The sequence below is a fragment of the Eleutherodactylus coqui genome, chromosome 1 (genome assembly GCF_035609145.1).
Source record: "Eleutherodactylus coqui strain aEleCoq1 chromosome 1, aEleCoq1.hap1, whole genome shotgun sequence".
Taxonomy (NCBI): Eukaryota; Metazoa; Chordata; class Amphibia; order Anura; family Eleutherodactylidae; genus Eleutherodactylus; species Eleutherodactylus coqui.
In genome coordinates this window covers 127,445,781-127,734,138 of record NC_089837.1, presented here as the reverse complement: position 1 = coordinate 127,734,138, position 288,358 = coordinate 127,445,781, and the positions used below count along the sequence as shown (strand labels likewise).

General features: G+C 44.8%; 1 protein-coding gene and 2 long non-coding RNA genes across 5 annotated transcripts; 1 reads left to right on the top strand and 2 right to left on the bottom strand.

Annotated features, from left to right (window-relative positions):
* Positions 1-18,626: 18,626 nt before the first annotated feature.
* On the top strand, positions 18,627-20,819 carry LOC136610619 (uncharacterized). The gene is made up of 3 exons (XR_010790133.1): positions 18,627-18,871; positions 20,182-20,325; positions 20,628-20,819. It is a non-coding gene; the product is annotated as an uncharacterized lncRNA (long non-coding RNA).
* A 3,379-nt stretch (positions 20,820-24,198) lies between these two features.
* LOC136610612 (uncharacterized) lies at positions 24,199-26,810 on the bottom strand. The gene is made up of 3 exons (XR_010790127.1): positions 26,624-26,810; positions 25,314-25,457; positions 24,199-24,464 (listed from the first exon to the last, which is right to left on the bottom strand). It is a non-coding gene; the product is annotated as an uncharacterized lncRNA (long non-coding RNA).
* Positions 26,811-62,750: 35,940 nt separating this feature from the next.
* On the bottom strand, positions 62,751-215,469 carry LEKR1 (leucine, glutamate and lysine rich 1). 3 transcript variants are annotated; one of them, XM_066600235.1, is made up of 13 exons: positions 215,412-215,469; positions 203,490-203,570; positions 193,673-193,887; positions 172,943-173,062; positions 154,103-154,278; positions 145,107-145,292; positions 130,291-130,372; positions 95,434-95,511; positions 91,719-91,922; positions 89,594-89,687; positions 80,628-80,792; positions 65,401-65,700; positions 62,751-63,360 (listed from the first exon to the last, which is right to left on the bottom strand). In XM_066600235.1, exons 2-13 carry the CDS (start codon positions 203,535-203,537, stop codon positions 62,947-62,949), a joined length of 2,082 nt encoding a protein of 693 aa, XP_066456332.1. In that variant the 5' UTR covers positions 203,538-203,570; positions 215,412-215,469; the 3' UTR covers positions 62,751-62,946. The 3 variants fall into 3 exon arrangements, with proteins under 3 accessions (XP_066456332.1, XP_066456348.1, XP_066456340.1); XM_066600251.1 differs by lacking the exon at positions 145,107-145,292; XM_066600243.1 differs by lacking the exon at positions 203,490-203,570 and having other exon boundaries at positions 215,412-215,459.
* Between the last annotated feature and the right edge of the window lie 72,889 nt (positions 215,470-288,358).

Sequence of the window (288,358 nt, the reverse complement as noted above, 5' to 3'; positions counted from 1 at the left end):
CTCACTCAACTGATGAATATCGGTGGCTGTCATGCCACGCTAGTGAAAACTGAGGATTACACGCTGTTGGAACGTGGAGTATTAAGTATTAACACTTCTAACTCCGACCGCTGTCGCGTGGGCGCTGTGCACTAAATGATGTCATCTGTCTCACTCATCCCCCGAGGACTGCCCACACCTTCTAAAATGTGTCCCGGTTTCTATCAGCCCCTGTTCCTGAGAAAAATTAGAAGACCTTGGAACTTTGTAATTTAGTATTTAACCAAAAGAATCCGTTTCTGATTTGAATCCAATGACTGTCAGGACTCGAGCCCAAGTGCTGAAGCCATTTCTTTAGGGATTTGAAATGAGACGGTCCCATGTCATAATCCAGATGAGTCCAATATAACTTACATTCCACCGTGATTTGTGGGGAATTTTATAATAGAAATAAATGAAACTATTGAATCGAATGTAGCACATAATTAAAGGGGTTGTCCCGCGCCGAAACGGGGTTTTTTTTTTTTTCAACAGCCCCCCCCCGTTCGGCGCGAGACAAACCCGATGCAGGGGTTTACACAAAAAACAGGATAGTGCTTACCTGAATCCCCGCGCTCCGGTGACTTCTTACTTACCTGCTGAAGATGGCCGCCGGGATCTTCACCCTCGGTGGACCGCAGGGCTTCTGTGTGGTCCATTGCCGATTCCAGCCTCCTGATTGGCTGGAATTGGCACGTGACGGGGCGGAGCTACACGGAGCCGCTCTCCGGCACGAGCGGCCCCATTGAGAAAAGAAGAAGACCGGACTGCGCAAGCGCGTCTAATCGGGAGATTAGACGCTGAAAATTAGACGGCACCATGGAGACGGGGACGCTAGCAACGGAGCAGGTAAGTGAATAACTTCTTATAACTTCTGTATGGCTCATAATTAATGCACAATGTACATTACAAAGTGCATTAATATGGCCATACAGAAGTGTATAACCCCACTTGCTTTCGCGGGACAACCCCTTTAATTTCATAAGCCATAGATGAGACCCACACTCCTAGGGAGACGCCAAGGGACAGTAGGCTCCGTCCACAATACAGAGGCATGCATGATTTGCTCTCGCGTTGCTCTATAGGTCCATATAAACCAGTCATTTTTGATAGAAAAGTGAGCTGAGCTCAAAAACACTTTGTGTAACCATGCCGTTATCATATTAAGACAACACCATGGAGCTGGAATAGCTTGCCTGATACCCCCCTCTCCTTCGTAAGTTCTTTAAGGTAGAAGTACATTATAAACCGTCTGAGATGTTATGCTTGGCCGGGATATAGGACAGCTCCTTTCGTTTTTCTCCTTTTCAACCCTTTTAATCATGTCCGCCCAGACAGAAAACTACTAATATCCATTTGGATGGGTTCACATTATGAAGAATAATCTCAAAAATTCATGATCTATTCAGATATCAAGGCTGTTTGTAGATGGACATGTCCCCTACAGATCCTTGACTATAAATAGAGATGAGCGAGCATACTTGCTGAGGGCACTTACTTGAGCGAGGATTGCCCTAAGCGAGTACCTGCCCGCTCGGAAGAAAAGATTCGGGTACCGGCGGGGGAAAACGGAGGGGAGATCTCTCTCCGCCCCCCCCCCCCCCCCCCCCCCGCCGATCCCTCCTGCTCACTCCCGCAACTCATCGCTCCCCGGCGCAGGCAGCCGAATCTTTTCTTCTGAGTGGGCAGGTACTCGCTAGGGGCAATGCTCGCTCATCTCTAACTATAAACCTATTTCTCTCAGTGTGTCGGCCTAAATAAAGTAACTAACAAATGAATAAATAGGCCCTAAATTAGTTCTAGTGTATACATAGGAGGCGATACGGTAGATCGGAAGAAAGAAACCAAAGGAGGTTTGGAGAGAGAGAGCAAGACTGCCACCAGGTGGTCACATAAGAGAAGAAGAAGAGAATGAGCAAGACACTGTTCATATCAGCCTGATGGCTTCTCTTTAAATGGAAGCCACAATGCTGTGCCTGATCCGTCACATGAACCACAGCAGTGGCGCCCAATAGACCCTACTGACTTTTTAGTGGAATCCATCTAGTTCTATTGAAGCATCAGACGTTTTGGTAGAAATTGTGAAAGAGACTCCGATGTAGATGTGAACTGAGCCCCAGAGAGACTTCCATATGACTGGGGAAATTAATGTTGAATAACAATTTTACACCAAAAAGTATAATCGGACTAGTAAGACACAGGACGCCGAGAACACAGAGGCCTTGTAGCCGATTAGTCTTAGGACGTCACCGGTTTGTGTGAGCCGGCAAAGACCATTGGTCAGGGAGTGTACTGCACATGCCTACGTATCCCAGGCACGCTCTTTAATTCCCCGCTCTGTTTTATAGCAGGCTTGTGTAGGAATCACCACCCATATACAATGTATTGCGTATGGACAGCGTTGCATATGCTGCCTATACAAAAGTACTGGACTCACGCTGCGTGGTATGCCGAGAAATAGAGCATGCTGCAATCTATTTTTCATGCGTATCGACACGCAAATGTGAAATAGATCAATGAGAGCCCCGCACAGAAATAGAGCATGCCGCGATTTGCTTTCTGCGTGTGATTTCGCGCAGGCAAATCATGGCCGTCTGTCTAGGATTGCGTTTTCTAACGCAATCCTATGGCAGCTTCCACGGGCGGAAATTCTGCGAGAAATCCCACCCCAGATTAACCGGATTAACCCTTTTAGGTGTGATCACACATGGCTAATTTGGTGCGGATTTTGTATCAGATTTTGGTACAGATCTGCATCAGATTCACCTTTTACATTGGATTTAAATTGAAGGGGTGAAATCTGCGGCAGGTTTACACCACCAAAATCTGCAACAAAATCCACAGCAAATCAGCGACGTGTGAACACACCCTTAGGGCTCCTGCACACTGGCAAGTGCGGTATCGGGCCGTGATGTCGCCCCTGCAATGTTTCTAAAAAAGTCCTGGATGTGAAGCCTTTTCATAGAGAAACAGCCTCACATCACAGCAGGGCTAAAGGAATGGGATTTTCTCCCATTGATTTCAATGGAGGCGGAGCCATTAAAAATATGTGGAAAGCCCTGGATGTGAGGTGTTCCTTTGAATACAGCCTCGCATCCCTGCAGAGGTTCCCTTCATCCCCGCTGCGGCTGTCACAGCCACGACAGGAGATCACTATGTTCTCCCATTGTTTTAAAGGGTTCGGCGGCAGCTGGCCGGCCGCATTGAAATCAGTGGGAGAAGATTGCTGAAGGAATCCCCTGCTCATAATGCGTCCTGCACATGTGATGATCTCACTGGTGCGTGGCTCGTTACGGTACAGCTATCAGAGCTGTGTCTTGTAGCGAGCAGTACCCCTGTAGGATCACATGACCAGGGCAGATTTTCATGCCCTGGAAGCATCCTGTGCAATTTGAAGACTACAAGTAGACATCTTGAAAACTCTGAGGAATAAATACACAAAGTATAGCGCAGAACAAGGTGCATTACTAAAACTGATATACTGTACCCCTCAAAATTCACAAACCATATCCTGTCTATATGTTTACACCATGATGTCTCTTCTGTCTGAAACAGAAAGCTTACATTTTCCAATAGTTGTAGCATTAACTTGCTTTGACTTATAGCAACAGTAGTAGCCGAGAAATTGGATTTCTTAGCGGAGGTGCCAAGTACTGTAAGCATTGAAACCGAGGCTAAGGAACTCGCCTTATGTAACAGGTTTCTTAACCTTTTCTTCTCGGGTATGAGTCAAGATCCCATTTACAGTGTTACATAGCAAAAGTGAACCCAATGACAGTGCAATCCATAATAATGTTCAAGTGACTCATATTTACTAGAATTAACTACTTCTGTGGTGTGGTCACAGTCTAACATTTATCTAGAAGGTTTTTCCTATTTTCTTTTCTATCAAATACCATATGGCTATAAAGGATGTAAGAGAAGTGAAAACTAATATTTTGCCACGTATGATATATGATGGATGTATTATGACCACAGCTGGATCAAGTATGCTGGATGAGCCTGGAAAGAATTGGTGGCTAAAGGGGTTTAGAAAAAATTAAAAAGCACTTGTTTGGAGGGATAATATGAAAAGAACTAACTTTCTAATATACAGTACTTACTAAACTGTACCTCACCATATCCCATCTCTAGTCTTCTGCCTTCCACCATCTTGGTCCTTGTTCACAGCAATACATGGCATCTTGTCCCCGGCAAAAGAATTGTGGAGCCCACCAGATAACTATGGGATAGTATTGCACATGGTACAACTGGGCATGCACATTTCTATCAACATAATGTACACTTTGAGGGAACCCAACTGACCATAATGTACACTTTGAGGGAACCCAACTGACCATAATGTACACTTTGAGGGAACCCAACTGACCTATAAGTCAAGGTGGTCCATTGGGTGCTGTTGGTGTCCATTGTGCAACAAATTTGGCAGATAGCTATGGCTTCCATTCTAAACAGAAGCCACAATACAGATGGCAACAGAGCCTTATATATTTGTAAGAGTGGTTTCACACAGATTTTTGTGGCAGTTTTTTGAGTCAAAGCCAGAAGTGGATCCATTTCTGGCTTTGGCTTAAAAATACTGTATGAAAGACTACCACAAAACCTGTGTGTGCAACTACCCTTCTGCCATAGGAGGTACCAGTGTGCCCCTTACTTTCCCTTAATGGTGCCCAAGGTGACTGCCTACTCTGCCTACCCCTGGTCTATTTCTGCTCTTGCTCTAGTGATTTCAGAAGTCCTTCATCAGATTCAAGCAGCTACTAAACATATAGACAGACCTAAATATTTCCTGTAGAGATGACTAGTTCACACTTTCAGCCACGTTACATTCCCAACTATGCTCACAAAATTGTTTCGGCTCCGATAGGGGATATGTTGTATTGTGCAGGTTACTGGGCTCTCTGTTGATTATTATGCATTTGAACATTGCAGTAAGAATATTCCCCCTCCTGTTTCATTGCAATGACTTTAGTCTTTTTAATTATTTCCCATTATGGACGCCATTAGGTAGATGTTTATTTCTAATATGGGTTTCAGCTGTTTTTGATTTGTTTAAAACATCTATGACCTTTTGGCAATCACCAATGAGATTGCATTAAAGTTTCTGGGTCTCAGCGCAAATTCTGTAAGAGAGTCCCCAAAATGTATTTACTGTTGCCTTTTTGCCCCCCACCCAGGGTCTCTGCAGCTCCTATGGCGGCACAATTCTATACAATACCACAGAAACAGTAAAAAGATAAAGGAACTTATTTAAGAAGACTACCCCCTCTCTTCTAGCTTGACTTAGTGATATTGGCTTATTGACATTTATATTAAAGTAGATTTAAAAAAATTAGTAAAGACCCTGAATTAGATTGGCTATCAGAAACGAGCGAACACTAGGTAACATTATATGTGACTTATTTTAACAATGCTTTGTATTTAGGGAAGCTTCAGTGTATCTGGTTCTATGCATTAGAATGAGTTGTACTTGTGCAGAACACAAAAGCGCCTTCCATTCTAGCACACAGTATACTAGCGAGTACAAACAGATGCTATAAAAATCCGAGATGACATGAAGCACAATGCCCTATGTTGTTTTCCAACAGACCACCTGTCTTGATGAAAGCAAACATGAGGGCTTAACAGATTTTTCAGCACAAGATAGAACGGGCACCATCTACATTACAAGCACCAGTAGTCTGTCACAGATTTCATCCGTCTTTGTTGTTTTCATTCTTGCTATATTTCATTTTTTTCCTAATTTCGACTGGAACTGTTAGTACGGGAAAACAGACTGAACATAACTGTTCATACAATACTGGTAAGCCAGGTGGAATGTGTCCCGTCAGCACAGCGTGGAGGAAAGATAGACACACAAGTATGTTATTGATGTCTCCAAGTTGATAATTGGCCTTTTGGGACCAGATAACTGTCACATGTGAGCGTCCCAACGTTCCCCCAACAGATGATGTCAGGGAAAGAAATACTAGGCACATTTAACCTCTTAGTGACGGCCAATACGCCTTTTTACTAACGGGCTGTTAATTTGCACATACATCTTTTTAAGGCGGTGGCTTGACTTATTACTGACAGCCAGGCTCCTGCTCTAACAGACAGTAGCAGAGAAACCTCAGATCCTGGCAGTTTAGCCCCTTACATGCCACAATCAATAACAACTGCAGCATGTAAGCAGATGACAAGGTGAAGAAACACTTTCTGTCAGCCATCGGCACCTTGCAGCAGGATCACACGGTACTAATGGGTTCTCATGGCAGCCGAAAGCCTGATAAAGGCCTCCATGTCTGCCATGTGACTCAACCTATTAGAATTGGCCTCTGGCAGAGTCTAGTAGGCTACTGTCATATGTTTAGTAGAATCCACTACTTCTGTAACTCCCTGGAGGAACTAAAAAAGTTCAAGAAAGTTTAACCCCTTCCCGCTGCAGGGCGTAAGTTTACGTCCTGGCAGCCTGGTACTTCCCGCAACAGGGCGTAAACTTACGTCCTGGAGATAGCGCGGGATCACATATGATCCCGTGCTATCCCGCAGCGGGAGCCGGCTGTCAGTCACAGCCGGCGTCCCGCTGCAACAGCGGGGGGTCATCGGAAAAGCGCCCCCCGCTGTTAACCCCTTCCCTGCCGCGATCTAAGTAGATCGCGGCAGGGAAAGAGTTCACAGAGGGAGCGCGGCTCCCTCTGTGTCTCCGGCCGGAACTCGCGATGTCATCGCGAGAGCCCGGCCTGTCACCATGGCAACAGGACGCCAGACACTGGCGTCCTGTATTGCCTATGCCTATAATCGCTGTACAAGCGATAAGGCATGGCAGAGCAGTAGCTCTGCCATGCCTTATACCAGCGATCATCAGGGCAGTGGTTAAAGTCCCTCAGAGGGACTCAAACAGTGTAAGAAAAACAAAGATTAAAAAAAGAATTTAAAAAAATGTAAAAAAAAAAGAGTAAAAAAACCCATTTTTTAATGCTTTTTCTCAGATTAGCATAAAAAAAGGTAAAAAAAAAAAAATCCCACATATTTGGTATTGCCGCGTCCGTAACGACGCGTACAATAAGTTGCACATGCTTTTGACTGTGCACGGAAAAAAACGCTAAAAAACTGAGGCAAAATGCTAATTTTTAGCATTTTGCCTCACTAAAAACGCAATAAAAGTGATCAAAAAAGCCATATGTACCCCAAAATGGTACCAATAAAAACTACAGCTCGGCTCACAAAAACTAAGCCCTCATAAAGTGCCGTACATCAAAAAATAAAAAAGTTACAGGACTTTGAATGCAGCAATTTAGAAAAAAAAAAAAGATTACCCAGAAAAAGGGTTTTTATTGCAGAAAAGTGGGAAAACCTAAAAAAAATGTAAGAATTTTGGTATTGTTGTAACCGTACCGGTCCGCAGAAAAAATGGAATGTCTCATTTATGCTGCATAGGTACCGCTGTAAAAAAAAAAATCTATGGCAGAATTGATGCGTTTTCTCTCCCTGCTATCATTAAAAAAAAAAAAAAAGTTTTACAATATAGTCTATGTACCCAAAAGTGGCACCGATAAAAACTACAGTTCGCCACGCAAAAAACAAGCCCTCATACAGCCGTGTCGACGGAAAAATAAAAAAGTTATGACTTTTGATAAACGGAGAAGAAAATCCGCCAAAAATTGTTGCATCCTTAAGCCCAAAATAGGCCATGTCATGAAGGGGTTAAAGAAAAAAAAATCCAGTTTCAAAAAGATATGCATTTTTTCTGACAAAAATCTTTTTCAAATGGATAAAAAGCCAAAGAAATTTTTTTAAAAAGCAACACATAATAGGTATTCCTGCATTAGTTACTATCCAGACAATGAAAATATTTTGTTATTTATTGGACGGGGTGGACACTAGAATTAGGATTTAATTTTATTCCCCTCCCAAAAAACGCAATAAAAAGCGATCCAAAAGTCCCATGTACCTCAAACTAGTACCAATAAAAACTACAACGGTTCTCGCATAAAACAAAACCTCACAGAGCTCCGTAGCTGGAAAAATAATTCAGGTCTAATTGTTTTTCGTTTTTTTTTAATGTGTAAAATAAAAAATTTATATAAGGGCTTATTAAGACGACCGTATATCGGCCCGGTAGTCACATCTCGAAACTTAGCTCTGCCCCTGTCCCACCCCCTCTCATTGCAAATAGTGCCAAGGGGCGGAGAGCGGGTGGAGAGGGGGCAGGAGCTCAGTGCACTGCTCCTGGCTCTTTCAGCCTCCTCCCCCTGTAGAGAGGGACACCATATATCGTTCGGGTGTAAATACCCGGCCGATATACGGTCGTCTGAATAAGCCCTAAACTTGGTGTTGCAGCAATCATCCAGATCCGGGTAAGAGACTTATCATCTTATTTGTACTGGATGGTGAGCGCTGTAAAAACAAAAGTCAAAAACAATGATGGAATTTCTGAGGGGTTTTTCTACCTCCTTCCCCCAAAAATGTAATAAAGGTATACAACACAATATATGTACCCCAAAGTGGTGCTATTAAAAAGTACAACTTGTCCCAAAAAACAAGCCCTCACTCATAAGGCTAAGTCAACGAGTTATGGCTCTTGCAATGCCATAACAATCAGATAAGCTGCCACCAAAGTTGTCCAGGTTCTCCACTGTCCCCATGTAAAACACATGAAAAATTGACCAAACTGAGCGTTTAATGTGTATGGGGAGTCGGGACAAACAGCGAACAGCAGAAGGAGCATTCCATCAAGAGATAAGCTGGTCAGGTAGACCACATCTGTTTTGGTCATTTTGAACCTGTATATTGATACCTAAGGAAATTAGCCAAAAGAACACGCCTCATCTCTCTATACTCCTACTAAGCATGAAGCGGTGTCAGAGTAACGGCGGTGTGGTGGAAGTGTAGGTGGTTGAGTTTTGATTTTTGCAGTGGTGCCTGCAGCTGTTCATTTCGCCGGCATCAGTTCATGTAGTTTTATGCACTTCTGTTTTCCCAAGGGTTTGCTGAGTAATTCCTTTGACTCAAATAAAATTGACTACAGCTTTCAGAATATCCAAACCACATAGATTGACCTGCTCCTTCCTGTGTAATGGAAATAATTACAAAACATTTTACAGGCAATCATCTGCAACAATTCTGCAGATTTTACTGCAGAAGTGAAGGGAACATTGCTGTTCTAGGATAGGAAAATAGGTGTTATTAAGAATATAGTGTGTCTCCGTAATGATAGCTCATACATATACACACTGAATTTCTCTAATATTTACTGAGAACTGGGGGCTATATTTGGGATAAGTATGGGACTATGATTGTTCATCACAGACATTTTCACTGAAACATATCAGGATACTTATTTTCTGGCGCTGACAGAAAATCCAAGACGCAGTCCTAAGAGAGCACGGTTAGAAGAATCCACAATCACTTCCATAAAGTAGACTGACAAATTGTTACAATGATTTTTTCTTCATTTTTCAAGTTAACGTTGCAAAATAAAAACCTTTGTCGTTAGGTATAAGACCTTGATGAGTAACGTGTGTGCGTCTTGAACGCCATGTCCCAAGAAATAATATACTGTAAAATAGCGGTTGCCAAAAAGAGGTCTTGTTGTAAACAACTATACTTTGGTATAACAGGACTTTGCTTTGTCCGCTATCACTTTATCAAATGGTCTAACATATTCTATGGGCACGGTCAGTCAAGCTTAAAGGGGTTGTCCCGAGAAAGCAAGTGGGGGTATACACTTCTGTATGGCCATATTAATGCACTTTGTAATATACATCGTGCATTAAATATGAGCCATACAGAAGTTATTTACTTACCTGCTCCGTTGCTGGCGTCCCCTTCTCCATGGTGCCGTCTAATTTCAGATGATTAGATTAGACGCGCTTGCGCAGAAGGGTCTTTTCCCTTCTCTTGGGTCTCGGCACGAGCGGCGTTCTGGCTCCGCCCTTCTACGCATCATCGCGTAGCTCCGCCCCATCATGTGTGCCGATTCCAGCCAATCAGGAGGCTGGAATCGGCAATGGACCGCACAGAGCCCACGGTGCACCATGGGAGAAGACCCGCGGTGCATCGTGGGTGAAGATCCCGGTGGCCATCTTGGTAAGGTAAGTAAGAAGTCGCCGCAGAGCGGGGATTCGGGTAAGTACTAAACTTTTTTTTTTTTTTTAACCCATCCCTTGTGTTTGTCTCGCGCCGAACGGGGGGCCTATTGAAAAAAAAAAAAAAGCCGTTTCAGCGTGGGACAACCCCTTTAAAGCGCATTTAAATTTTCAACAAGTTTTCTAAAGTATAACAGGTTCTCCTTACTCATTTGCTGCTGTTTGCAGCCTTTTTCATATTTGTAAGTTATGATTTTCAGATTGTCTTCTCCATTTTTCTGCTCTTTGCAATCCACTTTCAGGGAGGGGATGTGTAGCAAATTTGTCAGTAGTTCACTGTCTTGTACTTTTTTTCCCGTACTTCTCATGCTGCATTGCTCTGCCTAATCAGCAGTTAGGCAGTATCTGAGTGTCCCTTTGCTTTCCCAGGACAATTCAGGCATTCAGAGAAATTGAAATCAATGGAAGCCATGCCTGCAGTTACAAGCAGCGGCCACTACATGGGAGGTCGACGCAGAGACTTCCGCTCCAAATACACAGAGGTCAGAGCAGAAGCCTCTGTGCTGACCTGCTTATAGTGGCCAGCGCTTGTAACTACAGGCATGGCTCCCATTGATTTCAATGGCGCCGACCAATACACGGAGTGAAGAAACTCAGCAGGACAGTTGTTTGAAACATCTTGGAGAACTGACCACAGATCTCCTATGGATTTAGACTTACTCACGTCCTTCTATCTATTCATGTAATCCCAAAGAGACTCGATGATGTTGAGCTCAGAGCTCTTTGGGGTCCACATCATCACTTTCAGGACTTCTTGTTCTTCTTCAATCTGAAGATAGTTCTTAATGACATTGGCTGTATGTTTGGGGTCATTGTACCGCTGCACAATAAATCGGGAACATCCAGACTACTTTTTTTTTTTTTTACAATGAAAGAATATTATATTGAATAGAAGGTGTTATGTGGAAGTATAACATATGTGAATATTCCATAAAGACCAGATTTTCCTGTGTTTGATTGATTTACAGTTATATTACAAATTATGTACAGTGGCCCTCTTTAGAAAGACCATCCCACATTCTGAGAGAGAAAGAGAAACAAAGTAATCTTGTAGCTATGATACGTTTTAATTGCTAAAAAAGAAATGTTTTAGCAAGCTTTCGAGGCTTCTTAGGTCTCTTCATTAGGCTACACTAAAATTATCATTTTTATCATTTAGGATCCCATGTGTCATGACCACATTCGTCACTTATTTAACCTTTCTTTCCACTGCTGTGTTGCATTCCCACATTGAAGGCAGTTCGGGGTAGGAATGCAACACTCACTGGAGGATGAGAGACAGAGATGGGAAGTTGTCAAGCTCTACGTGCAGCAGAGGTCATATCACATGTGAACAGAGATCAGTCTGTGCCATAACCTGCCACAGAACCTACCACTATCTGTTGAATTAGGAGCCATCATTTGGAGGCAAATAGGCCAGAATGAGAGGAGAGGCTATGCTAAGGATGAGCAGAATGAAGCCATGCTCGTGTCCAAGAAGTAGAGTGGTACTCTGCCGGGGACTAAAGAGAGGAGATACAGCACATCATTGTATGCTGTAGTGCAGTGCTTTTCAACCAATGACTTTCTAGATATGAAACTAAAACTCTCATCATGTGCTACACCTCAAAGCTTTGAAATTGAGTTTACGTGTTACACTTAACCAACTAGTTACATGGCAGGTCTGTATGCTATAATGGCACACTGCCCTCTGTATAATAGCTCAATCCAACTGCTGCAGCACGAATAATGAAAGTTCAATCATCTGTATGGTATGTTCCACATAGTCCATACATTAGTTAACAGGCTTGTTTGTCCCTAATAGCGCGCACACCTAATGTTTGTGTTGAGACCGACCTCACTTACAGTTTTTCGAATGGGAATTACCGCTTCTACTGACCTATGCGGGTCCAAGAGCAGGAGATTGACTTTACCACGGCTTCTTTAGATACTTGTCAGTCCAGTCGCTTCCACCAAGTTGGGGCTTTAGCGTGGCCACTCTCTCTCTGTTGGTTCCAGGTGGCAGGCAGTTTCCAGGTCCTCAGTCCCGTGCTCGCTGTCCTCTCCAAGTGATCTCACAGCTTAACCAGTGGCAGCTCCTCTCACTGTTGCCCAGCATAAATTGTCCCTTGTATATCTAGGCATAATCCCACTAGAAAGTTTCCATTGAGCATGCTCAGTTTCACTTTGCCAAAACTTAGCACAAATTTTGGCACACATGATATTTTTAGCGCAATTTTTGGGGCAGTTTTGGTCCATTTCTACATCAACATTTTAGCCCTTTGGAGTAGCCCCTTACACTAGCAGCCAAGGGTAATTTCTGAGCATGTATAAAAAAAAGTCTGGATATTCTCAGTTGTAGGTTATCATGGATTTCTCCCACATGTGATACTAATAAAATGTGTGTGCTCAGATTTCAGTAGCGTAGAGAGATCAATAGTTTTGTTTTGATCATTTTAATGCAAGCCTGTGGTGCTTCCACCCGCCTATGGCAAATGTTCTATGCTGGGAGACAATATAAAAAGGAAAGTAATTTGTCAATCTGAGAATGGAAGCAATCATTCATGACAAAATACTTCTGAGCACTGCAGTATTTACCGAACTTCACCCAAGTGAAAATCACAAAATACACAATGTCAGTGTTCCGGGGAATTACGTCAGTATCTGCAAAAATGTAGAGTGTCTGTGAAATGCAGAAAGAAGTAAAACATCAAGAGTATAACATGTCACTGGCATCGCTGACAACTGCATTGTTTGTGTAAACTGGCATGGGAATATCGTCTTTTCTGCTCCAGCACAAAATAATCTTATCTCTAGTACAAAACACGAAGACATGCTCACATATGCCTACTGTGACATATGCCACGCAATTCTGTGAGCACGTGAATGAGATCCAGAACATCAATAGTGCAGCCAGCCATCTGCTACAATAGACTAACTCCCTGTGGAGCTGTGTAGGAAGTAGTGCACAATGATCAGCCCTATGGTTTACTGGCATGTAACACTCTTATCTCTTAGTGCTTCCAGCCCAGTTTAACATTTTACAGAATTTAAATCAGGTTTTGGCAAGAGCTGTCAAAATGCTGCAAGGAAAGAGTCAGAGTGTCAGCTCACACGGAAGCCACAAGACAGTACAGAGATAGCCGACTGGACAAGTCTTCTGTGTCTGGCTGCTCGAAGGAAAAAGTATTGACACTAATGAAAATAATGACAGAATGCTACAAAAATATAAAAGGCAAATTAGTAACCGTAACTGTAAAATTATAGGGTGTGGATTGTACTTGATTACACCAATCAAGGCCACCACGCATATGTCAATCGCCGAACTGAAAGAAGAGGTGAAAGATAGAAATGCGTAGACACTAGAGATGAGCGAACGTACTCGTCCGAGCTTGATGCTCGGGCGAATATTAGCGTGTTCGGGATGCTCGTTACTCTTAACGAGTACCACGCGATGTTCGGGTTACTTTCAGATTCCTCTCTGAGACGTTAGCGCGCTTTTCTGGCCCATTGAAAGACAGGGAAGGCATTACAACTTCCCCCTGTGACGTTCAAGCCCTATACCACCCCCCTGCTGTGAGTGGCTGGGGAGATCAGATGTCACCCGAGTATAAAAGCCGGCCCCTCCCGCGGCTCGCCTCAGATGCCTTGTGAGTTAGCTGAGGGACAGTGATGCTGGTGCCGGAGCTGCTGTAGGGAGAGTGTTAGTAGTGAGTGTAGGCTTCAAGAACCCCAACGGTCCTTCCTAGGGCCACATCTATCCGTGTGGAGGCTGCTGTTAGCAGTGTTGCCCTTTTTTTTTTTTTCAAAATCGGCTGTGCAGAGCATTGCGCCCTGCAGTAATACTACAGGGACAGAAGTGGTGTTTAGGCAGGGAGAGTGTTAGGAGTGAGTGTAGGCTTCAAGAACCCCAACGGTCCTTCTTAGGGCCACATTTAACCGTGTGCAGAACTGTGCAGGCTGCTGTTAGCAGTGTTGCTTTTTTTTTTTTTTTTTTTTTTTAAATCGGCTGTGCGGAGCATTGCGCCCTGCAGTAATACTCCAGGGACAGAATTGTGTAGGCAGGGCCAGAAGACATATATTATTGATTGAATATACGCAGTGGGCCTTTTCTTTAACCAAAAAAGGGAAACATTCTATTTGGCCTGCCTCTGACAGTCCTCAGCGTTCTGGGTACGTGTGTGGTGGGTGCAGAACGTAAACAGAAATCATACGCAGCCAGCTACGTTTAACAGCAGGCTTGCGCCAATTTCTTTCCTGCCTGGGAAAAATCACCGCTCTGCTGCAGTTAATAACTCTGCAACCCTGCAGTTCTGTGACACATTTGCGGGGCCAGAAGACATATATTATTGATTGAATATACGCAGTGGGCCTTTTCTTTAACCAAAAAAGGGAAACATTCTATTTGGCCTGCCTCTGACAGTCCTCAGCGTTCTGGGTACGTGTGTGGTGGGTGCAGAACGTTAACAAAAAACATACGCAGCCAGCTACGTTTAACAGCAGGCTTGCGCCAATTTCTTTCCTGCCTGGGAAAAATCACCGCTCTGCTGTAGTTAATAACTCTGCAACCCTGCAGTTCTGTGACACATTTGCAGGGCCAGAAGACATATATTATTGATTGAATATACGCAGTGGGCCTTTCCTTTACCAAAAAAAGGGAAACATTCTATTTGGCCTGCCTCTGACAGTCCTCAGCGTTCTGGGTACGTGTGTGGTGGGTGCAGAACGTAAACAAATCATACGCAGCCAGCTACGTTTAACAGCAGGCTTGCGGCAATTTATTTCCTGCCTGGGAAAAATCACTGCTCTGCTGTAGTTAATAACTCTGCAACCCTGCAGTTCTGTGACACATTTACAGGGCCAGAAGACATATATTATTGATTGAATATACGCAGTGGGCCTTTTCTTTAACCAAAAAAGGGAAACATTCTATTTGGCCTGCCTCTGACAGTCCTCAGCGTTCTGGGTACGTGTGTGGTGGGTGCAGAACGTTAACAAAAAACATACGCAGCCAGCTACGTTTAACAGCAGGCTTGCGCCAATTTCTTTCCTGCCTGGGAAATCAAATCACTGGTAATACAGCATGCTGAGGGGTAGGGGTAGGCCTAGAGGACGTAGACGCGGCCGAGGACGCGGAGGGCCAAGTGAGGGTGTGGGTACAGGCCGAACTCCTGATCCAGGTGTATCGCAGCCGACTGCTGCGCGATTACGAGAGAGGCACGTTTCTGGCGTCCCCACATTCATCTCACAATTAATGGGTCCACGTGGGAGACCTTTATTAGAAAATGAGCAGTGTGAGCAGGTCCTGTCGTGGATGGCAGAAAGTGCTTCGAGCAACCTATCGTCTACCCACAGTTCTGTGCCGTCCACTGCTGCAAATCCCAATCCTCTGTCTGCTGCTCCTCCTTCCTCCCAGCCTCCTCACTCCACTACAATGACACATGCTCAGGAGCGGGAACACTCCCAGGAACTGTTCTCGGGCCCCTGCTCAGATTGGGCAGCAGTGGTTCCTCTCCCACCAGAGGAGTTTATCGTCACTGATGCCCAACCATTGGAAAGTTCACGGGGTCCGGGGGATGAGGCTGGGGACTTACGGCAACTGTCTCAAGACCTTTCAGTGGGTGAGGAGGACGATGACGATGAGACACAGTTGTCTATCGGTGAGGTAGTAGTAAGGGCAGTAAGTCCGAGGGAGGAGCGCACAGAGGATTCGGAGGAAGAGCAGCAGGACGATGAGGTGACTGACCCCACCTGGTTTGCAACGCCTACTCAGGACAGGTCTTCAGAGGGAGAGGCAAGGGCAGCAGCAGGGCAGGTTGCAAGAGGCAGTGCGGTGGCCAGGGGTAGAGGCAGGGCCAGACCGAATAATCCACCAACTGTTTCCCAAAGCACACCCTCGCGCCATGCCACCCTGCAGAGGCCAAGGTGCTCTAAGGTCTGGCAGTTTTTCACAGAGACGCCTGACGACCGACGAACAGTGGTGTGCAACCTTTGTCGCGCCAAGATCAGCCGGGGAGCCACCACCAACAGCCTCACCACCACCAGCATGCGCAGACATATGATGGCCAAGCACCCCACAAGGTGGGACGAAGGCCATTCACCGCCTCCGGTTTGCACCGCTGCCTCTCCCCCTGTGCCCCAACCTGCCACTGAGATCCAACCCCGCTCTGACGACACAGGCACTACCGTCTCCTGGCCTGCACCCACACCCTCACCTCCGCTGTCCTCGGCCCAATCCAGCAATGTCTCGCACCGCACCGTCCAGCCGTCGCTAGCGCAAGTGTTTGAGCGCAAGCGCAAGTACGCCGCCACGCACCCGCACGCTCAAGCGTTAACCGTCCACATAGCCAAATTTATCAGCCTTGAGATGCTGCCGTATAGGGTTGTGGAAACGGAGTCCTTCAAAAGTATGATGGCGGCGGCGGCCCCGCGCTACTCAGTTCCCAGTCGCCACTACTTTTCCCAATGTGCCGTCCCAGCCCTGCATGACCACGTCTCCCGCAACATTGTACGCGCCCTCACCAACGCGGTTACTGCCAAGGTCCACTTAACAACGGACACGTGGACAAGCACAGGCGGGCAGGGCCACTACATCTCCCTGACGGCACATTGGGTGAATTTAGTGGAGGCTGGGACAGAGTCAGAGCCTGGGACCGCTCACGTCCTACCCACCCCCAGAATTGCGGGCCCCAGCTCGGTGGTGGTATCTGCGGCGGTGTATGCTTCCTCCACTAAACCACCCTCCTCCTCCTCCAACGCAACCTCTGTCTCGCAATCAAGATGTGTCAGCAGCAGCAGCGCGTCGCCAGCAGTCGGTGTCGCGCGTCGTGGCAGCACAGCGGTGGGCAAGCGTCAGCAGGCCGTGCTGAAACTACTCAGCTTAGGAGATAAGAGGCACACGGCACACGAACTGCTGCAGGGTCTGACAGAGCAGACCGACCGCTGGCTTGCGCCGCTGAGCCTCCAACCGGGCATGGTCGTGTGTGACAACGGCCGTAACCTGGTGGCGGCTCTGCAGCTCGGCAGCCTCACGCACGTGCCATGCCTGGCCCACGTCTTTAATTTGGTGGTTCAGCGCTTTCTGAAAAGCTACCCACGCTTGTCAGACCTGCTCGTAAAGGTGCGCCAGCTCTGCGCACATTTCCGCAAGTCCCACACGGACGCTGCCACCCTGCGGACACTGCAACATCGGTTTAATCTGCCAGTGCACCGACTGCTGTGCGACGTGCCCACACGGTGGAACTCTACGCTCCACATGTTGGCCAGGCTCTATGAGCAGCGTAGAGCTATAGTGGAATACCAACTCCAACATGGGCGGCGCAGTGGGAGTCAGCCTCCTCAATTCTTTTCAGAAGAGTGGGCCTGGTTGGCAGACATCTGCCAGGTCCTTCGAAACTTTGAGGAGTCTACCCAGGTGGTGAGCGGCGATGCTGCAATCATTAGCGTCACCATTCCTCTGCTATGCATCTTGAGAAGTTCCCTGCAAAGCATAAAGGCAGCAGCTTTGCGCTCGGAAACAGAGCCGGGGGAAGACAGTATGTCGCTGGATAGTCAGAGCACCCTCCTGTCTATATCTCAGCGCGTTCAGGAGGAGGAGGAGGAGCATGAGGAGGATGAGGAGGAGGGGGAAGAGACAGCTTGGCCCACTGCTGACGGTACCCATGCTGCTTGCCTGTCATCATTTCAGCGTGTATGGCCTGAGGAGGAGGAGGATCCTGAAAGTGATCTTCCTAGTGAAGACAGCCATGTGTTGCGTACAGGTACCCTGGCACACATGGCTGACTTCATGTTAGGATGCCTTTCTCGTGACCCTCGCGTTGCACGCATTCTGGCCACTGCGGATTACTGGGTGTACACACTGCTCGACCCACGGTATAAGGAGAACCTTTCTACTCTCATTCCCGAAGAGGAAAGGGGTTCGAGAGTGTTGCTATACCACAGGACCCTTGCGGACAAGCTGATGGTAAAATTCCCATCCGACAGCGCTAGTGGCAGAAGGCGCAGTTCCGAGGGCCAGGTAGCAGGGGAGGTGCGGAGATCGAGCAGCATGTACAGCACAGGCAATACAACAGTCTTTAAGGCCCTGGACAGCTTTATGGCTCCCCAGCAAGACTGTGTCACCGCTCCCCAGTCAAGGCTGAGTCGGCGGGAGCACTGTAAAACATAGGCGTAGCGTCAGGGGGTGCTGGGGTCGCCATGGCGACCCGGCCCATGAGCTCAGGGGGCCCCGGAGCTGCCCTCCGACATACCCCCATGCACATTCAGTGCATTAATGGCTGACCGTTCTTTCCCCCGCATGATGCGGCAGTCAGAACAGCCAGCCTGAGAGGAAAAGCAGGGAGGTACTTACATGGGCCGGCAGGGGAGGAGGGAGGAGGTCACATGAGACGGCAGGGCACAGGGATCATGTGCTGCCCCCCCTGCTTCCTGCTGAACGGGGAAGCTTCTGAGTTTACCTCTCCTGCTGGCATATTAGTAGTTTACGCTTCGGTTATTCCTGCTGCCGATTCCAGCCAATGAGGTGGCTGGAATCGGCACCACGTGACTTCCCATCGTGCACGAGCAGTACAGTTCAGCAGCCGTGCACGATGAGAGCTGTGCCCGCGCCTCACGTGACCGGTGACGTCACCGAGACTTGAATTTGCCCGCGAATTCCGAGTCCTGGCATCTACAGAGGAAGCTGATGGTTGGAGCCTTTTATACTACTTACAACGTGGGAGAGGAAGATTTCTGCGCTACGTGTGGTGAGTACCTACCTGAGATTAATGCGCTGTGCTGCTATGTGTGGTGAGTACCTACCTGAGATTAATGTGCTGTGCGCTGCTATGTGTGGTGAGTACCTACCTGAGATTAATGCGCTGTGCTGCTATGTGTGGTGAGTACCTACCTGAGATTAATGCGCTGTGCGTTGCGTGTGGTGAGTACCTACCTGAGATTAATGCGCTGTGCGCTGCTATGTGTGGTGAGTACCTACCTGAGATTAATGCGCTGTGCGCTGCTATGTGTGGTGAGTACCTACCTGAGATTAATGCGCTGTGCGCTGCTATGTGTGGTGAGTACCTACCTGAGATTAATGCGCTGTGCGCTGCGTGTGGTGAGTACCTACCTGAGATTAATGCGCTGTGTGGTGAGTACCTACCTGAGATTAATGCGCTGTTCTGCTATGTGTGGTGAGTACCTACCTGAGATTAATGCGCTGTGCGCTGCGTGTGGTGAGTACCTACCTGAGATTAATGCGCTGTGCTGCTATGTGTGGTGAGTACCTACCTGAGATTAATGCGCTGTGCGCTGCGTGTGGTGAGTACCTACCTGAGATTAATGCGCTGTGCGCTACGTGTGGTGAGTACCTACCTGAGATTAATGCGCTGTGCGCTACGTGTGGTGAGTACCTACCTGAGATTAATGCGCTGTGTGGTGAGTACCTACCTGAGATTAATGCGCTGTGCGCTGTGTGTGGTGAGTACCTACCTGAGATTAATGCGCTGTGTGGTGAGTACCTACCTGAGATTAATGCGCTGTGCTGCTACGTGTGGTGAGTACCTACCTGAGATTAATGCGCTGTGCGCTACGTGTGGTGAGTACCTACCTGAGATTAATGCGCTGTGCGCTGCTACGTGTGGTGAGTACCTACCTGAGATTAATGCGCTGTGTGGTGAGTACCTACCTGAGATTAATGCGCTGTGTGCTGCTATGTGTGGTGAGTACCTACCTGAGATTAATGCGCTGTGTGCTGCTATGTGTGGTGAGTACCTACCTGAGATTAATGCGCTGTGCGCTATGTGTGGTGAGTACCTACCTGAGATTAATGCGCTGTGCGCTGCTACGTGTGGTGAGTACCTACCTGAGATTAATGCGCTGTGTGGTGAGTACCTACCTGAGATTAATGCGCTGTGTGCTGCTATGTGTGGTGAGTACCTACCTGAGATTAATGCGCTGTGTGCTGCTATGTGTGGTGAGTACCTACCTGAGATTAATGCGCTGTGCGCTATGTGTGGTGAGTACGTCACCTGAGATTTGCGCAACGCCACCTGACGCAACCTGTCTTTTTTTGCAGATTTGTGCGCTACGTGTGGAGACGCGGCCACCCGAGATTTGTGCGCTTTTTTGCAAACTTACGTGTGGAGAGGATCCTGACGTTTGAACGCGTTTTGAGAAGAATTTCGCTTCGCTTGCACACAAGCTGACATAACTCGTCGAGGTAAGATGCTGCATCTGCTAAAATTTTCATTGCGTGCATCTGCTCATACGTGCTTATTTTGCGCATATTTGCAGGTTTTCGCTTGCATCTGCTCATATGTGCATATTTGCAGGTTTTCGCTTGCATGCGTGTGTACGTACGTACGTACGTACGTATGTATGTATGTATGTACATATATATATAATTCTTCTGACCAGGTTGGAGGAGTAGTGGTCAATGTAAGTGGGTGGAGCGGATCTAGGGATCAGTAATACTGGTATGATGTGACTGTTAACCTGCTGATTTTTCGTTATTTCCTGCAGATCTAACGTCCTTGAGAATGGGAAGGCTGGCGGACAGTGAAGAGACCCTCGACGTTCAGCAATCTTGAAACCCTTCGTTTTATGGACTGCTTTTTGCCGGTGACTCACCTTTTTTTTTTTTTTGGTATTTTTGGATAGACTAAGCTTTTATTTATTTTCTTGCAAACTTTTTTCTTTCTTCTTTACAGGTTATCTAAGTTATTTCAAGATTACCACACTGCGTTTGCTCACAATCATTGTTGAAGCAGCAGAGAGACTGACGGTCCTAGATGTTGGCTCAGTAGGGCGCTTTCAAGATGGGCATGTTTGCAAATCGAAGTGATTCTTACATTGTTTTTCTGTGCCTTGTTGTACTTCATTTAAGTGGTAAAAATGGGCAGTTAGAAGTTGGGTATATTTATTAAAATTAAGAATATTGACAGTTTTGAAGACATTGTAATTTTTTAACATTTGCAAATGTTATATCTCATATGTGCAGCATACTCTACAAATCTTTGCCAACATATATTTCCATCTGTTCACTTTATTCTGGACGTACATTTGCAAAAACATCCTTTGTTTGGAACCATTTAGGAGACATTCAAGTTGAACCTCATTTTGCTCAATCCTTTTTCCTCCACCGAGCCAAGATTGCAAAGGCTCGTGGGTGTCAGAATACATACCCCCTAAAATGACCCTATTTTACAAAGTACACCCCTTAATGTGTTCACTGAGTGGTGTGAGGAGTATTTAGATCCCACATTTTCAGGAATTAATGGAATTATGATAAAAAAAAAATTATAATAATAATAAGGCTTTATTTCGGCTAATGTGCTATTCTAAATTTTTTTCCACCAAAAATCATCATTTTCATGTGCACTGACACCCCAAAATGGATACCCCTGTTTGTATTGTTTTCAGAAATGTACCCATTGTGGCCCTAATGTTATGTTAGTATGCACAAATGGGACCCAAAATGTAATCAGTACTATGTGGCTTTCTGAACAGACTGTTATGATCGTGTGGGCAGATTTAGCAGACTGCCAACACCATCGTGACCAAAGGAGTAGTAGTCTAGTAGTATACATGCACACAGAAGATTCACATGGAATCCATGCAACTAACCCTGTGCTAAAGGGGGGAGGGGAGGGGGGGGGGGTCGACAGTGGCCCAACCTAAGCATAGACATCGCCCAAATAAGAGGGCGGCCCAGTGGTCTTCGGAACTGGGCCATAGCTGATCTTAGGAGCCACAGAACAGGACACACGCATGGCATATAACAGAGACAGAACAGAATACACAGAGATAGAAAAGACTGCATACAGAAGCCAAAAATGCAACCAATACTAATAGGCTGATTATAAATAACAGGTATTACTTGACATTGTAGACAAAACGTGAAGCTAGCGGGCGAACTTCTAAGCTCCTGGTTATACCGCTAGTCCCTACACTAACCATGAGTCCAGGAGACCCGGACAATACTGCCCACTTGGCCTGTAGCAGCAGCCACAATGCATACTCGAGTATAGCCGATCCCAGTGTTAGCCAAGGTACCTAATATTACCCCTTGCCTTATACTCAAGTCAATAATTGACCCCAGGTTTTTGGGGTAAAAGTTGGTACCTTGGCTTATACTCAGGTCGGCTTAGACTGAAGTATATCTGATTACATACAAGAACCTAATGAAATAAGAGCAATTGTTGCATGCAAAGCATTAACCCTTTCCAATCCATTTATTTTTTCTCACCCATTCTCCCAAGCTCCAAATAAATTGGTGCTGGGGAGAATGGGTGAGAAAAAATACATTTTCCCTGCACCCTCCTGATCTGACAGAGTTCAGGAGGGTGCAGGGAGGGACCTGCTTACCTGTCCGGCGTCTTCCGTATTCTCCTTCTGCCTCCCAGCTCGGCGATCATGTGACTGCTGGGGTCAGGTAACACCGGCGGTCACATGATCGCCGGCCAGAATCTATGCATTACATAGCGCTAAGTAATGTGTAAAGGAGAAGGCAGAAAGGATTAAAATCCCTTTCTGCCTTCTCCTCGGGGGTCCTCGATGAGGACCAGTGCAGGAGTGCAGCTGCACCCGATGTGCCTGACGATCGGGTGCAGATCCACTCCTGCACTGCAGTGTCGGGCCTGCCCCGACATCGGAGCTGTGGAGGAAAATTATGATGTCGGGGCAGGCCCGACATTGGACTGGAAAGGGTTAACAGCGGGAATCGGTTGTCTCACCCATCCCCTCTGTGGCTGCGGGAGGCCAACTGTCATTAGCAACAGTCTTCAGCAGTAGATGGTGTGGGCTCAGATCTGTAGGATGCAAATGCAAGTCCATTCCAGAAAGCTGCTTCCTAACATATACATACATTCACGTGCTGCGGTGGCAAGGGGTTAAAAGGGTTCCCTGGGACTCCAGTACTGATGATCTATGCGCAGTCAAGTGGTGATCTGCCGCTCGGAATCCCTGCCAATCAGCTGATGACGAGTGCGCACCGCTGCCACTTCAGTCTATGCCAGACACAGCACCGTACATTTCCGGCTGTACACGCCTGCATTTCAATACGCAATCCTATGCAGAAGGCCGTGGTTTGTCTACGCGAAATCACGCGCAGGAAACAAACCGCGCCATGCTCTAATTCTGTGCGGGGTTCGCAGAGCCCCGTACAGAAATGCCACTCGCTGGCTGCCGGCTCTGCACATGCGCCGTCTGCTGGCACATGAGTCAGAGCTGCGGGAGCGGGCGAGTTCCGCACTGCTCTCTGCAGGCGCTCAGGTCGGGTCCCGTTGCGAGCAGCTGGATGCGACACGGCCGTCTGCAGGCGGCCTTAGGCCTCATGTCCACTAGAAAAATACAATCCGCGTAGAATCAGCTTTCTATTGTATCATTTTTGCATGCAGATATCTGCACACATTGCTATCAATGTGATAGCAATGTGGCCGATCCGCGGTAAAATGGAGCATGCCGGGTTTTTTTCTCCCACGCATGAAAAACGCAATTCTATTAAAATTCCATCCGCAGGTGCAAAAATCAGTTTAATGGACCACGGATGGCCAATGATTCCCTAGGGGCAAATCCGCTGCGGAAACCGCAATTCCATTTTGCTAGTGGACATGAGGCCTTAAGGCTCCTTCCCAAAGACGGATCTATTCAACCTAATAGCTCAATGCTTACGGTGCGGAATTTCACAGCGGAATTCCGCACCATAAAATCACCCGTCCTCACCCGCGGCATGCTCTATTTGCCGCGGGTGTACGCGCGGATGGCTTCCATTGCAGTCTGTGGAAGCCGTCCATTCACGCTATCTTCCGCTGTAGCACAGCGGAAAATAGCGTGAAACCGCCTCTACGCCTACCGCGTCACATGCCGCTGCGGTGCGTCACACGCTCTATTGCCCATGCGCACTGAGGAGTCATGCGGGACTCCGGAACCGGAGGTAAGTATTGGGGTCTCTTGGGGCCGCCGTGATGGTCTCCACCCCGGAATTCCATGGCGGAGCTCGTCACAGCCATGTGCAGCCGGCTTTACAGCGTGGGTAATCAGGAGTCTGAAAACATAAATAAGGTAAAACAAAAAAACAAATTCAAATCACGTTTTATTATTTATTAAAAATGTGGATTTTACACCAAGTGTCATTCCCTGATAAACCAAAGGCCGCTGTGTTTGGGGATCTTTCCTGTTTACTCAATCGGTGTAAAATATTGCGCAGTTTTTCAGGATACTCCAAAAAGCTTATAAAAAAAAAAAAAAAAGGTGAGTCACCGGCAAAAAGCAGTCCATAAAACGAAGGGTTTCAAGATTGCTGAACGTCGAGGGTCTCTTCACTGTCGGACAGCCTTCCCATTGTCAAGGACGTCAGATCTGCAGGAAATAACGAAAATCAGCAGGTTAACAGTCACATCACACCAGTATTACTGATCCCTAGATCCGCTCCACCCACTTACATTGACCACTACTCCCCCAACCTGGTCAGAAGAATCATTATTATATATATATATATATACACGCGTATGTGTCCGCACGTACGTACGTACATACATACGTGCACGCACACACACGTACGTACGTACGCACACACGTACGCACACACGTACGTACAAACACGTACGTACACACACGCACGCACACACGTACGTACAGACACGCACGCACACACGTACGTACAGACACGCACACACGTACATACGTACGTACGTACACACACGTACGCACGTACGCGCACATACACACACGCACGTACACACACGCACGCACACGCACGCACACACACGCATGCACGCACACGCACACACGCACGCACGCACACGCACGCACGTACACGCACACACGTACACGCACGCACGCGCACGCACACGCACGCACGCACGCGCACGCACGCACATGCACGCACACACGCACGCACACACACGCACGTACACACACGCACGTACATACACGCACGTACACACGCACGCACACACACGTGTACGTACGTACACGCACGTACGTACGTACACGCACGCACACGCACACGTACGTACGTACACGCACGCACACGCACGCACACGTACGTACGTACACGCACACACACGTACGTACGTACACATGCAAGCGAAAACCTGCAAATATGCACATATGAGCAGATGCAAGCGAAAACCTGCAAATATGTGCAAAATAAGCACGTATGAGCAGATGCACGCAATGAAAATTTTGGCAGATGCAGCAGCTTACCTCGACGAGTTATGTCAGCTTGTGTGCAAGCGAAGCGAAATTCTTCTCAAAACGCGTCCAAACGTCAGGATCCTCTCCACACGTAAGTTTGCAAAAAAGCGCACAAATCTCGGGTGGCCGCGTCTCCACACGTAGCGCACAAATCTGCAAAAAAAGACAGGTTGCGTCAGGTGGCATCGCGCAAATCTCAGGTGACGTACTCACCACACGTAGCGCACAGCGCATTAATCTCAGGTAGGTACTCACCACACATAGCAGCACACAGCGCATTAATCTCAGGTAGGTACTCACCACACGTAGCGCACAGCGCATTAATCTCAGGTAGGTACTCACCACACGTAGCGCACAGCGCATTAATCTCAGGTAGGTACTCACCACACATAGCAGCACACAGCGCATTAATCTCAGGTAGGTACTCACCACACATAGCAGCACACAGCGCATTAATCTCAGGTAGGTACTCACCACACGTAGCGCACAGCGCATTAATCTCAGGTAGGTACTCACACGCAGCGCACAGCGCATTAATCTCAGGTAGGTACTCACCACACATAGCAGCACACAGCGCATTAATCTCAGGTAGGTACTCACCACACATAGCAGCGCACAGCGCATTAATCTCAGGTAGGTACTCACCACACGTAGCGCACAGCGCATTAATCTCAGGTAGGTACTCACCACACAGCGCATTAATCTCAGGTAGGTACTCACCACACGTAGCGCACAGCGCATTAATCTCAGGTAGGTACTCACCACACATAGCAGCGCACAGCGCATTAATCTCAGGTAGGTACTCACCACACGTAGCGCACAGCGCATTAATCTCAGGTAGGTACTCACCACACAGCGCATTAATCTCAGGTAGGTACTCACCACACGTAGCGCACAGCGCATTAATCTCAGGTAGGTACTCACCACACGCAGCGCACAGCGCATTAATCTCAGGTAGGTACTCACCACACGCAGCGCACAGCGCATTAATCTCAGGTAGGTACTCACCACACATAGCAGCGCACAGCGCATTAATCTCAGGTAGGTACTCACCACACATAGCAGCGCACAGCGCATTAATCTCAGGTAGGTACTCACCACACATAGCAGCACAGCGCATTAATCTCAGGTAGGTACTCACCACACATAGCAGCGCACAGCACATTAATCTCAGGTAGGTACTCACCACACATAGCAGCACAGCGCATTAATCTCAGGTAGGTACTCACCACACATAGCAGCGCACAGCACATTAATCTCAGGTAGGTACTCACCACACGTAGCAACACACAGCGCACAAATCTCAGGTGGGTACTCACCACACACAGCGCAGAAATCTTCCTCTCCCACGTTGTAAGTAGTATAAAAGGCTCCAACCATCAGCTTCCTCTGTAGATGCCAGGACTCGGAATTCGCGGGCAAATTCAAGTCTCGGTGACGTCACCGGTCACGTGAGGCGCGGGCACAGCTCTCATCGTGCACGGCTGCTGAACTGTACTGCTCGTGCACGATGGAAAGTCACGTGGTGCCGATTCCAGCCACCTCATTGGCTGGAATCGGCAGCAGGAATAACCGAAGCGTAAACTACTAATATGCCTCCTGCTGCTGCTGTCACATGGAGGAGAAGTGGACCGAGCCCTGGGGTAAGTGTGTATCTGTGTGTGTGTGTATATCTGTGTGTGTGTGTATATCTGTGTGTGTGTGTGTGTGTATATCTGTGTGTGTGTGTGTGTGTGTATATCTGTGTGTGTGTGTGTGTATATCTCTGTGTGTGTATATCTCTGTGTGTGTGTATATCTCTGTGTGTGTGTATATCTGTGTGTGTGTGTGTATATCTGTGTGTGTGTATATCTGTGTGTGTGTGTGTGTGTGTGTGTATATCTGTGTGTGTGTGTGTGTGTGTGTGTATCTGTGTGTGTGTGTGTATATCTCTGTGTGTGTGTATATCTCTGTGTGTGTGTATATCTCTGTGTGTGTATATCTGTGTGTGTATATCTGTGTGTGTGTGTATATCTGTGTGTGTGTATATATCTGTGTGTGTGTGTGTATCTGTGTGTGTGTGTATATCTGTGTGTGTGTGTGTATATCTGTGTGTGTGTGTATATCTGTGTGTGTGTATATCTCTGTGTGTGTATATCTCTGTGTGTGTATATCTGTGTGTGTGTGTGTGTGTGTGTATATCTGTGTGTGTGTGTATATCTGTGTGTGTGTGTGTATATCTGTGTGTGTGTGTATATCTGTGTGTGTGCGTATATCTGTGTGTGTGTGTGCGCGTATATCTGTGTGTGTGTGTGTGCGTATATCTGTGTGTGTGTGTGTGTGTGTGCGTATATCTGTGTGTGTGCGTATATCTGTGTGTGTGTGCGTATATCTGTGTGTGTGTGCGTGTGCGTATATCTGTGTGTGTGTGTGCGTATATCTGTGTGTGCGTATATCTGTGTGTGTGTGTGTGTGCGTATATCTGTGTGTGTGTGCGTATATCTGTGTGTGTGTGTGTATATCTGTGTGTGTGTGTGTGTGCATATATCTGTGTGTGTGTGTGTATCTCTGTGTGTGTGTGTATATCTGTGTGTGTGTATATCTGTGTGTGTGTGTATCTGTGTGTGTGTGTGTGTGTATCTGTGTGTGTGTATATCTGTATGTGTGTGTGTGTATCTGTATGTGTGTGTGTGTATATCTGTATGTGTGTGTGTGTATATCTGTATGTGTGTGTATATCTGTGTGTGTGTGTGTGTTTGTGTATATCTGTGTGTGTGTGTGTATCTGTGTGTGTGTGTGTGTATCTGTGTGTGTGTGTGTGTGTATCTGTGTGTGTGTATATCTGTGTGTGTGTATATATCTGTGTGTGTGTGTGTGTATATCTGTGTGTGTGTCTGTGTGTGTGTGTATATCTGTATGTGTGTGTGTGTGTATATCTGTATGTGTGTGTGTATATATCTGTATGTGTGTGTGTATATCTGTGTGTGTGTGTGTTTGTGTATATCTGTATGTGTGTGTGTGTATATCTGTATGTGTGTGTGTGTATATCTGTGTGTGTGTGTGTTTGTGTATATCTGTGTGTGTGTGTGTATCTGTGTGTGTGTGTGTATCTGTGTGTGTGTGTGTATCTGTGTGTGTGTGTGTGTGTGTATATATCTGTGTGTGTGTGTGTGTATATATGTGTGTGTGTGTGTGTGTGTGTATATATATGTGTGTGTATATCTGTGTGTGTGTGTGTGTGTATATCTCTGTGTGTGTATATCTCTGTGTGTGTGTATATCTGTGTGTGTGTATATCTGTGTGTATATCTGTGTGTGTGTGTATATCTCTGTGTGTGTGTATATCTGTTTGTGTGTATATCTGTGTGTGTGTATATCTGTGTGTGTGTGTATATCTGTGTGTGTGTATATCTCTGTGTGTGTATATCTCTGTGTGTGTGTGTGTGTATATCTGTGTGTGTGTGTATATCTGTGTGTGTGTGTATATCTGTGTGTGCGTATATCTGTGTGTGTGTGTGTGTGCGTATATCTGTGTGTGTGTGTGTGCGTATATCTGTGTGTGTGTGTGTGCGTATATCTGTGTGTGTGTGTGCGTATATCTGTGTGTGTGTGCGTGCGTATATCTGTGTGTGTGTGCGTGCGTATATCTGTGTGTGTGTGTGCGTATATCTGTGTGTGTGCGTATATCTGTGTGTGTGTGTGCGTATATCTGTGTGTGTGTGTGTATATCTGTGTGTGTGTGTGTGTGCGTATATCTGTGTGTGTGTGTGTGTATCTCTGTGTGTGTGTATATCTGTGTGTGTGTGTATATATCTGTGTGCGTGTGTGTGTGTGTATCTGTGTGTGTGTGTATCTGTGTGTGTGTGTGTATATCTGTGTGTGTGTGTGTGTATATCTGTATGTGTGTGTGTGTATATCTGTATGTGTGTGTGTGTATATCTGTGTGTGTGTGTGTGTTTGTGTATATCTGTATGTGTGTGTGTGTATATCTGTATGTGTGTGTGTATATCTGTGTGTGTGTGTGTGTGTTTGTGTATATCTGTGTGTGTGTGTATCTGTGTGTGTGTGTATCTGTGTGTGTGTGTGTGTGTGTATCTGTGTGTGTGTATATCTGTGTGTGTGTGTGTGTATATATCTGTGTGTGTGTGTGTGTATATCTGTGTGTGTGTGTGTATATATCTGTGTGTGTGTGTGTGTATATATGTGTGTGTGTGTGTATATATCTGTGTGTGTGTGTGTATATCTGTGTGTGTGTGTGTATTTATCTGTGTGTGTATATATATCTGTGTGTGTGTATATCTGTGTGTGTGTGTGTGTGTATATCTGTGTGTGTGTGTGTGTATTTATCTGTGTGTGTGTATATATCTGTGTGTGTGTGTGTGTATATCTGTGTGTGTGTGTGTGTATATCTGTGTGTGTGTGTGTGTGTATATCTGTGTGTGTGTGTGTGTGTGTGTGTATGTGTATCTCTCTCTCTCCCTCTCCTTCTCCCTGGATTTACTGTATTTATTTGCACCCTTTACACGCAATTAAAAACCGCATCAAAACCGCATGCTGTTATTAATAGTGTCTGCAGCTCCTTTAGGGTGACTACCCACTACATTTTTTTTTCACGGCGAAATTTGCAGCGTTTTTTTTTCCTGCAGGGGTCTATGGGACTTGTAATGCTAAAATAACGATCGCGCAAAATCGCAATTTACCGCGAAATTACGGTTTTGCGCGATCGTGATTTTAACATTACAAGTCCCATAGACCCCTGCAGAGAAAAAAAACGCTGCAAATTTCGTCATGAAAAAAAACAGTAGTGGGCAGTCACCCTAATACCGTACGCGGTCTTTAAATACTGCATGCAGGTTTTTATGTGTCTTAATTGTGGTTCTAAAGTGCAACAAAAATATGACCCCCTGAGGCCGCGCTCACACGTGTTCAGAAAACGCAGCTCAAAATCGTGGCATTTTTACCAGAATTTCGAGCTGCGTTTTTGAACACAGGTTACAGCTCTCGAAAATCACAGTGTTAGAAACACCATGTTCGAGCACAAATTTGAGTAACCTCATCGAAATCTAAGGGAGTGTTGTACCGCGGTTAGTACGGCACTCGGGGCGCTGTGCTAATAGCAGTAAAAAGAGGTGTGTGTGAGAGTGGCCTGCGGGGCTACAAACAAATCTTTATGTAGTGCAGGAAATGTGTCATGTTTGGAAAGATTACGCCAAGGGGCAGATCATGTATGCAGCACCATCTAGGTATGGGTACGGGGGCGTGTGGGGTGGAGGGCCGGGGTGGGGGGGCCCCGCGCTGAACTTTTGCACCCGGGCCCCTGAGCCTTTAGGTACGCCCCTGCTGTAAAAGGATGGTGAGGGAGTACGTAGCCGATCGCATGACCGTCCTCCCTGACGCCTCTGCCACCTACAACTACTGGGTGTCGAAGCTGGACACGTGGCCTGAACTCGCGCTGTATGCCCTGGAGGTGCTTGTTTGTCCTGCGGCTAGCGTCTTGTCAGAGAGGGTGTTTAGTGCGGCTGGGGGAATCATCACAGATAAGCGTACCCGCCTGTCAACCGACAGTGCCGACAGGCTTACACTCATCAAGATGAACAAAGCCTGGATTTCCCCAGACTTCTCTTCTCCACCAGCGGACAGCAGCGATACCTAAGCAATACGTAGGCTGCACCCGCGGATGGAAGCATCGTTCTCTCTCACCATCCAAAACGGGGACATTTCTGCTTCATAAATCTGTGTATAATATTCCTCCTCCTCCTCCTCCTGCTCCTCCTCCTGAAACCTCACGTAATCGCGCCGAACGGGCAATTTTTCTTAGGGCCACAAGGCTCACTCATATAATTTTTCTTAAAAATTTTTATACGTTTCAATGCTCTTAAAAGCGTTGAAACTTTAACTTGAACCAATTTTTCGTTAAACTGGGCTGCCTCCAGGCCTAGTTACCACTTAAGCCACATTAACCAAAGCGATTAATGGGTTTCACCTGCCCTCTTGGTTGGCCATGGCCAATTTTTTTGATGTACATTAGTACTGTTGATACAGCAATTTTTGTGGGCCCTCGTCTACAGTGTAATCAAATGAATTTTTAGCCCACCTGCATTACAGCTGACGTTACATCCGCTGTATTGGGCAATGCAATGGGATATTTTTATGTACCGCCGGTGGGTTCCAGGGAGCCACCCATGCTGTCGGTCCACAGAGAATTATAAATGCATCTGTTTCCACTTCTAAAGAACCCCAGTCTGACTGGGGCATGCAGTGTGGGCCGAAGCCCACCTGCATTAAGCACGACATTACTACCTCAGCTGTGTTGGGCAATGCAATGGGATATTTCTATGTACCGCCGGTGGCTTCCTGGCACCCACCCATGCTGTCGGTCCACAGAGAATTATAAATGCATCTGTTTCCACTTCTAAAGAACCCCAGTCTGACTGGGGCATGCAGTGTGGGCCGAAGCCCACCTGCATTAAGCACGACATTACTACCTCAGCTGTGTTGGGCAATGCAATGGGATATTTTTAGGTACCACCGGTGGCTTCCTGGCACCCACCCATGCTGTGGGTCCACAGGGAATTATAAATGCATCTGTTTCCACTTCTAAAGAACCCCAGTCTGACTGGGGCATGCAGTGTGGGCCGAAGCCCACCTGCATTAAGCACGACATTACTACCTCAGCTGTGTTGGGCAATGCAATGGGATATTTTTAGGTACCGCCGGTGGCTTCCTGGTACCCACCCATGCTGTGGGTCCACAGGGAATTATAAATGCATCTGTTTCCACTTCTAAAGAACCCCAGTCTGACTGGGGCATGAAGTGTGGGCCGAAGCCCACCTGCATTAAGCACGACATTACTACCTCAGCTGTGTTGGGCAATGCAATGGGATATTTTTATGTACCGCCAGTGGGTTCCAGGGAGCCACCCATGCTGTGGGTCCACAGGGAATTATAAATGCATCTGTTTCCACTTCTAAAGAACCCCAGTCTGACTGGGGCATGCAGTGTGGGCCGAAGCCCACCTGCATTAAGCACGACATTACTACCTCAGCTGTGTTGGGCAATGCAATGGGATATTTTTAGGTACCGCCGGTGGCTTCCTGGTACCCACCCATGCTGTGGGTCCACAGGGAATTATAAATGCATCTGTTTCCACTTCTAAAGAACCCCAGTCTGACTGGGGCATGCAGTGTGGGCCGAAGCCCACCTGCATTAAGCACGACATTACTACCTCAGCTGTGTTGGGCAATGCAATGGGATATTTTTATGTACCGCCGGTGGGTTCCAGGGAGCCACCCATGCTGTGGGTCCACAGGGACTTCACAATAGGGAGTTGTACCTGCCTGTGTCTATGAATTAAAAAGCCCGGTCTGACTGGGGCATGCAGACACCTTGACAGAATGAATAGTGTGTGGCACATAGGTTCCCCATTGCTATGCCCACGTGTGCAGCTCCTGATGGCGGTGGCACAGGATTCTATTTCTCATTGCTTCTGTACAGCATTGTGGGCTATCGCCCCGCCCCTTTTAAAGAGGGTCGCTGCCTAGCCGTGCCAACCCTCTGCAGTGTGTGCCTGCTTTTCCTGTGGCAGACGCACTTATAAATAGACATGAGTGTGGCGTGGCATGAGGGCAGCTGAAGGCTGCGCAGGGACACTTTGGTGTGCGCTGTGGACACTGGGTCGTGCAGGGGGGGTTGGGCAGCATGTAACCCAGGAGAAGTGGCAGCGGAGTGTCATGCAGGCAGTGATTGTGCTTTGTTGGAGGTAGTGTGGTGCTTAGCTAAGGTATCCATTGCTAATGAGGGCTTTTCAGAAGTAAAAGTTGTTGGGAGGGGGGGGGCCCACTCTTGCCGCTATTGTGGCTTAATAGTGGGACCTGTGAACTTGAGATGCAGCCCAACATGTAGCCCCTCGCCTGCCCTATCCGTTGCTGTGTCATTCCCATCACTTTCTTGAATTGCCCAGATTTTCACACATGAAAACCTTAGCGAGCATCGGCGAAATACAAAAATGCTCGGGTCGCCCATTGACTTCAATGGGGTTCGTTATTCAAAACGAACCCTCGAGCATCGCGATAATTTCGTCCCGAGTAACGAGCACCCGAGCATTTTGATGCTCGCTCATCTCTAGTAGAGACCGTTGATCCATAAAGTGACCGAAGGTTAGATGCGACTGAACGATAATCATCAGATTATACTGTAAAAATTCGAATACGTCCAGAACGTTGAATAAGACTGCTTTCACGCCTGCGTTGGGGATTCCGCTTTCCTGCTCTGTTTAGGGAGCAGAAAAGGGGAATCCCCACAACTGAACGGCTCCACCTCTGGACGGAACCAAACAGTATTTCCGTTGTCTATAATGGGGTCTATCCGCTTTCCGCCCAGTTGCCCAGCTTTAGGACAGGAAGAAAAAGTGCTTCATGCAGTGCTTTTTCTTCCGGTATTTCGAGCTGGATCTGTGATGGAACCTCCGACCGGAGATCCCGATACAGATATGAAACTGGCCTAAGGATGAGGCAAGTGACAAGTGTAATTAAGTGAGGAAATGACACAAAAAAGTGTTTCTTATTGCAGAAGGACCCCAGTTATCAAGGAATTATGTAGTGCAAATAGGAATAATGGTACCTCCACCAGTTGTGCAGCAGCACAACATGTTTAAGCACAGAGTACTCCAGCTGCAGCCTACACCACAGGACAGATGGGGGCTTTGTGTGGGGAACTTGAGGAGCTTCAAGGAAAATCCAGGCGCACTGAAGGGAGAACCAGTGTAGAGCAATACTTTATTGAACAAGAGGCAACATGTTTCTGTAAGGGACCGACATCTTCATACGTCCGTTTACACTTCGCTACAAGAGAACACGAAGATTTTAAACCTGCGGCAATAGCCAATGGGTGACAACACAGGATCACATGACCATTCTCTGACGGTGCAGGCCTGGCTGGGTGAGCGGAGTGAGTACAAGTCCTAAAAGACTGCTGCATGTCCTATTTTGGGGTAATTCCTCATAAGGAATCGCCCATTTTTTCCTATGGGATCTTTAAAAAAAAAAAAAAAAGCCTCATACTCGGACTGATATCGCACTCACTCATGTAAATGCACCCTTGGTCAGATTTGGGTGGCATGCTCATCCTTTAAATATTCAACGCAAAGGTAACAAGACTGAGCACATCCAGCGCTTCTAGTATGCTGTTACACCATTTATGTTTGCGGTTTGCATTTCAGCCACTTTAAAAGTCACCTGCACCTACAGCCATTTATTTCATCTGGATGTGCTGTCTGTCCTATTTGAGGTGGAGGACCACATGTCCACTGTCACATGACAGACGTTACATAATAACCGTATAACAATGAAATCTAGGCAGAGCTACATCAGTGTGCACATGGATACTTCATACATGAAATACAAAGTGTCCTTAGGTGGTGGCTCAGGTATAACTTTGGAACTAGCATCCACATGCTTTAAGTTAGGCCATTGGCCATACTACACATAACGGCCTTTTCATGCTTAAGTGGTTGCAGATATCCCCTCTATATCTTCTCTCCTTATTTATATTTCTGATAGCAGAAAATGAGAGGTCTCATTATTACATCTAATGACGTGTATCTGAGAAAGGGAAGGTGAGGGGGTGAGTCGTTAATAGACAGTGAAAGCTGTAGAGTATTGCTGCAGGAATGCTGTAGCCCGTGGTCTGTTCTGGATGCTGAATTCCAATACAACCACAGAGTAGTGTGTTCCCATTTTTCAATCTGCAAGAAGAACACAACAGGCCTGATGTCAGCGTCTGCAAACTCTGTAACCTCATTCATGCACATTGGCCATACTATGGCTCATTATCCACAACACCTGACATGTTGGACATTTTGGGCCGTATCAATATCATATGCTTCAAATCAAATAGAACAATTTGGTCTCCAAATAATACTGCCATACAATGCCAAAATAGTGAAGGGGTTAATAGTAAAGTCCCTGATAGTTTACAGTAGTGGAGGTGCTAATGGTAAAGTCCCAGGTGGTTCAGGGCAGGTCTCTTTCTCTCTCTCTCTGTCTCTTTCTCTCTCTCTCTTTCTCTATTTCTCTGTCTCTCTCTTTCTTTCTCTCTTTCTCTTTTTCTTGCTCTTTCTTTCTCTCTTGCTTTTTTATCTCTCTCTTTCTTTCTCTCTCTGTCTCTCTTTCTTTCTTTCTGTCTCTCTTTCTCTTTTTCTTGCTCTTTCTTTCTCTTTTTTCTTGCTCTTTTTTTCTTTCTCTCTCTTGCTCTCCCCCCCTCTCTCTCTCTCTCTTTTTCTCTCTTACTTGTTCTTTCTTTCTCTTTTTCTTGCTCTTTCTTTCTCTTTCTCTCTTGCTCTCTTTCTTTCTCTCTTTCTTGCTCTTTCTTTCTCTCTTTCTTTCTCTTTTTCTTGCTCTCTTTCTTTCTCTCTCTTTTTCTTGCTCTTTCTTTCTCTCTCTTGCTCTCTTTCTTTCTCTCTCTTTTTCTTGCTTTTTCTTTCTCTCTCTCTTGCTCTCTTTCTTTCTCTTTTTCTTGCTCTTTCTTTCGCTATCTCTCTTTCTATCTCTCCCTCTTCAGAAAATGCTGCTGAAAACGCTTGTCATTGCTGCTGAAAATGCCGTTAAAGCAGCATTCAAAAACACAGCAGTTTTGCAAACACCTGTGTGAGGGAGGCCTTAAAGTTGTCCTTCATGACTGATAGCAACTGATTGTTTGTAACTGTTGTAACATTAGAAGGTGGTATTAGACGGCAGAGCAATCAGTGTAGATGTGAACAAGCCATATCTCATTCCTATGTATGCTTTATACGTAAATATGTGCAGCAGAACTCGTACAATAAAGAAATTCTTACTTTACAATTATTATTACTGTGCTGGGTACAGAAAGCTGTTATACGGAGCACGTGCCGAAGTGATGCAATAAGGTGCCACTTTACAAAGCAGTGAGTCTTCATCTGGAATATGCAGTTCAGTTTTGGGCAGAGGTTAATGGAAAGGTGAAAGAAGAAAAGGTAGAACAAAAGAGCCACAAAACTGATAAGGGGCATGGAGAATTAGCTATGGGCAAAGGTTAAAAAAATGAAATGCGTTTAGTCTTGAAAAAGTGCATTTAAGGGGGCTATGACAAATGTCTATATATATGCTAATGGGTCTTGCAAAAAAAATATGGTGAAAAACTGTTGATGTAAAGTCACCTCAAAAAACAAGGGAACATTCCCATTCATCGTATTGAGCAAAGGGTTAAATAACGAGAGAAAGTGCTTCTTTACTATGAATAAAGCTGTGAACTTGTGGAATATGTCAGAATCTGATCACAGCAGGGGCTGATGGCTTCAAGAATGAATGAACCAATTAAAATCAATTCATATTACGAGTGTAAAAAAATACACGCATAGTACTGGTGCATAAGTACGCCCGTGTAAGTAAAGCCCCATTTAAACACAATGATTATTGCTCAGAATTTGCTCAAACAATGTCTCTTGAGCTATAATTGTTGTGTGGAAATGCTACCATCATTTGCTTATCGTCTAAATGGTGATTTTTAGTTGAGTTTAAAATCCATTGTTTGGCTGGAGAGATGATAGCAGGAACCGCATGCTGTGATTCTCAATGGGAGTGCTGATAACATTGTATTCCGCTGCAGTCCCATGGCAGAGCAAAGAGGCTGTATGCAGAGAACAGACCACCTGCTGTTCTCTGCATACAGCTCAGGGAGGCTCATTTACATGCAAATGAAGCTAATAAACTGCTAATGAGCATTAGTGCCCATTAGCAGCTTATGCAAAATGATCGCTCAAACTGTCATTCTCCCTATTTTTTGAACGAATTTTGATCGATCATCTTTGCGTGTAAATGGGGCTTCAGCCCTTAGGAGGAGTTCACACCTGCAGTTAACCTTCATTTAGTCTATCCATCTCTCTGTTCCGTTTTTGGAGTAAAGAGATGGAATTAATCAATTCCATTTTTACTGCCATTGATTTCAATGGGGTTTTTAAAAGTGGAAAACTTTCTGTCTCTTAAGTTTCCATTTTTAAAAAGGTGTTGCACCCCACAACGCTATTTGTTCTGTTTAAAAAAAAGGAAATCTAACAGAAAGGATGCAAATGGAAAGTTTTCCGTTTTTAAAAATCCCACTAAAATCAATAGCAGTAGAAAACAGAACCATTTAATTCCGTCTCTCTGCCCCAAAAATGGAACAGAGAGACAGAACCCCTGAATATAAGTGTGAACGCACCTCTAGATGATCTCTAGGAATAACAAAATGCTATGCAAATTTATGGAATTCTTGTTTGCATGTTGATCCAGCCTCATGGCTACTTTGGATCAGAGAGGACTTTTTTCCCTTTTAGAGCAGATTGGTTCATGTTTTTCTTTCTGGAATAATAGAGGGAAACAAAGTTCTACAATTTACTCATACCCCTTCCCTCTATCCACATCCTCTCTCATTGTCACGTCCACCCAGGACGTGCTGGAACCGTAACCCGCAATAATCTCGCACATAACCACACAAACTGCGTCAAAACAATAATAAACTAAAACATGGGAACTCTTTCCCTATCTAAATAACCTTAGGGGTGGGGACCTTCCTACATGCAGGCAATTCGCCCTGACAAGGACGTACCTCGTACCTCTGTCCTTATTTAACCCTACGTGGAACAGGGAAATAACATAAGAAACACAAAAGAAAAGAAACACAAACTTAGCCTTGCGATGCAGCAGGCAAATGATAGGTCCAGAACTGAGCTCTGACTGAGACCACAGTCAAAGCTAGACTGAAGATTCAATGGCAATTCAGTCCAGCATCATCCAGACTGAATAGTCGTGACAATTACCCACAGTTGCGGCTAAGTATGTCTCACCTAATACCACACCCACCAGGGCCAGAAGATGAAGGACCAGTGCTTCCAGGTAATTTATTTATTACCCCCCAGCAAGCTGGGTGCTCATTTTACCAGCCTCAGAAGAATGGAAGGCTGAGTTAACCTTGAACCAGCTACTTGAGCCTTGCGGGGATTAAACCTGCAACCTTCAGATCGTGAGCGAGAGCTTAGGACTACATATTTTTGCCTTAAGACTCTGCACCCTATATCCATCTATAATGTCTGATTTTGGTATCTATGTTCCCTCTGAATCAGAAAAGGACTGTAGAATATGTTGGCGCTATATAAATAAAGATTTTTAGTATTTATTTGATGTAGCATAACTATATTCCGACCATGCCCAAAGGTCAGGTCACACTTATTGTAGTGCTTTCTGTCTCTGCATAGATTGTAATAGAACAGTACTATGGCCATATCCAAAGGTCAGGTCATGTTAAGGGTGTAGTGTCTTATGTCTGTATAGAGTGTCATAGAATAGTACTATGGCCATATCCAATGGTGAGGTCATGTTGAGGGTACAGTGTCCTATATCTGTATAGTATTATGGTCCAGTGTCCATTTGTGATATCTGTGAATGTATTTACTCAGTGGGGTGGAACGACCATGTCCACTGTTTAAATGACATTTGGCAGATGTGGTGTTCTATGTCTGTATTTAGTGGAGCAGAACAGACCTTGTCCAGTACTCAGGTCATGGTGAGAAGATGTAGAGGTCAATGTCTGCATAGACTGTTCTGTACAAGATATACACATATGTACCAGTCAACAACAAAGTGTCCTGGAAATGGTTTTTGAATATTGGCAAGCATGACTTGTTCTGCCCATGTCCTCTCCACTTGTAGACTGAATCACAAGTAATGGAAGTTTACAGATAAATCTCATTCTGCTATAAAACAGTTTAAAATTCATTAGCAAATTTTGACTTTGTTATTCCTTAAACACCATTTAATTTAGGTGAAAACTCAACAAAAAATGCAGTATTTTCTGTTACAACTGCGGCATCAGGTTTCTGACAGTGAAGAACACTTTCAGATTGACATTTGGTAATTCAACCATCATCAACTAAATACCCCATGTTGTCAAATTAAAAATTTCTGCTATCCATGTTGAATTAGAGGATGCAGTTGTTCCCATTATGTGCCCTCTAAATTTCCAAAAGGTAGCCAGAATACAAGCACCCTGCTGCCCAAAATCCTTGGAAACAGGAAGCCTTATGTCTAAGGAGTCAAGGCTGCAAGCAAGTGCGTCATCTACTCAGTTTTAGATATCCGCATTGGATAAAAAGAAGCTCAGTTATTTGGACAGTCTCTATATATATTTATTAGCATATTGTTACGTCCGCAAGGCGCACCATGCCTCGGCACGAACGCAAGGATTATATTGCGTCCAAACAAGGACGCGCTGGCTGCGTAATCTGAGATACTGCACAAATGCACACACGGAACACCAAGGGACAGAGAGCTGTGAACTGGAAACAGGACTCACGGACAGACATAAACCAACAAATGCCCAAAACACACACCAGCATACCTGCACACATAGCAGATGGAATAACTATAGAATGTACGAAGTATAGGTTCGTATTTTGGCCAAGATACTTAAGCCCGCAAGCCCACTTCTCGAGTCCTCGCTGTCTCGCGGGTTCCTACTCTAATGAGACAACTAACCCCAGGAAAAATGCCTGCAAGCGAGGCGATCGTACTGGTAAGGACAGACCCACACTGGAGCCTAAGGATCTAACTAGCCCAGAGATGGTAAATGATCCAAAGCAGGACAGAACGCATTTCACACCCTTACACTGAACAGGATGCTTCATACACCACATGTCTGGCCACCTGCATAGACCCAATGAACATGGCGCTGTCCACACCAACACACCAAGTAATGCATACCACACAGAACAGTAACCCCACTCAGAACTCACATGCATACAGCTAGTAAACAATTGCTAGTCCAAATGTCCTCATACCAAGGGGAAATAGATTCAGCCATCGTGCTGACATAAAGGGAACCGTGTCACATATGTGGTAAGCTACCCAAGTGCAAATGAGCAAAAGCAGAAAGCTACTAGAAAGAATGACTCCTCTGTGGTGCACTCAGTATACTCATGTATTACATTTCAGTTGGTGCTACGTAATAATACATTTCCACTGCAGAGGAAATTCATTAGTAGCTTCACAGGGCTTCTCCCACAAATCTCAGGGAGTTAAAGAAGACACAAATAGCTCATCGCTGGGTGGTTTCATTGTGTGAGACAGTTAACTGTTTATGACAGTACTTTTACAGTGACTCTCCGATCCCAAACAAGCCAAGATGGATGCGCCACCTCTATGACTACCTGATGCATTGGTAGTCCATTATGAGCCTTGCTAGCAAGTCAGAGCAGCATGTAGTATCTTAGACTGCCAATGAACTACCAGTGCACAGTGTAGATCAGGTAGTCAGGGAAGCGCTGCAGCCATCTTGGCTTGTCCAGGACCAGAGGGTTACTTTATGTCAGTATAAGTGTGCATTCTAGTTCAGTGTTATTAGCTCAGTTGGGCCAGGATGGTGTCTTTAAAGACAAAAATTGCTGAAGTGTCCAAACTGAAAATCAATATTGTTCTCCTCCAGTAAATGTATCTCCTTTTTGCTTCGCCAATAGTTTTAAATCTGTGTATGAAACTCTTCTCTGGTTAATAATGCTAGATGAGAGCAACTTTAGCGTGGCTTTATAATACCCAGACAAGTTGCATAAGATATGGGATGCCTGGGGTAATACCCCTGCTATACCCTCCACATCCCCATCATCCAGGGTGCACTGTCCACTTACCTATCCTGGCATAGAACCACTGAATATACCCTTTGTTGATGTTGGTTAACTTTTCAGTCACAATCATAACCTACACTAACCTGCTAAGATGTAGAACTCCATCTCTGCGTTACAGCAATACATTGGAATAGCTTTCTCACCATATCTCACTTGCGTGTTAAATTAAGGCAAGAGAGTATGCGGATATTATGTAAGATAGAACCAATTAACAAAGACTAATTCTTTTTTGAGGTTTGGCACAGAGCAATGGCAAATTTCCCAAGATAGCATTATGGAAATGATGACTTCCGTTCCGTGCAAGCTGCTGAGATGCGTGTCACTTAATAGTAGATTGGTCATGTTTTTATCTCAGTCAATTCAATTGTAACTCTTCGCTGCTGGGAGAATATTCTCCATTCTTTCAGTAGATGAGGATTAAAATTAATGTTATAGTATACAAAAATGATGAAGTTAAAAAAAAGCTAAAAAGTTTCCTACTTTTAAAACAAATCTTCAAGCAAAAAAGTATGTCGGGTCTTTTCATTGGTTAGGGCTGATCCCCAATAGTAGCCAAGGGCTCCATGCGGCTTTCTCTGCCTGCAACCCTCTCTATTAAAGTCTATGAAAGTTACAGAAAGAGTACAAAAATTACTAAAGTGATATAAATGAAAAGCTATGCGTTTATGATAAAGATTATAATAATAGATAAATACTATATATTAGGAAAAAATATTTTATATCACATTACAGACAAGCTACACGAATGTCCTCCTGGCCAGAAATGGCTTATAATACTGACCCTTCATGCAGCCTGTTTGTTTCCGCTGTTTATTGAAACTGCACAATGATAATTATGTTTTTTTTTTCCTTCTACATATTATTTTATTCAATCTTTGTACTAAACATGAAACTTTTTGATATAAGAAAAGTCAAGTAAACATCGCCAGACTCCCATTCTGATTGCTGAGTGTTCCAGCGGTTGAGACCTGCAACCAATCAGACATTATTGCATGATGATTAAATTGGTAGTCATATAAACAGCTCACATCTGAAGCCTGCGGTTACTGGTTGATGACTTTGGAGTTCATTTTTCATAGGTTTCCTTGTGTCTACATTACTATTTCTAATTGTCTCTTAAACTGTGACCGCAATCTTAAGTATGATTAGTTTAACTTTCCACTATTCTTTAAGTTGAAGCTACATCTCACTGTTGCCAAGTTATACTACTTAATATTTTGCAGATGTTCACGCACTCCTCTCATCCGCTAGAGCTGTGTCTTCCTTACATATTTTTCTTGGCTTAGGCAGGTCAATTATCAACATTACATCGAGGCCACCAAAGAATTTGTTTTCAATTTGCTTTGGCAAAGTATATCATGCTTCTCTGAAGAATTGTTTTGTTGGCAAAATGTTTGTATTGATAGATCTAAATATTATACGAAGGAGCTAGAATTTTCAGGAAATGATACGACCCTTGAGTTGTGGGCATTGTTTAAGTAGTATGGTAAATTTGGATAGAACCCTTCTACGGTTCTAGAAGCCTTCTAGAACTCTTCTAGGACCTGTAACCTCTCCTCACATGTCTGTTTTAGTAAATGCAATACATGTATGTTACGTATAGTAACAATTATGGAGCATGTTTTCTTAGACCTCTGTGGTGTTGTTATTCCTCTGCAGTTCCTTCTCGAAAGACATGAATTAGCAACTGAGTGTTACCATCCCCTTTGTCCAAAGGGCGGGTCCTTATACAGTCAGCACTGATTGGACAATGCCAGAGTACGTAGAAACACGTCTCATTGCCAAGGCAAATGGCAACACCCAGTCATTAATCGTTTCATACATTTCCAGGTGAAATAACAGATGGAAGGCACAGTGTAGACCAGTGTTCCCCAACTCCAGTCCTCACGACCCCCAACAGGTCATATTTTTCAGGATTTTCTCAGTACTGTACAAGTGATGTAATTATTGATAGAACCTCAGATATTGCGATTGTTGTTCTCTATGTAGGGTATCCTTAAAATCCCCTTTTGGGGGTTCATGAGGACTGGAGTTTGGGAAACACCTATTTTAAGAAAAGATGCTGAACTGTTATTCCATGGAGAATACAAGTATTTATCAAAACAGACGTTTTAGGATATTCGACCAGTCCATATTAAGTAATGGCTATTCACTAACCGTAACCCTCTTTTTTACCAATCATCATTACAGCCAGAGACAGACACATAGATGGACCTTGATCATGGAAGGAGGTCCAGGTGGTAAATTTAGATGGATTAATGTTCCGACTACTCAGGAGGTTTCAGAGAAGGATCTTAGTGCTCCTTGTCTCTTGCTGGAAGGCTCTGTCTGCAATACACGAGCTCAGTTTGCAGAACATTTTGATACTGACATATAGGTGTTTTCCAGGGTTTTTCCACATTCATTTCCAGATGTAGAATTCTTATTGCGTTATCCAGAACATTCTTTATATGTCCTGCTGCTAATTTCCTGCACAATAAAAAAAAACAAAAAGCTTTCAGAAAATTGTCCACTTCCAGCAGGCACTCCAAGGATGGTAATTTTTACAGTATATTCTTTTCTCCAGGGATAACTGAGAATAACTGAACATCATGATTAGAAGCTCTCAGAAGGGGCACCGAGCATTTTCTAAAGTAGTTCTTTTTTAGTGATGCTTCAAATATCAAGGACATTAAGTAACGGCAGATCTTGTCCTGAGAAAAAAATTCACTTGATGCGTCTCAGATATGAATTGTTTTAAGGTGCCACACATGTCAGATTAAAAGGTGACGAAATGGATGATTTTAATCAAAACGATCGTTCATGATTGGAAATTTATCAATGAACAATTGTTTTAGCCAACCGATGATACATTGTCATTGTCTGGAAAGAAGTTGGCTACATTTGAAATTTCTTCAGTTGGATGAAAGTTCTTTTGTTCAGAATATGTTTCCAGAAAGATCTTTCATCTTTCTTGCAGTATTGTTGAACATGTATGGCCAGTGTGAACAACTTTGACGGCCAATATGGACCATAATGTTTAGATCTGTGTCTGTGTAATGAATGTTCACCAGACGTTCGTTCATTCAGTGGTTGTTCATTTACAGTTGAACCTCAGTTGAACTATTCAACCCCCTAGATAGAATTTCCTCAAAGTAGCACATATTTGCAAATCAAGCACACCTGATGCAACTAATCAAGGGCTTAATTGGTTGCATTAGACTTACTTGTAATAAAAGACATCAAATACTTGGACAGGCTAGGGCTTTTTGTTAACTGTGACAGTTGAATGCATGTCAGAAATATGTCTAAAGTTAAGAGAGTGGTCCGAAGAGTTAAGAGAAGAGATTATTGCCTTACACAAACAAGAAAAAGCATACCAAAAATAGAAAAGGTACTGAATGTTCCTTGAGGTACAAGTGGAAACATAGTTTAGAAGTTCAAAGTTAATGGAACACTGGTTACACTACCAAGATGAGGCAAGAAGAGGCAGCTATCACCAGCTGCCACCGGATTCCCAAGGAGGCAGGTGATCAAAAACCTTTGATTGACTGCTAGAGACCTACTGCAAGTTTTTGTGGCAGCAAGCAGTGCGGTTTTTGTGTGCACACTAAGGTGCATACTAAATGCTGAGGTCTTCATGCTCAAACTCCAAGATGTAAAACTCTACAGACCCAAAAGCGCAAAAAAAAGTTGGCTCTGAACCATAAAATAAGCCACAGAAATTTTGAGATTCTGTTCTGTGGATTGATGAAAAACTGTTTTTAGGTCTATGGGTCAGCAGTATGTCTGGAGGAGTAAGAATGAAGCATATGCTGAATTCAATGCTCAGCCTACAGTGAAGCATGGTGGTGGCTGGAGCTTCTTTGGGTCTTCTGGCATTGGAAACCTGCAGCGCGAGGAGAGAAAAATGGATTCAATCAAAGCAAAACATCATGTCTGTGAGGAAGCTGAGACTTGGGCGACATTGGACCTTCGAATAGGACAATCATCCCAAGCATACCTCAAAGTGTACCAAGGCTTGGTTTCAGAAGAAGTCCTGTAAGATTCTGGAGTGGTTGTCACAGTTGCCTGACATGAGCCCCAGTTTTGTCATTAAAAGTGTTATTTTGTGTCCTGAACTTGGAGAAACCACTTGTCATATTAGTTGTGTTGAGTTACTTAAATTGTTCTCGTTTGACTGTTTTATTTTTACAAACAGCTGAACGTTCATAAATTTGGTAAATAAACCAAATTTGCAATGGCGGTTGAATACGTTTCACTGCAACTGTAGCAACCAACTTCTATCTAATATGTATAAGCAGCTTTAGTCAAGGTGATGTAGGTGCTGTGATGTTCTCCAGGTACCTAGGGCCATTTCTTCATTAGAATTAGTACCATGCCTGCTATACAGTATTAACTGTAGCACGACACACACATTGTATTCTAATCTGGTCTGTTGGGAAATTTTATGTGGAAATACTTTTAAAGTTCATTCAATCAGTTTAGAGAACGACACTAGACATATTGTACAGATACAGTGGATAGCATTGTGTAGTGAAGAGGACGAAAACTCCAAGAGGAGATCAAACACCATAAAGTTTCCACGGAATCAATGATAGTATTGAGGATTTATCTAGCGCTATGTCACAGGAAATAACAATAAGGCCTTTTACGTCTGGAGACTGAGTTAACCTTACCCGGTTCCCGCCCAGCTACGTGTTCACCACCTATGTGCGTGCATTGTTTTTACAGCGTACGTGCTGGGAGGAAGCGTTCCTCTTGGAATGATGATTTATCCTGGCTTCTTTCTTTAGCTTTATATTGGGCATCTTGTTATGTTACATAAGGCTCTGATTATAAGGTAAATCATTTGATGGCTCCATAAAGCTGAATTTTTAATAAACAGTATATGTATGCCTGAAAATATATATTTTGCACCTCTTTTTTGACAGTACATCTTTTTTTATGGTTAAGCACTTAGTGACCACGCTATAGACTTCATCTGGGGATTAAAGCCTTGCAGGCTGTGGATGTGACTGCTTCCGGCTAGTATGAGTAGCAGGAGCTGTCATCACCAGGAACTGCTGTTTGTGGTTCCCAGTCACATGATCACTGTTATCCAATGGATAACGGAGATCATGTAAAAACTAAAAAAAAGTGTGAAAAAAGAAAAAAGTTTGTTTCATCTTTCCTCACGGATCATATCTGTGAGAGGAGATGAAATTACGTTTTCTGCAGACCTTGCCCCGGCTTCTGCGCACGTGCCCATCGACAAAGTGGCGGACGCATGCGCAAAAGCCGCGGGTTGCCAGGGTAATTTAAAATCTCCCCGCTCCTGACTACCGAACGAAGTCGAGAGCCTAGAGATCTCACGGAGTGCCGCAGCACGCAGTTCTTGGTCACATGATTGCCGTTATTCAGAGGATAATGGCGATCATGTAAGAGTAAAAAAAAAGTTAAAGTTTCACCTCCCGTCATGGATTTGATCCTGTGAGGAGAAGTAAAAATTACTTACCTAAGGCCTCCGGCGATGCCCCTTGACAAAATCCTTATCCGCGGACCTTTCCTCAGCTTCAGCTCTTGTGCCCATCACCAAAATAGCGGATGCAAGCGCAGAATCTGGGGAGAGCCCGGGAATTTAAAATCTCCTTGCTCCTGGCTACTAAAGGTAGCCGAGAGCCTGGAGCAGTAACCGAAGGCTGCAGTGAGTGGTCCCCGGTCATGTGATCGCTGTTATTCAATGGATAATGACGATCACGTGAAAGTTAAAAACAGTTAAAGTTTGACGCTCTGATCGGTTTGGGCCCCGTTGTGCATACGGACATAATATTAGGGCCACAACAGGTATGTCTCTGAATATTGGACAAACTGGGGTATCCATTTTGGGGTGAAAGTCCTCATTCATAAGTGTGCTGTACATGTTTTTAAAATGACAGAATTGCCAAACAATTTTTTTGTTTTGCTTAGAATCATTCAAAAACTGTATGGTCAGAATAAGCAATAAACTCCTAGATGAATTCGTTAAGGGGTTTAGCTTTCAAAATGGTGTCATTTGTGGGGGTTCTCCATCTTTTTGGCAGCTCAAGGGCTCTACAAGTGGGCAATGGGGCCTAAAACATTTTCAAACAAAATGTCTGTTCTGAAAACCACCATTTGCTCCTTTCATTTTGGACCCCGTTCTGCATATGGACATAAAATTAGGGCCACAATAGGTATGTTTCTGAACACAGGACAAACAGGGGTATCCATTTTTGGGTAAAAGTCTTCATTCATATATATGCTGTACAAAAAAAATGTTTTTAAAATGACACAATTGCCAAAAAAACCGAAAATCATATTTTTTTCCTTCTGCTTTGCTTAGATTCATCCAAAAATTGTGAGGTCAAAATGCGCAGTACTCCCCGAGATGAATTTGTTAAGGGTCCTAGTTTTCAAAATTGGGTCATTTGTGGGGGTTTTCCATAGTTTTGGCCGGTCAAGGGCTCTACAAGTGTGCAATGGGGCCTAAACCAGCTCCAAGAAAAATTTCTGTTCTGAAAACCACCGGCTGCTCCATTCGGCTTGGGCCCTGTTGTGCATACGAACATATAACTATTAACACTTCTATTTTTAAAAGCATTCTCACTTTGCAGCATTTTTACATACCTGCCTAAACGTTTTGCACATTAATATATATATATATCTCCATATCCTCCTTTCTGACGTGTGGTTCAACAATAAAACCAGTAGAAACAGTAGAGGTCTGCAGTTACTGGTTCCATTGAAGTCTTCGACAGCCATATGAATCTGTATATGGTGAGCTCCACCTAGGGGCAGCGACACTCAATAAAGGTGTGAACGAAAGCAATCGGAGCAGCTTAGTTCCAGATCACCACTCTTCTCATGCAATATAACAGTGGTGAGGTCTGCCTTTATGGTAGGTACTTGTGGTATGTGTTCTTATGATGGCACGGGCTGGGTTATTATTGCTTTTCTCCCTCTTGTAAAATGAACACTTTCAGTAATTACATTATACTAGTGAATAGCTAGTCATGTATCACCAACTAGAATCTCCATATTGGATCTTGACTGTCATTCTAAAAGACAACAAGATAGCTGCCTTCTCTACTTCAAAAAAGAATGCAAATATTAACCAGTCAGATTTCTTCTTGAAGTCTTTTTTTCTAATGATGCATTTCTTATAACCTCGGTTCACATTTTGTACTACATTAATATAAACCCATCACAATCTATTAGCAAACTGGAAGTAACAAGAGAGAACATCACTTGTAGAGTAAGAGTCCAACAATCATAATCAAGTATTACATGAGAAAGAGAAAGAAAACAGAAAAGCTGCGTACAACTAGGTCTTCTCACAAAACATTTGTAGACAAGCCAAAAGGCCACATTCCAGCCGCCAACACCCACTTTGTTTGACGTCAACAATCATTAAAAAAATGTCTTTGATTGCCAAGGCAATAAGTATGATTGTAAAGGAACCGCAGGTGTGGAAGTACAGGCTCTTACTTGCTTAAAATGGGGACTCTTAAGGATGACTTGCAGGCAGTCATAACGTTGTGTGTCAATAATTGGCCTAAAGTGACTTCCCATTCAAATTACTAATAGTTACTTACGGAACTCAAGGCATTCACTTAATAATAATCTTTATTGGTATAGCGCCAACATATTCCGCAGCGCTTACAAAGACAGAGAAATACAAAAGAACAAAAGTACAAAAAATTACAGAACCACGGTTACATGTAGTAATCAGTTTAAGGAAACAATAGGGGTGCGGGTCCTGCTCCAACGAGCTTACATACTACAGATAATGGGGTGATACAGAAGGTAAAGGGCTGGAGATGTGCATGTTATGGCGAGGTGGAGAGTGAGGGATGCTATACACACAGACAATGGTCAGACATGTGATGGCAGAAATGGTGTGACTGCATGGGGGCAGTTGATGGTGGCTAGCAGGGATTGCAGTCAGTAGGTCAGGGAGCATGTTATTATGTGGCATACAGAGGGGTTTGGTTTAGGAGATATGGTATGCCTCCCTGAAGAGGTATGTTTTGAGAGCATGCCTGACATTTTGTGAGTCATGGATTGCCCGGATAGCCTTTGGTAGTGCGTTCCAGAGGACTGGTGCTGCTCTGGAGAAGTCTTGGAGGTGGGCATGGGAGGTTCAAATTAAAGGGGCACTCAGTCTGATTTCATTAACAGAGCTGAGGGTGAGGGCTGGGTGATGGATTGAAATGAGGGAGGCAATGTAGGGCATTGCAGTACTATGGATGGCATTATGGATGAAGGTAGTGAGTTTAAATTTAATTCTGTATTTAACAGGCAGCCAGTGCAGTGACTGGCACAGGGCAGAGGCGTCCAAGTAGGGGCTGGACAGGAAGATGAGCCTGGCTGCCGCATTCAGGATAGATTGGAGGGGGTGGATGGTGCAGGGGAGGCCGATCAGCAACGAGTTGCAATAAATGAGTGAACATTTATTCGATTCCTATGAAAGTAAAGAGGGCATGCGAGCTGTGCATAGGTGAAGATAGGAGAGAGGGGCTGATGTGAATAGAATGCCCCAGAGGTGGACATTTGAAAGAGGTTCTGAAACTGACAGCAAGGATGAGAACAGAGGTGACAGCATTAGTGATAGCTTTCAAGTGCAAGGCATTTAGGCAGAGTTTGTGGCCTACCTGTCTCCTGCTCTGTCGAACTGCGATGTTAAACTGCATTGTTCGAAAGCCGAAGACACTTGTTTCCAGACACTTATTTCTAGACACGTATGTGTGCCAACCACATGCGTGCCATAGAGACTACCACTGAATATATAGTTCCAACTAAAGACTACAGCTAGGAGTAGCTGGTTGAGACCACTAGTCAATCAGCTGACCCCATTCTCAGGAGTCTAATTCACTTTTGATGCAATGCACAATAATATTGCCTAAGTTTTACAAAAAACCTAAGTTATCCAATACTTATCATAAGCCCTCACCGACATTATTACAGCCAGACCGCTGGGTTTCCATGCTTGCATTAATTGTGGGATGCTAAGGGAAATGTGTCCTCAGTCTTCGTCCTGAGTTGGTCTTCATCACCCCATTTACTGGAATCTGTGTCCTGACGGAGCCCACAATATGATGGAATAAACTTGTCTGAGGGCGAAATGGAAGTTGATGTCCTGCCAAAGACTTGTTAAAACAGAAAATGTGCTGCTCAGATGGGAAGTTTTCTGTTGGGGAAATGTGGGACGTGATGTCCTAGAGAGGAAGAAATGGTGAGAGAGGGAAGGAGATGGAACAGGTGTAGGATATGACGTCGGGTATGAAACAAGCTGCACGCAGTATAGTAATAGCAATTGTTCTTTACTGAAGTAATCAAAATGGATATTGCAGTGACAACCGGTTGTAACATTCACCAAACAGGGTTCACAAGCTTCTAATTTATTTATATCGTATGAAGAGAAGTTTCTTATTGTACTCAAGAGTTGTTTTATGAACAATATACTAATGGCCCTCCTACACTAACAGAAAACCTCACGATTCTCGTTTGCCCAAGTAAACGAGCTGTGACGTCATCACCAGCTCATTCGCGCTCGGGCAGCCTGTTTAGTACACACGATTCTCGTTGACTTATTGTTCAGTGTTTCACATTTCTATATGATACACTGAATAATCAGTGTTTAAACTGCTCTGATTGGATGTTCGTGTTATTTGAGCACCATATGGTCATGTTATGTGGTCACTATATGTCACTTCTTTTTGGGCTCTGTATGATAATGCTGTTTTCTGTGTGGTCTATATCAGGCATGCCCTACCTTTTGGTGTCGGGGCTACATTGGAAGAAGACTTGTCTTGGGCCACACATTAAAGGGGTTGTCCCGCGAAAGCAAGTGGGGTTATACACTTCTGTATGGCCATATTAATGCACTTTGTAATGTACATCGTGCATTAATTATGAGCCATACAGAAGTTATTCACTTAATTCCATTGCTAGCGTCCCCGTCTCCATGGTGCCGTCTAATTTCAGCATCTAATCGCCCGATTAGACGCGCTTGCGCAGTCCGGTCTTCTCCCTTCCGAATGGGGCCACTCGTGCCGGAGAGCTGCTCCTTGTAGCTCCGCCCCGTCACGTGTGCCGATTCCAGCCAATCAGGAGGCTGGAATCGGCAATGGAGCGCACAGAGACCACGGTGCACCATGGGAGAAGACCCGCGGTGCATCGTGGGTGAAGATCCCGGTGGCCATCTTACTAAGGTAAGTAAGAAGTCGCCGGAGCGTGGGGATTCGGGTAAGTACTGGACGTTTTTTTTTTTTATAACATGCATCGGGTTTGTCTCGCGCCGAACGGGGGGTCTATTGAAAAAAAACAAAAAACGTTTTGGCGCGGGACAACCCCTTTAAATATACAAACACTGATGAAAGCTAATAAATAAAAGATCTGTGCAGAATTTTCACGATATCCGCCACTAATGATAAGTACCAAAAATTCCTCACTTCATTATCTCTAAAATCCTCCACACAACCCCTATCGCCCTGACAACAACTCCGTTGTTTTGCAAACAACCCCTGCTGTCCTCCACAGTCCACCAAACAATCTCCCATTATCCTCTATAGTTCTCTTAACAACCCACATTGTCTTCCACTGTGCCCCAAACAACCCCCATCATCCTCCAAATAACTGCTGCCACCAGGACATATGGACTTAAGACTAGAGTCAGTGCCTGCTTTTCCATGCAAGCCTGAACACAGAAACCTGTTGGCCCGCGTCTGACACCAGGAGAGGGACACGACATCGGCTGGCCATGATGAGACCACCGTCTCCCGTTCTCACCTCAATACTTGATAGGAGCGGTCAGGACTCGGGAGGGCAGAAAGGAGCGTACGTCCGCATGCCGGACCTGGAGTGACTGGATGAGTGAAACAGTCACAGAGCTGCAAGTGCCGCCCACTACCTAATCATCTACGATGCTGACAGCTACCACCTGTGGCCTTGCCTCTTCCAGATTCAGCCTCCCCTTTGTGTTCATAGCTATCCTGGGCCGTGGCTTGGACACCCCTGATCTATAATATACAATTGCCCCGACATTATTTATGAAATCCAGCATCTTTGTGGTGTTACTTGATATCTGGAGAAGCAGTTGAAATCAGCAGCATCATCCAAAATATCGAAACCCAGTGCAAAGCTGTCCCTGAGATATGGTCCAGAGAGGTTCACTGCAGTACTTGGTATATTGCAGGAAATAATACCCCCCCCCCTCCTTATCCACCAGACGTATGGCGCTGAGTGCTGCCGTCTGTATATATGGCAGATTCCGAGTGCAGTACTTTCCCTGTAGTTTTCCTGATTAATATATAATACATAGTAGCTATAACTATACAAATCTGTAATCAGAGGAGTTTGGAAGCGGGGCCAAGTTATTTGGGGAAAGGGCCAAAATTACAGGCTACGTGCAGAGCTGTCTGCTTCCAAGGCGTCCCAGAGGTCTTAAGAAGAAGCAGAGCTCAAAGAGGAGGAGCTAAGAAATGCTTGACAGCTGCACACTAAGCACCAGCTCCATGGCATTTCATCTGGGTCCGGGCATTGTGTGAAGCCTATTCACTTACATGGCAGATTTCATTCATGCAGCCATTGTGATAATTGATTATAGACTGCTCAGTCATTCTGTCTTGTAGAGTAATGCCACTTTTACGCGGGACAATTCACGTTTGAATGAATGAACGAGCGAGTAACGTTGCGGCTAGCTGTTGGCGCTCATGCAGTATGCTTAGACAGGCAGATCACCGCTTAGAATCGCTCAGTTCTTCTTCACTTCTCGCTCAGCGCTTCACGCTCCTATGTACAACATTAAGCTGGGAATGTTTAGACGTAACGAGAAGTGAGCGAACCGGCGATGATTTTTATGCAGGCTGAAACTGAGCGAATTTTGAGCGACAGTCGTTACATGTAAATGAGCCTTAAGGTTTGCATTAATAAAGTGTGGTACTACACAGTAATGGCGGCACCCGACGGCCATGTTTTAGCGTTCATTCTCACTTCTTTTTTTCTGCCCACCGTTCTCGCGAGTTCAAAAAAATAGGATCTGCTCTATTCTATACGTATTTACGCACCAAAGAGCCCCATAGAGGTCTATGGGAGGGGCGCAAATACACACATCTGCACGCATGGATTTTCGCTAAATGCTGTGCATTACCACGATCGTTAGGCTAATTAGCCTTTTAAACCAGGGCTGGGTGATTTCTTCATCCGTGTGAACGAGCGTTGCCTGCACCTGTACGCACAGTATTTATGGAAGCCTGCGTGCAAAATACACTAGTTTTTCATGCAAAAAAGTTGAGGGGGAGTGACCGTATTTTGATCTACGCTCGTCTGACGCCGCCCTAATTATGTGATCCATATAATAAAGAGAACTAGCAGCAAACAAGGTACAAAATTCCAGCCCCAAAGGGACCACTTTATTCCATCGCAAACTACCTGCTGCTCTGCAGTGGAATAATGTGGTCCCTTTGGGGCTGAAATTTGGCACCTTCTTTGCTGCCAGTTCTCCTTATTATATGGACTGTGATTAGGATTGTGGTCAGATCCTTTCGCGTGCATGATTGAAATTGCTCCACTATATTTTGGACATTGGGTGATCCTTTTCATGTGCTGTGATGGTACAGCTGCACATTGCACATATATGGTTCACATCGCTTATTCCATTGCCCTGTAAAGAAATTGTCACCATTCATGGGGGCTGTGGACGTGACAGCTCCATGCTGTTGGTTCCCAGTGGTGGCCGACAACCTGGAGCTGTCATGGTGGGCCCCAGGAAGCTGCCCCCCCCCGTAATGCGATCGGTGTTATCCAATGGTTAGCGGCGATTGCATGAATGTAAATAAAAAGTTTTAAAAAGTTAAAGTTTTGGCTACCCTCATGGATCAGATCCATGAGGGAAGCTGAGCGTACTCACCCCTGTCCTCTGTGATGTCCCGCAGCAATCTAGTCCAGAAAGGACCTGACGCCGCCTTCTGCGCATGCGCGCCAGACGAATGACGTCACGTGCACGCGCAGAAGGCCAGGAGGTCTGAGAGATTTGAAATCTCCTGGCTCCCAGCTACTGAAGGTGACTGGTCCTGGGGCCTGTGATCGCCACTATCCAATGGATAATGGCAATCACGGAAAAGTGAAAAAAAGTTAAAGTTTCAGCTGCCCTCATGAATCAGATCCATGAGGGCAGCTGAAAATACTCAGCTCTACCCTCTGTGATGTCCTGCGGCAGTCTGGACGTGCCGCGGGCTTCTGCCCATGCGCCGATGTGGTGCGCATGCGAAGAAGGCTGGAGAACCCAGCAAATTTAAAGTCTCCCTGCACCCGTCTGTCAAAGATAGCTGAGTGCAGGGAGATGTCACCAGTCACATGATCACTGTTATCCATCGAATCTTTCGACGTGTGATTTTTTTAGACACATCAAAAAAATCGGTTGGCTGAAAGAACCCATAGGAAACCATTGGTTCCAATAGGTGCGATTTTTTTTAAGTGCCTACTTTACGTCAAAATGACGCTTGTGTGACAGAGGCCTCAGAGCTCTTTTACACAGGCTATATAATCATGAGATTTTGTAGCAATGAAAGATGAGATGTTTTGTAGCCTGAAAGAACCCGTCGGAAACCATGGGCTTCACATACATGCATTTTGTAGCGATGTCACATTGCTACATAATCTTGCGATTTTGTAGCCCGTGTGAAAGAGGCCTCAGGGTGCCTTTACACGGCCTTATCTGCAGTGGGTTTTCCGCAACAGAAAATACTTCACAATTCGAGGAGAAAAGCACATATTTGGACCTCATTAACGTAATTAGCCTTTTAATCCACTCAAATCTGCACGTTAGCAGTGAGGATTTTGTGGCTGTGTATTCCGCAGGAGGGCATATTCTTCTAGGCTGCTGTGGAATACTCCCTAAGGGACCTTTCACACAGGACAGAAGAGGCTGCGCAACGCAGCACAAGCCGTGGTATATTGTGCACCGAAATCTGCAGTCTACCCGCGGAGTGTGATGCAGAATTGAAAATGGCTTAAAACCTGCCTGCAATTCCACATCAAATCCACAGTTAGACCTGCTGACTTTGGTGTGTAATTCCACAGCTGTGGATTTAGCTGTGTCCTGTGGCGTAATTCAGTGGTCCTTATTACCTATTGAAAATTTGCCAGTTTTCTGGTACAAATTGGATCAAGAAACTGTCAAGCATGTCTTGCCCCACATCTACTATGAGCCCTATTCTCATTCGTACAAGGAAAGACTAGAAGCAATGGGATGAAACTGAAAGGGAGGAGACACAGATTAGATAGTAGAGAAAAACCTTCTGACAGTGAGGCTTTATTCCCACAAATGCATATACGCTGCGTTTTCACGCCCAGGCGCATATACGGTACCCATGTGAAGCATTGGTTTCCAATGCAGCCGTTCACATGGGCGAATAAACGGTGCGTAAATATACGCAGTTCTGGAACTATGCTTTGGCCAATATACGCCGGCGGGTCCTATAGACTCCTATGGGAGCAGGGAAAGAGAAGGGAGGTGGAGTCATTTTTGCAGCGTCCAACGCTGCGAAAAGCTTACAGGTGCATCTATATAGGCACTGGAAGCCATCTTGAGGATTTTTGCAAAGCAAGGGTTTTCTGGGGTGCGGCGTATTTTTTTTTTCCGTTAAAAATGACGCTTATGGTCTTGTGAATGGACGAGAAAATGCTGGCCGTGATTGCGGAAAAACGCCCCTTTAGGCGCTTATACGGATCAGGCTTGAAACCGTAAAAACGCCATTGCCCTATATCTGCTTGTGAAAAAGTGCCCTGAGGGTGATCAATGAGTGAAACAGGTTGCCACTTGAGGTGGTGAGTTCTCCTTCAATGGAAGTGTTCAAACAAAGGCTGGACAAATATCTGTCTGGGATGATTTAGTGATCGTGCACTGAGCGGGGGTTGGACCCGATGACCCTGGAGGTCCCTTCCATCTCTACCATTCTATGATTCTGCTGTGTTCTACACACACTTGGACACTTTGTCTTTAGGATGAAAAACATGTTGTAGCATTTTTCCTGATGTTTTTCAAGTTTTCTTTTTTTAATGCTGTAATCAGGCGTTAGCAAAAGGAAGATATGAAACGTACTTCAAACAATGTTTTTTCCCTCACTTTATATGCATCTTTTAGCTGGTATCTTTTCAGATCGCGGCACGCTCTACATCTAGTGGCTTATGTGGCACCTGGCTTCGCACTGACGTCTTATTGCAGTAAACATGAATAAAAGCTCATTTGTACTTTTGACCTCACCTGTTCTTAGAAGTGACTGACTTGGGTTTTCCCTAGGATGAAGAATTGATGTTTGAGCTCTGTGTCTGCAGGGTTTATACCTCTCGTAGGAGGTTCTGTTGTGCCTGTATTTTTCTACATACCTGTCACACCGCTGACATCAACCTTAGGGCTTATTCATATTTTGTATTTTGCATTAGTACTTTGTGAGCCAAAACCAGGAGTGGGTCCAAAATACGGAAGAAATGCAAATCTTCCCATTATACTTTCTCTCTGCATGTTCCACTCCTGGCTCACAAAATACTGATGAAAAATACACCCGCGTGAGGAGCCCTCAGGGTGGACTCACATGGGCATATGCAAAAAAAAAGCTCATGTAAGCGCAGCGCATTTGCACCATGTACTACGCACTTTTGCGCATATTACTATACTTTTTGCTATTTCACATTTGCGTGGATCACACGCACACCCTGATTTAAAAGGCTACTTAGCCCAATTACTTCCAGAAGTGTACTTTTTTTCTGCAGAATTGCGCAGTGAATTGCAGAATTACGTGGGGTTTGAGTGCGCACTTGTGCACCTCCCTTGGACTTCTACGGGACCTTTGGTACGCAAATGTTCCAAAAAATAGAGCGCATTGCATTTTTTTTCACACACACACAAATACCAGAAATGAGAATAAACCCATTGAAATCAACACGCTCATGCGAGTTCGCCTTTATAATAGGATTTCAGTGCACAGCGAGTACTTTGATTAATGCCTGTTGTCAGACAACCACAAACTGCTTACTGAGGAGCATCAGCGCCAGGCAAGAGCGGGCAGCAGCAGTTGGGATCAGCACAACCCTATAACCCGGCGCTGCATCACCTGCCCTAAATCACTGGGATCGTCAAAGGCAATAAAGGAATTCATGAAGTACAGTACATGGCAGCAAGACTATCGCACGGTACCAACGTGGTGGCAGTTGGATATATCTGGATTATAATATTACATATGCAACTAATATGTGCCACAATATTAAATATCCTGGAGTATCAAACTGTCAGACAATATGCAAAACTTATTTGTAAGAGTAAAGAGACTCCGGTTAAATAGTAAAAAATGAAATGCTATTAATACTGTTTTCTACGGTCACAGGATTTGGTTATTTTAACAGCATCTTTCCATTTCTTTAGTAAGGCATACAAACATGGGGAGTCGCCACTCAGGATACCCCCTTGTTTGTGCCAGGGTGGAGCGTGACTAACAAAGAGCAGCTCTTGCTTTGGCGAATTGGGCCATCCATGTATAACGTGCGCAATATGTGATATCACGAGAAAAGAATGATTCTGGCAGTCAAGTAAATTACAGCCAAATACAACATTCACGATCTAAGTAACGTGTCCAAACGCACAACTCATCATTCCTTACCATGGATGAGCTATAACAGCAGATTTTTCCACACAGAATACTCTGTCCGATGTGAAAGCGCCTAACATGTTGCCTGCGGATTGGACTGCATGTTCAGACTGACGGGGTCCCTTTAAATGCAGGTTGTCCCCTATGCTACGTGCTGCATGACTTGGAGTATTCTGCGTCAATGTATTTTCTGAGCACCCGTCTCCTGACTGTCCTGTGAGCTTTTCCCATCTCTTGCCAACATGTGACAATGAATTTCTCACTGTACCTGAACATACTGTTTACTTGTTCTTAAACAAACATCAATTTATTCACAGTTCTCACAAGATTCCTGTCCAGTCATGCTGGAGAGCTGACAACATCAATATAATTACATGTATATATATATAATATTTCTGAAAACACTGTCACATTACTGACAGGCGGCGGTACGAGATATTCAGGAAGTTTCATGTGTTTACCTCTTTATAAGCCTTCAGTATGTGATATCCTATGCAGATATGTAGGCGTATGTACTGGGAAAATATACAATTTCTTAAAGGGATTATCTGAACTGTACCAGCTCTGTCCATATGCCCATTGGGGCATTTAGACATCACAGAGGGTCACTCCTCACTCGAGACTCCCCAATGTGAAGACAGGCAAGAGAGCAACACAGTAGCGCACAAACCAGCTCAAACTATTGAAATGATGCCATGTACTACTACAGAATGCAGTCCTAAGCTCTCGCTCACAACCTGAAAGTTGCGGGTTCAATCCCCGCAAGGTTCAGGTAGCCGGCTCAAGGTTGACTCAGCCTTCCATCCTTCCGAGGTCAGTAAAATGAGTACCCAGCTTGCTGGGGGGTAAACGATGACTGGTAAGGCAATGGCAAAACGCCCTGCAAAAACAGTCTGCCAAAAAAACGTCATGATGTGACATCACCCTAGGAGTCGGTCATGACTCGGTGCTTGTACTAGGGAACTTTACCTTACTACTACTGAGCATTTCCTTCAAGTTGCTGCCCAAAGTTTTTCCTAGTGATACAGCTGATCACCCAGGGTTTCAGCCGCCACTTATGTGCAGTTAATCTTTATATTCCAGCGTGCTTGTATACTGTACATATATTGCTTTATTTATAAGGGCTTTATCTGGTGGTATTATTTGAGCATTATGTGGTAATATTACTTGATATTTAAAAATATTAATTGTTTAAAAAAATGAAAATAATGTTTGGTGGGATAATGTGGAAGGGGGTGAAGGCAATAATCTGCTCTGTGGCCCACAGGACACTGTCTTTAATTAGTTAACTAGATCCTTTGCCTGTACAGATAATAACACCGGACAATATGATTTTTTTTTCACAAGAATATTTCATGGAGATTCTAGTCGTATTTCACCTTCTGAAATGATGTTGGAATTTTTCCATTAGCAATCACATGGGCGTTTTGATGCACGAATTTTTGAACGCATCAGTTATGCGTTCAAAAATTTGCGTGACCGAAGCAGGCGTCACGGCAGAAAAAATGCTGCTAGCAGCGTTTATCCGCTCAAAAAGAGCGCTGCCTGCTATCCCCTGCTGTGGCTGTGACAGCTGCAGCAGGGGATTCCTTAGATGTGAAACCCCTGGATGGTGTCGCATCCAGGTGTTTCACCTGTGGTCAATGAGGCTGGCGGCAGCTGCGGCGGCCCCATTGACATACAGAGAACATCACGATCCTTTGCTACAGCTGTGACAGCTTTGGCAGAGGATTTCTTCATCTCATTCATGAATTCATGAATGGGTGAGTGCTGCCTCTGATTGGCTGAGCGCAGGAACCAATCACAGGCAGCTCTCAGCTGTCATTTAATAGCTGAGAGCTGCCTCAGATTGGTCACAGTGCTCAGCCAATCAGAGGCAGCCCTTTCAGCAGGCGGGGATTTTAAATCCCCGCCTGCTGAAAAATCATCAGAGCAGTGCAGGAGAAGACCCGGCAGGACGCAGCTGAGAGAGGTGAGTATAGATTTTTTATTTTTACACATTTTTGGATTGATTTTTAGGGAAGGGCTTATATTTTAAGCCCTTCACCGAAAATCACTGCAGCACTTGCCAGCAGCCCATTGCTTTCAATGGAGCCGGCTGTATTGCTGGCTCCATTGAATTCACTGGGAGAACGTCGATCTCCTCTGCCAATCTTCAGTATATGTTCTCAATGGGGTCGGCACTGCTGCCGCTGGCCCCATTGAGCGTAAGGTGAAACCCCTGGATGCGACACCATCCAAGGGTTTCACATACACAGAAAATTTCCTATAATTTTCGTTGTGTGCGTTTGTGCGCATGTAAAATTTGCATATGTGCCTGCTCCCATTGAAAACCATTGGTTCTATTTAGATGCGTCCGGCAAACGCAACTGACAGATGCGCATACAAACGTCCATGTGACTGAGCCCTGTGTATACAAAAGTGTATTAGCCTCCGCTGCATATAAAACTGGGACTGATGAAACAATTTGTAAATGCAATTGATAGAAATTCTGCAGCATTTCTGGATTTGAAATCTAAATTTCCCAAAGATAGTGATGCCAAAGTGACAGAAGGAGTTATTATAGGACCACAAATAAGATCCGTGATGGAGGACGAAACGTTTCAGGAAAGGTTAAATCCGTTACAAAAAGCAGCTGATTGTTGTTTAAAAACGTCTCCTCTTCTGTTCTGGGAAATGATAAATCAGAAAACTATTGTGATCTAGTGATGATCTGGTGAAATCATACCAAGCTGTGGGAGGCAATGTGTCCTTAGAACTTCACTTCTTGGACTCCCGTCTGGACTTCTTTCGGCTGTGAGTGACCGGCATGGCCAGCGTTTTCACCAGCAGATCTCTACAATAGAAAAGAGGTACTGAGGCAAGTAGAGACCCGGTATGCTGCTGACTATTACTGGACCATGAAGAGACATCCCAGAAGCAAAATATTCCCGTCAATCATCAGTAAAAACTTTCTAAGTAAACTTTTTCACATAATGTTGACTTACATAAGTACTAATTTTACAAAACTTGAAATGTGTGTCGCAAAAAAACCTGCCTGATGGAAAAATTCCAACAACAGATGTGAATTCAGGAGGTGAAATACGACTAGAATCATCAGGAAATATGAAAGAGAAAAAAACTTTTTGTAGGCAGGGTAATTAACAATCAAAATAGTTTTCTACACAATGCTGCCAAAATAGCATGTGGTAATATAGCTCAAATCACCAAGGACCACAAACTGTGCCAAGAGCTTTCATCCTGGGTTCAGCCACCCTCTGTCTCTGTCACGAACCTCCTATACACACCTTAAGTTTCTTCTGCACTATATTTGAGAGTACCAGGTCACTGATGTGATATAACACTGTGTATAGCATGAGACATAAAATGTAGGATATCCCAATATCATATGAACAGGAGCCATCACGTTTATGTATTTATTCTCTGTTTCATTTTTGCTAAAAAAAAATTGGGAAATGGAAAGAAGTCTCCATCTAATAAAAGGAGCAGGGATGTCCCAATGAGCAGTGCTGATGAAGAGCCCAACACTGAAAGGGATCTGCCCACAGATGACACATTATCATAGTTCATTTACAAAATATTGTAGTTTCCTTTTGGTGGATGAAAATCCAAAATCTAAAAAACATCCAGCACTTGTTATCTGTCTGTGATACAAACAGTAGGAAACCAATCACAGTATAAAGTAACAGTAAATAAATAGTCTAAAGTTCAGTTAACCTATAATTGTGCTTCTCACATCACTAGACGTATGTACAGTTCGCGCTACTGGTGCTTTATGACTGTAGTTAAACAGTTCCGATATGTGATTACACCTTGTCACCAGTAGATGGCGAGTAGAGTCCTCCGAATGACTTCTGCCACAAGAACGATCATTCACAATAGGATATTACATTGTGGTAAATGCAGCGGTACATGTGTTGTACAGACACGTGTAAATGTAGCCATGTTCATGTGTGTTAAAGATCGATATTGTATGCTCTCTCTTGACACGTCCACCAGGGTATTCCTTTGAGCTGGGTAGTAATTCGGGTTGGTTTGCCTATGTTCTTTCACCCATACACAATGCCTATGGTGGGATCCAGTGGATCTGCTGCTCTCTCCTGGAGAAGAGATTTTCTCAGGACTTCGGTTTGTTTTTACTCTGAATACGGTGACAATGTTACAAAAATATCAACCAGACACATCAATATGTTTCCCTTTATCTGAAACTATTTAGGATATACTCAATAAAATTCTTGCATACGTCTGAGCAGATATGAGATTTAACACATACTGTATATTTTACATCCTAGGGAAGCAATGCAGTCTCCAAATGAGAGGCATTCGGGCAGGGTGTTATATTGGTTGTCTGTGATTAGTGAAGAGGATCGGATTTTGTTTCTGGAAACAGTGCCCCTCTTGCCCATGGCTATTCCTGATATTGCAATTCTTGCCTTTCGAGTGAATGAGGCTGAGCTGCCGTACTACACACAGACCATGGACAAGAGTGGCAATGTTTCCAGGAAAACAAATGCATATCCTCTTCACTAATCCTGAACAAGCCATTTAATTGTTCTGTCCCAGCCTGATTGTTCTTTATCATAAGGTTTTCCTGCTTTCATCTAGTTTTTGGCAATAATATACAGACCTAGCAGAGTCCAAAAATACAGCAGAATGAATGCACCCTAAATAGGGTAGAAAATGACCACAATTATACAGGAGAACATCTGTGCAAGGACGCCCTGTACTCAGCTTCTATTATATTACTCAATGGGATTTTGCTGTTATAGAACACTATTGTGTCTGGAGTTATGAATCCATTCTACCTTTCTGCATTTAGCTCTCCTCTTTTTAAAGAGACTTTGTCACCATCTTTTTAAAGCCCTCTGAGAGCAGCACACGATAGTGAGAGGCATGCTGATTATTGGCATGTGTCTGCTGTATGTATCTGTACAGTACTTTGGGAGAAACTTGCATTTTATTAGTAGCAGCCAGATACAGAAGACTACAGGAAGTAGTCCTCAATATTCATGAGCTGTAGGTTAAGCTTGCCCGCCCTGATTGACTACTCTCTGCTTATAACTGTGCATAGGAGACAGCTGTCAATCATTAGCTGTAGGGCAAGATGTGTGGGGCAAGCTGCAGCTCGTGAATATTGAGGACTACTTCCTGTAGTCTTCTGTGTCTGGCTGCTACCAATAAAATGCAGGTTTTCCCAAACTAATTCACAGATATATCGCTGTAATTAGCGTGGATGTCATTACCTTATTCTGCACCCAGAGAGAGCTGCGAAAAGATAGTGACAGATACCCTTTAATTAGTCCCATGCTAATCCAAGCTAAACAGTTTTCTGAGTTCAGGCGAATCTTCATGTCTCCATGTGACCTTTGCCTGTATTAAGGCTGAGTAGAATTTCTCCTGAGGATTGCAGTTATTTTCTTCCGTGTATCAGTCAATGACAATGTCCTTTCTTTTGGAGGATGTGGTGACTGTAGCGTAGGTAAGCTGCTACCACTACTCTGCCTGAGCTTGTTATAGTTGGTGGCACTGGCAGTGCCATACATTCCAGACAGGCTAATTGACTTGGTTCCATTACTGGTTGGTAAAGTTAGAGAAGGTTTCTTCTGCGCACCAGTCATGATGTGAGATGAAGCTGGCTTGTCTGGAGTAAATGGCCTCTGTGATACAATGAGGCTTCCACTATGGACTCTTTTTATTTCAAGCAGCTGTTGCTTAGCAAGTGTCAAGGCCTCGGTGAGCTCATAGCGTTCTTCACACTCCATGCGCACAGTTTCTTTAAGGAATTCAATCTAAAAAGAGAAACTGATTTAGTTCAACAAGAGGATAAGCAGGTTTGTACACTAAAACACATACCTAAAATACATTAGACTCTACATTTTCTGTTATTGCTCTAAGCAAGAGAAACCAAGTAATCCTGTAGATATGATAGCTTTTAATAGCTAACAAAAATACATGATGTTATAGCGAGCTTTCAGAACTACTTACATTTCTTCATCAGGCTGGTATAACAAAAATTCAAAATATCTAACCTTTTATGTAACAGCTGCATATTCAAGCTTACCAGTTTATTGGGAGGTAACCTCCACAACTTAGAGCCATTCTGAATCAGGAATAGACTGGTTACAATTTGGAGGCTATCTACACCTTTGCACTCAATTTTTTAATCAATGGGTTTCTGGAAATGAAGCCTTTCCGTAATTTGCTTTCATCAAATATTTCTGACTGTTTGATATCTATGATTGTATTGTTTTCTAAAATACTGCAGACTGGAGAACCCATATCTCAGCAAATTATGTAAGTCAGAGTACACAGATAACTCCAAGCCTAGCCTGCTGCCCTGTCAAATCAGGAGGACAAAGAGCAGAGCAGAGAAAACTACTATTACAAGGGTCTGTATGACAGTGCTAGGGGATGGTGAAAAAGATCAGGAGCCATTATCAACAATGAGGGGGAATGGATCCAGCAGCTATTCAGAGAGAGGATGAGGCAGATGGAGAAATAGTTGTGTAGTATAGAGTGGGCGTGGTTATGTTACACAGCCTCTGAAAGAGAAGAGCTGAACTTGTGTGTGTTCATCAGCTGTTCTATTTCATCAGTGCTGGGAATGCCTCCAAGCCAGAAACCTGCATGTAGGAGAGCCTGCAAAACAACTGCGAGGCTTTCCAAATGCATCAGAAGGGAAAACTCAATGCAAAAAAATTACTAAGTTTAGTGCTTAGTAAGGGACTTACTAAGATATGTGTGTATTGATTTTTTTATGCACAAAGGTTTCCATAGCCTTTAAGGAGCATTCCTAAAATATGATATCTTTATCACATAAAACTATATAAAATTTACACTTTGTTTCTGCTCCGATACAGACTTTTGTATTTTGCTCCTGGCTTGCAGCATAGTCCAATTACATCTATGCTTTACTTTACAGACAGATGACTGGACATTCTCCTTAATGATTTTCTACAACAGTGCAGAAATCGTAGTCCCGTCAATAACTGAGGTTGTCCGGGTGCTGAGACAGCAGAACGTCCCCGCATCATCACACTACCATAACCATGTGTAAGACTTATAATGGGACCTGTGTGACCTACATGCTTCCAATTTAATCTTTTCATAGAACATTACCTCAAACATCTTGTTGATCATTGCAGATGTACTTGATGTATTGATTGATGATAAACTTGGATGCAGCTATTGCTGGTGAAGATGGCGCCACTGTTTATTAAGTTTAATAGTGCAGATGACATGACTCATATGGGAGGAACTTTGCTCCTTTAAAATGTAGGAATAATTCCCAAACTGTATTGTGTTTAGTCAGGTTCTCATGTTTGAATGCTTAATCTTGTTCAGAGATCACAAACTGTTCAGTTTGATAGATTTGCAGTAACAAAGTAACATTTGAAAGACAGCACTCAGGGCTAAGGCATATGACAAAGCCATAGGCATTGCAACTGTACAGCGGCACATAGAGCAGAGTCCCAAGGGATCTGTAGGCAATACAAGTGCTGTCATTGAATGCCTCTGTGACTCCTATATGATTTCCCCAGGAAGCGGTGCTTCTAAGGAAGAACACTTCTATATAAAATCAGAGGCACATAGAGTATGGGCTTATGGTAGGTTGTACAGTAGGCAGATCTGAATTTTAGCAGTGTGCATGAGGCATCCCTGTTTAATAGTTGCAGTCATTATTACCATTCTTGCATTGCTGAATTCACACATCTGTGACATAGATCGGATGTATATTATATCACAGATACATAAACCATTGAAACTAAAGGGTCCTTCCAGACCCCACCATGGACCATTATGGTTATGAGCAGAGATATGAATGCTACCTCATGTGTGGCCTGACCCAGGTGTTGTCTCAGCTCTGCACAGTTTAAGTTCAACTCTTTCAGTTTCTCAGCTTTTGCATGGGCATCTTTTCTGATTTCTTCCAAAACAGAGATGTTGTGGTCTTGTTCTCTTTTCAGTCGAAGTTCCCGCTCTGAAACTATTTTCTTTAGGTTTGCAATCTCATAATCTTTAGCTTGATCTTTCTCGGTAAGTCTTGTCTGAGCTTCTTGTAACTTCTTCTCCAGCATGTTGACCTCTGCGTGCAGCTCCTCACATGCTTTGGATATGAGTGAAGGTATCTGTAATACAGTTGAATAAAATTTGATTTGATGATGTGAAAATAATAAGAGGCAGCCCATTGACTGCTCATAAAGTAGCTAGTAGACATGCACTATCCAGCTGAGCAAAGTGGAAAGCTGTGAATGAAATGATGCAGTATCAGCTCCAGGTGGTTGGGTTTACGAATGGGTCAGGATGTTGACCTTGTCGGCCAGCAAACATTAAAAGTGATTTGGAGGTTAATGCAGAGTTCATTTTCCTTAGATAACATTCCTTCTAAATATATATCACTGCTGCCCACGGACTACATAGCACAGTGTTGGAATCTGTAGGCCACACTCATCAGCAATCAATATTTCCTAAGGTATGTGCACACCACCAGTGATACTTTTCTCTTTATCTTTTGGGCGCCTGAACTGATGGATTAAACAAGTAATTTATAATGTTTCCATTTGTCATCTGTCCATTGTGCAATACAAAACTATATGTTCATGGAGGACGTCAATTTTTAATTAATGTATTGATGTTTATTTTGTAATTATGCCCAGAATTTCACTTCCTGATGTTTCTGTTGTATTTGCCATTGTAAATGGCATGCAGATAGGAGACAATACAATGCCTTTCCAGCATCACCTATTTAAAATTGTCTTCCAATAAGTGGCACTGTAGAGGCACTGTGCCATCTCCCATTTGCATATTTCCCATAGAAGCATTGCATAGCCCATACGTCTACGAAGACCTACTTGGTGCTCTCCATAAGAAGAATCAGTACCCTTCCCAGGCCATTGAAAATGGCATAGTAATCCACCCATGATATCTGTGAGGGCTTCAAGAACTTTGCCCAATGTCAGTTTTGGGGGAAAAAAATAAGTGAACAGCTTGGATAGTTAGGGGTTGTCCATGATAATTTCTTACTAAAGGTAGGGAAAGTGCTTAAATAAAAAAGAAGCTATACTCCCCGATGCAGTCTTTTGCGGCTCCAGTCTATGCAGAGTTTGACATGGCCTCATTCTCAAATGATTGCTGCAGTCAATTGCTGACCTCAGTGGTGTATGGCATTCCATGTGCCACAGTGTGGTGTCTACCTAAAGTACCAATAGACTGTTGAACCTGCCCATCTATTGTTTTGCTAGAGGAATAAGAAAATCAGCGTTCCCAGCAGACACAAAGACAGAGCAGCTTTGCAGTTTGAGAAACCCCGCAAACAGCTCCTCATATCTTAATTTCTTGACCCTTGTGATTTCAACAAGGAAAGGTAGATGGTTAACTGAAGTCAAACTTAAACAGGCTCAGACTGGCCCACAGGGGAACAGGTGAAACCCCCAATAGGCCTTGGGCCAGGAATAGGCCGCCAGTCCCTCCCACTGCACTACATACGGATAGACAGTGTACAGCAGCTTACACAGGTAATATTTGCATATAGCTGTACAGTGGGCCCCCAGAAAAAAATGGTATTGGTGGGTCCTAACCACCTCAGTCCATCACTGCAATTAAATCTTGGGTGATGTTACATTTTAGACTAAATAACACAATTTAAAGAAGTTTCCTGATCACAAAATGTGAGGGGATATCACTAGGATATAACATCATTGTGGTGGGTGGGGGTCTGATTAATCCTGAGTATGAAGGGGCCGTAGTGTTGCTTTAGCACTGATACCTCTTCAGCATTTTTGTCTGCATAGAGGCGCTCATAGGCAGCAAAGTCCCATTCACTGGCTGCAGTTGTGTTCCAGTTGCTTACACATGGCGGATGCGGCCCCTTCATTCTGAGGATCATGGGGGGTCCTGACATTTGGACAACCACTGATCAGAGAATGATAGCATATTGTTTCTGTGATGGGAAAACTCTTTTAAATCCTAACACTGCTTTATTCTTCCTTTATCACGTACTGATACCATATTAACATGAACATAAAATGTAATCAATAAAATCTAAATGATCGGAATTGAAGGAAGACGGTTACAATGAGTAACGTGAGGCAGTATGAAATTGCTATTTAGAAAACAACATTCTGAGTAATGAATGTAGATGGGGTAAAAATGAGCGGAGGAAAGAGAAAGACAGACACAGTCATGATAATAACAAGACTGATGATTGGATTCTCTTGAGAAAAGTGTGAACACGCAAATAGAAAATTGTAGAACAGTAGGTCACTGGAAGAGCACAGAGGCTGATTACAAGAGTAGCCAAAAATAAAGAGATGGCAGAGCAATCACTTAAAGCGCACTGCAAACATCAATCACATGGACTACCATACTGCAATTGTGAAATGAATGTATAGAAGAACTACATTTCACAAAGCAGGGTAATATTAGTCTAATAGCAGGGGATTCATTCACGTTTACAGGCCAACAAGACAGCGTTTCCTTTACTTTTTACACCACTGACTCAAGTTTTAAAGCTTAATATATGAATTTAGGGTGACCAGCAATATGGCCACTGTTACAGCTTAAAAACTGATTGTACCCATCTTTTCTAAAATCCCAGTTGGCAGAACATCTTAGTACAATATGGAAGCTCGGTATGGGTCACTGAATAACCTGGCCATAATTTTAGAGTAATCTGGGAAAACTGTAATGATTTTTGTTGCTGCCCAGCTTTGCCAGAAATAGATATAAGTAAAGGCCATTTTATACACGGTAATTTTTTGTAACCACTGAAGAGCGTTAATTAGCACGGATTTGAGGGAAATTTCATCATTCTGATCATAAGGGAGATGGAATAATACCTCCACAGTGCCACCTATTGGAAGGCAGTATTCCTTCAAGCCAAAGTTAGACTCTTTATACAAGCCTTGTAACTATGACTGGGAATTAAAAGCAAAGCCAGACTCCATGTACAGACAGCTGTTTCAGGGTATTTGCCCTTCATCAGTGTAGGAGTCTGGCTTTGCTAGTGAGAGGCCTGGAACGGTGGTCAGAATGCTGCCTTTCAATAGGTGGCATTGTGAAGGTATTAGTCCATCTCCTATATTTGCATTTTACCCAGAGGAGCGTGAATGACCTTTTGAGTCTCCTCACTCACTGTCTAGGTGCTCTCCCTAAGAAGAAAATATATAGTTTCTGACCCCATCCTAGGCCTCTCAGTAGCAAAGCCAGACTCCTACTGTAAACTGAGGAAGGAGAAAAGATAGCGATTCTGACCATCATTCTGATCCTCACAGCCAACAGGTTGGAGATTTTTCACATTCGGGAGAATCATCACTGCCTTGTGCTGCTGGCTCTTACAAACGGTAGCAATACTGTAGCTATTGTAAATGCAGAAATTGTTACATGCAACATTCAGTCATTGTAAAAAAAAAAATCAAGCGCCTAGAAGGAGTTATCGGAATCGAATTAAACTTTTTATGTGTGGTTGTAAAATTGATATAAGTGATTGCAGTATCAGAGCAAAAGGATCTTTTTTTGCGGAAAAGGGTACTAGAAGAGAGGCTCTAGTACCCTGTTGGTTTGCCTCTAGCTTGGATGCAAGGTATGATACAGGCGGGCATGGAGGCATACTGGTTCTGTAGGCTATCTTGAGACACATTGGTCCACATTTGCTGTAACTGAGCATCTAGATCATGCAAATTCATAGGCTGCTGAAGTTGGCATCTTAAATGGTCCCATATATGTTCTATTGGCGATACATCTGGCGACCGGGCAGGCCATGATAAAGTGTGACAAGGTTGTGGAGATTTCCTGTGATACTTTCTGTGTGCGGCTGCTGGAAAATGCCTCTTGGAAGCCGCCATGAGAGGCAATACATGTGGCTGCAGGATGTCCTGAACATATCACAGAGCGGTGACTGACTGACTGTTGCATGTAATGCTCTCCATCCTTTCCCCCCACAGACCATCACACCAGCAAAGGCAGTATTGAGGTGCTCACCCCTCAGTCTCCAGACACAAACACAGCCATCAGTGCCCAAAACAAAACCTGCCTTTGTCACTAAAGACAACCCGATTCCATGCTGTAGAACGGTGCCACCTATCTGTGGATGTTGGACGATGAAACAGTTGGAGCTGCTCATGCTTATCAGATGACCCTCTCTACTGGTGGTCTTTCGAGGGCGTGCTGAGCCCGAACCCCTTGTGTTCACACCCTCACACATCCACTGGTCTCAATAGCTCCTAATAGTTTGGTCAAAACAGCCCAGGTGGCAGGAAATTTATCAATATGACTATCCAGCATCTTCCATTCTAATTATGCAGCCCCTCTAAAACCTTTTTAACTGGATGAAAGATCTTTGATTGCATCGTAGAGGCATCTAGTGGTCAACAAGCTCTACACAAGCGGAAAAAGAGGTCACTACAGAGAAGGAGCCTCTGGGAGCCTTTTTATAGACCAAACCTAGAACCATTTTTAGGGCTTCAAGTGGCAAGACCGTCCATCTAATCACCACAACTAATTATTTGCATGTCTGCCTGAGATGTAACTGCATGCCGGGTTTTGCAGCAAAAAGCCAACTTCTTTTAGGTGCTTGATTTTTTTTTGACAGAATTTATATGAATTGTGCCATTTATAATGATGAAAGTGAAATAAATAGATTTCTATTTGAATTTACCAGGATTTTAGAGATTATAGGAGCTGGGTCAATATCCTGAGGTGCACAACTATCCTAGCGCCAACTTCAAACCTTCAATGCCACTGTTCCTAACAGAAGCCTCTTTCATTAACCTTCTTTGAAGGTCTATGCAGGAAGGCCAAGAGGCCTTTACACTCTTATCTTCATGTTATATGGAATGTTATTGGATAAGTTGAAGAAACTCTCTTTGCTCTTTGTAGTTAGGTGGGACAGGGAATTCCGGGAGGATCTTTCTGGTTTCTGACTAAAATAAAGCCCTTCTTTTAACCCACAGATGTTCTATTACTTACCAGTGTCTGCAGAGTAGCTATGGAACCCCCTTTGAATTACTTTACAATGGGTTTTGTTGTGTTTAGATAAGAGAACAATAGCTTTTTACTGGCTTAAGATAAGATAACTTGTCTGCAAAAAGTTATCACACACAAATTAAACTTTGCTACAGTGATATATGACTAATGGCCCTTTTCAGAAGAGTGTGTGTTTTGTGCGCAAATAATGCATGCTTCTAAAAGAACCAATGTGTTCCTATAGAAGCGTTCATATGCACAGAATTTGAAGCACAAAACAGCGCAAACCTAAAAAAAAAAAAGGACATGCACTATTTTTTGTGTACGTTTTGCAAAAGTTTTCATTGACTCCTGTTGGGGCCGGAGTTAATGGAAACTCCTGCGCTGGCAATAGCTTCCCTGCTGCTTACAGCAGGACGTTTAAAAGGTGCTTCTGGACAGTAGCACATTTTAAATGTCCCACTGTTAACTCCTTAGTCCCTGTGGGGATGAGGGGACTCCCCGAGGGTTCCGTTAATCCACGCAGGGAGTCCCCTTATCACTGAACACTGACAGCACTGTCACAGTGTTCAGTGATGATGGGACTCCCCACGGGGCTGAAAGAATCCTCTGCCACAGCTGTCACAGAGGAGCGTGATGCTATTCCATTGCTTTCAATGGGGCTGGTGCTGCTGCTGTCCCATTGAAAGCAATGGGCTGAAGGCAACCGCCACCGGGATTTTCAAGGAAGGGCTTAAAATATAAGCCCTACCCTGAAAATATCCCCTAGCTGCATGAAAAAATAATTAAAAAAAATAAATTTTCTAAAAGCGCTGTCCGGCAGCTCCAGCACTTGTTCTTTACCCGACACTGTTCTTCATTTCTTCTGGCCAGGGATTGAAAAATCCCTGCCTCCTGGAAGCTCTGACTGGCTGAACGCAGGGACCAATCACAGCCATTCTTGATCATTGCGCTCAGCCACAGTGATGAGGGAACCTTCAGAGAGCAGCTGCGCTTTTCCAAGCACAGCTGCTCCAGTGAATGGGCAAAGTTTCATGCGCTGCGCATATGAATCTTTGGCTTAGGGCTCAGTCACACAGACGCATCCGGGTGCCGATGCGCCCGTGTTACTGCAAGAAGAAGACGACGGCATTGCAGGTGCGGACAACACTCTACACCGCCAAAAGAAAGAACACATGACCGGCACCTGCAGTGCGGCCGTCATATCCTGCAGTAACACGGCCGCATCGTGTGATTGAGCCCTTAGACAGAATGAGAATCTCACTATTCTTATTTGCCCAAATGGACAAGCTGGTAACATCATCATCAACTTGTTCGCGTTCGTGCAGCCTGTTTAGAATTGTGCAGTTCTCACTCTCTTGCTGTTCAATGTTTCACATTCCTATGTGCAAATAAGGGAGAATGAACTGTACCTTATCACTAGCCAAGCCAGAAACATACTGCACACTGAGGGGCAATCACCCTGAAACAGCTGCCTGTGTATGGATTCTGGCTTGGCTTTCAATTCCCAGTCATTGTTATTATAGTTCAGTTTCACTCGTTTTAATGATTATCTGAACGATTATCATTCAATCCAAAAGAAACCTATGGGCCCCTTTACACTGAACAATATTAGTTCAGATTCCCAATAGATTGCAGGAATCTGGACGATAATCTTTCAATGTAAATGCTGTATGTTCATCGTCAAGTTTCTGCAGGCTCACAAATGAAGCAACAATCGGCTGGCTACCTGTGAATTTTGATGCACAACTGAAAATTGCTTAAAATCTGCATCCAAATCCATAGTTAGAGCTGCGGATTTTGGATTATTGAAGCCAAAACCAGGAGAGGATTTTTTTAAAAGTGACGTAGGATCTGTCCTTTATATTTCTTGTTATGATCTACAACTCGTTTTGGGCTTAAAAAAACTATGTTAAAAACTGAACCAACCTGCACATATACAGGCACCCCTAGGAAACCCCTAAAAATAATTTTTAACACCTTGTCAGGCAGGGGCGACTCAAGAACCTATCTTTAATATTGATTTTTGGGAGAACCTTTTACAAATTAACCATTTTTTCATAATGTAGATAGATGTACAGTGATGTACACCACCGAGCCTTTTAATCTCCCTACACAAACCAGGGCTGGTTTCCCCTGTGGATCAATTCACAGCTCACTGAACTCATTTAATTTGTTGTTCCAAGCTTTGACAATATTAAAGGTGAATAGTGGTCCAGTCCAGATAAGTACAGAATATACGATGCAGTGGAGTCATAGGAACAGGGAACAGGAGGGACGTATCCGGGGCTGGATTTATTGGAATTATAGATTGCAATTATATAATTATGTAAATGTATATTAAAGGTGTTATCTTAGACACACAACAATTTTTGTAAGTGTAGAAAATGGGGTAAAATAACAAAAAAACTCATTAAACTATGGCTGAGGTTAGCCAACCAAGTGTCTGGAATTATGGTCTGTATAAATAAGTGGTGTTGGAAAACTTCTGTATGAACACTGCAGACTAATATTACTAATCTATTTAGTATAAACTAGACATATAAGTGAGTCACAAAGCATCACCGACATTTCTTCATTCAAAGAATTCTTTCAGGAAGGAAAATAAAATGAAGGCTGTCAGGCAGAAATATCCAGGAGCAATTCAGCTGCGGAGAATGACAAGTTGGATTACAAAAAGTGCATAGTGGTTACATAAAAATAGCTCAAGGAGTCCCATTTATTGCCCTGGGTGCAGCCTTCCACTAATAATATATATATATTTTTAATTCATCTTTATATCTCAATTCTGTTTTATCTGTTTCTCACAGTTATGTGTTCTGCACTATTCCCAGATCTGGATGAGACCATCTGGATCATGGATAGAGGGCTTTCAAATTTCAGTGAAGAATGAGACTTAAGCTGTCCAGACACCTAAGATAGTTGTTAGTTCAATGCTCATTCAGCCCACAGCTATTCCTCCCATCTCAGCCATGTACATGTATGCTGGGCTTGGTCAAGCATGCATGTATTCTCAATGGAGAAGGGGAGTAGAGGTACCGTATTTTCCGGCGTATAAGACAACTATGCATATAAGACGACCCCCCCATCTTTCGACTTATACACCGGGAATACGGTGTAGGAAGAAAAAAAAACAATACTCCCCTCCCACGGCGTTCTGTGGCGCTGCTGCAGGCTGTCGCTCCCTCCTCCTCGCTAACAGAGCATTGCTTTCTAGATATGGGGCTTGAAATCCCCTCCTCCAGAAAGCTAATGCTCTGATTGGCTAAATCAGGTGGCGTCAGCCAATCACAGCCATTCAATGACATCATTGAATGGCTGTGATTGGCTAACGCAGCGCCAGCTTTCATTGGCTGATGCCGCCTGAGTTAGCCAATCACAGTCATTCAATGATGTCATTGAAGGGCTGTAATTGGCTAACGCAGCGCCAGCTTTCATTGGCTGACGCCGCCTGAGTTACCAAATCAGAGCATTAGCTTTCTGGAGGCGGGGATTTCAAGGGAGCGACAACCTGCAGCAGTGCCGCAGAACGCTGTGGGAGGTGAGTATTGTTTTTTATTTTTTTCTACAGCTTATACCCGGCGTATAAGACGACCCCCGACTTTGGAGAAGATTCTCCGTGGTTAAAAGGTCATTTTATATGCCGGTATTTATGGTACCTTTACACAGGGCGATTATCTCCTGAATAATCTCTTGAAACAGAAATTTTTGGTTATAGATATGTCATGCACACACAGCCCTCGACAGGGTAATGCGTGAGAACTCAAAGCGACTAGTGATCGCCTTCTCGCTCAATGTAAATAGGCATCCATCAATCTCTTAACAACTGTCTGTTGAATGTGTATAGAGGAGGGTTGCCGTAAGATCTCTGGCATGCTCCACCTCCATTCACTGAATGAGTATTGCTTGTGTGAAAGCACAAGAGTGACAGTCATTGGGAAGACTGTTGGGCGCATAAGTTGTCCAGTGTAAAGGTGCCTTAAGCCACTGGCAGATGCCTATGAATCCAACATGCCTGACCCTTCTTTCTCTTGATACACACGGTTGGACAGAGTTGGAACACCCCCATACATATTACATGGTCTGTCAGTTCTGCTGAGATCAATGGGTTTAGTTGACATTCAACTAATGTGCATTGCCAGCTTTACAAAGGCAGACGAGAAGACTAAAGATAGGAACAATGACAATTTATATGCCATTTGGGGCCTTAGGACAAAGTATTATTATTGTTGTATCATAGTTGACACATAGTATCTCTTATCTATGGAGTATCCCAAGAATATACAGAAACAATTTGAGACAATTAGAGATGAGCGAGCATACTCGATAAGGACAAATACTCAAGCGAGTATCTTCCTTTTCGAGTACCTGCCTGCTCATCCGCAAAGATTTGGGTGCTGGCGGGGGTGAGCGTTGGGTTGCGGGAGTGAGCGTGGGGGAGGAGAGAGAGAGATCTCCTTCACGTTCCCCCCCGCCCCCTGCCGCCACCCGAATCTTTGCGGACGAGCAGGCAGATACTCGAAAAGGAGGATACTCGCTCGAGTATTTGTCCCACCGTTTTCCAATGGAATTATTTGTGAGCTCAAGTAACATTTGATTGGTTGGGGACACAATACCATATCTTCAAATGCTAGACATATGTCATTTGGAAAGCTCCTCATTTATTGGTCCAATAAACAGGTGTTTCCCATTGGAACACAGAATGTCTGAAATACTATTATCTTGCATTTCTCAGTGTCTTTTAACACAATGTTAAATACAGATGAGTGCAATATTTTGCTTCTTATGCTGCAGTGTACCGAGAGACCAATACGTTACATGTATAAAGCTGGAGTGGCATTGTTCAATTTGCATATTATATTTCCCAGAGGAGCATGCATGGCCATATGTATCCTCACACGTTCTAGGTGCTCTTCACAAGGAGTAACTATTCCCCTGCAGACCCACATCTCCAGCAAACCTACTGCACACTGATGAGAGGCACCCCATCCCCAAACAGCTGTCGGTGCATGGCTTATCTCTTCCTTCCAGAGAAGACCCTGGCTTTGGCTTATATTCCCAGTTATGTTACAAGGCCTGTTAGAAGGTCTGACATTAAGGTATAGAGAAGCTGCATTCCAATAGGCGGCGCTTCAGAGGTATTATACCAGCTCTTATTTGGGATAGGTATCATCTCTCCTTAAAGAGAGCACCTAGGTGGTGACTGAGGAGAATTATAAGGCCATCCATGCTCCTCTGGGAAATATACAGATAATGAAGATGGAACACTGACCTGCTCCTATTTGTACACTAGATTTCCCAGAGGAGCATGCATGACTTTATAAGCCTCCTCATACCTACTATGTATTTTACACAAGCAGAAATTACATACCCTTCCAGAACTATGTAAAGCTATGTGACAGTTCTTCAATTGATGCCAAAATGGTCTGGAAATGTCTTGAGGGCAGTAGAGCTACTGGCTATAATTCCCAGGATATGAGTACTTGCCTACACAATGACAAACCATGTTCAAACAAGGAACTGCAGTCTGCTTGACCACAACATGCAGTTAATAGGAAACAGAGCCCAGTGATATATTAAAGGAAATATACTAACTCATGAGTAACCTTCAAAAACCTTGCTTTTGAACAATTCAGAAAGTCAACTGAGTTTTACTAGAAGCCAAAGGCAAATACCGAGGAGAAGAGCCATGTAACACATTGCAAGAAGCAGACTACAATATGGTCAGAGAAGCTGAGAGACGTTGCATCGTTATATTTTCATTGCTCATTCACAGTGATTTGACTTTTGAGTTCAGGACTGGAATCTCAATCTGTTTACTTCAATTGGCAATGAGAAAATATGCAACTGTGGATTCTGTATCACCATGTTTCCACTGGCATATATCCATTTTTGTGTGTGCCTTTTTTATTTTATGTGTCAGATTTGGCTGACATTTACTATATGTGATATGACAGAAGCAAATATTCACGCTTGTTCGATACATACAGTATGTTCTCTAATACAACTCTGTATGGAAGCTAACTCTATGTATAAACTGTAAAATCATGGTGAGTGGTCGCCATATATCCTAACAACCTTCTCAGATATGCCCTAGAAGCCAATGAGGTCGATCACACTTAAAGGGAACTGGTCAGCACGTTTTACCATACTAAACCAAGCACATCATTAACCGCTTAGTGACTGAGCCCGTTTGCGTCTTAAGGCCCATTTAGGCACAACGATTATCGCTCAAAATTCGCTCAAAAGCCATCTTTTGAGCAATAATTGTTGAGTGTAAATGTGCTCATCTTTCAGTTTTCTGCCGAACGACGGTCATCAGTTCGGCTTGAAATCCATCATTCAGCAGAACAGCTGATACGATGGACCGCATGCTGTGTTCTGCCTGGGGACTGCTGAGAACAGTTGATTGCATGTCTCAGCTGTTCTCAGCTGTCAGCCCTGCTGGCAGAACAAAAGGCATTTATTCAGAGAATAGCAATCAGTCCTCTGAATAAATTCAGCTCCCAGCAGCTCACACTCTACTAATTGGTACTAATAGGCATTAGTACCAATTAGTAGATTATGCAAAATGATCCCTCAAAAGCCATGTTTAAGCCAAAAACTTAGCTCTGCCCCCTCCCATTACAAACAGCCGGAGGGGAGGAGAGAAGAGGGAGGGAGTTTAGCAATCACACGGCTAAACTCCCTCCCACCTCCCATTTCCGGCCACTGTCATTGGCTCCCATAGGAGCCCATGCAATGGCCGACGTATTCCTCCCGGAAAGATAGTTCGAGGACTATCTTTTCAGCCTGGCGTGAAAGTGCCGATGCTATATTGACCGGCCATGTGAACTGATGCATTGGAATTCAATGCATCAAATCGTAGCGTATATCGGCTGCCCGTGAAAACAGCGGACGATATACGCTCGTGTGAAAGAGCCCCGAAGGGCTCATGCCCACGGCTGTGACGAACTCCGCCAGTGGAATATTGCAGCAGAGTCCGCCACGGCGCCCCCAAAAACCCACATAGTTACCACGCCGGATCCTCTGTCCACGTCCGGCATGGAGGGCTGGCATGCATGCTCAGTACAGTGCATGATGCGCCGGCAGTGTCAGATGACGATACTTCTGCTGTGCTATGGCGGAAGTATAGCGTGACGGACGGCTTTCATTGACTACAATAGCAGCCGGCCGTGTGTGTTCTATCTGGCTGTGTGATCTTGCATCGCAGCCCCATTGCTTTCAATGGATCCGGTGGCGGCAGCACCGGCCCCATTGAAAGCAATAGGAGAACTCCGCGATCCTCTACCATGGCTATGACAGATGCAGTGGGGGAATCCCTTCATCCCTGAAGTGATGCAAGGCTGTTTTCACATGAAAACGCCTTGCATCCATGGGGTTTTCACATGGAAGGCGAGCACGATATGGGGACGGGATTCATGGCCCCATATCGCGACCGCCCATGTGAAGTTAGCCTAAGGCATATGTGTATTTATTATTCATGCACAAAGGTTTCCATAACCTTTAAATTGATTTTGGTGGGTGCCAATAAATTCAATATTTATAAGCTAGGGGAACAATATTCAAGGGCAGCTGCTTTAGCAAAAGAGATTGTTCTTTATTGCACCACCACTTCAAGGAAACTGGTGAAGGTGCTTAGACCAGGGCCTGTAAGAACACAGAATCACAACAGGAAATGTTGGAAAATTACACAGGAACTGGACAGCATCAACTTTATATCAGCCCTGCCAGATGAATGAGCTGTGAACATGAACATGTGTTGTTTAGTAGACTTGTTAGCAATCTCCAAACCTGAATTTACCTGAGGCCCTCATCATCGTTGCACTGCATTTTAGTTATTACTTCCTTTCAGTTATATTAGGCTACTAACAGATGTTCAGTGGAACCAATACACGACCCGGCTCACTTCATACTATCCCAGCAACATGTTCAACTTTTTCTTTTTACGCTATTTGATTAACACCTTAAATAAATTAGCAGATTTATTTCCCTGATTGTTAAATTCAAAAAGATTCCAAAGGTTGGACATAATTATTTCATTTTCTTTATATTGATGGTATGCAAATATCTCCTAGGCACTGTTCTTTCACATTAAATGATTGACAGATGTGACAGTAATAAAAACGTGTAAAATCGAAGACAAATTTCCCAACCACTTAATACCATTTGCTCATGCAAACGAGTATTTGTACTGGTATTGGATTGGTGCAGTGGATCCAAAAGTGTAAAACAAAGTTAAACAAAGTCTTAGGCCTAATGACCGGACGCTTCCCAGTACATGTTGAATAAATGGTTAAAAATCTTTTATTTGTTGGTGGAGCAAATTAATGGCTTTGGCATATCTTGCTGGTTCAGGCTGACACTATCACAGCACTGGTAGCAGGTCCTCCTGAGGGACCTTTCACATGGGACGGAATTACGCCACAGAATGCACCACAAGCCTCTGTAAACTCAACACTAAAATCAATAGGCTACCTGTGGATTTTGATGCAGAATTAAAAATGGCTTAAAACTTGTCTACAATTCTGCATCCGTAATTCCGTCCCTTGTGAAAGGTGCCTAATAGAGATGAGCGAGCATACTCGTTAAGGCGATTTACTCGAGAGAGCATCGCCTTTTTCGAGTACCTGCTGGCTCGTCCCTGAAGATTCGGGGGGGGGGGGGGGGGGGCACAGGGGGTTGCGGAGGGGATCGGGAGGGAGAGAGAGATCTCTCTCACTCTCCACCCTGCTCCCCTCCACCGCCTCACGCCGCCCCCCGCAGTCTCCCCGAATCTTCACGGACGAGCCAGCAGGTACTCGAAAAAGTCAATGCTCTCTCGAGTAAATCGCCTTAACGAGTATGCTCGCTCATCTCTAGTCCCTAACTGTACATGCATTTAGAGCCAGAGTCACCCCACTTCCTTGCGCTACTTTCAATTACAGACTCCTCCCGGCTCCTTGCTATGGCACCATTCTCAGCCACACAATGCTTAGAGGTTACTCAGTCCACCATATAGACTTAACAGGGAACTTGCACTCACAGCCTGTAACTGTGCTACTATCTTGTACAATCACTACTTTAATGAATATAGAAATGGAGTGCTGTACTTAAATTGAAGACTCTGTATCATTCGACTTGGCAGCAGGATAGGATGTGCACCACCCGTATACCATTTTGAGAAAGTGCTGTTGTCACATGGTGTAAAACTGTTCACAGCAATGCGTGTCAGCATCAAGCCTCCCCTGGCCAGGAAACATATATAGATTTTCCTTTCAACTGCCCGTTAACATTTATCACATCTGGGCGACTGTGTATGAGTTGCACCCGAGATTCTCAGGCACAACCCTGTCCATGTACTGTTCAAGGTGCAGTGCAAATTCGCACGTCCTACACTCATCTGTGAGGTTACAAAGGGTAAGTGTGTGCTCCATGAAAGACATGAACAGCACACAGACTGCAAAAACAAGTGTGTGAATGGGCTCTTAGAATGATCATGGGTCTAGTTACACCGCAGCAGCTCCTTCACAAGAATTGCCTCCCGGTGAACAAGTGGCCAAGAAAGAAAGGCATTGCCATTTCCTCTATGATATACATAGAACTCAGTAGGCTCTGTATATCTTGCATTTAGGAAGACAGATCACTTTACGGGGTTCACCTGATGTCCAACATCTGTTTGCAAAGCTGCTACTCTACAGAACTGTAAAAGAGGGATCATACACTATGAGGTCTCTTTATGTTGGCTGTAAAACGACTTAGGCTGAGTGCCCACGGGCGGGACGGAATATCGCGAACGATATTCCACCGCGGGAGAGCACTAATGTTACTGCGATTTTCCGCGATAAACCTATCTTAATGATTGGTTAATCACAGAGAATCGTGGCAAATAGCGGCATGCCACAATTTTTCGACATGAGTGGAGAAACGCGAGCAATTTTCCGCTTGTGTACAATGGGCTGCGCTTTCCATAGTTTATGTTATCTAAAAAAAAAAAAAAAAACAGGTAAAGAATGGAAACTTTTATTTTGTAGCTGAGAACTCCTGAGCTCCTTTGGCTGCAGGTATGGAAGTTGTCTCAAAGCAACCAAATCATGTGAATAGAACAACTCACCTTTCTCTCTAGCGCCTCATTCCTGTTTTGAAAATTCTTTATCATTTCTTCATGTTTTTGTCTCTCAATCTCCAACTCCATATTTGCTTCTTCACTGAGTTGTTTCTTAGTTTCCTCAAGTTTTAATAAATATTTTTGGTGTTGATTTTCCAATTCATTCTGTATCTTTAGAGAGAAAGAAAAACCCCGTACAATATGCTGACATGGCAGAAACAGACAATACTTTTCATTGTTACTTCATACCTTCATTATATGACAGACAACTTTTTATCTCAGTCACCAGATCTCATGTCAACCTGAATTATTCACATGGATGAGCTCGGTTTTGGTTAGTGAAGAACTGATTGATTTCACTGCAAGTATATGTGAATTGTTCATCAATTTTTGCATTTTAACATGCAAGTGTCATTCAATTGCAATCTGTTTTTCACATGCATGAAAAAAATGGAAGGTGTCCCAACTGATGTCATTTAAAACTCCCATTGAAGTAATTGGGTACATAAAACCATTGGGTACATTCCACAGTGAGACTGTGGAACTCTCGAGGCTTCTTTCCAACGAGCACATATCAGCCGACCATTTTCACGAGCGCATATCAGCCGACCGTTTTCACGGCCGGCTGATATACGCTGTGATCTGATGCATTGGTTTCAAATGCATCAGATCACATGGCCGTATTCCTGAGACGTAAAAGCACCCGGACGGCTAATATAGCACCTGGCGTTTTTACGTCAGGCCCAAAAGATAGTCTTGGAACTATCTTTTGGGCTGGAATATGTTGGCCGCTGCATGGGCTCATATAGGAGCCCACGGCAGCAGCCGCAGGTGTGAGGGAGTTTAGCAGCGTGGCTAAACTACCTCCCTCTACTCTCCTCCCCCATGCAGGCTCACCTGTCCTCTCCTCCCCACTCGTTCTTTGCAATAGGAGAGGGCAGGACAGGGGCGGGGCTAAGCACCGGCCCGCCTCCTCTCATTGCTAGCTGTGGACAAGGACTATCTTTTGGGCCCAACATAAAAACGCCCAGCGCTATATTGGCCTGGCCAGGCGCTTTTACGTCTCAGGAATACGGCCACGTGATCTGATGCATTGGAATTCAATGGATCAGGTCACCTCGTATATCAGCCGGTCGTGAAAACGGCCGGCTAATATACGCTCATGGGTAAAAAGCCTAAGGGTATGAGTGTATAAGAATGAAAGTTGCTTTTTTCACGCGCATTAGTGTATTTAGCTGTACTAAGGATGCATTTTCTGTTATTACTGTTGGCTATCGCAACTTAATATGGAAAAGCCAATATCACTGTAAATTAAACATAATTACTAAACTTCACCCTCTGCTGATTTACTAGCAGCCTACTTTTATGTTTTGGTTGAAGGACATTTTTCATGCAAAGCTTTGACTTCTCAGAGTCTCTTCACTGTATTATTGTAGAGCAGTTGACAGATTTTGTTAGTGAACAAAATTTTCTAGGAGAAAAGTCCTTTTTTCAATCTACAGAATGCTCTTTCCGAAGGATTATGCCCCTTTGCTTAGACCCCATTTACACTGACAGATGATCGCTCAAAAGTCACTCGAACGACAGTTTGGGTGACAGTTTTGAGCGATCATCTTTGCATAGTTTATAGTAGCTAAGTAACTACTTAAGAGCTAAGGCGGCGGAGCGGGATACCGCTACTATCGCTCGGCAAACAATACAGCTGTTTTGCATAAGCAAACAGCTGTATTGTTCTCCGTGCTTACAGCTTGCGTCCCGCTGTGATCTAGCAGTGGGACAGGAGCCTAAAGAATCTTATCAGCGCTGCCAACTGTGATAATAGCTGCACCGCTGATAAGAGTTCATCGCTCAATTCAAGAAAACTAGAATTGAATGAGGAAAGACTTGTGCACGAAAACTGCATGATATCCGTGCATTTAGACCCAACGATTCTTGCTCAAAAGATGGCTTGGAGCGAATTTTGAGTGAGAATCGTTGGGTCCAAATGGGCCTTTATGTGGTACTGTGATAACTATCTCCAGGTGCTTCTTGGAATATTTAGTAGTTAAAAAACATGACTACAACCATAGATAAACCAGAAGGAACTTGGCTTACTGGTGTTAATCTCCATTCTAAGTCATAACATATATGTGATACACCAACACAAACCTTAACTGTATATGTAAACTGCTTTATTTCCACACAATTTGAAGCTCAATGTGCAATGTCATGCCATAAATCAAGTGTTGGTAGAGGAAAGGGAAAAAACCTGAATCTGTTTAGAAAGCTGAGTAAACATTGTGTTTCAGTTGTGCTAACAGACAAGGCAGGGATAATGCGTCTCCAGCATCAATAATGTACAAAATGTAGTTTACATTATTAATGGCACAGTAGCGATGTGTTCTCAATATTAGCAGCCAGAAAAGTTGTCGTGCTGCTCAAATATATATGTGGAAACTTACGTCGTCTTATATTTCACGCTGAGGCCGCTTTCACATGGCCGTGAAAATCATGCAAAATTTGTGCGTTGTGAGACGCACAAATCTCGTGCAAATATGAACCTCTTTCTTTTGAATGGAATCATAGACACGAGCGATGCAGTGCAGGAAAGCATTGTGACATGTCCTATCTCTTTGTGTTCCTTGGAAAGCATCACCCATTGATTTCAATCACAGGCATAACTTGAAGCTTCTGGGCCCCGATGCAAAACCTGTAACAGGGCCCCCAACTATACTTTATTCATAGTACTGGGCTCCCTATATGCAGAAGAGAGGCCTTATGGGCCCCCTAAGGCTCCTGGGCCCGGGTGCAACCGCACCCCCTGCACCCGCTATAGTTACGCCCCTGATTTTAATGATACTTTAAATACATTGCATGGCACTCGGATGCCGTCCAATGTGCATGCGAGTATGATGTGAGGTTTCTCATTGAAATCAATGTGAAACTCGCATTAGAGGATTGGAATTTCACAAATGCGATGCGAGGTTAAATCCGCGGGTAAATCACACGTGAATGACCCAATATCACGTTCGCCCGTGTGTAGGTAGCCTAAAATACATACTAGACTTTTAATGAAGGCTATCACTAGTAGGCATCTTATTGTCACCTGGCTTTCTAGAGACCCTGAACAGCATATTAAAGGGGTTATAAGATTGGAGGTTACGACAGCCTAATCACTCTATAACTAATGAACAGTTCTACAACTTTTTAATATACTTTGTGTTGCAATTGCTCCCCCTTTTAAGGGCGGCTTCAGACGACCGTATGCGCAAATACACTCGCCTTATTTAGCACAACGTATTTGCGCATGAATGAGTCATTATTGTGCACCTATCAGTGCAAGGTACTGTATTTTTTGCTTACACATGGCATGTTTAATTCCGTGTGCAAACTTAAAAGGCTAATTAGCCTAATGAGGTCCAGATGTGTTCTTTGTTTTGTGTAGCATATTGTGCATTTGTGGGGGTATTGGCAGCCTATGTGCAGCCTATTTGCGCACCACCTATACACTTCTATGGGGCCCTTAGTGCACAAATACGCAGGAAAACAGAGCAGGTCCTTCTTTTTGTGCGCATAGGAAATACCCGCGCAAAATACGTTCACGAGAATATCCCTATTAAAATAAATTATATTCTCTGTGTTTTGCACACAAATATTTTACACACAACAACACGTACTAATACTGTCGTCTGAAAATCCCTAAGGCTGCCTGTCCACGGACGAGTTTGAATTGCGTTCCCAGCGGTGTTAATCCGGCCGAGGGGAACGCAGTTCAAGCTCTCCATACTGTTGCTATGGAGAGAGCTGTCCATGAGCGGAGAATCTTTGCGATTCTCCGCTCGCGGCCGGCAAATCGCAGCATGCTGCGATTTGCCACGATGCTCTGTGGTCCTCCACGGTCAGCCTATCTATTAGATAAGCCTGACGGCTCCTGCTCCCAGGCGGCGGCTCCTGCTCCCGGGCGGCGGCTCCCACGACGGATACTGCTACGCCCATGGACAGGCAGCCTAAGATATTCGTTTGCGGTCAGGGAACGAGAACTGTGTTGCTTTCATTCACAGACCGCAAACACATCCAAGTCTGAGAAGTTACAATTGTATCCAGGCAATGCTCTGTGAGCTAAGCACATCAGTAGCTTCACAAAAAGCTCTGACAGTTTGCAACAATGTATCAATCTGATCTTGGCTCATGGATCATAGGGCATTGGCAAGACTGGATACAGCTATATCTGCTTCTCCGAGGAGAGCAGGACTAGATATGTAGGGATTTGCTACCTCGGAATACAAATAAGGCTACGATTCAAACGAGTGAGAGTGATAACGAACCGAGAAACTTAGCCCCATATTGCGCTTGCCAACGTGCGATTTTCATGCCAATGTTCAAAACCGCATCAGATCATTTTTGTGAAATTGCAATCCTCAGGCGCATAAGGTGATCGTACATGTGAGCGCCATGCGATGTCTTTTAAGGTCCCATTGAAAACAATGGGCAAGGCGCTCTGAGGGAACATCAAAAGATAGAACATGCAACAATTTATATCCTTGCCGCATCGCTGCAAGCGGGAAAAAAAAATCGCTAATGTGTATAAGTGCATTCATAAGAATGTAGTTCATATTGGTGCATGTTTTGTGCGTCTCACAATGAGAATATCGACCGTGTGAATGTAGCCTAAGGCGGCTTTCACACCCGCGTTTGACTTTCAGACACAATTCTGTCTCTGTTCCGTTTTTAGAACAGAAAAATGGAATCAAAGGAAAACAGAATAAAATGTTTCCCCTTTATCCCCGTTGATTTCAGTGAGTTTTGAAAAACATGGAATGCTTTTAGTTTGCTTCCGTCTCATTATTTTTCTGTAGTTTAAAATAGAATAAATAGTGCAGTCTGCAGCTCTGCTTGTTCCGGTAAAAGAAGTGCAAACATAACGAAACAGAAGCAAACTAAGAACATTTTATTTTTTTCTAAAGCCTATTGAAATCAATGGGGAAAATAAAGAAAGGTTTAATTCCATTTTTCTTTTCCAAAAATGGAACAGATAGACGAATTGTAAGTGAAAGTCAAAATGCAAGTGTGAAAGTAGCCTAAGGTCTCATTTAAAATCCCCACCTGCTGAAAGGGCTACGTCTGATTGGCTGAGCGCTCAGCCAATCATTAAATTCAATTTTAAATCCCTACCTGCTGAAAGAACTTCATAATAGTGCTAGAGACCAAGCGGCTAGACGCGCCTGAGCCCCGGCAGTGGCGGAGAGGTAAGTATATATATTTTTTTATTTTTTACTACAGCTAGGAAGGATTTTTCAGGGAAGGGCTTATATTTAAAGCCCTTCCCTGAAAATCACTGCGGGGGTTTCGGCATCCTATTGCTTTCAATGGGGCCGCCAGCAGCAGCGGCAGACCCATTGATGGCAATAGACACGCAGCTTCATTCACACGTGTTTTGGCACGTGCGTGGTCACATGGGTTTATGCGCACACACAAACATGCAAAATAACACTCGTGTGAACGAGGCCATATGCACACAGGTGATTTTTCAGGTATCTATGTGCTGTCCAATGAAAGTTGTGCAACTCACATACAGTGAGTCTGAATGAGGCCTAAGGTCCCATGGATAAGGCTGTCCTATATGGTAGCACATGTAGTCTCCTCCAGCTCCAGACTACAGGGGACGCAGGGACCATGTGGTTATCATGACTGCTGTATGTCTTTATGTATGAATTAATGCTTCTAAGATAGAATAGATCTGTATGTACCCTTTTTTTCAGCCAAATGTATATAGAATCCCGCAGAAATAAAACCTTTATATGCCTCCATATGAAATTGGAAGTATATGAATGTCTAGTAGAACCCAAAATAAGTTTTCACAGTGCTATTTACACTATATGGGGTTTTAGTGTCACTGTGCTTCTGGCAGTTCTGACATCATATTCAAGACTCAAAAAACCCCCAGGATGAACAGTTCTGTATGACTCTCACACAGGGAACTGCTGCGGGCCGTGGAACTGATTTTATTATTGGAAAGCAGTGACTCAATGACTCTGATGGAATAAGCATTTAAGGGCTGAAGATGTGTAATAAAAATCCCCTAAAACATCTGCCTGCTTCCTTGCTTTGTGCAAACAGACATTTTTTGAATATATTTTATTTTAAAAACATCTCCAATGTAGTCAGCAAAATAAGCTGTCATCAGACAGGAGGCGCAGGACAGGAGCGCTTGTGTGATATCCAATTAGGGACTAAACAGTCATTGTCCTCTAGAGCAGGTGACTGCAGGCAATTGTGCCTGGGATTACTCAGTGCAATGAGCAATGAAGGACATCACTAATTCTTTGTGCTGTAATTTGTGTTCGAACATGAAGTATTCCCATATGCAAACAACAAGTGTGCCAGGTGCAGTGACATCAAACCATTAGCCAGCAGAGGTGGGGAGAGATGGAAGGACTGCAGCTTTAAGCACAACACCGACCAGTTATTTATACCAACTGCAGACGGGGCTATTGTTTGTTCCGCTTCTACCGGTGCCATGAGTGCTTTCTTGGTCAACGGTCAACATTGCTGACCCTACGCTTGCTGACGGCATATATGAGCATTCCCAAATACACCTGTTATTGGATTCGCTGCGTTTAGGAGCAGGAGTGATCCTGCAGTAGAGCAATGCAGTGGCAAGAAAGCCAAATTCTCCAGCATGTATTATAATAGACTGTGTAACCAGTGCCAACTGAGTCATTGTTTTACATTTACACACATATACATAGCTGAGTAATGACTGTCCAGGACAAGATTAGAAAGGCCAAATCCCCCAATGTATGTTTTATTACATTAAACTATGCTATTCTGCATATATACCGGTATGCTATTTGTGGGTATTAATAAATCTGCATTCTGCCCTGTATTCTGGATATTACGCGCTAGTTCTTTAGATTTTATCTAACAGTATGCAAAGTGGATTACTGGAGAAGCTACATTGCTTGAACACTTTGACTAAAGGCGGTTTCACATCTGCATTGGAACCTCCGGCATGCAGTGGTTTTTCTTGTGTCCAAAAGCCAGGCAGCTAGGCAGTAAGCAGGCGGATCCCATTATAGTCAATGTGGTCCGTCCGGAGAGAGAACTATTCGACCACAGGGATCAACCTTTCCTGCTCCCTGATTGGAGCAGGGAAGCGGAATCCCTACCACACATGTGAAGCATCCTTACATTTGCTTAATTGGATTGGGGAGATACAGGTTAATCTTCCCTGTTCACTTTGTGACAATGGTAGAACACTGATTATCATCTTTATAACATATAAAATCAGAAACAGGTACAGCATAGTAGAGGACCATAGAAGTCTATGGGTGCCCCATTACAGCATTGTATGACTTGTAGTATGTACAAAGCAGTTATACAGATCTCCAAGGAAGTTTTATGGGAACTTGTTAACTCTAGCTAGAACAGACATTTTAACTTTAAGCCACATTTTAAAATCTACCTGCACTTTCAGGTGACTTTTCAGAATAAGCTGTTGCGTATATACGAGGAATGATAGTATTTCTGACCATTATATGACTTGTATATGGATTTTTTTCAGCAGATTTCCCCTTCAGTAGGCTCTATATATAATTGTCATTTTTGTTTGAGCTCAACTCCAGGAGGGAGTGGAAACTAACTGCTATGATGTCTGCAATACACAGCACATATAGAGAAGAAGAGATCCTGCTGCCCCTTCTCTCTGTCACACACATATATAGAAGCAGTAGCAGCAGCATGGATGACATTATACTGCAGTACTAAGCAGTATAGCTGTGAATCTGGGGTGCTATTAGTTTTGGAGTGGCTTTGCCATCTGCATTCCGCTGCTATCTCTCCCCATAGGGAGAAGAGAGTCTGCTACGAAAACGAGGAAAGAATTGACATGGCGCGGCTTTGAATTCCGCGCCGCATGTCAGTTTTTGCGTGGCTGGGCTGCATCGTGTGAACGAGATATTTGCAGATCTCGTCCACTTTTCTGGCTTATCCCAGGTTAAAAAGCCATGGGCGGAATTGCCGTGCAGAAAGTCTGAAATTCCGCATGTGTAAACCCAGCCTAACAGTTCCAACGTGCGGCACGGCTTGTCGGAGCTGCTGCGGCCGGGTACCGGATGTAAGAAGCAGTCTGCATCGGATGTTGTATGGAGTGGGATCCACCTGCGATCCCCCTCCATACAAGCATTTGTTCGGACATACGAACAAAATCCAATTACGAAGAGCTTCCTGGAACGGAACCTGTTTGTAAGTAAGGGACATTCTGTACTGCCTGCTGACATGCAGCTTTATGCATATTACCCTATTTATTTAAATAACGGCTGGACTACTGTACAGAGCAACCACTTGTACTTCTTGGGTCACCCTATTTCCTCATAGACTGTAACTTTTTGTGTGCTGGGCCCTCACTCTATTAAATTGTTGATTAGTGTAATATTACTTGTATCGTCTGATTTTGTCTGTTCATGTACTCCCTGATTTGTACAGTGCTGCAGAACATGTTAGTGCTATATAAATAAAGATACCGTTTTTATCTTCATTTGTACTATTAAATTATGGAAATAATGCAGTTACTCTTTAAGGAAAAAAAGGCCATTTTTTTTTATATAAAAAGAAAAAAAAAACCACTTGATTGACCCGATTACCTCAACAAGCTAATAAGCAAATATGATATGTACAAACTGTGCACGTACTAGAAAGGATCCCGCTACTAAAGTCCTAAAAGTCACATGAGTGTAACCTTTGCATTGGCTATAGAAGTAATCACTTGCATTATAAAAATATGAACTTTCCACCAGCCTCTTGATTGTAAATTTGAACTGTTCCGCTCTCTTGCTATGCAAATGCCAAAATGTGTCTATCATGGCGAGAGAGGATCATAGCGATGCCAAAGAAACATCTTGAATTATGAATAGCAACTAAGTCTGAGATACGGCAACTGAATGAGCTAATGTATTCTGCAATAGTCTATATATCTGTAGAAGCGGGGCCGTTACCTTTGTTTCCCAGCTGTCCTCACTCAGCATGCTTTGTTTTAGCGCTTCCTGTAGCTCTTCAATTCTCTTCTGATAGGAAACAATCTGCACTTCCCTGAAAAAAGGCAGTTGAAAGCAACATATTATATAAAAGCAATTCATCTAATGTTACTGAAGCCCTAAGAGAGATTTATAGTGCAGCAATGAGTTTGTAGAAAACATTATTTGTAACACCTTATCTCACAGGTTAAGAGCTCCAAAAAACCACACTGTGGTTACAAGAAATCGGAACAATGACATTATTTTGGGCAGTGACAGCCTGATATATCATAATGAATGCCCCGCTCCTTATTCCTCATTCCCGTTCTTTTACCTATTGATTGGATTTCTAAAATGTGAAAAAATTGCTAAATTCCCAAACGAAAATATGTTCAGAAATCTTCAATTATCTGATAGGATTACTGCGCATAACTTAAATGTAATAATGAGCCTGCTCTTACGCTTAAAACGCAAAGTGACGTTAACCCTTAAAGAGGTAGTCCAAATAATTCTTTTTAGATTCTAAACCTCCCCTTTGCTGTTCATTGTAATTTTGTAATATACTTACCTTCTGCCCACTGCATCTGTTCTTCTAGCTAGTGGTGCGTCCTCTGATGTCACTGCATCCTTTTGGTCCAGTTATATACCATATACAAATAACATGGGCAAGGAGCAGATAGCCTATGGTTTGTACATGGGACGTCAACGGTGATATCCCATTTAGGGTTGTGTATCTTGCATTCTATTGGCTACAGAGGTCCCATTGGTAAATAGGTATGTCAGCATTCAGCCAATGTACATGAGAACCAGTCAGGAGGAACAAAGCGGTGCTGGAGAAGCAGGTGATTAGGAACCAAGTACTGGCTAATGTATTATTGTAACACATCCCCTTCTTTTCTTATTAATTGGGCAACCACTTTAAGGCCACCTTCAAAGATGCAGAATCCACAACATCCCCTTCACGAAGTCAAATTCATTGTCTTAAAGGGTAACAAAACTTTTTACAAACTTCTGACATGTCATATTGACATGTCAGTTTTATTTGTTGGTGGTCGGGGTGCTGAAACCCCCAACAGTCGCTAAAAATGAATGGGCAGAAGTGCTCATCTGAGTGTTGTGCGCATTTGGCCATTTCTGTCACTGCTTGAAAGTCTATGGAGTCCACTATACACTGCTCACACAAACAGCCAAATGAGCACAGCACTCAGCTAAGCATTTCTGCCCAACTTTTTCGGTGATTAGTGGGGGTCTCAGTATCCAGAACCCCACTGATTAAACCTCTGTCATGTCACTATGACATGTTAAAAGTTCGTAAAAAGATTTGTTACCCTTTAATTTCGGCCCACACAAGATAGCTGTTGGCTGAACGCTGGTTTCTCATTACTTTACTCTAAATACACTTGCTTGGCTAAGCATATATGTTTATTTCTTCGGGGAAATCCCTCTACCCTGACATCTGCCATGGGGTGAGAGTTGGAAGGCACACACTGTTAGCCTATTCTGCCAAAGTTGTTAAGTTTGGCCAACTTTTTCTTGTGTATGGCCAAGCTTTTGAGGTATGGAAAGGTAATTTGAGGTAATTTCCTTCGGTTAATCTTCATATAAAGAAGGAAAAAAATAAAGAAACATTTTATTGAAGTCATAGTCATGGGGTATGATGCAGCACAGCTTCAAGGCTGCTTTACCTTCATCTGTGCTAATAGAACTCAGACTAATCAGATAAATCAAAGAGTCTGGATTCTAGGGATGCACTTCTTAACAACCAGTCTTTTTAAATGAGTCAGGCAGCAGGTCTCTAGTAATTCTGTCTACTAATCTCAGATACATAATGTTTCGGCTCACAGCAGAGGTTTTCCCGAATGATGGAAGAGATGGAGCAAGGAGACTTTGCAAAATTGCATACTTTCTCTATAGTCTATTACTGCCCATCATAAACATTTATGGTGTATTCACAGGACTCAAGGCCAGGTCTCCACTGACTTCCACGGAAATGAGCTGGCCGGAGGGTCATGCCGTGGATATACCATAAATGTTTAGAATTTCGTCCTGTGTGAAAGGTCCCTTTAGCTCTATGCTAGAGATGACTTTACATGATCGCAGTAAGCACCTTTCCTGTTTCATATTAACTACTTCTTCTTCTGACTGCTTTAAAACTTCCTTCACCGTCCCCAGTTCATGTTCCAAATGCTGCATTCTCCTTCTGTAATTTTCTCTCATCCTGCTCATTTCTGTGATCTCTTCCTGTAACTGCTTGCACTTCTGTTGAAAATCTGTCACCGCCTCATTGTTCTCCCTTAGATCCTTTGTAAGTCTAAAAGATTAAAGAAAAATGGATATGAAATAAAAGCAATGACATAACTACATTTTACCTACAGTCGCTGGCCAGTTTGTTCTATCGGATGAGTTTATGTGACAGTGATGAGACCGAACTTCTGAGATGGGAATGTGACATTTTGCATATTTATGCTAAAATTCATAGAAAAACACCTGTTTCTAATGTCTCAGTTTATATCACCACTTAAGCCGTGATGTTTTTGAGTTCATATGATGCCCCTAATTGTACCTGGAAAAATGGTATCTATAGTGCATTTCTCCAGATTTACACAGAAAATGACCCAATAGCCTTAAAATGATAATATGGATGACTAACTTTAAATTATGGTTGTTCATCCATCTAAAACTATTTGTATATGAAGTTAGCACTTTAAGGATATATTCATACCATTTTATTGGGTCAAAAGGGGCTTTCTATGATCAAAACTATTGGTGATTTAGCCTTAGAATAGGTCACCAATAGTCGATCAGCAGGATTTGCCACTTGGGACCCCTGACGATCAACTGGTGACAAGCTGCTACGGACAACACGGAACAATCAAAACAACATCTGTACTTCAGTAGCCTGGTTTGGTATTGCAGTTCTCTCCCATTCACTTCGATCTACTATTGCTGACCTATCCTGAGGATAAGTCCCCAATAGTTTTGATCTTTGAAAACCCATTTAACAATATACTGTTTGATATATTATTTATAAGTTAGACAGAACATATGTACTTAGAAGTCTTACATTACCTTATTTACCACAGAAGACCAGAGTGGGTGACTAAAAATATATTCATTCCGAAAGTAAAAATCATTCACCCCTGTACTAACAGACGGGATAGGAGAAAACTCCCATCCTGGTCGTTTAATCCTTTATGTAGTGTACTGATCATGGTGTAGATAAAGGAAGGAGGCTCCCTTTGAACTGTCCTTCTCAGCCCTGACAATACAATGGTCGGTGTGGACCGGTAAGTCTTGGGTCTAAGGGGGCCAGATAGTAATAGTCTCTTTTTAGGGATACTTTAGATATAAGATCAGAAAGCTATTGTGAAATCTGTTTGAAATAACCACCAAAATTGCAACGAAATACGATCTTTTAAAGAAGTGACTTCTCAGGTAAGAGGTCGATATACAAAGAACATGGGAAAATTAAAAGTCTGTCACAGAAAATCTGCTTTACTTAGAGGTAATCTTCTTAAAAAAGTGGTCTTTTGAAGAGTTTCCATTTCACTTAAAACTATAATTAAAAGTAAATGTCCTCAAATGGGGCCACAAAATAACCAATAAAAGTTACACCAAAATAAGATGAAATATAATAAGTGCAATCACTTATTTCATATATGTTCCAATAAGGGTTAAATGTAGAAGGAAGTACAGAACATATACATATTAGGTTTCCCCGCATACTTCTAAACTCATACAATATATTTCTGTTCTCCATTTATTTTAACAATGAATGTCGTAATAATTTTAATGCATTCGTCCATCCCCAAAAATTCATATAATTTAACTGCTACCATGTGCCTGAAAACCATGCCAAAATATATATAACTCCTGCTGCAAAAAGGCCTAAAATAGCTATATTGCCTTTCAAATAAAGCTAAGAGAAAAGAAATACAAAAATGTTCTTTGTCCTTAAGGCAAAAATTACCTTGGTCCTTACGGGGTTAAGCAGAAGTAATAAAATGAAAGAAGGGCACCGATTGGTTGCTATAACTTTCAGTGGTGCTATGATAACACTGACTTATCTGAGCATAACAAAGAAAGTGTTGCCATGAGGACATGGACAGAAAAGAACTTCTCACAAGAGGTTTCCAGTTTGAACAGCTAATATCTCAACTAAGACATTAGATAGCGATTCCGTCTTTTCACATTTTAACCAGATTAAAAGAGCTTCCCCACAGATGGAGGGGTTTTTCTTTAACCCCTTAATGACGCGGCCCCTTTTTTTTTTCATTTTCATTTTCCCCTACCCTTTTAAAAAATCGTAACTTCTTTATTAATCCATTCACGTCGCTGTATGAGGGCTTGTTTTTTGTGGGAAAGAGTTGTATTTTTCAATGGTATTATTTAATGTACCATATAGTGTATGGAAAAACGGATAAAAAATTCTAAGCGGCGTAAAATGAAAAAAAAACAAACCATATTCCGCCATCTTTCCGTGCGTCTTGTTTCTACAGTGCACAAACTGCAACAACTATGACATGATAACTTTATTCTATGGCTCAGTACGATTACTACGATACCAAACTTATATAGTTTTTTTTTTTTGCTATACTACATTTATTTTTTTTCAAAGACATTTAATTTTTTTAAATTATTTTCTGCCACCATCTTCTACGCGCAATTTTTCCGTTGACCTAGTTGTGCAATGGCTCGTTTTGTGCGGTACATCCTGTAGTTTGCGTTGGTACCATTTTGGAATACATACGACTTTTTGATCGCTTTTGATTGCATTTCTTATTGGAGACAGGCTGCCCAAAAAAGAGCATTTCTGGCGTTTTTTGTTTTTTTTTCGGACGACGTTCACTGTGCGCGGTAAATTATGCGTTACTATGATAGATCAATCTTTTACGGACGCAGAGATACCAAATATGTATTTTTTTTATTATTATTTAGATTATTTTATTTTAAGTTTTTTTTTAACTTTTATTACTTTTTTTTCAATAATTAGTAAAGCTTTATTAGTCTTATTTTTACTTTCTTTTTTAGCCCCCCCCCCCCCTAGGGAACCACAACTTGCGATGGTTTGATCGCTCTCACAGTATGATGTAATGCCATAGCATTACATCATACTGCGATCTGACAGGCAGTCTATCAAGCCACCCTTTTCAGAAGGCCCCCAACTGCCATGACACCCGCACGGCTCCCTGCAATTTCACTGTGAAATTGAACAACAATCGCTCTGTGTAAAATCATACAAACAACAGTCATTTGTATGTTTTAGCGTCTATTTTGAGCAACTATGTAGATGATAGTTGAGCCAGTGTAAGGGTTCACAAGCATCGGATCTCGCACCAAAATTTAGCATCATACTATGCACAATTGGTATGTATTTGGTGCTGATGTACACTAAAATCGACTACATCTGAGCATACCATTACATGTAATTCATGAAACCTTTCTTTGACAACTTGTTGAATCTCTGTTATCTCTTTTAGTCCAATATAGATGGTTCAGTGAAGTAAGGAGGTGCCATTTCTTTCCCAGGTCTTGGTAAAAACACTACTTGCTGTTGAGTGAACTTGTTCTTTCTTCTTGGGATATGTTCTTGGCACTGAACAATACTTCAAGAGTAAGAGACCTATGTAATATGAAATAAGATGGATGCATTTGGAGGTCAGTAGGGCCCCATAAACTTCTATTGGTATCATATTACAGAGCTGTGAAGCTTCTACAGAGCAGTAATATGGCCAAAGTGTGTTGGTTTCAATTGAATATTTATGTATATGACCTCTCAAGTATTGATTCCGTTTTAAGCCCTCCAAATTTCATGTTATTACCTCAATATTATGGATTCTTTATCAAATTCTATTCTCTGAAGTTTTTCTTGGAGCTCATTTACTGCTTTGGTTTTAATTCTATAAAACAAAAAAATTAGTGCAATGAAAATCAACAATTCATATATAAAGAGCCACATGTAAATTATCTTAATGTGATTTTGGCCTTAAAAAAGTAACAGCAGCCCCCATCATGGTTTGGTAGGATTAATGTATAAGAAATGGACATTCTACCAAAAATTCTATATATCTTCTAGTCGGTCCCTTGGGACATTCCTATTTACCATTTTACAAATCTCAAGAAGCTGATGACTAGATTTGTTTGGTGTTAAGCCTCACAACGCATCGGCTATAAAACCCTAACAAGACATAAATCCGAGGAGGGAGCGGGAATGCCCCATCTAGAATTATATCACAAGGTCATGATAGGCAATTGCATCATAGACATATGCTAGCAGTATGGGTCTAAGTTATGGGTGGAAGTGGAACAGGCAATAAACCCATTTTATTTTTATTATGTTTTTATTGAAATTTTCAAGTTTAAGCACATATTCAAAATAAAATTAAGGATAGAGAAGAAGATAAGTACGGAATGGGACATTCGGTTCATAGCAGGTCACGCAGGACCGCCATACAAGCTTAAGAATTTAAAGAAGACGGATGTTACAACAATCAAAATCACCAGGACATCTGCTAAGGGTCCCTCGGGAGCCTCCTTAGTGGCTGCATTGAGAATATTATAGCATGACACTGGGCCCACTGATCCATGTGCTTACCACAGTAGTTCAATTTTCAAATAGCTCAAACCGTAATCATAGAACTAGAGACCATCATCAGAGTAGTCAAAGAGCACAAAGGGTAGCTAGGAAAAAAATTAGAAAAAAAGAAAAGGATAAAGAAAGACCACCAGGGGAGAAATAGTCCCTCAGGGAAGCCCGCCCCCCTACCATCCCACCACAACCTGAAACTCAGGCGAGTCGCGGTACGTGTTCCACAGCACCCAGGCATGCCCACTCGAACATAATCCCTCAGAACCCTCACCACTCAGTTCCTCCACGTACACTAGTTGGTTTAGTTCCTGAACAAATTCCACGGGCGATGGAGCGGTGTTGCTCCGCCAATGACACGGGATAACTGCTCTGGCTGCGGTGAGGAAATGACAGTGGCGAACGGGCCAGGGATAATTGACAGCAGCACCAAGTGAGGGGTGGCCTCCACCGTGCAACGTGACGCCCTCTCTCATAGCTCAAATACCTTTTTCCAGAAAGGTTGAACTAGTGGACAATCCCATCAGATGTGCAGCAAGATACCACACTCAAACCCGCATCTCCAGCAATCCTCCAGAACTGAGGAAAATATGCAGTGGATCACAGCAGGGCATCTGTACCACCTTGAGAGGAGCTTAAAGTTTTTCTCCGGCGCAGCAAAGGCCAAAGATAATATATGTGCAAGCATGAAGGCCCTCTCCCATACAGAGTTCTGAAACTCCACAGCCAGATCTCTCTCCCAACCCCCGACATATCGTAGGAGGCCCTGAGTGAGCCTCTCCAGAATGATTCTGTAGATACGAGAGAGGACCTGAACCAGGGGATTGGCTTGCAGAAACAATTCCACGATGGGCTCAGGGGTGTGGGTCCTCCAGAACAAGGACAACTGGAGATACTCCATCTATAGCAGTCTCTGCTCTGGTCGAGACACCTGTATCTCATTAAATGATGGGAGACCCCTGGAGCCCACAATCTGACAGTACCATATATCCTCCTCCACTCGCCAACCCAGGAAGCTCTGCCTTTCCGCCCCTGGGGGAAATGCGGGGTTATGAAATATGTGGGTCAGGGCTCCCCTGCGGATCACTATGTCTCCTCAAGTAGTCAATCTGTCCCACACGTCCAAACAATTAAGAGTCAATGGGGTACGAGGTAAGGCCGTAGCCCTATTCTCCTTTGGGATCCAGGCAGTAATCGCAGATGAGACCAGATCAGAGCTGCCTCCAGACTCACCCACTGCTTTGAGGCTGTATGATGATGACAAGCAACGAGTCTGGTGAGGACCACGGCCGAGTAATACATTATGAGGTCTGGGAGACCCACTTCTCCCCTGGGCTTTAAGCATGACATGGTCCAGTAACTAATGTGGCTGATCCTCCCTCCCCACACAAATCTGCAAAACACTTGTGGAATCTGTTTAAAATAATGTACTGGCAACTTAATTGACAGGGTCTGGAAAAGATATAGAAATTTTTGGGTCACATCCATTTTTAACACATTTATTCGCCCGAACCAGCTCAACTGTTTAGCAGCATACCCCTTCAGTTTCCTTGTCACTCTTTCCAGTAAAGGAATATAGTTAAGATGGTATAAGGATGAAGGATCTGCTGCTATATCTACTACAAGGTATTGGATGGAGGTTGAACATCTGCCAGATGAGTTATCACTAAACCCATTTTAGATCAGGGGAGCATTCTGGATTCCATGGGGTCCAGACTGGAAGAAGATTGGTGCCTCAGATCTTATGCCAGGACTGTTACACGCTTGGCATAGGCAAGCTAGAGGGAGCTCAGTCATATCGAGACGGGGGCCACTTACCCCACTGGTGGGGAACCCTGAAATATTGCCTACAATGTCACACACCTTCATCTCGTTTATGCCAAAGAGGGAGTTCCCATGTTTGAAAGATGTCATGGGATCAAGAGGAGTGAAAACCCTCATAGACTTAAACAGAGAACACAGTTTATCAAGGGGATCCTGGCTATTGTATTTCCAACTTCACAACGATATTGCTGCACTGGTCCCATACTCTAACCTGACAGAAAATCTCTCACTATTTGAACGACAATGCACGGTAAAGGAAGCCCCTTCACATGTGATCTTACTAGTATATGCGCTGCTACTGGATGAATCCTGCACTGAGCAGGGGGTTGAACCGATGACCCTGGAGGTCTCTTCCAACTCTACCAGTCTGTGAGTGGACAAGGAAGTTTGACCCCAGCTGGATTAGAAAGTGGGAGGAGGCCTTGGGGAGACCAGTTCCCAGAGAGCTCTGATCGAAATCTTATGCCCTGTCAAATAAAATAAATATATCACTCAGACTACAGAAGCTCAACTTCAAAATAATTTCACAGTGGTACAAAACCCCGGTTAGACTGCACAGAATATATGGTGTATCAGCACAATTATAGCAACTTGTATCTCTGTTACAGGCTCTCTTTAAATCCATGTGCACTAAGCTACGTCTAGCAGCAATGATGAGCTCCTGGGGAGTTAGGTAGGAGACTTAGGGCCCATTTACTCGCAACGATTATCGTTCAAAAACAACCAAAAATTGGTGATATTCGTTACATATAAACGCGGGCATTGTGCACTTTTTGTTTGAACAATGATTTTAAGGTGAATTTAAAATCCATTGCTTAGCTAGTGAGAGATAAAGTATTTCTCAACAGACCAAACACTGCTATCTCCGCAGGAGATAACATTGTATTCTGCTGGGAGCCTCCAGCAGAACAATGCAGCTGTGTGATTAATCACACTCTGGGCTCTGCAAACAGCTCCTGGAGGCCCTGTTACATGCAAATGAAGATAATGAAGTGTTAATGGCCATTAACACTTTATGCAAAAAGATCGCAAAATCTTTCAATCTTACAGTCATTTGAAAGATTATCTTTGCATGTAAATGGGTCTTAAGACTACATAGCATTGAAACAGAGCTCAGACCCATATATACAGTATATTGGGGGAATTTATCAAGGCTATGCAGTAGTATTCGGTTTTAAAAAATTTGCACATTTTCGAGCAGGAAGGATTTGCATAAAAATGTAGGGACTTTTTTGCTGTGGTAGACCTCTCACTCCAGTTTTCCAAAGTGTTTAGAAAAGGGAACATGCGTTGTGCAACTTTTTATAATATCCCAAAATTTGACGCAATCTCACTCCAGTATCTGGGTTGTGTAAAAAGTGAATTCACATCTCCAGATTTATTAAAACAGATAACTAATTTATCATCAGTATGCAACATTTGATAAATTTGGTGCAGATAACAGCAACATGGCCTCCAGCAAATCTGACTTAAAACAACCGCACATTCGCCCCTATGTGTCTATTGGAAGCCGCAATTATATATTTACTCGTATGATCGAAATTAAAGTGACATATGCTGCCAATATAAAGGCAACATTTACCACAGCGCTGTACAACTGTCATCATTCATATCATTGTTTGTTCCCAAGTGACCTCACAATCTTATTTCTTTATTTCAGACACACAAGCCCACATACCACTGACATGAATTACTGATAACTAGAGATGAGCGAACGCGTTCGTCCGAGCTTGATATTCGTGCGAATATTAGGGTGTTCGGGATGTTCGTTATTCGTGACGAACACCATGCGGTGTTCTGGTTACTTTCACTTCCTTCCCTGAGACGTTAGCGCGCTTTTCTGGCCAATTGAAAGACAGGGAAGGCATTACAACTTCCCCCTGCAACGTTTAAGCCCTATACCACCCCCCTGCTGTGAGTGGCTGGCGAGATCAGGTGTTCGCCTAATATAAAAGTCGGCCCCTCCCGCGGCTCGCCTCAGATGCGGTGTGAGTTAGATGAGGGACAGTGCTGTTTATACCGGAGCTGCTGTAGGGAAAGAATTGGTAGTTAGTGTAGGCTTCAAGACCCCCCAAAGGTCCTTATTAGGGCCACTGATAGCTGTGTGTTGGCTGCTGTTAGCAGTGGGATTTTTTTTTTCTCAAAATCGCTTCTGCAGAGCGTTGCACCTGGCATTAGGGACAGAAGTGCTGCATAGGCAGGGAGAGTGTTAGGAGTGAGTGTAGCCTTCAAGAACCTCAACGGTCCTTTCTAGGGCCATATTTATCCGTGTGCAGTACTGTCCAGGCTGCTGTTAGCTGTGCTGCATTTTTTTTGGGCTTCTCAAAATCGCCTCTGCAGACCATTGCACCCTGCATTGATACTGCAGGGAAAGAATTGTATAGGCAGGGCCACAACACAGTTATTATTCATAGAATATACGCAGTGCTGCCTGTTGGTGGGAAAAAACTGAAAACAAATCTATTTGTCCAGCCTCTGTCCGTCCTTACGGGCGGTGGACACGTGTGAGCTGCGTGAAAAACATTGCTAAATCATACGCAGCCAGCTACGCTTTACTGCTGGGTTCGCCATTTGCTTTCCTTAATTGGGAAAAAAAATACCTGCTCTCCAAGAGTTATAATAACTCTGCTACCCTCACGTTCTGTGACACATAAGCAGGGACACAGCACAGTTATTAAACTTCTCAGGTTCATTGAATATACGCAGTGCTGCCTGTTGGTGGGAAAAAACTGAAAAGAAATCTATTTGTCCAGCCTGTGTCCGTCCTTACGCCTGTGGAGACGTGTGAGCTGCGTGAAAAACATTGCTAAATCATACGCACCCAGCTACGCTTTACTGCTGGGTTCGCCATTTGCTTTCCTTAATTGGGAAAAAAAATACCTGCTCTCCAAGAGTTATAATAACTCTGCTACCCTCACGTTCTGTGACACATAAGCAGGGACACAGCACAGTTATTAAACTTCTCAGGTTCATTGAATATACGCAGTGCTGCCTGTTGGTGGGAAAAAACTGAAAACAAATCTATTTGTCCAGCCTCTGTCCGTCCTTACGGGCGGTGGACACGTGTGAGCTGCGTGAAAAACATTGCTAAATCATACGCAGCCAGCTACGCTTTACTGCTGGGTTCGCCATTTGCTTTCCTTAATTGGGAAAAAAAATACCTGCTCTGCCACAGTTAATAACTCTGCTACCCTCACGTTCTGTGACACATAAGCAGGGACACAGCACAGTTATTAAACTTCTCAGGTTCATTGAATATACGCAGTGCTGCCTGTTGGTGGGAAAAAACTGAAAACAAATCTATTTGTCCAGCCTCTGTCCGTCCTTACGCCTGTGGAGACGTGTGAGCTGCGTGAAAAACATTGCTAAATCATACGCACCCAGCTACGCTTTACTGCTGGCTTCGCCATTTGCTTTCCTTAATTGGGAAAAAAAATACCTGCTCTCCAAGAGTTATAATAACTCTGCTACCCTCACGTTCTGTGACACATAAGCAGGGACACAGCACAGTTATTAAACTTCTCAGGTTCATTGAATATACGCAGTGCTGCCTGTTGGTGGGAAAAAACTGAAAACAAATCTATTTGTCCAGCCTCTGTCCGTCCTTACGGGCGGTGGACACGTGTGAGCTGCGTGAAAAACATTGCTAAATCATACGCACCCAGCTACGGTTTACTGCTGGGTTCGCCATTTGCTTTCCTTAATTGGGAAAAAAAATACCTGCTCTGCCACAGTTAATAACTCTGCTACCCTCACGTTCTGTGACACATAAGCAGGGACACAGCACAGTTATTAAACTTCTCAGGTTCATTGAATATACGCAGTGCTGCCTGTTGGTGGGAAAAAACTGAAAACAAATCTATTTGTCCAGCCTCTGTCCGTCCTTACGCCTGTGGAGACGTGTGAGCTGCGTGAAAAACATTGCTAAATCATACGCACCCAGCTACGCTTTACTGCTGGCTTCGCCATTTGCTTTCCTTAATTGGGAAAAAAAATACCTGCTCTCCAAGAGTTATAATAACTCTGCTACCCTCACGTTCTGTGACACATAAGCAGGGACACAGCACAGTTATTAAACTTCTCAGGTTCATTGAATATACGCAGTGCTGCCTGTTGGTGGGAAAAAACTGAAAACAAATCTATTTGTCCAGCCTCTGTCCGTCCTTACGGGCGGTGGACACGTGTGAGCTGCGTGAAAAACATTGCTAAATCATACGCAGCCAGCTACGCTTTACTGCTGGGTTCGCCATTTGCTTTCCTTAATTGGGAAAAAAAATACCTGCTCTGCCACAGTTAATAACTCTGCTACCCTCACGTTCTGTGACACATAAGCAGGGACACAGCACAGTTATTAAACTTCTCAGGTTCATTGAATATACGCAGTGCTGCCTGTTGGTGGGAAAAAACTGAAAACAAATCTATTTGTCCAGCCTCTGTCCGTCCTTACGGGCGGTGGACACGTGTGAGCTGCGTGAAAAACATTGCTAAATCATACGCAGCCAGCTACGCTTTACTGCTGGGTTCGCCATTTGCTTTCCTTAATTGGGAAAAAAAATACCTGCTCTGCCACAGTTAATAACTCTGCTACCCTCACGTTCTGTGACACATAAGCAGGGACACAGCACAGTTATTAAACTTCTCAGGTTCATTGAATATACGCAGTGCTGCCTGTTGGTGGGAAAAAACTGAAAACAAATCTATTTGTCCAGCCTCTGTCCGTCCTTACGCCTGTGGAGACGTGTGAGCTGCGTGAAAAACATTGCTAAATCATACGCACCCAGCTACGCTTTACTGCTGGGTTCGCCATTTGCTTTCCTTAATTGGGAAAAAAAAATACCTGCTCTGCCACAGTTAATAACTCTGCTACCCTCACGTTCTGTGACACATAAGCAGGGACACAGCACAGTTATTAAACTTAGATAATTCATTCACTAGAGGCAGTGGGGCCTTTCGTTTTCCAAAAAGGGCAAAAATTATATTTGGCCTGCAGTCTTGCGCCAATTTATTTCCTGCCTGGGAAATCTAATCACTGGTAATACAGCATGCTGAGGGGTAGGGGTAAGCCTAGAGGACGTGGACGTGGACGTGGCCGAGGACGCGGAGGGCCAAGTGAGGGTGTGGGCACAGGCCAAGCTCCTGATCCAGGTGTGTCGCAGCTGTCTGCTGCGCGATTAGGAGAGAGGCACGTTTCTGGCGTCCCCACATTCATCGCCCAATTAATGGGTCCACGCGGGAGACGGTTATTAGAAAATGAGCAGTGTGAGCAGGTCCTGTCCTGGATGGCAGAAAGTGCTTCGAGCAACCTATCGTCTACCCGCAGTTCTGCGCCGTCCACTGCTGCCAATCCGAATCCTCTGTCTGCTGCTCCTCCTTCCTCCCAGCCTCCTCACTCCACTACAATGACACCTGCTCAGGAGCGGGAACACTCCCAGGAACTGTTCTCGGGCCCCTGCTTAGATTGGGCAGCAGCGGTTCCTCTCCCACCAGAGGAGTTTATCGTCACTGATGCCCAACCATTCGAAAGTTCCCGGGGTCCGGGGGAAGAGGCTGGGGACTTCCGCCAACTGTCTCAACAACTTTCTGTGGGTGAGGAGGACGATGACGATCAGACACAGTTGTCTTGCAGTGAGGTAGTAGTAAGGGCAGTAAGTCCCAGGGAGCAGCGCACAGAGGATTCGGAGGAAGAGCAGCAGGACGATGAGGTGACTGACCCCACCTGGTGTGCAACGCTTACTCAGGAGGACAGGTCTTCAGAGGGGGAGTCAAGGGCATCAGCAGGGCAGGTTGCAAGAGGCAGTGCAGTGGCCAGGGGTAGAGGCAGGGCCAGACCGAATAATCCACCAAGTGTTTCCCAAAGCGCCCCCTCGCGCCATGCCACCCTGCGGAGGCCGAGGTGCTCTAAGGTCTGGCAGTTTTTCACAGAGACGCCTGACGACCGACGAACAGTGGTGTGCAACCTTTGTCGCGCAAAGCTCAGCCGGGGAGCCAACACCAACAGCCTCACCACCACCACCATGCGCAGACATATGATGGCCAAGCACCCCGCAAGGTGGGACAAAGGCCGTTCACCGCCTCCGGTTTGCACCCCTGCCTCTCCCCCTGTGCCCCAACCTGCCACTGAGATGCAACCCCCCTCTCAGGACACAGGCACTACCGCCTCATGGCCTGCACCCACACCCTCATCTCCGCTGTCCTCGGCCCCATCCAGCAGTGTAGTTCAGCGCACCGTTCAGCCGTCGCTTGCGCAAGTGTTCGAGCGCAAGCGCAAGTACGCCGCCACGCACCCGCACGCTCAAACGTTAACCGTCCGCATCGCAAAATTCATCAGCCTTGAGATGCTGCCGTATAGGGTTGTGGAAACGGAGTCCTTCAAAAGTATCATGGAGGCGGCGGCCCCGCGCTACTCAGTTCCCAGTCGCCACTACTTTTCCCGATGTGCCGTCCCAGCCCTGCACGACCACGTCTCCCGCAACATTGTGCGCGCCCTCACCAACGCGGTTACTGCCACGGTCCACTTAACTACGGACACGTGGACAAGCACAGGCGGGCAGGGCCACTACATCTCCCTGACGGCACATTGGGTGAATTTAGTGGAGGCTGGGACAGAGTCAGAGCCTGGGACCGCTCACGTCCTACCCACCCCCAGAATTGCGGGCCCCAGCTCGGTGGTGGTATCTGCGGAGGTGTATGCTTCCTCCACTAAAGCACCCTCCTCCTCCTCCTCCTCTGTCTCACAATCAAGATGTGTTAGCAGCAGCATGTCGCCAGCAGTCGGTGTCGCGCGGTGTGGCAGCACAGCGGTGGGCAAGCGTCAGCAGGCCGTGCTGAAACTACTCAGCTTAGGCGATAAGAGGCACACGGCCCACGAACTGCTGCAGGGTCTGACACAGCAGACCGACCGCTGGCTTGCGCCGCTGAGCCTCCAACCGGGCATGGTCGTGTGTGACAACGGCCGTAACCTGGTGGCGGCTCTGCAGCTCGGCAGCCTCACGCACGTGCCATGCCTGGCCCACGTCTTTAATTTGGTGGTTCAGCGGTTTCTGAAAAGCTACCCACGCTTGTCAGACCTGCTCGTAAAGGCGCGCCGGCTCTGCGCACATTTCCGCAAGTCCCACACGGACGCTGCCACCCTGCGCACCCTGCAACATCACTTTAAGCTGCCAGTGCACCGACTGCTGTGCGACGTGCCCACACGGTGGAACTCTACGCTCCACATGTTGGCCAGGCTCTATGAACAGCGTAGAGCTATCGTGGAATACCAACTCCAACATGGGCGGCGCAGTGGGAGTCAGCCTCCTCAATTCCTTTCAGAAGAGTGGGCCTGGTTGGCAGACATCTGCCATGTCCTTGGTAATTTTGAGGAGTCTACCCAGGTGGTGAGCGGCGATGCTACAATCATTAGCGTCACCATTCCTCTGCTATGCATCTTGAGAAATTCCCTGCAAACCATAAAGGCAGCTGCTTTGCGCTCGGAAACGGGGGCGGGGGAAGACAGTATGCCGCTGGATAGTCAGGGCACCCTCCTGTCTATTTCTCAGCGCGTACAGGAGGAGGAGGAGGAGCATGAGGAGGAGGGGGAAGAGACAGCTTGGCCCGCTGCTGACGGTACACCGGCTGATTGCCTGTCATCCTTTCAGCGTGTATGGCCTGAGGAGGAGGAGGAGGAGGAGGATCCTGAAAGTGATCTTCCTAGTGAAGACAGCCATGTGTTGCGTACAGGTACCCTGGCACACATGGCTGACTTCATGTTAGGATGCCTTTCTCGTGACCCTCGCGTTGCACGCATTCTGGCCACTACGGATTACTGGGTGTACACACTGCTCGATCCACGGTATAAGGAGAACCTGCCCACTCTGATTCCCGAAGAGGAAAGGGGTTCGAGAGTGTTGCTATACCACAGGACCCTTGCGGACAAGCTGATGGTAAAATTCCCAGCCGACAGCGCTAGTGGCAGAAGGCGCAGTTCCGAGGGCCATGTTGCAGGGGATGTGCGTAGATCGAGCAGCATGTACATCCCAGGCAGTGCAACAGTCTTTAAGGGCCTGGCCAGCTTTATGGCTCCCCACCAAGACTGTGTCACCGCTCCCCAGTCACGGCTGAGTCGGCGGGAGCACTGCAAAAGGATGGTGAGGGAGTACGTAGCGGATCGCACGACCATCCTTGGTGACGCCTCTGCCCCCTACAACTACTGGGTGTCGAAGCTGGACACGTGGCCTGAACTAGCCCTGTATGCCCTTGAGGTGCTTGCTTGTCCTGCGGCTAGCGTGTTGTCGGAGAGGGTGTTTAGTGCGGCTGGGGGAATCATCACCGATAAGCGTAGCCGCTTGTCAACCGACAGTGCCGACAGGCTAACACTCATCAAGATGAACAAAGGCTGGATTTCGCCAGACTTCTGTTCTCCACCAGCGGACAGCAGCGATACGTAAGCAATACGTAGGCTGCACCCGCGGATGGAAGCTACGTTCTCTCTCACCATCCAAAACGGGGACATTTGTGCTTCATCAATCTGTGTCTAATATTCCTCCTCCTCCTCCTCCTGCTCCTCCTCCTGAAACCTCACGTAATCACGCTGAACGGGCAATTTTTCTTAGGGCCACAAGGCTCACTCAAATAATTTTTCAGAACAATTTTTATAAGTTTCAATTAGCTTAAAAGCGTTGGAACTTTAACTTGAACCAATTTTTCGTTACACTGGGCTGCCTCCAGGCCTAGTTACCACTTAAGCCACATTAACCAAAGCGATTCACCTGCCATCTTGGTTGGGCATGGCCAATTTTTACTGAGGTACATTAGTACTGTTGGTACACCAATTTTTTGGGGCCCTCACCTACAGTGTAATCATAGTAATTTCTATGTTCTTCGCCTGCACTCATGGTACAGAAAGGTGTGTGGGGTTGGCCTACAGTTTAGCTACATAAATGTCACTTGTGCCTTGGCTATACTAAGGCTACTGAAATGGAACGAAGACTGCGCTCCCGCTATACTGCTGCTTCAGAATTGTTACTGGGGCCTGTCTTGAGTGCTACTATTGCTTACATGGAACGAAGACTGCGCTCCCGCTATACTGCTGCTTCAGAATTGTTACTGGGGCCTGTCTTGAGTGCTACTATTGCTTACATGGAACGAAGACTGCGCTCCCGCTATACTGCTGCTTCAGAATTGTTACTGGGGCCTGTCTTGAGTGCTACTATTGCTTACATGGAACGAAGACTGCGCTCCCGCTATACTGCTGCTTCAGAATTGTTACTGGGGCCTGTCTTGAGTGCTACTATTGCTTACATGGAACGAAGACTGCGCTCCCGCTATACTGCTGCTTCAGAATTGTTACTGGGGCCTGTCTTGAGTGCTACTATTGCTTACATGGAACGAAGACTGCGCTCCCGCTATACTGCTGCTTCAGAATTGTTACTGGGGCCTGTCTTGAGTGCTACTATTGCTTACATGGAACGAAGACTGCGCTCCCGCTATACTGCTGCTTCAGAATTGTTACTGGGGCCTGTCTTGAGTGCTACTATTGCTTACATGGAACGAAGACTGCGCTCCCGCTATACTGCTGCTTCAGAATTGTTACTGGGGCCTGTCTTGAGTGCTACTATTGCTTACATGGAACGGACACGTGGAGAGGACACGTAGTGCCTCAAAAACATCCCCCTCCTCCTCCAACAGGGAAAACATTGTTGGCAAATGCCTTTGCATTGGTTCGTCTGGCGGCAGTCCAAGAATTTCACCTTTACCGACACTACAAGAGAGCCCCCCCACCATCCCCCCGCCACGGCCCACTTAATCCTGGCCACATTCCGAAAACCAACAAAATACAACCGTGGTACTAGGTCCGCAGTCACCACCACATTACCACCAACGCGGTTACTGTTAAGGTGCATATAACCACGGACACGTGGAGAGGACACGTAGTGCCTCAAAAACATCCCCCTCCTCCTCCAACAGGGAAAACATTGTTGGCAAATGCCTTTGCATTGGTTCGTCTGGCGGCAGTCCAAGAATTTCACCTTTACCGACACTACAAGAGAGCCCCCCCACCATCCCCCCGCCACGGCCCACTTAATCCTGGCCACATTCCGAAAACCAACAAAATACAACCGTGGTACTAGGTCCGCAGTCACCACCACATTACCACCAACGCGGTTACTGTTAAGGTGCATATAACCACGGACACGTGGAGAGGACACGTAGTGCCTCAAAAACATCCCCCTCCTCCTCCAACAGGGAAAACATTGTTGGCAAATGCCTTTGCATTGGTTCGTCTGGCGGCAGTCCAAGAATTTCACCTTTACCGACACTACAAGAGAGCCCCCCCACCATCCCCCCGCCACGGCCCACTTAATCCTGGCCACATTCCGAAAACCAACAAAATACAACCGTGGTACTAGGTCCGCAGTCACCACCACATTACCACCAACGCGGTTACTGTTAAGGTGCATATAACCAGTCTGACTGGGGCATGCAGACACCTTGACAGAATGAATAGTGTGTGGCACATAGGTTCCCCATTGCTATGCCCACGTGTGCAGCTCCTGATGGCGGTGGCACAGGATTGTATTTCTCATTGCTTCTGTACAGCATTGTGGGCTATCGCCCCGCCCCTATTAAAGAGGGTCGCTACCTAGCCGTGCCAACCCTGTGCAGTGTGTGCCTGCGGTCCCTCGTCGTGGCAGACGCACTTCTAAATAGACATGAGGGTGGTGTGGCATGAGGGCAGCTGAAGGCTGCGCAGGGACAGTTTGGTGTGCGCTGTGGGGGGGAGGGGGTGCGGTTGGGCAGCATGTAACTCAGGAGAAGTGGCAGTGGAGTGTCATGCAGGCAGTGATTGTGCTTTGTTGGAGGTAGTGTGGTGCTTAGCAAAGGTATGCCATGCTAATGAGCGCTTTTCAGAAGTAAAAGTTGTTGGGAGGGGGGGGGGGGGCCCACTCTTGCCGCTATTGTGGCTTAATAGTGGGACCTGTGAACTTAGGATGCAGCCCAACATGTAGCCCCTCGCCTGCCCTATCCGTCACTGTGTCATTCCCATCACTTTCCTGAATTGCCCAGATTTTCACACATGAAAACCTTAGCGAGCATCGGCGAAATACAAAAATGTTCTGGTCGCCCATTGACTTCAATGGGGTTCGTTGTTCGAAACGAACCCTCGAGCATCACGGGAAGTTCGTTACGAATAACGAACACCCGAACATTTTGGTGTTCGCTCATCTCTACTGATAATCACAAAGGGTTAAACTAGAAGAAAGCTTGGTACTATGAGAAAATTAGAATAATGTATATAGGATCTGTTTATTGGCTAACAAAAAGAAATGATGTTAAAGCAAGCTTTTAAGACCTAAGCCTCTTCATCAGGCCTGATGAAGAGGCCTAAAGTAACCTCCAAAGCCTGCTGTAACATCATTTGTTTGTAAGCCATTAACCCTTTCCAATCCAATTTTGGATTCAGGGTTTCCTAAAAGGCTTTCTCTTTTTGCTGTTATACATCGGTGCCATCTGCTGGCTAAAGCCAGTGTGTGTGCGCCAGAGAGGCTCTGACAGCAGAGTGGCTGGCAATAGATGGTAAGAATACCCTGTCGGACGTCTTCTCACATTGGAGCGGTACAAGCTTCAATCAGAATGTAGGAAGACGTCAGACAATGGATTTGAAAGGGTTAAAAGAGATCATATTTAAAAGATTGTTTTGTTGCTCTTCTTGGGTTAAACTAGTGGGTGCTAAAAACTCACTTTATAGGCCGCCACTGCCTGTTATCCAGCTGAAAAGAACTTTAGAAGGAGCATTGTGAACTGTAGTCACCTGATCTCAGCCAATCAGCATCAGGTGTAGCACATTCACAATGTTGTCCCTCTCCTTCAAACTCTGCTTACATGAGCTGTACTGTAGAAGATCACTAATTTAGACACTATTTGAACTGTTCATGGGCATCTTATAGATGTTACAAGGTATCTCAGGACAGAGATGCTGTAAACAGTAAGATTAATGCCTTTTTTTATATTACGTAATTTGGCTTGGTAAAGGAAGCTGCATCTGTAAGTGACATTTCTGGGGCCTCATTAATTCTCTTAAATCAGACTTCTTGCTTTTAATCTGTAGCGTGATAAAGCCTAATGTAAGCGGATATTGCTCTTGTATTTGTATCACTCTCACAATCAAGGTAAGTAGAACATTTCCCTGAGTTGCACGCTGCTGCAGAGTGACCCAGATGCACTTACATCATTACAGTCAATAAGGTAATTACCAAGGAAGATTTATGAAGGCTGTCACACATGATCGTATAATTAGAAACATAAATAATTATTTCTTATCAAACCACATGGAAAAAAGTGGAAGGGCATTTTCAATATTTAAGACCTTTGACATATTAGTGATTTTTTATGATGAGAACATTAACAAGATGGTAGTACAGCTGTCATATCGCTTTTAGGCCTCTTTCAGAAGAGCATGTCTGTAAAGGTCTGTAATATAGCCGTATTGCAGATGAGATCGCATGAGTATGTCATCAGTATTTGTATTCACATTTTAGTCACTCTCCAATTGGCGTATTACATCCATAAAATGCTAGCCTCAGCGCAGTGAATGAGATTGCTTAGGTCCGTGATGGCGAACCTATGACACGCGTGTCAGCACTGACACGCGTAGCCATAGTCGCTGACACGCGGCCACTCACCCAGTTAATGAATACCAGCAGGGGCTGTGACTCCCCTGCTTGTATTCACTAACCAGCACTACTAACAGCGCTGATCCTAGTGCACACTGTAATGTTAGTGTGCAGCCAGGATCCTCCTCCCCCTGTCCCCCGACGTCTCTTACCTGTTGGTTTCGCAGGAGCATCCAGGGGAAGAGGCGTCCGGCAACACACTGACGTCACAGTGTGTGCCGGAGATCATCGCTGCTGGAGGGCGCCGGGCACAGAAGGAGAGGAGCATCCACGAGGTAAGTACATGGGTCTCGTGGGGGGCAGTCACCGCTGGGGGGCCGCTGTAAGGGGGGCAGGTAATGCTGGGGGGGCCCGCTGTAAGGGGGGGCAGATACTGCTGGGGGGCGCCGCTGTAAGGGGGGCAGGTAATGCTGGGGGGAGCCGCTGTAAGGGGGGCAGATACTGCTGGGGGGCGCTGTACAGGGGGGCAGATACTGCTGGGGGGGCAGGTAATGCTGGGGGGCCGCTGTGGGGGGCCGCTGTGGGTGGTGCTGTCGCTGCTGGGGGGGGCCGTTCTTGGTGGTGCTGTCGCTGCTGGGGGGGCCCATTCTGGGTGGTGCTGTTGCCGCTGGGGGCGGCCCGTTCTGGGTGGTGCTGTCGCCGCTGGGGGCTCGTCATTACTGAGATAAGTGAGGGGGAGGCAGCGAGAGGCGAGGGCCTGTGCTATGGGTGTTTTGGGTTTATTAAATACAGTTATACATTACAATTATACATTTTTGTTATTTAAACTATAGATATTGCGAATTTATGGATTTTTTTTCTCGAAGTGACACACCACCCGAGCTATGCTCTGTTTTTTGGCGAATTTTGACACACCGAGCTCAAAAGGTTGCCCATCACTGGCTTAGGTAGATTAGTGCAGGTTTCTGTGCATAGCACTGTACTTTTCGCATATGTAGGGCCAGTTCGCACGCAACCAAACACCCCTTCTGTGGTTTAAAAGGCTATTTAGCCTAATTACCGTGTTCATGTAAACGTTACCGTGTCACCATAATCATAGTTTGAAGCATTCGTTCATTCCAGTCGCCTATGTTTGACCTTAGCTATCCCACTTCTCAATACTTTCAATTGATCTCAAGCTTAGTTCCAAAGTTAATCATCTTCAGTTACACAAACTAGTCAGATTATATGTGACAGTTTTGAAAGTGACTTCATCAGAAGTGGTTAAAACAAACAGCCAATTGCTTCAAAATGCTTGAAACACAGTACCGTATATATATATATATATATATATATATATATATATATATATATATATATATATATATATATATATACATATATATAAAAACTACAGTAAAAAGATTTGCCCCCTCAAAGAAACCTTTTGCTGTTTCTTGTTTATCACACTGAAAGTTTTCTGGACTTTAGGCACAATGTAATATTAAACAAAGGGCACATCAGTGACCACAAAATTAAATGGGGTAACAGCTCAAAAACTAAGTATCAGTGTTATCCATGTGAGAAAGGTAGATGACTCCTAGAGCTTTATTACACCACTCATTCACACCATGGTTTAGGCATTTTAGGTGATTGATCTAATTCAGATATATTGGTAGGATTCTGAGCTTATTTTATCTCCTGATACAACATCTATTTCCATCAATCCAAACCCCCTCAAATGTAGTTTCTTTTTATATTTTGGACCGGCGAGGGAGATTTGCTAAGCTAAATGCAACAGAATTCAAGTTCAGTTTGTGCCAAGAAAATGGCACACTGTACATGCCATGCACCATATTTATGTGTCTTAGACACTTTTTACACCTCATTCAACAAGACATTTGCTTTAGCATGAATGGGGCATGACTTTAAAGGTGGGAGAGGGCTGGAGCTTAGCCAACAATGGGAGAAGACGGGACTGGCTGGCGCTTAGCTCCGCTCCCATCCCGCCCCCTCCCATTGCAGAGAGCCAGTGGGGAGGAGAGGACAGGTGAGCCTGCACAGGGGGAGGAGAGCAGAGGGAGGGAGTTTAGCAGCCACGCTACTAAACACCCTCCTACCTGCGGCCGCTGCAATGGGCTCCCATAGGAGCCCATGCAGCAGCCGACGTATTCTGGCCCAAAAGATAGTTCCAGAACTATCTTTTGGGCCCCACGTAAAAACGCCCGATGCTATATTGAGCTGGCCGGGTGCTTTTACATTTCAGGAATACAGCCATGTGATTGGAATCTAATGCATCAGATCACAGGATATATCAGCCGGCCGTGAAAACGGCCAGCTGATATACGCTCGTGGCAAAGAAGCCTAAGACTGATCTTTCTCTTTCATCATGCTGAAAGAGAACGATCAGCGATTTGTTAACAAAAACTGTACAATGTCAGTGCAGTTACACACAACGATTATCGCTTAAAAGATTGCTTTGAGAAAATTTTGAGCGATAATCGTTGTGTCTAAATGGGCCTTTAGTTTAAATCCCCTATGAGGACTAATACAAGAAAGTGAAAAAGTGAAATAAGGATTTTTTAAAAAACTTTTCCAAGTCGTCATCAAAAAAATTGGTATTGCTACTTCCGGAAAGGTTAGATGTATTAAAATATCCCATTATTAATCCTGTATGGATAACTCCATCAGAAAAAAACCCGCAATTGCAGAATTGTCCTTTTTTTGGTCACTCTGTCTCCAAGAAAAAATGAAACTAATAGCAATAAAAAAAGTTGTATAATTAGCAAATTGGTACCAATATAAACTACAGGTTCACTCCACAAGAAATGAGCTCTCCCTCAGCCCTATTGATGGAAAAATAAAAAACATTATAGCGTCAGAAAGCAATTTTTTAAGGTACTTTAGTTTTTTCAGTATTTCTATATAAAAAAATACATACATATGGTATTGCTGTAATTGTACTGACCCACAGAATAAAGACATGTCATTTTTAATGAACCGTGAATGTTGTAAAAATAACCCCCAATGGTGCAATTGTGGTGTGTTTCCCACTTCGCCCCACTTAAAAATTTTTAAAAGTCATTATAAGGTATGTTAAATGGTACCATTGAGAAATGCAACTTGTCCCACAAAAAACAAGCCTTCATGTAGATATGTCACCTGAAAAATAAAAAAAAGGTACGGTTCTTTTAAAGTGGGAATACCAGAATTGCAAAATGACACCTGGACGTAGGAGCATGAATAGAGATGAGCAAGCATACTCGCTAAGGGCAATTAATCGAGCAAGCATTGTACTTAGCGAGTACCTGGCCGCTCGGAAGAAAAGATTCGGGTGCCGGCAGGGGGCGGGGAGCGGCGGGGGGGGGGGGGGGGGGGGTGGCGGACGGAGGAGAGATCTCTCTCTCTCTCCCCCCCGCTCCCCCCTGCTCATTCCCACAACTCACCGCTCACCAGCGCCGGCACCCGAATCTTTTCTTCCAAGCGGGCAGGTACTTGCTAAGGACAATACTCACTCAAGTCATTGCCCTTAGCGAGTATGCTCGCTCATCTCTAAGCATGAATGACCCTTCGTCATAAAAGGGTTAAAGTCTATAGTAAAATACTGTAAAGCCTACATATACAGCATTTTGGAATTTTTATAGCATTCTTGGGGTCAGTGGTGATTTTTTGCCATGCTTTAGGAATGATGTTTTTCTCCTGCGTTTTCTTCATAGAACTCTTTTAGCATTTTAAAACGACCAGAAATACAGCCACTAAAAACACATGTAAAAAAACACCATTGTGAATGCTTGAACTCTATGCTATTTTAACAAGCATTTGGAAACATTAAAACTAGCTTGTGTGAAGAGGCCATATTAATTTCAAGCCTAGGATTTTACCTACTTCTCAAGATACTCTGAGGGTGTAATGTACAGAAGCTGAAGATGATGAACATCCTTGTAATCATGCAATCATAATCTAACTGATCTGGAAAGGTACATCATCATCATTACAAGACAATCACTAATGCCTCCAGTGGTTTTTACACCGGTACTTACAGGAATACCCACTATAATAGATGGTCTTTCTGAGAATGTTGGGAGTAAAACCCTGTATTACAGAACAAGACATTACTGACAACTGATGTGACTCAGAACTACGGTATAGTATGACTGATGGTATCATCATCACACGTCTCTATATATAGCATACCCTTATTCTTCACATGCACGTAGCACTGTGAGCTAAGGCCCAACAGATACACTAGTACTCATTCATAAAAGAAGCAGCTTGGAAGAATGAACCCATTATACTAGGAGTAATCTAATACAAAAATGTCACATTACAAAATAGTGTCAGTGATGATTTTATATACTAAATCAATGCATGAGACACATATTCCTCAATATCTACCAGAACTCTATATTAGACGTCAGACACGCTTGTGTTTCCCTTACAGCTGACTAAGCTCCGAGCTATAACTGTAGTAGAAGACATCAGTTATGGGCACAATGTAGACCTTTTATGGGTGTACTGTACATGCTATCGATAAATCCCAGCACTATATTTTTAGTGACCAGTGTATTCTTCATTGGGTCTACATTGTAATTGGTTTCTCTTGCTGATCGCCATCCATTATAATGTCCAGCATGTACTGTAGATTAAGAAGCTGAGACCCGGCGGTTCCAGATTATCTGTTATGTCCCTGTACATGTCTGTTTGCCTGTACAAGTCTAAAGGCCCCCATAAACATTAATGAAAAGTCATCCAAACCCGCCGATCTTAGTAGGCTCTGACAAATCTCATATGTGTAAGGGGCTTCTTGACTTTCCCCAAGAGATAATGTCGGGATAAAACATAGGTGAACACAAATAATACAACAGTAACATGTAATATTCAAATTAGTAGGCAACAAATAGGGGTGGGAGGCCTGCACCAACGGGCTTACACCCGAGGTGGTGGTGCAGTTGGTAGAGGAGCAGGAGATGTACACGGTAGGCAAAGTGGAGAACGTGGGGTGCCATAGGTAGACAATGGTCTAGGCATGCAGCTGGAGGGGCAGGGGGGCTTGTAGGGTGTGAGGGGGGTTAGTCTAGGAGATTTCATATGCCTTTTTTGAAGAGGTGCATTTTTAAGGCATGTCTGAAGTTCCATGCGTCGGGGATCGTCCGGATGTTTTGGGGTAGTGTGTTCCAGAGGATCGGTGCTGCTCTAGAGAGGTCCTGGAGGCGAGCGTGTGAAGTTCATATTAGAGTGGCATTAAGTCTGAATGTGTTAGTGGATCGCAGTGCGAGGGCTGGATGATGTGTGGACAGGAGGGAAGCGATGTACGGTGGCGCAGCGCCATGGAGAGCTTTGTGGGTCAGGGTAAGTCGTTTGAAATGAGTTCAGTAGTGAATAAGCAGCAGCCTCCATGGGAAACACATGAAAGCTTGACAAAAGCAGCACGAAAAACGCTGCAAAAAAGTTGCCATCTTTCCTAAAAAAAGTTGTGTGTGACGGTGCCCTAACCTAACAGAAAAATAACACAATTGGAGCAAGTGGAAGACTGGTTTCTAGAGATGAGCGAACGTGCTCGTAATGAGTACTTACGCACCCGAGTACCGTCATTTTCGAGTACTTCAGTACTCGCGCGTAAAGATTCAGGGGGCGCCGGGGGGCGGGGAGAGGCGCGGCGGTGCGGGGGGTAGCAGCGGGGAACAGGGGGGAGCCCTCTCTCTCTCCCTCTCCCCCCCCCACTCCCTGCCGCAACCCCCCGCGCCGCCACGGCGCCCCCCGAATTTTTTCGCCCGAGTACGGAAGTACTCGAAAATCGCGGTACTCGGGCGAAAAAGGGGCGGGGCCGAGCACGTTTGCTCATCTCTACTGGTTTCATATGCTGCATTATGATAAATTCAGCAAATAATTCAGTATTAGGCCTCATTCACACGAGCGCTGTGAGCGCTTAGTGTAGCTGCGAGAAAAGATCTCAGGTATACTGCTCTAAAGATTGCGTGAACGGAACAGGTTAATTCCAGCTATTAGAAGTAGCCCTTTCACACGATCCGAGGTTCGGGCTGTGTGTTTTCCAGCTCCTATAGGAGTCTATGGAAAGCACGCACCAAAGATGGGTCAGGTCCTGTCTTTGCGCCCACCACGGAGCTTAGTTGCGACCTGCAGTCGCATGTCCTATCTTTGTTAGCACACCTAACAATCGTTTATGTGAACGCTTCTATAGGAACCCATTGGTTATTTAAGAAGCATTTCTAGGTGTTACGGCAAAAACATATATAGCCGTGTAAAAACAACTAAGTGTATCTTGTAAATGACGTCATATGGGTCAGGCGGCTTTAATTCATAGCCCATTTACATTGGGGTGTCACAACATCATTGGACAATTTACAATTCAACCTTTGATTGGTTACTTTTAGACATTACATGGTATTCATTGGATACATTCTGGCTTTCTTGACAACGTCCAAGGGGCGCAGTAGAAATTTCTTAAAGTTCTAATCTTATCTCCACATATGTTTCCCTGCACATAGCAGTATGTTCCATGATTATTCTGTGGTGTAGGTAGTAATTCAAACATATATATATATATATATATATATATATATATATATATATATATATATATATACACACATACACACGCATACATATATATTCAGTCCATGATCACTTTACAATTTCATTATTACATTATTCTACTGGTTAATAAAAGGCATCGATGCTGCTTATTAGTTATATCTTGATAGAACTTCTAAGCCAAATGTGGAACCTTCTTGATACTCTTATCTTATCTTGACATATGTCTCTCAGTACATACAGAAATCTGGTATTTTCTACGGCGCCTGTAATGACCTTTCCCTTACATACTTTATTGCGTAGTATAAATTCAAACAATATATATATATTGTCTATAATTAGAGATGAGCGAATGTGCTCGTTTAGAGCAATTAGTCGATCGAGCATCGCTTTTTTCGAGTAACTGCCTAATCGGGCGAAAAGATGTGGGTGGCGCCGGGGGTAGCGGTGGGGAGTGGGGGAAGAGAAAGAGAGAGCTCCCCCCTGTTCCCCCCTGCTACCCCTTGCTCCACCCCGCCGCCCCCGCCCTGCGGCGCTCCCGGAATCTTTTCGCCCGAGTATGCAGTTACTCGAAAAAAGTGCTGCTCGATCAAGTAATTGTCCTAAACAAGCACGTTCGCTCATCTCCATCCATAATCGAATATCTGCCTTAACACTAGGGTTCACACGTTGCGGAAATGCTGTGTATTTTAGCTGCAGATCTGCGCATGTAAGATCCACAGCAGAATAAACATTTATAAAATCTCATCTCATGTTGCATTCATTTTCCATGTATGATGCCAATTTTAAGCGGACCGCGTGTCAATTCTCTCTGTGAACTTTTACAAATGCAATGTATAGGGGAAAATCTGCCTCAACTTTCATAACAAAAACCACATTGAATATATGTGGATGTTCGGTGAAATATCCCCATCCCTTGTGGACTTCACTTCACTGCCTTCTTGTAATTGTAGTGTTTTTGCTACAATTTTCATTTTCAAACGGGGCAAAAAAAACACTATACAAATTTGTCACATGTAAATACACCCATAAGACTTAGCAAAGCATTCATAGAATATCCAACAGGGCATCTTGGGGTCAGGGGGATTACTCTTCATGGAACTGTCATGGTTTTTATATGCCCTTCAAGTATCATCGGATATATTAGCCAGATGTAGCGATGAGTGAATGGGAAAATATGATTTTCCATACTAGCACAGATATTCTAGTAACTGTGTTTTCTGGCATCTTAATGCATCCTGTTTTTTTTTTTCTTTTCAGAGACCGGTATGTTTCTGAAATTGTAGACTGCAGTGCGGATATCTGTGTAATCTTTTAGGGGTTTTTCATTTCTGACTTATGTGAAAAAAAACATTTCCTGCAATTGCTTCATTAAATAAAGAAACAAATTTTTTTGACAGTAGTGTTTTCTCAAATGTCCCACTAATACCTAGGCTAGTATATGTATAAGACCAGCTTCCCGTAGGCATACTTTATACATATCGATGGAGGGTTTCAGACAGTTCATAGTCGCACGATGTGTGGGGCTCGTTCCGGGTGGGCTGACCACTTCCCATCCAAATATGTACAGACAAAACACAGCAAAACAACAGCACATTAATGATGCCTGAACTGATTTCATCCAGATCCAAAAGGATAGCACTGATATAGAGAATCTCATGCAACGTTTCGGGTGCAATAGACCCCTCGTCAGGCATCAGTGGGGGTGCAGCCATATGTACAGTGGGAAAGCATTCTTTTCGATCTGAATAAAATCATCACAAGTATAATTGGTGAGCTGTTCCACTGCTGTTTTGGGTATACTCTATACATATGCTTTAGGCTGGTTTCACATCTGTGTTGGAACCTTCAGTTGGTGGTTCCATCACAAATCTGACTCAAAATACCAGAAGAAAAGCGCTACATGCAGCACCTGTTCTTCCAACCAAATGCCAGGCAGCTGGGCAGAAAATGGGCGGACCCTCTACGTCTATAGTAAATAAGGTTTCTACACGGACATAGAAGGGGGTTCTTTACTGTAAGAGCAGTGAGACTATGGAACTCTCTACTTGAGGACATGGTGATGGCAAATTAGATAAAAGGGTTCAACAGGGGCCTGGATGCATTTCTTGAGCAATACAATGTTATATGTTATAGGCACTGATTACTTCAGAAGGGTTGGTGATCCAGGGATTATTCTGATTGCCAGATTGGAGTCGGGAAGGAAATTTTTTTCTTTACATGGGGAAAATTAGCTTCTACCTCATTGGGTTTTTTGCCTTCCTGAGGATCAACATTGGGGGTAATAGGCTGAACTGGATGGATATATATCTTTTTTTGGCCTTAAATACTATGTTACCATATTATCGCATTATGGTCAATGGGGTCCATCCGGTCTGGTTTGGTTCCGCCCGAGTCAGAACCTCTCTGCTGCAGGGATTCCTAATGGAGCAGAAAAGCGGAATCGCCAACGCACATGCAAAACCACCCTTAGGGTTCATACCCATAGCCGTATGCATTAAACGCAGCGGGTCTCCCCAAAGCATTTTACACTTTCCGCAGCCTTACACTCTGCCAACAGAGACCGCATATGGCACTGTGCATGCGCACAGATCACATGGACATGCACAGTGTTATTTTTTTTTCTTAATTCACTGTATCATACACTGTTCCCTATACAAGTGCATAGGGCTCATGGTGTGTACAAATGCAGAGAAGTAGAGCATGCTGCTATTTATTTCTCTTGCATAGCGATACATAGTGTCTACACAGCGATGTGCATGGATCAATGGAAGTCCATTGACTTCCATTGACTCCATTCACCATGTAACACACATGTGATATGCAGTGAAAACACGGTCGTGGACATGAGCCCTTGGTATGATATTTTATGTACTGTAATGTATTACACATAAGACTAAGTCTGTATTTAAAAACACTGTATTTTGCCCTGTGTTTTTATTGGCATTATAAAAGTACTTTTCAAGGTCAAAAACGTTTCAGGCCTCACATCCAGAGGCCCACGCGGTTTTCCCGTGCAGAATCCTGCAGCCGATTCCACCTGGCCTGCAGACATTAGGCCAGAAAATACACTATATGAACCTGTCCAGACGCTGCGGGGCTCTTCCCATGCACGGCGGATGTACTCGAGACGCCGGCGGCGTGTCGGGCACATGCGCTGTGTTGTCTTTTTTTTTTTTTAACTCCTTTCTCCTGCTTAAATGGAAGCCGTGGGAGCCGCCCGTGCGGGAAAACCACACAAAAATGGAGCATGCTGCGGTTGTTTTCCTGCACGTGCGATCCACACGCGGGGGGAGAAAGACATCCGCAGGTATTTAATTAACTGCCCGGTGCCCAATGATTCCTGCATGAATTTCATGCGTGGGAGACTCACAGTTTTTAAAATTCAATTTTTGCTGTGGCCATGAGGCATAAGGGTTCACCTGTGCAAGCATTTTTTATCACATATTACATGCATAGGTTTTGCCCAAGTAATACGCGGTAACAAACTTTACATTACTTTCAATTGTGTCTATCACACACAGAGCGTGAAATGCGCGTGCAAAAAAAATCGTAGCATGCACTATCTTGATGAATATTACCCGTCAAGACTGTATGTGGATTATCAACACGCAGCATGCACATAATGCATTGCATACTGCTGCGCCCATCAGATACGTGTGCGGTGTGCTGTAGTAAAACACCCGTGATAGAGCCCTAGATCAAATTATTGAAAAGTCTACATAAACAGCATTTGTGTTTTTGTGTATTTCAGGCTCTGGCCGTGACGTTCTCTTCCATCTTCTTTCGGATAGGCTTCTCTATAGGACTTGAAAAGTATCTAAAACACGTTTTAAAAATTGCAAAATGAAAAATGTCACCAAAACGCTATGAAAACTGCCTGAAACACAGGTTATGGGTTTATTTACAAGCATTTAAAAATGCTGAAAAAAAACTACAGTATGACGAAAACAATTTTCACGGAAGTTTTCTCTCCCGCTACGCTTAGGAGAGGTCTGCCTGATAGCGAAGACCAGATAACAAGCTAAAAAAGTTCTGGCAAGAAAAGTAAGTAATTAGCAGCTCGTGCTCAATTATTCATCCTTCCCTGTGGAACAAATTAGAGTTCACCTTTCCGTACATTTTGTTCACTTTGTTTAGTTCAACCAGAAGATTTTCCACACAGACCCGTAAGGGGTTAAAAAGGCTGATCTACCTGGAACAAAGAACTAACAAATACTGGTTTTAATCACTTGTTGACCAGAAAGGAATGACAGCACACATGGGAAGAGGCATGCAAATAGGCAGAGAGCGCAGGCCTGCTGTAAAGCCAGAGTCCCTGTCAGTTGCCATGGTGAGGTCCATATATTTATACTAACAGCCTCCGCTGATCCTATAGAGCCGCACAACAATATAACCAGAATAGAAGATTTATTTCTCCAGGCAGTTCTCATAATACTATATTATGGCTGAGCTGTAACATTCACCTTAATGATGTTCCGATGCTGTACTCCGCAAGCAGATGAGATCCATTACACAATACGACTTCATTTCCCCCCATCCTGACATATTGATGCAAAAGGGTTTAGTAGTAGAAGTAAAAGCAACGCAAATTCCTACATATTGTTATCTAGTAATGAACTAGATGAACCGTCCCCCGTACATCCACTATAGATTAGCGCCATTTCTCAACGTTATATATAAAGCCAGATTCTAATCTACTTACTGCATATTACGGACATTTCTAAAAACAAGTACATTTTACCTTCACGTCTGGCAAGCTGTCGGAAATCCTCTTTCCATTTCTAAGTTTTAAAATGCTAGGTGATAATCAATATGGCCAGGTTACGATCAATATGGCCAGGTTACGATCAATATGGCCAGGTTACGATCAATATGGCCGCGTTACGATCAATATGGCCGCGTTACGATCAATATGGCCGCGTTACGATCAATATGGCCAGGTTACGATCAATATGGCCAGGTTACGATCAATATGGCCGCGTTATGATCAATATGGCCGCGTTATGATCAATATGGCCGCGTTATGATCAATATGGCCGCGTTACGGCTGCTGTACTGGTTGGCACTTAGTTTCCGTAGGCATCCTGCTCATCACGTTTGGCAATTACCACTTTAAAGGACGATTGACTATGCTTTTCAATGACTCTGTGTTATTCTAACATATCAGCCAAATACGAAAAGCCATGCTTTTAAGTCATGCTAAAAACATACAAAGGAATGGAAACCATGCGAAATGCGGATGAAAATCTCTCCATTTGACAAATGAATATCAATGGTTATGTCCATTTTTTTTGCTAGGTCTGAAAAGGAGGCCAATAGCATACGGTATATGACATTTTTTTCTCTAAGTCAGGTGCCCCCTAAGGCCTTATTCACATGACCATATATATACGCCGCTATTTAGCATCGTAAAAAAAAAACGCCCCAAAATTGTAACCCTGTGAAGCATTGGATTCAAATGTATTAAACCACATGACCCGATTTTTGGCTTGTAAAAAATTGCGCTGGGAAAAATAGCACATTATAACCCTTTGCAATCCAATTTTGGATTCAGGGTTTCCTAGGGGGCTTTCTCTTTCTGCCATTATACAATGGCGCCATCTGCTGGCTAGAGCTAGTACTGCGGTATGTGACATGCTGGAGAGGGCCTCGACCACAGAATGGCTGGTAATATACAGTAAGAATACCCTGCCGGACGTCTTCCGACATCGGAGCTGTACAGGTTTCAATCAGAATGTCTTCAGACGTCAGACAGTGGATTGGAAAGGGTTAATGGGTTTTTTGAAAAATGTGTATTTTATGTGCACCATTGTAGCACAAAAAAATGCAGCATGCCCTTTTTTCCTGCGCTATAATTATTTACAGACGTGTACATGGAAGTGATGGGACTACATATATTAACATGGGGCCGCCGTCTAGTGCTGGTTAACATCACCACACTCCTAACCACCCCGGACAGGAAGCCTTGATGCTTGCTTGCCCCCCATTTACTTTGATCCCTGAGGCCTGCGGAGAGGATGACTGCACAGATTGTAGCCACTCATTACAATTAGGAATGCAGTCAACCTGGATGGTGGTTACTTTAACTTGAAATGCAATTTACTTTTTATTCCTGTAACTGTAGACTTTGTCCTACGCTTTTTAGAAAGTATCCCTAGATAACCTTAAGGATCATGGGGTTGGAATCCATTCCCGCAGACGCTTTTTCTGATGTATTTCTTTTCTCCTGCAATTTAAAAAACCAATACATTCAAGAAATTATCCCTGATTTCAATGCTCTTTATCAAGTTAGTTATAATAGGGGTTCTGCAGAATATCCTGGCTTGTATTTATATCTATGAGAGCATCAGAAGTGTCTTTTAACACATATACAAGGCACAGATATAAAATACAGCCAGTCATTAAAATAGCGCAAAGCCGCAAGATGGAAACCATCCTCCATTAGCATGCAGAGAGCTCCGTTAAAACATCAAATCGCTGATCATTTTCAGTCGCCGATTTTTCATGCCGCGTCAAAAGATAGGTCTTGACTAGAGATGAGCGAGCGTACTCACTAAGGCAAACTACTCGAGCGAGTAGTGCCTTATGCGAGTACCTGCCCGCTCGTCTCAAAAGATTCGGGTGCCGGCGAGGGGCAGGGAGTTGCGGGGGAGAGCAGGGAGGAATGGGGGGGTGAGATCTCTCTCTCACTCTCTCCCCCCCCGATCCTCCCTGCTCACTCCCGCAACTCACCGCTCTTCCCCACCGGCACCCGAATCTTTAGAGACGAGCGGGCAGGTACTCGCATAAGGCACTACTCACTCGAGTAGTTTGCCTTAGTGAGTACGCTCGCTCATCTCTAGTCAAGACCTATCTTTTTTGAGGAAAAACACTAGAGGCACCTAAAGACTCCTATGGGAGCTGGAAAAAAAGGGAGGGGGAAGGAGTGTACCTGCGTCCGGAGCTCAGCAAAGAATACAGCTGGCTCTATTTAAGCATTAGAAGTCATGAGGATTTCTGCTGACCGACGGAATTCATGCTGCCGAGAACGAGAATATGCTAGTTAATCATAGGACTCAATCACGGCTACTCTTCAGTGATTTCCAGCATAAATTCACAACGCTTGTGTGAATGAGGCTACAGCTGGTTTTACACGGGCATAAGCGTATTTACACACGTATTTGGATGATGGACATTGCATTTTCGTGTGCATCTGTACTTATTTAACTGTATTTTTTGCGCACGCATGCTCTACGTATTTGACGTTTTTTGTGCCAAAAAATACACAAGAATGTTTCTTCTCATTTCAATGGCCAATAAAGTTTAATATGGGCTAATTGGTGCGTAATACACACCAAAATAGAGCATGCTGCAGTTTTTTTGCATGACCAAAATGCGCGCACAAAAAACGCACGTAGGACCAAACCCTTTGAAATCAATGGGTTCTATTCACTGCATATTGTATGCTCAAATTTTGCACACGTACTACGCAGTGCAAATGCGTTCTTGTGAGTAAGCTCTTATAGGAAGTGCTAAACAAGTTTATTCACTGACAGCAGAAAACAGATTTTCAAATCCGCAGCATCCTCTATCTATTGCAGAAAACAACAGATTGTCATGCAGATTTCATTCACTGCAATGCAATAAGTGAGTTCAGCTCTGAAAATCCACATCCACAAATCTTCTCTGCAATGTGTGATCATACCCCTAGCAACAAGAGACTATTTGTTTCCATAGTATTGTGGTTGTTGTCCCTTGAATTTGTTCCCAATATATAAAAAATTGCTGCTACTGCTGCTGTGATCACCTGACCACAGTATAATACTTGGTGTATAATATATGGCCAATGGATACTATTTTGGTGGCTGGACTGAAGATGATCAGTCATGGTCAGGTTGACTGTAAGGCCTCGTTCACACAAGCGCTGTTTTTGCGCATTAGAGGCGTTTGAAAAGAGCGCTTCTATAACAACTAGAAGCATTTCAGGCTCATAAACATGAATATTTGTAGGTGTTTGCTTACGATCATTTGTATAAACACATCAAATACATTGACTTGCTGTTTACAGTAATTCCCAAAATGAATTCAAGTCTTTTTAGCTGTGATTTATTATGTGGGCACATCTACTCAATCTGTATGCAATATTTCAGCAATGCTGAAGGAAAAAAGTGGAATAAAATCTGCTGTATTAATGCGCAAAGTCTCTCTAGCATCCTGGGAAGTGAACTTAATGCCTTTCATTAAAAAGTTATCAGAATCCAGTGATTAAAGAATGTCCATGAGAGAATGTAATTTTATCAGCATTCCAAATGAGGCGTTGCTATGCATGCAAAATATTTGCAGGTTGTCATGCATTGAATCTTCTACTTGTGGATGTGAAAGACAAGCCTACTGAGAAACGTACAAAGGAAGCATTTTGTAACCATCTATCAAGAGCTTGGAATATTACAAAAAGTCAATGGCCACACTAATATGTCATCCAAAGCAATTCCTGCTTCCGGGATGGGCTGCTATGTAAAGATAAAGTAGGTGCAAAAAATTAGCAATGGCTGCTGAGATGTAGTCAATGTACCCTGTAAATAAATATACTCTTAAAGGGATACTAAGCCTAAAATGTATAATAACTAGAGATGAGCGAGTATACTCGGTAAAGGCAATTGCTCGAGCGAGCATTGCCTTTAGCGAGTATCTCCCCGCTCGAGATGAAATGTTCGGGTGCCGGTGGCGGGCAGGGAGCTGCGGGGGAGAGCGGAGCGGAACGGAGGGGAGATCTCTCTCTCCCTCTCTCCCCCCCACTCCCTCCTGCTGACAGCTGCTACTCACCGCTCCCCCGCGCCAGGACCCGAACCTTCAGTCTCGAGCGGGGAGATACTCGCTAAAGGCAATGCTCGCTCGAGTAATTGTCTTCACCGAGTATACTCGCTCATCTCTAATATTAACTCTATTTGCTGGCCAGTTTAACACAATACATTATTCCCTCTACATGGCCATTTCAGGCTACTGTTGTCTTTAGAAATACTAACAGAGAAATATCTGCCTTTACTATCATCACCAGTTTTGAGACCCTCCAGAAACATTTACAGGATGCGCTCATAAGTAGAGGAAATGCTGCAGATCTGCACCAAATCCGCAGCATTTCTGTAATCAAAAACTGCATCAAAACCCGGACCACTGGTGGGATTTTTGACTCAGATTCACCTGCTGATCTGTCGCTGATTTCAGCCACTGACCCGAAGCCCATTTCTGTCTTTCATTTATAATGAGTAGGAACAGGTAAGCTACGGCGGGTAGGAGCAGAAACTAGAGATGAGCGAGCACCAAAATGCTCGGGTGCTCGTTACTCGGGACGAAATTTTCGCGATGCTCGAGGGTTCGTTTCGAGTAACGAACCCCATTGAAGTCAATAGGCGACCCAAGCATTTTTGTATATCGCCGATGCTCGCTAAGGTTTTCATTTGTGAAAATCGGGGCAATTCAAGAAAGTGATGGGAACGACACAGCAACGGATAGGGCAGGCGAGGGGCTACATGTTGGGCTGCATCTCAAGTTCACAGGTCCCACTATTAAGCCACAATAGCGGCAAGAGTGGGCCCCCCCCCCCCGCACTGTCAGCATAAAGATCGTTCTTCTCTGCCGCAGCAGTAACAGCTGTGGCAGAGAAGAACGATGTTAGCCCATTGAATTCAATGGAGCCTGCAATACAGCCGACTCCATTGAATTCAATGGGCTAACATCGTTCTTCTCTGCCACAGCTGTTACAGCTGTGGCAGAGAAGAATGATTTCTCTTCTATATGTTCTCAATGGGGTCGGCGCTGCTGCCGCCGGCCCCATTGAGCGCATATAGAGAAGAGAACAGGAATCGCAGATCGCAGATAGGTGCGATCTGCGATTTCTGTTCTATAATTTATCGGACGAGCGCATAAAAAGCGCTCATGTGTCCGATAAAAATTCGCCGGACGCATGCGCAAATCGCGCGAAAAATGCCCGTCTGACTAAGGCCTTAGTCAGACGGGGTTTTTTTCGCGCGATTTGCGGATCGCATGACGGATGCGCATCCGCAAATCGCGTGACCAGTGCCCGAAAATCGCCCGAAAATCGGGCGGAGCTGTCCAGCGCATTGCATTCAATGGAGCTGGCAATACAGCCCGCTCCATTGAAAGCAATGCGCTGCGGGCGAGTGTGGGATGAATTGTCGGGAAGGGCTTAAATATATAAGCCCTTCCCTGCAATTCATCCAGAAAAGTGTTAAACTAAAAAATATATATATACTGACCTGCTCCCGGCAGCCGGAGTTCCGCGCGGCCGTCCTGCAGTGGGTGTGAAGGGGGTGTGAGTCAGACCTGCCCCCTGATTGGCTCAGCGCTGAGCCAATCAGGGGGCAGGTCTGACTCACACCCCCTTCACACCCACTGAATGGGTGTGAGTGAGACCTGCCTCTGATTGGCTCAGCGCTGAGCCAATCCGGGGGCAGGTCTGACTCACACCCCCTTCACACCCACTGCAGGACGGCCGTGCGGAACTCCGGCTGCCGGTAGCAGGTCAGTATATATATATTTTTTAGTTTAACACTTTTCTGGATGAATTGCAGGGAAGGGCTTATATATTTAAGCCCTTTCCGACAATTCATCCCACGATCGTCGGCAGCCCATTGATTTCAATGGAGTCGGCTGTATTGCCGGCTCCATTGAATTCAATGGGCAAACATCGTTCTTCTCTGCCACAGCTGTTACAGCTGTGGCAGAGAAGAATGATTTGTCCTCTATATGTTCTCAATGGGGTCGGCGCTGCTGCCGCCGGCCCCATTGAGCGCATATAGAGAAGAAGGACCGTTGGGGTCCTTGAAGCCTAAAATCACTCCTAACACTCTCCCTATAGCAGCCCCGGCATCAACAGCACTTTCCCTCAGCTAAGTGAGAACGCATCTGTGGCGAGCCGCGGGCCGGCAGATTTTAATACTCGGGTGACACCTAATCTCGCCAGCCACTCACTGCAGGGGGGTTGGTATAGGGCTTGAACGTTGCAGGGGGAAGTTGTAGTGCCTTCCCTGTCTTTCTATTGGCCAGAAAAGCGCGCAAATTTCTCAGGGAAGAAAATGAAAGTGACTCGAACACCGCGTGGTACTCGTTACAAGTAACGAGCATCTCGAACACCCTAATACTCGAACGAGTATCAAGCTCGGACGAGTATGCTCGCTCATCTCTAGCAGAAACTCAGGAGCAAGTAAAAGATACTTAGCAAATTCCAACCCCCTTCTTTGGGAAGAGCGCTGCTCACTGTGACACCCAGAATTGTTACTGAGCGCTCTTCTGCATTACCTGACAAACACTGGTCAAGTGATATTCAGGTGATGCGGAAGAGCATTCAATAGCAATACTGGGTGTTGCAGTGAACAGTGCTCTTCCTGAAGAAGGAGACAGGGATTTGCTAATTATCTTTTACTTGCTCCTGAGTCACTGCTCCTACCCACCGTAGCTTACTTGCTCCTACTCGCCGTAGCTTACTTGCCCCTACCAGCCGTAGCTTACTTGCCCCTACCCGCCGTAGCTTACTTGCTCCTACTCGTCGTAGCTTACTTGCTCCTACTTGCCGTAGCTTACTTGCTCCTACTTGCCGTAGCTTACTTGCTCCTACTCGCCGTAGCTTACTTGCTCCTGCTCACCGTACCTTACTTGCTCCTACCTGCCGTTGCTTACCTGCTCCTACTTGCCGTAGCTTACCTACTCCTACTCACCGTAGCTTACCTGCTCCTACTTGCCGTAGCTTACTTACTCCTCCCCGCCGTAGCTTACTTGCACCTACCCGCCATAGCTTACTTGCTCCTACCCGCCGTAGCTTACTTGCTCCTACCCGCCGTAGCTTATTTGCTCCTCCCCGCCATAGCTTACTTGCAACTACTCGCTGTAGCTTACTTGCTCCTACCTGCCGTAGCTTACTTTCTTCTCCCTGCCGTAGCTTAATTGCTCCTACTCGGTGTAACTTAAAGGAAAAAATCATCTGCGGGTCCACGACTGAAATCAAATGCAGATCCGCAACTGAATCCGAGTCAAAATCAGTACCAACGGACACGGGAAGTAAGAATAGAGGGAAAATCTCCTACTAAAGTGGCTGTCTGACACGACTCTTCTTCCCTCACCTTTTTTCTCTACAACTCTCTCTTCCCTTTGTTCCCCAGTTCTATATATCTCATGCAGGCTCATCCAATCTGTATTAAGCATACTAATGTTTACTGAGCCTCGTGTGGTGCAGAGTGTTAGGACAGGAAAATGCAATCCTAAGCTCTCACTCACGGCCTGAAGGTTGTGGGTTCAATCCCCGCAAGGTTCAAGTAGCCAGCTCAAGGTTGACTCAGCCTTCCATCCTTCTGAGGTCTGTAAAATGAGTACCCTCACTATGTGATGTCACCCTAGGAGTTGATCACGACTCAGTGCTTGCACCAGGGGACTTTACCTAATGTTTACAATGTGCACTGTTTACAGTTCCTTTCCTTTTTTCTTTTCTACTCTTCACTTTTGTTAAAAAATAATGCACATTGGCTTGTTTTAGGATCTCCTAGAGTAAAATGGTGAACTTGCTTCTCTATCTCCAGCATACGGGTGGAGGCCAAATGGCGAACTAGTTCACCAATGTCACTTCTATCAAACTTGTCAGCAATACCAAAGTTTGTCTTGCATTGGTTCCTTATGAGGGATTTTTGTTGTCATATATACTTGGTGCGTTTTTTGATGCGGAAACACTGCAGATTTTGGTGTGAATCTGCAGCATTTCCACTACATGTGAACACACCCACATACTTATTCATGAATACTGTGTGCAGCTCTTTTAAAAGTTTTACTTTTTAATGTAGGGTTAATGGCCCTTTAAGACATCTGAATGCTGTTAGTACTATAGATTATTGTGACAAGAGAAGGCTGTAAGCAGTCCCTACAGTGTAATATGTAGAAAGGGTTAAATGACAAAGTGTATTTGAAACAATCCCTAAGTAACCGTTGCAGATCTTTGTCAATGTCATCTGCTATTCCTTTCATAAGCAACGGATATCTCTGAGTCAGCTGCAACATATTATTAAGGGGGTCGTCCCTCTTCTGTCACAAACCAAGAGAAGCGGGTGTGTTAAATTGTCATATGAGGGGTTTGTTTAGGAAGAGAAAGGAAAGCCGCTTACATGGAAATATCCTTGTGCTGCTGCATTTCTTTAGTTACATTATGGAAATCCGTCCTTACTGTTTCCAACTGTTGTTGTAAATCTGGAAAAAAAGAAAACCGTTATAATTAATGGGTTGGATTCTATAATTACACAATCCGATTACAAACTGCTTTTACTTGAAGAAAACAGAACAAAAACTGTTTGCTCTGATATATGAACAGTAGGCAGGAAGTGTTTATAGAGATCGCCAAGGGTTTATGCCAAAGTAAGCAGCACCTGTCGGGAGCCAAAATATTCTGCCCGGTATGTCTAGAGGCGAGCCTGATATCCACTGGAACAATGTCTTGTTGCAGAATAACTATTACTGAAGACCATGTTCTGCACTCAACATTTAATATCCACGGATATCTTAGTTTTCATATCATGCCTCACTTCATAACTGCACAAATGCTATTTATTACACCCCATTGCTTTCTTATCACACCATAAGTTCTGGTAGAGATGATATTAAGTTATCCAAGAAGCAGCCACCATGATACGCTAGGTCAGAGCGGAAGCACTGCTCCGACTTCTGTGTAGTGTCCGGCGCTCATAATTACAAGCACAGCTCTCATTGCAATCAATTGGAGCTGCACCTCTAATTGCAGGGGCAGCACCTATTGAGTTTAACGAAAGCTCCACTAGCAATTCCGAGCGCCAGCCACTGCACAGGGGGCAGAGCAGTGCTTCTGCTCCGACCCCGGCGTATCCCGGTAGCCGCTTCCTGGATAAGGGCTCAGTCACATGGGCGTTTTTCCGCGCGCATATACGAGTAAAAATCGTTCATACTCCATTCGTACTGCGTTTGTAAAAAAATTAAAAAAAAAAAAAAAAAAAAAAAAAAAAAAAAATCGCACCTACAAAAGATAGAACATATGGGTGGCAATGGACACCACGCGTAAAAACGCCTGTGTGACTGAGCCCTAACTCCATTAACATCGCATTTAAGCATCGCTATTTAAGCTAAATAGAGCCATTCTGCCAACGGCCGCTGCAGCGTCATTTAAAGGTGTGAATGGACGGGAAAGCGCTAATTCCTTTTGGAATTAGATCACGGCAATGCAGCGTTGCCGCAATTTTTGGACGCGATGCGATCTGGCTTGTGTGAAAGAGGCCTAAATCAGGACAACCCTATTAATCGTAATCTAGATTCAGCCCAGTGTCAAATGGGTGTAAGCGCAATTATGTGCGCATATGCGCAATGGGTGTTGCATATTTGTGCGTGCATGTATGTGTTTTACTGTACTTTTAGTTTTTACTAAAATGGGCAATTAGTGTAATTAGTTAAATAGGTGCTCTTTCCCTGCGCAAATGCATAGGAAAATAGAGCATGCTGCATTTTTGGCGCAAACAAAATGCTTGTGCAAAATAAGCCTATGTGGACAAACCCATCGAAATCAATGGGTCCGATTCACTGCGTATTGTGCATGCAAATTTTTCATGCACAATACACTGCGCAAATACGAGTACGCTCATGTGAATCCGGCCTGAAAGTAACTGCAGTTCTTATTCTGTTTCCTTCTTGCCATCATGCTATTCGCTTGTTTGTCCTTGTTTAGCCTAGCAACGTACCTGGCACATGATGGTGCTAATTATGAGAAAAACATGCCAATAACAATCTGGGTCCTCTGATCTAGTGCACCTGTCCCGGCTGTCTGATGTGCTGTATACCAAGGTGTGCCCCAAACACCTGAAGTCATCATCCAATGTCCTTCCCTTTTACAAGCAAATTATATATTGTGCATTTGTCCTAGAGACACTCATATACAGAGAACTGCTGTGTTGGTGAACTAGTGAACTATGGTGACTAAGGCCATCTAAGCCACCGAACAGTAATTAAAATGATTTCACTATAAAATATTGATTAGATGCATAACAATAATAATAGTTATTCCCGACCTTCAGTCAAGGGTCATGTCACAGTCATGCGCCAGACATGGAGGGAAATATAATACTTTTCTAGGACTGTTCAGAATAATCAATAATCTGTAATCTACCGAGTCTCATCAATGCCAAATTAAATACATTTTAGTGCCCAAGCAGAAGGAGGCAATCTCTCTGTCTTGGGCAGTAAAAAAATTCTTAAGGCTGGATTCACATGGCCGAGAAAATCGCACAAGATTTGTGCTTTGTGAGATGCACAAATCTTGAACAAATATGAACCCATTCATGTGAAAACAGCCTTAAATCACTTCAGGGATGCAGGGAATCCCCCGCTGCAGCTGTCACAGCTGCAGCAGAGGATAGCGGAATACTCCCGTTGCTTTTAATGGGCCAATGCTGCTGCGCCGGCCCCACTGCAAATAATGGGGCTGCGATGTGAGATCATGAAGCCAGATGGAACATGTCACAATTTGCTTCTTGTATAGCATCGTATCAGTTTATATTTGTGCAAGATTTTGCGCAATTTTCTCAGCCGTGTGAAGCCGGCCATAGGGTATGTTCATTTCCATAGAATTCTGTAGTGACAAATCTGCATCATTTTGGAGCAGACTCAGGGCTCTTTCATACAAGCGTATGTGGGCCGCTATTTTCACGCCTGGCCGATATAAGTTATGATGTGAGGAGTAAAAACTTGTGAATGGGCTCACAAATCTAACGTTTGTGAGCCCGTTAAGATGGCATGGGCCCCGACGCATATATACCCCAAGGCTGCCATGCCATTGAGCCTTCTCCTTTCCTGCCCCTCACCAACTCACCTCCTGTCTCATCCCAATCGGCTGATTGCAATGGGAGGGGGCGGGAGGGGGGCGTAGCTAAGTGCCACCCCGTCCCGCCTCCTCCCATTGCTGGCTGTGGACAAGGGGTGGGACGGGGGTGGGAACTTAGCTCTGCCCCTTGTTCACAGCCAGCAATGGGAGGAGCGGGACAGGGCGGTGCTTTGCTCAGCTTTCGTCCCGCCCCCTCCCATTGCAATCACCTGGAGGGGAGAAGAGAAACTGCCTCCCACCTCCCTTCTCCGGCTGCTGTTATTGGCTCCCATAGGAGACCATGCAGCAGCCGATGTATTACGGACGAAAAAATAGTTAAACGTCCAGCGCTATATTGGCTGGCCGGGCGCTTTTATGTCGCGGGAATATGACCATGTGATTTGATGCATTGGAATCCAATGCATCAGATCACAGCGTATATCAGCCGACCGTGAAAACTGCGGCTGATATATGCTCGTGTGAAAGAGCCCTGTCTTGCGGATCTGCTGTTGTTAAACAAGTGATACAAGGAAAAAACACATTTGCTCACCTGCTCCATTTTCTTCCTACAGCTATAGAGAGAGAGTCTTGTCTGCTTCCCTGCTGGGCTCTCCTGGCATCCAGTAATAACATACCAACCCATGTGACCACTGCAGTTTATGTTCGGCTGCAGTAGGCATGAGTCTGTATGTAGGGGCATTGCTAAAGGTTCATGGGCCCTGGTGCAATAAATGTATCTTGCAACCCCCTCCTCTCCTCAATTTCCCTTCAGACCCCATGCCCGACTCGTCTTGTAAGTGATGCATCCATACAGCACTAACAACTAGGGGTGTTGCTGGAGTCTTAAAGGGGTTGTCCCGCAGCAGCAAGTGGGTCTATACACTTCTGTATGGCCATATTAATGCACTTTGTAATATACATTGTGCATTAATTATGAGCCATACAGAAGTTATAAAAAGTTTTATACTTACCTGCTCCGTTGCTGGCGTCCTCGTCTCCATGGTTTCGGACTAATTTTCGGCCTCTGATGGCCAAATTAGCCGCGCTTGCGCAGTCCGGGTCTTCTGCTTTCTTCAATGGAGCCTCTCGTGCAGGATGCCGGCTCCGTGTAGCTCCGCCCCGTCACGTGCCGATTCCAGCCAATCAGGAGGCTGGAATCGGCAATGGACCGCACAGAAGAGCTGCGGTCCACGGAGGAAGAGGATCCCGGCGGCCATCTTCACCGGTAAGTATAGAAGTCACCGGAGCGCGGGGATTCAGGTAAGCGCTCCGGTAAGCTTTCTTTAGGTCCCTGCATCGGGGTTGTCTCGCGCCGAACGGGGGGATGGTTGAAAAAAAAAAAACCTGTTTCGGCGCGGGACAACCCCTTTAAAAGATCAGGAAGATCAGTGGCACAAGCTTTAAGACATAATCCCATCTTGTAAATAATGCAGTCGCCAAATAATAGTCAGATACCGGTTCTATGTGGTGATTACAGTCCAGTCACCTCAAGTGATCACGAGTGATGTCTTTTCTGATTGGTTACATTTGCTTTTCTTTTTCTTCTCTATGTGGTCATACTACCAAGAAGACTTTTTCTGCGACAACTTGTCTCTGCTGTTACTCCTGTTATTCAGTACCCTCTTTTGTGTCCTGTAGAGTAATAGTACCGCCACACAATAATTTCTCCACTGTGCCCTCAAAAAAATGCCCCTCAGCGCTCTCTTTTGTGCCCCTGTATATTAATAATCCCCCTTTGTGACCCCACAAAATAAAAGTGCCCCCTGTGTTCTCTACTAAGTAATGGTGCCCCCTTTTCTATCCCTAAATGTGATAGGACCCCTTAGTGCCTCCCACAAGGTAACAGTACCCTAGTTGTGCCCCCACAAAGTGTCTCCTTTATGCCATTCACAAAGTAATAGTGTTCTCTATCTGCCCTACAACAAAGTAATAATGCACCCTTTTTGCCCCTCCACAAAGTTACAATGTCCTCTTTGTGCTCTTTACAAAATAATGGTGCCTACCTTGTGTCTTCCACAAAGTAATAATGCCCTATGTGTGCTCCCCACAAGGTAATAGTGCACAGTTGCTCCTTACAAATGGTGAAGAGGGGCCAGAAGATCCCCCTGGCTTAAGGGCCCGGTCTCAAACGCGCCCTCTGGGTCCCCTATAGCTATGCCACTGTCTCTATAACCCATCATTAGGGGAGGCTATGGTGCAGAGACTGGTGGGGGATAAGGCAAGACTCTGTACAGAGCGGGAAAGGATGCAGAAGGTAAATAAATGTTTTCATTATTATTTTATAGTGCTTTTATTTACAAACTGTCCATACCGGTGGATTTTTCTGCAGACGCACAGGTAACTCAATTCCAAAATTTGCAACAAATCTGAATTCTATGCGCAGTAGAAATTAACGTGTTACAGATTTAAAACCCCGACCGCAAGTCAATTGATGTTATGGATTTTTGCACGCAAATCTATGGCATTAAATATGCAGTACATCCACCCAGTGTGAATATACCCTTGAGGTCTCAGTAGAAACACTGTTTTTGAAGTATGTAATGCCGTTGTCTTCATTTCCTAATCCTTTCTGCATTATGCACGGAGAAGAGCTTCTACTTATCCCTTCTCTCCACACACCATAAGCAGACCACAAAAATTGACTCCATCATTCTAACTTCATATTTCCAAGATACTCATGACTGAACCAGTGAAGAATGCAAGACGTAAAGCACCATATCATAGATCATATTCATAGATTTACCTTATGTATCCCCTATATACATATTTCACTCATCTGCCCATATAATATATACTCAGAGATCACCATATCTTTCTTTCTCATGGACATATTTATATGCTGTATATATGGCTGCTGCTTCTGGGCAGATCACAATAGGTTCTAGTTGTCTGCCAAGTATCAGTGATATACGGCTTGAAGCTATTGTTTTACAGATACATAAATATAGCATAGTGTTAGTCATAGGGGCCATATATCCTTAGACCTATTGTGAAGTCAAGAAGGAATTTGGGTAGAAAATGAATTGTCACCAACGTTCTTATGTGGGAAATACATAAAACAAGGTATTGTTCTTGAAACACCAATCAGCATTACATTCACATCACTCACATGCCCTGGAAAATACACAAAATACCTTTAGAAAATAATGAAAAAAAACCCAAACCCTGTTCCTGATGCGATAAGAAACACGTGCAAATATTCTGATAATGAAATTCTCATTCAAGGGGCTTTTTCTCATAAGAGAGATTATAGACAAATGATTACAGCGTGGAAAGCCTGAATGAGATGACGGCCTTTCTTTACATGAAAGCATCTGCTCAAAAGATATTATTTGAAAGTCATCTGTTTTTCAGTACATTGTGCAAGCAGATCAGTAATTCAAAAGCTTTCTTGAAAATGTGGAACAGAATGCTTGTCATGTTTTGTAATGCCAGAATGGCCCCACATAAGGACAGAATGGACCATAATAGGGACAGTGCCTGTCTAGGCTCCAATATTTAAAGAACTGCTCCTATTTCCAACTTTGCAATCATCACACTATATTAATGGTGGATTCTGCTGAAATACACATTATATTAATTTACCATCACATGCAGACCACCAGATGTCTTCTTCGGCTGTGAGTTTGGCTTATACGTAAAGCAACTTTGCCATGCAACCTTTTACTTTTTATTCTCCTATATCGAAGAGAAAGTATTTGCAGAAAGTGATGAAATGTTGTTCCTGTCTTTCATATGAGTCGTGACCGAAGCTTCAGTAAACGTAACTTTTAGGATATGTTGTTATTTTCCACCCTTGCAGAGGAGGGAGGGGAAGTGGCTGCCAGATACCACTTCTACTACTTATTTGGATGTAGGCGTAATATAATACGCCCATGAGAATTAATCTATAGTAACTTCATTGTCTCTTCCACGTTGGGGGGGAGGACTGCACACTATTGTAGATGCATACCAACATGAATACTATGGCCAGCTATGGTGTCAGTGGTTGATATTAGGATCTTGTGGCATTAAAGTGCTATGAAGGATGGCGCATGAGCAGAGCCCAAAACAGTCCTTCAGAATAGGGGTACTTTCAGAAGGAGCAGGTGCGGGTTTTCTTCAGATGCAGTAATAAAGACCACAGATGGGAGGTCGTTGAAAACCACACACCACCAAATGTGATGGTCATCCCCACAGATCGTAATTACCTAACAACCAAGTCTTTGCATCTTGTAGGTCAAATAAGTATGGATATTAACTGCTGGTTAACAAGGTGGCCCAGGTTAGTGGTCATATGGTCCTCCATAATACAGAGGAGAAAACAGAGAAGGGCAGTGTCAATACGTACTGTTGATAAATCAAAGAAACAGTGCCAATGCAAAGTTTACCAAGTCACGGGGTGCTCATGTGATCAGCTACTATCTAATAGACTTTGAATGCCAAGGACTATAGGACTACATCGGGGAGCACCTCTCAGATATAGCAGTGGAAATTTTTAACAACACCTCCAAGACTGCCTACAGGCATGGTGGCAGGTCATGTAATTTGAGGGGTGGAAAATTAGGTCATCGGTTGGGGAGCCCTACTTTGTCTGGTGGAATCGCAATGGGGCCTATTGTCTGCGGGGAAGGCTTCGGGGAGCCAATCTTAAGCCAGGTCAAGCTGCTGATGTGGCTATGCAGTGCTGCGGTGATCCGGAATTTGAATCCCCTGACCAGTGGCTCGGCGCTCACTAGAAGCTTCTGCCTGTGCCGGGGTGAGCTGACAGCACCATGTATTCCGTGGTGAGGGGGAGCAATGTAGCTACTAAAATTTTCTATGGTGTGGTTTTGCAGCGGACAAACATGCTTCAAAATTTTCTGCACCAGAAATTCCACAGTATTCTCACCCCGTGTGAACAAACCCTAAAAGTGTTTTAAACCTGTCGATGTTTTGCCTTGTGAATTTCTAACAGATCTATTTTTCACTTGTTCCAATACATCAGGTAGAGGTAGATGGCAGAGGGTATGAATACAGAATCAGACAACACAGGGTTCCCCGTAACTGACATAGGAGCTGTAGGTACAAAAACAATGTTTTTCTCAAGATTATTGACGGTCTTCATTTAAAAAAATGTTTTTGTGTCTGCAGCTTCTATGGTGATCTATGTGTCTGCATGGTATCAGAGTACAAAACATCAGTGTAGTCTGATCCTGTAGTCATACAGCATGATGACTTAGTGGTCAGCACAACTGTCTTGCAGAGCAAGAACCCTGGGCTCAAATCCAACCAATGACAACATCTGCATGGAGTTTGTACATTCTCCTAATTTTTGTGTAGGTTTCCCCCTTGTACTCTGATTATCTCCCACAGTCAAAAAATATGCTAAGAGGATATAGATTGCGCATCCCCAATAGGGTCAAGGTCCAATATAAGTGATCTGTATACAGTTCTGTGTGATATATATATATATATAAATCTTGTTATTTGTATAGTGCCAACTTATTCTGCAGTGCTTTCAGGTAATTTATTAATTACCTCCCAGCAAGCTGGGTACTCATTTTACTAACCTCAGAAGGATGGAAGGCTGAGTCAACCTTGAGCCAGCTACCCGAACCATGCAGGCATTGAACTCGCAACCTCAGGTTGTGAATGAGAGCTTAGGACTGCATTTCTGCTGCCTTCACACATTAACAAATGTAAGTTATTGAGAAATAAGGGACAGATGGAAGGAACAGTGTGAGGGCTCAGTCACACGGGCGCATCGGCGCCCGTGTTACTGCAGCCAGCAGATGGCCGTACCTGAAGACGGCTGTCTCTCTGTAGCGTTGGGAGGAAGAACATGTGACCGGCCCCATTTCCGGTCATGTGTTCTATGATCAGCGCTGGAGAGAGACGGCCGTCTTCAGGTACGGCTGTCTTCTGTCAGTCACATGGGCGCATCAGCGCCGGTGTACGGGTGCCGATGCGCCCATGTGACTGAGCCCTGACTGTAGGATCAGACTACACTGGGTTTCTTTGTCGTAGTCTGTCACCATGGAGACAAATTGGGTCTAGACAAAAAAATTGTATATTTTTAAATATGACAGTCAAAGTTGCTTTTATTTTAGATGCATTGCAGCAATATAAAATATTGGATGTGAAGGTGTACATAGCCCTTACTAGAAAGAGCAACTCTTGGATTTATATTTCCAGGTCAGATTTTATGTTAGGAGGAAGGTTAACGAAAAAGCGTATGCAAAATTGGTAGCAACTGTTTAAATGTGTCAAGAGTATATACTATTTATATAGCATGTGTGTCTTTCTTCTACTGACTTTAGCAGAACATATAACCCTTTAATTGTGACTTGAGGTACAAAAACCACAGCTGCTCAACCACAAAATGAAAGAGAACTCATGACATCAGCCTGTTTACACTTCCAGGAGACATGTAAGCCATTCTGAAACACTAAACCACATGGCACATATGGGAAGATGAGAGCCTCGCAAAACTGACTGAACTGCAAAGAAATCATCTGAATAGCTGTGTAATCCTGAAGCTTTTATGTGAAGCAGACAGAGCCGGGTCCTTCCCTTTTATGGAATGTTCAACAATTATAGAATACTTATCTTTAGTATCTTCTGATTCGGGAACAAAATACTATTTAATTCTTATTTCCTGACTGCCATGGATTTCAATTATGGTAACAATAAACAAAAGAGATGATTTCTGTGAATTCTGCATAGAAAGTATTTCTTGGAGTCGTCCTTATCTTCGGCACAATTACATTAACCTATGTGGATCCAAACTTAGAACTCTTTTGTAACACTCACAGATAAGTAATAAGCAAGTTATAGTTACCTAACCACGGAAAGCATGTCATTTCTGAATCCACAATAGCTCCACCTACACATCCCAGTTTTTGGCATTGTTCACACCAGATACAATTTTTCCCATCTATGGCCAGTTATAGTCTGCTACTTGGATCTCATATCAAACTGCAGGATCTTAGTGGAAATGTCTACCACAGCAGCTTTTACAGACCTTACTGAACCTCATGGAAACAGCTAGGAGTACCATTCTTCCTCTCTGTGCCGCCACAATATGCAGAATAGTAGGTGATCAGCCTACACCATCTCCTTGTGCAACACAAGGTCAGGTGGCCAATGATGTACTGTATAATAAGGTGTGCACAGTGTGGCCATGTAATGCCAGCAGTAGTTGTAGGGCCACGGGGTATAGGGGATTCAGAGGTGTGTAGTTAGTATGGGGGATTCTGGGGTGTGTACTGAGCATGGGGGGGGGGGGGGTGATTTGGGGGTCTAGAACCTCCCCAGGGTACTGCAGGCTGTATCTTCTTCTTTCTGGGTATGTCTGTGCTGATACATATGACCAATGCTGGACAACTTCTGGCTTCAGACTTTGAGGCCATATATTGCCCAGTGCCAGTCACATGTCTAATATATACTGGCATAACTGTAGTGGTCCAGACTTTGGAGCCACTCATCACTTTAATTACCTCCTGTGGTGTGTGTAATTGTATTTGTGAGTGCCTGCCTGTCTTGTGTAATGGAGAAGACAAGAGGTGGCTTTGTGTATTGTAAAGAGTCATTGTTAGGTTAAATGTCTGGTGTTGCTTCCAACTAACTTGTATATGTCTGTATGTGTCATCTGTGTCACCCCCAAAAGCAGTCCTGGGATTGGGTAGAGGGCTTCCCCAAGAATCCCTCAGGGTTAGCTGGAGGGGAGTTTATTAATCGCTGTGCAAGGGGGTAGGAGAGAAGCAGTCAAGAGGAGACAGAATGAGGAAGAGAAAGAAAAGAGTAAGAGAAAGAAAGTAAGAGCAGCAACCAAGTGTTGAGCCTAGTCTAAGCCTAGACTAAGAATGGTGGACAGAGAAGGAGAGCCTCAGTGACCAGAGAGTCTATTTCCGTTCCACTGGAAGGAGCATGCCCAGTGCGAGCAAGACCTCACGATTCCCGGGAGCAACAGTCAAGCGGCCATTGTCAACCATGAGGAGAGTTACCGCTGAAGAGCAGCAGGATAGGAACCACGGGCGCGCCAGCTTAAAGGGGTTGTCCCGCGGCAGCAAGTGGGTCTATACACTTCTGTATGGCCATATTAATGCACTTTGTAATGTACATTGTGCATTAATTATGAGCCATACAGAAGTTATAAAAAGTTTTTTACTTACCTGCTCCGTTGCTAGCGTCCTCGTTCCCATGGAGCCGACTAATTTTCGCCCTCCGATGGCCAAATTAGCCGCGCTTGCGCAGTCCGGGTCTTCTGCTCTCTTCAATGGAGCCGCTCGTGCAGAATGCCGGCTCCATGTAGCTCCGCCCCGTCACGTGCCGATTCCAGCCAATCAGGAGGCTGGAATCGGCAATGGACCGCACAGAAGAGCTGCGGTCCACGGAGGGAGCAGACCCCGGCGGCCATCTTCAGCAGGTAAGTATGAAGACGCCGGACCGCCGGGATTCAGGTAAGCGCTGAGCGGTTTGTTTTTTTAACCCCTGCATCGGGGTTGTCTCGCGCCGAACGGGGGGGGGGGGTTAAAAAAAAAAAAAAACCGTTTCGGCGCGGGACAACTCCTTTAAGTTCCCTTCATTCCTCCACAAATAACGTTACCTCGGCGTTACTTAAGTACAGAGTTTCTGAGAGAAATCTGCTTAATTCTGATGTCTGTTGGATAATCAACATTTAAGCTTGTTGTCATAGCAACTGTTAATAGACTGTGTTCAAGAGTTGAGTAAACTTTATACCTTTGATTTACCATAACTTCTGATTTCTGGACTGTTCTCAATTATCTTCATCAGTGCGATTAAGTTAAAGGGTATTGGCGTCACGAACTCTCATTTAAGTTTATTTGCAACCGGTGTGTATCTGAGCCTGGCCGCAGCGGATCTATGGAGCGGAGCAGCAGCGCCATCCATGACAGACATCATCTAAACCCCGCTGTCTCCCTCACCCGGTAAGGTCTGTGCTCGGTCACTACATTCCCTAGAAGTAAGGAGATACAGTCTGGAGCAGCGTGGTGAGTGTGCAAAAGTTTAACCACAATAAAAAGGGAAACATTATTGTGATGGGGGCCATTAACCCCTTGAGTGGCGGGTTTCCTACCACCCTGTCGTGCCCACCAGGGCAGGTTTTTTAAAATGGTCTAATCATTGAATTTCAACTAATTTTGCAGTTGTGTCTCAAGAGCCATAACTTTTTCATTTTTCCATTGACATGGCCATATAAGGGCTTGTTTTTTGCGGGACAAGTTGTGATTTTTTAAACAGGGGGGAGGAAAAAAAAGAAATAGGGAAAAAAGAAAAAAAGGGGCCATGTCATTAAGGGGTTAAATAATGTATTAACTTCCTTCTCTGGGTCATTATGATGCATGGATACCACATGTGTGATTGTATTTTTGATTTTTTACAAAGTAAAGGGAGACAAGTGTTTTTATAATTTTTTTTAATAATTTTTTTTACTTTTTTTTTTTTTTTTTTTTAATTATTATTTTTTTTTTTGTCCCTTTAGGGGACTTCCACAGGGACCCATCAGGACCCCCTGATCACATTCCGGGGGTCTGATGGTGACAGCCCTTTACATGCTGCAGTGACAGCCCTTTACATGCTGCAGTCACATAGACTGCAGCATGTAAAGGGTTAACACAGCAGAGATCGGAGGTTTTCTCTGATCTCTGCTGTAAGAGCTGGTACCTAGCTCTCCTCTGAGAGCTAACAACCAGCTCTCCCTGCCACAGAGACCATGGGCTTGCTTCTGACAAGCCGATGGTCTCTATGGCAACCTGTAAACAAAGCAGGACATTGCCGATATGCCGGCAATATCTTCTGCTGGTTTTTCAAAGCCCTTGCTTTGTTCTCTGTGGGACTGTGCAGGCAGAGCACACTGTCACAGCTTGTGGCATTGTGCTCTGCAGCTCCCATAGTGATACATAGCCCGGAAATCTTCCGGGCTATGTCACTATGAGCAGTGGAGCTCGTCCCGGAAAATTTCCGGGCGTGCCACTCAAGGGGTTAAAGGTGCATTGTCCCTTTTATGGAGCAGAAAAGGTGGCATCATTAATTTTGAGGGCCACTAAGGAGGCATTGTTATTTATATGAAAGATGAAAAAGTGGGCATGATTACTTGTAGGGGCAGAAAAGAGGGCGTTATTACTCGTGAGGCTTGCATATTGCTGAAAAAAGTTTTGTCAGGGGTGCCGAGGTGAACATTTTTTTCCTAGGGGTGTCCCAAGGCTGAAAAGGTTGGGAAACTGTTGTCTAGGATGAGAAAGCACCCCATTCATCTGAGCACTAAGTCTTTTAGGTCAGAAATCTCCAGATCTCTAAACTAATGTGGACAGACTACTGATTAAAGTCCCATATAATCCTATATTTATAGTTTGTAGCAGGAGAAGGAGGAGGAAATATGCCACTAATAAATGGACATTATGGAAATGAAAGCTTGTCATGCACAATTAAAAAAAGTTGACTAACTGCCTATTGTAGGAGGATCAGTCAACAGACTAATATACCAAAGACTAGATATATGGTTGCTCCGCCCCGTTACGTGTACCGATTCCAGCCTCCTGATTGGCTGGAATCGGCACATGTGACGGGGCGGAGCTACGCTATGACGCGTACAAGGGGGCGGAGCCAGAACACCGTTGCTGCCGGACAGACCCGAAAGCAGAAGACCCTTCTGCGCAAGCGCGTCTAATAGGGCGATTAGACGCTGAAGTTAGACGGAGCCATGGAGACGGGGACGCCAGCGCAGGGAAGGTAAGTGAATAACTTCTGTATGGCTCATATTTAATGCACGATGTATATTACAAAGTGCATTAATATGGCCATACAGAAGTGCTTAACCCCACTTGCTTTCGCGAGACAACCCCTTTAAAACATGCCTGATCTTTTTACCACTGAGAAATAAGTGCAGATTACATGTCTCTCCCTACCAAAAATGTATACGTGAATAAGCTCTCATCCTGGAGGAGAAAAGTGGGTTAAATTGGGCTCTCCAATGCCACCTACTGGATATAAATCCTTTAAGTCAGTGTCCAACTCATTTTTAGGCCTTACAACATGACCAAGGATATAAGCCAAACCAGACTCTTCTCCATAAGGAAAAGACATCCATCTGTAGATTGCTGTTTTGGGGGTTTTCATCAAAGCAAAGAAGAGTTTCTGTTTGACATGGGATTAGAAGCCTTTGATGTGAGTCTCTAGGGGGATGACGTTTCTCCTTCTGGAGACCATTACATTGGCGTAGGTAGTTTTATAGGCCAGACAATGCTCCCTGGAAAAAAGGATATGCAAATAAACTCTCATCCTGGAAGATGAAAGTGGGTTCTCTAGTGCCACCTACTGGATAGCAACCCTATAAGTAAGTCAATGTCCAGCCTGTTAACAGGACTTACAACATGACCAAGGGTATAAGTCAAACCAGAGTCTTCTCTATAAGGAAAAGACACATCTGCAGACTGCTGTTTTGGGGGTTTTGCCCCTCATCAGTGCAGAGCAGAGTAGTGATTTACTGGGTGAGAGGCTTTTTATGTGGGTCTAGAAGGATAAAGCTTTTCCTCGTGGAGACTGCTAAGTTGGAGAAGGAAGTCTTAGAGTTCATGCAATGCTCCCTGGGAAAATATGCTGAACCAGTAGTCTACAGTTGGGTGTCTCTTGTTTGACTTATATTCTTGGTTGTGTTGCTTGGCCTGATAAAGGGTCCAATACGGATTCCACAAACAGAATTGTTATCCCCCTGGTCCCTACTGAAAAAGCATGCACACTTGGAAATCCAAGCATATACGTTTCAGAATTGGTAGAAATGGCTGTCGATGGAACTTTCTTTCAACTGACAACTATCTTTCATGAATGCCTAACAAAAGACACATGGATAAATGGCCATCAATAACAGCATGGAAAGTAATGCATACATCTGGCAACTTCAAGATCCACCACTGAGCCTTGTGTGAAATGTTAGTGAGGGCCTATGTGTAACCTCAGCATCTTTGTCCTCCGGCTAGGCTAGATTACCCAACCCTTCCAAGTGGAACAGTCTTTAGAAAGCATGACACCAGTGTCTACTAGGCTGGCAATATCCAGCGCACTTAGAGATTTTAGCAGAAGCAGAATCTAGGAACAGAGATAGTAGGACAACTACATTTATGTTACCTGACAATTGCTTTTCCAATTCATGACATTTATTTTTTAATTCGGTTTCCTGCTCTCTGGAGTTTTCAAGCTGCTTTGATGTTAATGTGACAGATTCGGCAACTGCTTGTAGATTTTGCACTTGATTTTGGAGAGAAACACTTTTTAACTGGAACTCTTTGAGACGTCCATGAAGACTAATAATCTCTGTGGAGGTACATACAATAAAAAGAACATTAGAGGGGTGCCGAAGAGTTGCTTTCCTTTTAATGAATACATCACTGGCATCGCTGGTTATAGAGAAAACAATGTGATAAAAATGTCAGTTCCTATATTTTTACCATTACTGAGAAGCTTGTAAAGAAACTTAGCAATATTCTCATACACCACACAAAAATAGTAAGTGAACATGTCAACTCTATAAATACAACAGTGAGATAGCTGTATTCTTCGACTAATAAGAAGCTTAGAGGGAACATAAAAATGTCATTTTCTGTAAAATGTCCTTGGCAAACAGGGAGTGTTCTGATTATTCAGGACCTCTCAGTATGGCTGCAGGGTGCGGTATAACCCTTTGAATAAGGACAGTTGGATAACAACATTGCATGGCAACAGTGTACTGGAGTATCTAAAGGTTACGCCGCAGTCTTGCGATGGGCCATCAGAAAAATAAATATTCAAAGCTGCCCTTTGGTTACGCAATACTTGAATGAAGTCCTTTTGCATTTTTAAAGGACTGTGTGGATACTGGTCAATGGTATCTCATGAATACAAAATCCGGATTTTGTACATTCATGAAGTGCAAATGACTTTGAATACATTTTCAACAAGGGGATAGAAAGCCAGAAATATATTTAGTGTATAAGGAATGAAATGGAGAACCTGGGGATAATGCCAACTGAGAAAGAGGAATACTGCTACTACAGTCATAACTGAGTGATTCATGAAAACAACCATACAGCCGCCTCTTATATCAGGAACTTGGCTGGAGGAGTAGAATGAGACATACAGTATGATAGTTGCACGCTAGTCGCACCACCCCAATCACGTGTTACAACTGAATGAGGCACTGACGTTTCTCACTTTGAGAAGTGGATGGGAAAATGACACTGCTGCCTGGTCCTTATTCAGTTCTCCTGCTATGTGCCGGTAAGGTGGGCCAAAGATGCAGGTCTAGACTAGATGATTCTGAAGTTCTAGAACAGGTGCATTTGTAGGACTGATACTATATGTACGACTCTTATGACCTTAGTGCTTTCTACAACAGCCAGATAATAGTCACACTCCAACAAGGTGAAGAGTTGCATGACTCTAGTTTGACTTTCCCATTCACTGCTGAATGTGACTTAAGCAGAAAAAATTCCCATGACTTAAATCAAGCATCAAGCTATTTCTATAGTGCATTCCATTGCTAATTATATCATTAATGACACTGTACAATTTGAGCCCTAAGGCTGAAGCCATAGCACGGCTAGAGTGTGTTAAGAGGATACAACCTTTCAATTAAGAGATTCGGTATGTGAAGTGTTACAAAAAGATTACAGAAATTGAGGTTTATTACACAAAATGGGATTAAATCTACTTAAAAAAAATCACAGAAAGGTCATATTTACTGATACAGAGATACAAATACCAATTATCAGTAGCACGCGAAAAAGGCAAAATGCTATATGTGGGGGAGAGGCACAGGTGCAAAATAATGATGAACAGCTAGCCCCCCATCTACCATACATGGGGGCTGCGAAGTATTAAACTTGCAAATAGATAAGGCTTCTATGGGGGGAGGCAAGACATACAGATATGTGTAGTGCACCAATCAGACTTACAGCCTCTTAGTGATGGCCATAGTATTGGATCACGTGGGTTGTCCCACACCTTCTAAATGTACAAAGTACTGATACCCCGGGATTCCCTAACATTGTAAAGCCAGGTTGCTTCCTACTTTAATCATAAGCACAAGGTATTAGGCAATATTCTTGCCAAAATATGAAAGCTTCCAACCCACGTCAAGGGTCCTGTCTTGCAAATTCCTGCACTAACATTACAAACACATCACAGAAAATAGGAACAAATCTACCTAAAAATTACAGAAAAACACCATACTTACTGATACAGACATATCAGGGAAGGTACAAACACAAATTCCCTGCAGCATGTAGAAAGGGCAAAAGGCTATAACTGGGTGGGGCACACCTATACCTCTCTCCCATATAGGATTTTGCTTTTTCAGTGTGTTACTAAAAATTGAGGTTTAGTTTGGAAAGATGACACCAAAGATTGATAGAGATCATTTCATACCCGGGCGTGTTACCAATGATAAGTGGGCATCCACTACATCTAATTCATTAATTTAAAGGTAACTGAATGCCTCTCTGGCCTTGAGCCGACAGACGTTCCACTACAGTGTATGTGAGTCAATGTATTGAAGTCTATGTATATAACATCAATATTCTTTCCTGTATAGGTATGCATGCGTAAACACTTGGTCTCCAAAAGCTTATGCACATGAGCAGGAGAAACGGATGTCACCAATATACACTAAATGGGGTAATGCTATGGAAAAGTGATATGGAAAAAGACCTGGGGGTACTAGTGGATTGTAGACCTAACTGGAGCAATCAGTGCCAGTCAGCTGCTGCAAAAGCTAATAAAGTCTTGGGGTGCATTAAAAGAGGTATAGGGGTGAGGGATGAGAACATTATTCTACCACTATATAAGGCACTAGTCAGGCCTCACATGGAATACTGTGCACAGTTCTGGTCACCGATGCTCAGTAAAGACATTGCAGTGCTTGAGGGGGTTCAAAGACGGGCAACTAAACTAATACATGGAATGACGGGACTGGAATACCCAGAGAGGCTATCAAAATTGGAATTATTTACTCTGGAAAAAAGACGGCTAAGGGGCGATCAAATAACCATGTATAAGTACATGAGGGGACAATACAAGGATCTCTCCGATGATTTGTTTTTACCCAGGACTGCGACGGTAATGAGAGGACATCCGCTACGTCTAGAAGAAAGCAGGTTTCATCACCAACACAGAAAGGGGTTCTTTACTGTAAGAGCAGTTAGACTGTGGAACTCTCTGCCTGAGGATGTAGCGATGGCAAAATCCATAGTGGAGTTTAAAAGGGGACTTGATGTCTTTCTTGAGCGGAAGGATATTACAAGATATAAATCTTAGGTAATTTGTTAATCCGGGTATATAGCCAGGTAGGAACTATTAGGGGTTGATCCAGGGAACAGTCTGATTGCCATTAGGGAGTCGGGAAGGAATTTTTTCCCCAAAATGGCTAATTGGCTTCTGCTCTTGTTTTTTTTTTTGCCTTCCTCTGGATCAACAACACAGGAGGATAAACAGGCTGGACTAGATGGACATTGTCTTCATTCAGCCTTACAAACTATGTTACTATGTTACTATGTATATATATCTGTTAGACATGGCTGTGGCTAAACCATGGAAGTAGGTTGATGGTCAAACAAATGATCATGTGCTGAACAAACGTTTTGCAATTACAGAGATACACATTTTACGTATCTTGTATACTGGCCATTATAGTAATTCAAAATAGCCAAACATGTTCAGTGACACCAGATGAGGGACAAAAGATCTTTCTGGGAACATTCTTTCAAAGAAAGATTTTTCGTCTAACTATTGGGCAAAAATTTCTAATATGGCCGACTTCTTTCCAAACAATAATGGGGTGTCATTAGCTAAACATTTGTTGTTAGATTTCACCCAACGGATGATCGTTTTGCTAGAAATGGCCACCTTAAGAGTCACAATGAGACAGTGAAACATATTATTGGGTGAAGTAGAGAGCTCTTGATCATCAGAAGAACATTTTAGCCCCCCCTCCTCCCATCCTCCATATACACAGTGCAATCACAAGTCCAGAGTTCAAAGAAATCTAGAATACCTGATTTATGAAAAAACCAAGACATTCTTTAATCCAACAGTTATTATATACTATGAGTATAGTGATGATAATTATCAGCACTATACTTATAATTTCAGCAATGCTCCTAGAAATAATTGACGGCATCACACAAATATATTGTATTCAGTTACCATATTGATTGCTTGGCAGGAAATTTAGAACATTTCACATAAATTCACAATTCCTTTGTCATTATGAAATCTACAGCTACAAATAATTTGATAATGCATTCTCTCAACTATGCTAATACACTTACTACACAATACACCAGATGATGAATAAATTCCACCATTGTTTTTATGATGGGCCAGGGTCCAGCGATCAGACTTCCACTGATCAAACATAGATAGCCTATGCTAAAGATAGGTCATCAATAGTTTAGTACCAGCAATATTCCTTCATTAGTGCTGCCTTTTCAGATCTTTTTAAAGTGGGAAAAGGTTGACAGCAAGGGCCCAATTACACAATTCAAGAACTGGCCCACTATCACGAGTGCCGATCAACAAAGCACGTTGATCAATGGTCATTCACTGCCTTTCACACTTGGCAGATGATTGGCATTATGAAGTCCCCATAGAATTGCCATTAGTTGGCTGTACATCTTTCTGTTAACATAGGGAAATGCACAGCCAACCAGCCAGCATTTCATGCTTGCGGAAAACGGAAGATCATCCAACAAAAGACCGACCACTGATTCATCAGCTGAACTTTTGCTAATTCAGATGGTCTGATTACACAGGGAAACAAATATTCAGGTGAACGTTCATGCCCAATAATAATTGGCCCGTGTAAATGCACCTAAAGAGAGAAAAGGAGGAACACTAGATGTTTAAAAGGCAGGGTGAAAAGGCCACTAAACCTCACCATGTTTATGTCTTAAAATTGGCACTTGGTTACAGTATTTTTTGTTAACAGTGCTTTTGCCTCACCAAAGATCTATGGAAGTGTGTGGGTTGGAAAATAACTCACATCTCATGTAGTCCTGTTAGGTGTCTGCTATGGGTGGGTTCAGGGATATGCATGGGAATGGAAGAATTCTGCAGTAGTGTTACTTTGGGGAGCCAAAGGTCCCTCAAGAGCAGATGGGTCCTCTCAAGCGTTAGACCTCAAAGTGACGACAGGAGCAGTCAAGATCTTCGTAAGATTAAGCTTTAATCCAGATAGGTATGCGCACAGGTACAGGACACAGAAACAGGACATGGACAAGCATGGAGGGCTTGGGTCAGAAGCAGGAACAGGATGCAGGCAAGACAGGAAGTAGTTATCCTTATCAGAAAAAAAAGTCTTAAAACATTTGTTTGGTAAAGGCACAGGAAGGTAGAAAGGTTGAAAGGAGATAACCTTGTAAAAGATAAAAAAGCAGACTGAACTAGTCAACGTACTGTATTTCAAAGGTACATATTTGTTCAGAGGTATGGGAAATGTATTGCTGTTAACTGTATTCTATATCTGATTCCCTAATCTTTACCTTTCAAGCTAATGATTTTGACCTTTCAGTAAATGGAAGAATTTATGTACTGTAATGAGAGAACATGTCGGCTTGTTATCAAAATAAAATAAAAAAATTGCCTTTACTTCAATACTGGATTCAAACTATTCAAAACGTATTATTTTCTACAGCTTGGCTATGGATTTAGTTTTACTGAACACAGAGATTGCGGGTAAGATGCTTATTCTGAATGTAGTTGTGATTCACCTTCAGAACATACTGTAACACTTGGATAGCTTCCATCAGGAGTGATTGACTTAATTGCCTTTAACATAATAAAGAAATAGGAAAAAGGTTCTAACATCGAAGAACGGTATATTTTCCAGACAATGGATTTGATTGCCTTTGGTATTAAATAATTTTGCACCTTTCTTCTACCTAGATTCTCCTATCTGTCTCCATGAGGCACGTCCAGAACCCTTCTTCTAGAGGAGTCGTTATATTCTTTTTACCTTCTGTAGTTCTGGTTTACCTGTCAGTAGGTCAAGTTCTTTAAAGATGTTCTAAAACCGCTAAACTAACGGACTCTCTAAAAGGTCCAACAAACAGCTGATCAGACAACTGTAAAAGTGCAGATCATATATGCCTTTTCCATCTATGAGCCATCTCGGCCAGTAAAAAACAAAGCTGAAAAAAGCCATGTGACACACATTTCTTGCAACCTTGATTGAAAAGATTTTGATGAAAAAATGGGCAAGGTGGACTCATAACATTTATGGCATATTGATTTGATATGCTCTAAAGAACAGGAGCAAGGTTACAAAATAATACCACTGAAACCTGAATTTAATTACACTGATTATTTTGATGTTGGGGGTAGAATATATTAGGCATCAAATAAATTATCAGTTACTGAAGTTGATGTGTTGGAGTCAGGTACAAGGGCAAGCGTAATATTCTGAGCGATTAGAAAAGGGCCATATTACAATGGATGACTGGGTCCAAAGAAGGACAACTGAGAGACACGAGAGGCCCAAGGCTAACTGATGTGAATAGGGAGAGAAGACTAGCTCTTCTGGTCTGATAGTACAAGTAAACTACTGCTGAAAGTTTAATGTTGGCCATGATTGAAAGGTGGCAGGAAACACCGTGCATCACAACTTGCTTCAGATTGGGCTGTGTAGCTGCAGATCAGTCAGTGTGCTCATGCTGATCCCTGTCCACAGCCCAAAGTGCCTACAGTAGGCACATGAGCATAACAACTGGACCATGGAGCGAAAGAAGTTGACCTAGTCTGATGAATCACTTTTGCATCACTGGCCATGGAGCAAAAGAAGTTGACCTGGTCTGATGAATCACTTTTTCATCACTGGACCATGTAGCAAAAGAAGTTGACCTGGTCTGATGAATCACTTTTGCATCGCGTATCTGGGGAACAGATGGCACCAGCACTTAGTATGGGAAGGAGATAAGCAGGCGGAGTCAATGTGATGTTCTGCAATGTTCTGTGGAGAAACCTTGGGTCTTGGCATTCATGTGGATGTTACTTTGACATGTATTATCTCATCTAATTGAAACATTGTTATACACCAAGTACACCCCATCAAGGCAATAGTGTTATCTAATTGCAGTGGCCTTTTCATCAGAAATTGTTCAAGAATGGTTTGACTAATGTAATAAAAGGTTCAAGGTGATGACGTGGCCTTCAAAAGATCTTAATTTGACTAAGCTCCTATGGAATATACTGGAAAAGCAAAAAGTTCAATCCATGGAGGAGCTATCTTACCACTTGGGTCTGCTGCTAACACCTTGGTGCCAAAAAAGAATAGGATACCTTCAGAGGTGAAGTCCGTCCTCAGTTCATCAAAGCTATTTTGAGGGTATGAGGGGGACCTATCCCCCCTAGGGAAAATACCCTTTTAATAGTTTCTACAACATGATCAAATAATGTAGTGCCCTAAAATGAACTACATTAAGATTAAACTGAAAAGTCTCATCATATCTTTATAGTCAAATCTAATTCCTACAATTAGAAGGATGCAAGATACATTATAATCCTTAAATAGAGTAAGCAAATATCAAAACGTTAAAAAGTAATTTTAGTAATGAACTCCTTGCAGACAAATTTTCGAATTTTACATTTTTTACATTCATTTTACATAATTGCACATTTACTGCTTGAGTGATAGTCTTCATAGCTCGATATGCCCCTGAAACAGCATGGTCAAAAGGTGAACCATAAAGAAAGCAGTTCTCTTTCTCAGCAGGAGCGGGGTGATAGATGTGAATAATTGGCTAAAATGGGGTGACTAAATGATCTGTGGAATGTTCCCATCTGCCCACTGCTTTTTGTAAAGCATATCTGCACAAGACATGTTTCCAATTAGAAATGCTTTACAAGCATATGAAATATGAGCGTATGTGAAACATGACTCATGTTACCAGAGAAAGTAAGAAACTATATAGGGGACATATATGTAAAGCTGGCCATGCTTAATACATTAAAGTCTGAACGCAGATATCTTAATGATGATGAACCAAGCGAACAGTATGCAGGGTTCTCGCTTAGAACAGCGTGCAGCACTACTTGAGCAACGTCACTGCAAACTAATAATGTTCTATTAGAAAAATGTCTCTGTGCTTCGTGATAATGTGGTATGAGAGAGATACTTATCCAAATGGTAGAAATTATAACAAGGAAAGGCACTTACTGGACAGGAGGGGGGCATGATGTTCAGAAACCCCCTCCTTGAAGTGTAGACTCCAGCATCAGAAGTAAGTACACTTCAGTCCACTGAGGTACAGTCCAAAGAGTTGCGATGTTTGCTTTCTTGCCAGGCTCTGCGTGGTCTGCCCTGTCTCAGATTCCTTCTGGCAGGGTTGAAAAAGACTCCTCTCTGGCCTCCTGCACTCCTCTCCTGCTAACTCCACGACTAGGCTTCCTCCATGCCTGAGCTCCTCTTCTCCAGACCTGCACTGGATGGCAGTGTGTTTGAGTAAAGAGATAGCATCTAGCTTTGACTAGCCTAGCTAGGCTAGTCTAGTGCCATCCAGGGCAGGTCTGGAGAAGAGGAGCTCAGACATGGAGGCAGCCTAGTCATGGAGTTAGCAGGAGAGGAGTGCGGGAGGCCAGAGAGGAGTCTTTTTTAACCCTGCCAGAAGGAATCTGAGACAGGGCAGACCACGCGGAGCCTGGCAAGAAAGCAGACATCGCAACTCTTTGGACTGTATCTTAGTACAAACCATTCTCAAAAGCCAAACGGAAGCATGAAATCCCTGGTAGTTGGCCAATATTACAAGGAGTGGGGTGCCTTCATTGTGCTACAGGTATCATAAATGTCTTACGGAAAAATTGGACTTGGCAATCAATCAGCAGTTCATATTTCATTTTTCAGATAATGAAAGCAGAAATCTGATTGACTACCAAATAAAATATAACTTTTTTTCTACTAGGACTACATGAGGCCCAATGTGTGTAGATAAAAGACAATTTCATAATTCACCTTTTATTTAATAACTTGGCTATTCCTCTCTTCTTAGTAATTTCCAGTAAAAGAGGTACAGAAGCGTCCAAAAAAAGTTGTTCGAAAAGTCTAATGTTACATGACTGATGGTTACATTGTATTTATAGTAAGACAGACCAACCTGCTGAATGACGTCTTGATGCTTCTTCAACTTGGCTAGGAATGTTTCTTCTGAGAATATTCCACTGTACCATAATGGCTTGGACATTATTTTTAATTGTGCTTTGTTCTACTCGAAGAAGTCTCAACAATGATAGGCTTCTCCCTAAAAGTGACTCTTGCTTGGCAGTTTTCTCCCTGTGAATAAGACAATATGTGGTTTTGTACATTCATTTGTGTCAGTGCAGTCCAAGTTTCACATAAAGTCTGCAAACAGACACGTTCAAATGATGAGCTTGTGGGGTTTCATCACGTACACACGAGTTACAAAAGCAACTTGGATATTATTCCAAGGCATTGACTCCTTTCAAACACTGAACTTCACAATCATATTTTCCTTGCTTCACAGACTAAATTATGAGTTATGGTTCACAGGAAGCCAACTGTAAAATCTAGAAGCAGTCTAAGGGTTAAAAAAATTAAAGTAGTAATGCTCAGAGGATTAACACTACTAAACAAATGTCATACAAAATACACTGTACTTTCAAATGGCATCCGGCCCAAATTGAGACCCCTGCACCACTTTTCCCAACATATATGAAGGTACTGGGAAAAGTGGACAGATGCTTCAGAGTTGTGCTGAGTATGATTCTTTTATGAAAGAGTTCCAACCCTCTTCTTGCTGATCTTGCACATCACTGCATCACATTGTTCATATGGTGTCACAGTATTAATATATTACCCCCATTGTCTATAATTTGTAAAACACTTTTACACCTAGGTGGTGCTCCAGGTGCGCCAAGCAGCTGTGGAAAAAAATCAAAGCTGCCCGCAGACTTCCTCCACTTCAAATTCATGCTTAAAACATATAACCTAGCCCTTCGCCATGCCAAACAAGTTTATTTCACCTCCCTTGTCTCCTCACTATCCCACAACCCCAACCGACTCTTCGACACCTTCCACTCCTTCCTCAGCCCCAAAGAACAGGCCCCCGTAACAGATCTCAGTGCTGGAAAACTAGCCGCCTATTTCAAAGAAAAAAAAAATTAAAAATTAGGCAACATCCAAAAAGAAATCTCCGAAAACTGCACGGCTAGCCCCGATCCCAGTCTCCTCAGCACTGCATCCACCACCCACTCACTTTCTGTGTTAGAACCAACGACACAGGAAGAAGTTTCCAGGCTGCTTTCCGCTGCCCGCCCCACCACCTGCGCTAGTGACCCTCTCTCCTCTCCTCCAGTCCCTTTCCCCAGCTCTCATTGCTCACCTCACCACCATCTGCAACCTCTTCCTAACCTCTGGCACCTTCCCCTCCTCATTTAAACACTCCATCATATCCCCTCTGCTTAAAAAAACAACCCTTGACCAAACCGTTGCTGTCAACTACTGACCTTTCTCAAACCTCCTCTTCATCTCCAAATTATTAGAACACATGGTCTACTCCCGCCCCTCACGCTTTCTCTCTGACAACTCTCCTCAACCCCCTCCAGTCTGGTTTCCGCTTTTTACACTCGACCAAAACCGCCCTCACAAAAGTATCAAATGACCTGATGACGGCAAAGTCGAGTAGCGACTACTCCCTACTAATCATCCTTGATATCTCTGCTGCATTTGACACTGTCGACCATGACCTCCTTCTCACTATGCTCCGCTCTATCAGCCTAAAGGACACTGCTCTCTCCTATTTCACATCCTACCTATCTGACCGCTCTTTCAGCATCTCCTTCGCTGTCTCTATCTCCTCTACACTTCCTCTCACTGTTGGGGTACCAAAGACCTCGGTCCTTGGTCCCCTTCTATCTACAGAGCCGCAATTGGACAAACCATCCTCAAATTCGGCCTCTAATACTATCTCTACACTGACTACACCCAACTATACACCTCTTCCCATGAGGTCTCTGAACCATTCCTCTGCCACCGTACATCGCCTCCCTTCTCTCCGTACACCACCCAGCCCGCACACTCCGATCCGCTAGCACACTCAGACTAAACACCCCTCTAGTACGAACCTTACATGCTCGCCTACAGGACTTCACCAGAGCAGCACCCATCCTCTGGAATGCTCTACCCCAAGGCATCTGGACAATTCCTGAGGCACAAAATTTCAGATGCGCCTTAAAAACTCACCTCTTCAGTGAGGCATATCAAATCTTCTGATCTAGTCCCCCTGCCCCTCCCTTTGGCTCCCCACACCTTCCACCATGCTTATCGCGTTTGACCTCTACGCCTTCACCTCCATACCGTCCCACCCGTATACTCTCTAATACCTGATTTCAACATGTAATTCCCGTGCTGCCTGTGTTCTCCCATGCCTCACCCCCCCTGTATCTCCTGTATCACCCCACACCGTTTATTTCAAACTGATTGTATACCATGTTAGTGTTGTATTGTCTGTGTTTCTCCTATGCTTGAAAGCACTGTGGAATAAGTTGGCGCTATACAAATAAAGATTATTATTTCTTTGTAGATAGGGGATATTATGGCCATATTCTGGTAAACATACACTCTAAACGCAAATTACAGTTTAGTTGTCTGAACCTGCAGATAACAGTGGGCTGGATGTTTCCCTAATATGAATGGGGTGACTCAACTTTCCTCCAAAAAAAGAATCAGGGCCATTGAATTTTAATGCCCGATTCTTTTGTTCCCTGGAAGACAAGCTTCCTCCAGAGCTGTCTAGCTGTGGCTTAACTCCCTAAATGCATGAACTCTTGGCCAAGCTGAACGTTCAAGTTTACAGAGAAGCCAGGAGAAACATCTGTTGGAGGATCGATTACTTGCCTAGCAGTTGTTGAAGGTGTTTGGGGGTCTTAAGAAGTAGTTCAATTCTTTATCACTACTAGCTATAGATGACCGTTAATGACATAAGACAGGCAATTTGTACTTGTATCAATAACTGGTATGTCAATAAATTGACACATTTTTCATTATTAAATGATAATTTTTTTCGACATTATCCAGAATTTCACTCTGTACATGTGTTAATGCAAATATTCAATTACGTACATTTTTGCTATGAATGTAAAGAAGTCTATTAAGTCTATTAAATAACGTATCTGTGCATGTACGTTCACATATTTGACACATTAGAGAATGTGAAGGAAGATTGTGATTAGGTAAAGAAAATAAGGAAGTTGGTATAGTGGTTGCCTTGAGTCAACAAACAAGGCCCACACTACAATGGAGTGAGTATGTAGTCAGCCCTCCCTCATGAGGAACTGAAAAGAGAAAAGTTAATTACCTTTTTATTTTACTATTTCAGTACTATATACAGTAAACATGCCAAGTGAGTGCAAGATACTAATTACATTGGATGCAGTGAAATGGCTTAACAACACCCATTAGCAAATTAATATCTAATTCCAAAGTTAGAAGAAAGTTCTAGGAAGAATATATTGTGAAGACATACATCATAAAATTATGTTACCTTTTGAATTACTCTCTTTAAATGTATCTGTTTGTACAAACTGTATTTATGCATACATACTGATTAGAGATGAGCAAACGTACTCGTCCGAGCTTGATACTCGTTCGAGTATTAGCGTGTTCGAGATGCTCGTTACTAGAGGCGAACACCACGCGATGTTCGAGTTACTTTCACTTTCATCTCTGAGACGTTAGCGCGCTTTTCTGGCCAATAGAAAGACAGGGAAGGCATTACAACTTCCCCCTGCGACGTTCAAGCCCTATACCACCCCCCTGCAGTGAGTGGCTGGCGAGATCAGGTGTCACCCGAGTATATAAATCGGCCCCTCCCGCGGCTCGCCGCAGATGCGTTCTGACAGAGATCAGGGAAAGTGCTGTCTTGCTGGAGTTGCTATAGGGAGAGTGTTAGGAGTTATTTTAGGCTTCAAGAACCCCAACGGTCCTTCTTAGGGCCACATCTGACCGTGTGCAGTACTATTGAGGCTGCTTTTTGCAGTGTTGCACTTTTTTTTTTTTGTATAGCAGTCGTGCAGAGCATTGCGTCCTCAGTCTGCAGTAATTTTACATAGTCCAGGGCCAGTAGTGGTGAGGCAGGGACAGTGAAAGACATATACTGTGTATACAGGCAGTGGGCTTTTCCAAAAAAATTTGGGAAAAAACATTCTATTTGGGCTGCCTGTGACCGTCCTGAGTGTACTGCGTCTCTGCTGGGGGTAGTAGTCCTAATTAATACGCAGCCAGCTAAGTGTTACAGCAGGCTTGCGCAAAATTCTTTCCTGGCTCTGCTGTGCGTTACACATCACCGCTGTCATCCTGTCCAGAGGGAAACAGTCTGCAGTCATTTTACATAGTCCAGGGCCAGTAGTGGTGAGCCAGGGACAGTGAAAGAGATATACTGTGTATATAGGCAGTGGGCTTTTCCAAAAAAATTTGGGGAAAAACATTCTATTTGGGCTGCCTGTGACCGTCCTGAGTGTACTGCGTCTCCGCTGGGGGTAGTAGTCCTAATTAATACGCAGCCAGCTAAGTGTTACAGCAGGCTTGCACAAAATTCTTTCCTGGCTCTGCGTTGCCCGTCACATCACCGCTGTCATCCTGTCCAGAGGGAAACAGTCTGCAGTAATTTTACATAGCCCAGGGCCAGTAGTGGTGAGCCAGGGACAGTGAAAGAGATATACTGTGTATATAGGCAGTGGGCTTTTCCCCAAAAATTTGGGAAAAAACATTGTATTTGGGCTGCCTGTGACCGTCCTGAGTGTACTGCGTCTCTGCTGGGGGTAGTAGTCCTAATTAATACGCAGCCAGCTAAGTGTTACAGCAGGCTTGCGCAAAATTCTTTCCTGGCTCTGCGTTGCCCGTCACATCACCGCTGTCATCCTGTCCAGAGGGAAACAGTCTGCAATAATTTTACATAGTCCAGGGCCAGTAGTGGTGAGCCAGGGACAGTGAAAGACATATACTGTGTATATAGGCAGTGGGCTTTTCCAAAAAAATTTGGGAAAAAACATTGTATTTGGGCTGCCTGTGACCGCCCTGAGTGTACTGCGTCTCTGCTGGGGGTAGTAGTCCTAATTAATACGCAGCCAGCTAAGTGTTACAGCAGGCTTGCGCAAAATTCTTTCCTGGCTCTGCGTTGCCCGTCACATCACCGCTGTCATCCTGTCCAAAGGGAAACAGTCTGCAGTAATTTTACATAGTCCAGGGCCAGTAGTGGTGAGCCAGGGACAGTGAAAGACATATACTGTGTATATAGGCAGTGGGCTTTTCCAAAAAAATTTGGGAAAAAACATTCTATTTGGGCTGCCTGTGACCATCCTGAGTGTACTGCGTCTCTGCTGGGGGTAGTAGTCCTAATTAATACGCAGCCAGCTAAGTGTTACAGCAGGCTTGCGCAAAATTCTTTCCTGGCTCTGCTGTGCGTTCCGTAAGCGAAGTCAGCCTCCAACCACAGGCCAATAAGCGGCACATTTAATTACAGCGTTCTGTTTCTGCACTACTGGTAATACACCATGCTGAGGGGTAGGGGTAGGCCTAGAGGACGTGGATGTGGACGCGGGCGAGGACGCGGAGGCCCAAGTCAGGGTGTGGGCACAGGCCGAGCTCCTGATCCAGGTGTATCGCAGCCGACTGCTGCGGGATTAGGAGAGAGGCACGTTTCTGGCGTCCCCACATTCATCTCACAATTAATGGGTCCATGCGGTGGAGCTTTTTCAGAAAATGAGCAGTGTGAGCAGGTCCTGTCGTGGATGGCAGAAAGTGCATCCAGCAATCTATCGACCACCCAGAGTTCTGCACCGTCCACTGCTGCAACTCTGAATCCTCTGGCTGCTGCTCCTCCTTCCTCCCAGCCTCCTCACTCCATTACAATGACACATTCTGAGGAGCAGGCAGACTCCCAGGAACTGTTCTCGGGCCCCTGCCCAGAATGGGCAGCAATGGTTCCGAATCCTCTCCCACTGGAGGAGTTTGTCGTGACCGATGCCCAACCTTTGGAAAGTTCCCGAGGTCCGGGGGATGAGGCTGGGGACTTCCGGCAACTGTCTCAAGAGCTTTCAGTGGGTGAGGAGGACGATGACGATGAGACACAGTTGTCTATCACTCAGGTAGTAGTAATTGGAGTAAGTCCGAGGGAGGAGCACACAGAGGATTCGGAGGAAGAGCAGCAGGACGATGAGGTGACTGACCCCACCTGGTTTGCTACGCCTACTGAGGACAGGTCTTCAGAGGGGGAGGCAAGTGCAGCAGCAGGGCAGGTTGGAAGAGGCAGTGCGGTGGCCAGGGGTAGAGGCAGGGCCAGACCGAATAATCCACCAACTGTTTCCCAAAGCGCCCCCTCGCGCCACGCCACCCTGCAGAGGCCGAGGTGCTCAAAGGTCTGGCAGTTTTTCACTGAGAGTGCAGACGACCGACGAACAGTGGTGTGCAACCTTTGTCGCGCCAAGATCAGCCGGGGAGCCACCACCACCAGCATGCGCAGACATATGATGGCCAAGCACCCTACAAGGTGGGACGAAGGCCGTTCACCGCCTCCGGTTTGCACCGCTGCCTCTCCCCCTGTGCCCCAAACCTGCCACTGAGATACAACCCCCCTCTCAGGACACAGGCACTACCGTCTCCTGGCCTGCACCCACACCCTCGCCTCCGCTGTCCTCGGCCCCATCCACCAATGTCTCTCAGCGCACCGTCCAACCGTCGCTAGCGCAAGTGTTGGAGCGCAAGTACGCCGCCACGCACCCGCACGCTCAAGCGTTAAACGTGCACATAGCCAAATTTATCAGCCTGGAGATGCTGCCGTATAGGGTTGTGGAAACGGAGGCTTTCAAAGGTATGATGGCGGCGGCGGCCCCGCGCTACTCAGTTCCCAGTCGCCACTACTTTTCCCGATGTACCGTCCCAGCCCTGCACGAATACATCTCCCGCAACATTGTACGCGCCCTCACCAACGCGGTTACTGCCAAGGTCCACTTAACAACGGACACGTGGACAAGCACAGGCGGGCAGGGCCACTATATCTCCCTGACGGCACATTGGGTGAATTTAGTGGAGGCTGGGACAGAGTCAGAGCCTGGGACCGCTCACGTCCTACCCACCCCCAGAATTGTGGGCCCCAGCTCGGTGGTGGTATCTGCGGTGGTGTATGCTTCCTCCACTAAACCACCCTCCTCTTCCTCCTCCTCCTACGCAACCTCTGTCTCGCAATCAAGATGTGTCAGCAGCAGCACGTCGCCAGCAGTCGGTGTCGCGCGGCACGGCAGCACAGCGTTGGGCAAGCGTCAGCAGGCCGTGCTGAAGCTACTCAGCTTAGGAGAGAAGAGGCACATGGCCCACGAACTGCTGCAGGGTCTGACAGAGCAGACCGACCGCTGGCTTGCGCCGCTGAGCCTCCAACCGGGCATGGTCGTGTGTGACAACGGCCGTAACCTGGTGGCGGCTCTGCAGCTCGGCAGCCTCACGCACGTGCCATGCCTGGCCTACGTCTTTAATTTGGTGGTTCAGCGCTTTCTGAAAAGCTACCCACGCTTGTCAGACCTGCTCGGAAAGGTGCGCCGACTCTGCGCACATTTCCGCAAGTCCCACACGGACGCTGCCACCCTGCGCACCCTGCAACATCGGTTTAATCTGCCAGTGCACCGACTGCTGTGCGACGTGCCCACACGGTGGAACTCTACGCTCCACATGTTGGCCAGGCTCTATGAGCAGCGTAGAGCTATAGTGGAATACCAACTCCAACATGGGCGGCGCAGTGGGAGTCAGCCTCCTCAATTCTTTACAGAAGAGTGGGCCTGGTTGGCAGACATCTGCCAGGTCCTTGGAAACCTTGAGGAGTCTACCCAGATGGTGAGCGGGGATGCTGCAATCATTAGCGTCACCATTCCTCTGCTATGCCTCTTGAGAAGTTCCCTGCAAAGCATAAAGGCAGACGCTTTGCGCTTGAAAACGGAGGCGGGGGAAGACAGTATGTCGCTGGATAGTCAGAGCACCCTCCTGTCTATATCTCAGCGCGTTGAGGAGGAGGAGGAGGAGGTGGAGGAGCATGAGGAGGAGGAGGAGGAAGAGACAGCTTGGCCCACTGCTGAGGGTACCCATGCTGCTTGCCTGTCATCATTTCAGCGTGTATGGCCTGAGGAGGAGGAGGAGGATCCTGAAAGTGATCTTCCTAGTGAGGACAGCCATGTGTTGCGTACAGGTACCCTGGCACACATGGCTGACTTCATGTTAAGATGCCTTTCTCGTGACCCTCGCGTTACACGCATTCTGGCCACTACGGATTACTGGGTGTACACACTGCTCGACCCACGGTATAAGGAGAACCTTTGCACTCTCATACCCGAAGAGGAAAGGGGTTCGAGAGTGATGCTATACCACAGGACCCTGGTGGACAAGCTGATGGTAAAATTCCCATCCGACAGCGCTAGTGGCAGAAGGCGCAGTTCCGAGGGCCAGGTAGCAGGGGAGGCGCGGAGATCAGGCAGCATATACAGCACAGGCAGGGGAACACTCTCTAAGGCCTTTGACAGCTTTCTGGCTCCCCAGCAAGACTGTGTCACCGCTCCCCAGTCAAGGCTGAGTCGGCAGGAGCACTGTAAAAGGATGGTGAGGGAGTACGTAGCTGATCGCACAACCGTCCTCCGTGACGCCTCTGCCCCCTACAACTACTGGGTGTCGAAGCTGGACACGTGGCCTGAACTCGCGCTGTATGCCCTGGAGGTGCTTGCTTGTCCTGCGGCTAGCGTCTTGTCAGAGAGGGTGTTTAGTGCGGCTGAGGGAATCATCACGGATAAGCGTACCCGCCTGTCAACCGACAGTGCCGACAGACTTACACTCATCAAGATGAACAAAGCCTGGATTTCCCCAGACTTCTCTTCTCCACCAGCGGACAGCAGCGATACCTAAGCAATACGTAGGCTGCACCCGCGGATGGAAGCATCGTTCTCTATCACCATCAAAAATGGGGACCTTTTAGCTTCATCAATCTGTGTATTCTATTCATCCTCCTCCTCCTGCTCCTCCTCCTGAAACCTGACGTAATCACGCCGAGCACGGCTCAGTCATATAATTTTTGTAAACAATTTTTATACGTTTCAATGCTCATTAAAGCGTTGAAACTTACACCTGAACCAATTTTTATTTTAACTGGGCTGCCTCCAGGCCTAGTTACAAATTAAGCCACATTAACCAAAGCAATTAATGGGTTTCACCTGCCCTCTTGGTTGGGCATGGGCAATTTTTCTGAGGTACATTAGTACTGTTGGTACACCAATTTATTTGGGCCCTCGCCTACAGTGTAATCCAATTAATTTTTTGCCCACCTGCATTAAAGCTGACGTTACATCAGCTGTGCTGGGCACTGCAATGGGATATATTTATGTACCGCCGGTGGGTTCCAGGGAGCCACCCATGCTGTCGGTCCACACGGAGTTGTAACTGCATGTGTCCACTTCTAAAGAACCCCAGTCTGACTGGGGCATGCAGTGTGGGCCCAAGCCCACCTGCATTAAACATGACATTACCTCAGCTGTGATGGGCAATGCAATGTGATATATTTATGTACCGCCAGTGGGTTCCAGGGAGCCACCCATGCTGTCGGTCCACACAGAGTTGTAAGTGCATGTGTCCACTTCTAAAGAACCCCAGTCTGACTGGGGCATGCAGTGTGGGCCGAAGCCCACCTGCATTAAACATGACATTACCTCAGCTGTGTTGGGCACTGCAATGGGATATATTTATGTACCGCCGGTGGCTTCCTGTCGGTCCACACGGAGTTGTAATTGCATGTGTCCACTTCTAAAGAACCCCAGTCTGGCTGTGGCATGCAGTGTGGGCCCAAGCCCACCTGCATTAAACATGACATTACCTCAGCTGTGATGGGCAATGCAATGGGATATATTTATGTACCGCCGGTGGGTTCCAGGGAGCCACCCATGCTGTCGGTCCACACGGAGTTGTAAGTGCATGTGTCCACTTCTAAAGAACCCCAGTCTGACTGGGGCATGCAGTGTGGGCCGAAGCCCACCTGCATTAAACATGACATTACCTCAGCTGTGATGGGCACTGCAATGGGATATATTTATGTACCGCCGGTGGCTTCCTGGCACCCACCCATGCTGTCGGTCCACACGGAGTTGTAACTGCATGTGTCCACTTCTAAAGAACCCCAGTCTGACTGGGGCATGCAGTGTGGGCCGAAGCCCACCTGCATTAAACATGACATTACCTCAGCTGTGATGGGCACTGCAATGGGATATATTTATGTACTGCCGGTGGGTTCCAGGGAGCCACCCATGCTGTTCGTCCACACGGACTTCACAATAGGGAGTTGTACCTTCCTGTGTCTACTTATAAAAAACCCCAGTCTGACTGGGGCATGCAGTGTGGGCCGAAGCCCACCTGCATTTAATCTGACGTTAGCTCTGCTGTCCAGGGCACTGCAATGGGATACATTTATGTACAGCCGGTGGGTTCCAGGGAGCCACCCATGCTGTGGGTGCACACGGAATTCCCATTGCGGAGTTGTACCTGCCTGTGACTATTTATAAAAAACCGCGGTCTGACTGGGGCATGCAGACACCTTGACAGAATGAATAGTGTGTGGCATGATGGCAGCTGAAGGCTGCGCAGGGACACTTTGGTGTGTGCTGTGGACACTGGGTCGTGCGGGGGGAGGGGGGGGTTGGGCAGCATGTAACCCAGGAGAAGTGGCAGCGGAGTGTCATGCAGGCAGTGATTGTGCTTTGTTGGAGGTAGTGTGGTGCTTAGCTAAGGTATGCATTGCTAATGAGGGCTTTTCAGAAGTAAAAATTGTTGGGGGGGGGGCCCACTCTTGTCGCTATTGTGGCTTAATAGTGGGACCTGGGAACTTGAGATGCAGCCCAACATGTAGCCCCTCACCTGCCCTATCCGTTGCTGTGTCGTTCCCATCACTTTCTTGAATTGCCCAGATTTTCACAAATGGAAACCTTAGCGAGCATCGGCAATATACAAAAATGCTCGGGTCGCCCATTGACTTCAATGGGGTTCGTTATTCGAAACGAACCCTCGAGCATCGCGAAATTTTCGTCCCGAGTAACGAGCACCCGAGCATTTTGGTGCTTGCTCATCTCTAATACTGATATAATTAGACTTTGCAGTTTATTAGCAAGAATAAATGACAATCCACTGAAGACATTATTATAGGGTGTAGTCAGTGCTATATCTCAATACTGTATTGAAATAGCAACAGCATACTTGAATAGGACGCCATAGATGCGCTACACGATGGTATGGCACACAGAACGCTGAGGGCCCCACAACATGGATTTAGGATTTGCATTTTGACCCCTGTAAGGGATAGAGAGTAAAACCCAAAGGGTAGCATGTGAGAAGCAGAAATCTACTTTCTGTGTCTCTCAAAGTCCCATGGGACTGCTGCTATGACTGAAGTAAGGAAAGTGTCTTTAAGTGACCTCCTTCTGCTAAGATACATGCATGTAGCCGTGGTTGAACTGGTGTTTACTCCAGGCACTCTCAATGTGGATCGGTCCCTGAATCTCCTGCAGATGATGGTTGATGACTGGATGATCTGACCCTATCATAGCAGAAGGAGGCCACTTTGAGTACGCTTTCCATACTTCAGTCATAGCAGCAGCCCCATGGGACTTAAAGGAGATGCAGAAAGCGAATTTCTGTTTCTCACTTGCTATTCTTCAACTTTGCAATTAACTTTCACTTTCTACACAAAATTTAAATCCATGTCCGGGGGCCCTCAGGGATCCATGCACCTTACCACAGTGTAGTGCATCCATGCCTTGTTTTTCAAGCCCACTATTGTTATTTCACTATAGGACACCAGCATTGAGATACAGGACCGCATCAGGCTTTTTGACTACACCCTGAATAACTGAATGGTTTGACTTTTGTTATTTTAATCTTTCAACTGGAATTGTTCCCATTTCAAGTGGGAATGATCTGGAAGTGCACCTGCCAAGAGTCAAGAGGAAATCGTATTGTCCATGCCCTGTAGTCACTGTTAGCACCATGGTAAAGAAGTCATTGACAGTAGCCTATATTTTATGAATGGACTACAGCCATTGACTGATGAGTATCACAACAACAAGTGGCAGGAAATTTAATTTCCCTGTGGAACTGATGGCTCATTATCAAAATTGCTTCCAGTATAACAGCATACTGTGATGTTGTTGCTTTGAAGTTGGCAGCAGGTGCGGCTCGTCCCTTGGCCTTCTCTCTGCTTGGTAGCTGTTGGGTGCCCCTGGGCCTAACTGTCATTGTAGACATCAATACTCCCCATCATCTTATTAGCACTAAGAGTCTTCTTACACAGAGCAAGTAATCGTTGAAACAAGCAAACTGGTTGTTTGCTTTGAAAGATATCCGTTTACACATGCAGATAATCATTTCCATTTTTTGCCTTTTTTTTGTGACTGCTCGTTCAGTCCATTGTTGATCTGTCAGGGGAGTCTGTAAATGCCTGGGAATGGTCTGTAAGCAACTGAATGATCACGTTTTACATCGAATGACAGGCAAATGATAATTTTTATTCCTGCATAAAATGCTCGATAAGCAAATGAACTATCATTCAATCATTGGCCACATTTATGGTGAACGATTCGTTAATCTTTGCATGATTTAACAATTAATTGAACGATAACCATTCCATGTAAAAGGGCACTAAGTCCTCATACACCACTCCCTATCTGCATATGTAAACCGAGGTGGACAGGACACATTTTCCTATAAAACAACTGACTTCCTATAACACTACTTTTATGCCCATCCACGCAGATGTTATCATTTTGGAAGCAAAATTACAATCCCTCAGAAAGCATATATATATATATATTTTTTTTTTTTTTTTTTTTTTAAATACTGCAATATACACTGTACAACTGAAAAATAAAGAGTCATGCAATGCTGAACTAAATACTTTGATATGCTGTAGTTTAAAAAAAACATGCATATGTTACTTTTACAATCTTTCACATCATCTATAGGAAAATAAAGGCATGCAACCAGTATGGAAATTATGGAATGATATTTAACTCTATGGAAGCCATGGATCATATCTAATGATTCCCGAGGTCTCCAACACATTCTCATCACATAGATTGTACAATATATAACTTTTTTCTTAGATTCAGCTTCTCTTTTGTGTCAAAGCCCACTAAACCAAGTTCAGTTTAATTTCCATCATTTACATTATGATTGCGTTCGGTTTGCATGTAGACACCACGCAGGGCACTTTCATCTCCTTTATTAACTATCCTTTATACTGTACATGCAATATTGAAATGAAGGCTGTTTGGAAACAAAATGCTATTGTTTCTACCATATTACCTTGTGAGAGCATAGAATCCCATCAATGAGAACCTTGTACCTGCACCATCAGATAGGAGATAACAATGCTTTCATGTTATCCCCATTGTGCATTGAGCAATACCATGCTCCAACAATGTGTAGTTCACAATGCCTTCACACAAAACGTAGGTTTATTTTTCACGGGTTTAAATCATTTAAAGAAATAACAGATTTTACATGTAATTCAGCAAACTGCAGAACAGCAGAAAGTGTGCGTCATGGGGCACGGAGCCAAGCATTCCCTATATTGTAGCATGTGGACTCCAGATGAAATCAGGTTTAACGTACTCCGTCCCGGGCGGTTCTTGACAGAAGTCTTTATCTCTATTTCATGTCACGCTTTTGAACACTCGCTGTAGTCTACCACTCCCTTATTTATGGAAGTATGTTGTGTGTGCTGATATGAGGTTCACCATCAAAAACATATGTTAGCTGCGAACTGATAAATGCAGCTCGCCTGTGTGATCTTTGTGGGAGAGGGAAAAAATGGGCTCAGTGCTTTTTCATATGAGAAAATTTATCTTGATAGAAAATTCACAATATCAAAGTAGCTCATCAGGGTCATCGGGTCCAGACCCCTGCTCAGTGCAGGATTCACAAAATCATCCCAGACAGATATTTGTCCAGCCTTTCTTTAAAGGAGAATTCACCACCTCTCGTGGCAACCTGTTCCACTCATTGATCACTCTCACTGTCTTATATCTAATCTGTGTCTCCCCCCTTTCAGTTTCCCCCCATTGCTTCTAGTCTTTCCTTGTACAAATGAGAATAGGGCTGATCCCTAGTATATAAAAGGTATATTGAGTGCCACCACAGAGCTACCACTTCTGTTCTTACAGCTTGGAGAACTACTATTGGCAGGGCTTAAAATATAGGTTTACCCCCTCTGAGTGAGAGTAATGTCTCTATTCTTCTGGAGCCGGTCAGACAACACAAACAGGGCAAAGCCAATGCAATTGTTTGATCAATTATATTCATATTACTTCATAAAGATGGAATAAGTGGAAGATTTTATATTTTGCTGTAAATTATTCCAATCATAACAAAACTATAAAATAAAAACATGATTAAAAATTTGCACTTTCCCAAGAGGGATAAATGCCACAGTGCAGAGGTATAACTTGAAGTTCCGGGGCCCCAATGCAAAACCTGTAACAGGGCCCCCAACTATAATGCTTTATTCAGAGTACTGGGCTTCCTATATGGAGAAGAGAGGCCTTATGGGCCCTCTGAGGCTCCTGGGCCCGAGTGCAACTGCATCCCCTATAGTGACGCCAGTGCCACAGTGCTATATCCAACCTCAACGTATATTAATAACGTTTGATTCGAACATATAGTGACAAATATACACACAGAGTAAAAAGGCAGATAACACAAAAATATAAGGAAACCCAAAACTGAAATATGGGGATACTGACTCTAAGGTTGTCTTGACATGGGCGTCAATATCACATGAGATTTGCGCACTGCCAGAAGCACAAAACTCTTACAAATATAAACCACATTCTTTTGACCGGGGTCATGCACATAAGAGATGTTTTCCTGCATGGCACCACGATGCAATGTCATGCAGGAAACAAATTGCGGCATGTTCTATCTTGAGTGTTTTGTTTTGCTTGCTTGTTTTCAATGGGACCGCTGGCAGCATTGAATCTTGTGCTAGGTGCACGTGATGTGATGTGAGGTCTCCCATTGAAAACAAAGGGAGAAACGCTATGATTGTCCACCACGGCTGTCAGCTGTGGCGGAGGATTACCTTCTTTCCTAAAGTGATGTAAGGCTGTTTTGACATAAAAAAACTCCTCGCATCCTCAAGTAATTCACATGGTGGGGAGCACGATGTGCCGTGATTCATGGTCCCATATCGCACTCAGCAGAGTGAAGTTAGGATAAACCTACTAATACAAGACAGCCCTACCTATACGTGGGTCAGTTGCTCAGATGAGGGCAGCTCCATGTCAGGAACCTGAGGAGAACCCTAGATGGGGACAAGGAATAGTGGGAACCTTAAGGTGACACTACAATATACACAACCACTAGTGTAGGGAAAAAGATGTACAAACACCTTAGACAAATAAGTAGGACAAAAGCGGACCTAACTTTACAGAGTTGCAGTTCCAAACCAGGAGTCACAGTCAAGACCAGAAACACCTCCAAATAGACAGTATAACCAGCACCTTCTGTTCAGAGTAATCAAACAATGCCGACTGGCTGAGCAGCCAAGAATATCAGCCAGTCAAGTAACCACTTAACAGGACAAAGCAGATAGCTCCCCGCGTACCTACCAGTGCTGACAAAGAATGAACACACATCGACATGGTGCATTATGTGGGCTGAGGCCAACACCTGAAATACCCCCCCCCCGGACCCATGAGCGTCCACCAGCCACACCATGATAAACAGTAGCTTTGATGATTAGTGACATTATCTTTGTCCGTGTGTGGCATACGCATAAAGAAACCATACCTAAAAGCTAGGTGCACACTAGTCATAAGTGTTCCCCGAGTTACGGAAAAAGTGTAGTGCACTGTGCTATGCTGTCTTCATAGCGGTCATTCACTTCAAGAAGAGCTATGGAAACAACCCTGGACTGAAGTGCTCAGCTGTTTCCAACAGGTGGTCGGAAAAGAGATGGCCAGGTTTTACCCTCTAAGCCATGAAAAGCCAAGATGGGAATTTCCCTTTAAGAGCCCAATACATTAATGGAATTACATAAAAATGTGACTTTCATGATTCCTCAGTTAACAAGGTCACATGAGATGGTGGCTAAGTAATCAGATTAGATGGCCTGATTCATTTAGTACATGGGGGCATTTCTAATGAGTTGTGATAATAGCAATAACACAGAAGAGTGTGGAAGCTTAATACTTCTTAACATGGATATGGATGAAGGGAAGGCCTGTGGGTAAACTTTAGAATTTTATTTCCTGGTGTTGATGTGAAGGAAAATAAAAAAAGAAAGAAAAAATGCAATGAGCAAATCTATCCTAAAAGGAAAAAAATGATCAACTGGTAATCAGATTGGATCAACATTCAAACAAAAATTCTTTACTTTCACATAAACAATTATATTATTTTAAGCCATCAGTTGCGACTACTGTGATCAGATCCTGAGGTTGATTATTCTACAGATTTACATGTTTTATGGAAAAAAAAGCCTCATCACCTCTGGAGACAACCATTTTTTTCTGCAGACAAAGGGAGTGCCCCTCGTCTTTTGAGAGCATTTCATATGGAACAGCTTTTCACATCATTTTTCTTTTACCCCCTTTTCTCTGCTCTCCATTCTGTTAATGATCTCCTCTATAGTCCAACCTCCCAATCTCATCGTTAAGACTTTTCTTGAGCTGCAGCACTTCTCCAGAATACATTACCCAAAACAATCAGTTAATTACCAATATCCACAGTTTTAGAGGTTGTCTTGTTTAGAACTAACTTTTAAAATTTGATCCAAATGGTTTAAAAAAATAAAACAAATCTACTTACACATACTCAGTCTTGGTGATCCAGCACTGCAGCCCCGTGATTCTCCTGGTCTCTGTTGACAGAGGAAGTCAGGTGACTGCTGCCTGCCAATCAGAGGCTGTAGCTTCACAGTTGCGAACTCCTGGCATCACAGCTCCTAGGATGTGAGTGCTGATGCCAGGAGAATGGGCAGTGATGCTGCAGCCTCTGCTTCTACCTGATTTCTGCTGTCAACAGAGAACGGGAGAATCTTGGGGCTGTAGAGCTGGATTACCAGGGCCGAGGACATGTAAGCACCAATTGTTTAATTGCTTTAAGTCATTTGGATCTAATTTCAAAAGTTAGTTTTTCACAAAACGGCCCCTTAATTGTGATCTAAAGAAATACATAGTTTAGACAGGCCTATCACATTCCTTAATTCAACTCTTCTCCATTTACCTCTCCTCCACATTTTTCCTGAAGCCTTCATCCATTAATATCCCTCACACTCCATGAATTCAAAAGTACTTTGCAAAGCACTTTGTATCTGTGCATACACAGATATCGCCTGGCTTATGCAGCTTTATGTATAGTACCCTATTTAGGAAAAGATGGCTGGACTATTGTACAAAACAAGAACTTTTAACTTTTTGTGTCAGCACTATTTCCTTGTAGTTCGCAAACTTGTGAGCTCTCATATTGTTCAAATTGTTTATTATACTGCATGGAATATCTGATTTTGTCTGTACATGTACCACCGGATTTGTAAAATGCTGCAAAATATGTTGAAGCTACATAAGAAAAAAAAATGTTTATGGGCCATCTATATTCTTATTTTACAAGTTAGTCATAACTCCTCTTAAGGCCTTGTTATGGCCTCTGTACAGGGTTCCCTTGTAAAATTAGACCTATTAGTCTCCATTTCAGGAAGTCTTCGCTAATGGTTGATATAGATTTTGTTCAGGTCCCATATAGGTCTGCTGTTTGGGGGATTTAAAATAGAGGCCATAGCAAAGTGTGAACAGCCCCTTAGAGGTTTCTTCTCAAGACTAAATAAAATGTTATTCTGCTAATCGTTCCCCATAACCAAGATCCTCCATGTCCCAACTACGGTATATTGTACAGAGCTATAATATGGCCTTGTGTATGTAACCTTAAAAACGGGCAACTGGGTGACCAAAGACAGGAGTCCACAGCCACTAAAATGGGTTTAGTTGAAATGTCTTGTCCCCAATTACAAATAAAAGCAGCTGTGGAGCACAAACTGTGCAATCTAAGAGAAGAGAACATTTATCAACTTTATTACTTGGACAGAAAGATGCTTTAAATATAGAGAAGTGTATTACGTAAAATTGGTTATTCTAGCTTCGGGAAGTAAAAAATTACTGAGATTCGTGTAGTCAGTCAAGTTTCTTTGCTCAGCGAAAGTCTAAAAATCATTGCGGAATGGGGTTTTGCCATAACAACAATAACATTCGGCTAGATAATAAATGTCACTTGTGGGTAATTGAGAACAGAAACAGATACGCAGTGAAATCTGAAGTTTACCCTAAAGCACAAGTTATAAAGCCCAGCTATAAACTTTCAGGCTGCATGGAAAGCATTATGTGCATTAAACTTTGTATATTCTACTTTTATTATATAGAAACTACAATATATTCTCAGCCTACTTGGCCATTAGCTCTCCTTGACCTGAATATTAAAATATATACAGCATGTTCATTTCATTAATACTCTTTTTTTTCCCCTAAAGTCGATAATTACCAAATCTGTTTTCTATATCAAACTTTGTACTTGTGCATTTGTGCATATGAAATGTGTGTGGAGGTTCTTAGAACTATGATCAAACACAACCCCATATAGGAAGGTCAAAAGTTTTTCAACTTGGGCTGAACTCTGGAACATAGTCACTTTTCTTGAGATTAATGGTAAAGCTTTGCCCTTATAACCATAGAGATTGCTATGACAACAGTGATATTTTCTATGGCATGACAAGCTAAAAGTACATCCAGCCTTCTCACATTATTGGTAAATTCTATGGCTTGAGTCTGCCATGAAGACTCACAGTTTACATAATCACATCCTGAAAAGACTCCATAATTTAGGACACGTTACAAAGTCCACTCATGAGATTTCTTACCCCAACAGCTGCTTTTGCTCTTGTGTAATTCTCACTTTCCGTTGACAAGTTGTAAGCTCATTTGTCAAAACCTGAACTTCATCTTCTTTTTCCTTCAGTTGCAATATTGCAATCTGCAATCTAAAACAGAAAAGAATTTATTGAAAGTTGTCATTAAGAAAAGACTAAATGAAAATAAAAAAAATATGCTTTGTTTTTCAACTGTTCAACATTTCAAGATCTCTGCTTGCTGTCAGTGATAGTTGAACTATTCGTTGTCCGGGGATTATAGCATGTAAGGATCAGAGCTTGTTACAGTAATAGTACAACTATCAGAAATTTTTAAACGTAGCTCCTGTGGGACATCACTTGATTAGGGAAGGGTTTCCAGCTTTGCATATAAACAGATGTTCCCATCCATTTACAGAAAGAATAGTTCTTAAAAAAGATATGGTAAGTAATTAACATGTAAGGTATGGTAGAAGGCTACACAACTTTTCATTACACACCGATTAAAGGAAGGTTGACCTTAAGGGGGTTTCCCACTTTTAGCTGAAGGAAGCGGACAGTTCCGTACATTACATAGTGGCCCAGGCTGGTACTGCGGTCTATGTCCTATTGAAGCGAATGGGACTCAGCCTGCAGTACCAACGAATGTACAAAGCTCTCTGCAGCTAGAAGTGGGACAGCCCTATTCTGAAGCATTTTTGAATTGTTCCAAAGTTTTTAAAATGGAAAACTAATCATCTTCGTAAACAGTTTTAATTAAAAATCTATGATTTTGTGCCTACAGCTCCCATGTTAAGCTATGGTAAGTGTCTCCGTGGTAACAGACTACAAACAAACCCTGTGCAGTCTGATTCAGCAGCCATACTTCCTATCATCAATTCTGTTCACTTCTTCTAACTAGGATATAGTTAGAAAACGTAGAGGACATATGAAGGCAGCTGTAGGCACAAAATGATAGGACATTTTTAATTAAGACTATCTACAAAGTTGATCCATTTTTCCTTTTAGATGCATTGGAGCAATAAAAAAAAGTTTGCAAAGTTTCTTTTAAGTTTTATATGCTGAAACCAAAAAACCCTCTAAGCAGGATGCTTGGATCTGCTACATTACTACCACTTAGATCTGTACATTAGAGTATTGCATTATACTGCAGTGTACATTCTACATTCTCTAATAGAAGAACTGCAATAGTTAAACTGCTCTAACTTAATCTATTCCAGGGTCGCTCCCAAGTCAGCAAATACTGAAACTGTAGAATGTTCAGAAGCCTGCAAGGATAAATATGCCTCTAGAGTCAGGTTTCATCACACATATCTATGACAATTAGTTCTGTCTTTAATAAAAATGGGAACGACGAAAACAATTTAAAAAACGCTGAAAAACAACAAATGGTCTTATTTCTGCACTATATAGCATACAGCAGCACATAATGCACACAGTCATCCAATTCAGGCATGCTTCCGTGACTATGGAAATATACTACGCAATGAGCACTATTACTCCATCCTCATATAAAGCTTTATCTGTTACAGAAAATATGCTCAGACTAGAAGCAAAAGAAAAATAAACCACAACACAAAGGAGCAACACTTAAAGGAGTCCATTCATATCGGTTGGATCCTGTGGCTTCCCAGCTGTTGCTGTGTTATATCAGTTATCATTCTGCAGCAGCTGGAAAGCTACAGGTTACCAGAATAATTGGCTTCACTTTAGCCATCTTCCCAACCCCAAGACTAAAAGAACATTTCCTCCAAAAAGAAAGATGACTGGTAGGTAAAAGTCTGCGACCTATCCCCGTCTGTCAAGTAGGTAAAGTATCTCTGTTGTGTTATACTTAGTGGTACTTTGGTGGCAGGGGCAGGAATGGGTAGGTTAATTGATTTTCTGTAAGCCATAGATTAAAGGGAATGTCTACTTTTATAACCATTTTCCTTATTATTCCATTGCATCTAACTCAGGAGGTAATGGTCCTGCATAGATATTTGTTTCTTTGCATCTCACTGCCATTGAACATATTGACTTTACCATGGCCTGTGATATGTTGATATATTGTACAGTTTTCTTACTTTTGTGCCGTTTTAGTTTCTGTTCACATCAGCACTAGGAGCTTCGTTTGGAGCCTCCGTACCTGAATTCCGTTAAAACCCCTGATCAAATAGTGCAGCATCCTGTGCTTTTTCATCCAAGAAAATGCTGGATGCACTGGCGTAACTATAGGGGATGCAGGGGATGCGGTTGCACCCGGGCCCAGGAGCCTTAAGCCTCATGCCCACGTCCGTGTCTGACTCCGCCAGTGGAATATCGCAGCAGTATCCGACACGGCGCTCCCCAAAGACCCCATACTCACCTCTCCGAATCCACCGCGCGAGTCCTGTCTGACGAGCCAGCGCGCATGAGCAGTACAGCGCATGACGTTCCGGCAGTAGACGATGATATGGCCGGCGGTGGCCGGTGACACGTAATCAAACGATACTTCCGCTGTACTCACAGCAGAAGTATCGCGTGATGGATGGCTTCCATTGACTACAATGGAAGCTGGCCGCGCGCTTGGCAATTAGCGCATGCCGCACTTTCTTTCACACTGTGGAATTCCACAGCGTAAACATTGAGCTGTTAAGTTCAATAAAACTTAATAGCTGCTGGATAACACAGCAGATTTCCGCCACGTGAAACGCGGCAGAAATCCACCCATGGGCATTAGCCCTTAGGGGGCCCATAAGGCCTCTCTTCTCCATATCGGGATCACAGTACTATGAATAAAGCATTATAGTTGGGGGCCCTGTTACAGGTTTTGCATTGGGGCCTAGGAGCTTCAAGTTACGCCTTTGCGTTAAGGGGTAAGAGAAGTTGGGGTGCCCCCAAGATAAACTTCTACACCTGGGCCCATGAGCCTTTAACTACGCCTCTGGCTGGATGGCATACTGGAAAGTGAATGGATCTGGTTATAGTCAATTTGGTCCTTTTGTCAGCAATCACTTATGTCATAAGGTGGATCCATTCAGATAGGGTATTCCATTTTGCCGCTCACATAATGCAGTAGAAAAAAAGGGAATCCACAATGCTGATGTGAACATAGCTTTATTTGAAAATCAAAAGTAATAAAAATTGATCGAACGTAAAAAAATTGAAGCAACTTTGCAAATAGTCTCAATAAAAAAGTCTAATATTTTGTGTCTATGCAGAACTGTAGAGTAGACTTGTTGATAGCCTGTTAGCATGGAGACACTTTGGTCTGCATAGGACCTGTGGACACAAAATGGTAGATTTTTAAATCAGATTATTTGCAAAGTTACTTAATTTTTCATTGTAATTGCATTGGAGCAATAACATAAATGTTTGCAAATAAATAAGTTCCCTTAAAGGGGCTTTCCGATTTAAAAACACATTGGTGGCAGTGAGGGGTTGAATCATACATAAAAAAAATACTAAATACTCACCTCCCTGCTGCTCCCCTGCTCCAGTCTTCTGTTTACTATGGCTGCAGATGTCACATAGTTGTTTACCCACGTGACTGCCGCAACCAACAAGACAACCCATTGCTTCTAGTCTTTCCTTGTGCAAATGAGAATAGGGGTCATCCCTATTCTCATTTGCACAAGGAATGACTAGAAGCAATGGGATGAAACTGAAAGGGAGGAGACACAGATTAGATATTAGAAAAAACTTTCTGACAGTGAGGGTGATCAGTGAGTGGAACAGGTTACCATAGGAGGTGGTGAGTTCTCCTTCAATGGAAGTCTTCAAAACAAAAGCTGGACAAATATCTGTCTGGGATGATTTAGTGATCCTGCACTGAGCAGGGGGTAGGACCCGATGACCCTGGAGGTCCTTTCCAACTCTACCATTCTATGATTCTAACAGGGAATGTCATCAGTGACATTATGCAAGCCGGTACACCGCCGCCACATCATATGGATTTTGATGCAGAATTGAAAATGGGAAAATGCAAATTTTGAAAGCAGAATATTCTGCAGCGTCTTGCGGAAAATTCCGTCCCATGTGAAGGCACCCTTAAGGGCCCTTATTCAGATTTCCGGACAACGTCTGTAGTAAACAAGCATTTTCATTTATTTCAATAGTTCAATTTCTATAGAATCAACAGTCGGCTCTTTATATCATTACTACTGAACAGTCATCCCTGGTTCTTCTACATAATACCGTATTGGTGGTCTGCAGCCACTCTGAAGGGATCCAGTATATTTATCTGTTATGTTAACTACAGTGGATAGAAGAATAGCATGAGTAAAGAATTAACAGAACATATACCATGGGATGTTATAGGCTAAAGTCGAATGCTGATACCCTACTTATTTCTCCATGTCTGACAATACATTGTAAACTGTACAGGTAATGATAAAAGGAAATCATGTGATTTCTATGTAATTTACATTACGGCAGAGATAATATATCACAGCTCTGAAGTCAATGGCTTGGAAGACCCTCTGGCACTGGCAACATCAATATGCTTTCCATTGGACATGCCACAAATATTTCAAAGGCTTCTTAGTAGTCAAAAGCACATGACTGAGTGGTAGGAATTACCTTCAAAAAATCAAAGTCTTAACCTTATGCCTTAAGGTGTGGAATAGAATATAAAACATGCCAGACATATTTTTCAGTACGGTAACAGTGATTTCAAACAAAGCAATATGATTGTTATTTCATGCTTCATGGAATTATTCTCAACTGTATACAGTCTGGGGAACTAGGGCTGCAATCTGAGCCGGCGACCTTATCAATAGAAAGGTAGAAAAAGGGAAAACCACACAGTAAATTAAGTATGGAGGCGTGTGTGGTCCACATGAGGAGCATTTGGGGTATCTTCATATACACTGCAGATATTCCACAGTGGACAAACCCACAGTAGATATACTGAAAATTCATAGTAGCCAAATCCGAACCTAGATGGTGCGAGTTATGCTGCAGATTTTGTTGTAGATCTGCTGCAGGTTACAACTCTTGTATTGTAAGGGTTGAAAGCCACAGCCGAAATCAGCATAAATAGGCATGCTGTAGATTTAGAATCCGCAGCACTTTTCAAAAGGGCTGTGAATTTGTTGCAAAAATTTTCCACTGTATCCGGGAAAGATTTTTGAAATCTTATCCACATGGCTTGTACCGTCCCGTTTCATAGTAGTCTGGCTATTTTTTTACATTTCTTAGTGGAATGGTGTGGCATAAATGCCCTACAAAGTGAAGTTTTGTCACGTGTGTCAAAACTGGGACTTTCTGGTGTGCAAAAAATAATAAACAAACCCCAGTGTGTGTGTGTAAAACTGAAATTTAGAGGGTTGCTGCACTAGTATGAAAAGAGATAGCACTGTAAATGCTGCGAATTTAGGTGGCAGAAAATTCACAGCATTTACAGCCTGCGTGAAAGAAGACTTAGGTTATATTCACAAGTGGCAGATATGTTGAGAAAAGTTCTGTGACTGTCTCATTCATCTGAATGTGGTTTGCAAACATTTGTGTATATGCTGCAGACACAACCCTATTCAGAAGCATGGAATGAATTTTCAGTTGCAGAAATTTCCGCAACAAATCTACCACACGTGAACTTACTCTAAATGGGAACTCTTAGAATTGGACATTTCCCTTTAACCCTTTTCAATCCAATTTGTATCCTGGTTTTCCTAGGGGGCTTACTCTTTTTCTGCTGTTATACAATGGCGCTATATGCTGGCTAAAGCCAGTACTGCATGAGCTGACACGTTGGATAGGCTCCGACAGCAGAGAGGCTGGCAATATAGAGTAAGAGAATCCCAACGGACGTCTTCCAACATCGGAGCTGTACAGCCTTAAATCATAATGTCTTCAGATGTCAGACAGTGGATTGGAAAGGGTTAAGACCAGAAAGATTCAAAATGTTGCAATCTCTGGAGGATGTGTGTGCCAATAAGCCTAAATAACTTTTTATCTATAGTGAAGTAAGGCCACATGGCCACATAGACCTTCTGCTACCAATGGACATTATATCACTAAGGACGAAATATCACTTGAGCATGTGGTGACTTTGCCTTTCACATGGTAGCCCTTCATAGTCATGAATCGTAGCCAGAAGGCTCAATTGTCAAGCACTCCAGAATATAAATATGTTGAGGCTATATAAACACAGATTATTATGGTCAAGCTGAGAGAAGCTATTTAACTGTAGATAAATGGAGCCATGGGCAGGTAGACCCGAGTTCCTTGGAGGGAATTCATAATGGCAGGTTCCCTATGTGTATTAAGTTATTGTTTTTGCCAAATAAGCTTTTGATTTAAATTTCGCAGTACTTAGGTTTGGATATATACACTTTATAAATTCCAAAATTCTTAAATGTGCAACTATGTATTTTTTTACAGCAAAAAATGTGTCCTAAAATGTATGGCTGCATGTCAAAGCATGTAGCACATCAAAGTATAGAATCATAGAATGGTAGAGTTGGAAGGGACCTCCGGGGACATCGAGTCCAACCCCCTGCTCAGTGCAGGATCACCAAATCATCCCAGACAGATGTCTGTCCAGCCTTTGTTTGAAGACTTCCATTGAAGCAGAACTCACCAAATACTGCAAATTTACTAGCTACAACAAAACTGTATGACAATCTGCTGTGCAGCCCTGGCTTTGTCACAACGACTGTTAAATGAGCTTTCTGCTCTTCTATAGGACATTTTTTGAAGTCTATTGTCACAATCTTATTAGAGGAAAATTAGGATCTCATTATTGGAACTCGTCCACACAGTTCGGTGGTGTAGAAAATAATATAAAAGTACTGCATATAACATTCAAGGTGATCTAATCTCACAGTCAGTGCTGCTTCAAGAACACAGGTCTGCTGGATCCTATATATCCGGTAATGTAATATATAATCCAATATAGCAGTATTAAGATACAGAAACATATGCACTCCATGACACCATATTCCCCCAGAAGAGATCCGTACTGTGACATACGAATGATCATGCCACAAGTTTTCCTCATTGCTCCATTCAGAATGTGAAAAAAAATTCTTCATAAAATTGAAGAAATACAGTATACAGTATGATCCCATAGCCCATATTATGAATCCTTGTGGTACATCCGTATACATGAGACCTGTGCCTGACTATGGCAAGGAGTTGTCCCACGATATTTTAACTTCTATGTCCTATCAGTTAGCACACTTGGCTTTTTCCTTAGTGGCCATTGATTCCTACAAGGTCAACTAGGAGCAGGGCCTTGCTGTTCTCAGAAATATAGAAGACCAGCAGCTGGCCCCCCAGCTATCCTATTTTCATGGACTGTCTAACTCATACGTGATGAAAATGAAAACTTTTCTGTTCCGGAAGAACCATTCCAGGAAAAATACTCTGCCAAACAATCTTACTAAATAAAAACACAAAAAGTCTTCTAAACTTTGGGAAGTGAACCTGACTTTTCAGATTAAAACTCACACATATAAGGTGTCTCTAGACTACACACCTATTCCTCAGATAGAGCTGGTACGTGTACAGCTATGGCAGAAGGTTTTGCTTAGCTGCAAAAGGGTTAAAAATGAATTTACTCTTTCACTAAACTGAGCAGTCAGGTTCAATGCATAAATCTGGTTTTCTTTTGTTGCAAGAAGGTTGCGCCTAGCCCCAGCTTTTTGTACCTTCTCCAATTGCCTTTACGCCCTTTCCTTAAGTCTGGCATCACCTGGGCCAGCAGCACTTCAGTTAATGAGTTGGCAGCATCACTCATTTATTTCTTGGCATTACTACTATTCCAAAAAGAAGTGCTCAACTTTTTTCTCTTCTTTTCCGCCCTTTAAACTTTGTGGCCTGCACCATGACTTGGTACACCATGTAGTGATACTAGTGGCTGAAAACTGGTAGATACTAAGATTGTCACTTCCCTTCTCTCCAAGCCAGGAGCATATCAAGGACAATGTGAAGAGAACGGAGTAGAATTTAAATAGTGGTGCTGATATTATCCCTGTATGACTACTTACTGCAGAAATCATTTGTAAGCTGATTAAATATTGTATTATAGGAGGGTAATCTGCATAAAATGGTGTAAGTATCTGGGGTACAAGCTAGTTGTTGCGTCCTCTGGACGTGTAACCTCAATAACATAAATCAAAGGCACAACTGTGCAAAAGGAAAAACAAACTAAATGGGGGAATACTCTCCCTATAATCCCCTATCCCGGGAGGGGACCCTGCCTGCTCAGCAGACCGACCGCGCTGATAAGTGCGAGCCTGCAATCGTGCCTGGGCCTCTGACCAGTCCCTAGCTGGGAGCCCTAGCGCAAAACAAAAAGAGAAACAAAACTAAACCAAACAGTAAAGAACTTAGCTTATCCAGCAGAGCTTCCACCACACTGTGTTGCTCCGTCACTGTCCAACATAGAACTGAAGTGAATTGACCAGCACAGGAGTAACAGTTAGCATTGCTTAAATAGGAGCAGAGCTACTTAGCACCAGGTGCTGACTGACATTAATCTTGCAACCACCACACCTCTCAGCTCCAGGAGAGGTAGGAATGCTGCTAAACCCTGGTCTGGCCTGAAAGCAAGGTGGAAACCTCAGAACGGCTGCAACACTAGTGTACTTGTACAGATGTGCCTGCTCTTACCCTTCTGCAAGTTTTGTTAAAAATTCTGATTTTTCACAATATAAATTCAAAACATTATCGAGACATCCTAGTAAAACCCTCAAGAGGCTGCAATTCACATATCACATAGATTTCCCAACACACTATTGTGAAATTACATTTTCTTCAAAGTTGGTCAACTCACGATCTGTCAAGCCAAGAGGAAAGGTAAAGAAGGGCACATCTGTATAAATGATATATAAGGTAGCACCACCGTTAGCCTCAAATGTGGGTCGGGCAGAGCGTCAACTCCAATGCTTTTTTTGCAAATAGGATGTTGTAAAGTGTATGTAAATAATACATTGAATCTATTGCTTGTACTCCTTACTCAGTAGGTGTTAAAAGGGGTTTTTCATGACTTAAAGGGGTTGTCTAACATACATTTTTACTGTAAAAACATGTTTACCATGCTGGAAAATGCCAAACAACCCAAATTTGACTGCTCCCATCTCCCCAATTATATCCTGCCAACAGCTGCAGGTCTCCACTGTGACATACTGTTTACAGACTGCAGCAGCCTTTGACATCTCAATCACGGGCTGCTGCAGCCTGCAAGCAATATGTCACAGCGGAGACCGAAGCTCTCGGCAGGGGATAAGCGAGGAGACGTGAGTATTAAGTTGTTTGTTATTTTCCAGTATGAGGAACCTGTTTCTACAGTAAAAATTTATGTCGGACAACCCCTTTAACTGTTGATGACCTAGCCTCAGAATAGGTCAGCGGTAGTTGAGAGGCGAAGATCTGCCACTTGAGATCGAATCCTTGCTGAGCTTGGTGTTATTGCAGACAGAACTGGAAGCAATCAGCTCTGTCCACTTTGCAGCAGGCATAGTTCCCATTTAAATTCAATGGGAGTGTGCCTGCATTACCAACTTGGGCCACTGCATTATAGACAGAGCTGTCTGCATCCAGCACTGTCCCTCCTGATAGCGTCCCTGCAATAAGCTGATAGGCAGGAATCCCTAGCAGCTAAGGAATAAGTCATAAATAGTTAAAGGGGTAGCCTGGGCTCTTTTCAATTGATGACCTATTTTATGGATAGGCCATCAGTAGTTGATGGACAGGGGTCCTCCAATCAGCTATCCAGCTATCCACATGTTATCACAAGCAGATAGGGGAGGAAGTTGGAGCACCGGCTTGAAATGACTGAGAGCACCGCACTGCTATTCCAATTCCTGCCCAGTAATTAGAGCAAAAAATGAAATAATAGTGCAGGGCTACCATTGATTGGTTCCCACTTCCTCCCTCCTATCCGCTGATCACAATGTCTGGCCTGCTGCACTGGACAGCAGGTCGGATGATCAGCTGATGGACAGGATCCTGAGTGACAGACCCCTGTCCATCAACTACTGATGGCCTATCCAGACGCTAGTTCATCAGTTGAAAATAACCAAGACTACCCCTTTAAGTCCTAGAGAACCCCTTTAAATCAGACAGTCAGTTAGTTGACTTTACTGGAACAGTACCCTCAGTGTCAATGTTGACAGCCCAAATGTAGACTATTTTTCACTTTCCTTTAGTCATACCTTACTCACGGGGTTTCATTGGACAAATTAAATTGTCAAATGTTTTGTATCAAAAAGTTTCAGATTCACAGTATATTGGAAAGTGACGATTGTGTTTAAAACACTATTCTGCACATACCATGATGTACCCTGGCACAGCTATGTAAAATAATGAACAAGACCAAAACAGTATGTTCTCTTTTTGTGCCTCTTTGTTCAGAACTTACGACTGATGAAAACTACAGGAAGCTGCAGAGACCTAAAACAGCCACAAAGACTTCTGTTATCTGAGGTTTCTTCCAAGCCAGACGTTTAAGAAGGTGGAACAGGTACAATACAGTCAGTACCAGGAAATGTAATTACAGACTGTGCACCACAACCCATTCAAGTAGGCAAAAGCAGTGTTATTGAAGAAAAAAGTAACAGCTGGGTTCACAAAGAAGTACACCGATTACTGAGAGACGACAGAGCTTCTAACGCCAGCATAAATGGGCACTGGGATAAACAATTAGGCAAAAGGCTTTTTCTTCTTCCTCTTCTAAGTTTCTGTTTATGATATGCCCAATTACTTCATCATCACATTTACTGTAAAATCGATTACGAATTAACGCATTCTTATTATGCGCACGTGACTGCTTTGTTTAGATGCAAGAATTAATAAAGCAAAAGTCTTCTAAAGAAGTAGCTTATAAGAAGATATGAAGAGCTACAATGTATCTGGAGGCTGTCAGAACTGGAGATACGCGAAGTATTACTTAGTTGTATCTCTTTTTCTTGCATAGAGCCAACATATTCCATACTATTGTACAGAAATTGTCATCACTCACATCAGTCCCTGTCCCCAATGGGGATCAAGATTTAATTTTGCTCAGACACACAGAAAGGTCGTTTTCATTAGTCACTAATTAAGCTGTTTTTGGAAGTCTGGAAGGAAACTGGGGTATCCAGAGGAAACCCACACATGGGGTGGGAATGCAAACTCCATACTCGTTTTGACCTTGGTTAGACTGGGATCCAGGACTGCAAAGGCAACAGTGCTAACTACCAATTCTCTCTCAGTAATCCCACTCAAGTATCCAGCAGCCTGCCCCCAGACTGAATCAGCAGTATACAGATATACTTTAGATTTAATGCCCTTTTAAAGGGGTTGTTCAGTTTTAAGATATTGATGGCCTATCCTCCACATAGGCTATCAAGAGTAGATCGGTGGAGTGAATTCCAACTGAAGCCTCCTCCAATTAGCTATTTGCCAGGCCAATGTGCTCATGCATGGAGATCATGAGTGCAAGAAGCAGACAGCTCTGCTCCCACTGCAGTATCATGCGCAAAATTTACATTGGAGTGAATGGGAACTTTTCCTGTAATACCAAGCCAGGCCACTACAGAACAAATGGAGCTGTCTGTTGCCTGCAGATATCGGCTCTGTGCACGAGCACAGTGACCCTGCAAACAGCTGGTGGGTGGGGGGCTCACAGGCAGCATTTCCCAGCTGATCTACTGAAGACAGTTCAAAGCTGGACAACCCTTTTAAAGGGGTTGTCTGGGACATTTTGGATTTTTTCTGTTGATGATCCAAAAAGTCCTTTACAACCCCTTTAATATCATAGCAAGAAGACAAGGGGATTTTACTCCTTCGAAGTGTTTCATTTGAAGTCACGTGTTTAGCTACAAGACAGTTGACTTCTCATTACCTGCCATGATACAACAACGATCATTCATGGAGAACAATCCTCTGATGACTTGTTTTCTTTCATTTAAACAGATGTTTTGTTACAGTACTGTACTTATTTATAATGTGCATTTCAGTTCTGAAACTTTTTAGTTGTTTGCAAGGGCACAGAAAAAGGAATGGATAGAAGCGTACATTTTTGTTTTGCTCTAATGAATTCTTTCATGATGGGCAATTCTTCAAATTGTATGCTTTGCTCTACTCCTTTGTATTCAGTTAATCTCTTTTAAATTTGCAACAAAGCTGCTTTTTTTCTCAATTTTGATACATGAAGCATCATTGCTTATGGTTGCAAACAAAGAATTACCATAGCAACCATTTATATCCATAACTTCACATCTTCCAAACTCTCTCATCAGTGGTATATGACTGATATCCTCCAGTGGGGTCATCCCTGTAAAATGATGTGATGACTCCAATTTTCCTTTAATTTTCCTTAGGCTGTAACACAAAAATTACGGGTTTACTTATGTGATTTTTGTGTTGCACCTTAATGCTAGTAAATCGTTATTAGCAGTGAGATACTACAGAAGAAAGTTGTTAAAAGTTTCATTAAACATCTGTGTGTGACTGTTGGGTTTATTTGCATGTAATATTTCAATGAGTGAGGGGAACATTTGCTAGGGGATACAAAGGGGTTTGTTCTGGTATTGTCCCCGCAGTCAGTTAGGTGGGATAAGCAAATGTAACTCAGTAGGAACCAGGAAATGATGGCATGCGGTTTCACCTTGTGACTCTGTGAACTCTCATAATCTCTGTGAAACCTGGCACGTGGGGCTCTGGGTAAATAAGGCAGCAAGCAGCAGACATAGACAAAAGCACAGGGCTGACCCCGACTGTATCCAAGGAGAAGGTTGCAGTTGGTAAGTTATGCATGTTACAGCTTGTTAAAATAAAGCTGTTGGAGTTAATGCCATCTGGGTATAGTTTAGTTTTCAGCACTATATTGAAATTAAAATGAAGCCTTGCTGTGGATTCTCTTGAGATGATATTAGGAATCAACTTGCAAGCAATTGAAGCTCCTAGAAAATGGGCACATAATATTTGATCAAAACGTGTCACAAGAATCTCATATCTATTGTAAAGACTACAGTATTAGACATATATAAATGTAAAGGGAATGTTCAACCATTAAAATTGCTTTTGAAAACTGCTTAAAATGGTACAAAAAAAAGGACATACCTACCTTACCGGTCCTCTACTGCTCTTGTTATGATGCTTCACGTCTGACGCCCATCTCTCTCAACATTGACATGTGACCACTGCAGTGAATCAGTAGATCAACGCTGTGGCCAGCGATTGGCTTTGGTAGTCATATGTCCATGTTGGGTCGTCATTGCTGGATCAGGGAGTATAGAGTCATGTGATCATCAGGTCGAATAGCGGAAATAACACTTTCTCTCTGCATTACATAGCACTCATTGAGCCCCATGTAGCATGCTAGAGAGAAGGCAGAAATAGGTCTTCGGACTTCTCCAGGTTCTCAGCTGTGACTAACAGCTGAGGACTTGACCTGCTCCTATGAGACTATGGGAGCTTTAATCCCGCGCTATATTCTTAATATTTATTAAAGTCCAGGATCAAGTGCCGTAAATTTACGGTGCTTGATCCTTAAAGGGGTTGTCCCGCGCCGAAACGTTTTTTTTTTTAATTCAATAGGCCCCCCGTTCGGCGCGAGACAAACCCAAGGGATGGGCTAAAAAAAAAAAAAAGTTTATTACTTACCCGAATCCCCGTGCTGCAGTGATTTCTTTCTTCCTTTACCAAGATGGCCGCTGGGATCTTCACCCACGATGCACCGCGGGTCTTCTCCCATGGTGCACCGTGGGCTCTGTGCGGTCCATTGCCGATTCCAGCCTCCTGATTGTCTGGAATCAGCACACGTGACGGGGCAGAGCTACGAGGACCAGCTCTCCGGCACAAGCGGCCCCATTCACCAGGGAGAAGACCGGACTGCGCAAGCGCGTCTAAAAACGCCAGAAGACAGCGAATTTAGACGGATCCATGGCGACGGGGACGCTAGCAACGGAGCAGGTAAGTGAATAACTTCTGTATGGTTCATAATTAATGCACAATGTATATTACAAAGTGCATTAATATGGCCATACAGAAGTGCTGAACCCCACTTGATTTCACGAGACAACCCCTTTAAGTGATAAAGGTCCTGATTTATTAAGCTTTTGTGCAACATTTTTCATTAGTGATTGTCTAATTTAGCACTGTTTAAACCCCCAAAACATATCAACAGGACGTGTCCACTGAGGGAGAGACTGGCCCCACTCCGATTGTGTGCCAATATTATTAAATCTCCCCCAATGTATTTCTGTACTATATTTTTAATTTTGCACTAAATTCACAAGAGAACATAACCTGCGGAAGATCTGTGGACAAAGGCTGCATAAAAACCCTATAGCCTGTATCCTTCCATAATATAGATATCATCTGCATTTGAGTCAGTGCCTCTGGTAAATGTACCGTGACTGTCTTTTACTGTACGCCAACAAGGGCTTAAAACTCTTTAGGACAGCTATCAGTTTCTATCTTCCAGCAACCAACTATTGTTTACATGCAAGGAAGTGTCCTGTGGGAAAATTCCCATCTCATATAAAGTGGAAAGCGCTCGGCGTACCTTGAGTGGTGTCATGCCAAGCATAGCGTGTCACTGGCATTTCACAGGAGATAGTGATGCTCTGCTAACTGAGGCATGGCAATCACACAGCACACCACTCACTCAAGCCTCAGGACTGACATTTGCGCTTTTTTACACCTGGGTCTTTATTTGTAACATTTCTCCGTGGATATTTTGAGTTATTAAAGCACATTCAGCGATTTAAAGGATAAAATAACAACAAATACAGAGATAATCCTTTTCGTATAGTTCAGCGGTCCTCAGATAACCCAGTTATAGCAGTCAATATATTTTTTTACGTTTTACTAAGAAAACTACTATAATATCCGAACTGAAATGATATAAAAATTCAACCTTTTCTAAGCTATCCTTCTTTCTTACACAAGTCAGACTACATTCACATAGTACCTTAAGGCCCATTTAGACCCAATGATCCTCGCTCAAAATTCACTCAAAGCCGTCTTTTGAGCGAGAATCATTGGGTCTAAATGCTTTCGTGCACGAATCATTCCTCAATCAATTGTAGTTTTCTAGAATTGAGCGATGAACTCTTATCAGCAGTGGAGGCTGTTATCACAGTCGGCAGCACTGATAAGATTCTTTCAGCTTGCATCCCGCTTGTAGTTTGCATGAGAACATCTGCTTATGCAAAACAGCTGTATTGTTCGCCGAGCGATAGCGGCGGTTTCCCGCTCTACCTGCATAGCTCTTAAGTAGCTACTTAGCTACTATAGACTATGCAAAGATGATTGCTCAAAACTGTCACCTAAACTGTCGTTTGAGCGACTTTTGGGTGATTATCTGTCAGTGTAAATGGGCTCTTACACTACATACCAGGCTTTCTTCCTAGGGTTCCGTCTAGACTGCTGAAAATGGCATCCGGATGGAGTCCTGTATGGAACAATAGGCTTTCATTACTAAAATGGAGAACAAAGCAAGTTGTTCTCTTAGTCTCCATTTCAGTATTTTAGCTGGAGTAAGGAGCACACTGGACTACACTATTCTATGTAGCACAAATGCCAGAAATGAAGAGAAACATGCTGCAAAGGAGACCAAAGTTTGCAGGTTTGGTCTCTGCTTCAGTAATGAAAGCCTATGGTTCCATTCAGAGCTCCATCAGGATATCATTTTTGGTGATCTGGACGGAACCACAGGACAGAAACCTGGGATAGAGCTTTGTGAATGTGTAACAGAAGCTAGATTTCCAGAGGCAATACCTAATGGCAATTGTTAATGGGACCATAGGGGTTTTAACTCCTCTTTCCATACATTCATATAACTTTGCACTGTCATACACAGTTACAATTCTCCATTTATTCCACTATTCTTACATACACTGCCCAGCAGGCAGGCAGAGCCTTTGAACCATGTCACGTTATTTGCTGGACTTAAATTTTAATAATGTCAAAAATAACTGGAAAACTTGAAGTGTTCTAAAACTTTTGAAGTGTACATCTGGTGATAAATTATCCTCTTGGACCTAAGTAATCACAAACCGTATAATCCGAAAAATAAAAAATATATAAAAAATGAAGTGTTAATTTTCTTTGTTTAAGCTCCATACTTTATTTTTTTAAGGCATCCAGTGAGTTCTGGGAATCACTATTACATGCTTGAGTTGCTGCACCTGTTAGTTATGGGCGTCACATACTGAAATGTTAAATAGTATCTAAACTAAGAAACATTTAGGAAAAAAAGGTTAACGCGTCTCAAAATGCTCATTTGTGTTTTGCCTTGTGCTGATGTCTAAGCTCTGATGTAAGTTCATGTGATCACTTAATAATTGGCACCACCTTGTCAAGTCATATTAGTCACGTCTCCACGGACAAAGTTTTCCAATTACGTTCCGTTCCATTTCTTTTAGTGTATCATCTATTTTTCCATTCTGGCAAGAATTAAGCACTAGTAATAATTATTGTACCCCAGGTTCAAGGATTCAATGTAAACATTATATTATAAGGATAGTATTTGTTATCTATACATTCTTATCACCCTGTGGTGTCACTAAGGGATGTATGTGGAAGAGGGGATATTCTGTTTTTAACATGTAAAAAGAATTTGATGGCAGGAGGATAAACTATTGAGTCAATAAATGCCATTAACTGGGTAAATCTAGGAGCTCCCAACTGCACAAAAAAACCTTACATTTCTCCCACAACTTTTTTGTAAGGGTACGTTCACAAAATTTGCACCAAAATCTGCAATATTTGGCGCAGATTTTGAAGCAGATCTTTAGCAGATTTTATCCCTTTAATTGAAGGTGTGACATCTGCTGTGGATCTGCATCAAATGGTATGTATTTTTACGTGGATTTTGGTGCACATTTTCACCAATGTGCAAAATTCACACCAAATCTTCTACGTGTGAATGCACCCTAAGGGCTCAGTCACACGGGCGCATCGGCACCCTTACACCGGCGCCAATGCGCCCATGTGACTGAGCCGTTACTGCAGAAAGAAGACAGCCGTACCTGAAGACTGACGTCTCTCTGCAGCGCTGATGAAAGAACACATGACCGGCAATGAAGCCGGTCACATGTTCTTACCTCCGGCGCTGCAGAGAGACGTCCGTCTTCAGGTACGGCTGTCTTCTTTCTGCAGTAACACAGGCGCCGATGCGCCCGTGTGACTGAGCCCTAAGACAAAACATCAGAATTTAAATAACATTTACGGATGGCAAATGAACATCTGTTTTCTGTTGGAACCAGCTGGTGTGCATGAACAAACAAGTACTAAGTCACCTTACAGCACAGACAGACATATACTTTATACCTAGATGCCACGTAGACCTTGATGCCTTCACCTTGTGCCAGTCACTGCACTGGCTGCCCGTCAAATATAGAATACAATTAAAACTCATCACTCTCATCCATAAGGTTCTCCACAATGCTGAACCACCCTATATCTCTCCTCTGTCATCTCTGTCTTTAGATTAAATTCTTCTCTAATCCGGACCTCCCACTTCCACCTCCAAAATTTCTCCGGAGCTGCACCAGTTTTCTCGAATGCTCCACCCCAGACAATTAGGTTAATTCCGAAAGCGCACAAAAATTTGAAAAAAGCCACAAAAATATATTTGCGGTATTTTTTTAAATTCCTTATTGCGCTGCAATCTGGACAAAGCATTTTTTGCTGCAAAATACACAAAGGTGTCAAAACCAACAATACCGCAACATTTAAAAAAAGGCCAGTGGGACACCAACCTCAGTCCGCCTCTTTACGTTTTGCTTAGTCCACCAAATATCTCAGCATAAAGCAGCCCTTTAATTATCTCTGTCTATCTACCAGTAATTATGAACCATGACAATCATTAACTTAAATTTGTTATAAGCAATCCTATGGATAGTAGAATATTTAAATAGTCAAACAACATGTGCCAATAGGATAGTATGATAACTAGCAAAAATGCAATCGACTTTACATTAAAATGATGTTTTATGCTGAAAAATCCCTCTACAGTGCTAGCCACTAGTAGTCTCCCTACCTCTTAACTCGTTGTCCACTACCTCTTGCTGTGTAATGTTATCTCTGTTATTGGGGACAGCACCATGATAGAATAAGAGGTGGAGGAGGGGGATGAATCATCATGCTCAATGAAGTCAATGAGAACAGAAGGGAGGGGAAGGAGAAGAGCGAGGAAGATACATTCACACACAGATGGTAGCTGCTGGAGATAATTGTAAATAATATGCTGCTGTTTACTCACATCTCCAATCTTTAGTTCTGCTCTACACTGTCCTACATGATAATGTTATGTATAGCTGTGTGTCGGAGGCAGTTAGCGAGCAGAATTTGTGCACATTAGATAGAACATAACAGCAGGCTAGTTCACTAGTTCAGAGAGAACTGAGAATTAAATATACAGGCTGCAGAGGGAAAATAAAAGTCAAATACTGTTCAGAGAACGTGTTAGGACAGATTTACAGATAAAAAATGTCACTTTGTGAGAACTTGCGTGTTGTAATAACCAATTATTTACAATGGGTGTACTGTATGTACATCGGAGATTTTTCTCTTTCAGCAATGTCGTGAGATAGAAAGAGCACAGTATTTTGTATTTTTTGAGCTATAGCACCTATTATTTTCTATAGGAGCAAAAAAAAAATGCATCGCACTCGTATGCAGCTGCAATTTTCAAGCGAGTGCAATGTGATTTTTTAAACTTTCCTATCAAAACAATATGTGATTTTCACATGCATGATGCGTTGCATTTTTCTCGCACAACACATCACAGGGAAAAGTGCAGGTTTACAAGCAAGATAGCGGTCCAAGTTTCACTATGTTCTCCTATATCCTGACATATTGTACAGTATACTGTACCGCACAATATATTTCTCTGTTTAAAAGAGTAGGTCAACAATCTATTGAAACAACTTGAATTTTCCAAGAATCTCCTCTTCTTCATAAAAACGTATTTTTTGTCAATATATGCAAACATATACAAACATATACTTTAACAGATGTGTTATACTGCAAATGAAGTATTCTATAAAACTTTTTAAAATTTATTTTTGTAACAACTTTTTTGTAACATTATGTCTTCCATGACGTCCTATAAGACCTCTGGGGGAGGGGTATTCACAATGTCCTTTTTTTAAAAAAAAAAATTCACATTTTTCCACTGTAGCTGTGGCATCCATAGGAGCCCCAGCTATGGGTGAAAGCATCCCCCAAATGTGACAACAGTGGCAGAGCTGGGCTGGAGTCTGGGTTGCCGGCGATAATGTCATCCCTGGGTCAGTTAGCAGAAATGGCACTTCTGCTTCTATAATTCTATACATAGAGCTTGTTAGGCGCTATGTAGCCTGCAAAAGAGAAGGCAAAAGTGGTTAAAAATCGCTTCTCTCTTCTCCTTTGGGTCCTTGAATGTCACTGACTGCTGAGCACCTGATGTGTTTCTGTCAGACTGCGGTAGCAGGAGCTTTAGCCTTTTCCAATCCACTCTCTGACGTATTCCTACATTCTGATTGAAGCTTGTACAGCTCCAATGTCAGAAGATGTCCGACAGGGTATTCTTACCATCTATTGCCAGCCACTCTGCTGTTGAAGCCTCTCTGGCACACACACTGGCTTTACCCAGCAGATAGTACTGTTGTATAACAGCAAAAAGAGAAAGCCTTTTAGGAAACCCTGAATCCAAAATTGGATTGGAAAAGGTTGATCCCACCCCAAATTTTTACTCTTATGCAGGATTAATGCCTTACACCGAGCGCCGTATATTTATGGCATTTGGTCCTTACTGGGTTAAAGCACACAGCGAAGGACTATGAAAATCCCAGCCACGCAGCAAGCACAGAGAGAAAATGTGCACTTACAGAAACCATGTGAGGAAGGGAAAGAGTGCATGCAGGTTAAGGTACCTGAACACGGAGCAGCTACCTTTCAGATAGACCCTCCGAACAGGTATAGAAGTGTACGAATGACAATCGTTTGCTTGCTTTCACACAAAGCGATGATTGTCCATTAGTTGTTTGCTGAGATATCGTGCATAGAGGGAATCTTCATGCAAATTCATTCACAAGTAGTTCAAATATGACAGATTGGGACTTTACACCAGACAACTTTTGATCAACCAGCGACTATTTTTTAGCAAGCTGAAACAAAATGACTAGAGACTTATTGCTCGGCACCCAGTTGGTGGTTATGCCTATACTGACCAACTATTGTTTGAATTTGCTCTTTTGAGTGATTTCGTCCGATGGTCATCACGTGTGATGGTACCTTCAGCCACGATATCTCTGGCTGCGCTACATTTGCTATACAAGAAAAGGAGTGATATTGTTTTTGAACGATAAGTACGTATTAATTGCGGAAGTACGTAGAGAATGAAGAACAGAATAAAATGTCACAGTCCATTAGTTGAGAACTGTTTCTAATGAAGTAACTCTCAGAAAGCATTTTTCCAGTTCATACAGTACTACTGCTCATGGTGGCCAGATTCAACATGTCCATTAATGCGTTACTTGCACAAGACTAAGTATCCATCAATAAAGCAACACGGAACTAGTGTTTAATTTCCTTCTGCCACATTAGTGGAAGGGTGCCACACACAATCCAGTGACCTTTTCCCGCAGACACGCAGCATGATAGCTCTTTCTGAATCTGGACTATACTTCTAGCCTGGAAGCAATGGGTGGTTACAACATTTAAATTAACCAAATGACAAATTAGAAGTCTGCTTTGGGCAGACTAGGGAACTGATATTTTTCCCCACATTTTTGCTTTGAACTACATTAATGAATGTGTTAAAATTAAACATAGAAATGAATAGTGTGTTCTGACCTTTCTGTTTTGGACTCGCTGTCATTCTTGCTTTGTTCGTACTCTTGGCGGAGACAGTGAAGTTCTTCTTGAAGACGTTTTTCCCGCTCTGCCCTTCCCTGGTAAATATGCAATTCTTTCTCCATTGCGTTTAATTTGTCTTCTAGAAGCTTGAATTCGTGGAGTATCAGGTAACTAACACCACAATATTTGCAAACAGTCTCATCACGAGGCATCTAGAGAAATGGAAAACGCTTTTATGTTAGGACTCTGTAATGTACCAGAAGTAACAACTGCATTAGGAGGCTTAAAGGTCATACAGTTAGAGCCCCCATATACATTATAATAATCTTTATGTATACAGCACCAACATATTCAGCAGAGCTTTGGAAATCATGGAAGGCATACAAAAATGAGTCATAACATACAGTATTAAAGTATTAAAGCAGGCCCCCACTTATTGTTCAAGATGCGAATCTTGAACAATAAGTGGGGGCCTGCTCGCAAGTCCTTACAGACTATAAGGAAGTACACACATAGGGTGCTTTACATATATACATACAAGCTGTGTGAGGCAATCACCAGCTATATTTGGGAATAAGCAGATAAGAGGTGCAATGGGGTGTCTTGGGGATGCAGTGAGAAGAAGGGGGGCAGGTTAAAGCTGTGGACGTTTGAATTAACCTGATTATCTGGGGTAGCAAACTCCAGAGAACTGGTGCTGCTTGGGAAAAATCTTTGAGGTGGGAGTGGGAGGTCCAGATTAGAGAGGAATCTATTCTAAAGTTATTAGCAGAGCAGAGAGCACTGGTAGGATGGTAAACAGAGATGAGGGAGGAGATATAGGGTGGTAGACCGAGATGAGGGTAGTGCAGCACTGTGGAGAGCCTCATGGTTGAGAGTGAAGAATATAAATTGTATTTTATATTTGACAGCAGCCAGTGCAGTGACTGACACAGGGTGGAGGCATCAGTGTAGTTGCTTGACAAGAAGACATGCCTGGCTACTGCATTCAGGATGGATTGCAGAGGAGAACGTTTAGAGAGGGGAAGATGGATTAGTAGCAAGTTGTAGTAATTGTTAGGGCTCTGGGTGTAAACCCACTGTGCTAACCGACCAAACCTGGCTTTTAGACCAGACCTGGTATGGCTGGCAGCTGACCCCAGTGATCAGAGGTACAGAAGCAGGGAAATCCCAGATGGGTAACCTGCACTTAGCTAAGAAACAAGATGGGAAAAGCCCTGCTTATAAGCAGGGTAGGCGTCCTAATAAAAACAGGCCCACGCTGGAACATTGGGGCTGACTATCCTTGACAGAAAACAGGGACAGTGTACACAAGGCACAGAACAGGACTGACTACCACAGAAACAGGAATAATGCACAGACTGAACAGAAATGGACAAACACACACAGGCTAAAGCATAAGGCAAAGAACATGCAAAATAAACAGATACAGGTACATGATCAAACGGACAAAACAGACCTGAAACAGGTGACCTAGAAATGCTGAGTGTCAGAGACAAAAACACACATCAATTCTGAGGCAAAGAGGGAGGGTCCCCAGCTGACTTAAATAGAAGGGTAATTGCTATTTAAACTGCATCTGGACTGTGAGCACTGAGAGGGGTTTACTCCCTTACTCTGATAGAAAATAGAACAAAGAGTACATTCAAACAGCAAAAGCAGAGTGATGCATGCGTCTGACGGAAAAGCAAGAGGGCGGCAGACACAAGTAGCAGTAATCAAGCTGATTAAGTAAATAAGGGCGGCAGTAAAAGTTTTTGCTGTTTCAACAGTGAGGAAAGCGTGGATTCTGGAGATGTTTTTGAGGTGCAGAAGATATGAGCGAGCAAGTGATTGAAAATGGGGAATTAAGGAAAAGTCAGAATCAAATATAACCCCAAGACAGTAGGTGTGCTGCCAAGAAATTATAGAGGTACCACAAACTGAGATGGAGAGATCAGATTTAGGGCTCCCACCCACTGGCGTTTTTTTCTCCACTGCGATGCGATTCTAAAGTTAAAGTATCGCATCGCAGTGCGAGAAAAACGCCGGCAGATACCCAAAAGTCGCTGGGATATCGCTGCGACATCGCCAGTCTTTTCAATGGGGCCAGCGGCAGCAGCGCTAGCCCCACTGAAAAGATATGGAGAATGCCGCGGACTTCTGCCACAGCTGTGACAGCTGTGGCAGGAGTTTCCTTCATCCCTGCGGGGACCGTGGGGATGAAGGAATCCTCTGTCACAGCTGTGACAGCTATCACAGCTGTGGCAGAAGTCCGCGGCATGCTATCCTATTGCTGCCGATCTCATTGAAAGCAGTGGTTTCTGACAAGCCCCACAGAATTATTATCGGAGAAGGGCTTGAAATATAAGCCCTTCGCCGATAATCATCAAAAAGTGGTTAAAAAAATAATAAAAAAGTTACTCACCTCCCCTATTGTCAGCCGCGTCCTCCTGCTGGCTCCCCGGCACTGCTGTCCAGCACTTTCAGCAGACGAGGGACGCGGCTGACAGCAGGAGAGGTGACTAACTTTATTATTTTTTTAACCACTTTTTGATGATTATCGGCAAAGGGCTTATATTTCAAGCCCTTCTCCGATAATCATTCTGCGGGGCTTGTCAGAAACCACTGCTTTCAATGGGATCGGCAGCAGTGCCGATCCCATTGAAAGCAATGGGATAGCATGCCACGGACTTCTGCCACAGCTGTGACAGCTGTCATAGCTGTGACAGAGGATTCCTTCATCCCTGCGGTCCTCGCGGGGATGAAGGAAACTCCTGCCACAGCAGTGACAGCTGTCACAGCTGTGGCAGAAGTCCGCGGCATTCTCCATATCTTTTCAATGGGGCTAGCGCTGCTGCTGCTGGTCCTATTGAAAATACTGGCGATGTCGCAGTGATATCCCAGCGATTTTCTCGCACTGCTCTGCGAGAGTTTTCACTTACTCTCGCAGCGCAGTGGAGAAAAAAACGCCAGTGGGTGGGAGCCCTTAGGTTGGTTAGTAGATGCCGGAAACACAAAAAGTTCAGTTTTTTAGAGGTTAAGTTTTAGATATATTAGAGAGATGACATAGAGTTGGAGACAGTGGACAGATAATCATTGGTGTCTTGTAGTAGCGAAGGGATGATGTCGCGAGAATAAGCAAATAATTGGGTGTCATCAGTATAGAGATGTAGAGATGGTAACTAAACCCAAATCTACTGATAGTTTTCTAATAGGGGCTGTATAGATGGAAAAAAAGGAGAGGGCCAAGGACTGAACCCTGAGGAACAACAATAGCACAGGAAAGTGGAACCGGTGAATAAGACACTGAACGAGCGATCAAAGAGGTAGGAGGTAAACTAGGAGAGCACAGTATCCTAAAAGCTAATAGCATGGAGCATATTGAGGAGAATTTGGTGATATACAGTGTCAAACTCCACAGAGAGATCCAAGATAAGTCGAGAGTGGTCACCATTTGATGTAGCAGTCAGGAGATCGTTTATCTGAACCTGTCGAATTTAGTGGGACCAAGCAACTTTGGTATGTGTATAGGCATCTCCAGAACTTCCCCTGACAGATGATAGTAAGGGAACGAAGGATTCTGGATCCTTTTATTGTGCTTGAGATCAGCCACTGCCAGGGTTGTCTGGCAGCAACTTTCTCCATTGTGTCCATGTAAAATACAATAATGCTCAGCCGAACCGTGCAAACATGTGTATGGGGGTATAGCGGGAAATGTTGACCAAACAAGCATTCATCTGGTAGCTATCAAAGATGGGCAACTCCAATTGTAATGAGAACTTTGCCCTGCTTGGGAAATACTCAACTGGGGAGCACAGTTTTATGAGAACAATTCCTTTATCCCAATAAGAACTGAAAGCTTGGATGGACTAAACTTATATCCACTACTGTAGATCTAGATATCAAGTAGGAGACGTCCAATCACACAGAACAACTGCTCCTATCACTTTGCCAATAGATTTCACACTTTTTAACATTCATCATCTATGATTGAGGAGCTGTGCTAATGCTATGTTTATGCTTTTAAAAGCTCCACAATAACATCATAGCCTTAAAGGGATTATCCCACAAAAATATTGTTTATAGGTAAATCCAGCCAATAATTATAACCATTTTTGTATTTCCACTTATTGAAAAATGTTTTTGTTACCAAATATTCCCAGACAGATGTTAGAAGAGCGCCACCTGCAGTTTTTATTGTGTGTCCACTTCAGTAACTCCATGGTTGTCACACATGCTTAGTTTTGTTTCTCTGCAGTAATGTGGTCTTATCTTTTGCTAATTGCTCACCATCACTTCTGACAGTGGAGCAGAGAGAGAAGCAAGAGCAAGTCTGTTTGACCACCTTAGAACAATTAATGAGATGGACACAGAATAAAAACAGCAGGTGGCGCTAGTCTAACATTATCTCTACAATATCTGGGGACAGAAGCAGTTCTTATAAGGGTAAAGACAAAAATGGATTTAACTATAGACTATATTTTTCTTGGGATTATCACGTTAAAAGTGTGTTCACACGTGGCTGATACATCGCTGAATCCACAACCTATTATATTAGCAGCAAAGTGGATGACATTGTAACAAATCTCATCCATATGTTGTAGAATGAAATAAGTGCAGAAATGTGGTATAGATTCTAAATCTTCAGTATGTCGCTTTATACAGTAGATTTCCACCATGCATTATGTCCTTCATATAGGTTGAGCAAAATCTTCTACCACATGCGCTTTTGCCACAGATTTATTGCAGAATTTGCAGCAGATTTGCTGCAAAAAAACGGTAATTCCACAGCTGAAATGTTTTACATGTGAATAAGCTTCAAAATGTTCAACAACTTTTCTAAACTATACAATGTTCTCCATACCCCCTGATTTGCTGCTGTTTTCACCCTGTTGCATATCTGTAAGTTCTGATTTTCAGGTGGTTTTCCCAATTTTTTCTGCTGTTTGCAATACACTTTCAGGGAGGGGGGGGGGTGTAGCAAACCTACCATTCTGCCAGTAGTTCACTGATCTGCACTTTCTTGCCCATATATCCCATGCTACAATGCACTGCTTCTGGTACAATTAGCAGGAAGGCAGTATCTGAATGCCCACCCCTCTGCTCTCCCAGTATGATTCAGGCAGTCAGAGACATTGTGGCAAAATGGTTAATAATGTGTGTACACACACACACAGACACAAACACAGCAGGACAGGCAGAGACTCTGGAGATCTTTATCACAGTTGCTGCAGACCTGTCAGTCTGCATCCTGTGAGTGCAGGGAAGCCAAATGTAAAGATAGTCCCTTCCCCTGTTGCTATGAAAATGTCCCTGTGTCCTGGCTACTATTGATACTCTGTAACAACAGAGAGTGGATAGCAGGAAAGCTGGAAGGGAGGCCCGTAGTGGCAGCTACTTCTAATGTGATTTACAATGGTAAGGCAACAGCATTTTTAATGCAAGTATATTACAGAAATGATTAGACTAACACAAGCTAGTTGATGAGCAGAAGTTGTCTGAAAAGTTAGTGCCCCTTCAAAGCGTTGGTGTCTACCAATGCAGTTGCAGGAAATGCACTTTCTAGATTAGAATCCCCTATAAGCTGTAACCTGCAGTGTTGAAAAGTCTTATACAACCATCTTTTTACAGCCCTCTTTGAAGGTAGTTACGGCTCGATTCAGGATTTCCGTCTCACTGCTCAGTTTTTGGAGGAGAGAAACTGAAATTAATTGATCAGTTTTTTTCCCCAGTCAAAAAAACTGAAGCAAAACAGAACTAAAACAGACTGAAAGAAAACTGAAAGCCTTCAGTTTTTTTTGTAAACCTATTGAAATCAATGCGGGAAAAAACTGATCAGTTAATTCCAGTTTTACATGCTCCAAAAACTGAGCAGAGAGACGGAAACCCTGAACTGACCCTAACGCAGGTGTGAAAGCAGTGACAAGCACGTGATTACAGTGATACGTCTGCTGTATGTATATGTGCAGTAGTTTGATAGAAACTTGTATCTTATCAGTAGCAGCTAGACACAGAGGAATACAGGAAGTAGTCCTCAATATTCATGAGCTGCAGCTAGCCTAACTCGCCCTATCCTTCAACCAATGATTGGCAGCTATGCACAGTAATAGGCAGACAGCAGCCAATCAATGGCTGTGGGATGGGTTTAACTAGGTTGCAGCTCATGAAAATTGAGGACCACTTCCTGTAGCCCTCTTTGTGTGCTGCTAATGATAAAATGCACGTTTCTTCCAAACTACTGTACCTATACATACAGCAGACACATCACTGTTATCAGTGCACCTGTCACTACTACATGCTGCTCTCAGAGAGGACATAAAAGTAAAAAATGTCCTGCGGTTCCTGTTTTGGAGGTGCCATAATGCTATTTTGGCTAAGGACACTACCCTAGTGCATGAGCAATAACATATGTATGGGTTTAGACTTTGTGTACCTTGGTCCTAACATTATGTTGAAATCCCAGCCTGTTTCTTCTCACTTCTTTTTTGAAGGGTTTGTCCAGAAATTCTGGTCAATCCCTTGCCATAGTAGTGATGCCAGCAAGTATGTTCCCTTATGGCTGCAACAGTCATGTGCCCATATGACATGTCATTGCTGTGGGCATGTAAAGAGAAACAAGCAGGAGACCATAGGAGCATTGGTGCTTGAAGATGAGGGGGTTAACAGATATTATCCGTTTTGTTATTTTTAAGGCACATTTTCTTTTAACACTTGGACAACCCCTTTAAGGCATCATATACAAGATGAGTCATGTCCATGGAGCCTGTAAGGAGATACAGTCATTGGGGCTGTACACCATGGAGCGGCAAGTGCCGTATTATAGGGAGTTGTAATAGTCATATGAAGAGGGTTTTGGACATTGCAGTGTATTGTGTGTATGTCACTGATGCTACAGACATAACTAGCAAATAGTAATATCACCATTTGACGACTACATTGTATCAAATCTAATATTTTTGTTGGGCAGTAGACTTTTGTTCCTTTCCATTCTTCTGCAGATATTTTACCATGCCTGTGGTCGCTAGGATGATCCTGACTTTAGAGTACAAATATTTCTGCCATTTACTGTTGTTAATGGAAAATACAAAATGTACTCAGGAAAGATGGATATATGATCTCCTTTTCCGAAATGTACAAAAAAAAAAAGAATGCCGCAGGTTCCAAGATGAAAACCATTGTTGATTTTATTAAAAATAGGGGAAAACACGAGCTGTTATGAGAGGTTATCATTAGAGGAACACTGTGTTCGTGCACTGCCACTTTCCTCAAATAAGAACACTTCTACTGAACTGTCCGTTCCAGAATATATAATCCTCTGCACCAGTCCAAAAGCTAAAAGTACGGTTAACACTATGCAGTCACATTATGTAAAAGGGTTTTCTCGATCACAATAACCTGCCGAATTTAACGTTTTGAGCATCTTCTATTAGGGCAATATTTCCCTTAAAAACCCTTGTACTAATTTGTTAGGCTGGGTTCACGCGGGGCAGATTTGCCGCGGTTTTTCCGTTGCGGTTTTGCCGCAGAAGAACTGCTTCTGCGGCAAAACCGCTTCAAAGGTTAATTTGGGCTTGCGGATTTTGCTGCGGATTTTCGTGCAGAAAAATCCACAAGCATTTTTTTCCGCAGCGCTTTTTTACTTTTGTCGCGTATTTGGTGCGGTATTGGCTGCGTCCATAGAGGTCTATGGACAAAAAAAGCGCTGCGGAAAAGACCAAAGAATGAACATGCTGCTTCTTTTAAAAACGCACCGCAGCTGCATTTCCGCACTGCGGCTGTGCGGAAAAAATCCGTCCTGTGAGAACAGCTTTTTGGCAAATCTCATTTGTGCTGCATTGCACTGCAAACGCAGCGGTTTTGCCGCAGTGCGGATATGCAACGGCAATCCACGGCAAAACCGCAGCAAATCTGCCCTGTGTGAACCAAGCCTTAACGTCTCATGCAGACACTTTTGTTATCTTGGTCTTCTCCGCAGGATGACACATGATGGATGACAACCACTAAGGGAACCATCACATAGGCTGTAGAATGGATGCTACGGAAATTCTGAAGAGTTTACAGTACAAGCCATGTAGAAGAGATTTCAGAAATCCCCATACATGCTGCGAACATTTTCCGCAGCAAATCTGCAGCATTGTTTAAAACAGCTATTTTGTTTTTAATTCCACATTAGATCTGCAATTAAAAATGCAGCCAATTCTACACCATTCAGATTTGGTGAGACTTTGCAGCGGGTTTTCCGTTGCGGTACGTCCGCAGTGCATATGCTACTTGTGAAGGTGACCTAAGGGCATGTTCATGCTCAGCAGACTTATTGCACAAACTTTTGTAAATTTCACATTTACCTGTTAAGGACTTGCGAAAATCCATGCACACGTTGCAGAAACAATCCCATTCAGATGAATGGAAAAGATTTTCAGATGCTACATATGTGCCGCATGTGAATTTACCCTAACGATAGTAATTATGGTACACACAAAGGACGTCACTGAGCCATTTATAGGCAAAAAAATGGCAAAATATGTGGATTTTTGGGCGCCCTATTAAATTGCATTCCTTTCCTGAAACTGAAGGATGAGAATGAGTAGTGATATAATCTTTGCACAATCAAATTGTAGGGAGGCAAAATAGATTTTAATCAATGTATATCTATATATAGATATATATATATATAGAGATAGATAGCTCTATATATATATATATATATATATATATATATTTTATTTTTTTTTTAATCTGTATGTATGAGTGCTGTCTCTGTAACTGCAAGCTGTGATGCCTTGTTAAATAGCAGTAGCAGCCCATTAATCTCTTTATGTATTATACAGTGTTTAGTTGATAATCTGTGACTTTTTCACGTTAGTATTTTATTTAATTGAAGCAATTATAAAGCCATTACTTCCCACATACAACTTTTCTATTACAATAGACCCATAGATGTGAAAACCTATTACTTCCAAACATTACCTTTCTGGGGATCCTCATTTATTGTTCTCCCAAAGCCTCCCTTGTGTCCCCAGCTATTAGAACGCCACTTGTTTTGTGGTTTCTACTATTCGACTGTTAGTTATATTTTACCCAGACTATTCTCCTAAGCTGAATGGCAATGGCTCTTAATGATGCAGAACACTTCATCGTCAATGGAAAGGGGGATTTGTGTCTCCCACCCAGGCATTAGGATATTCCAATGGACAAATGGACTGATCTACATGTACAATGAAGATGTTTTTATGACCCGTAGGCTGTGATTAAAGGCACACTGTTAATGGCATTAGTATTATTCAAGCTGTCTGGATAGCGGAACAAAATGCACAAAGATTCCTTACATGATATTAAATGTAAGTCTAACACAAAGCAGGAGCTAACTTAGCTTTTTCCCAGCCGTTCTCAGATTATCAGCTAGCAGTGAGCGCTCGTAGAATCAGACACGCCGATTGCTATACCTAAGCTCCGAAACGCCAGCTTGTCCAGGATGCTGGGAACTTTTACAGTCCATCCAGCAGCCCTTTGTTAACAAGAAAATCGTTTTTTGCAACTATTTGTTACACCTCCATACAAATATCATCATGAGCATTGTACCCTCTGAGCTGGGCAACACAGAAAGAGTTAAAAAAGTATTTTAACAAGTTCCACCCTGAGCGGCTGTGCCCCTAGTTTCATGGATACAGGATTTCTCTAACCATCTGTATCACGTTCACATCATTCAGCTTAGAGCGTTCCATCACTAACAGGTAAGTTTGCATCTATGGCTCAGCTTGTGTATATAGCAGAGCTGAGTGTGTGCAGGTACGGCGCAGCGTGCAGAAAGTTATGCTTTTGTTTAAGAGTTTACCATCTGAATCTCTTCTGGTAATGGATGCATCGGGACATGCTTTTCCATGACCTCAGACTCGGCTGTCAGTGAATGAGAAAGCTGGAGACAAAAAATAGAGAACCAATCAGTTCGGAGTAATACAGTGTTCCTATATTATACCAAAATGTGACTATTCTCAGGAAGACAAACAAAGTAATCTTGCAGTTATGATACCTTTTAATGGCTAACAAAAAGACATGATGTTATAGTGAGCTTTCCAGGTCCACTTAGGATTCTCATCAGGCAATAATAGAATGTATCTTGAGATATATATATATATATATATATATATATATATATATATATGCGCATGTGTGTATATATTGAGGCACAGACATGCTGTGATTAATTTGCACTCTTAAAACAATACTAGAACAAGATGAGCAGAGGAGTAACTACTTAATTGTTCCACTAATAAGGATGTGAGAGTTTTAGGGTCTCTGAATAGATGTTAGGGGGGAACCTGATCTCTGTACGATCCCAGATTTCTCAGAGAGACCATCCTGCCATAAAACCCTGAGAGTTATTTATGCCTGTGTTAAGAGTATCAAAAATGGTCAGAAATTTGTATTCCCAAATTCTCCTGTGTGGTTGAGGTTTGGTTGCCTTTTAATATAATAACCTTCTATGTTGTGTCCTTGGCTAACAAAATACTTGGCCACAGGTACCTCCGTCATTCTTTAATTGTGTGTGACGAGATCTCATCGTTGCTCTAAGTTTTTGTCCTCTTTCTCCAACAGAAAGACCCCCAATCGGACATTTAGTGCCCATAATCAGGTAAACAACATTGGACGTAGAACACATGGATGTCCAAGACATCTTATAGCCCTGCTATATCTTGGGGAGACATATGTTGTCTGTGGTCAGCATGTGGACAGGTTTTGCAGCTCCTTACATTGCAGGGATAAGTTCCTTTTTGTCTTTATACCCTCAACTACACTAAATGACCCATTTTGCTCTGTGCATAACAGCAAAATAATGGTTTCCAATTGTGATGTCTTCTAAAGTCTGGCTGCATTACGCAGAACAGGGTTAAATACAAAACTTTACTGATCTCAAATTTGCAAGTTTGGTTTTCCAAAAAGTTTTGTATTAAAATCTGTAAATCTGCAAATCTGCGTAGTTATGCAGTGATGCATCCCTGCGCCTCTATGGTGTATAACTAGATCTGTCAATTGTGTCCCAGGAAAGCCGAGTTACAACTCCTGTGTGAGCTATAATGGGGGCCATAATGGATGCAACCCACCTTTCCCAGAGCCAGATAGAAGTAAGAAACGGCTGTAGGATCTTAAAGACCTGACCACAGAGGACAACTCAAGGACGGACAGGCTAAAATACCTTATCTATTTTTCTGGTCCAGTGTCAACTTCCCATTTGCTGTCTCATCAGTCCTACTGTGAGGTGCTCTGATTGCAAGGATAGAATATCTTAATGCTATAAATTGCAAGTATCCTGTATGTGTCTGCAACACATGAATAATAAATAAGAAAACTGAAATAACCGATGATTAGTAATTTCCAGCATATAGAAATGCAACGCTGTCCTATATATTAAAGTGGGCAATGCTAACAAATAGTGCTGATGTGTTCTTCTATTCAAAAGCCTAAACCTGTCAAACATTAAATTGTATTTTTTTTTTTTCAATGCGGCTCTCCGGTTGTTGTGAGACTACAACTCCCAGCGTATTGTTTTACAACTTCTGCAGTGCCAGATGTTGCAGATGTATTGCTTTAGCTATGCTAAAAAGTTAGGTCAACCAAGAATGACGAAAATGATCATATCTGGTATATTACCATTGAGATATAACATGGACTGGTTTTATTTCCTCAGTGAGAAGCCTTAAAATCCATCTATAAGTGCTGTGAGAACTCTCTTCTGGGAAGATATTGTGTAATGTCCATCAGAGGCATGGCCTTTATACGGCTCCAGTGTGAATGAACAATCTCCATGGTTACTGCTGACATTGACAGAATGCCAATGTCCCCTTGCACTTTGTGAAAATCAATTTATATGGTCACGCACCAAACCAGACTTACTCATAGAGCTGGCAAGCAACGGAGAAAGAAGGATGTTTGTCTGTGTTACTGCTTAGAAAAATAAAAGTTAATTCACCCCTAAACTCTGTATTGTGCCGCTCCTCTGTGTAACACATACCACCCGGTTTTATGCAAAGGGGTTTCTACAAACGTCTAAGGGGTCTGCAAACGTTACCAAGATTGGTGATATGTCCGCTTTCTATTCACAGCCAGTCATCTCTTCCACATGGGCCTGAAGAATGCTCCGCTTCTGGCAGTGTTTTGGTTAAATACATTGTATTAGATCTCAGGACGTTGAGCACAATCTACAAATCACACACTATTATATAGTAAAATATGATAAGGTAATGAGCGCATTATTTTTAGAGTAATACGCACTTACAGCAGTCGGGTCGTTGAATAGGTAAGGTGATTAATTCTAAATGTAAAATGATGTAGTTACACACAGTTCAGCTGTCCTGTCTCTCCCTGTACATGACGTACACTAGGAACAAATAGTACTACCTACCCCTCTCTCTCCATAAAGATGTAGGTACAAAAAGTAATAGCTCAATGGAATGATATAGGTACAGATAGTACTGCCTCCTTCTCTTTCTCCATCATGTGGGTATAGCTAGTATTAACTCTGTGTAATGATATAGGTACAGATAGTACTGCTTCCCTCTCTTTCCCCATCATGTGGGTATAGCTAGTAATAACTCTGTGTAATGATGTAGGTACAGATAGTACTGCCTCCCTCTCTTTCCCCATCATGTGGGTATAGCTAGTAATAACTTTGTGTAATGATGTAGGTACAGATAGTACTGCCTCCCTCTCTTTCCCCATCATGTGGGTATAGCTAGCAATAACTCTGTGTAATGATGCAGATACAAATAGCACTGCCTCCTTCTCTTTCTTCATCATGTATGTCTATCTAGTATTAACTCTGTGTAATGATATAGGTACAGATAGTACTGCCTCCCTCTCTTTCCCCATCATGTGGGTATAGCTAGCAATAACTCTGTGTAATGATGCAGATACAAATAGCACTGCCTCCTTCTCTTTCTTCATCATGTATGTCTATCTAGTATTAACTCTGTGTAATGATATAGGTACAGATAGTACTGCCTCCCTCTCTTTCCCCATCATGTGGGTATAGCTAGCAATAACTCTGTGTAATGATGCAGATACAAATAGCACTGCCTCCTTCTCTTTCTTCATCATGTATGTCTATCTAGTATTAACTCTGTGTAATGATATAGGTACAGATAGTACTGCCTCCCTCTCTTTCCCCATCATGTGGGTATAGCTAGTAATAACTGTGTAATGATGTAGGTACAGATAGTACTGCCTTCCTCTCTTTCCCCATCATGTAGGTATAGCTAGTATTAACTCTGTGTAATGATGTAGGTACAGATAGTACTGCCTTCCTCTCTTTCCCCATCATGTGGGTATAGCTATTATTAACTCTGTGTAATGATGTAGGTACAAATAGCACTGCCTCCTTCTCTTTCTTAATCATGTATGTCTATCTAGTATTAACTCTGTGTAATGATATAGGTAGAGATAGTACTGCCTCTATCTCTTTCCCCATCATGTGGGTATATCTACTAATAACTTCATGTAATTATGCAGGTACAGATAGTACTGCCTCCTTCTTTTTTCTCATCATGTGGGTATAGCTAGTAATAACTTCATGTAATTATGCAGGTACAAACAGTACTGCTTAGCTTTATTTTTTCTTCATCATGTGGGTATAGCCAGTAATAACCCTGTGTAATGATGTAGGTACAGATAGTACTGCTTCTGTTTCTTTCTTCATCATGTTTGTATAGCTGGTAATAACTCTGTGTAATGATGCAGGTACAGATAGTACTGCCTCCTTCTCTTTTCTCATCATGTGGGTATAGCTAGTAATAACTTCATGTAATGATGCAGGTACAGATAGTACTGCTTCCCTTTCTTTCTTCATCATGTGGGTATAGCCAGTAATAACCCTGTGTAATGATGTAGGTACAGATAGTACTGCCTCCTTCTCTTTTCTTATCATGTGGGTATAGCCCGTAATAACTCTGTGAAATGATAAAGATACAGATAGTACTGCTTCTTTCTATTTCCCCATCATGTGGGTATAGCTAGTAATAACTCTATATAATGATATTAGTACAGATAGTACTCCCTTCTTCTCTTTCTTCATTGTGTGTATCGCTAGTAATAACTCTGTATAATGATGTAGGTACAGATAGTACTGCTTCCCTCTTTTTCTTCATCATGTGGGTAATATCTAGTAATACCTCTGTGTTATAATGTAGGTACAGATAGTACTGTCTCCTTCTCTTTCCTCATAATGTGCATATAGCTAGTAATAACTCAGTGTAATGATGCAAGTACAGATAGTACTGTGTCCTTCACTTTCCACCTCCTATTAGTAAAGGTAGTAATAACTCCAGATAATGATGTAGGTACAGATAGTGCTGCCTACCTCTCTTTACCTCTCATGCTAGTATAGAAAGTAGTAACAGCATGTAATGTTGTGAGTACAGATAGTACTGCCTCCCTCTCTCTCCTAATAAAGAAGTCAGTACAGACTTTAATAATTTTGGGTAATGATATAGGTACAGATAGTACTGCCTTTCCTCTCTCTCTTAATAAAAATGCTAGAACAGATAGTACTTCATTTGCTGTAATGAACATATTTCTGGTCTATCTCAATTTATAATACTGCAAATGCTGTAAGTAGAGACACTTATTTTACCCTCGCTCTAATGTTGTATGTACAATAGGGCAGAACAGATAACATTGGGTCCCTGTGCAAAACAGCATATGGGCCCTATTCTGCAACTGGTAACCTAATGGTTGACAGAGCACTAAGTAATGAAGGGTTTAATTGTAGAGATAGGAGATTTCTATGATGTCCACCAATACACTGGGAATAGAGCTTCATATCACATCTATCTGCCTTGTCCTGATCATACAGGCATAGCGGCTCAGCCCGCATAGTCAGCAGGATGAAAATGTATGTCATGGAATGAAAGCAAACTTACCATGATGTACTTTGGCAATTTGGGACTGAAAAGCAGTTTTCAAAACTAATGAACTCCAAATCAGGAGTCATCTGTCCTTCTGTAGGTGCTGGAAGACGTTTAGAATATAGAAGAAACTGTACATAACGCACTTAACTAATATATCAGCCTGTGGGCGTTTGAACAGTACGTACACTTCAGTACAGGACATTTTTGTCCAGAGGGCCATGTTGTCAGATTCAGCTATTAAAAGGAGATGAAATAAAACTAGAACTCAGTAAAAAGTTCTCTACAAATGTAGATCACATTTAGCACTTTACTCATATATATATATATATATATATATATATATATATATATATATATATATATATATATATATTCCTGTAAGTTTATGGATGGACGGTATTCTTGGAATGTGTTGGAATAAACTGTATTAAAACAGGATATAACTAATTGACTAACCAACTAACTAACTTCTGGCAGAGCTTCTGAATGACAATATCCATTTCCCATGAATAATAGGAAAAAGAGGAGCCACAACAGACCAGAAATGTTGTGTTCCAGGACCTTCTTTTTTAAATCTGGAAGTCACAACGCTAAGGAAAACCGCCCAAAAACATAAATATGAAAGAAAATCTTAAACTTGCACTTTGTATAGTCACACTGTAATAGACATGAATGATAACTATAACACTTACATCTGGTGCATTATGTCTCCACCGGAAGCTAGGGGTTGACAGGGTTTAGATGGAGTAATGCCAGGTCCACACCTCCAGTTGCCGATTGGATAATGCTCTTGGCTCCTAGTATCTGCTATCTGTTGTGCTTGTGTGGGCATGGCTGACTTGCCCATGGACAGCGGCGGCATCTGACACACAGCCTGGCGACAGAGGCGGCATGCTTCCAGCAGCAAAAAAACAGGCGCAGCACAACAGAGCAGTGGCTGAGACCGGCGGGGAGCCCAGTGAGAGCCGAGCCGGGAGCACAGAAAGGGTTGCCGGCGGGGAGTGCGCGGACACATGCAAGTGCGCCGGGGACTGTCACAGGGGGCCTGTTAGCGGCGATGGGAGGCCACCGGGGAGGACAGTTACAGCAGAGATAGGAGGCCGGTGGACAGTGGAGTCCGAACAGTGACAGCAGTGCTGTCCAAAGGGAAATTGCCAGCGGGGTCAGAATGGTGACTGCAGCGGGGTCAGAAGGGACATTGGCAGCGGGACAATTACACCAGCGGGGTCAGGAAGGCAGATGGAAGTGGGACACTGAGATCAGCACGGTTGGTTGGGATATGGCAGCGGAACACTGACAGCAGCGGGGTCCGGAGGTGAGATGGGAGCCGAGACCCAGAGATGGTAGTGCAGCTGGGACAGGGAACTGTGACAGCACCGGGGTCAGCACTGAGATCAGCAGGTGTCGGGAGGGGGTAACATAGTAACATAGTTCGTAAGGCTGAATGAAGACAATGTCCATCTAGTCCAGCCTGTCTAGCCTCCTGTGTTGTTGATCCAGAGGAAGGCAAAAAACCCCAAGAGCAGAAGCCAATTAGCCCTTTTGGGGAAAAAATTCCTTCCCGACTCCCTAATGGCAATCAGACTGTTCCCTGGATCAACCTCTAATAGTTCCTACCTGCCTGTAAACCCGGATTAACAAATAACCTTAGATTTATAGCCTATAATATACTTCCTCTCCAGAAAGACATCAAGTCCCCTTTTAAACTCCTCTAAGGATTTTGCCATCACTACGTCCTCAGGCAGAGAGTTCCACAGTCTAACTGCTCTAACAGTAAAGAACCCCTTTCTATGTTGGTGATGAAACCTGCTTACCTCTAAACGTAGCGGATGCCCTCTTGTTACCGTTGCAGTCCTGGGTATAAACAGATCCTGGGAGAGATCCTTGTATTGTCCCCTCATGTACTTATACATGGTTATTTGGTCGCCTCTTAACCTTCTTTTTTCTAGAGTAAATAGTCCCAATTTGGATAGCCTCTCTGGGTATTCCAGTCCCGTCATTCCATGTATTAGTTTAGTCGCTCTTCTTTGAACCCCCTCCAATACCGTAGCATCTTTCCTGAGCACCGGTGACCAGAACTGTACACAGTATTCCATGTGGGGCCTGACAAGTGCCTTATATAGTGGGAGGATAATGTTCTCGTCCCTCGCCCCTATACCTCTTTTAATGCATCCCAAAACTTTATTTGCCTTTGCAGCAGCTGATTGGCATTGGTTACTCCAGTTTAGTCTATAGTCCCCTAGTACCCCCAGGTCTTTTTCCATATCACTTTTCCCTAGCGGTACCCCATTAAGCGAATATTGATAACATCCATTCTTGCTGCCCATGTGCATAACCTTACATTTATCAACATTGAACTTCATTTGCCATTTTCCTACCCAAGCCCCCAGCTTATCCAGGTCTGTTTGTAGCCGCACATTGTCCCCCATTGCATTAATTATATTGTATAATTTTGTGTCATCTGCAAATATTGATATTTTGCGCTGCAGCCCCTCTATCAGGTCGTTGATAAAAATATTGAACAGAATGGGGCCTAATATTGAACCCTGTGGCACCCCACTAGTGACTGTGGCCCAATCGGAGTATGAGCCATTTATTACCACCTCTGCTTTCTATCATTGAGCCAATTTTTAACCCAATTACACACGTTTTCACCCAATCCAAGCTGTCTCATTTTGTATATTAGCCTATTATGTGGCACGGTGTCAAACGCTTTAGAGAAGTCCAGATATACGAGATCCATAGACTCTGCCAGGTCCAGCTTAGAGCTTACTTCATCGTAGAAACTGATCAGATTTGTCTGACATGAGCGACCCTTCATGAATCCATGCTGGTGAGGAGTTATTCCCTTGTTCTCCTTGAGGTGCTCATCGATGACGTCTCTCAAAATCCCCTCGAAAATTTTTCCCGTTACTGAAGTGAGACTTACCGGCCTGTAGTTGCCAGGCTCACTTTTGGTCCCCTTTTTATAAATTGGAACCACGTTGGCAATGCGCCAATCCAATGGTACAACGCCGGTCTTGATAGTGTCTAGAAATATTAGGTATAGCGGCCTAGCTAACTCATCACTTAGTTCCCTTAGTATCCTTGGGTGTATTCCATCTGGGCCTGGCGATTTATCGATTTTAATCTTCTTTAACCTGTTCCGCACTTCCTCCTGCGTTAGGTATGACATATTTTGCGAGGGGTTTATTTTATTCCCCTGCATCTCGTGTGGCATTTCCTTTTCGTTTGTGAATACGCTTGAAAAGAAACTATTTAGTAGATTTGCCTTCCCTCCATCATCTTCAATGATTTCCCCTGCATTATTTGTTAAAGGGCCAGTGCTCTCCCTGCAAATCCTTTTGCTGTTAATATAGTTGAAAAATAGTTTTGGGTTGTTTTTGCTCTCTTTGGCGATCAGTCTTTCCGCCTCCTCCTTGGCAATTTTGATCGTATCTTTGCATATTTTGTTTTTTTCCCTGTACGATTTTAGCGCTTCTTCGCTGCCTTGTTGCTTTAGTAGTTTGAACGCTTTCTTTTTTTCGTTTATTGACCCTCTTACCGTCTTGTCGAGCCACATTGGTCTCCTTTTAGTTGAGATTCTTTTATTTTTAAAGGGAATGAGCTGTTCACATGAGGTGATTAGGATCCTTTTAAACTTTTCCCATTTGTCCTCTGTACTGATATTTTTGAGGATGTTGTCCCAATTAATGTTACCGATAGTAGTTCTAAGCTCATCAAATTTTGCTTTACTAAAGTTTAGTTTCTTTGTCGCTCCCTGATAAGGCTTCTTATTGATTGACAGCTGGAAGTTGATTATATTGTGGTCACTGTTCCCCAAGTACCCCTCAACCTGTACCCCCTTTATTCGGTCCGGTTTGTTAGTTAGTACTAGGTCCAGAATGGCCCTCCCTCTTGTTGGTTCCTGCACCAGTTGGTTCAGATAATTATCTTTAATTACTCTCAAGAACTTATCACCCCTGTAAGATTTGCAGGTCTCATTTTCCCATATTATATCTGGATAATTAAAGTCCCCCATGATAATTACTTCGTTTCGTTTTGACACCTCTTCTATCTGCCTCAATAGTAAATTTTCAGTTTCTTCTGTTGCTTTTGGTGGTCTATAGAAGACCCCTATCAGGATTTTCTTATTTTTTCTTCCCTGTATTTCTACCCACAGAGATTCTACCTGTTCTTCTCCTACCCCTATGTCCTCCCGTAGTCTCGGATTTAAGTTCGATTTGACGTACAGACATACCCCTCCCCTTTTCTGGTTCCTTCGGTCTCTTCTGAAGAGATTGTACCCCTGTAAATTCGCCGCCCAATCACACTTATCATCAAGCCATGTTTCCATTATTCCAACTATATCATAACTCTCATCAGTTATTCTTGCTTCAAGCTCACCCACTTTACCAATCAGACTTGTATGGCAGTGGGACTCTGACAGCAGCTGGGTCTGGAGGGGAGATGGGAGCCGACACCCGAAGATGGTAGTGCAGCGGGGACAGGAAACTGTGACAGCACCAGGATCAGCACTGAGAGCAGCAGGTTCGGGAGGGTAGATGGCAGCGAGACACTTACATCAGCGGAGTCTGGAGGGGAGATGGAAGCGGAGACCCGAAGATGGCATGGCAGCAGGGAAAGCCAATCAGCAGCTGTGGGCGTCACCTGCATCCCAACCCAGCTCACCCATGTCTCCACCCCAAGCTTTCGGTGGAGACAAAATGAACCAATACCGTACAACTCAAGGAGGAAAAGTTCTGCAACTTCCACTATAAGATCCGGATCACAAAAGTTGCCTGCTTCCAGGACTTATAGCGGAATCCGTAGTCTAATCAGTAAACATCTTTTAACACTTTACCGATTATTAATAAGAACCATAATTGAAGCAGACACAATACTTTTCAGAAAATAGGCACATTATTGCTTGTGTCATCGGAAAAATCTTCCTGACTGCGATAAAGGGGGTTTTCCTGATTTGTATAATATTTGCACTGGAAGAGTTATAAAACGTAAGTGACTCAGAGTCTGATTGCTCGGACCGCAATAAAAAAAAGGCGCTTGACCTATGCTCCCAAACAAAGACATGGCGGTGAAAGAAACCTGTTCAAAAGGACTAGGGTGGCATTCACATGGGCGAGCGCTCTCGCCAACGTGCGTTTTTTCACAGCAAGGCAAAGCATTTTTGATTCAAAATTGCATCACTTCTGTGACATTGTGATCTCATGGGTGTGATGGGATTGCAAGTATTTCCCATCGCCTGCAATAGGAAACATCCCAATGCACTCGCATGCACATCACACGACATGCGAGTGCTATACGATGGCTTTTAGGCCCCATTGAAAACAATGTATGAGGCGTTCCAATGGATCACCCAAAGATAGAACATGCAGCGATTTTTTTTTTCTGCACAGAAAAAAAAAAGAAAAGAAAAAAGAATGGCTCGTATGGATTTCGTACGAATCTTGCACAAGAATGTCGCCCATGTGAATAAGCCCTAATGGTGTGATCCAACATCGTGGGATAAATCCGTAACCAAATCCACGTGTGCATGCTCATGCGGATTATCGCCGTAGAATTCACTCATTGCATTGCAGTGAATGAATTCCGTGTTAACGATCTGCTCTATTTCCACAACACAATCCTCAGCATGCCTGTCATCACTGTCACTGAATGGGGTACTTCATCACACACAGTCCTTATAACCATACACCCATGTGCTATATAGTAATATTACCCTCCTGCGCCTGCTGTAATACACACCGGTGACAGTGCAGCGCTGTAAGTGAATGGGGTACTTCATCACACACAGTGCTTATAACCATACATCCATGTGCTATATAGTAATATTACCCTCCTGTGCCTGCTGTAATACACACCAGTGACTGCATCGCTGTAAGTGAATGGGGTACTTCATCACACACAGTGCTTATAACTATACATCCATGTGATATATAGTAATATTACCCTCCTGCGCCTGCTGTAATACACACCGGTGACAGTGCAGCGCTGTAAGTGAATGGGGTACTTCATCACACACAGTCCTTATAACCATGCATCCATGTGCTATACAGTAATATTACCCTCCTGTGCCTGCTGTAATACACATGGGGGACAGCGCAGCGCTGTAAGTGAATGGGGTACTTCATCACACACAGTGCTTATAACCATACATCCATGTGCTATACAGTAATATTACCCTCCTGTGCCTGCTGTAATACACACGGGGGACAGTGCAGCGCTGTAAGTGAATGGGGTACTTCATCACACACAGTCCTTATAACCATGCATCCATGTGCTATACAGTAATATTACCCTCCTGTGCCTGCTGTAATACACATGGGGGACAGTGCAGCGCTGTAAGTGAATGGGGTACTTCATCACACACAGTCCTTATAACCATACATCCATGTGCTATACAGTAATATTACCCTCCTGTGCCTGCTGTAATACACATGGGGGACAGTGCAGCGCTGTAAGTGAATGGGGTACTTCATCACACACAGTCCTTATAACCATACACCCATGTGCTATATAGTAATATTACCCTCCTGCGCCTGCTGTAATACACACGGGGGACAGTGCAGCGCTGTAAGTGAATGGGGTACTTCATCACACACACTCCTTATAACCATACACCCATGTGCTATACAGTAATATTACCCTCCTGTGCCTGCTGTAATACACACCGGTGACAGTGCAGCGCTGTAAGTGAATGGGGTACTTCATCACACACAGTGCTTATAACTATACATCCATGTGATATATAGTAATATTACCCTCCTGCGCCTGCTGTAATACACACGGGGGACAGTGCAGCGCTGTAATATATAGTGAGTATATAGTAAAACATGTCTGACGTATCCACATACCCGATATCACAGGGCTGGAGCCAGCAGACGACATCTAGTGACCCAGCGTCTCCCGTAGTCATGGAGATGACGTGTACACCAATCAGGAGGGGGCAGAGTCGTGTTACGTCAGGCAGCGTGACCTGGTTGGCGGAAGTTACGCTGCCTGGTTGGCATTAGGCTCCCCATGCTGCACACAGTGATTGACCGTACAACTAGTAATCTAGTGAAGATCAAGGAGGCATTGGCTGGTACTGATATGGCTAGCTGGGATGTGCTGCTGCCACATGTGTAATGTCAGAAGGCTGCCTGTCATCTACTGTGCTTCATTGCTAAAGCCTGTGCAGACAAGGGCAATCCCAGCTATTATTTTCATTGGTGTTTTGACAGCTGCTGGGTTGCTGCAGCCAGATGTTACTTTAACCCTATAAGGCACGGCCTGTTGTGGTATGATTTTTTTTTTCTTTCTGCTTTGATCTCTAATTTTCTAAAACCATAACCTTTTTTAAAATTTCCATCAGTCGAGCCGTAGGAGGGTTTGTTTATTATGTGGTGAGATGTAGTTTTTATTGGTACCATTTTGGGGTGTGTATAATGCATTAAATAACTTTTATTAGTTTTTTTTTGTGAGATACAGAGTGAAAGAACACATTGATTCGGTTTGTTTTCGTTTACACCGTTCACTATGCTGTACAAATGATCTACCTTTTTTCCTGCGGTTCGGTTCAATTGCGTTGACACCAAAATTATAGGTTTTGGTTTTTTTCTTCACTTTTTCACAATAAGGGTGCATTCAGACGACCGTATATTGGCTGGGTTTTCACGCCCAGCCGATATACGGCATCTCTCTCTGCAGGAGCAGGAGGCTGGAAGAGCCGGGAGCAGTGCTCTGAGCTCACGCCCCCTCTCTGCCTCCTCTCCACCCCCTGTCCACCCCTCTGCACTATTTGCAATGAGAGGAGGCGGAATGGGGGTGGGCCTAAGTTCTGGGAATTAGCTCCGCCCCTGTCCCACCTCTCCTCATTGAAAATAGTGCAGGGGGGTGGAGAGGAGGCAGAGAGGGGGCGGGAGCTCAGAGCACTGCTCCCGGCTTTTCAAGCCTCCTGCCCCTGCAGAGAGAGACGCCGTATATCGGCCGTCGTGAATACCCGGCCAATATACGGTCGTCTGAATGCACCCTAAAAGCCAGTTGTGGGGAAATAATTTTTTTGACATCGCTGCATTCAAAAACTCATACCATATTTATTTTTCCATGGACAGAACTGTATGGGCTTGTTTTTGCATGTTTTAAAAAAAAAAAATCGTAACTCTTTTATTTATTCATCAACGTCGCTGTATGAGGGCTTGTTTTTTTGCGGGACGAGTTGTATTTTTCAATTGTACTATTTAATGTAGCATATAATGTACTGAAAAAATGTTAAAAAATTCTGAGTGGAGTGAAATTAAAAAAACAAACTAAAATTCTGCCTTCTTCGGTAGGGTCTTGTTTCTACGGTGTACACACTGCAACAAAAATGACATAAGTTTATTCTATGGGTCAGTATGATTACTACAATACCAAATTTATATAGTTTTTTTTTTTTTGCTGTGCAGTTTTTCTCAAAAATATATATTTTTTAAATTATTTTCTGCTGCTATCTTCTGACCCCCATAACTTTTTTAAATTTTTCTGTCAACAATAATGCGAGGGCTCTTTCTTTGGGAGATGTCCTGTAGTTTCCATTGGTACCATATTTGAATACATACAACCTTTTGATTGCTTTTTATTGCATTTTTTTCTTAGAGGCAGGGGGACCAAAAAAAGCACAATTCTGGCATTTTTTTCTTCTGACAACGTTTGTTGTGCGGGGAAAATAATGCACGAGGGCCCATTTACACGGCAGTAGGCGTTTCACATGCCCCCTCCTCTCTCCTCCCCTCCGGTTGGGTGGAGTTAAGCCCCGCCCCTCCCCTTGTCCACAGCCAGCAATGAGAGGGGTTGGAGCAGGCCGCGCAAACAGCGGTAAGGGGCGGAGAGAAGAAAAGGGGGAGGGAGTTTAGCAGTCGTGCTGCTAAACTCCCTCCCTTCTGCGGCAGGTAGCATAGGCTCACATAGGAATCTATCTTACATCGTGGAAATATGCCCCTGTGCATTAATACAGTGTAATCCAATGCATCAGAGGGGGGGGGGTGAAAACCTGGCCGATATACGCCCATGTGCATAAGCCCTTACTTTGGTAGGTCGTACTTTTACAGATTCAGAGATACGAAATATGTATTATTGTTTTATTATGTATATTTTTTTATTATAAATATGGCAAAAGGGGCAGGGGTCTAAAGTTACCTTTATTTTTTTTAATAATTAGTAAAACTTTTTAAAACTAATTTTTACTGTTGTTTTTTTTTTCTTTTTTTTTCGGTCCTCATAGGGGACAAGGACTTGCGATGTCTTGATCACTTCTGCAGTATGATGTAATACCATAGCATTAGATTATACCGCAATCTGACAGGCATTATAGCAAGCCACACCATGGGTATGGCTTGATAGGCACTCTGCAATGGCAGACCTAGGGGCTTTCAGAAGGCCCCCGGCTGCCATGACAACTACACGGAAACCCGCAATCTCCTCGCAGGGGACCGTATGGGTCCCCCAAGCATTGGTTGGAGCATTTAAAGAGTTAACCGCTCTAATTAAGGCGCAGCCTATCAGAGCTGTTGCAGGTGGGTGCCGCCTGTACGAAACAACCGGCACCTGCATTGTATGGAGCGGGATCGTAAAGCTGCAGGTTGTAACTGTACGTTTACTAAAACACTTGATGGAAGTAACAAGCAACAGTCCTTTCACAAGACAACTTGTACAGTGTTGAAGCAGTGAGGATTCTTAGTGCATTAGGCCTCCTGCCCACGGCCCTGTCAGATTCCGCCAGCGGAATATCGCAGCAGAGTCCGACGCGGCAGCCCACAAAGACCCCATACTCGCCTCTCCGCATCCGCCGTGAGAGTCCCATCTGGCGCGCATGCGCATTGCAGTGCATGATGCGTGGGCGGTGACATGTATTCTTGCGATACTTCCGCTGTGAGCACAGCGGAAGTATAGCTGGACGGACAGCTTCCATTGACTACAATGGAATAGAGATGAGCGAGCACCAAAATGCTCGGGTGCTTGTTACTCGGGACGAAATTTTCGCGATGCTCGAGGGTTCGTTTCGAGTAACGAACCCCATTGAAGTCAATGGGCGACCCGAGCATTTTTGTATATCGCCGATGCTCGCTAAGGTTTTCATTTGTAAAAATCTGGGCAATTCAAGAAAGTGATGGGAACGACACAGCAACGGATAGGGCAGGCGAGGGGCTACATGTTGGGCTGTATCTCAAGTTCCCAGGTCCCACTATTAAGCCACAATAGCGGCAAGAGTGCCCCCCCCCTCCCAACAATTTTTACTTCTGAAATGCCCTCATTAGCAATGCATACCTTAGCTAAGCACCACACTACCTCCAACAAAGCACAATCACTGCCTGCATGACACTCCGCTGCCACTTCTCCTGGGTTACATGCTGCCCAACCCCCCCCCCCCCCCCCGCACGACCCAGTGTCCACAGCGCACACCAAAGTGTCCCTGCACAGCCTTCAGCTGCCCTCATGCCACACCACCCTCATGCCTATTTATAAGTGCGTCTGCCATGAGGAGGAACCGCAGGCACACACTGCAGAGGGTTGGCACGGCTAGGCAGCGACCCTCTTTAAAAGGGGCGGGGCGATAGCCCACAATGCTGTACAGAAGCAATGAGAAATATAATCCTGTGCCACTGCCATCAGGAGCTGCACACGTGGGCATAGCAATGGGGAACCTATGTGCCACACACTATTCATTCTGTCAAGGTGTCTGCATGCCCCAGTCAGACCGCGGTTTTTTATAAATAGTCGCAGGCAGGTACAACTCCGCAATGGAAATTCCGTGTGCACCCACAGCATGGGTGGCTCCCTGGAACCCACCGGCTGTACATAAATGTATCCCATTGCAGTGCCCTGGACAGCAGAGCTAACGTCAGATTAAATGCAGGTGGGCTTCGGCCCACACTGCATGCCCCAACCTGACCGGGGTTTTTAATTCATAGACACAGGCAGGTACGACTCCCTATTGTGAAGTCCCTGTGGACCCACAGCATGGGTGGCTCCCTGAAACCCACCGGCGGTACATAAATATATCCCATTGCAGTGCCCATCACAGCTGAGGTAATGTCATGTTTAATGCAGGTGGGCTTCGGCCCACACTGCATGCCCCAGTCAGACTGGGGTTCTTTAGAAGTGGACACATGCAGTTACAACTCCGTGTGGACCCACAGCATGGGTGGTTCCCTGGAACCCACCGGCAGTACATAAATATATCCCATTGCAGTGCCCAACACAGCTGATGTTACGTCAGCTGTAATGCAGGTGGGCAAAAAATTAATTTGATTACACTGTAGGCGAGGGCCCCCAAAAATTGGTGTACCAACAGTACTAATTTACCTGAGAAAAAATTGCCCATGCCCAACCAAGAGGGCAGGTGAAACCCATTAATCGCTTTGGTTAATGTGGCTTAATTGGTAACTAGGCCTGGAGGCAGCCCAGTAAAAATAAAAATTGGTTGAGGTGAAAGTTTCAACGCTTTAATGAGCATTGAAACGTATAAAAATTGTTTAGAAAAATTATATGACTGAGCCTTGTGGGCCTAAGAAAAATTGCCCGTTCGGCGTGATTATGTGAGGTTTCAGGAGGAGGAGCAGGAGGAGGAGGAGGAATATTATACACAGATTGATGAAGCGAAAAAGGCCCCGTTTTTGATGGGGATAGAGAACGATGCTTCCATCTGCAGGTGCAGCCTACGTATTGTTTAGGTATCGCTGCTGTCCGCTGGTGGAGAACAGAAGTCTGGGGAAATCCAGGCTTTGTTCATCTTGATGAGTGTTAGCCTGTCGGCACTGTCGGTTGACAGGCGGGTACGCTTATCTGTGATGATTCCCCCAGCCGCACTAAACACCCTCTCTGACAAGACGCTAGCCGCAGGACAAGCAAGCACCTCCAGGTCATACAGTGCGAGTTCAGGCCACGTGTCGAGCTTCGACACCCAGTAGTTGTAGGGGGCAGAGGCGTCACGGAGGATGGTCGTGCGATCGGCTACGTACTCCCTCACCATCCTTTTACAGTGCTCCCGCCGACTCAGCCTTGACTGGGGAGCGGTGACACAGTCTTGCTGGGGAGCCAGAAAGCTGTCAAAGGCCTTAGAGAGTGTTCCCCTGCCTGTGCTGTACATGCTGCCTGATCTCTGCGCCTCCCCTGCTACCTGGCCCTCGGAACTGCGCCTTCGGCCACTAGCGCTGTCGGATGGGAATTTTACCATCAGTTTGTCCGCCAGGGTCCTGTGGTATAGCATCACTCTCGAACCCCTTTCCTCTTCGGGTATGAGAGTGGAAAGGTTCTCCTTATACCGTGGGTCGAGCAGTGTGTACACCCAGTAATCCGTAGTGGCCAGAATGCGTGTAACGCGAGGGTCACGAGAAAGGCATCCTAACATGAAGTCAGCCATGTGTGCCAGGGTACCTGTATGCAACACATGGCTGTCCTCACTAGGAAGATCACTTTCAGGATCCTCCTCCTTCTCCTCCTCCTCAGGCCATACACGCTGAAAGGATGACAGGCAAGCAGCATGGGTACCCTCAGCAGTGGGCCAAGCTGTCTCTTCCCCCTCCTCCTCATCCTCCTCCCCCTCCTCCTCCTCCTCCTCCTCAACGCGCTGAGATATAGACAGGAGGGCGCTCTGACTATCCAGCGACATACTGTCTTCCCCCGCCTCTGTTTCCGAGCGCAAAGCGTCTGCCTTTATGCTTTGCAGGGAACTTCTCAAGAGGCATAGCAGAAGAATGGTGATGCTAATGATTGCAGTATCGCCGCTCACCATCTGGGTAGACTCCTCAAAGTTTCCAAGGACCTGGCAGATGTCTGCCAACCAGGCCCACTCTTCTGTAAAGAATTGAGGAGGCTGACTCCCACTGCGCCGCCCATGTTGGAGTTGGTATTCCACTATAGCTCTACGCTGCTCATAGAGCCTGGCCAACATGTGGAGCGTAGAGTTCCACCGTGTGGGCACGTCGCACAGCAATCGGTGCACTGGCAGATGAAACCGATGTTGCAGGGTGCGCAGGGTGGCAGCGTCCGTGTGGGACTTGCGGAAATGTGCGCAGAGCCAGCGCACCTTTCCGAGCAGGTCTGACAAGCGTGGGTAGCTTTTCAGAAAGCGCTAAACCACCAAATTAAAGACGTGGGCCAGGCATGGCACGTGCGTGAGGCTGCCGAGCTGCAGAGCCACCACCAGGTTACGGCCGTTGTCACACACGACCATGCCCGGTTGGAGGCTCAGCGGCGCAAGCCAGCGGTCAGTCTGCTCTGTCAGACCCTGCAGCAGTTCGTGGGCCGTGTGCCTCTTCTCTCCTAAGCTGAGTAGTTTCAGCACGGCCTGCTGACGCTTGCCCACCGCTGTGCTGCCGTGCCACGCGACACCGACTGCTGGCGACGTGCTGCTGCTGACACATCTTGATTGCGAGACAGAGGTTGTGTTGGAGGAGGAGGAGGAGGGTGGTTTAGTGGAGGAAGCATACACCGCCGCAGATACCACCACCGAGCTGGGGCCCGCAATTCTGGGGGTGGGTAGGACGTGAGCGGTCCCAGGCTCTGACTCTGTCCCAGCCTCCACTAAATTCACCCAATGTGCCGTCAGGGAGATATAGTGGCCCTGCCCGCCTGTGCTTGTCCACGTGTCCGTTGTTAAGTGAACCTTGGCAGTAACCGCGTTGGTGAGGGCGCGTACAATGTTGCGGGAGACGTGGTCGTGCAGGGCTGGGACGGCACATCGGGAAAAGTAGTGGCGACTGGGAACTGAGTAGCGCGGGGCCGCCGCCGCCATCATACCTTTGAAAGCCTCCGTATCCACAACCCTATATGGCAGCATCTCCAGGCTGATAAATTTGGCTATGTGCACGTTTAACGCTTGAGCGTGCGGGTGCGTGGCGGCGTACTTGCGCTTGCGCTCCAACACTTGCGCTAGCGACGGCTGGACAGTGCGCTGAGAGACATTGGTGGATGGGGCCGAGGTCAGCGGAGTTGAGGGTGTGGGTGCAGGCCAGGAGACGGTAGTGCCTGTGCCCTGAGAGGGGGGTTGGATCTCAGTGGCAGGTTGGGGCACAGGGGGAGAGGCAGCGGTGCAAACCGGAGGCGGTGAACGGCCTTCGTCCCACCTTGTGGGGTGCTTGGCCATCATATGTCTGCGCATGCTGGTGGTGGTGAGGCTGCTGGTGGTGGCTCCCCGGCTGATCTTGGCGCGACAAAGGTTGCACACCACTGTTCGTCGGTCGTCTGCACTCTCAGTGAAAAACTGCCAGACCTTTGAGCACCTCGGCCTCTGCAGGGTGGCATGGTGCGAGGGGGCGCTTTGGGAAACAGTTGGTGGATTATTCGGTCTGGCCCTGCCTCTACCCCTGGCCACCGCACTGCCTCTTCCAACCTGCCCTGCTGCTGCACTTGCCTGCCCCTCTGAAGACCTGTCCTCAGTAGGCGTAGCAAACCAGGTGGGGTCAGTCCCCTCATCGTCCTGCTGCTCTTCCTCCGAATCCTCTGTGTGCTCCTCCCTCGGACTTACTCCAATTACTACTACCTGAGTGATAGACAACTGTGTCTCATTGTCATCGTCCTCCTCACCCACTGAAAGCTCTTGAGACAGTTGCCGGAAGTCCCCAGCCTCATCCCCCGGACCCCGGGAACTTTCCAAAGGTTGGGCATCGGTCACGACAAACTCCTCCAGTGGGAGAGGATTCGGAACCATTGCTGCCCATTCTGGGCAGGGGCCTGAGAACAGTTCCTGGGAGTCTGCCTGCTCCTCAGAATGTGTCATTGTAATGGAGTGAGGAGGCTGGGAGGAAGGAGGAGCAGCAGCCAGAGGATTCAGAGTTGCAGCAGTGGACGGCGCAGAACTCTGGGTGGTCGATAGATTGCTGGATGCACTTTCTGCCATCCACGACAGGACCTGCTCACACTGCTCATTTTCTAATAAAGGTCTACCGCGTGGACCCATTAATTGTGAGATGAATGTGGGGACGCCAGAAACGTGCCTCTCTCCTAATCCCGCAGCAGTCGGCTGCGATACACCTGGATCAGGAGCTCGGCCTGTGCCCACACCCTGACTTGGGCCTCCGCGTCCTCGTTCACGTCCACGTCCTCTAGGCCTACCCCTACCCCTCAGCATGGTGTATTACCAGTAGTGCAGAAACAGAACGCTGTAATTAAATGTGCCGCTTATTGGCCTGTGGTTGGAGGCTGACTTCGCTTACGAAACGCACAGCAGAGCAGGAAAGAATTTTGCGCAAGCCTGCTGTAACACTTAGCTGGCTGCGTATGAATTAGGACAACTACCCCCAGTAGAGACGCAGTACAGTCAGGACGGTCACAGGCAGCCCAAATAGATTTTTTTTCCCAAATTTTTTTGGAAAAGCCCACTGCGTATATAGACTGGATATGTCTTTCACTGTCCCTGCCTCACCACCACTACTGGCCGTGGACTATGAAAATTACTGCAGACTGTTTCACTCTGGACAGGATGACAGCGGTGATGTAAGAGGCAACACAGAGGCAGGAAAGAATTTTGCGCAAGCCTGCTGTAACACTTAGCTGGCTGCGTATGAATTAGGACAACTACCCCCAGCAGAAACGCAGTACAGTCAGGACGGTCACAGGCAGGCCAAATAGATTTTTTTTCCCAAATTTTTTGGAAAAAGCCCACTGCGTATATAGACTGGATATGTCTTTCACTGTCCCTGCCTCACCACCACTACTGGCCGTGGACTATGTAAAATTACTGCAGACTGTTTCACTCTGGACAGGATGACAGCGGTGATGTAAGAGGCAACGCAGAGCCAGGAAAGAATTTTGCGCAAGCCTGCTGTAACACTTAGCTGGCTGCGTATGAATTAGGACAACTACCCCCAGCAGAGACGCAGTACAGTCAGGACGGTCACAGGCAGCCCAAATAGATTAGATTTTTTTCCCAAATTGTTTTGGAAAAGCCCACTGCGTATATAGACTGGATATGTCTTTCACTGTCCCTGCCTCACTACCACTACTGGCCGTGGACTATGTAAAATTACTGCAGGACGCAATGCTCTGGACGCAATGCTCTGCACGGCCGATATACAAAAAAAAAAAAAAAAAGTGCAACACTGCAAAAAGCAGCCTCAACAGTACTGCACACGGTCAGATGTGGCCCTAAGAAGGACCGTTGGGGTTGTTGAAGCCTAAAATCACTCCTAACGCTCTCCCTATAGCAGCTCCGGCATCAGCAGCACTTTCCCTGATCTCTGTCAGAATGCATCTGTGGCGAGCCGCGGGAGGGGCCGATTTATATACTCGGGTGACACCTGATCTCGCCAGCCACTCACTGCAGGGGGGTGGTATAGGGCTTGAACGTCGCAGGGGGAAGTTGTAATGCCTTCCCTGTCTTTCTATTGGCCAGAAACGCGCTAACGTCTCAGAGATGAAAGTGAAAGTAACTCGAACATCGCGTGGTGCTCGCCTCTAGTAACGAGCATCTCGAACACGCTAATACTCGAACGAGTATCAAGCTCGGACGAGTACGTTCGCTCATCTCTACAATGGAAGCCGGCCGCGCAGTTTTCCGTGGCAAATAGAACATGCCGTGATTTCTTTCACGCTGCGGAAATCCACGGTAGAATTCTGCAGCGTGAACATTGCAAGGCAGAAAGCTATTAGGTTCAATAGAACTAATAGCTGCGGGATAACGCCGCGGATTTCTGATGCGTGAAGCGCGGCCGAAATCCGTCCTTGGGCATTAGCCCTTATGCATCCACAGTCTTAGTTATCTGTAGGATTTATCCGGATTCATGCGGTTCTTACACTGCTTGCACTGCACTCCCATGCGTTTCCACCATGTCCTTTCATACCCGCTAAGGGCAGCTTCTACAAGTTGGGATTTTTGGCATGGCTGCACTCCATTTGCCACTTTTCTGCCAAAGCCCCCAACTTATCTAGATCTTTTTACAAACTCCTTGCGTCCGCTCTTGTGTTAATTACTTTACATAGTTGTGTGTCATCTGCAAATATTGATATTTTACTGGCAATCCTTCGACCAGGTCATTAATAACTATATTAAAAAGAAGAGGGCCCAAAACAGACCCTGTGGTACTTCTCTAGTAAAGGTGACCCAGAGTATGCACCATTTATAAGCACCCTCTAGTTTCTATCACTGAGGCAGTTGCCTACTAATACGGATCCTTATTGCGGATGTGTTATGTCATAGGTATTTCATTACTATTTGCCGCCTTAGGCCGCCTGCACACGGGCGGAAATCCCATGGCGGGATTTCCTGCGGGATTTCCGCCACTGAAAGTTTGCATAGGAGTGCATTACAATACGCACTCCTATGCAGACGGCCGCGGTTTGGCCGCGCGAAATCTCGCGCGGCAAACAAACCGCGACATGTCCTATTTTTGTGCGGGGCACGCACTCACCCGGCCGCCGGCTCCGGTCTGCGCATGCGCCGGCTGTGCCGCAGCCGGCACATGAAAGAGCTGGGGCCGCCAGGCGCGGGAGAGTACGCGCTCGTCCCTGCAGGCGCTCGGGTCGGGTCCCGCGGCGAGAATTCGCTGCCGGATCCGACCCGCTCGTGTGCAGGCGGCCTTATATTTTATTTTCTCCTGGGCAAATACTGATCCTTGTTTACCAACTAGTGAAGAACAGCAATGCGGTGGCACACACACAAAAATAGGCCATGTTGTGTTTTTAACAGCCATGTGAACAGATACATAGTTACATTATATTATGGTGTGCAAAGCATGGACCAAATACAGGGCTAAAACTCCGTTAGTCTGAAGGCAGCTCAATTCTGTATTGTGGAAATTTCTTCCAGCAGCGACATAGTTAGAACTTACTTACTGGATAGTTCTATTGAGGAGCTATGTGTGGGGCAAGACTCAAGAAATGCAGGAAGAGGCGGAAGGATGCATTGAAAGGAATTCTGCTTCTTTTCTGCTGGAGAGTTTCTTGAAATTCCTGGAGTGTCTTTACTGAATAGGGTAATAAATGCTGCGCACCTGCTCAAACACACATACATAAAGGAATGTTAATGGAGCAAGCAGCACAGCAAAACTTAATAGAGCAGATGTACTGTGTATGGATGATATTTTGCAACAGCATTACAAATGCCCAGTGTTTGAGATGTCAAAAGCTCAGCAGGAACATTTGTATCCCTGTACTTGGAATTAATACTTCACACTTCAACTAGGTAATGAAAAGAAGTTGCAGACTTTCAGTAATTTCCGTCTACCTTGGTTAGGCAACATAGCAGATGACTGCATGCAGATTTCTGATGTGGTTGATTAGGATTTTCCATTTCTAGAAGATAGGGGGTTGCTTAGCAAAAATCAAAACATGACAACTCCTGGCACTGATTAAAGCCCTTCGCATGTGGAATCTGACCCATGTGTGTGCAGGCGGCCTTACTCCATCAAAGCACCAAGTCATGGGACAGGAGGACTTGTTATGTGTATAAGGCCCTTTTATACAGACTAGGTTCTTGGGCACAAAATTTCGTCCAAACGTCCATTCTCCCAATTGGTCTTGTAGAAGGGTCAACGGTCAACTTGTGAAAGCTTGTTTGTTGGCTGATCGATGATTTTCAATGTACAGGGAGCTGTACACCAGGCCTATGGGAATGAATGATTGTACTAACGATCGTTGCACTTCATAGCAGCGATTCTCAGTCTGTGTAACCGAAAAGTAAGGGAACAACTACAGAGGGGTGCACCTAGAATTTCCAATCATATCCATATCTGTGCCTTGTCATAAGTATGTATGTTCTAAGTGTGCATAAATATTCATGCCTCTTCAGATCTATTCCATTTTTAGCCTGAAGAGGAACCCCTAGAGGTTTGCAAGCTCGCTACAACATCATGTATTTTTGTTAGCCATTCAAAGGTATCATATCTACAAGACAACTTGGTTTCTCTCTTGCTGGGAACAATCACATTTTGCTCTACTGGCTAACACGTGCCAAACCTTTGTTTTCATTATACCTAGAATTTCAACATGGTTGGAGGGTCCCTGAGCTGCTTGCTGCCGCCCTCTTCCAATGCCAACTCCTCTCTACCCACTTCTGTGGTCTAATAGGATGTGGAGGCTGAGAGATGCAGGTGCACAATGGGATTTTTTGCTGTGAGGTTGTGGAGCAGTGTTTGCACCTAATCTATAGAGCAGGTGGGCATAGTAGTATATTTCTCTAGATCAGTGGTTCCCAATCTTTTTTAGCCATGGAGCGCTTTTTGAAGCAAAAGTTTATTGTGGAGCCCCAAGGTGTGGGAGAGGGTTAGAGGCATGGCTTATCACGACATATGATTTTTACATCAGTCGTTATAAGGAGGACAGGGCCATTTAAAGAAAAGAAAAAAAACAGGGAGGAAAACTGGAGCGCTGGATGGGCTATTGATATACTTTATATTTAAAACTAACATATTGTGGAATTAAATCTCGCAGCACATGTCAATTTCTGTATGGGTTTTGTGCAGATTTTTTCCACAGCGTGAGGATGAGATTTTCAAAATCTCGTCCACTTTGCTGCTACAGCTACAGTAAATTCTGCAGCAAATCCGCCCCGTGTAGTAATAGTGATCGTCCATATTTGTGTCCCCTGTAGTAATAGCGTCCCCTATATTGGTGGCCCCAGTAGTAATAGCGTCCCCTATATTGGTGGCCCCAATAGTGATAGTGACCCCTATTGCGACCCCAGTAGCAATAGGCTCCTTAATTGCAGACCCATTAGTAATACAGTCCCTCATTGCTGCCTCAGTAGTATTAGGGTTCCCCAATGCCACCCCAGTAGTAATAGTGTCACCTATATTGGCCCCAGTAATAATAGTGACCCCTATTGCGACCCCAGTAGTAATAGTGTCCCAAATTGTGGACCCAGTAGTATTGGGGTCCCCTATATTGGCCCCAGTAGTGATAGGGTCCCTCAGATTGGGCCCCAGTAGTGATAGGGTCCCCTTATTTTTCTGATAGGATGCCTTTTTTTGGTGTTATTCATTTCACGACGTGGATCTCATGGATTTAGTGACCTATGAAGGGTCTGAACATTGAAATTCCATCGGATTCCACCATGTAATGTTCATTTGACATCGGGGTCCTGATGAACCAAGGTTCTCCTAGGGAAATGCATTGAGCTAATTTTATTAGCTATTTTGAGCGTACTTAAGTAACAGATGAGCTTGAATTATAGATCCTGAGTCATTAGAAGGAAGTATGAACTGTCAATACCAAGTAATAAATGAGTCTATACTTTAGTTCCTGAGTCATCATACGGAACTAGGAATAGCCAGGACCAACTTTAAATCTTGACTGGGAATTATTGTCTCAGTCTTCCCTTCTGGTCTAGAGTTGGGTAACCATTCTTAGTTTTCACCTCGGTGTGATTACTGTGGCTTGGGAGTGTGATTACAGTTTTTTTCAATAAGCATCCAGGGTGACAGACTAACTATATTACTGTCCACTATGGATGTCTTGGCTCCATTCGCTTGAATCCAAGGAGATTGTTCCTATTACACTTAAGCCATTCTTCTTCATATGATTGGAAGCATGAGAATAAAATCCTTGTCTGGAGCAGCATAAAACATATAACTGGCTCCAACCTGTGTGTGGTTTATGTACATTTGGTTTGTCTTATCCGTCCTTAGCCCCAATTTTATATCTGATTATTAAAGCTATTGTTTTAGGGAGTTATTTCTGTGAAGGGAAGTAATAAGGATATTCTCAAAAGTTCACAATATCTAAACAGCAGAATCTAAAACCTAAATGTCAATGCTAAGCCACGTTTACTCAAGAAAATAACGTAACAGATTTTAATGATCTTGTTATGTAAAAATTGGTATTTAAAGGGAATCTGGCAGCAGTGACAGACGCGGATTTTAGCGATGTGTCACTTAGGTGTGAACGTGTTTTAGTTTGGGAGAACTTACAATTTAAAGAGCTATTTCAGTGGCATTTTTTTCATTCACGATGTAGCTAGCTCCTAGTATATGTATAAACTAGCTAGTATTACCTGGTTTAGTTATTCCTTTCCATCTGAAACTTCCTCAAGTTCTTCTCCTAAGGTGAGTCATGTGACCACCACAGATATACTGGGGCTTGTGTGTTCTCAAATGAGTCTGTTTTTCAGTCAATATTAGGGCTTGTTCATGTCAGTGCTGGAAGTTTCTATTTTCCTACTCTCTTTGGGTAGCCAAATGGAACCATCATATGACAGAACCAAACATGGATTATAAAGGGGTTTGTCTGGTCTTCAGCCATTTGGCATTTTGACGGATAAAACAGGGCGAAAGAGCACTGCATGCTGCTTTTATTTTTTTTTCCCGTTTTTTTTTTTTTTTTGTGGAAATCAAAGGCAGAGTTTCTTAATGAAATATCTGACATTGATGTGAACAAGCCCTTATTTCTATGTGATGATTTTACATGGACTCTACCGCAGAAGCTCTTTAGAGGGGGACACAAATTCCTATCACTGTTAGGCTGGGTTCACACGGGCGGATTTGCCGCGAAAATCCGCATGCGGCCGCTAATCCCGGGATTAGCCAGCCATGTGGACGAGATTTCTCAGAAATCTCGTCCACACGGGACGGCAAATCCGCTGCGGCGCGGATTTGCCAACCGCAGCATGTCCATTCTTTTTTTTGTTTCCGCTGCGGCCGCGCTCTTCTCTATGGGAGCGCCGGCCGCAGCGGATGAGCGAGCGGCCGGGCCGCTTCAAAGCCGCCGCGGGTTTTTCCGCGGCGGTTCTCCTGGCGGAAATGTTGCGGTTTTTGCTGTGTGACCGTGGCCTTACTGCTGATGATTAGAGGCTCCTGTCACACAGTTATAATAGAGGAGATCACAGCTCAGCCTCCTAAATTTATACTAATAGTCTGTAGTGTATTTAGGTGCATATAAAATGCTGGTGGTAATAGCACTGTCCACCCTGCAGGTAGAGATTGTACCGGCTCTTATGTGATGACACGCTGATGCATCGTGGGATTGCTAGCATAGCAGAGAATGCAGGGAAAAATAACAGGTTTAACAGGTTCCGTTTAAAAAGTAAAATAAAGTGATAACAAACTTATCATTCTGACCTTTAATTGTGTGTACAGTATATGCTTTAATGTCTCCTTTAAGAGATAGAGTAGCATAGACTACCGAATGTCTGTAATGTACACCCAGTATAAAGTTTAGAGACTATTGTCTGTCAGTATAGTACATGTACAGTTCATCAATCAAACTGGGCACTGTGTAATGTCTTGTTTCACGTGTTGACAGTTTTTCTTAGCACTAACAGCCAGCCACTATGGGTCCTGCTGAAGGCCAGCTAGTTACTTGGGGGGCCTACATAACAGCAGATGTTGACAAATTTGGTCAGCACCATACAATAGCCGTCATCCAAGAGCTGTGACATTTTTCACTCCCAGGCCCAGACGATACACAGTATTCCATATCAATTGAAAAAATATAGCATTTGCATATCCGCTCAGATCAGCAGATATCGATTTCTGCAAGTGGATTTAAAATCGCAGCACATTCTATTTTTGTGTGGAATCCGCACGGAAGGCTTCCAATGAAGTCTATGGAAGCCGTCCAACCCGTAGCCCATCTGCAATTGGTATTGCGGATAGGCCGCAGGTACCTAGTGACGGCATGAGAAAAGCAAATATATATATATATATATAATTTTTTATTTTATTTTATCTTTTTTAAATCTGTACTGCGCATAACTGACAGCGAGTATCCACATCACCCGCATCACAGAAAAGCAAAGGTACATGGGGTTGCCGGACGGGGTCAGAGCCGACTCCTCCTGCGGGCTCCTGCATGCAGAATCCGACTCGTTCGTGTGAGACTGGCTGTAGCTTCCCAAAAAAATGTTTCTGAGTATCCCTCAATAATATCAGATAATAGAAATGCAGTGATTGGTAATACATAGCATCAGTGTAAGGGGAGGTGGACTGTGTATCATTCTGATGTACTATCATATGAGGAACCTTTCACTTCATACTACATATGTCATTCTTCTGGTTGTCAGGTGTCAGGATTACATGAGCTGTACTCTGTGTGCCCTCAACCACTCATATTTTACAGATGTGCTAACCGGCCACGTGTCTTCATGGTTTCAAGCTGTTGTCTTGTGCAATTAATGAGGTTACGGCAGAGGCCATTGCAAGGATTATGGGCTATTGTTTTGACGTCAAATCGTATTGCTGTTAAGACTTTGTGACATCTCTGCTTATTTTTAATGAGATTGCAAAACGTGTAATCTTCTAAGGTTTGAAGTGTATTCCTCACTGAACTTCCTTTAATTAGACCAGACTCTCTCTCCGCTGTTGCTTGGACAGAAAAGTACGCTTTTAAGTTAGCCAATTGAATTGATAAAGAAAAAACCTTCTCCACTTTGTAACGCTGGTCCGACATCGGGAGAAATAACCCACAGCTACTACCATTCTCTTATGACAGCGGGCACACAGAAGGAGTGAAAGTAACACAAAACCTACTATGTACAAACCCTAAAAGGTGACCGTAACAAACATGTAAAATATATACTTGTATCCAGATGGGACCATTTTCATCCTTCAGCGTTTACATACCACAGTGGTTTCGAAACAAAGCCATCAGTATGCGATCAAAGTTGTAGACTGTCACACAGTGCTGTCCAGCTGGGAGAAGAAACAGGTAGGCCTTCTGCGGTACCAATGAACGTTGGTATAGATGTCTGTGTGTTCTGGGGTGCTGGGCGATAGGCCCAGAGTCTGATGGCGAGGGACGTGGTATGTGATAGTGGCCAGGCGCCCTAGGGTTTGTTGTTATGCCCTATTACTGTGGATACTTTTCTGCAAATGGTAAAAACTAAAGCTGCCTGGGACTAGTTTGAACAAAAGCCTCTGTGTGGGAGAGAAATTCTGTGTGTGCCAACCATCTTACCAAAGAGGTGTCGATCCCATGAGTTAAATCCCCTTAACTTGTGACAAAATATAGGGATTATATTAATACCTGGATACAAATACTTTGGAGTCAATGACTACTTGTCCCGGCTGGGCTCTGGTCTACTGACCCAAAGTCACAAAGAGTTTGGATTATTAAGTCTGCAGTTGTCAGGGACACTCATTGGAATAGAGGTGCTAAACAGGCACCCCTAATATGCTCAAAACTGGCCTTAAAGAGGTTGGCATAAGTTTGCTTCCATTAGGTTTCTGTTTTTTTAGGATGGGAAAATGGCGCAGTCTGCAGGATTATTATTTTTCTCCCCCCCCCCCCCCCCCAAAAAAAAACCTAACAAAAAAAACCATACATATCATTTGGTGTAAACGGACCCTTACTGATACACGGTTTCTTCTTGCACTGTCCCATGACACACATCACATGACCCCCCCAAAAAAAATCACACTGTGGCTTTGCTAGATTGCATCTTAAGGTAAGTGGATATAGTTGCATAGTTGGGCTATCCAGTTGTAACCCATTGATGACCTGTCCTCAGGATAGATCATCAATAGTGGATTGGTGGGATCATTCACCTACTGGTCACCTGTTCTCTAGGTCAGTGCACTGAGCTGATTTCTGCAGGAAGCAGGCAGCTCCGTTTTCTCTGCAGTGGTCCAGCTTGGTATTTCATGCAATGTTCCTGTTTGAATGAATGGAAACTTGACCTACAATACCAAACTTGGCCACTGCAGTGGGAACGGAGCTGTCTGCTTCCTGAAGAAACCAGCTCATTGCATGAGCATACTAGCCCAGTTATCAGGCTATGGATCCCCATTGATAACTTGTATGGAAGATAGGCTATCAATAGTTTACAACTGGACTTTCTTGTATGCATAATAGGTGCAAACTGCAATGTTATGAAAGAAAAATCCTATTACTAATGACAAGTTTTCTGTAATCTGTGTGGGCAGAAAGCCATCGCAAAAAGAAAATCTCCCAGTAAAGTCCTATGGGATCAATCACAAATACCTGCGCAACCATTTAAAAAGAGCCTGGAGGGGGGTAGAGACACTGCAAAACACACATCAAATAACCATCTCATTAACGTTTGGCCTTTATTTCACAATCCCGTACAGCGGTATGAACTTGCTTCATATAGTGCCAATGTAATCTGCAGCTCTTTACAGACATTACATAAAGTATTAACCCCTTACGCCTCAGGAAGTATATGCACATCCGAAGTGCTTGAGGTTAATATAGCATGGGCTCAGAAGGTGAGCCCGCTTTATACGTGGGCATTGTTGACAACCAACCTGGGCCACAACAGCCATGATTGCAGTTTATGCCAATTGCGACTGTTAGGCCACTTTCACATGGGCAAAAAAATTGCGCAATTTTCTTGCGATGTGACAGTGCTACAAATCACATGTGTGTGAAGCCCATGCTTCCCAATGAGTTCCTTCAAATTAGCGATGTTTTGCAGGCTGCTACATTGCGAGAAAAAAGATTGCGGCATGCTAAATGCAGCAATTTGTGATGTTCTGGAGCCCATGTTTCCTTATGGAGCCTTCCTTTATGTTGCATCGCATGCCATGCAAACTTTACAGTAGGAAGTCCTACCTTTTTAGCCCTAAGCTGCATTAAAAAATAAAAACCACAATATATCACCTAACAGGCACTGTCTGCTCAGCCGCACTTCTCCTCGCAGGTCCCTATCACACTTGCTTTTAGCTTTCAGTCAGCACTTCCTGGTTTGGAGGTTCAAAAACCCCGCCTCCACGAAGCACTGACTCCGATTGGCTGTGTCACGGCGCTCAAGAACCAATCACTGCAGCGCTAAATGAATCAATCACAGCCATTGGATTGAATGGCTGTGATTGGTTAATCGTGCGCTGCAGTGATTGCTTCTCGAGCGCCGCGGCTCAGCCAGGGTTTATTTTCAGAGAACGGCTTATATTTCACCATCCCCCCCCCCCAAAATCCAGGCAAAAAAGCGCTATGAAGTTGAACGGCTTTGCAGCAACACAAAATTGTGATATCACTGCAAGAAAATGCAGCGATATTGCACATAAACACATATGCGATATCGCTGTCGCCCATGTGAAAGAGACGTTAATAGAGATGAGCGAGCATACTCGATAAGGCAAACTACTTGAGCGAGTAGTGCCTTATTCGAGTACCTGCCTGCTCGTCTCTAAAGATTCAGCTGCCGGCGCGGGTGACAGGTGAGTTGCGGCGGTGAGCGGGGGGGGGGGACAGATCTCCTCCCCGCTCTCCTCCGCCGTGCCCCGCCCCCTGCCGGCAGCCGAACCTTTAGAGACAAGCAGGCAAGTACTCGAATAAGGCACTACTCGCTCGAGTAGTTTGCCTTATCGAGTATGCTTGCTCATCTCTAGACCCTAACCTTTTAAATGCATCTCTCCATTCTGACATAGCAGCCAGGAGCCTTCTGAAGGATGTCCCACAAAAAAAGCCCTCACATGGCTATATCGCTAAATGTTTTTTTTTTTTTAAGTTAGGACCATCAAAAGATGGAGGCAGATTTTTTTTTAAAGAGATTTTAATTTTTAAAAGTAGTACAAAAAAAATCTAAAAAAATTTGTAATTATACTGGAGAAAAGCTATCGTTTCTGACCCCCATCCCAGGCCTCTCCCTAGCAAAGCCAGACTCCTGCTGCACATTGATGAAAGGCAAACGCCCTGAAACAGCTGTCTGTACATGGAGTCTGGCTTTACTTTCAATTCCCGGGTATTGTTACAAGACTTGTATAAAGAGTCTAACATTGACTTGAAGGAATGCTGCCTTCCAGTAGGTGGCACTGTGGAGGTATTGTTCCATCTCCTTTATTTGTATATTACCCAGAGGAGCATTAATGGCATTTTAAGTCTCCTCACTCACTCACTGTGTACATGCACTCCCTAAGGGCTCACACCCACTTGTGATTTTTTTTCCCTGCGATGCGACAGCGATGATTATGAAATCAATGATTTTCAATGGTTTCATACTCATTTGTAATGTTTCAGCAGAACTTCGCATCGCAGAGAAGAAATATGCGATATCGCTGAGTGTTATCAATGGGGCCAGCGGCGGCAGTGCTAGCCCCATTGAAAACATAGAGAGAATATCGCAGACTATAAGTCTAGGATGCTATCCCATTGCTTTTAATAGGGTTGGTGATGCTGCCGGCCCCATTATAAGCAGTGGTTTTGTGGCAACCCCTGCAGCATGATTTTCGGGGAAGCACTTGAAATTTAAGCCCTTCCCTGAAAATCATCCCTAGCTTGTTAAAAAAAATAAAATAAATGAAAACTTTACTCACCTCTCTGCGGATCGCACACGTCCTCCAGCTGACTCCCCTGCACTGCTGTCCAGCACTTTCAGCAGGCAGGGATTCAAAAATCCCCGCCTCCTGAAAAGGCTGTGCTGATTGGCATCAATGATTGTGCTCATTGATGAATAGCTAAGCACTGCCTGTGACAGCTGTGGCAGAAGTCCACGGTATTCTCCCTATGTTTTCAATGGGGCTAGCGTTGCTGCCGCCGGCCCCATTGGAAACACTGGCGATATCACAGCGTTTTTCTTGCGCTGCGAAGCGAATGTTTTCACTCGCTCTCGCAGCGCAAGAAATAAAAACGCCAGTGGGTGTAAGCCCTAAGTAGAAAATACAGCGTTTCTGACCCACGGCACAGGCCTCTCTCTAGCAAGGCCAGACTCCTGCTGCACACTGATGAGGGGCAAACACCCCAAAACAGCTGTCTGTACATGGAGTCTGGCTTTACTTTCAATTCCTGGGCATTGTTACAAGGCTTGTATAAAGAGTCTAACGTTGACTTGAAGGAAGGCTGCCTTCCAATAGATGGAACAACACCTCCACCTCCACAGTGCCATCTCCCTTATTTGTAATCATACTGACCCACAGAATATCATTGTCATTTCTACTGCAGTGTGTACGGCATAAAAACAACAACCCTTCCCACCCCAGATGGAGCAATTGCAATTTTTTTACTATTTCACTTCACTTAGAAATGTTTACATTTTTCAGGGCATTAAATATTACCATTGGGAAGATATGGATCAGTATTTGCCCAGCAGAGGATAACCTATACGGAGGCAAAAACAGATCAAATGGTGAGGAAGTGCTGAGGACGTACGGCAGTAATGTCACCTGTAACACGTCCATAATACAGATCAGATGGATGCGTTACAATACACTCATTTGAAACCAACTTTAGGCCGGGCTCACACAAATGGGTCGGATTCCGAGAGCGTATTTCCGTAGAGGAAGACCTGCGTATGGCCGTTGAAGTGAATGGCGTATGTCTGCGGTTTTCCACGCAGATATACATTCAAGGACGTCAGTACGGAAGAAGGAACACAAGCAGAGAATGACATCAGAAAGTTGCCCAACCCCCTGAGAACCCCCGTCTACCACTCAGGCGACATTCTCTTGTGCTGTCGTGGTGAGCTGTTCTGGAGCCTTCAGGAGCGGATACGGCTCTTTTGGCTGGTTTATACTACTTATTCTGGAAGTAGTATAAACCGCTTTAGAAAAAAACCCCAAACCCTTCTTCTTGTGGAAGAAGAGCCCGGAAGAACAAGCGGAGGTTGCAGACCGCAGTCTGGATGGTGTGCTGCTCCTCAGACTCTGACCTGCATTGTCTGCCCACTAATTCCTGCTTTCTTTATACCATTTGTATCTGTTCTTCTAGCAACGTGCGTACGAATCCGCGTCCATACGCAATGTAATTGCATATGCACTGCGGATCGAACACATCCATAGAGATCAATGGAGCCCATACACGCGGAATCCGCGATAAAATAAAGCAGACTACGATTTTTCTGCTTGCGGAATCTGCAATTCCTACCTGCAAGTGTTCGCTCCAGTGAACCGGCGAAGGTCAATGCATTTTATTGACTGCGTATAACCGTGTATCAAGTGCGCGAACGGTGATCATGGAATCTGCAAGTCATATCCGTTCAGGTGAGACCGGCCTTAGGGCTCATTCACATGACCATGATTTCAACGGGTATTACACCTGCAATGCACGGCCACGTGACACGTGGTGAATGGAGTCAATGAAAGGACATGGACTCTCATTGATCCGTTCACATGAGCATATAGACACTGCGAGTAGGTACACATGTGAAAAAGACTGCAGCGTGCTCTATTGCGTGAGCCCTATACGTTTTTTCAGGGTTACATACACCCGCCGCTAGGAAACAGTCACACTGTGCATGTCTGTGAGTATGTGACATGTGGTTCTGCACAGTATACTCACTGCCATATGCGGTATCGGCCAGCTCAGAGACCCGAAAAATGCTGCAGGACTGCGTTTTACGCATACAGTCGTGTGAATGAGCCCTTAAAGGGGTATTCTAGTCTATTTGAATCCCTTGAAGAGCTCATCAGTAGTTGATGGATGGGGTCCGGTGCTCAGGACCCTCGTCCATCAGCTGATCGTTGCACTCTGCAGCAAGCTAGGCGTCCTCCTCAATGGTCAGAGGAAGTGGACCGCACAGGCTTCACTCCCATGGAAATCAATGACAGCGCTGCCCCGATACTTCCTGCTCCGGGTGCGACGCCCTCACCATAAGAGGGGCAGGAAGCAGCGCGGCAATCCCACTGATTTCCATGGGCATGAAGCCGATGCTGCCCGCTTCCTCTGACCATTGAGGAGGACGTCCAACCTGCTGCAGATGCAACGGCCTGGACGATCAGCAGATTAATGGTGGTCGTGAGCGCCGGACCCCATCCATTCTACCTCATTGGCGTTTTTTGTCTTCCTCTGGATCAACATTAGGGGTAAATAGGCTGAACTGGACGGACAGATGTCCTCTCTGGGCCTTACATACTATGATGATCTGTGCAGGTGAAATGTCAGCAGTTCGAGTAGACCAGAATAAAGCGGGCTCCACACAGGCGAGAACATTGCGCGATTTGCGTGCGATTTTTCGTCTGCCGCGATAGTAAAAAAGCAGAATATGAGACCAATGATTTACAATGGTTTCCTTCCCATCTGCGATGTTTACTCTGATGCGATGCTGAGGGGATAAAAATCGTGGCTTTTCTATCTTTAATTGTTTTTTTTCCCCCATGTATTTCTATGGAGGCTTCTTTTTATCGCATTGCTACAAACGCGCGTTGCGATGCGATTTTAACGTTACAATGTCCCATTGGCTTATTATTGCTTGTCGTGCGTTTTTTTTTTTTTTTTTTTTTTATCGCGGGCAGCAGCGATGCGAGATTATTCTCCAAAATTGAAATTGCCCGTGTGAAGCTGGCCTGAGGGCTCCTGAGCGCTGGCGATCGCGATATCACTGCATGTTTATCACGCAAATGTCAATAGCACTTGCTAATGTTAAAAAGGCATCGCACAAAAATCGCAAAGCAGAAACTCGCGATTTCTTTTGTGTGATGCGTTTTTAACATTAGCAAGGCCTATTGACATTTGCGTTAAAAAAAAATGCAGCGATATCGCGATCACCAGTGCGCAGGAACCCTAAGGGTGGTTTTTCACGGGTAAGAAAATCGCGCAATTTTCGCCTGATATGTGAGTCAGCAATAAAGCAGATTATGAAGCCGATGATTTACAATGATTTCCTCCTTTACGGTGTTTTCACTGATGTGGTGTTGAGAGAACAAAAAATGGCGGCACGCTCCACCCTTCTGGATGTGCGATTTTCTTTTTTTTTAATCTCCAATGTTTCCCTATGGAGCCTCTTTTTTATCGCATCGCACCGCAACAAACCTGGGTTGCGATGCAATTTTAACAGTAGCGAGTCCTATTGACTTTCTCTAAAAAATAATTGCGGCAAAATCGCGAGATAAAACTATGCGAGAAAATCACAGGAATAGAGACTGTGTGAAACGAGGCTGCATACGACCCGGATTCAATAGCGGAGTCCGTGATTGTCTCTCGCACGGACGATCCGTGGCATTCCGCACCAATTTGAACCAATGGAGCATCCTCATGTCCGCTCACACGAACAGACAGAAATTGCAGCATGCTCCGTTTTTGTGTGGATTCCGCATGAACGGCTTCCATTGCAGTCAATGGAAGCCTTCTGACCCACGGCCCTCCCGCAATGGATACTGCAGAAAGGTTGTGGGACCCACGGCATCGCCAGCAACGATGTGGGAAAATCTGTACTGTGCATGTCCGCAGCGAGCCATCGGGACCACCCGCAGTGCAGAAAAAGCCAACTGACACAAACGCGCGGATGCGGTCAGGACTGTATTCTGCTGCAGGATCCGACCCGTTTCTGTGCAGCCAGCCTAGTAGACTGTGTGATAGAAGTGGGGGTCTGCCAGGGGGAATTACAGGGCTGTTTTAGGCACTTTTTTTTTACGATTTTAGTCATTTTGGATAAAAAATAAAATCACTGAAAAATCTCTAATGAGTGCGGTGGCGGCACCCTGTATGGTCCCGAATCCCCGGTCGGTGGCTGCCCCCACCCCCCCTGTACTGTCCCCAATCCCCGGTTGGTGGCTGCCCCCCCTGTACGGTCCCCAATGCCCTGCCGGTGGCTGCCTCCCCCCCCCAATGCCCGGCCGGTGGCTGTCCCTCTGTACTGTCCCCAATCCCCAGCTGGTGGCTGCCCCCCCCCCCCCCTGTACTGTCCCCAATCCCCGGTCGGTGGCTGCCCCCCCTGTACTGTCCCCAATCCCCGGTCGGTGGCTGCCCCCCCTGTACTGTCCCCAATCCCCGGTCGGTGGCTGCCCCCCCTGTACGGTCCCCAATCCCCTTCTAGATGACAAGTGACACACAATAACCGGGCGGCCGCACACATCTGTGGGACTGCAGGCTCTGGGGCTCCCAGCCAGCAGCTTCCCATGTGAGGACGGAGCAGCCGCTGTGTACTACGGCAGCCAGCTGTCACACGGAGCACTATAGCGCCCAGCACACCCTGGCCGCTTGCGCACCGGCTCCCCCTAGAGGCTGCACGCTTCTCCTCCTATAGCGTGCCGTCTCCCGGCCATAAAGCTCGGCGGCCGCTCTCACACACGCATAGCGTGACTAGTGACCCGGAGCCGCCCGTCACCTGCTGCCGGCCCCGCCCTCCCCCGGCGCAGGAAAACCCGCTTGAAGGGCAGCGGTGAAGCCGCACGACATGAGCCCGCGGCGTGTGGGCCGCCCGGATATCCGAGCCCCGTCCTGTCACACAGCCAGCGCTCCGTCGTGCGGCCTCTCACGCAACCCTCCCCGCGGCTCCATGTCTGGCTGTAGAGTGAGGCTTCATTACCTCATGGCTACACTAGGAACCCCCGTCATTACTGTGAACACCCGGCGCTCCCCATTACATGTATAATATAAGCTGTGCAGAAGCCTGTAAATATGGCTGTACAGTCGTGTATAATGGAGGCACCTCCCCAGCTGTATCCTGTATACTGGAGGGTACTTACCGCACGTGTGCAGACCTACCTCCTCTGGGCACAGGACCCCCATTGTAAAGACCGGTGATGTCCAGCCAGAGGTCCGTCACAAATGTGGTTCAAACTACCCAAAGAAGAACCTGTCCGGACCCCTTTGGCTGGGTTCACACGGGGCGGATTTGACACGGAAATTCCGTGCGGAATTTCGCCGCGGCAAATCCGCCTGCGGCCGCTAATCCAGTGATTAGCCAACCATGTGGATGGCAAATCTGCTGCGGCTAAGCCGGCAGAAGCTGCTGCTGTGGCGCGGATTTGCCGACCGCAGCATGTCAAATTTTTTTGCCACTGCGGCCGTGCTCTCCTCTATGGGCCGCTTCAAAACCACCGCGGATTTGCAGCGGCGGTTCTCCCCGCCGAAATGTCGCCGTTTTTCGCTGCGGCCAAACCGCAACATTTCCGTCGGGAATCCGCCGTGTGTGAAAATCCAGCGCGCAAAACGCAGAGCATAGAACCCGTTGATTTCAATGGGTTAATTCTCTTTTTCTTTGGGCACGTGGTTCTAACGGGCATAGACAACTGGGAGCTACGCATTTGTGCACCGCAGAGACCCGTAGAGGTTTACGGGAAGTGCGCAAATGTACACACATGTACGCCCTGGTATGTGTAGAACGATGCGCATAACCGTGAACATCGGCGTCTTTTTTGGCTTAATAGCTATTTAGATCAGGGCTGGTTGATTTCCCCGCCCGTGTGTACTAGCGGTGCCAGCGCAAAAATACGGTATTTGTGCAGGCCCGCGCACAAAGTACACAAGTGTTCTGCACAAAAAGTTGCACAGGATCGAGCACATTTTGCAGTACGCCCGCGTGAAGCCGCCCTTAACGCAGAAGTTCAGTCGCAGCCGTATTGCAAGTTGCGCTTGAGGAAATGTGTGCCAAGCAGCCTACATGCGCGGCACGCACTGCATGCCCTACTGCCGTCAGTGCCAACGGGCGGAACAGGATATGTAACATTTAATGGCTTCCACAGACAAATGGATGCACAATAGCGTATTTGCGCATGGACAGTGTTTGGGGACGGCAGTACACGGGCTGATACGCTGCTGTCTTCTCCCCCTGCGTTGTACTGCGGGTCACACCCTTCCCCTTGATTTTCTTTACCCTGACATAGACTTCTATGGAAGCTTTCGGCGTAACACGCAGATGGATAGAGCAAGGCCCATCTTTTCTTCCATGCAGGATTTGTGAGCGAGAAACACGCTCGTGAGAACGAACGCATTGAAATCAATGGCTGCGCTTTATCACGTTTTACGGGCGTGAGTTTCATTCACGCGAAAACCTGTGCAGACAGACCAATAATCCGTGTGAAAAATCGCTAAACTCATAGTCTGTAATTTGGAATACACGGATAACACACACCGAACGTCACGGCCACGCGAATAAGGCCACAGTACAAGTTATGAAGATTCCGGACAGGTACGCTGGGTCACCGGCCGGGCACAGGGTCGGATTCTGCTGCGGAATCCACAGAATCTGACCGGTTCATGTGCAGGCGGCCTAATGTACACGGCTGATAGCGAGTTGTGTCGCCTCAGATTCTGCGATGTGCGACACCCCACACATTGCAAGCCCTATCCTTCAGAGACTCACACAAAAAGAGGACCTACTTCAGCTTTTTCATAGGTGCAAGAGGAAAATCGTTGGTGTAAATGAATGCTTCAATACGACGCGCAAGTTCTGTGAGTTGCGCAATTGCACAGAAATCACACTTTTTTCACACCTGTGTAAATACTAATTGAACGTCTTAAACACTTCTAACATCTCATAGTGACCTAGCAGAAGTTTTGATCAATGGGGTCCGGGTGCTGAGACTCCCACCAATCGCAGTGGTGTTGCTACAAAATTGCGTGACTTTGTAGTACTCTTTTGCCGGAATTTTCGGAGTGTGTGTGTGTGTGTGTGGGGGGGATGGGTGTGGGCTAGAAATATAAAGCTATTGAACGGCTGTGATTGGTTCTCGAGCACTGTGGCTCAGCCAATCAGAGCCAGCGCTCGATGAACCAATCACAGCCGTTCAATAGCATTATATTTCTAGCCCACCCCCATCCCTTCACCCCCTTCCTCTGAAAATACCGACAAAAGAGTACTACAAAGTCATGCAATTTTGTAGCAACACAGAATTACGATATCGCTGCGAGAAAATGTAGCGATATCACACAGATGTGATATCGCTGCGATTTTCTCCTGACGATATCGCGTCGCCTGTGTGAAAGTGGCCTAAGGGCTTAAAACAGACAAACGTCTTTACGCACGTTTTTGCGCACGTGAAAATCACCTGCAAAATGTGACGAATAGAACTTAGTGATTTCAATGGGTTTGTACTAATGAGTGAGTTTTTTGCATGCTGCCCTATGTTTCTGTGTTTTAAGTAGCAAGGTGGCATCGAAGTCTATGACAGGTTTAAAAAAGCAAGGGACGGATGTGACACTGCGCAGGGAAAAGAAGACAGTTGGCAAAAATGACAGTACTATGTGCAGACACACATGTATCAGCCCGATCATTGCCATCTCCAAACCTTGTTCATGCGCAAATACGCTCCGTTGCACAAGATATTTGCGCATACGCTTATCTGTTGAAGCCCATAGGCTGTTTTTAGACGTTCCGATTCTCATTTGGACAAGCGAGTGTTCAGTCTATTTAGACGGGCAGATACATTTTTGGTTCGTTCAAACAAGCATTGTTCAGTCTTTTACATTTGCTGTATAAGTGAATGAGCAACTGAGCGAGCCCCATTTATACCGAACGATAAGTGAATGAGCCAACGATGATTTTTATGCCTCTGCGAAATGAACGACAAACAAAAAGGGTCTGATCTTTCCTTCGTTGTTCAGTCGTTGGTACATTTAGACTGAACAATTATCGTTCACTTTCACTCGTTTGAACGACATGTCAGATGTTTTTAAGAAGTGTAGTTACAGTTTACGTATTCTGACCCCTACTCCAGGCCACGGGGAAACGCATTGGAGTGCTATTCCATGAGCAGCCACCACTGATGCTCACAATTTACTGCCAGTTGTTGGGTTGAAGGTAAAAGTTTAGGTGCCAGCCTGGCAATTGGTGGTAATTTTGGTTGGCTGGGTGAAAGGCGTTTGACTTGGACCTACGCCACCTTGGCAGTCTCCACAAGGACGAGTTTCATCCCCCTAAGTCCACATCAAGCCATCTCACCCTCCTGGATGAAAGAGTTTATTTGCATCTCCTTTTTCACAAGGAGCAGGGGCGTAACTATAGAGGGTGCAGGGGATGCGGCTGCACCCGGGCCCAGGAGCCTTAGGGGGCCCATAAGTCCTCTCTTCTCCATATAGGGAGCCCAGTACTATGAATAAAGCATTATAGTTGGGGACCCTGTTACAGGTTTTGCATTGGGGCCCAGGAGCTTTAAGTTATGTCTCTGTGCAGCATGGTTCAGGTATGGGTACGGGTACAGATATAGATAAAGGGGGGCCCCAGCTCACGTTTTGCATCAGGGCCCCTGAGCCTTTAGTTACGCCCCCGACAAGGAGCATTGCCTGGCCTATAAGACTGCCTATGCCAACTTGGTGGTCTTCACAAAGAGAAATTAGTTCTCCCTAAATCCCCAGTCCCCAGACGGGGGGGTAAGTGATTGCTGGGGGTCTGAACGCTGGTACCGGCACTGATCATGAGAATGGCAGTTCCATGTCCCCCCATACGAACGTAGCGGTGGTCAAGCATGCACGTTGCCGCTCCATTCATGGAAGCATTATACTTGGCTTCTATTCGGCAGGCCCATAGAGATAAATGGAACAGTGGCATGTCTGCTCAGTCACTGTTCTATCCAAGGGAGGGGGCCCTCGTTGCCATGATTGGTCGGGGTCCAATCTACAGGTCCCCATCAATCCGATATGTTTCTCCTATCTTGTGGGTAGAGGATGTTTAAAGTTTAAATCTCCGGATAATATTTAGAGGGGGTAGATAACACCAATAAGGTAGCAGTAGGTAGAAGATGAGTACATATCTGTAACAAAGCAGAAAGGATATGCAGTTCTAAAGAAGTGAAAAGCTTTTGAGGGCCTGAACAATTTAAAGGTAATGGCAGGACTGAGGTCCTTAGATTGAGCCTATACATTTGTGTTGCTGCATTGTGAACATCGCTAATATATGCCTTTCAGGACTATAAATAGTTTGTGAATGTAGCAATTAGCATGGTTCAGAGAATACTGTTGAAATGTTTCACGCTGCAGTAGCGCTGACACTTCATATGTGAGTCCTGAAGATCTGTCAGCGAGTAGACACGGTGAAAGCAGGGGTTGCTCACGACCAGGATTCACGCTCACATCTTGCAGTTTCATTTAGTATTCAGTGCCCTGTTGTGACAACTCGGCAAATATTGGGTTGTGTATGGCTTCCCCCTGGGCTATTAAGCAGTGCTTCTGATCATCGGAATTGCTCATTGCTGCACAAAAAAAAAGTTATAAAAAGGGTAAAAAATAGTTGGCAATGTGCGTGCATTAATGCAGCACAGGCTCAGGATACTGAGGGGTTCACCTAACCATCTTATTCAGATATCTCGCCATCTAACTACTGACCGCTGTGGTATAAAAAAGAAAAAACTGCATGAATATACCCTAATGGCACCTGTGCTTTACAGAGAGATACTGTAGCAACCATTGGAATCTATAGGTCCTAACTAGAGATGAGCGAGTATACTCGCTAAGGCAAACTACTCGAGCAAGTAGTGCCTTATTCGAGTACCTGCCCGCTCTTCTCTAAAGATTCGGGTGCTGGCAGGGGGCGGGGAGCGGCGGGGGATAGCGGGGAGGAACGGAGGGGAGATCTCTCTCTCCCCCGCTCCCCCCCTGCTCACCGCCACAACTCACCTCTCACCCGCGCCGGCAGCCGAATCTTTAGAGACGAGTGGACAGGTACTCGAATAAAGCACTACTCGCTCGAGTAGTTTGCCTTAGCGAGTATACTCGCTCATCTCTAGTCCTAACTGTACCTTCATATGCATCCAATTCGTTACAGAGGAATGCAAATTTTTTTTAATCGCTGCTTCATACCAAGTCTGTGTTAAAACAAGTCTTGTGCAAGAATATCAACACTGAGACCCCCACTAATCTCAAGAACAGGGGTCCCGTCCTCCTCGCTGTGGGGTTACTGCACCCTCCGTAGTGAGGAGGAGACTGAATGGAACACTGGTCATGCAAACACATCAGCGCTCCATTTACTTTCAATGGGAAGGCCGAGTACCTGAGTGGCGCACCCATGGGCGTAACTATAGAGGATGCAGCTGCACCCGGGCCCGGGAGCCTTGGGGGACCCATAAAGCCTCTCTTTTCCATATAAGGAGCCCAGTACTATGAATAAAGCATTATAGTTGGGGCCCTGTTACAGGTTTTGCATTGGGGCCCAGGAGCTTCAAGTTACGCCTCTGGGCGCACCCACATATGTTTTTCAGTATGCAAGGGGCCTAAGGCCTACTTTACACACTGCAGCCATGGTCGGTATTTTTGTCTTGTGACAGACTTTTTCCAAAATGATGTATTAGGCACATGTAAACGTATTAATTAGTAAATAATGTACCAACTAAAGTTCACTTTGTCACCTAAAAATAGGGATTAAATGACTAATGCGCAAATGAGATGATTAATAAGTTAAGTGGAACAATCCGTACTTTAACAGTAAAATCCCCTGGAATTTATAAAGTAGGGGAAAGTATCCTATCTCAATTAAAATGCAGATTACTTTCTTATGTGTTCACGAGTGTCATGACTAATATGTATGACTTCAGATCAGGAGATCAACCGTAAAATGAATGCCAGCACAGTCATAAGGTGTGCGTGCCAGTTCATGGCAGGGGAGAGAGATCATCACAACTCTGCTGATTTCTGTGTCCAAGGGTTTCACTATTTGTTCAACATACAGAAACTCCTTATAAAGGCCTGAAGGATGTGCTGTTTGTTTGGTTTGTTAGTTTACATGCAAAGTAATGCAGTTCTAAGGCCTCATGTCCACGGGCAAAATATGATTTAAGATCCGCAGCGGATCTCCCGCATGCGGATCCGCATCCCATAGGGATGCATTGACCACCCGCGGGTAGATAAATACCCGCGGATCGTCAATAAAAGGGATTTTAAAAAAAATGGAGCATGGAAAAATCCGGACCATGCTCCATTTTCGTGCGGGTCTCCCGCGGGGTCGGCTCCCGCGGGCTTCTATTGAAGCCTGTGGAAGCCGTCCGGATCCGCGGGAGACCTAAAATAGGAATTTAAAGTATTTACCATCCGTAGCGGACCGGGAAGGTCTCCTCTTCCTCACGGCCGCATCTTCCTTGCTTCGGCTCGGCGGATGTGCCCGGCGCATGCGCGCGGCACGTCGACGACGTGCCGGCGACGTGCCGCCGGCGTCAGGAATTCATCCGCCGGCCGAAAAAGCAGATCCGGCCGTGAGGAACAGCTGACCTTCCCCGCCCGCGCCGGATAGGTAAATGCTTTTAAATTCTTATTTTCGGCGCTCATGTCCGCGGGGCAGGAGGGACCCGCTGCAGATTCTACATGGAGAATCTGCAGCGGATCTTATTTTCCCCGTGGACATGAGGCCTAAGGGTGTCATTTTTTGTGTGTGGCCCTTAGGGCTCCTTCACACGGGCAGTGCGATTTTAGGCTGTCCGCCTTGTGACCGAAAATGGCATGAACGAGTGGCAGCCAGCACCAAGTCGCAGCTGCATCTCCCGTTTTCATGCCCATTCAGATTCCCGGACTGTGGCGTATATACGCCGCTGCCTGAAATACCGTCGGCCGGTGGGAGAGAGTTCATCTCTGCTAAACTCCCTCCCCCTCTCCGCCCCCTGCTAGCCACTTGCAAAATGAACGGGCTGGAGCTTAGCAGAGTTAGTGTACTAAACTCCCTCCCCAGCCTATGGGAGCTGCTGGCAAGGGTAGGGGGAAAGGGACTTTTGCAATGCGAGCTGCTGCTAAACTCCCTCCCATTCCTTCTCCAGCAACTCTCATAGGCTCCCATAGGAGTCTATGGGACCGGTCAGCGTATTCCGGCAAAAGATAGCTCAAGACCTATCTTTTCTGGCCGGTGTAAAAGCTCCGTATGCGCTATCTTTTCCAGCCGTCCGATTTTACGCACCAAGAAAAATGACAACAAGTGCATCGGAATCCAATGCTTCAGATGGTGTGATTTTTAATTGCAGGTACGGGTTAAGGCTCCTGTGAAGGCAGCCTTAACCCGTCCCTGCAATTAAAGAGGTTGTACCAAAATGATTGATGTCTGACACTTTAGTCCACCTATCCACAGGAACCTCCGTCTCCCTTCTTCTCGTCACTGCGGGGTTGCAGCACTCAACACTAGTGATGTTAGATTGATTGGAGCAGCGATTGCACATGCGTGGCACCGCTCCATTCATTTTAATGGGGCCTATTAACATAGCTGAGTCCAAGTACTCAGTTATCTACGGCAGTCCCACGGAAAATGAGCATATAAGTTCCAATCAGAATGGGTGTAGAACAAAAGTAGTGTGGTTTCATGTTAGGCAGAAAAATGTCTGTAATGTTAAATACTCTGGTATAAAAAGACAAAAGTACTACAGAGGTGATACCTGTTACATTTGTGCAGCTCTTATTCACCTTGCCTGCACGATTGTAAGACTTTATAGCTAAAGGGAAAACGGGGACATCAGAACCAATACGAGGGGAAAGGGGGAATTCTGACCCTACAGCACAGAAGTCAGGGAACCCTGCCTAAAAGCAGGGTGATCGTCTTGCCCTAGATAGGAGTAGGCAGGAACACCACATTCAAGGTGGTTCACACACGAGCATCTGCACACCTATGGACAGAGGAGAAATCAGGCGCCCTCTCACCTAGGTACGGAAGGGGTTCCAACATAATACACACCAGCTGTCTGCACACCTACAATGAACAAGACATTGTCCACACCAGGTGTCTGCACACCAACAGACACAGGGGAATCCCACCCAGAATGTCATGCATGTATACATACACCGAAACAGGACATACTTTTAACTTCCACACCCACACACGTAAGGAGCAGAGCGTCAGACATCACCCATCTGACCGAAGGGACTAAAGGCCCATTTACATTGAAAGATGATCGCTCAGTTTGAGCGACAGTTTTGAGCAATCATCTTTGCATAACTCTTAAGTAGCTAATTAGCTACTTAAAGAGTTAAATGCAGGCAGAGCAAGACACCGCTGACAGCTCTTAGAACAGCAGCTGCTTTGTATATGCAAACAGCTGTTTTGTTCCCAGAGCTGTCAGCTGGTATCCCGCTGAGCTTATAGCGCCGAAAACAGCAGGAGCTGCTTTGTTCTCGGAACTATCACTGAGATCTCCATGCGTGATACCAGCTGAAAGAATACTATCAGCTGGTATCCCACAGAGAACTCAGTGATAAGGCTTATCGCTGGCTTTTAGTTTGCTAAAAATCAGCGATGATTGAATAGTGTACGAACAGTGCACGATGGCTGCGCGTTTAAACACAACGATTATCGCTCAAAAGATCAGCCGTGGGAGCAGGAGCCAGGTGACAGATAGACTCACTGCGGAGAATCGTGGCAATGGGGTGGCTGAAACTAACAAGGAAGCTTCAATTTTTCACAAATTTTCACCGTTCTCGCTATATATATATATATATGTGTGTGTGTGTGTATATTCACACACACTCAGGCTGGATTCAGACAAACGTATATCGCTGGGTTTTCACTCCGAGCCGATATACGTCGTCTCTCTCTGCAGGGGGGGGGAGCCTGGAAGAGCCGGGAGCAATGCTGTGAGCTCCCGCCCCCTCTCTGCCTTCTCTCCGCCCCTCTGCACTATTTGCAATGGGGAGAGGTGGGATGGGGGCGGGGCTAATTCTTGCCACTTAGCCCCACCCCCATCCCACCTCCTTTCATTGCAAATAGTGCCGAGGGGCGGAGAGGGGGTGGAGAGGAGGCAGAGAGGGGGCGGGAACTCAGTTCCTGCTCCTGCCTCTTCCATCTTCTCGCCCCCTGCAGATGAGGACACCGTATATCGGCTCGGCGTGAAAACCGAGCCGATATACGGTCGTCTGAATCCACCCTCAGACGTATTTGTGTGTGCAATATGCAGAGAATAGAACCCATTGATTTCAATGGGATCGTTCACATGGGTTTATTTTTCTGCACATTTCCTTCGCACAAGGAAAAAAAAAAGACATTTGCACATCAAAGGTCGCCATAAAAACCAATAGTGGGATGCACAAGTGCGCGCAAAATATGCTAGGAGGTGCGTTAAATACTGCATAATTGCGCAGGAAAAAGAACACATCTGGAACTCATTAGACTAATTAGCTTTTTCAATCAGTAAAAAAGGAACATGCCTTGCATGCGGAAAAAGTAAAGTAAGATACGCTAATGCATGCGCAAAAAATCATATTCATTCCGCAGGTACGTAGCGCACAAATACGCATACACTAGTGCGACGGGGGTCTAACGGTAAGAGCACTTGGATGGGTGTATGCACACAAACTTTTTTTTTTTTAACTTGGACTGATAGCCCGGGCTCACATGATGGTATGCATAACACCCTGCGTAACTCACGCAGGGTATTACCGCTGTGGAGCCGATGGTGAGCCGGCTTATCGCCACGTATGGCAGCGATATTACACTGCGCATGACACTGTAACTCACACACGCTGTCATTCGCAGTCTTCCTGCTTTTTTTGTTTACATTTCCTGTGCTGTCGCATATATACGCCACCCAAAGAGAACAATGTATTCGATTGTGCGTAATACACAGCAAAATAGAACACGCTGCATTCTTTTTTTACGTTTGCATATTATGCAATGCTTACGCGCAAATGTCAGTGAAACCGCATACGGCAATGTATTCGATTAATACGCGTTAAACTTACGCTTGTGTGAGCCCGGCCATTGTCTGAGTTAAAAAAAAAATCCCAGAATGTCTTATTCTTGTCCAATTTTCAGACAAGAATAGCGACGACCGTGTGCAGCGCTGTACAAGTGCTGCTGAATGCAAGTCGTGTTAAAGAATTTCGGGCGCAACTTTTTTCTCATCCGTATGCATATATACCCTAAAGTTAAAACTTAGCCTTGACCGATGAAGTGATTCATACGTATGCATAGAATCTAATAAACAGTTTGTGAATAGATGACTCAAGATTTTTTTCCCCCCGGTGTGAGACGTAGGAGTTGCAAGGGTTAAGTGCTGGAGCCATCTGGAATGCACTAAATATAGTGCGGAGCAGGGCAGAGCCTTCTGCACCTTGCTGTGCCTGCTGCTAATGAGATGCGTGGCACAGGGTTGGCATATAACACGCTCTTCCCATGTACCATGTCAGCACAAGGTGTCGTGACAATCGTCTCTAAGATCTGCCTAAATAAGCTCTCCGGGAAGTGTGAAGCCGAGCAGTCACGCTACAGGGAAATGATGTGACTGGGAGGGATCCGGTGCCAATTACACATCCCCACGCTGCACACTCCACCGGGAACACGCGTGATGCGGGATGAGAGGGGCACTGCGTGGGAGGCGGGCATTGTGCAAGCCTAGTGACCTATGCCGAGCCCACCTACTCATCTGCTGCGGCTCGTGCCCCTCTGCACCTTCTTACTCAGATTTGATCTTCTAGACTAGAATTAATTCCCAGTGATCTGTGATGTATTTAACCAGTTCCCTGCTGCCCACTATAAGCATCCAGGTGACTCCTGCCGGGCATCAAGGGAGGGGGGAGCTCTGATCACGAAGTGCTGGGCAGAAGATTGAACTTCATGGAAAGGTAGACGACCTGCAGCAAGGCTGGTTATACACATTCTTTTTTGCAAAAATCCCACTTTTTTGGCGTTTTGACTTAGTGGTGATTTTTTTCTTCTGGCAAACAAACTCTGTGCCCAGATGCTTGCTGAAATTTAGTAGTAGCAGATGAAATACCCTGAAAATATAGTGTTTTTGTAGTGCTGTTTCCTCCTCACTTTTTGGGCATATTGCAAAATATGCTCGCTCCTGCATAACTTTTTCTTCTGCACAGACGAGTGGACTTTACGCACATGCCTATGCACAATATTGTATGTTTTTGTGTATGCACCACTAGTTCTTATGCGTGGATTAATCACCCCATCCTGATTTAAATGACTATTAAGCCAAACAAGGTGCTGGCGGGCACGTTTGCGCAGCATTTTGCGCTATCCAATGCGTAATATTTGTGCATCTTCCATAACCTCTATGGGCTTCTTTGGTGCACAACATAGAGCAGGATCTACTTGTTTGCACCCGCAAAAAAAGGAATGAGAATGAACCCATTGAAATCAGTGGGTTCTATTCTCCGCGTTATTGAGCATAAGCCTATTCGCATGCACATGAGCGCAGCGTATTTGCGGAGTGAACGTTGCTCTTTTGCACATGTATTAACATATATTTAGCTGTTTTTTCAGCACAAAAGGCATGTTCATCTGTGCAGGCTAAAATAAAAGCACTGATGCCCCCAACCATTGAACTGGCTAATTAGTCTAATGAGTTCAAGTTTTCGCAATTACGTACAGTTTGACGCATCTCCTAGTGTATTGCGTGCATTTGCTAATCCCCATTACCTTCTATGTGAACCTTCAGTACGCAAATGTGCAGGAGAAATACACACAAGTTAATAAACTCATTGAAATCAATGGGTTCTATTTACTGCATGCTGGGCACACACATTTTACGTGCGCAAATACACGTGCAAACATGCCCGTGTGAAGCTGGCATTAGGGTGCGTTCACACGGGACATAAATGCTGCAGAATTTGTGGTGGAAAATCCACAGCATTTATAGTACAAACCAAGATTTAAAAAAAATGTCCACATGGAGTGGATGAATTCAGCGCGGAATCTGCAGCGTATTTCACATCTGCTGCAGATCCAAAATCCACGATATGTTTATGATTTAAACCTTTGAAATGCAAAGCTTGAAACCCACAGCAGATCTGCAGCAAAATCCACAGCAATTAGGTGCGGATTTGGACCCTGCAGATTTGCTCCATGTTCGCTGCCAGTTTTCCAATGTGGAAAATCGACAGCGAATACCCCTCATGTGACATGCACAAAGCATGCACGAATATGAGTTCCATTCTTTTGAATGGAGTGATACACATGAGCGATGTTTTCGCAAAAAAATTGCTGCATGTTCTATTATTTTGTGTACATTGGAACGCATTGTTTTCAATGGGCAGTCAAACACATTGCATGCCGTGCGATGTGCATGTGAGTGCGATGTGTTGTTTCACATTGAAATCAATAGGAAACACTTACTAATCCTCCAACGTGTCTGAAACAAGCACCGAAGGGTCGCAGTTTACCAGAGGTTATGCAAGGTGTTTTTGCATGAAAAACATCTTGCATCTGCGGGTAAAACGCACGTTGACAGCGCGATTTCGCACTGAGCTTCTCGGCCCAATATTGCGCTTGCCCGTGTGCACATAGCCTCACACCGGTGAAGGCGATTCTTCTGAAAACCTATGGATGCAAGGCGTTTTCACATGGAAACAACCTTGCATCCCCGCGGGGCTGAAGGGATCCCCTCCTGCAGCTGTCACAGCGGCGGGAGGAGATCACAATGTTCCCCATTGTTTTTAATGGGACTGGCGCTGCTGCTGTTGGCCCCATAGAAAACATTGGGCGATATTGAAAAAAATTGGACATGCTGCAGTTTGTTTTTCACGCAGCATTGCTGGAGTGAAAACCGCAAATGAGAATGAAACCGTTGAAAATCATTGGTTTCATTATCATGCGTTTTCACTCACTCTTGTATCGCGCAATTTTCTCACCAGTATGAAGCCAGCCTTAGTGAAATGAAACTTCTCCAACTCAGAGCTCTCTGGAGAATGTTCTGCTGCTCTAAGCCATTTTCACACGGTCAAGAAAATCACGCGAGATTTGTGCGTTTTGAGACGCACACATCTCGCATGAACATGAACCCCATACTTTTAAATGGGGTCATACACATGAGCATTTTTTTCCTGCATCACGGCACGTCCTATCTTTGGGCGTGCCCTTGCATAGCCCATTGTTTTCAATGGGGACGGTGGCAGCATCACACCGCGTGTTAGGTGAACAGGAGTGCAATGCCAGGTTTCCCAGTAAAAACAGTGAGAGACACTCCATGATCCTCCGCCACAGCTGAAGTGATGCAAGGCGGATTTGATATAAAAACGCCTTGCATCCATGGGTAAATTGCATGTTGGCGAGCGCGCTATTAGGCCATGCTTCACAGCCCAATATCGTACTCGCTTGTATGAAGTTAGCCTAAATGAGACAAAATGTGTACAATGACAACTTCAGATAATGCGCTTGCTACGTATGAAAAAAAAAATTGCGAAAAAGTCGCTGACAGGTGGTACTGTAGCTATGCAAATCACGCTACAAATGCTCAATAAGTCACTGTTGATTTTCAACAATGCTCTCCATTCACGAAACCATGTTTTCCTCAAGCCATCTAGCACCTTGTATCCTTCTCCCTCCATCTCCTAGAAATCAATGGAGCATCAGTTGAGCACATGCACCACTACTCCATTCACATGGGGCATTCAGGGTGTGCAGATCTTGGGACCTCTGGGGATCCTGTTAGTTGGACCCCTAGAGGTCAGACATATATCCCCTATCCTGTGAGTAGGGGATAAATGTCTTTAATAGGAAATCCCCCTTTTAATCTTACTCTATAAACCTCCGTTGTGTTAAAGATGTTGGAAGGGATGACTGGAGATCAGACTACATAGGGTTTGTTTGTAGTCTGTTACTATAGAGACGCATAGTTCTGCATAGAGGCTGTACTTGCTTCATTGTTAAACTTTCGCTGCATTGGAGCAATATTAAATGGTTTTGATGGTCTAGATACCCTTTAAGGTATAGCAAGTAGCTGTGTAGTGTTTTCTAGCTATTCTTTAGCAAGAAATGCCATCAAAAAGAGCATTAGCGGATTTCTGTACCAAGTGCACTACAGTAATGATGGTAGGGTACATGGGGCCATCACTTGGACTGAATTGCTCTATAAGCATTGGCTGAGTGGCACATACGTTGCAGATCTGCCGTAGCACAATAATTTAAGAGCATCTTCAATATTATCTGAACTTTTTGCTATTTAGAGTATTGGCAAGAGAATGCACTTGATTCATAAATTTGCTTTCCTATTTCTTGTTTCCAATTATCCTTTACCTGGCATGAAGCAACAAGGGTTTATTTCAGGGCTTTCCAACTAATTTAACAAAAGCCTGAAATAGCTGCTAGTGCTACAATAGCATTGAGCATGGAGCGTAGCAGCAGTTGTCAAAAATAGCATCAGACGTGAGGCTAGGAAAGGCTTTGTGCTTCAGGACAATACCTTTATTAAATGGACTAAGCTGTATCCGCAGCTAACATTTTGGTGGAGTATGGAGGTGGAGGGAATATTGTACTGCTGTATTTAAATAGCAAATAGTGCAAAAATATAATATAGGAATTTTACGACTTGCACTTTATATGAACAGTTCTGGTAGCAAATGTAAAAAGCTTCTCTTTGGAAAGATGCAAAAATATATAGAAATGTTTGCAAGTCTTACTCTGCTCTGTGACCTAAATGGTTACACATAACCGAATCCATATCTTTGTGTCACTGATAAAGGCCAAAGGTTAGTTTAGGGATAAAATGGGCATGGATTGTAATTGAGCACAACACCTCCTCAATGAAGCCCCCTCTAACCTTTTGCTTCTGGTGCTATTTTTGCCCCCGTTTTCCTATTTTCCATTGACATCGCTTTATAAAGTCTTGCTTTTTTGCAGGACAGGTTTAGATTTTTAATGGTACCATATAATGTACTGAAAAACTTTTTAAAAATGGAAGTGGGGGGAAATAAAAAAAAATGCAATTGCTCTGTTATTTTTGGGGTTTGATACTTATGGTGTTGATGCTGCGGTAAAAATTACTTGTTAAATTGATTTTGCAGGCCACTACAATTACAATGATAGCGCATCTATATTATTTTTGTTTTACTAATTTTAGAAGCTAACTAGCTTCATTTGCATGTATTTAGAGAACAGCGGGTGGTCTGTTCTCTAAATACATCACAATTGTTCTCCAGCAGGACAGCTGCTGAAAGAATGTTATCAGTGCTGCCTGCGAAGAACTCAGCGTGCGGTCTCTTTTATCAATCCCGATGGATTTTAAGCTGAGCTCAGCGATGGATGAAAAGTGCAGGATAGACACACATTTACACACAATGGTTTTGAGCAATAATCATTGTGTGTAAAAGGGCCTTTTGAGTACCATTAGGGGGTAGATTCATCTGCTTGATCTTTTTTTTTTTAATTTTTAAAATCGGCATGGTGAACAAAAAGAACCCACAGTTTGGGCGTTTTGTAATTTTTTTTTTCACGATGCTCACCACACGGGATAAATAATGCCTTTTAAAAGTTTGGACTTTTGCTGACATGGTGATACCAATTATGTTTAATTTTTTTTGTTTATATTTTTGTGAAAAACGGGGGAAAGGTTTTTTAAGGGCTCCTTCCCACGGGCGGATTGCCCGCAGCTATTAGGTTCTATTGAACCTAACAGCTCAGGGCTCACGGTGCGGAATTCCACCGCAGAATTCCGCACCGTAAAATCACCCGGACTCACCCGCGGCATGCTCTATTTGACGCGGGTGTATGTGCGGACGGCTTTCATTGCAGTCAATGGAAGCCGTCCTTCACGCTATCTTCCGCGCAATTTCTATGTATTCTCATGCCCCAGTTATGTGGTTGCTTTCACTTTATCTGGTTTCTGTTGCTCTTTTCATTGTTAGTTGTGGTATTCTAGCAAGTGATAACAAAGTAATATATATATATATATATATATATATATATATATATATATATATATATATATATATATACAGTATATGTATTAAGTCAATGGAAACTATTTGGAAACAGGTCTGTCATATTTATCACAGGAGCTTTAAAAACACGAGCCACGACTAATCTGACTTTGGAAACGGCTATATTGGAGGTTACATAAATACCGCAGAGAGAAGGTTATGCAATGTATGGTATAGCTGGTAATGACTAGTGCACAGAATATGAGGCTGCATAATGTGCAGTATCCTCCCCAGCTTCCTCTACACAGTGTTCCTCTCATCTGTCCCCTTTCATCTGTCTCTTCTCTCTGAGTCGTGATAAAAAACTGATTGATTCCTCATGATTTCTAAGGTTTAACCTGATGTGCCACACGGTGACCAATGTGATAGGTGTAATATAATGGGACAGATGAGACAATGTGCTAATGTGCTGACTGAATAGCCTGAAGCATTACAGCACAGCACGAGCAACAGAAATAGCAACTGCTAAATGCAGCATAAATCATTTGGGGTATTGGCAACTACACGTACGGCATCAGTATCTGAACTGCCTGAACGTGGCACTTAAGTCTCCAAGCTCCCTGCGATTCGTAGCCAATAACCAGTGTCTACAATAGCATACACATATAGTTAAAAAACTGGTTTTGAAACATTGTTTAGTAACAAAACTTGGCACGTATAAAAATGTCCGTATGTGCAGCTTATGAGTGCTTGTCAATACAACATATTAAAGCCAAGACATTTTCTATGGTAGCACTAAGACACAAAATAGACTACATTGTGCACATACAGCTAGGTGTATTACCACGCTCGAAAACGCAAAGCAAATGATATAGCTAAACCCAGATAAACAACACATGGACATCCAGTTGTTTTATCTATATACTGCAGCATAGGCTATTATTAGGGAAATGTTGTAGCCATTTTTGTGTATGGTTTGAAAGTATTTATCAAATGAAAACTGGCGTACAAAAGTCTCAATTTTTGACACAGACCTGGCTTGCCCAAAAAAGTTGTGACTTTTTGCAATGTCTTAAAGGGGTTCTGACATGAATAATGTTTTTATGCTTTAGCAGCCATTGTTCCCTGGTCTGCCTAATGGACCCAGGGAACCCATGGGTTAATGGCTGCTAAAGCATAAAAAGATAACACTTACCTTGTCTTCTGTTGTTGTTGACATCGGGGGGTCATCTCCCGGCAGCATATTAGCACTTTCTGCTTAGGTTAAGCAGCCTGACTAGAGCCACCTGATTGGTGCACGCTGTGCAGTCACGTGGTGCCGAAGAGCCAATCAGGTGGCTCTAATCAGCAGCGCTGCTTAACCTAAGCAGAAAGTGCTAGTATGCCTCCCGGCAGGCAGTCTTCTTTCTCCAGCAGCCGCGCCGCTCCGGGATCGCGCGCATGCGCAGTGGAGAGGTGCCCTCTGACAGGAGTCAGGACGGGCCGCGTCTCCACTGCGCATGCGCAGCACTCCGGAGTTCAGCCGGACGGACGGGCTGCCCACAGCAAGCACTGCTTGTGACGTGCTTGCTGTGAGCGGTCCGTCCGTTGACCTCGGAAGTGCCTGACGGACGGACCAGAGCAGGAAGCGGTCTTTTTGACCGCTCCTGCTCTGCTTTAAAGGCACAGAAGAAGATGCCGGCTGGAGGGGACATGCCTGGCGATCGGGCCAGGCCAGGCAAGGTGAGTACAATTTTTTTTTTCTCATGTCAGAACCCCTTTAAGGCTCACACCGCTTTTGAGAAGACGGGATGCGCCTTGTTGGGAGATTTAGGATAGATTTATGACTAGAGATGAGCGAGCGTACTCGGATAAGCACTACTCACTCGAGTAATTGGCTTTATCCGAGTATCGCTGTGCTCGTCCCTGAAGATTCGGGTGCCTCTGCGGCTGACAGGTGAGTCGCAGCGGGGAGCAGGGGAGAGCGGGCGGGAGAGAGGGAGAGAAAGATCTTACCTCCGTTCCTCCCCGCTCTCCCCTGCAGCTCCCCGCTCCGTGCCGGCACCCGAATCTTCAGACCCGAGCACAGCGATACTCGGATAAAGCAAATTACTCGAGCGAGTAGTGCTTTTCCAAGTACGCTCGCTCATCTCTATTTATGACTAATTTATACTAGAAACTGTCCTAAATTATACAACACATCTACCCCAGCTCATAATAGGCCTATATTTCTTTTTACGTGCTTCTTCGCACATTAGGCATATTTTGTGCCGGCGGGAATTATATTAAGAGCAGTGTATGAAACTTCGGTCTTAATAAATGTCCCACTTTGTGTACACTTTTGATATGCCATTTATAGGTTGTCTGCCATCTTGGCTCTTTCTTCTTCTCCGGTATGGTTTTCATGGTCTCCCAGACTTCATTTCCCATTATGCCTTTGGCTCTTCAGAGGCGGGGGACAGTGTCTCATCACCCTGCACTTAGGTCGTCTTACGCATGAACACGGTAAATCGCTGCGATTTCAATTGCGGTGCTTGTCCATGACTTTACTTTCGCTTTTGGCTGACAGCATGTTTTGGCGCACCCCATCCTTGTGATGGGCGATGAGGTGTGCTAAATGGACAAAGATAGAGCAGACAGTGCCTGAAAATCGCAGCGCTGGAAAGGGACGTCCAGCACCACAATTGAACGCATGTCTGCAAGGCTCCATTGATTTCCATGGAAGCGTTATACTGCGATTAACACGGTAAAAAGGGCCTGTGTGAGAGAGGCCTTACTCTGCTAAGAACAGCCAGTGATAGATCAGTGATGTAGAACCACTGTCCAATAACTCACACTACAGAGTCTCTTTGTACTCCTATGTGATGCTGCTTCACCCTGCTCTTGCCTGCCTCCTGCTTGTCATGGGTTTTTCCATGTCAGGAATGACTGTTCTGGCTGACCAATGACACACTTTGATTATCTAACGAAAGAACTTTAATTCCAAAGAATGATCTGCCTTTGAAAGAACATTCCCAGAAAGGTCATTTGTCCTTCTCATGAAATCATAGAACATATATGGCCAGTAGGAACAACGGTAAGGGCTGATATGGACTAAGATGTATATGACTGCATTTGCAAAGCGATTGTTCACCAATGATTATTGAGCCATTAACTTACTTTTATCCAATGTCCTCACTGAAAATTTATCTGTGCCTACAGTTCCCTGACTAGCAGTGAAGATGGTTTCACACACAGGTGTTTTGGGCAGTTTTTTGAGCCAAAGCCAGAAGTGGATCGAGTAGGAAAGAGAAGTAGAAGTCCTTCCTTTATACACTTATTGTCAAAAAAAATCAAGCCCATAGAAGGAGTTGTCGTTTTGCTGCAAAACTCGGCATTCAGTTACATCTCAGGTAGATATACTAATGATTTAGAGTTGTGGTATGATTAGATGACTGGTCTTGCCACCTGAGGGCCTAAAAGTGGTTCCACTCTTGGCCTATAAAAAGGCTCTCAGAGGCTACTTCTGTGTAGTGAGTTCTTTTTTCTGCTTGTGTAGAGCTAGTTGACCACTAGACGCCTCTACGATGCAATCAAAGAAATTCCAGCCAATTAACAGAGTTTGAGAGGTGCGCATTATTGGAATGCAAGAAGTTGGATAGTCATATCAACAAATTAAACACTACCTGGGCAATTCTGACCAGACTGTTAGGAGGAGTTTGCACCAATGAATGTGGGAGGACACATGACGCCCTTGACTGACCACCAGTAGAGAGGATCGTCTGATTGTTCGACAAGTGTGAGAAGCTCCAACTGTTTTATTAGCCGCCATCCAGAGACAGGTAGCACTATCGTTACAGGTCTCTGTGTCTGTCAGAACCATTTCCAGTTGCTTGGCTGAAGGAGATTTGGTCTCATGGTGTCCATTACGTGTACTGCCTTTGACACCCACCCAATTTCATCTCCATTTGCAGTTATGTCGTGAAAGATGAAACTGGACTGCTAGAGAGTGGAACCAGATTGTTTTCAGCAAAGAATTTAGGTTTAGTTTGGGCACTGATGTTGTCCGTGTTCATGTCTGGAGACCTAGGGGTCAGCGCCTCAATCCTGCCTTTGCTGTGGAGCGGCTGGTGTGATGGTCTGGTGGGCCATTGCTTATGACAGTTGGTCACCCCTAGTAGTAGTACGAGGGACAATGACAGCTCAGCGATATGTTCAGGACATCCTGCAGCCATATGTGTTGCCTCTCATGGCAGGGCTTCCAAGCGGAATTTTCCACTAGGAAAATGCTCGCTTGCCCAAAGCAAGGGTGTCATAGGAATGTCTCCACAACATTGCCACACTTCTCTGGCTAGATTTATCGCCAATGGAAAGCTAACTTCACCTATGAGTTTGCACAATCTACCAGCTCAGTTACAGCAAATGTAGACCGATATGATGCAGGATACCATACAGAAACTGTATGCCTCCATGTCCCCCGTATCACATCCTGCATCCAAGCTAGAGGCGGTACAACAGAGTACTAGAGCCTCCATGTCCTCCGTATCACATCCTGCATCCAAGCTAGAGGCGGTACAACAGAGTACTAGAGCCTCCATGCCTGTCTGTATCACATCTTGTATCCAAACTAGAGGGGGTACAACAGGGTACTAGAGCCTCCATGCCCCCCGTATCACATCCTGCATCCAAGCTAGAGGCGGTACAACAGAGTACTAGAGCCTCCATGCCTGTCTGTATCACATCTTGTATCCAAGCTAGAGGCGGTACAACAGGGAACTAGAGCCTCCCTTCAAGTGTTCAGTTTTCCATAATACATTATCTGATATTGTAATCACTTACTTGTATCACTGTTACAATCACACATAGAAAGTTTCTTTAGATTACGACGACTCGTTCTAAATGCTTGATTTTCTTGACAATGAGTGTATTTCCCAGAACCTATGAATTCATTTTTGGCTTTGGATTAAAAAATGCATAAAAAACTTCTATAAACACCTGTGTGTGAAACCACCCCAAAAGACATGAAGTAAGAGACATCACCATATATTTTAAGATACGCAAGAGAATATATGATAAAATAATTTATTCTAAATTAAAAACAGATGCTTTTGCATATTATGATAAAAACGTAGTTAATCCCATGGTGCATTGCATCAGTTATTTTGATTTATAAAGGAGTTGAAGGAATCTGGACACATCTGTCTGCAGGTCATCCAAGGAATGCACATGATCTTTATATATCCTCATGCAGGTTTGCATGGCAAAGAGTTGCTTTTTTTTTAAAGAAAAACAAATATTTTTTAATGTACCAAGATTCAGCTGTTTTAATGAATATAATGCTCGGCTATACAGTGAGTTTGGTCGCGTGACATGAAGTCTCAGGGAAGAAGAATATGTGTGCAACTTGTCTGTGACTTGCAACGTGTTTTAGAGAGCCAATTGGCTGTTAGTCTGGGCTACACAGCGACTTTTTGTAGTATTCAACAGTTACAATTGGAATGTCACACTAAAAAAGTCTTCATGTAGCACCAGCCTTAAAGGGGTTGTCTCGCGAAAGCAAGGGGGGTTATACACTTCTTAATATACATAATATATTCTTTGTAATATACATCGTGCATTAAATATGAGCCATACAGAAGTTATTCACTTACCTTCCCTGCGCTGGCGTCCCCGTCTCCATGGCTCCGCCTAACTTCAGCGTCTAATCGCCCGATTAGACGTGCTTGCGCAGAAGGGTCTTCTGCCTTCGGGTTTGTCCGGCAGCAGCGGCGTTCTGGCTCCACCCCCTTCTACGCGTCATCGCGTAGCTTCGCCCCGTCACGTGTGCCGATTCCAGCCTCCTGATTGGCTGGAATCGGCACACGTGACAGGGCGGAGCTACGCGATGATGCGTAGAAGGGGGCGGAGCCAAACGCCGCTCGTGCCAGACCGAGCCAAAGGCAGAAGACCCTTCTGCGCAAGCACGTCTAATCGGGCGATTAGACGCTGAAGTTTGACGGAGCCATGGAGACGGGGACGCCAGCGCAGGGAAGGTAAGTGAATAACTTCTGTATGGCTCATATTTAATGCACGATGTATATTACAAAGTGCATTAATATGGCCATACAGAAGTGCTTAACCCCACTTGCTTTCGCGAGACAACCCCTTTAAGACTAGGGTTACACAGTGAATTTGGTCATGTGACATAATGATTGCCAATGTGGTCCAGCTTTGACCAACGCAACATTACAGTCGCATGAAATACTAAACTGTTGGATTTTTGGTTGCAAGTCACACATGACTTTGCTACCATAGACCACAATGCAAGTCATGTGTGACTGTGACTTGCCCTGACCTGTCTGTGCTCTGGCTGTCTTGTAGCAGCCAAATCTTAGTTCTGTTATAGTCATGCAACTGCAAGTCACAGACAAGTTATTCAAATTTTTGGCTTGTGTGACTTCCCTGATAGTTGATATTGAGTGACCAAAGTCAATGTATAGGCCTAGCCAAAAAAAAAAAAAATGACTGTTATGTGGCATCAGGTTGCAGCATAACACCACTGACAGTCATAAGATGCAATCTTCCTATCACACAACAAGATGATGGTTTATCCGTTCAATCATTGACTATTTTCGGGCACCTTGTGGATCAGCATACGCCATGCTTCCCTGCCTTTGGCCGCTTCCTTCAGATTTTTCAGTCATCTTCGTGTCAACTAGAGATGAGCGAACGCGTTCGTCCGAGCTTGATATTCGTGCGAATATTAGGGTGTTCGGGATGTTCGTTATTCGTAACGAACACCATGCGGTGTTCTGGTTACTTTCACTTCCTTCCCTGAGACGTTAGCGCGCTTTTCTGGCCAATTGAAAGACAGGGAAGGCATTACAACTTCCCCCTGTGACGTTCAAGCCCTATACCACCCCCCTGCTGTGAGTGGCTGGGGCGATCAGGTGTCACCCGAACATAAAAGTCGGCCCCTCCCGCGGTTCGCCTCAGATGCCGTGTGAGTTAGATGAGGGACAGTGCTGTTTGTACCGGAGCTGCTGTAGGGAAAGAATTGGTAGTTAGTGTAGGCTTCAAGACCCCCCAAAGGTCCTTATTAGGGCCACTGATAGCTGTGTGTTGGCTGCTGTTAGCAGTGGCATTTTTTTTTTTCTCAAAATCGGCTCTGCAGAGCGTTGCACCTGGCATTAGGGACAGAAGTGCTGCATAGGCAGGGAGAGTGTTAGGAGTGAGTGTAGCCTTCAAGAACCTCAACGGTCCTTTCTAGGGCCATATTTATCCGTGTGCAGTACTGTCCAGGCTGCTGTTAGCTGTGCTGCATTTTTTTTGGGCTTCTCAAAATCGCCTCTGCAGAGCATTCCACCCTCCATTGATACTGCAGGGAAAGAATTGTATAGGCAGGGCCACAACACAGTTATTATTCATTGAATATACGCAGTGCGGCCTTTTGCTTGTAAAACAAGTGAAAATAATTCTATTTGTCCTGCCTCTGTCCGTCCTAACGCCGGTGGACACGTGTGAGCTGCGTGAACAACATTGCTAAATCATACGCACCCAGCTACGCTTTACTGCTGGCTTCGCCATTTGCTTTCTTTAATTGGGAAAAAAATACCTGCTCTGCCAGAGTTATAATAACTCTGCTACCCTCACGTTCTGTGACACATAAGCAGGGACACAGCACAGTTATTAAACTTCTCATGTTCATAGAATATACGCAGTGCTGCCTTTTGGTGGAAAAAAACTGAAAACAAATCTATTTGTCCAGCCTCTGTCCGTCCTAAGGGCGGTGGACACGTGTGAGCTGCGTGAACAACATTGCTAAATCATACGCACCCAGCTACGCTTTACTGCTGGCTTCGCCATTTGCTTTCCTTAATTGGGAAAAAAATACCTGCTCTGCCAGAGTTATAATAACTCTGCTACCCTCACGTTCTGTGACACATAAGCAGGGACACAGCACAGTTATTAAACTTCTCATGTTCATAGAATATACGCAGTGCTGCCTTTTGGTGGAAAAAAACTGAAAACAAATCTATTTGTCCAGCCTCTGTCCGTCCTAAGGGCGGTGGACACGTGTGAGCTGCGTGAACAACATTGCTAAATCAGACGCACCCAGCTACGCTTTACTGCTGGCTTCGCCATTTGCTTTCCTTAATTGGGAAAAAAATACCTGCTCTGCCAGAGTTATAATAACTCTGCTACCCTCACGTTCTGTGACACATAAGCAGGGACACAGCACAGTTATTAAACTTCTCATGTTCATAGAATATACGCAGTGCTGCCTTTTGGTGGAAAAAAACTGAAAACAAATCTATTTGTCCAGCCTCTGTCCGTCCTAAGGGCTGTGGACACGTGTGAGCTGCGTGAACAACATTGCTAAATCATACGCACCCAGCTACGCTTTACTGCTGGCTTCGCCATTTGCTTTCCTTAATTGGGAAAAAATACCTGCTCTGCCAGAGTTATAATAACTCTGCTACCCTCACGTTCTGTGACACATTAGCAGGGACACAGCACAGTTATTAAACTTAGATTATTCATTCACTAGAGGCAGTGGGGCCTTTCGTTTTCCAAAAAGGGCAAAAATTATATTTGGCCTGCAGTCTTGCGCCAATTTATTTCCTGCCTGTGAAATCAAATCACTGGTAATACAGCATGCTGAGGGGTAGGGGTAGGCCTAGAGGACGTGGACGCGGCCGAGGACGCGGAGGGCCAAGTCAGGGTGTGGGCACAGGCCGAGCTCCTGATCCCGGTGTGTCGCAGCCGACTGCTGCGCGATTAGGAGAGAGGCACGTTTCTGGCGTCCCCACATTCATCGCCCAATTAATGGGTCCACGCGGGAGACGGTTATTAGAAAATGAGCAGTGTGAGCAGGTCCTGTCCTGGATGGCAGAAAGTGCTTCGAGCAACCTATCGTCAACACGCAGTTCTGCGCCGTCCACTGCTGCAAATCCGAATCCTCTGTCTGCTGCTCCTCCTTCCTCCCAGCCTCCTCACTCCACTACAATGACACCTGCTCAGGAGCGGGAACACTCCCAGGAACTGTTCTCGGGCCCCTGCTCAGATTGGGCAGCAGCGGTTCCTCTCCCACCAGAGGAGTTTATAGTCACTGATGCCCAACCATTCGAAAGTTCCCGGGGTCCGGGGGATGAGGCTGGGGACTTCCGCCAACTGTCTCAACAACTTTCTGTGGGTGAGGAGGACGATGACGATCAGACACAGTTGTCTTGCAGTGAGGTAGTAGTAAGGGCAGTAAGTCCGAGGGAGCAGCGCACAGAGGATTCGGAGGAAGAGCAGCAGGACGATGAGGTGACTGACCCCACCTGGTGTGCAACGCTTACTCAGGAGGACAGGTCTTCAGAGGGGGAGTCAAGGGCATCAGCAGGGCAGGTTGCAAGAGGCAGTGCGGTGGCCAGGGGTAGAGGCAGGGCCAGACCGAATAATCCACCAAGTGTTTCCCAAAGCGCCCCCTCGCGCCATGCCACCCTGCAGAGGCCGAGGTGCTCTAAGGTCTGGCAGTTTTTCACAGAGACGCCTGACGACCGACGAACTGTGGTGTGCAACCTTTGTCGCGCAAAGCTCAGCCGGGGAGCCAACACCAACAGCCTCACCACCACCACCATGCGCAGGCATATGATGGCCAAGCACCCCGCAAGGTGGGACGAAGGCCGTTCAGCGCCTCCGGTTTGCACCGCTGCCTCTCCCCCTGTGCCCCAACCTGCCACTGAGATGCAACCCCCCTCTCAGGACACAGGCACGACCGTCTCATGGCCTGCACCCACACCCTCACCTCCGCTGTCCTCGGCCCCATCCTCCAATGTCTCGCACCGCACAGTCCAGCCGTCGCTAGCGCAACTGTTGGAGCGCAAGCGCAAGTACGCCGCCACGCACCCGCACGCTCAAACGTTAACCGTCCGCATAGCAAAATTCATCAGCCTTGAGATGCTGCCGTATAGGGTTGTGGAAACGGAGTCCTTCAAAAGTATCATGGAGGCGGCGGCCCCGCGCTACTCAGTTCCCAGTCGCCACTACTTTTCCCGATGTGCCGTCCCAGCCCTGCACGACCACGTCTCCCGCAACATTGTACGCGCCCTCACCAACGCGGTTACTGCCACGGTCCACTTAACTACGGACACGTGGACAAGCACAGGCGGGCAGGGCCACTACATCTCCCTGACGGCACATTGGGTGAATTTAGTGGAGGCTGGGACAGAGTCAGAGCCTGGGACCGCTCACGTCCTACCCACCCCCAGAATTGCGGGCCCCAGCTCGGTGCTGGTATCTGCGGAGGTGTATGCTTCCTCCACTAAAGCACCCTCCTCCTCCTCCTCTGTCTCGCAATCAAGATGTGTTAGCAGCAGCATGTCGCCAGCAGTCGGTGTCGCGCGGTGTGGCAGCACAGCGGTGGGCAAGCGTCAGCAGGCCGTGCTGAAACTACTCAGCTTAGGCGATAAGAGGCACACGGCCCACGAACTGCTGCAGGGTCTGACACAGCAGACCGACCGCTGGCTTGCGCCGCTGAGCCTCCAACCGGGCATGGTCGTGTGTGACAACGGCCGTAACCTGGTGGCGGCTCTGCAGCTCGGCAGCCTCACGCACGTGCCATGCCTGGCCCACGTCTTTAATTTGGTGGTTCAGCGCTTTCTGAAAAGCTACCCACGCTTGTCAGACCTGCTCGTAAAGGCGCGCCGGCTCTGCGCACATTTCCGCAAGTCCCACACGGACGCTGCCACCCTGCGCACCCTGCAACATCATTTTAAGCTGCCAGTGCACCGACTGCTGTGCGACGTGCCCACACGGTGGAACTCTACGCTCCACATGTTGGCCAGGCTCTATGAACAACGGAGAGCTATAGTCGAATACCAACTCCAACATGGGCGGCGCAGTGGGAGTCAGCCTCCTCAATTCCTTTCAGAAGAGTGGGCCTGGTTGGCAGACATCTGCCATGTCCTTGGTAATTTTGAGGAGTCTACCCAGGTGGTGAGCGGCGATGCTACAATCATTAGCGTCACCATTCCTCTGCTATGCATCTTGAGAAATTCCCTGCAAACCATAAAGGCAGCTGCTTTGCGCTCGGAAACGGGGGCGGGGGAAGACAGTATGCCGCTGGATAGTCAGGGCACCCTCCTGTCTATTTCTCAGCGCGTACAGGAGGAGGAGGAGGAGCATGAGGAGGATGAGGAGGAGGGGGAAGAGACAGCTTGGGCCGCTGCTGACGGTACACCGGCTGATTGCCTGTCATCCTTTCAGCGTGTATGGCCTGAGGAGGAGGAGGAGGAGGAGGAGGATCCTGAAAGTGATCTTCCTAGTGAAGACAGCCATGTGTTGCGTACTGGTACCCTGGCACACATGGCTGACTTCATGTTAGGATGCCTTTCTCGTGACCCTCGCGTTGCACGCATTCTGGCCACGACGGATTACTGGGTGTACACACTGCTCGATCCACGGTATAAGGAGAACCTGCCCACTCTGATTCCCAAAGAGGAAAGGGGTTCGAGAGTGTTGCTATACCACAGGACCCTTGCGGACAAGCTGATGGTAAAATTCCCAGCCGACAGCGCTAGTGGCAGAAGGCGCAGTACCGAGGGCAAGGTAGCAGGGGAGGTGCGTAGATCGAGCAGCATGTACATCCCAGGCAGTGCAACAGTCTTTAAGGGCCTGGCCAGCTTTATGGCTCCCCACCAAGACTGTGTCACCGCTCCCCAGTCACGGCTGAGTCGGCGGGAGCACTGTAAAAGGATGGTGAGGGAGTACGTAGCGGATCGCACGACCATCCTTGGTGACGCCTCTGCCCCCTACAACTACTGGGTGTCGAAGCTGGACACGTGGCCTGAACTAGCGCTGTATGCCCTTGAGGTGCTTGCTTGTCCTGCGGCTAGCGTCTTGTCGGAAAGGGTGTTTAGTGCGGCTGGGGGAATCATCACAGATAAGCGTAGCCGCTTGTCAACCGACAGTGCCGACAGGCTAACACTCATCAAGATGAACAAAGCCTGGATTTCCCCAGACTTCTCTTCTCCACCAGCGGACAGCAGCGATACGTAAGCAATACGTAGGCTGCACCCGCAGATGGAAGCTACATTCTCTCTCACCATCCAAAACGGGGACATTTCTGCTTCATCAATCTGTGTCTAATATTCCTCCTCCTCCTCCTGCTCCTCCTCCTGAAACCTCACGTAATCACGCTGAACGGGCAATTTTTCTTAGGGCCACAAGGCTCACTCAAATAATTTTTCTGAACAATTTTTATAAGTTTCAATGCGCTTAAAAGCGTTGGAACTTTAACTTGAACCAATTTTTCGTTACACTGGGCTGCCTCCAGGCCTAGTTACCACTTAAGCCACATTAACCAAAGCGATTCACCTGCCATCTTGGTTGGGCATGGCCAATTTTTACTGAGGTACATTAGTACTGTTGGTACACCAATTTTTTGGGGCCCTCACCTACAGTGTAATCATAGTAATTTCTATGTTCTTCGCCTGCACTCATGGTACAGAAAGGTGTGTGGGGTTGGCCTACACTTTAGCTACATAAATGTAACTTGTGCCTTGGCTATACTAAGGCTACTGAAATGGAACTAAGACTGCGCTCCCGCTATACTGCTGCTTCGGAATTGTTACTGGGGCCTGTCTTGAGTGCTACTATTGCTTACATGGAACGAAGACTGCGCTCCCGCTATACTGCTGCTTCGGAATTGTTACTGGGGCCTGTCTTGAGTGCTACTATTGCTTACATGGAACGAAGACTGCGCTCCCGCTATACTGCTGCTTCAGAATTGTTAATGGGGCCTGTCCTGAGTGCTACTATTGCTTACATGGAACGAAGACTGCGCTCCCGCTATACTGCTGCTTCAGAATTGTTAATGGGGCCTGTCCTGAGTGCTACTATTGCTTACATGGAACGAAGACTGCGCTCCCGCTATACTGCTGCTTCAGAATTGTTAATGGGGCCTGTCCTGAGTGCTACTATTGCTTACATGGAACGAAGACTGCGCTCCCGCTATACTGCTGCTTCAGAATTGTTAATGGGGCCTGTCCTGAGTGCTACTATTGCTTACATGGAACGAAGACTGCGCTCCCGCTATACTGCTGCTTCAGAATTGTTAATGGGGCCTGTCCTGAGTGCTACTATTGCTTACATGGAACGAAGACTGCGCTCCCGCTATACTGCTGCTTCAGAATTGTTAATGGCGCCTGTCCTGAGTGCTACTATTGCTTACATGGAACGAAGACTGCGCTCCCGCTATACTGCTGCTTCAGAATTGTTACTGGGGCCTGTCTTGAGTGCTACTATTGCTGACATGGAACGGACACGTGGAGAGGACACGTAGTGCCTCAAAAACATCCCCCTCCTCCTCCAACAGGGAAAACATTGTTGGCAAATGCCTTTGCATTGGTTCGTCTGGTGGCAGTCCAAGAATTTCACCTTTACCGACACTACAAGAGAGCCCCCCCACCATCCCCCCGCCACGGCCTACTTAATCCTGGCCACATTCCGAAAACCAACAAAATACAACCGTGCTACTAGGTCCGCAGTCACCACCACATTACCACCAACGCGGTTACTGTTAAGGTACATATAACCACGGACACGTGGAGAGGACACGTAGTGCCTCAAAAACATCCCCCTCCTCCTCCAACAGGGAAAACATTGTTGGCAAATGCCTTTGCATTGGTTCGTCTGGTGGCAGTCCAAGAATTTCACCTTTACCGACACTACAAGAGAGCCCCCCCACCATCCCCCCGCCACGGCCTACTTAATCCTGGCCACATTCCGAAAACCAACAAAATACAACCGTGCTACTAGGTCCGCAGTCACCACCACATTACCACCAACGCGGTTACTGTTAAGGTGCATATAACCACGGACACGTGGAGAGGACACGTAGTGCCTCAAAAACATCCCCCTCCTCCTCCAACAGGGAAAACATTGTTGGCAAATGCCTTTGCATTGGTTCGTCTGGTGGCAGTCCAAGAATTTCACCTTTACCGACACTACAAGAGAGCCCCCCCACCATCCCCCCGCCACGGCCTACTTAATCCTGGCCACATTCCGAAAACCAACAAAATACAACCGTGCTACTAGGTCCGCAGTCACCACCACATTACCACCAACGCGGTTACTGTTAAGGTGCATATAACCACGGACACGTGGAGAGGACACGTAGTGCCTCAAAAACATCCCCCTCCTCCTCCAACAGGGAAAACATTGTTGGCAAATGCCTTTGCATTGGTTCGTCTGGTGGCAGTCCAAGAATTTCACCTTTACCGACACTACAAGAGAGCCCCCCCCACCATCCCCCCGCCACGGCCTACTTAATCCTGGCCACATTCCGAAAACCAACAAAATACAACCGTGCTACTAGGTCCGCAGTCACCACCACATTACCACCAACGCGGTTACTGTTAAGGTGCATATTACCAGTCTGACTGGGGCATGCAGACACCTTGACAGAATGAATAGTGTGTGGCACATAGGTTCCCCATTGCTATGCCCACGTGTGCAGCTCCTGATGGCGGTGGCACAGGATTATATTTCTCATTGCTTCTGTACAGCATTGTGGGCTATCGCCCCGCCCCTATTAAAGAGGGTCGCTGCCTAGCCGTGCCAACCCTCTGCAGTGTGTGCCTGCGGTTCCTCCTCATGGCAGACGCACTTCTAAATAGACATGAGTGTGGCGTGGCATGAGGGCAGCTGAAGGCTGCGCAGGGACACTTTGGTGTGCGCTGTGGGGGGGAGGGGGGGCGGTTGGGCAGCATGTAACCCAGGAGAAGTGTCAGTGGAGTGTCATGCAGGCAGTGATTGTGCTTTGTTGTAGCTAGTGTGGTGCTTAGCAAAGGTATGCCATGCTAATGAGGGCTTTTCAGAAGTAAAAGTTGTTGGGAGGGGGGGGGGGCCCACTCTTGCCGCTATTGTGGCTTAATAGTGGGACCTGTGAACTTGAGATGCAGCCCAACATGTAGCCCCTCGCCTGCCCTATCCGTTGCTGTGTCGTTCCCATCACTTTCTTGAATTGCCCAGATTTTCACACATGAAAACCTTAGCGAGCATCGGCGAAATACAAAAATGCTCTGGTCGCCCATTGACTTCAATGGGGTTCGTTGTTCGAAACGAACCCTCGAGCATCGCGGGAAGTTCGTTCCGAATAACGAGCACCCGAACATTTTGGTGTTCGCTCATCTCTAGTGTCAACCTTGATTGTGTCTCGCCAGTGTGTTCTTTGGTGTCCTCTTCTTCTGAACCCACTGACTACGCCTAGCATGTTGTTTCATGAGAATTAGCTCGTATGACATGACCAAAGTATGAAACCCACTGCTTGGTGATATTGCTTTCTAGTGATGCTTTTGGTCTGACATGGTCTAGGATTATTTGTGACCATCTCTGGCCATGGTATGTGTAGCATACGCCACCAGCACCACAGCTTGAAGGCCTCCATCCTTCTTCTGTCTACGTTTTTGAGTGTCCAGCTTTCGCATGCATGTGTAGGAATATCAGAGCATCTGGAAGAATTGATTAGATCAGTTTATGAGATTTTGCTCCCCATCAGTGTGCAATAGGATGTTGTAGAGGCATTGTTCCATCTTCCTATTTGCGTGCATTTCCCAGAGGAGCATGCATGGCCTTATAAGTCTTCTCAAACCTTGTATTTGCTCTTTCTAGGAACAAAAAAACACCCTATCTGACTAAAATGAGCCTAAGGTTGGCTGCACACGAACGGATTTGCATTGAGGAACCCACAGCGGGCATCCGCGGCGCAGATCCGCAGCAAATACCGTTCAGAACATGCTATGGAAAAGCTCTTCTTCCTGCACACGAGCGGAAATCAACTGCAATTTCCGCTTGTGGAGGAAAAATCACAGCATGTCCTATTTTTGCGTAGATTCCACGAGGACGGCTTCCATTGATGTCATTGGAAGCTGTCTGACCCATATCCCTTGCGCAATTGACATTACGGACAGGTTGTGGATTCTGCATCATTGTCTAGCAATGGTGTGGGAACAGCAGGGATTAAAGGGGTTGTCCCGCGAAAGCAAGTGGGGTTATACACTTCTGTATGGCCATATTAATGCACTTTGTAATGTACATTGTGCATTAATTATGAGCCATACAGAAGTTATTCACTTACCTGTTCCGTTGCTAGCGTCCTCGTCTCCATGGTGCCGTCTAATTTTCAGCGTCTAATCGCCCGATTAGACGTGCTTGCGCAGTCCGGTCTTCTTCTTTTCTGAATAAGGCTCCGCCCCGTCACGTGCCGATTCCAGCCAATCAGGAGGCTGGAATCGGCAATGGACCACACAGAAGACCTGCGGTCCACCGAGGGAGAAGATCCCGGCGGCCATCTTCACAAGGTAAGTAAGAAGTCACCTGAGCGCGGGGATTCAGTTAAGCACTGTCTGTTTTTTTTTTTAACCCCTGCATCGGGTTTGTCTCGCGCCGAACGGGGGGGCTGTTGAAAAAAAACAAACCCGTTTCGGCGCTGGACAACCCCTTTAAAAAAACTGTACTGTGCATGTCCGACGATAAGCCATGCGGATCATCCGTAGTACAGGAAAAGAAGACAAAAAGTATGTACTTGTGGAAGCCGGCTGGGCACAGGATGAGATTCCGCTGTGGGCTCCCGCAAGCAGAATCTGATCCATTTGTGTGCACCTGGCCTAAATATGGTAGTTTGTGTTATCTGGTTGATGTTTAATCTAAGGCCATATTTACACAGTGCAATAACAACTTCAAAAGTGAAGAAGAATATAAAGTCTAATATACATTACTTCTCTTCTGCACCTGGTTTGGATTAAAGAGGTTTTCTCATGAGTACATTACAATTACATTACATTACAAAATAATAAACTAAAGTATACTCACCTGTTGTGTGCCCCTGCCACCCTGGCCCTTGGTCTCTGCCCACTTCTAGGTCGACTGGCCACATGCCCGTCCAAGTGTATGACTGTTCCAGCTAATCCCTGGCCTCAGCATTACTACGAAACAAATATATTGGATCTAATGGCCTGCAAAACAAATAAACAAATAATAACAAAAAGAACAAGTAATCAAACAATTAATTAGTCTGTAAAATAAAAAAAAAAATTCTACTTCCTCCCCCAATCCACTTGCACTTGCAGACACTAGAGATGAGCGAACACGTTCGGCCCTGCCCCTTTTTCGCCCGAACACCGAACTTTGCGAACACTTCAGTGTTCGGGCGAAAAAGTTCGGGGGCCGCCGTGGCAGCGCGGGGGGGTGCGGCGGGGAGTGGGGGGGAGAGGGAGAGAGAGAGGGCTCCCCCCTGTTCCCCGCTACTGCCGCCCGCGCCGCCGCGCATCTCCCCGCCCCCCGGCGGCACCCGGACCTTTACGCGCGAACACTGCAGTGTTCGGCAAAGCCGGTGTCCGGGTGCGGATGTGTCCGTAACGGACATGTTCGCTCATCTCTAGCAGACACCTTTTCAGTGACATGGACACATTTTACATGGACATCATGACCATTAGTATCCCAGGATGAGGCCAGTGTGAATACCCTCAAGTGAAATGCTGTGTACACACTTGGGTACATACTGCAAACTGATAAATGTGGTTCTCCTTTGAACACAAAGGAAAGATGCTAAAGTGTCAGCTATGCTCAGCTCTGTTTTTCTGCTTTGGGTACCATTGTGGCAGAGCTGCCAAACAGCAGAAGTTAGGTTCAAATCTGGAAACTAGCAGCGTTGCAAGATAAGCTAAGGAGAACACAACAGGCATGATCTCATGAGCTTATTATCGAGTAGAACAGCAATAGAGATGAGCGAACACCAAAATGTTCGGGTGTTCGTTATTCGGAACGAACTTCCCGCGATGTTCGAGGGTTCGTTTCGAACAATGAACCCCATTGAAGTTGAAGTGATGGGAACAACACAGCAACGGATAGGGCAGGCGAGGGGCTACATGTTGGGCTGCATCTCAAGTTCCCAGGTCCCACTATTAAGCCACAATAGCGGCAAGAGTGGGCCCCCCCCCCCTCCCAACAACTTTTACTTCTGAAAAGCCCTCATTAGCATGGCATACCTTTGCTAAGCACCACACTAGCTACAACAAAGCACAATCACTGCCTGGATGACACTCCGCTGACACTTCTCCTGGGTTACATGCTGCCCAACCGCCCCCCCTCCCCCCCACAGCGCACACCAAAGTGTCCCTGCGCAGCCTTCAGCTGCCCTCATGCCACGCCACACTCATGTCTATTTAGAAGTGCGTCTGCCATGAGGAGGAACCGCAGGCACACACTGCAGAGGGTTGGCACGGCTAGGCAGCGACCCTCTTTAATAGGGGCGGGGCGATAGCCCACAATGCTGTACAGAAGCAATGAGAAATATAATCCTGTGCCACCGCCATCAGGAGCTGCACACGTGGGCATAGCAATGGGGAACCTATGTGCCACACACTATTCATTCTGTCAAGGTGTCTGCATGCCCCAGTCAGACTGGTAATATGCACCTTAACAGTAACCGCGTTGGTGGTAATGTGGTGGTGACTGCGGACCTAGTAGCACGGTTGTATTTTGTTGGTTTTCGGAATGTGGCCAGGATTAAGTAGGCCGTGGCGGGGGGATGGTGGGGGGGGCTCTCTTGTAGTGTCGGTAAAGGTGAAATTCTTGGACTGCCACCAGACGAACCAATGCAAAGGCATTTGCCAACAATGTTTTCCCTGTTGGAGGAGGAGGGGGATGTTTTTGAGGCACTACGTGTCCTCTCCACGTGTCCGTGGTTATATGCACCTTAACAGTAACCGCGTTGGTGGTAATGTGGTGGTGACTGCGGACCTAGTAGCACGGTTGTATTTTGTTGGTTTTCGGAATGTGGCCAGGATTAAGTAGGCCGTGGCGGGGGGATGGTGGGGGGGCTCTCTTGTAGTGTCGGTAAAGGTGAAATTCTTGGACTGCCACCAGACGAACCAATGCAAAGGCATTTGCCAACAATGTTTTCCCTGTTGGAGGAGGAGGGGGATGTTTTTGAGGCACTACGTGTCCTCTCCACGTGTCCGTGGTTATATGCACCTTAACAGTAACCGCGTTGGTGGTAATGTGGTGGTGACTGCGGACCTAGTAGCACGGTTGTATTTTGTTGGTTTTCGGAATGTGGCCAGGATTAAGTAGGCCGTGGCGGGGGGATGGTGGGGGGGCTCTCTTGTAGTGTCGGTAAAGGTGAAATTCTTGGACTGCCACCAGACGAACCAATGCAAAGGCATTTGCCAACAATGTTTTCCCTGTTGGAGGAGGAGGGGGATGTTTTTGAGGCACTACGTGTCCTCTCCACGTGTCCGTGGTTATATGTACCTTAACAGTAACCGCGTTGGTGGTAATGTGGTGGTGACTGCGGACCTAGTAGCACGGTTGTATTTTGTTGGTTTTCGGAATGTGGCCAGGATTAAGTAGGCCGTGGCGGGGGGATGGTGGGGGGGCTCTCTTGTAGTGTCGGTAAAGGTGAAATTCTTGGACTGCCACCAGACGAACCAATGCAAAGGCATTTGCCAACAATGTTTTCCCTGTTGGAGGAGGAGGGGGATGTTTTTGAGGCACTACGTGTCCTCTCCACGTGTCCGTTCCATGTCAGCAATAGTAGCACTCAAGACAGGCCCCAGTAACAATTCTGAAGCAGCAGTATAGCGGGAGCGCAGTCTTCGTTCCATGTAAGCAATAGTAGCACTCAGGACAGGCGCCATTAACAATTCTGAAGCAGCAGTATAGCGGGAGCGCAGTCTTCGTTCCATGTAAGCAATAGTAGCACTCAGGACAGGCCCCATTAACAATTCTGAAGCAGCAGTATAGCGGGAGCGCAGTCTTCGTTCCATGTAAGCAATAGTAGCACTCAGGACAGGCCCCATTAACAATTCTGAAGCAGCAGTATAGCGGGAGCGCAGTCTTCGTTCCATGTAAGCAATAGTAGCACTCAGGACAGGCCCCATTAACAATTCTGAAGCAGCAGTATAGCGGGAGCGCAGTCTTCGTTCCATGTAAGCAATAGTAGCACTCAGGACAGGCCCCATTAACAATTCTGAAGCAGCAGTATAGCGGGAGCGCAGTCTTCGTTCCATGTAAGCAATAGTAGCACTCAGGACAGGCCCCATTAACAATTCTGAAGCAGCAGTATAGCGGGAGCGCAGTCTTCGTTCCATGTAAGCAATAGTAGCACTCAAGACAGGCCCCAGTAACAATTCCGAAGCAGCAGTATAGCGGGAGCGCAGTCTTCGTTCCATGTAAGCAATAGTAGCACTCAAGACAGGCCCCAGTAACAATTCCGAAGCAGCAGTATAGCGGGAGCGCAGTCTTAGTTCCATTTCAGTAGCCTTAGTATAGCCAAGGCACAAGTTACATTTATGTAGCTAAAGTGTAGGCCAACCCCACACACCTTTCTGTACCATGAGTGCAGGCGAAGAACATAGAAATTACTATGATTACACTGTAGGTGAGGGCCCCAAAAAATTGGTGTACCAACAGTACTAATGTACCTCAGTAAAAATTGGCCATGCCCAACCAAGATGGCAGGTGAATCGCTTTGGTTAATGTGGCTTAAGTGGTAACTAGGCCTGGAGGCAGCCCAGTGTAACGAAAAATAGGTTCAAGTTACAGTTCCAACGCTTTTAAGAGCATTGAAACTTTTAAAAATTGTTTAGAAAAATTATTTGAGTGAGCCTTGTGGCCCTAAGAAAAATTGCCCGTTCAGCGTGATTACGTGAGGTTTCAGGAGGAGGAGCAGGAGGAGGAGGAGGAATATTAGACACAGATTGATGAAGCAGAAATGTCCCCGTTTTGGATGGTGAGAGAGAACGTAGCTTCCATCCGCGGGTGCAGCCTACGTATTGCTTACGTATCGCTGCTGTCCGCTGGTGGAGAACAGAAGTCTGGGGAAATCCAGCCTTTGTTCATCTTGATGAGTGTTAGCCTGTCGGCACTGTCGGTTGACAAGCGGCTACGCTTATCTGTGATGATTCCCCCAGCCGCACTAAACACCCTCTCCGACAAGACGCTAGCTGCAGGACAAGCAAGCACCTCCAGGGCATACAGCGCTAGTTCAGGCCACGTGTCCAGCTTCGACACCCAGTAGTTGTAGGGGGCAGAGGCGTCACCGAGGATGGTCGTGCGATCCGCTACGTACTCCCTCACCATCCTTTTACAGTGCTCCCGCCGACTCAGCCTTGACTGGGGAGCGGTGACACAGTCTTGCTGGGGAGCCATAAAGCTGGCCAGGCCCTTAAAGACTGTTGCACTGCCTGGGATGTACATGCTGCTCGATCTCCGCACCTCCCCTGCTACCTTGCCCTCGGTACTGCGCCTTCTGCCACTACCGCTGTCGGATGGGAATTTTACCATCAGCTTGTCCGCAAGGGTCCTGTGGTATAGCAACACTCTCGAACCCCTTTCCTCTTCGGGAATGAGAGTGGGCAGGTTCGCCTTATAGCGTGGGTCGAGCAGTGTGTACACCCAGTAATCCGTCGTGGCCAGAATGCGTGCAACGCGAGGGTCACGAGAAAGGCATCCTAACATGAAGTCAGCCATGTGTGCCAGGGTACCAGTACGCAACACATGGCTGTCTTCACTAGGAAGATCACTTTCAGGATCCTCCTCCTCCTCCTCCTCCTCCTCAGGCCATACACGCTGAAAGGATGACAGGCAATCAGCCGGTGTACCGTCAGCAGCGGGCCAAGCTGTCTCTTCCCCCTCCTCCTCATCCTCCTCATGCTCCTCCTCCTCCTCCTGTACGCGCTGAGAAATAGACAGGAGGGTGCCCTGACTATCCAGCGGCATACTGTCTTCCCCCGCCCCCGTTTCCGAGCGCAAAGCAGCTGCCTTTATGGTTTGCAGGGAATTTCTCAAGATGCATAGCAGAGGAATGGTGACGCTAATGATTGTAGCATCGCCGCTCACCACCTGGGTAGACTCCTCAAAATTACCAAGGACATGGCAGATGTCTGCCAACCAGGCCCACTCTTCTGAAAGGAATTGAGGAGGCTGACTCCCACTGCGCCGCCCATGTTGGAGTTGGTATTCGACTATAGCTCTACGTTGTTCATAGAGCCTGGCCAACATGTGGAGCGTAGAGTTCCACCGTGTGGGCACGTCGCACAGCAGTCGGTGCACTGGCAGCTTAAAGTGATGTTGCAGGGTGCGCAGGGTGGCAGCGTCCGTGTGGGACTTGTGGAAATGTGCGCAGAGCCGGCGCGCCTTTACGAGCAGGTCTGACAAGCGTGGGTAGCTTTTCAGAAAGTGCTGAACCACCAAATTAAAGACGTGGGCCAGGCATGGCACGTGCGTGAGGCTGCCGAGCTGCAGAGCCGCCACCAGGTTACGGCCGTTGTCACACACGACCATGCCCGGTTGGAGGCTCAGCGGCGCAAGCCAGCGGTCGGTCTGCTGTGTCAGACCCTGCAGCAGTTCGTGGGCCGTGTGCCTCTTATCGCCTAAGCTGAGTAGTTTCAGCACGGCCTGCTGACGCTTGCCCACCGCTGTGCTGCCACACCGCGCGACACCGACTGCTGGCGACATGCTGCTGCTAACACATCTTGATTGCGAGACAGAGGAGGAGGAGGAGGAGGAGGGTGCTTTAGTGGAGGAAGCATACACCTCCGCAGATACCAGCACCGAGCTGGGGCCCGCAATTCTGGGCGTGGGTAGGACGTGAGCGGTCCCAGGCTCTGACTCTGTCCCAGCCTCCACTAAATTCACCCAATGTGCCGTCAGGGAGATGTAGTGGCCCTGCCCGCCTGTGCTTGTCCACGTGTCCGTTGTTAAGTGGACCGTGGCAGTAACCGCGTTGGTGAGGGCGCGTACAATGTTGCGGGAGACGTGGTCGTGCAGGGCTGGGACGGCACATCGGGAAAAGTAGTGGCGACTGGGAACTGAGTAGCGTGGGGCCGCCGCCTCCATGATACTTTTGAAGGACTCAGTTTCCACAACCCTATACGGCAGCATCTCAAGGCTGATGAATTTTGCTATGCGGACGGTTAACGTTTGAGCGTGCGGGTGCGTGGCGGCGTACTTGCGCTTGCGCTCGAACACTTGCGCAAGCGACGGCTGGACGGTGCGCTGAACTACACTGCTGGATGGGGCCGAGGACAGCGGAGATGAGGGTGTGGGTGCAGGCCATGAGGCGGTAGTGCCTGTGTCCTGAGAGGGGGGTTGCATCTCAGTGGCAGGTTGGGGCACAGGGGGAGAGGCAGGGGTGCAAACCGGAGGCGCTGAACGGCCTTCGTCCCACCTTGTGGGGTGCTTGGCCATCATATGTCTGCGCATGGTGGTGGTGGTGAGGCTGTTGGTGTTGGCTCCCCGGCTGAGCTTTGCGCAACAAAGGTTGCACACCACTGTTCGTCGGTCGTCAGGCGTCTCTGTGAAAAACTGCCAGACCTTAGAGCACCTCGGCCTCTGCAGGGTGGCATGGCGCGAGGGGGCGCTTTGGGAAACACTTGGTGGATTATTCGGTCTGGCCCTGCCTCTACCCCTGGCCACCGCACTGCCTCTTGCAACCTGCCCTGCTGATGCCCTTGACTCCCCCTCTGAAGACCTGTCCTCCTGAGTAAGCGTTGCACACCAGGTGGGGTCAGTCACCTCATCGTCCTGCTGCTCTTCCTCCGAATCCTCTGTGCGCTGCTCCCTCGGACTTACTGCCCTTACTACTACCTCACTGCAAGACAACTGTGTCTGATCGTCATCGTCCTCCTCACCCACAGAAAGTTGTTGAGACAGTTGGCGTAAGTCCCCAGCCTCTTCCCCCGGACCCCGGGAACTTTCGAATGGTTGGGCATCAGTGACGATAAACTCCTCTGGTGGGAGAGGAACCGCTGCTGCCCAATCTAAGCAGGGGCCCGAGAACAGTTCCTGGGAGTGTTCCCGCTCCTGAGCAGGTGTCATTGTAGTGGAGTGAGGAGGCTGGGAGGAAGGAGGAGCAGCAGACAGAGGATTCGGATTTGCAGCAGTGGACGGCGCAGAACTGCGTGTTGACGATAGGTTGCTCGAAGCACTTTCTGCCATCCAGGACAGGACCTGCTCACACTGCTCATTTTCTAATAACCGTCTCCCGCGTGGACCCATTAATTGGGCGATGAATGTGGGGACGCCAGAAACGTGCCTCTCTCCTAATCGTGCAGCAGTCGGCTGCGACACACCGGGATCAGGAGCTCGGCCTGTGCCCACACCCTGACTTGGCCCTCCGCGTCCTTGGCCGCGTCCACGTCCTCTAGGCCTACCCCTACCCCTCAGCATGCTGTATTACCAGTGATTTGATTTCACAGGCAGGAAATAAATTGGCGCAAGACTGCAGCCAAATATAATTTTTTCCCTTTTTTGAAAACGAAAGGCCCCACTGCCTCTAGTGAATGAATAATCTAAGTTTAATAACTGTGCTGTGTCCCTGCTAATGTGTCACAGAACGTGAGGGTAGCAGAGTTATTAACTGGCAGAGCAGGTATTTTTTTTCCCAATTAAGGAAAGCAAATGGCGAAGCCAGCAGTAAACCGTAGCTGGGTGCGTCTGATTTTTAAACGTTGCACACGCAGCCGACACGTGTCCACCGCCCTTAGGACGGACAGAGGCAGGACAAATAGAATTATTTTCAGTTTTTTTCCACCAAAAGGCAGCACTGCGTATATTCAATGAACATGAGAAGTTTAATAACTGTGCTGTGTCCCTGCTAATGTGTCACAGAACGTGAGGATAGCAGAGTTATTATAACTCTGGCAGAGCAGGTATTTTTTTCCCAATTAAGAAAAGCAAATGGCGAAGCCAGCAGTAAAGCGTAGCTGGGTGCGTCTGATTTTTCAACGTTGTTCACGCAGCTCACACGTGTCCACAGCCCTTAGGACGGACAGAGGCTGGACAAATACAATTTTTTTCAGTTGTTTTACAAGCAAAAGGCCGCACTGCGTATATTCAATGAATAATAACTGTGTTGTGGCCCTGCCTATACAATTCTTTCCCTGCAGTATCAATGGAGGGTGCAATGCTCTGCAGAGGCGATTTTGAGAAGAAAAAAAATATGCAGCACAGCTAACAGCAGCCTGGACAGTACTGCACACGGTTAAATATGGCCCTAGAAAGGACCGTTGAGGTTCTTGAAGGCTACACTCACTCCTAACACTCTCCCTGCCTATGCAACACTTCTGTCCCTAATGCCGGGTGCAACGCTCTGCAGAGACGATTTTGAGAAGAAAAAAAAATTGCCACTGCTAACAGCAGCCAACACACAGCTATCAGTGGCCCTAATAAGGACCTTTGGGGGTCTTGAAGCCTACACTAACTACCAATTCTTTCCCTACAGCAGCTCCAGTACAAACAGCACTGTCCCTCATCTAACTCACCAGGCATCTGAGGCGAGCCGCGGGAGGGGCCGACTTTTATATTAGGCGGACACCTGATCTCCCCAGCCACTCACTGCAGGGGGGTGGTATAGGGCTTGAACGACGCAGGGGGAAGTTGTAATGCCTTCCCTGTCTTTCAATTGGCCAGAAAAGCGCGCAAACGTCTCAGGGAAGGAAGTGAAAGTAACCAGAACACCGCATGGTGTTCGTTACGAATAACGAACATCCCGAACACCCTAATATTCGCACGAATATCAAGCTCGGACGAACGCGTTCGCTCATCTCTAAACAGCAACCAACTGTAAGTAACATAGTCTGTAAGGCAGAAAAAAGACATACTGTATATCCATCCAGTGCAGCCTATCATCTTGAGGTAGAAGCCTATTTCCTTCATTCTAAGGGGAAAAAAATATTTCCCCACTCCAAGTCTGTCAATCAGAATGATCCCTGGATCACCAACCCCTCTGAAGTAATCAGTGACTATAATATGTAATAATATTCATTATAATAATATAATGTTCATTATAACATGTAATATTGTTAGACTCAAGAAAGTCATCCTGGCCCATCTTCTACTTTTTTAGCTAGTTCTCCATCACCACATCCTCAGGCAGAGAGTTCTGTAGTCCCACTGTTCTTACAGTACAGAACCCCCTTCTGTGTTGGTGTAGAAATCTTCTTTCCTCTAGACCTAGAGGATGTCCTTGGGATATTGTAGTCCACTCATTGCATTTATTACCTTAGTTGTCCACCTTTGAACCCACTCAAGCTGTAATATGTTTTTCTTGAGTACTGATGCCCAAAACTGTACAGAATATTCCATGTGTGGTCTGACCAGTGATTTCTAAAGAGGAAGAACAATGTTTTCGTCACGTGTCCCTAGACCTCTTTTGATGCACCCCATGATACTATTTGGCTTGGCAGCAGCTGCCTGACACTGGTTGCTCTAGTTAAGTTTACAGTTAATCTAAATTCCCCAAGTTCTTTTCCATGTCAGTGTTTCCCAGTGTTTTCCCATTTAGTATGTAATGGTGACATGCTTTTCCCTGCCCATGTGCATAACTTTACATTTATCAGGGTTAAATCTCATTTGCCGCTTTTCTGCCCTAACCCCCAACTTATCCCAGATATACTTGCAACCACATTCTGTCTTCTCTTGTGTTAATTACTTTACATGGCTTTGTATCATTGTCCCCCAATGACCCAATCAGAGTATAATCAACCCTCTACTTTCTATCGCTAAGCCACTTACACACATTCTCACCCAGACTAAAGGTCCATTTACACGCAATCAGGCCATTACTAGCTTCATTTGCATGTATTCAGAGAACAGCAGGTGGTCTGTTCTCTAAATACATCACTTTTGTTCTCCCGCGGGCTGCTGGCTGCATACAGTGCTGTCAGAGCTGCTAGCAGAGAACACAGCATGCTGTCCCTCTTATCAGGGACGACGGCTTTTATACTGAGCTAAACTCCGCAATGGGCGAAGAGTGCACAGTAAGTGCACGATGGGCACACATTTACACGCAACGGCTATCGATCAAAAGCTGTCGTTTGGACGAATGTTGAGCGATAATCGTTGCGTGTAAATCAGCCCTAAGCATTCTCATTTTATATGAGCTAAAAAAGTAATTTAGAAAGTGCTTGTCTAACGTCTCTATTCTATGGACAGCCTAATGGAAAAATACATCCGGTACGCTTATAGAGTCATAGTCTTGAGGGGAAAAAAAGAAGGACAGATTTCTGGGGGAAATCTTAATTTACATCTGTCCTTGTAGAATGAGAAGTAGGCATCTGTGTGACGGTTAAACCCTGGGATAAAGCTTTTAACTTGGATTTTCTATATAAAGCATGTCCCAGTGGTGTATCATTTCTTTGTAATGCATGTATTATAGCAACTATCCTAATTTCACATCATGTAAATATATCTGCCCTAGAAAATTACCTATGTAAGATAAAACTCATTCCGAATCCCTGAAATGATATTAAGAGTGAAAGCAGGATTTTGACTTACATCTGTTCTAGACTGTGTACTATAACAAACACCTACACAGCTCTTAGTAATTGTTTAAAAAGCTGTGCCTACAGAGAACATAATTAAAGAGTATTGGAAATGTTTTCCATTCCTTTCATTTAACTGAGCATGAGACGATATGATATGGGAAGGCAGGTGGCTTGTCAAAATTCAGACATGATGCATCCCAGAGTGGGAAATGTGATTGGAGATTATACAATTGTAAGACAAGTGCGCTTTTAATATTGTAGATGCACAATGTGCAGTGATGAAGCAATTGAATTGAGCAAAAAGTTTCATACAATGCTCAAGTGAAGAGATCTCAGCTGTCAGACAGATGAATATATGGAAAAGACAAAGTGAATGTTCAGTAATTCATTTTTACCCATTAGCATCTATGAAGTCCCTGCAGTGGTTACTCAAAAAAAACAAATGTTCAATAATCTGGAGCAGAACTCCTGTAAACATATACAACTCTGTATCCTTCTGTTACTTCTGTGTCTTGCTAGGCTACTTGCACATGGACCAAAAAAAATCAGTCCGAAAATTGGACAGAAGTAGCACCCATCCTGTTGACTCAGATGAATAGTCCCAGTAAAATCAATCACAGAATGTCCCAATCTTGTCCGATTTTCGAAAGAGAGTAGCACCTGTCAATGTGTGGTTTACCGCACATTCTGTCCATGTGCTGACCAATTCGAGTTACGCCCAAGAATCTTGGGCGCAACTTTTTTATTCGTCCATGTGCAAGTAGCCATAAAGGAATTTTCTCATGGCATAAGTGTCACAACATAGAAGACAATGGGCTATGCTTGTGCGTTTATTTTCCATTACAGCCTATATTTGCTTGGTTGTTTCAATGTATCCCATGGACTTTAATACTGCCACTTCTCTAGTAGGTATTGGAAACAAACACTTAGTTTTTGTTATTGGTGAGGTTCTCAATAGTGAAATATCCAAGTGATATGCCATTTTTGGACAGGGAAGCATTGGGAGCATCGGCTTCACTCCCATTGAAATCAATGGCGGCGCAATGCCGCTGTTCCACTTTCTGCCCAGGACAGAACGTCCGTAACAGGAGTAAGAAGTGGAGTAGCATCACAGCACTCTAATTGATGTTGATGTTCGGCCCCTCGCAGTGACAGTGAGCTGGACGATCAGCTAATGTTCTCGAATGACAGATCCCCATCCATCAACTACTGATAACCTATCCTTTTAATTCTGCACGCTATTCTGGACCAAAATCCACAATAAGACTTGTGGATTTTGGTGCAGAATTAAAGGGGTTGTCCCGCGAAACAAAGTTGGGGTATACACTTCTGTATGGCCATATTAATGCACTTTGTAATGTACATTGTGCATTAATTATGAGCCATACAGACGTTATTCACTTACCTGTTCCGTTGCTGGCGTCCTCGTCTCTATGGTGCCGTCTAATTTTCAGCGTCTAATCGCCCGATTAGACGCGCTTGCGCAGTCCGGTCTTCTTTCTTCTGAATGGGGCCGCTCGTGCCGGAGAGCGGCTCCTCGTAGCTCCGCCCCGTCACGTGTGCCGATTCCAGCCAATCAGGAGGCTGGAATCGGCAATGGACCGCACAGAAGACCTGCGGTCCACCGAGGGTGAAGATCCCGGCGGCCATCTTCGCAAGGTAAGTAAGAAGTCACCGGAGCGCGGGGATTCGGGTAAGTACTATCCGTTTTTTTTTTTAAACACATGCATCGGGTTTGTCTCGCGCCGAACGGGGGGGCTATTGAAAAAAAAAAAAAAAACGTTTCGGCGCGGGACAACCCCTTTAACAGTGGTGGATTAAGGTGTGCATTTGGGTGCATAGTGCAGGCAAAATCCAGCATGTATGAAAGCATCCTAGAAAGGCACTAAATCTTGTCAGTGGCTCATAAGTTTGGTGCGTTTTTAGATAATTTTGTCTAACTTTATACAACCTATTGATTGGCTTAATTTGCAAAAAATTTGGCACATTGTCATATTTAAATGTTCCTTTCCTGGTAAGCCATGCCCTTTTGTACAATGAAGAAATATATGTGTAAATAAGACAGCTCTTCGAGGTTTAAACAATGCAAACAAAATAAAAGGTGAAGCCAGAGATAGGGAAACCAGAATTCAGAAGTTCCTTTAATGGCAGTAGATAACACACACACATGCAAACATAACAGCTTGTGATGACATGCAACGTGTTTTGGGGTTAAAACCGCTTTTCTCAAGCATAGACAGTACATACCTTCTATATTTGTATGTGTCTGTGTGTTAGCTACTGCCATTAAAGGACTTTCTGAATTCTGGTTTCCCTACCTCTGGCTTCACCACTGGAGGGAAGTCTGTGTTTCTTCCAGACCCCTCCCTCAAACAAGTGTCATTTTCAATTTTTGATAATTCATGTCTACTGAATCGACCTGAGCGCAGGAGTTTTTTCGTTTATTTTACACTTTCTCTTGTACAATGAGGCTTAAATAGTGTCTAAAACAATAAACGTGATGCACATTCTGCCAGAATCCTGATGTATTTTATTGACTAAATATCCCCATTGTTAATCCTGTACAGTAGACATCATAAAAGATGCTCAAACTGCTGTGTTTTTTCTCTTTGTCTCCCAAAAAAGACAAAAAGTTATCAAAAATTTGCATGTATGCCAAAATAGTGGAAACTAAGTTGTATCACAAAAAAAACCCTCACAAAGCTCCATAGACAGAAAAGTAAAAATGTTATGGGCCTTTGAATGGAACAACACAAACTTAAATTATTCTCAAAAATAAAGTGTTATTGTGAAATTTTAGAAAAAAATCAAATAAAAAAACCAATCTAACTTAAGTATCTTAGTAATTGTAACAACTTAGAGAATAAAGTCATGTCAGTTATATTGCTATAAAATCTAAACTCAAAAAACAGTGGTCGAATGTTTGTTTCTCCTTATTGGGTATTCCTCTCCCCTCAAGAAAAAAAGATTAAGAAAAATTAAAAGTATCCCAAAATGCTGCCATCAATACAACTTGTTGTATTGACAACAGAAAAATAAAGCTATGACTGTTGAAATGCAGAGATGAAAAAAACTAAAAAAAAAAATCAACACATTATTATGCCAAACTAGAAGCAAATTCAGTCAGCGCTTCCTGCCAAGGAATTAAATTGTAGAGGTACATGTAAAGGCCTCTTTACACGTAGCGATGATTGCTCAAAAATCGCTAAAAACCGATCGTTTGAGCGATAATCGTTGCGTGTAAACGCACGGCCATTGTGCACTTTTTGGGCACTGCTAGCTGATCGATAAATTCAGTCCAACCTAAAAATCATCAGTCAGCCTTATCAGCAGTTCTCCACGAGGAGTGCTGATAGCATTGTTTCCCACTGGAGAACAAAGGAACTGAATGCAGATAAGCGCCCTCAGGGGGGGGCGGGAGAGTGGGGTATTAAGACTGCCTGTCCACGGGCGTTGCGAAATGCGATAGGCTCACCGCGGATAATTGCGGCAATTTGCAGCATGCTGCAATTTGCCGCCTGCGAGCGGAGGATCGCTGTTTCTCCGCTCGTGGAAAGGGGGGCTGCACTTTTCATAGCAACACTATGGAAGGTGTGTATTGCATTCCCCGTGGCCGGATTATCGGGAACGCAATCCAAAAACGCCCGTGGACAGGCAGCCTAACTGCTTTCAGCTATGGCTTCATTTGCACACTTAATTGCTCTTAAGTAGCTGATTAGCTACTTAAAAGTTTATGCAAAATGATCGCTCAAAGCTGTCACTCAAACTGTCGTTTGAGCGATCTTTGAGCTATCATTGCTCCGTGTAAATGAGCCTTAAGTCGTGTACAATACAGTACAAGCAAACACAATGACTACAGCACTCTACAACATTAAATATCAGAATTAAAGTCACATAACTGTTATGTAAAGTGACCTCATAAAAATGTGAGATATTTCGGTAACCCTGCACTCAATATTTCCCACAGTTTCTGATAGACTCGTGGTACCATGGTTCATATTTGTGGGAAGTGTTCAGTGCTGCAGACCTTTTGGGTGAAAGTCATAGAAATTACTCAAAAAAATTACTGGACCCGATCTCCCTAATAACCCGCCTTTGCTCCTTTTCTCTATGATACCAGGCAAAATGAAACCACTTTCCAAGAGTTTCTTTTGGTAGCTGCTCGTACTGTGATTCCCCCCTTCTGGAGAAACCTTAGACCTCTCTGCACAACAGAATGGTTTCAGGAGATGTTTCATCTCCAGCGGATGGAGGAGTTAGTTGCGGATTCTAAGGCTTCCCATGAGGCCAATTATGCAATTTGGAGGCCTTGGGAAGACTTTCTCCAGACCCTTGTCTACAGAACCTACCTTTAGCTGCACCCGCTACTCAGGCAAATGAGCTCTTGTATTTCATACAATGGAAAGAGTTTCCTCTCTTCTCTGGCTTGCCATTAGATCCCTCTTACAGTGTGTTTTTTAGTACACGGGGTGTCTGACACCATTGCCTACTTTAGG

What these genes read in the sequence shown, in the direction of transcription:
- LEKR1 (XM_066600235.1), bottom strand. Translation starts at nt 203,537, where the DNA reads ATGGAAAAGCATGTCCCGATGCATCCATTACCAGAAGAGATTCAGATG. An exon ending in TACCAGAAGAGATTCAGATG is followed by an intron (nt 193,888 to 203,489) that starts GTAAACTCTTAA and finishes CCATTTCTCTAG; the next exon opens with ATGCCTCGTGATGAGACTGT. An exon ending in ATGAGGCGCTAGAGAGAAAG is followed by an intron (nt 65,701 to 80,627) that starts GTGAGTTGTTCT and finishes ACTGTATTACAG; the next exon opens with ATACCTTCACTCATATCCAA.